Source organism: Schistocerca piceifrons, chromosome X (genome assembly GCF_021461385.2).
Source record: "Schistocerca piceifrons isolate TAMUIC-IGC-003096 chromosome X, iqSchPice1.1, whole genome shotgun sequence".
Taxonomy (NCBI): domain Eukaryota; kingdom Metazoa; phylum Arthropoda; class Insecta; order Orthoptera; family Acrididae; genus Schistocerca; species Schistocerca piceifrons.
The window spans coordinates 305,929,723-306,218,080 of NC_060149.1; the positions used below are offsets into that span (position 1 = coordinate 305,929,723).

The 288,358-nt window shown below is 39.9% G+C and overlaps 1 protein-coding gene across 1 annotated transcript; it reads left to right on the top strand.

The window, feature by feature from the left end:
* The first annotated feature begins 5,039 nt into the window (after positions 1-5,039).
* Positions 5,040-211,451, top strand: LOC124721846 (early endosome antigen 1-like). The gene is made up of 16 exons (XM_047246977.1): positions 5,040-5,288; positions 41,835-41,982; positions 50,952-51,037; positions 68,782-68,830; positions 122,716-122,932; positions 125,401-125,583; positions 158,283-158,439; positions 158,512-158,777; positions 159,475-159,622; positions 172,163-172,381; positions 182,435-182,776; positions 182,869-183,090; positions 186,859-187,044; positions 193,981-194,122; positions 207,360-207,535; positions 210,503-211,451. The coding sequence occupies exons 1-16, from the start codon at positions 5,247-5,249 to the stop codon at positions 210,725-210,727; spliced, it is 2,808 nt and encodes a 935-aa protein (XP_047102933.1). The 5' UTR covers positions 5,040-5,246; the 3' UTR covers positions 210,728-211,451.
* The last annotated feature ends 76,907 nt before the right edge of the window (positions 211,452-288,358 follow it).

The window sequence follows — 288,358 nt, forward strand, 5'->3', positions numbered from 1 at the left end:
AAAAATTTTGGATAAAGCTGTTAGAAGGGAGATTGGACGGTAATTGTTGACATCAGATCTATCCCCTTTTTTATGCAAAGGTATAACAATAGCATATTTCAGTCTATCGGGGAAAATGCCCTGTTCCAGAGAGCTATTACACAGGTGGCTGAGAATCTTACTTATCTGTTGAGAACAAGCTTTTAGTATTTTGCTGGAAATGCCATCAATTCCATGTGAGTTTTTGCTTTTAAGCAAGTTTATTATTTTCCTAATTTCAGAGGGAGAAGTGGGTGAGATTTCAATTGTATCAAATTGCATAGGTATGGCCTCTTCCATTAACAGCCTAGCATCTTCTAATGAACACCTGGATCTTACTATATCCACAACATTTAGAAAATGATTATTAACAGTGATCAACAGTTCTTTTTAAACACATTTTTAGAACTTGTATAGTCACTTTATGAGCTGAGAAACTATATTATGTCATTTACTGTAGTACTTATGTATAAGACTGTCCATAAATTTCTGATTAATCGCTGTTTCACTCGTTTTTCCATTTCAATAGTCTCATGTAGAGTGGATATAACTGCTCCTGCGAGATTAATACATTAACTGGTTGATTTCCTTCATTACAATCGCTTTGGTCAATCTGAAAGTTTCTTCAAAAAGCCCTATGAGAATTTCTAAATACAAAGAAATATGTCTTATTGCTTTTTTTCGTGTACTGACAAAAATAATTTCTTCCTGGTAATTCACACAGAAAACATAGGATTTTTATATACTTTATGCACATCTGTGACTGACATTGAAGATGCTAAGCGCTGTCATATATTTCCATTGGTCCTCAAAGTACATTAAAAACGTTTATTTTTGTATAAACAAAATATTGCTGAAAAATGTTCTGTATATTAAAACAAAAATGGTTTCCTTTTCTGTTAATTCACGTATGATATTCACAATTTTGCCTAGACAGTCCATTCTTTTGAGAGTTATTTGTTTCCCTAGGACATAAACTCTGAAGAGCCAAAGAAACTGGTACACCTGCCTAATATCATGTAGGGACCCCGTGAGGATGCAAAAGTGCCGCAACACGACGTGGCATGGACTTGACTAATGTCTGAAATAGTGCTGCAAAGAACTGACACCATGAATCATGCAGGGCTATCCATACATTCAGAAGAGTACGAGAGAGTGGAGATCTCATCTGAACATAATGTTCCAAGGCATCCCAGATATGCTCAATAATGTTCATGTCTTGGGAGTTTGATGGCCAGCAGAAGTGTTTAAATTCAGAAGAATGTTCCTGGAGCCACTCCGCAGTAATTCTGGACGTGTGGGGTGTCACATTATCCTGCTGGAATTGCCTAAGTCTCTCGAAATTCACAATGGGAAAGAATGGATGCAGGTGATCAGACAGGATGCTTATGTATGTGTCACCTGTCAGAGTATATCTAGACATATCGGGAAGCCGGCCGAAGTGGCCGTTCGGTTCTAGCTGCTGCAGTTTGGAACCGCGAGACCGCTATGGTCGCAGGTTCGAATCCTGCCTCGGGCATGGATGTGTGTGATGTCCTTAGGTTAGTTAGGTTTAACTAGTTCTACGTTCTAGGGGACTAATAACCTCAGAAGTTGAATCCCATAGTGCTCAGAGCCATTTGAAACATTTTGAACATATTGGGAGTCCCATATCACTCAAACTGCTCACGCCCCACACTATAACAAAGCCTCTACTGACTTGAAAAGTCCCCAGCTGACATGCAGGGTCCATGGATTCATGAGGTTGTCTCCACACCCGTACATGTCCATCTACTCGACACAATTTGAAACGAGACTCGTCCAACCAGGCAACATGTTTCCAGACATCAACAGTCCAATATTGGTGTTGATGGACCCAGGTGAGGCGTAAAGCTTTGTGTCGTTCTGTCATCAAGGGTATACAAATGGGCCAAAAACCCATATTGATTATGTTTCGTTGAATGGTTGGCACACCGACACTTGTTGATGGTCCAGCATTGAAATCTGCAGCAATTTGCAGAAGGGTTGCACTTCTGTCACATAGAACGATTGTCTTCAGTCCTCATTGGTGTTGTTCTTGCAGGATCTTTTTCCAGCCCCAGCGATGTTGGAGATTTGATGTTTTACCGGATTCCTGATATTCACAGTACACTCATGAAATGGTAATACCAGAATATCCTCACTTCATCACTACCTCAGAGATGCTGTATTCCATCGCTCATGTGCTGACTTTAACACCATGTTCAGACTCACTTAAATCGTTATAACCTGCCACTGTACCAGCAGTAATCGATCAAACAACTGCTCCAGACACTAGCTGTCTTACATAGGCATTGCTGACAGCAGTGCTGTATTCTGCCTGTTTACATATCTGTATTTGAATATGTAAACCTATACCAGTTTCTTTTGCGCTTCAGTGTATATGCCCTGCCTGAACTTCAACAGTTATTCAATATGCAGATGTGCTACTTAAGGCTTGTACATTGTGATACAGTAATGATAAGGCATTCGTATATTCTATGTCCGCACAAGACTTACCATAGAAATTTTCTGGAAATTTTTACAATAGCACAACGTTTAGAGATATTGTTTGTCTTTTCTTGCTCAAAAAGTGGCATCTTACTATTGTTTCTATTGTGTCCGCCTCAGTAGTGTAGTGTTACTGCCTACCGCATAGGGGGCCTGGGTTCGATTCCTGGTAGGGGACTTTGTGTTGTGTGTCCTTCATCATCATTTTTATCATCATTGACTCGCAAGCTGCCGATGTGGCGTCACCTAAAAAGGACTCGCAATACAGTGGCTGAACTCCCTCAAATGGGGCCTCCTGGCCAACAATGCCATATGATCATCATCTAATAATTATGTTGATCACTACATACTGTTGTGTCTGTCTCTGTTTAAATTGCCATATTTTTTATGAAGTACATGTAAGTAACATGTTTAACCCAAAATCTTTCTCATAGTACCATGTATTGCTATAGGGATAAATGGAACATAGAACTAATTGATTAATTTATAATCCATCATTCAATGAGATCTCTATTCACAGTAACCACTATGACAGATACCACCAACAGGAATGGCATTTGTCGATTTTTCAGGATTATTTCATAATTTAGTTATGTATTGGTTACCTAAATTGTCATATAACTGAGTAATATTCAATTTCATGTGTCTAAAGTGTGCAAAAATGAACTCATACTTCTACAAACCAAATAAGTTTCATCTATTTTGTTAAATATTTAGCCTGAAATTTGTGAAATAATTTCTCCCAGATTTTTCATGACTGACCCACATTCTGATTTCTCAGTTTTTACATGACTTTTCTGATATGAAAGAGTGCTCTAAAGACTAAGATGTATGTTCAAAGGAAATATTTTGTACCAGAATATTAAAAATTAGGTTCATTCGCCAAAACACAGAAATCAAATCAAAAAATGGAAAGAAACTTACCTTCAAAACGAAAAACCAACAATTTTAAAAATTATTTATATCAAAAAAAGTATCACATTCAAAATAGAACAATTATTACAAAATCCATGGTAATTATTTTCAGTCAGTATTAACATCCCACTGAAACAACACGATTCAATTCTGGTATACTGAAGAAAGTTAACAATACAAGTGGTGTTTCATTTTTGATTATATTCTTCCATTCATATTCCGAGGAACCTGCTTTCACAGTCCCTTTCAAGATTATCCTACACTTCTCAATACAGGTCCTTTCATATCATCAGCAGGCAATTTCTGTACCATGTATCTAACATACATTAATTTACCTCATTTCAATGCCTCCTTCTATTATGATGTTTTATAAATGAAGTTTTCAATTTATACGTAACTGAGTATTTCAGTCAGATTATTATATCCCATTTCCATTTCTTCAAGTTCAGTTGAATCATCACTATAATTCCAGACTACTGCTTTCATAGGATGTCCATTGTTATTGTTTTGTTTGGCTTTCCTTTGTTAGAATCTTTCCTAAATAGTCCATTCACGGCCTTGCCATGATTCTTAACTACTTCAAAATAGCTACATTTCCTCTGTAGCTCTATTAAGTAGATATGTGCTACACTTCATGGAATCTGAAATCCAATTTTGCTTCACATTTTCCCAAATGTTTTCTAGTAACTTCTTTAGAAGAGAACAGAACTCGTCTTTACGATTTACGTATATTCCAGGACAGATGTCATCCAATTATAAATGCGAAATTACCTCTTCCACTTCTTTCTCACGTATTGATTTATTAGTGAAACATTACGTTTCTATATTAAAACACAAGCTGACTGTTGCTACCTCTAGTGGAAACTTCCAAAAATTTAAATAGTTTCTCCAAAAAAAAAAAAAAGGTAACTCTTTCATCCGAGAGCTGGTTTGAACATCACAGTGCACAGTGCTTTACTGCACATGGTCCTATTGGAAGTGATATACTGTTCCAACTATAAAATGTTCAACATATGTTCTAGAACTTATGGAACAGCGTGAAAATCAGAGTTCCTCTCAGTTTTTCCCCGAAAAAATTATATTTAAAATCACGCACAGAAAAGCAAAGTTATCAGTATGACCAATCTCACCTAAGTTAATGGTAGTTTTTTGTTGAAAACCACTCCAAGACATAGAGTGACAGATAACAATAATTTTATATTAGTTTAGAAAGGATGTCCATGGATTAGAGTGGATTCCAGCTTGTTCCACATGAAAAGAAAAAAAAATGACGGAAGTCGTATAAAACTGCCGGTTTGTAGACATTGTTAGATAAATTTCATCATTCCAAAATAAAATACAAGTGTACGTTTACAAAAAGAAATTAACGCAAGCTGGGAGGAATATATGGATATACACGTCCTATATTCTGTAAGATATGGAACTAAAACTGATACTACTCTCAGTGGTATATTTATCAGAAGTACACAGAGATAAACAGTAAATCTGATCGAATTCTGGAATCTGTTGAACAAAAGTTGCGCCGAGGGCAGTAGAGAGAGACGTCTTTGGAGGACAGTTGGAGCACATAAAACGTCAAAAAAATTTGGATTGTGTAACCATGTTTTTATCGTTGTTGTAATTAGTACGCAACAATATGAATAGTAACATCTTTGACAATTATATATCTGAGCTAATGATCACTGGTTTGAGCGCTCATTTCTGATGTTTGTAAAAGACTCTGATCGGAGTGTACTGTCACTTGTTTGCAATTGTAGTGTTTGAAATTGATTGGTGTGTTAGATGTGTACAGATTGTGAAAAACAATGTTTGATATAAAGAACATAGTTAACAGGATAAGAGACAGGGTAAGTTAAGCTTCAGGTTTTATACTGGTGTGCCGTTTTACAATTTTACACTGTGTTGACATGATAAGAGAATAGGCCTATTTAATACCTTGAATCGATGCTTAGCACAGAACTGTTTTATTGTACATAAATCGAAGCCATAATGCTGCACATATCAGTCGACACTGTAACTATCTATTACAAACACGATGAAAACCGTACCGCAGGTAGGCCTTGCCTGAAAGGCTGGGTGTTACTTCTGACCTTTGCGAATAAAATTGTTTTTCTGGGGCAACCTCTTTAAAGACAACATCTGTATTTTACACAGCCTTTACGAAAAATAAATTAAAATGTAGGTAACAATGATGTTGGCCTATGTTTGTCGCCTGCATCCATCCCCTCAACTCTTGTAGACGCATCACTATTGTATACTCACGTCCATATGCAAAAAGGCTTGCCTGAAACGGTGTGTTACCCAAGGGCATTGCTGATATAGTGTACCTCACTCTGCAGTTTGCTACATGTCTGCTTGTTTCCTCTGGTGAATATGAACTAGGACAGCATATGATTTCATTTCTAGTTCTGTATTCTCAGGGATGTTCATAATGTGCATTTCCATGACAAATTTTCTCCATCCCATAGGAGCACCTTAGTCCTAGCTCCAGCGTGTGTGTTATATGTTTTGCTAGTTTGATTATGCTGTAACTTAATGTATGATCACTGTTGTGATTAAGTTAACAATGACGCACACTGTTCTGTCTGTGAGGCACCTGCGACTACAGCACATTTTTCTGGTATTGTCTATAATCTTGTGTCTCACTTGCCCCGGCTGTTCAGTACTTTGAAAATGCATGTACAATAATCCTGCTATTTAAAAGCCATAAAAATTAGAAGTTCTGAACCTAACACCTGTTGGCATCGAAAAATCTTTAGACCCCAGGCTGGAAATATCTAGCAGTAGAATTACCTTTTTCCTTATGATCTTGTGAATTGTCCTTCTGCAGATAGTGATGCAAAGATTTGACTAATCATCAAGAGAAACTATGTTTGAATCATATTGGGCCATCCTTATTTAAGGTGTGCTTCAGTGATTTTAGATATTGCACAGATAGTTACTTCAAGGATGCAAAGCATGCTCATTTCCTACTGACACTGCCATACTGTGTATCAGAATGATGCATAATTGTCGCTGATGAAATTTTATCACTCATGAAATCTCCACACATTCAGTGATTTGAGTCGCGTAGCTACATGGTATCCGTTAGATCACTTGCATAGTTACGAGGAGTTTGTCACCCCTGCTTAATCAGTAGATGGGGCCCACAATTGCAGATTACATGTAGAGAGAAACGGACATCCTTTCATTTTGTTTATTCATTCATACACAATTTACATTGTATGATTGTTGTCCAGTGTGTGTGCAATGCTTACATTTTCATAAAATATGAAGGCAGTATTTCTTTATACATGCCCAATATTTATGTAGTGTGCAGTTCAAGAATTTACACTATATGCAGAAATATACTGCATGCAAAGGAAAAGTCATGCATGTCACTGCAATACATCCTATACACACCTATTATATATGTCACTGGAAATTTGTTTTTACATTTGTTTTGTTTATATGCTTGGTGGCAGTTTTTTGTATAAAAAACCTCACTTAATTTATGTTGTCTCTCTGTCTTATTTCAAGCCTTTTGTTGCAAATATGCTAATTGTCTGGTTCCTGTATTGTGTTCACAGAAGTCTCTGTTGAATGGTGCTGTACTGTTTGTCATTAAAATGAGAATTATCTCATAGATGTAGAAACTAGGCACAATTAATATGTTGAGTTCTTTAAATAGGCCTATAGTTTTATAAGATTCCCAAACTGTTTTTTTTTTCTGCACCTTTTGAAGCCTTGAAATTCTTTTAGAATGTACATCTGTTGCTTTTCACTATATTGGCATACAGAACAAAATATGTGGTAAGATGTGTCTACAGTACATTTAAAGTAAGCATCCTGTATTCACAGTATATGACATTTTCTCTGTCAAAAATATGTTTGGACTTACTTCTTGAGTAGATCTTGTCAATGTGCTTCTCGTATTCAGTAATTCATCCCTCTCTATTCCCAAGAACCTATTACAATCAACTTCTAGGTCTTAACCCCAATTCGTAAGAATAAAATTATGCGTATTGTCAATTCTGTATGCTTGAATTTTTTTCTGTATATTGTTTTCTTTTCATTTATGAATAGATTATATTTCCTGAAATATATTTCTACATTTGCATGCCCTCAGTGGTTCGCCTTTCCGTATCCTTTAACAAGTCACTTCACGTTAGTAGGGATTTATACTCATCGTACAGAGTTAATGGATAAATAGGGTTATTTAATACTAGTCATCAGCTTGGACAAGTGATATAGGAATCATACAACAAACATTGTAAACAACATAAACCTTTTGACAGTGCTAATAGCTGAACACTGAGAAGAAGTAGAGGTTCGTTGCAGTAAGAAATAGAATGCATTTTTATGCACAAATATTGGTTTTATTTATCTGATAATTCAAAGCTTCCTTAGCTTTAATGCTTATAATATGTTATCTTAACACATAATTAATTAATTAATCTATCAGTCATATTTCATAGGGCCTTGTGAACCAAAGTGAGCTGGTCATGGCACAAGTCGGTGCATAGTTTGCAGAATGCTAATTAGAAAATTGACAAAGAAAGAACTAATAAAACAAAACATTGTGAGAGTGTATACAAATAACACAATTCAGAGAGAAGTTCTTAACTACTGCGAGGATCTTCTGTACAGAATATAGAAGTGGTGTGCCAGAAGGAAACTTTTAATCTTGGATTTGAATACCTGTGGTTTATTGCTCAGTTTTTTCCATTCTGCTGGAAGCTTAATGAAAGTGAAACCTGCTCAATAAAGCACACCTTTCTGCGCAATGTTTAAGGAAGTGTTAGCAAAGTGTTTATTATTTTTCTATCTAGTGTTCACTGAGTGAGTGTTGCATTACTTTCTGTATGAGTCAATATTGTCAACAACAAATTCCATGACAGAATATGTGTACAGGGGTTGCAGTGTTAGAATTTCACAAAAGGTGAACAATGGTGTTCATGAAGTTTATGAACTGACATTGCAGATCAGTTTGACCTCTCATTTCTGGGCTAAGAATATTCGTGGTAAATGCACAGAGTTGCCTCAGAATATAAAACAATACAAGATAATAGAGTGAAAGTAAGCAAAATAAACAAGTCTCTGTGTTCCAGTGTCGGAGACAGTCGAGACCATTCTTATAGTGAAGAAGAAGGTTCTGTACAAGCTCTTCAACATGATACTACCAAGAAAGTCTTCCCTCCAACATCTGTCCAAAGAATTTAAAATGTTCAACTTTACTGACTGACAAACTTCAGAAAATAGAATTTCACTTTTACAAGAGTTCATTGTAAGCAACTGTATGCATTGTGTTTTGCTACAGTTAAGTGTTAATTTGTTCGCTTAAAGTCACACGCTGATGTTGCTGACTACCCTATTAGCTACATCATTTACATTACATTCCATGTCTTTCACATTAACACCTGTCATTTGCAAAGTGAACAGTTTTTGTGTTGTATTTAGTGGCAAATTGTTGACATACATGTTGGTTAAAACATGTAATGATGTTGCAGAATAGGTTATGTTGAAAAATAAATATTAAGAAAAAAAAATAGATTTCATGTGCCATTTCCGAGTTAATTGGCATTAAATGTAGCCAATCAGACAGTTGTGCACACACATTCAAGTGGTGTGCCTGATACAATTACTGTTAATTGTTTGCATAGTGTAGATTATAACGTACTAGAGTGCTCAGCCTTTGACTTACGTTCGATCCTTAATACCATCCCATGTCCAAGTTTTGTATACTCTCATGTTCAGTTTTAGGAAACCAAACGAGAGACATTTGGCAACACTGTCTCTGGCGAGCCGCTTGAATTAGCGCACCTAACAATCTGGTTAGCTAACTTCAATTCTAATTAACTTGGAAGCATCACAATGTATTGAATTTATCTCTTAACTATTATTTCTCAGCACAACAAACCCAGCAACACCCTTAAAAGCCTCTCATTCAGGAGGACGATGGTTGAAATTCACGTCCAGCCATATCCTGATTTAGGTTTTCAGTGATTTCCGTAAATCGCTTCAGGCAAATGCCGGGATGGTTCCTTTGAAATGGCATGGCTGACTCCCTTCCCCATCATTACCTAATCACATGGGACTGATAACCTCGATTATTTGGTCCCCTCCCCCTTATCAACCAACTGTTTATTGACACTGTAGGACAACGTCCTGCTTCCTACTTTCCAGATATGAAATTAACCATTGTTGAGCTTTTGACCCTAATCCCATAATGTTACAATTCATACAAATAGATTTTATGGACCTCACATTCTTACCTTTCTTCATTCATTGAATGTCGTTGCTCATTATTATTGATCTGGTACTGCTGTGATGTTTCAGTGGATATATAACACTTTCATTGATCTACAGTGTGTAGAATGTTGACTTCAGCAGTAAAAAATGAATTAGATGACATTTTTTTTGTTTTTAAATATGGCGAATAGGTACCTTTCCTCGTTGTTGTTCTTTCAGTGTGTAGGCTGAAGTCTACTTTCATGCAGATCTCCACCCTAGTCTATCCTGTGCAAGTCTCTTCATCTGTAAATAATTATTGTAACCTAGGTCTTACATCCATATGAAACTACTTTGTGTAGACGAATCCTTTTCTACAATTTTTAGCCCCCACACTTCACTCAGTTACCAAATTAATGTTTCATTGATGCTTCAGGATGTTTCCTACCAATGAATTCCTTCTTTTAGTTAAGTTATGTCAGAAATTTATTTTCTCCCCGATTTGATTCAGTACCATCTCATTAATTATTCAGTCTACCCATCTAGTCTTCGGCATTCTTGTTTAGCACCACGTTTTAAAAGCTTCTATTATCTTCTTGTCTCAGCTGCTTATTGTCAGTGTTCTACAACCATAAGATTGTGTTCTCCAGACAAATACCTTCAGAAAAGAATCCTAACACTTCAGTTTATGTTCAGCATTAACAAATTCCTCTTTTTTAAGAAATTATTTTCTTGTCTTTGTCAGTCTGTATTTTATATCCTATCTATTTTGGTCAGTGTCAGTTATTTTTCTGCGTAAATAAGAAAAGGCTTTTTAAGTTTCATGTCATTTACTACTTTTTGCTACTCAATTCCCAATATACTTTCTTCAACCTCACTTGCTCACTTCATTCATTTCTTCTGTATTCCAGTACACTTCTTTTTACTTTTGTTAGTATTATTCTTATACCTAACTTTTGAAGTCTGCATCTCTCTTCCAAGTCATTGGGTAACATCATACATTTCTCTGGAAAGCAAACTAATCAGATCTTCCTCTAGGCCATTTTCTGCCAGTCCTTTCAGCTTTCTCTGGGTAATTCAAGTTAGTATTTTGCAACCATGATGTGCTAAACTGATTATTAAGTAATACTGGAACCTGTTTTTTTGGAATTGTAGTTGTTATAGAATATTTACTGAATGATCTTTACAACTTCGATGATGTATATTTCAGAAATGGGGATAAGTAGGAAGGTGCACTTTGCGGCATAATGTTCACACACACCCAAAGTATTAGTAGCTTTTAACACACTTCAGTGTGTGTGCCATTTGTAGCACGTGGGATATCTGAGCAATATTCCAGTTCCTAGCATGGCCTCATTAACATGTACAATTGTTGCTCTAATTTGAGCTTGCAGTCCTGCTGGTCGTCCTTCAGGGTCTGGTGGACAGAATCCCTCACCAAGTCCCAAAGAGAAAAAAAAAATAATCTAGTTGGGTTGTGCCTGAAGACCTTGGGGTCTAGGAAATGAGTCCTCCTCTGCTGATCCAGTGGCCTGGAAATGTGTTTCCAAAGCTTTCTTGATGATCGAGGCACAGTGAGTAGGGGCACCATCCTGCTGCAGCATGGTGCGAGGTTTCAGTTATTCAACCCATGGAAATGCAAACTGTTCCAGCATGTCCAGATAAACAGTTTACTCCTCTGCAAAGAAAAACAGATCCACCACTCAATCATGAAACAGGTCACAGTGGTAAACGCCTAGAATAGGGCCAGGTATGATGGAAACAGAAGAAGTTGTGTCAGCTGTTTGTGTTAGGCAGCCAATGAGAGAGCAGCAGGCAGACGACGTGCTTCAAAGTAATACATTCCGAATAAAGGGTGAAAAATTGCTGTAAATATGGTAGCTCCTTGCTTGAGTCACTCCTATTTAAACTGTGAGCTAGTATCTGCAAACAAAGGACAGTGTTGCAAGCCATGATATATTCAAAAAACCAGTGGAATATTTCTCTGCTATGTGTTGCTATGCAGTCAATCTGCATGAGCACACTGAGTAAGTGGTTCAATGTTTTTTTAGTTAAATCATGGCAGAAGGAAGGTGGATCAACGTTTATTAATATATTGAATGAAAGACTCTGTTATTAATAACCATTGATTCACCTAAATTCTCCCATGATTTAATTATAAAACATTGAACCACTTGGTGTGCTCATCCAGATAGATTGTGAAGCCATTTCACCACCACATTAGATACGGTTTTGTGTCTCTGCAATCAATTCTTGAGACATGCAGTAATGGCTTATGTTGCTATGCAGAACTAAATCACTTGAATCAGTCCACTTTATAGTACTTGTAGCCATTATCACACACAACATTTCTCTTGAAACTCACTGATAACCCAAAAAACAGCAAACAAGACTGTGGTTTCAATGTTGTCACAAGAAGTACATTGCTTCACTTCACACCCTCTCATTGGTTACGTCAAAGAATCATCCCACTGGTTCTGCAAACTGACTTGTTGCCAACTTATGAGCAGTAGATAACCACCGTGACTACCGCTGGGCCACATATTGGCTTCAGCCAGCACGGATTTACCATTTCACACAATTTCCATGCTAAAGTGGAGGTTCTCAGACCCCCAGATTCTCATGTTGAGTTGGTTTGCCTTCCCAGTCACATGAAAGCCAGTTACATCCATGAACGTCACCTTTTTCAGATAGTCTGAAGCATTGTTGGTGATACTCCGATCCTCAGCTGCAAATGCTTTAAGTGCTCTGGTCATCAAGTTGAAGTGCTTGCAACAACTGCACCTTGTAGACATGAAACTTCCATCTCTTGTGTAGCATCCTGTGCAACGTGGTTGGTGGTAGCTGCAACTGTTGAGAGACTTGAGGGAATGATTTGGTTGTGCTCCGGACAAATGTCTGTTGCACCCATTCCACAGCTGCATCACTTGTGCTCAGATGCCTAGAACTTGTTTTCCTCATGACATTTCCATATTTCTTGGACCTCCCGTACCACTGTCTGATGGTTGGACACGATGGTGGTGTGCTTCTGTAATGTGTGCAGAAGTTCTGCTAGGCCTGGCAGATTTGGTCTCTATCGACCATTCCACTAAATAAATAAATACGAGATCAAAGCTGTTTTTGAACAGCTTGTATTTTTATTGGTATGAAGGTATCTCAGCTGTCTCGTATATCTTACATACTACACGGAATAGATGGTCACTTCTCCCAAAGATCTTAATAATTCTGAGAGAATGTTTACTACTCTAGGGACCTTGTTTCGCCTTATGTCTTTCAGTGCGCTCCCATCTCCTTTCCATCTGCTTTCTCTTCCATTTCTCAGTACTGTCTTCAAGTTTGTTTCCTGTGTATAGCCGTTCTATATATTCCTTCCACCTTTTAGCCTTGCCTTCTTTGCTCACTACTTGATGTTCTTACAGCTGCTTCTTCTTTCTCCAAGTGTTTCAATTTTCCCAGAAGTAAAACTTCAACCAGTCAAGATCGCTGTTGTACAGCATTTATTGTGATGACCAATTTCAGCTAACTACGTCACCATCATCAGATCTTCTGGAGTTCATCACAGATATACTGAAATGTACTGCAAGGTGATCTGATGATGGCAGTGTAGTTTGCTGAAACCAGTAATTACAATAAATGCTGTACTCTCACGATCACGTAATCCTCCAGTGGAATTGCGATGGTTTTTTCCACCACCTGGCTAAGCTTTACACCTGCTTTCTGCATTGTCCTACAGGAAACATGGTTCCCGGCAATGCGGACCCATGACTTCCATGGTTATAAGGGATATTATAGGAACCGTAGTGACTATAATAATGTCAGGTGGAGCTTATGTCTGGGTCCTGAACCCGGTATGTAGTGAACCTGTGCCCCTTTGAACCCCTCTTGAAGCTGTAGCTGTCAGGATTAGGATGGCGCAGGAAATAACTGTCTGCAATGTATGTCTTCCTCCAGATGATGCAGTAACCCTGAACATATTGGCTGCACTGATTGATCAATTCCCTAAACATTTCCTACTTTTGGGATATTTTAACGGACATAATCCCTTGTGGGGTGGCGCCATGCTTACTGGCCGAGGTAGGGAGGTCGAAAATTAACTGTCACAACTCAACCTTTGCCTCTTCAATACAGCTGGCCCCACACATTTCAGTCTGGCAAATGACACATATTTGGCCATTGATCTCTCTGTTTGCAGTCCTGGCCTTCTCCCACCTATCCACTGGTGAGCACATGATGACCTTTGTGGTAGTAACCACTTCCCCATCTTCTTGTCACTCCCCTGGCGCCATGCCCACAGATGCCAGCCCAGATGGGCTTGGAACAAGGCAGACTGAGAAACCTTCACCTCTGCTGTCACCGCTGAATCTCCCCCAGATGGTGCCATCAATGTTGTCATTGAGCAGGTCACTACAACAATCATTTGTGCAGCGGAAAACGTGATCCCTAATTATTTATGGTGCCCCTGGCGAAAGACGGTCCCTTGGGGGACGTCGGAAGTTGCTGAGACAATTACTGAGCGTCAGCAAGCTCTACAGTGACGTAAGTGGCACCCTTCCCTAGAGCACGTAATAGCCTTTAAGCAGCTCCATGCCTGTGTTTGACAGGTTATAAAATGACAGAAACTGGAATGTTGGGAGAGGTACGTGTCGACCATTGGGTGCCATACGTCACCTTTCTAAGACTGGAAGAAGATCGGACATCTTTTTGGGTACCAGACCCCAACAGGTGTCCCTGGCATTAACATCAATGGTGTGTTATCTACCGACTCACTTTACTGAGCACTATGCTCAAGCCTCTGCGTCAGAGCGTCTGGTGTACACTTAGGCCGCATCCTTTGGTAGCGCCCATCCAGGAGTCAGTCTATGCCCTGGAACGGTCCCATCATTCAATGGTGTTTGTGTGGACCCCAGGACATGTCGGAATCCCAGGTAACGAACTTACCATTAGGCTGGCCAAACAGGCTATGTGGAAACTGCTTCTGGAGATGGGCGTCTCTGAAACTCAGCTGCGTTCTGTCTTACGCTGCAGGGTTTTTGAACTTTGGGAGACAGAATGGCATAACAGTACGCAGAACAAACTGGGTGTCATTAAGGAGAATACAAATGTGTGGAAGTCTTCCATGGGGTCCTCTTGCAGGGAATCAGTTATCCTTTGCTTGCTAGACATTGGCCATACGTGGCTAACATATGGATACCTCCTCCGTCTTGAGGACCCACCTCGGTGTCGCTGTGGCTCACGAATGACAGTTGTCCACCTCTTGCTGGACTGCCCACTTTCAGCTACTGTACGGCGGACTTTTAATTTCCCCAGCACCCTACCTTCGGTGTTGGGCGACAATGCCTCAACAGCAGCTTTAGTTTTACGTTTTATTTGTGATGGTGGGTTTTATCATTTGATCTAAGTTTTAGCACATATCCTTTATCCCCATGTGTCCTCCACCCTAGTGCTTTTAGGGTGGAGGTTTTAATGTGTTTCAGAGTGGCTGGCTTCTCCTTTTTATTCTCATAGTCAGCCAGCCATGGTAATCAGCGCTCTTGTTTTGATGTCTTCTACATGTTTCTTGCGTGTCTATGTGGTTTTCATCTCTGATTTTGTCCATTTTAGTGTTTGTTGCCCTTCTGTCATTCTTGTGGTTTTCTCCTTTCTTCCAGCTGTGTTTTGTACGTCTTTATTATTTTACTCCCACCCTTGTGGAAGTATTTTAATCGGAATGAGGGACAAATGACCTAGCAGTTTGCTCCCTCTGCCCTTCTTTTAAACCAACCAACCAATTACATTTTATGAGCAGTGCTGTCCATGTCAAAAATTGTTTTAATATCTCCTGTGGTGCTTCATTCAGCATATTGAAAAATATTGAAGGATAGACATTTTTAATTGTTTACCCTTTTAGTATCTGCAGCAGGCACGAAAGCATTGCCACTCAACATGGTTGGTATAGATACAGTACTTAGTGGGCCGATGGTGGCTTTGTAACAACCAGGGAAAGGAACCCAGTGAGAGGAATGAACTTGCCATGCAAATTGATCTGTGGGGAGAAGAGTATCCAAACCCACATAAATATGCATATGGCAATATATTCACCGTGCGACTGGTGCAGGTAACTAATGACTAAACGCATGACAACAGTTGGCACAAAGCATGAGGCGAGGTTTGCAGCTGTTTAACTCTGACCATTGGCCTGCTCTGTTGACTGCCATTCACAAGTAAACAGTCAGTGAATCAGTGGGTCTGCCCATACAACATGATGCGTGCGCCCTCCATGGCGAGTATCCAAACTATTCCTCTGCTCTACCCATGCAAGCTCATCTGCCTTCATCGCTATGTCCACTGGCAGGGCTACCAAAGCACTATAAAAGCTGTTAAGTAACTTTTGGCTGACCAGTGTCAGGCTTTGCCCATTTTCACCAGCCATGTATTTTGTATTTGGGATCTACTTGATGTCAACAGTTTTGTTTATGTCAGCACCCTTTAGATGTAGTTCACATATTCATTATCCAACAAGATCTGATCCATGTGACAACAGTATTGCACATATGATGGGGAATTTGTTCTCATTGGAATTCACTCCAACAAGAACAGATTCTGATCCATGTGACAACAGATCATGCTGAATAATGAAGATCTGAGCTACATCTAAAGTCTGATGACATAAATAAAACTGTCCACACCAGGTGTATCCCAAACACAAAACGCATGGCTTGTGAAAATGGGCCAAAGCCCAAAACTAGTCATCCAGTAAACAATTAGCAGCTTTAGTGCATACAATTAAAAATATGTTTTCTTCACTATTTTAGAGCTACAAGACATGGCGTATTAAAAACCTTTATATTCTGAAACTTGATGAAACACGCACCACAAATCAGTGTTTGTTTGTCACTTTGTTCTGTTAATCATGGTTTTCAAGGATCTTAGACAGAACAGTAGTACTCAAGGAATTGCCAGATATGGGTTCTGTAAATAAACCTTATTTATAGAAATTCCTTTTTAATGTTCCTTCAGTGAGACTCGTTAACTAGATGTAAGACGCTGTTCCACCTTTATTTTACTGTAGCCGATATAATTAAAAATTTTCAACTTTTCATTTTCTTTAGTGATTTACCACATTATTTAGTTCAATAATTCAACCTCTTCTTGCATGTTCATATACATATGCTAAATTTGCATATATTGAGCATGAAGTACTGTATCTTTGTACAAAATACTGATCATGGGCAAATATTTTGTTTTGCAGCAGTTTCTACTAACATCACTTCTCTGTGAACGGTCTCACAGGTGCTATCAGTGTTACTTGCTACATGATTTTTACAACATGCTTTGTAGTGTGTGCTGGAAAGTTATGAGTTCAGACAGACATTCTGTGCTCTGTGATCATATGAAACTGTATCATATGGTTTCTTGATTTGAAGAAACTTGCCATCATTTTGTGTGATGTTATGTACAGACTTATAGTGAATGACTTGGATGAGCAAAGGTTTGGATGATTGCAGCTGTTGGAATTAATGCAGATTTCTAAAAAGGAGTTGTGTGGTCTTCAAACTACTCATCGTATGTGAACACAAAGTGTGTTCCATAATACCACAGTGGACTGCATCTCAAATATGCACCCTGCCAATCATTTTGCAGGAAAATGCTCAGGCAAATATGGGTGTGACTGATATGTTCGATCGATGGAACTGGGAAGTGCTGTACTGCACACCACACTCCCCAGACTTAAACCCTTGTTACTTCAATTTGATGCTTAAATTGAAGGAAGTACTTCATGGCATCAGTTTCAGAATTGTTACAGAGATTCATTGAGCAGGAGACCACTCCACTCATATTATCAACACAACTGGCATTGCTAAGAGTATCCTACGACTTCCATGTCACTGGCAGTGGTTTGTGCACAATGCTGGTGACTACTCTGAATAACATTAAAACTCTGAAACTTGTATCTACTGTATTTATGTTGTAAATAAATAGTCACCACTATTGAAGTTTGAACCTTCGTAAAATAATGTTGTGCTATACTTTATACTGGCACTACTTAGTGGTCATTTTGTTTTGCTGTTTCACTCCACGGTGCTTTTTCGGGGAGCTGTCACTTTACATCATATGTGAACATTCAAGTTATTAACTTATAACTGTATGTACAGTATGCCATTCTGGTAGGTGAATCTGAACTTTACTTCACTTTGATAATGTATCCAATGCGCAGGGATACAGGATTTGTTTGCTGACACGATAGGAGAAAAAAAAATGAGCGTTGATTGTGAAGCCATAGGGGATCCAGTATTAGAGTCAGTTTGGCAGAGTTTTAGAAGACCTGCAGTCAAACAAGGCAGGCAGGGCAGAAAGCATTCCATTGGAATTTCTAAAATCGTTGGGGGAAATAGCACCCAAATGACAATTCAAGTTAGCATTTGTAATCTATGAGAGAGGAGACAAACCATTGACCTTTCAGAACAATATTATCCATACAATTTTGAATATATCAAGGGTGGATAAATGAGGAAACTATTGCGTAATTAGTTTAATAGGTAATGTCTTCAAGTCACGGGCAGGAATAATACACAGAATACTGGAAAAGAAAGTTTGAGGAGCTAGTAAATGATGATCAGTTTGATTTTAGGGAAGGTAAAGATTCCAGAGAGACATTTTTGAATTTTTTGATAATGCAGGCAAGAGGTAATTCCATAGGATGTGTAGACCCAGAAAAAGTATTGGACAATGTGAAACAGCACAAGTTGTTTGAAATTCTCAGAAAAATAAGTATAAGCTGTAGGACAAGATGGGCAATATGCAATATGTACAAGAAACAAGAGGGAACTAAAGGATTGAAGACCAAGAGAGAATTGCTCAAATTAAAATTGGCATAAGGCAGAGATGTAGCATATCTGCTCTACTGTTCAAGTTACATTGTAAAGAAGTGATGAAGGAATTAAAAGAAAGTTTCAGAACTGGAATTGAAATCTAGTGTGAAAGGAAATTGATAAGATGTGCTGTAGACATTGCTACATTCAAGACCTGCTGAATGGAATGAACAGTCCACATATAACACAGAATATAGATTGACAGTAAACAAAAGAAAGAGGATGAGTAGCATAAATGAAATTAGTGATAAACTTTTGTAAAGGCATAGAGGAATATTTTACGTGGTATTGCAGGAAGCTATAGAGGAGTTAGTCTCTTATGCCAGTTCAAAACTTTGTTCAATTTTGAGAATTTTGACCAAAGATAGTTCCAAAAGTCTTATCATGTAAGTACTTACTTCTGTTTTGGGTATGTAGTTAATAAACCAGTCCTTGATTAGGAAGTCAACATTCAATTGCTTGCATTGTCCATTTGCACACACACAATTGTGAAGTTGACTCAATCCTTTAAGCTCAAGTACCTAATCATGGTAAGAGTTATTGCAATTTTTGACAACAATAGCATAAGTATTCATTATGCAGCTATAATACTCTCCAAGACTTCATTAACCTTGGAGGACGACAAGCTATTGGGATTGTCAGCGGGCTTCAGTATCCTAAGAAGGTACACTACTTCATGAGATGAGCTCGACAAAAATAACTATTTTTGTACATCAGAATTATTTACCTTGCAAGCAGTGAAATTATGTATGTGAGCTCAACAAAAATAACTATTTTTGTACATCAGAATTATTTACCTTGCAAGTAGTGAAATTATGTATGTTTGTATGTTGTTGGTACATGTACTTTTGGCAGGCCTCAGCGTCTTCTTGAAATGATGGGAATGCTGGAACCATAGATGTCAGCAAGGATGTTGCAGACTGTGCTGTGAAATGTTGCTGTTAACATGGCCATCTGCTGATGGTGTTACTTCTCTTGAGCTATGAACTGTTTTTGTAACAAGGCTATTTGTTGATACCAGGAATTTGAATATCATTTTTTCCATTGTGTAGCACTTTGGATTTGTACAATCTCATCACCATTGTAGAAATGTGGTACATTTTTTGTTTATTGAACACTATACGCAACGACAGTTTGCACAGAGTAAAAGTCTAATGCACAGAACAAGGTCCAGATGTAGTCATTGGTAAACAGTAAACAAGAATCTGGCCAGTACGGCAAACCATAGCAAATTTGTAGAGGCACAGTAGCAGTAGTTAGATAAAATGTTACTGGTAAACTTGCTGCATCAAATTTGGATGAAATCTCAAAGCTTTTAATGACTATGGCCATCATCATCGTTGCCAGAGGCTATATGTCTGACTTGTGAAACTGGCAACACTCCCACTTTTATGCCCAAAGGATGACATTTGATAGGCTTGATTATGTCATTGTGACATCATGGAAATTGTGCATATTGAGGTGGCACCCTCTCTGTCCATAGATTGTTTGCACTCTCTGTCCAGCATTCTTACCACATCACCACTCACATTAAGCGTTAAACTACGAAAAGTCTTCCTCTGTGTTCTTTCTTTATCAAGTGCATGCCTTGCTAAGTGCATGGCTGTTGTCTCTATTGAAGTTTTTATCACAAAGTCTAATTTCCACTGTGCTTCTCTAATCACGGAATCCAAATAGTTGGAAACATGGACCAGTATCTTCATGTGCTCAAACATGAGCTTGTTTTTACTTAACAGGCCATGCTCAGACACTGCTAATTTTTCAAAATTCCTGTACTTATAAAAGTGGGAGCCTTGCTAGTTTCACAACAGTCTGACATGCTACCTTATGACCGTGATGGAGGTAGCCATTGAAAGCTTGGAATTTTATCCAAATTTGATGTGGGAAGTTTTCCAAGAACTTTTTATCCCAAGGCTCCACCATCAAAGACTTCATAGCTGTAGCTGTACAGTAATTATTGTCAGAAGAACAGCCAAATCTTAACTAGTGAAACTTAAGAGTATCAACATGCACATCTGCTGGAGCTTGCCTTCTTACGCAGTTCTGGAGACCATGGGTGCCAAGGGATCTGTCTGCTGCATAGAAGTCCACTATCAGTGCGTGTATGCAGAATTGAGTGCCACCCGAGTGTAATCTGTCAAATTTTGTCGTTTGCATTGAGGAGCTAATGGATGCAGCACATATAATACACACAGATTTTGTTGCGATGTGCCCAGATATGATTGATCAAGCATAACAACACCTTGTGCTGTTAAATTAGGACATGAAAATTTTTAATATAGTCAATCATTTCACTTTCGCAAGGTCCTGGGACAGACAACTAGTGCTCAATGATACAAGCGTTGATCAAAAAGTTTCTGTTAGAGGTCATTGGTGTGACTTATAAGCAATCCAGCACAACTCTGATTCAGGTATATAAGCACCAACATGTAGGCAAGGGGTTAATGTGGCCTTCGAATGGAAACTTTTTGGTTGATCTTTACAGATAGGACAGAAGCTACTACTTGAGGAAACAATTTGACCGAAAAAGTGCTGTTCAATAGTTTTTTCTATCACAAGATTCGATTCATTTGATTATTTGATGTATTGCTCTGTGGAAGAGATTATTGCTGTTGCTGACATTAACAATTCGTTGCTGATATTGTTCTTAATGTAAGTCCTTGAGTTTTTTTCTTGACACCCGTCTCACTATGATACTGAATGGGCGCTGAAGACCTTGCTGTCGTGCGCCCACAAAACCCTTCTACTACTGTAAGTCCTTTTTTGTCTCCTTTTGTTCACTGCATTACATTTGCTCATATTGAGTCCAACTGGCAGTAAATGCATGGAGTTTAATTTCCTTCAAGTCTTCTACACTTAAACAGAAGATTTATAGGGGTACCAACTCTCTATAATTAACAACACTGTATGTGAACTGTGTTGGAGAGCTGCTACTGATGTCTGCCAAGTTATTAATGTATATTGTGCACTTTGTAGTCATGTAATGCTTTTTTCAAGATAAGAGCTGCTGTCGCATTTGTTTCTAATTTACAAGAAATTCCCACCCATTCTCATATCCATCCAAATACTTCGTAAGCTTATGACCTGATTCATAATATTTTTTCTGGTCTCAGCGATATTAATCTAAATAAAATAATTTGTCAGGCCCTATGGGTAAGATACTTATTTGGGCAGCTTCCTGCGCTGAGGTGACTAGATGGTTCGCTATTGCATACACAGTTGTGTGCATGATAAATTTTATCACTATGGCTGCCATCAATTGTTGACTGCATACTTAGAGCCACAGCATTCATTGTAAGGTATCATTAATCACACTTATGCAATGTCATTACAACAGTATGTCTGCAAGCACAAGTATATGTAGCATTATTTTTGAGACATTCTTGATGCGTGTTTTCAAACAAAACAAATTCACAGATAGAAACAGTTAAAGAGATTAATCTGTTCCAGTAAAGAACTATAATGACAAAAAGGAGCAAAGATGTAAACTTCAGTGATTTTTTTGCTGCTCAGAAGAATAGTGTAGCTTTCTTTCCTGCAAAGCAAATAAAAGTTTGTTGCAAAGATAGTTTATGAACAACCGTTATTCCCTTCAAGTAATTAAAAAGAAAAAAAATTCCTGACGCTGGCAAGAATATCAGATGGCAGGCATCACTGTCAGCTTGGCGCAAAAGGAAATATTCAATGTTAAGCGACACATGTCTCATTTTTACAACATGGTACTAACAATTGCCACATGAAGCACATACCAGTAGGGTAGAACTGTGGTGGGACATTTCAAACAACAGAAAACCATAGCCTCCTTGTTGCCACTGTTATAAGCAACATTTTAGATCTCTTAATTAGTGATGAATGTGCTTTTGGACCCATTCGTTCCAAAACGAGCCAGGTGGCACAGTGGTTAAGACACTGAACTTGTATTTAGGATGAGACTGACTGAAATCCCCCATATATTAATCCAGATTCAGATTTTCTTTTTAATCTCTAAATTAGGGTGAATATTGAGGTAGTTCCTTTGAAATAAACACATTGGATTTCCTTCCCAATCATGTTCAGTTTAAACTTGCACTCAGTCTGTAAAGACCTCATCATTGACAAGATCTTTCCCCTCCCTTGAAAAATCCACATTGGTTTCAACAAATGAATTGTTTAGACTTAAGCAAAGACATTTATTTCGGGTGCAACCTCTGTTCTTAAATTCTGTAGCTACTGCATCAGTCGGCAAATCCCTCTTACATACACTCCTAAAACTGAAAGTTACTTGTACTCACTTTCAGCTAAAAGCAATAATATGACCTGTTGAGTTGGGACAGTAAGTGGGAAGTTTTTGAACCTAGTTATAATTCTGTGATGTCTCATTGGCATGAGATTGTAGTTGCTTTTAATGTTTATATACAGAAGTGAAACATGGACAGTTAAAGAGTTTAGACAAGAAGAGATTAGAAGCTTTTGAAATGTAGTACTACAGCAGAATGCTGAAGAATAGATGGGTAGATCACATAACTAATAAGGAGGCACTGAATAGAATCGGGAAGAAAGAAATTTGCGACAACCTGACTAGAAGAAGGGATCGATTAATAGGACACTTTCTGAGATGTCAAGGGATCACCAATTTAGTATTGGAGGGAGGCCAAGAGATGAATACCATAAGCAGATTCAAGCAGATATAAGTTGAAGTAGTTATTCATAGATAGAGATTTGCAAAGGATGGAGAGCTGATCAAACCAGCCTTTAGACTGAAGATCATTACTACTACTACTACTACTACTGCCATCTGGATCACACCTTTAATTTAATTCCAATCATGTAACATATTTTGGCAAACAGGCATCATAACTAGACTCTTTATTAATGGTAATGAGGGTATGCATCCAAGTATATTGGATGTACTGCTCATCACTAAATCTGGAAGGTATGTATAAATGAATTTAGAGACAATGGTAATGGTTAGATCTTTCAGGGTTTCCTATAACCATTCCACTATGTAGTTTGTGCTGTGAATTTCAGCCTGCTCTGATATGATGGCTGCAGTATTCCACTGTACTTAACACTGGCTCCGAGCGTCAGTATCACACTGTGACAGAGTGGACACATTGTATGCTGTCACTGGAATATTTTATGTATGAGATCACTAGTCTAAAAAGGTACATAGTCAAAACATACCCGAGCTACTCAATCAAGCAGTAGTATTGAGTGTATACCTTTTTTTTTTTGGGTTGTGCGACGGAGGGTGCTGGCTCGTTTGCAGCCTGGTCCCTCGTGTGTGCGGGGTAGGGTTTTTGATTGGGGGCACCATTTATTTTCATAATGGGGTCTCCATCCTTCTCTTTAGAGGTTCCTTGAGCACGTTTTTGGCTCTTTAGGACCTCAGTTATTGGACTTTTTGAGGCTTTTGGGGCTGCCTCGTTGTTTAGTTTAGGTTTGTTTTTCCCTGCCTGTAGTTATTTGTGCTTATTTCCCGTGGTTTATAATGAGTGCTTGTTGTTTGATGCTATCGTTATGTGTTTCTAATCTGGTTTAAGATGTTAAAAATTAGTCCTGTCTCTGTCGAGGTTTCTAATCGTTGCTCCTATCTCTCTTGATGTTTCCATCCTGGAGTAGACCTGCCGTTTCTTGATGTTTCCATCTACCTGGTTTGTTCTAATCGTTTAGCCTGTTGGTCTTGATGTTTCCATCTATCCTACATGCTACCGTCGGATTATTGCTAGTGGCACTCGAACTTTGTGCCATGGTGCTGGTTCATAGGCTGCAATTTCGTTTAGTTGTTCAAGTCTAGGCCTGAGTCGTGCCACCTTTTCAGCCAGTCTCGTTGCTGCGTCTCTGATTTGTTGCTCAATTCTTGGGATCTTGAGTTCTTCGTGTATGACGTCCGTGCTGGTCCAGGGTGGCACGTTTATGATGAGTTTTAGGCAGCGGTTTTGAAGGACTTGTAGTGTTTGGGCATTTGTTTTGCTTGTTATGCCCCATGAGGAGCAGCCGTAGAGCATTGCTGGTACTATTATTGACTTGTAGATTTGTAGTTTTGTGACTGGGAGCATTTCCTTGCTTGATAGGAGTGGGTACAATGCGTGTATTGCTCTTATTATTCTTGCTTTCTTGTCCTCTACGTGCTGTTTGAAGAGTATTTTATTGTCTAGTTGGACCCCCAGATATCTCACTGACGTCTTCCATGGAATTTGTTGTCCATTGATTTCTATTCTTTCTTCTAGGATAGGTCTTCTCCTGGTGAAGAGGATGGCTTCGGTTTTTGTTTAATTGATTTTGATGTGGTTAAGTCTTGCCCACTTTTCGGTGTTGGTAACTTGTTCTTGCAGGCGTCTGATGGTTGTGTCTAGCCTTCTGTTGCTTACCAATAATGCTGTGTCGTCAGCGAACTGTGCGAGTACTGTGTGTGGCGTTGTGGGCAGATCGTTAACGTAGACCGTGAAGAGCGTTGGAGAAATGACCGAACCTTGGGGGATTCCCTCCTCCAGGGTTTTAGTTTCTGATTGTTGACCGTCAATTGTTACATAGCACTTTCTGTTGGTAAGATAGCTGTCCAGTAGGCGTAGGTAGCGTTTGGGTAGGTCTGTGGTTTCGTACAGCTTGACGATTAGGTTGTCCACCCATACTCTGTCGTATGCTTTCTCTATGTCCAATAGGACGGCCGCCGTGTAACGAGATAAGTTCATGTTTTTGGTTACATGCTCTGTTATCCGCAGCAGTTGCAGTTCTGCCGATAATGTTGGTTGGTACGCAAATTGTTCACGTCTTATTATGTTGCCGTCTAGCAGTGGCTGGCGTATTCTAGGTATCAGTACCCTCTCCATTACTTTAGACATATTGGGAAGGAGACTGATAGGTCTGTGGTTTTCAGGTTTACTGGTGTCTTTCCCTTTTTTCGGTATTGGGACTACTTTGCTCGTTTTCCATGCTGTGGGGTAGTGGCTCTTGATCATGCAGGCGTTTATGATTCTTGTGAGTAGCACCAATGGTTTTCTTGGTAGGTGCTACAGCTGTTCGTTGGTTATTTTGTCTGGGCCGGGGGCCTTTCGTGCGTTTAGGTATTTGATCACGTTTTTAACTTCAGCTGGGGTCGTTAGTTCTGGACGGTCGTCGATGGGTGTGTTCCTTATTTGTTGTACTGTGTGCATGATGTGGCGGTTGAATTCTTCTTCATCTGCTGTGGGCTGGTTTGGCTGATCTATTCTGTTTTGTTTTTCATACGTGGTCGCGAATAGTTCCGCCCGTCTAAGTGCGTCGTAGATCATGTCGTTGCCGTCTTTCAGGGCGTGTTTTGCTTGTCTCGGTTTTCTGAGATTTTTGATGAGTTTCCAGTCGGCTTTTAGATTTTGGCGGAGCGTGAGGGCTGACATTCCGTCCTCCCACATCTCCGCTTTCCATTCTTTGGCTCGTTTGTGTGTTTCTCTATTGAGTCTGTTGACTTCTGTCCTTTCTCTGGGGTCTCTTGTTCGGATCCAGCGTCTTCGTGCCTGGTTCTTGAGGAATTTCAGGTCCTGGATGAGTGGCGGCAGTGTGCTGTATTTGTCTTCTTCAAATATAACTGTTGTCAATGCCGGCGTGTGTGCTTTTTGGATCTTGCTGGTGAGGGAACCGATGGCTTTCTCTATCTGTTGTTCGGAGGTTAGTTCGATGGTGGGGTTGGTGTTGTTGTTCAGCCACCTCTCGAACTGTCCCAGTTGACTGTTGTTGTGCGGCGAGGTCGGGGTAATTCCAGGGCATTGCCGATGTGCCCTGTGACTGGGAGGTGGTTGGATGTTAGTTTGTTATGGACTTGGAGGCTCAGTTCTGGGTCTAAATTTTTGACTATGCAGACATCCAGTACATCTGGCCGGTTGCGACTGTTGAAAGGTATGTATGTGATGTCTTCCGGTGCAGTGACGACTGCTTGTAAGCGTCCTTCCAGTTGTTGGAGTTGAACTCCTCTGTTGTTGTTTCTTCGTGAATTCCAGGCCTCGTTTTTCGCGTTGAGGTCGCCACACAGGAGAACTCGGTCGTGGGTGTCGAATATTTGCGTTAGGTCCTGTTCGTCGTAATTTACACTTGGGCTGAGGTATGCGGCTACAACTGCGATGCCGGCCGCGGTGGTCTCGCGGTTAAGGCGCTCAGTCCGGAACCGCGCGACTGCTACGGTCGCAGGTTCGAATCCTGCCTCGGGCATGGATGTGTGTGATGTCCTTAGGTTAGTTAGGTTTAAGTAGTTCTAAGTTCTAGGGGACTGATGACCACAGATGTTAAGTCCCATAGTGCTCAGAGCAATTTTTTTTACAACTGCGATTTTTCCTCTTGTTGTCTCTATTGTGATTATAGTTGCTTCCAGTGACGTCATCCTTGGCGTTGGTTCTGGGTGGTGGGTGATGTCTGCCCTGATGAAGATGGCTGTTCCGCCACCTAATCTGTTGATGCGGTCTGTCCTATGGCAGATCATGTTGCGGAGTTTGTAGCTCTCTTGTTGTTGTAGGTGTGTCTCTGTCACACATAGAATGTTAATTTTGTGTTCTTCTACGAACTCGTTTAATATTTCCTTCTTACGTCTAAGGCCGTTTGCATTAAAGTTGCAGAATCGGAGGTTTTTCTTCTGTTGATGTCTATACTCCATGGGATGGTGTGAAAAGGTCATCACTCTTCCGATGATTGCTGTAATTTTCGACATGATGTCGGTTGCGTTGTTGAAGTTGACGATCGTTGTCGTTATGGTTTGTATGATATTTGACCACTGGAATCGCTCCCATAGGTCTTTGATTTTATTGATGAAGTCGAGGACGGCTCCTATTCCGTTGTTGGTTTGTGTTGTGGTGTCTGGTTGTGGGATATTTGCCCACTGTCTTCGTCCCATCCTGCTTGTTTCTGCTGGGGTGGGCATGGCCGTATGTTTGATACGTTGTGTTGCGTTTGTAGTGGTGGCCTTTTGTGGCCTTTTCGCTTTGTATGCGTTGATGGCCTTTTGAAATACTTCACAGCCTCTGAATGACGCTGGGTGTCCGGTTTGATTGCAATTGGCGCAGTGTGGCGTCGCGTTTTTTGGAAGTGGGCAGTTGAACGCCCTGTGGTCACCGCCGCACCTGACACACCTGGTGGGCATCTCACAGTAGTTGGCTGAGTGGTAGAAGCCTTGGCACCTCTTGCATTGGGGAGGCCCGTCTTTGCTTTTATATGCCTCTACTGTCACCTTGGTGTCAAGGACGTATTAAGTGTTGTAAATGGCTTCGTTTTCTGTTTGTTTTTCCATCGTGACACAATAGATGTCCATTTTGTGTAGTTCTTTCGTTTCTTCGTTTCGTTTTTTGTACTGGTGTACATTTGTGGGTTTGAATCCCAAGTCTGTGAGGTCCTGTTGAATTTCTTGCTCTGTTATGGATTCGGGTAGGCCTTTTAGGACTACTTTTAGTTGTTTGTCTGCTGGGGGCTGGTGCGTGTAGAATACAATCTTTTCTTGTCTGAAAAAGCTGAGTGCTTCTTTTTGGTCTCTGACCGAGCTGAAGTGGTATTTAATTGACTTTCCTTTGTGGATGGCTCTGATTTGCCCTTCCATCCTTTTCTTCAGCGCCGCGTTCAGGGTTAGATGGTGCCCTTGGTACTGCACAGTGATTGGCGGTACGCGCGGTCTTTTTGGGACCGCTCGTGGTGCTGTTTGGGTATTATGTAGCTGTTGTTGTTGTGATGTTGATGGGGTTGGCGGTCCGCTGGTTGTGGCGCCGGGTGGGTCACGGCTGTCGTGGGACGCACCAAGACGTTCGAATTTGTTTTTTGTCTCTATTTTGAAGGGTTTAATTGAGTTTCCGTTCATGTTGTCCGATTTTCTGCGTTTACGTTTGTTTTTCTTTACGAGTTGGAATATTCCGTTACCGTCGTCTGCCAGCTCCATTTCTTCATCGCTGGAGAAGGCGGGTGTATGTGTCGTACTTTCGGCATCTGATGACTCAGTGTCGGATGTTGGGTTGTGGTGGTCGCTGATATGGAGATGTTTCAGGCGTAATCTGTGGTCGGCGGCCATCTTGTCGTCCTTGTCATGGCGCTCCTGTGGCGTGGTTGCCGGCTGGCGATGGTGTGATTCTACATCACGGTGGCGTCGGTGGTGGCTCGACTCAGACCTAGACCTGTCCACGGAATCAGTCTGTGTCCTAATTTTCGATCTCGATCTAGAGGCACGCGGACGTACCCCGCTCGGGGGGGACGGCCACCTTTCGGTCGTCCGCCCGATGAGGAGACCCTGGTCCCTCGTTATTCCCTGTGCTAGCCATTCCCTACAACATCTGGCTAGTCCAGTGTATCTCGCCTAACACTACTTTCGTCCTAGCTTAAACGCTTGGCGACAGTTTGCTTTTTGACGCGCGGCGAAAGGCGCTGCAGCCTGAGAAGGTCACAGCGCTCCCTCCGCACGTCCACACAGCAGCGCTGCTTGGAGACAGATGAGTGTATACCCATAACTCATAAACATCGTGTAAAAGTATTGTGAGAGGTAAATAGAGATGTGCCATTGGAGGAGAAGGATCCAGTTCTAATTGTCATAGGGGTTGATTGTAAAGGTGTTGAATTTCAGTGTTGTTGCACACAACATTTTTAAATGTTTGCATAACAGAGATAGGAGAAAAACTAATACACAAAAAGACAGTTGGCAAAGAACACAGTAAAGAAAACTGCAGGAAAATGACACAATAGCCAATCAAAATCCGTGTACAAAAAATTTGCTAAGGGGGAGTGAGAGGAGACAAACTGAAATGGAAAGTTCCTCTGATGCTTCTTCTGCCCCATTCTCTTTCCTTGGTGATCTTCTCTGACTGCAGATTAGAAGATGCATGCCTGCTTCATAACTTCCACTTGTAAATGGTGATGGGAATGACATGAATGCAACTGCTGTATGAATGCTGCTCATATGGAATCCATGGATGAGGAGAGCACTGTCCCTTGCATATAAACAAAAGAAATAGAGACCTTATGTGACCACAAACAAACACTTTTTGGCTTAAAGATGACATCATGACAAACACCTCATGACAAATTCCACCAACTACACAGTAACACAGGGAAAAACTAAATGTGAGGAAACATTGTGTTACTCTTCTCAAGGTGGAATCCCAATATATATTCTCTTTTTGTATCTTAACTATGTTTACTTTCATGAAATCTCATTGAGTTGTTGTTGCTGCTGCTGCTGTTGTTGTTTTAATCATTTGTGAATCACATTTACGTGTTGTAGTGTTACAGTTTAAGAACAAAAAATGTAATTCATATACAGGCAGCTAAGATAGGTCAACCAAAATACACCAAGAATATGTAAATATATCAAAATGCCATTTTTCTAAGTTATGGTGAACAACATAGTGAATTTTCTGACATATGCAAGTAATTTTTAACATTTATGTCTACCAAATTATGACACAACTTTTTATACAGGGTGTTACAAAAAGGTATGGCCAAACTTTCAGGAAACATTCCTCACACACAAAGAAAGAAAATGTTATGTGGACATGTGTCTGGAAACGCTTACTTTCCATGTTAGAGCTCATTTTATTACTTCTCTTCAAATCACATTAATCATGGAATGGAAACACACAGCAACAGAACGTACCAGCGTGACTTCAAACACTTTGTTACAGGAAATGTTCAAAATGTCCTCCATTAGCGAGGATACATGCATCCACCCTCCGTCGCATGGAATCCCTGACGCAGCCCTGGAGAATGGCGTATTGTATCACAGCCATCCACAATACGAGCACGAAGAGTCTCTACATTTGGTACCGGGGTTGCGTAGACAAGAGCTTTCAAATGCACCCATAAATCAAAGTCAAGAGGGTTGAGGTCAGGAGAGCGTGGAGGCCATGGAATTGGTCCGCCTCTACCAATCCATCAGTCACCGAATCTGTTGTTGAGAAGCGTACGAACACTTTGAAATGTGCAGGAGCTCCATCGTGCATGAACCACATGTTGTGTCGTACTTGTAAAGGCACATGTTCTAGCAGCACAGGTTGGCTGGTTGGGTGGTTGGTTGGTTGGTTTGGGGAAGGAGACCAGACAGCGTGGTCATCGGTCTCATCAAGGATGGGGAAGGAAGTCGACGGTGCCCTTTCAGAGAAACCATCGCGGCATTTGCCTGGACTGATTTAGGGAAATCACAGAAAACCTAAATCAGGATGGCCGGATGCGGGATTGAACCGTTGTCCTCCCGAATGCGAGTCCAGTGTCTAAACACTGCGCCACCTCGCTCGGTAGCACAGGTAGAGTATCCCGTATGAAATCATGATAACGTGCTCCATTGAGCGTAGGTGGAAGAACATGGGGCCCAATCAAGACATCACCAACAATGTCTGCCCAAACGTTCACAGAAAATCTGTGTTGATGACATGATTGCACAATTGCGTGTGGACTCTCGTCAGCCCACACATGTTGATTGTGAAAATTTACAATTTGATCACGTTGGAATGAAGCCTCATCCGTAAAGAGAACATTTGCACTGAAATGAGGATTGACACATTGTTGGATGAACCATTCGCAGAAGTGTACCCGTGGAGGCCAATCAGCTGCTGATAGTGCCTGCACACGCTGTACATGGTACGGAAACAACTGGTTCTCCCGTAGCACTATCCATACAGTGACGTGGTCAACGTTACCTTGTACAGCAGCAGCTTCTCTGACGCTGACATTAGGGTTATCGTCAACTGCACGAAGAATTGCCTTGTCCATTGCAGGTGTCCTCGTCATTCTAGGTCTTCCCCAATCGCGAGTCATAGGCTGGAATGTTCCGTGCTCCCTAAGACGCCGATCAATTGCTTCGAACATCTTCCTGTCAGGACACCTTGTGTTCTGGAAATCTGTCTCGATACAAACGTACCGTGCCACGGCTATTGCCCCATGCTAATCCATACATCAAATGGGCATCTGCCAACTCCGCATTTGTAAACATTGCACTGACTGCAAAACCACATTCGTGATGAACACTAACCTGTTGATGCTACGTACTGATGTGCTTGATGCTAGTACTGTAGAGCAATGAGTTGCATGTCACCACAAGCACCGAAGTCAACATTACCTTCCTTCAATTGGGCCAACTGGTGGTGAATCGAGGAAGTACAGTACATACTGATGAAACTAAAATGAACTCTAACATGGAAATTAAGCGTTTCCGGACACATGTTCACATAACATCTTTTCTTTATTTGTGTGTGAGGAATGTTTCCTGAAAGTTTGGCCATACCCTTTTGTAACACCCTGTATATTTCAGTGGAACAGTACAACTTTTTTCTGATCATTTCAAAGAGCCTTCAGAGGACTTCAATGGCTTAACAAATGTTGAGCGTGATCATGTAGTAACAAGACATGAGTAGTACAACAGAAACCTCTGCCCCCTGCGCCAAACAGAAGCAAACATGCAACTAATGTAAAATTTGTGTGCTGTTCCCTATTGTGACTGTTATCAAGTGCTCAAATTATTGACCCTCAGCATTGCTCGAATGATTGACCTTGAGCAATGCACTAATTATTGACCTTGAGCATTGATACCTACTGTAAAGCAGTTTTGTACAGACAAGTCTGTACACTGAATTTCATCTCTTGGCAAAACAGGGACCAACAATGTGATTCTTGGAAAACCTGAACCTCCCATCGACAGACCAAGGTTAATGTTTATCCAATTCACAGCCAGTGTGGATTTTCAATCGATAAGGAGTGCATATTGTGGAGACTGATTTGCTCTGGTTCACAAATGATGCTTCATCTGCCTCGTAGTGACATGTGAATTGTGTGTTAGTGCTCCTAAAATGTTAGTTGCATTTCTCTTATCAGTTACTGTTCTTTTTCATTGGGCATATTCTCCATATTTATAGTTCCCTGCATTTCTTTTCAATAATGTTTGCGAAGACATATTGTGTGAGCTTGGAATGATTAAGGTACTTTTCAGCATATAACCACAGTACTATGCTAACAGTTAAGCAGTATTTACCATAAATGAAAACCATATCCACTTTTTCACATATCATATACATTGTGAAAGTCTGAATAGCTTCATGAGCAAGTTGTTTGATTATCACAACACCAGAGCAGAGATTTCTGAGATTAAAGGGTGCAGGTAAACATGCAAATTGTATCTGAGTCACATGTCTAGTGACACCTGGAATAGCAGGCAAATGCCTCCAGAATCTCCTGTCCTAACAATGGGACTGTGGTTTGCAGTTCTGTTGCCCTGTTGCTACGTGTTATTTTATTCTTCTTTATTCATCCAGGGATCATATCTGTGGTGAAAGATTTTCATTATAATACAGGAAATATAAAGAAGTCAAATATATGCATATGTACAATATGTAAGAATATTTTTACAAGAGTACAGCAGGTGTTTGGCCATGACCTTGCTGATGGAACCATCCTGGCATTTGCCTGAAGTGATTCAGTGGAACCCTGTAAAACAGTTGAGGATGGCCAGTTAGAGAAAATCCCAGCCTCCAAATGTGAGATCAGTGTCTGAACAACTTCACTGCCTGATTTGGTTGGTCCATTCTTTTGATTACAAACAGTTTACACAAGATAATTTAATGAAATAGTCTTACACTGCTTCTTCAAATATCCCTATGCTATCAGTGCACACATTATGGAACCTGTTGGTAACTCTAGAACTGCAAATATGCTGCTATGTCCCTTGCACTACCTTCAGTCTTTTCAGAAAACACTCCAGGTCCATAAACATGCTAATGTGGCCCATGCATCTCCATGCCCTCTTTCCATTGCATCTGGAAAACTGCATCAGCATCATGTAATGAAGAATGAGGTGATGAACATTCTTAGTAGGTACAAGCTATGCAGCAAGAAAGGAAACAAACGGCTTACTGATCTCATTCAAAAGAAGACTTCATGAGCTGAGAAGCACTTTTGTGATCGTAGTCTTTGTTCAACATTGTCACAACTTATGACTGGTCATGCATAAAAAGTGGAAAGTGCAAATAGAGATACAAAAGATATATACAATATTTAAAAATTTAACATTGGTTGATATAAGCTGTGTAGGAAGAAGAATCTACACAACCCAGGTCTACAATTCAACATTTTACAGAACTTAGTAATAACACAGATTCTAGAAATGATAAACCAGAAGTTGCATGTGCAATGTAATGTTATAGAGGTCATTCCTCTCAATAACAAAAATGGCTAGTTCTTGGGAGAACAAATAATGAAATGCCATGTCAGTGAAGCAATACATCTGCGGGATAAGAGTGAATTTTTGGACAAGGTTTTTTTTTTTAATTTTTTAAATTTTTATTTTTTTAATTCAGTGAAAGAAATAGAAGATGCAATTATCAAACCAGACATTAGTCGATCTGAGTTACTCTCCCAAAATTGGGGTCGACAGTCACTAAATACAAGCATGCTAACCTTCTCCGAAGTATCGCCTAGATTTGTACAAGGGGTCATAAAACAACTGAAATCATCTGATAGCTTAGATATATATGGCATATCATGCAACCTGCTAAAAAAAGTGTGTGATTGCATTCTGTACCCTTTAACCCATTGCATAAACAAGTGCTTACTTGAGGGATATTTTCCTAATGAGTTAAAACTGTCTAGGATCATCCCAGTATACAAAAAGGGAGATAAAGACTCTCCATCTAGTTACAGGCCTATTTCAATAGTACCCGCATTATCCAAGGTAATAGAATGTATCATGTACCAACAATTATCATCTCACACAATACGGGTTTAGGAAGAATCTGTCGACCATTGATGCAATCAACATGGTAGTCAGTTACGTTCTCGAAGTTTTTGAGAACAAAGGCTTTGCTCAGGTCTCATTCTGTGACCTAAGCAAGGCCTTCAACTCTGTTGAGCACACGCCACTACTAGAGAAACTAGAATTCTACGGCATCAAACGAAAGAGTTTCAGACTATTAAAAGCTTATCTCAACAACTGTAAACAGGTAGTTTGTGTTGGTAAGGAAATGTCAAACATACAAATTGTTAAAGTAGGTGTGCCTCAGGGATCTGTATTGGGCCCCTTCCTGTTTCTGATAATGATCAATGACCTCCCCTCGTTTATTAGATCCACCATTGTATTGTGTGCAGATGATACAACTTTTCTTCATAGCAGTAACAATCTTAATGATCTTAAAACCTGTGCTGAAAATACACTCACTCACACAGCATATTGGTTCAGAGCAAATGGTTTCCTGCTAAGTGAAAATAAAACTGAGTAGATAATCTTCACTCTAAGAGACAAGCCACTATCTGATGACCCTAGTTCTGTTAAATTCCTGGGAGTTTATTTAGACGAAAAGTTATCCTGGGACCAACATGTAAACTATATTAGTACTAAGCTATCTAGAGTAATTTATTTATCAAGGGGCTCCGGAACGCCCTATACTTGCAATGTTAAAATAACGCTTATAAATTACATCTTTCCTCACAAAGTATTTGAGGTAGGAAGTTGAACTTTTTACAGATTATTTATTGGAATATGGGCTACAACTTAACACAGGGATTTTACAAAATTTTAGTTCAGTTATTAAAGATGATTTTTTTTTTCAATTGTAATGAAAATTCACAACATTTTTTGCAATTTTTTATTTATATATTCAAAAATATACAGTTTTTTGGAAAAAGGCTGTGTTAAATTATGCAGAAGGTACTGTGTAACATTTACTGAAAGTTTGAAACAAATATGTTTGGAAGATCCTTAGAAAACATGTAATTAGTATGAGAAAATAAAAGTTTTGGGAATCGAGCGACAAAGATTGGATTAACTTTTTAGTGCATTCCAGGTCCATAGGATGGATTATCTTCATCCTCTGCAAACTCCTCCTCCAGCTTCCTCTTGTTCCTCCTCCTGTTTACTCTTGCTTGTATTTCTAGACTCTTTACAGCCCTGTCTGCAGCCCGAAGGTGTTCCTTGTCTAAAGCAAGCATCGCTCGTTGTTTTGTTCGTAGATTTTGCTACCATTTTCTTCAGTTGCAGTTACTGCAACATTGTTCCAAAAGGTGGTCATGTATGAACACTTATCACATTTCAGTTGTATTTCACTAGCAAGTCCTACGTGCTTTATTATGGAGAGTTCCAGACCAACTTCACTACAATGAATACATCTTACACAGTTTGAAAAAGTTCCTTTGAGAACCGACATATCAAATATTTCATTCACATCCGATTCGCCCATAAAACATTCATAGTTTTCACTCATTGAACCAAGCTTCTTCTGTGAAGTATTTTCTTTCCCACTTTGACTGCTATGGGCAGGTGTACTTGAGAGGTTAGGTTCACTCACTTGGTTATCGTCTTTATTGTTTACAGTAATAACACATACCTTTGGCTTTCCAACATTTCTCCTTTTCTTAAAAGCCTTCAGAGGATTTCTAATAACTTTACTTTTACTCATTATTATACTTCAACAAAACAGAGACTCAAGAAACAGAATTAATTACGAATATTTTCGAGATAACGACAGAGTAAATAAACATGAAACAATCGACAATCACACCAGCGATATATATTGAACCATCACAGGTTAGCCATAATACATACTTTATCTCACATCACTAAAATGTACCTGATGAACACGGACGTTAATAATAACACCATTTGACAGCAGTTTAACAGCGCCACAGTGGGTCACACCCATGTAGAACACATTTAAAAAAAAAATTTAAAAATAGTTGTTGTCTTCGGAATTGAATAAATTATATATCTATTAAAAGGTAATAGTCTGCAGATTCAGAAAACGCAAAAAAGTAAAAATTGAACTTTTCATGATTTTGAGCCTTTCCGGAGCCCCTTAAGACAACTCAGAAATTGTGTACCTGAAACATACATCAGGTCATCTTATTTTGCATTTTTCCAAAGTATAATATCGTTTGTCATTATCTTGTGGGGTAACTGTAGTCATATACATGACATCCTATTACTGCAGAAGAAAGCCATTAGGATAATTACAAATTCTTCACACGAGGCTCACTGCAAACCCTTATTTACTAATCAAAAAATTATGACAGTAATAAACCTCTATATATACAATGTCTTAATCTTTACGAAGAAGAACCTACAAGATGTGAAACATAGAGAAATTGTACATTGTTACAACACAAGAAGCATCAAACACACATACACGCCTTACCACAGATTATCAAAATCAATAAATAGCTATGAAGTCACAGGGCACAAACTATTTAATAAGCTGCCACATGCTATACAGGATCCTCCTGAACATACATTCAAAGAAAGACTGCATGAATGGTTTATTGCCCACCCGTTCTATGATATCAATGAATTCTTCAACTATAAAATGCAGTAATCCAACAGATGACCCACTGTACATTTATTGTAATATAACCTAAAATATTTCATTAGTCAATACCTTATCACACTGTATCACATTGTATCTTCATTTGACGTTGTCAATTGCTGTAATGGCCTAAAGACAATAAAATCTTTATTATTATTATTATTATTATTATTATTATTATGTGCACTATTGCTATACTAGATAATTCCAATGTATGTGATTCATATATGCCACACAGAGACTTAAATTCACATGAGAATTATCCATCATTTTTGCATTATAATGTGCAAAGCTTACGTACCAAAGTAGATGCTTCTGAATCCTTTATCACAAGATTGGATCCACATGCAGTTAGTGTTACAGAACACCACAGATCAGTAGATGACATTCATTATTTCAAAATAGAAGGCTATAGTGTAGCAACAATGTACTGCAGAGCACATAATAAAGGTGGTGGTGTTCCCATTTACTCCAGAAAAAAATAAACGTAACCACCACATAAGAAGTGCTGTGTGTGAACAAGTAGTGTATTGACATATAGTTCGATATTACAGTGCTCAAATTTGTATTTAGCTCAATTTGTTTCTTTGTTGTAGGTGTGTGTAGTTCCACCTTCAGAATTTTTTTATATTTTCCTGACGTCATTTAATATAGTTTACAGTAAATAAAGATCAAGTCATGGAAGTGTAAATCTTGTCATACTTGGGAGATACAAACATCAATGCTGTACATGACTTGTCAAGAAAGCAAATGTTTCCTGTATTATCTGGCTAAAGATCTACTTGGACTAGTACCCACTAGAATAGTTAATACACACAATAGTTCAGTTGATAATGTTATAACAAATTATGATCCCATCATCTCACCAAATATAAATTGTCACCTCTCATATAATTTAGGTCAGACCCTAGTGCTGAAATGTAATACCAAATTCAAATCAATAAAAGTGTATGATCTTAAGATAATATAATGTGAAAAGAACATTGCCATGCTAAGACATAGTTTAAGCTGGGACTCTTGGGAATCAGTTATTATTACTGGGATCAGTAATAAATGAAATGTTCTATGAAGGTCTGACTATATATATTCCCATTAAAAGACGTGAACATCAATTAAAAAATCCATCTTTAAAATCTGTGCCATTAGATGTTAAGACAGAAAATCTGATGGAAACCTGTATAGCCTGCACAGACCAACAAACTCAAAGTTATATAAAGAACTGTACAAGCAATGCAAATGACAGTTTGCAAAGAAGTCAGGATATTGAAAGCAGAAAGAATGAGTCAACATATACAAAGCTCAGATAATGTTTCAAATTCTTGCTGCTCAGTTGTAAATAAAATTAGAAACAATACAGTAGGAACTAAAATAACAAAGTAGAATTAATTAAGTGTGAAAAATGGTAAAATATTTGATATCTTCTAGTTAGCAATATTTTAAATGATTGCTTATAGATACTGTCGAAAGTGAGGTCTGCATGAAACCAGGTGCAAGACACACAGGGGCTAGACAAAAATATTGAAATAACGCGAGAAATGTGTGCTTGTACATAAATTCACATGCTACCCAAACCTGCAGGTTGTGTTGTATTGAAATAACGCGAGAAATGTGTGCTCGAACATAAATACACATGCTAGCCAAACCTGCAGGTTGTGTTGCATTGTGCCATGAATGGCACCTATGCAATGTCTTCAATATGCTGCAAGTGTCAGTCATGGTCAGAACAGTGTCCTGTGTAGTTGTGAGTGCATTATGTAAGATCTAAGTGAATTTGAACATGGGCAAATTATTAGTGCTCATAAGGTGCCTGCTTCCATAAACAAGGGAATGATGTGTTTGGCATTTCAAGAGGCACTGTATTGAAGAATTGTACTGTAAACAGGAAAAGTGTAATGTGTTGAATGGTCTTGACAAATGTTCATTGAAGAGGATTGTGATGAAAAATAAAACTACAGCAGCAAAACTTGCTGCAGAATTGAATGTTGCACTTACGAACCCTGCCAGCACCAAAACAACACGAAGGGACCTCCTTAAGCAGGGAATTGCAGGACGAGCTAGAATTCCAAAATCACTCATGGGTGATGTAAATGCTCTTAATAGAAAAGCGTGGTGCCAAAGCCAAATAACTTGGACTATGGAGCAATGGTAGAAAGTTATTTGGGCTTGAAAATATGGTGGGGGTTCAGTGATAACTTTGGCAGCCATATCATGGTATTCCATGGGCCCCATGGTTACTCTGCAAGGCCACATTACTGCCAAATATTATGTGACCATTTTGGCTGATCAGGTTCATCCCATGGTACAGTGTTTGTTCACCAAGTGTTCCACGGTAACAGGGCTCCTGCTTGCATAGTCCAGGACTGGTTTTGTGAGTATGAGGATGAATTGTTACATCTTCCCTGCCAACCACAGTCACCAGATCTCAATATTATTGAGCCTTTGTCTTCAGCTTTGGAATGAAAGGTGTGTGATGCCTGTCAGCCTCCATCTCCATTACCGGAACTTGCCAATATTTTTCAGGAAGAATAGTTTAAGATTACCTTGAAAACCATGCAGGACCTGTATTTATTCATTCTAAGGTGACTGGAAGCTGAACGTCAAGGGGTTTCCTACACTGTATTAGTGATGGCAATGTGTTGCATTGGTGGTATTTCCACATTGTTGTCAACACCTGTACATTTGAGTCCACTAATGAACAGACATGCAGTATCTGTAGTATGTACTGACGACATTCTGCAGCTAATTAATAGTCTCAGAAATAAAAACTAAACAGGATTAGATGAAATTTTTCCATTTCTATTGAAGAAATGTAAAAATGAGCTAGTGAAGCCATTAGTTCATATAATAAGCTGTGTTACTGAAGAGAGTAAATTCCTTGACAAGTTGAAACTGACTGTTTTCAAACCCTTACACAAAAAAGAAAAATAAAGCATGTTCCAAATTACAGACTCATTCTCCTAAACTCAACATTAACATACTGACTGAGAAAATAATATTGAAAAGCAGCTTGGAATATTACAAAACTAACACATATTAGGTATTTTCCAGCATGGTTTCGGAAGAGCACTAAATCTGCAGCAGTACAGTTTGTCCATTATGTGCTTCAAAAAATAAAATAAGAGTTCGAAACAGCAATAGTATTCCTCGAGCTTTCCAAAGTGTTCAACAGAGTACATCATTCTGCATGGTTATCAAAAATTGTGGTGAGTGGCGTCACTGGCAAACTCGTGCATTTACTAGAAATGTATTTAAGTCGGGCATCTGTGAACAGAAAGAGGAGATGATAAATAATAAGTTTTGGTTTTCGATTATTATATCTTTCTTTGTCTTACGGAATAGTACTTTGATAGCAGGACCTGACAAAGTAATATGAAAAGAATTTTCATACTGTAGAAGAGAGTCTTGAGGATTGTAGTGAAAATGAAACAAGAAACATATTGCTAAAGCCTATTTACTAGTTTTAATATGATTACAGTTTGTGCCATACATATGTTGCAAACCATTAAGCTAGTAAAATAAGACAGTAAGGTCACAAATAGTGACATAAAAATTCACAACCATGACATGAGGCATAAAACAGGCTTAAATATGGTTAAGAGAAGATTAACTTTACCAACAAAAAGCCAGTTTATCAAAGGAGCTGTTTTTCATAATTTGCTACAAAATGATCTCAAGATGTTGACAGAAGATACTTTTAAAAAGTGACTTAAGTTATGGGCAATGGCTTATCCATAAATGTCTGTATAACTTGGCTATATCATGAAAATAATGCAAGCAACAATCCTTTTCGTTATGGAATTAATTATTGTTGTACTGTGTGAATTATTGAAATGTAGAATGTCTCAAAAAAGCCCTTCTGTGTGTATGTTGTAATTTGCATGTTGTTGACATTGCCACTGCATGTAAAATTGTGTGTTTTGATCAGAAAAATAAGTTTAGTATTCAGATGTAAAGGACCAGCAGTCAGTTGCAAAAATCTAATTTACTGTGGATACGCATGTAGACTATAACATAGTCATCATCGGTGCATTATCAGAAGAGTCACACCGATACCAACATTTCAGAGTATAAAACTGTGAAAAATGTTGTGTTGTTTGTCACAAGTTTATACTCTGACATGTTGGTACCTGTGTGACTGATGGTAATGCACCAATGATGACTGTGTTAGTGTTGAAATGTAGATCTGCAATAAATTATGGACTTTTGCAACTGACTAATGTCCTTTAAATTTGAATATGTGACGATTGCTATGCACAGAGGCACAGTGGATTAAAATTTAGTTAAAATTTAGTATTATTTAGCAGTCATCAGTGTCGAAAGCCTTCGACAAGTATAAGAATATGTCTGTAACGTACGTGTCTTTCTCAAGAACCTAAAGTGTAATCCATCAGTTGTAACATTTGCATCCAGGTTGACTGTGAATAAAATTCCTGACTTAAAGGGTTCTTCAGTTTTCTATAATTTGAATGTCACACTTCTTTTAGTAAAGTAATACTTTTCATTTCACACTAAAGAGTATTGCCCATTTTCTAACATTAGATTTTTTATTCGATTAAAATATTAATCTTGTCAAGTTTTGCAGTGAAACTTTGACAATCTTTCTTCGCTGTATTCAACAATGGTTTTTTATTAATGCAGTCATTAGTTACAAATGCCATTTGCACAGTTACAGTTTATGGGTATATTTTCTCATACAGCAGCATTGGTGCCTCTCAAGTTGCCTAGTGTTTCAATAATCCCGCAGATTTCCAATTTTCTTTTGTTTATGAAAGACACACATATTACTTCAGTGATTTGTAGATCCAAATGGTGCTGAATTTAATTTGCTAATTCCATGTAAATTTCACATAAACTAAATTTACAGTATGTTGTACCTGCTGACACACAAACCAGACCTGCATATAGAGTCTGTCTTCCACATTCTAATGTTATTACGCCTTGCGGCAAGTGAAAGCTCTTTTCGTGATTGATTTGATTTTGCCTGTTTTCATTTTTTGCCTCAGTTTGCTCACAACTTCCAGTGTCACAATTTGCTAATAATGTAGACAACATTTCAGTTCTCATGTATTCTTTGTTGTAGGGTAGAGAATCTAATCCAGATTCTCCAGCTCATGGGAAGGAAGATGCTGTGGGAAGCAGACAGGCAGCAGAAGGCTTACTCTGCCCATCATGCATGGAAGCATTTACATCAGTGGAAGCCTTGAGGAGCCACTATGAAAGTACCCATGGTACTGTGTCCTGTTTTATATTATCTGATCTATCAAAATGAACAGTTCAATTCGTGTTCGTATAATGTATGTAAAATTTATAAAACAGTGTTTTCTTTGAATGGTTGCTGTCCTAATGTAGACTTCAGCAGTTTGCTGCTTTGTACTCAACAATGTCAAAGATTGTATAAAATGTAAATTGATTACTTGAGCCAGCATCACAATAATTGATTAAATAGAATCAAAACCGCTGTTGCGGTTTGGCTATCTTGTAAGAATGGTTGATGACAGGTGGCCAAAATGAATTTGGAAATGAACTCCCTGAGGTGAAGGAAGATAGGATGCCCAACAAGAACATGAAAGGAAGTTGCTACACGACAGGCTCGAGAACTCGAGGAAGGAGACTGGCTGAATAGCAAGATGTGGAGAATGTGTAACAGGAGCCAGCAGCAACTAAGAAAACACTTGTAATATGATGATGCTGATGATGATGATGATAATACATATTGTAATAATGAAGAATGACAATAATAGCTGGCCCCAGCAGCTGTAGACAGTATCTGTGTGTGTGTGTGTGTGTGTGTGTGTGTGTGTGTGTGTGTGTGTGTGTGTGTAGTAGAGTAGCAATCTGTCCTTTTCATATTGTTATTATTCCATCGTGGACTTTCCATTGTTTAGTAATAACTAACTGAAATAAAGAAAGAATCCAGAATTTTTGGAATTAACGTTGCTTGTTTAATGAAACAGAAGGAAAACTGTACTTGGCATGTGAAAAGATGGACAAAATACTCTTAACAGAGGGTAAAGGAACCCTAACATAGATAGACTGGAAAGAAAAAGCATAAAATGCCAGTTGTGAACTGATCAAAGAGCATAGATATACAGTCAGAGACTACCGAGATTGTGCTAGGTGAATTTACAAAAATTATAAATAGGGGTCACCTGTGATAGTTGCGATCATAAAAATTAGGAAGCTGAATAATGGGCAGATATGAAGAATAGTTCTAGGATGTGGCCCTTAGACAGGTCACAAAAAAGGAGAGGACTAATAATAATAAAATTACTTTGAAGTAGCAGCTGGAGAAGAAAAGACAGTCCACCAGTTAGTCCTGAAGCCAATTGCATAGAACAAAGAGAAACAAGAGAGAAGGGTGTAAACATTGAAAGAATGAGAGACTACATTCTAGTTCACAGATAAAATCAAACAATGGAAAGTCCAGGTTGGAATATCAACAATATTATGAAAAGGATAGATCGCTACTTACTGTAAAGATGACACATTGAGTTGCAGACAGGCACAATGAAAAGACTGTTGCACACTGAGCTTTTGGCCTGAGTCTTCAGAAAGGAAACACACATAACAGGCACACATTCACTCATGCAAGCAGACTTTATGCGCACGGTCTCTGGCTGGAGCAGACAGAGATAGTGATTGTGTGTATGATGTGTGCTTGCTTGAGTGAATGTGTGTGTGTGTGTCTCCTTTCTGAAGAAGGCTTTGGCCAAAAGCTGAATGTGTAACTGTCTTTTTGTTGTGCCTGTCAGCAACTAGTTCACAGACAGCCTGTGAACATGCAGGACACTTAAACTTGAGCTTTGTGATAATATACGAGTAGTTATCTACAGAAAAAAGCGCCAAACTAGTTTGTGGAACTCCTATACAGAATAAAAAGTGCATGTTAAAGGAAGCCTTTTTACCTGAATTTCACACACCTTAAGTTTACAGCCAAACTACTCCTCCTCTGCCTGTTGCAAATGAAAGCTGTACGGTGTTCTATGCAGTTGTCGTGGAAGCATTATCAAAGTGCAAATAATTTTTTTCTGTCTTGTGTTTACTGATTGTATGTTGCAATATATTTTTAATGTTGATGTTCTGGTATGACAGTGTCAGAATACTAACAATGTAGGAAAAGATGGTTTGTTACTTACCTTAAAGATAGCATGTTAACTTGCAGGCAGGCACAATTAAAAAGACGCACATAAGCTTTTGGCCACATCCTTCGTCAGAACAAGAAAGAGAAACAAATATCATTCATTCACACAAGCAAGCACACCTCACATACACATGACCTCCAACTCTGGCAGCTCGGACCAGAATGCCAGTCATAAGGTCATTCTCAGATGGGACTTCTTGCAGGCATTACAAGCTGTCATAGACTGTGGAAGATCGGAGCTTCAGATTCATGTAGCTATTCAACAAGCACTTATAACAAAGACTGCACTGAGCTGTTGTATGCCATTGAAGACATTACTATCCTGCCACCATTAGTGAGATGAGTTCCAGTTATCAGTCAAGATGCTCATTAAATTGTGAAATATTCATTGATTGCAGAAAGCTACTCAGGCTCACAAAAGAAATTGAGCTGTCGGTGACAATAATATGCATTGTAGGTGGTCAATGAGAACTTTTGATCACTAACTGTCACAAGCAGTCATGTAGATATATGTACGAGATATGTGAGAAAAATAATGAGACATATTTTTTGTCTATCAAAGTTTTTATTTTTTTCAAACAATATTGTCCCATTTAAAGTAGTTCCCTTTGGTAGGTATACACCTGTGGAGTCATCCCAGTCTATGTAGCAGTGCTGAAAGGCTTCAACTGGTAGGGCAGTTAGTAAGTTGGTCACATTCTTTCAAATGTTTTCCAGAGTCCCAAACCGACGTCCTTTTACAACATTTTTCAGTTTCGGAAAAAGAAAATTGTCACAAAAACTCAGATCAGGTAAATAAGGGGGCTGTGGAACAACGGGAATGCCTTTTGATGTCAAGTGATGATGGAAGTGGCCGTGTGACATGCGGTGTTGTCATGATGCAGTGTCCACCTGGCTATAATGACTGGTTTCAGTTGGTCCACCTTTCTCCTAAGCCTTTCAGGGAAATCTTTGAAAACATTTGATTGACAGTGTGTCCCAGGGGAACAGTCTCAAAAGAGCACACACATGTTCAATGTTTTCAGTGACGAAAATGTAGATTTTTGAAGTTGTAGGTCACTATGACTGAGAGTCATCTTCAGCTTGTTCTCGGCCTTCCAGAAGTGACTTGTGCCAGTGAGAAACTTGTGCTCTTGATAAGGCGTGTTTCCCATAGGCCTATTTCAACTTTTCAGTGGGCACACGAACATATTTACCAAGTTTAACACAAAACTTGATGGCATAACTTTGCTCTAAATCCCATTGTTCCATTTCGTAGCACACAACAAAAACACATTTTCGTAACACACAACAAAAACACATTTTCGTAACACACAACAAAAACACATTTTTGTAACGCACAACAAAAACACATTTTTGTAACGCACAACAAAAACACATTTTTGTAACGCACAACAAAAACAGATTTTCGTAACACACAACAAAAACATAACTTCATTGATGGCAATCTCAAAAATCGGTGATAGCTATATGGAGCTGAAATTTGGCCTGAGCATCTGGAAGGGATGAGCACACCAGTGTACACAAGTAGAAAAACATGCTGTTGCCATATCGCTTGCATTGCTGTTGGTCTCATTACTTTTCTCACGCACCTCATATGTGAAGACAGCTGAATTGGCCCAGGAAGGTGAGCCTAGTGACAAAAAAAAATCATACTCCGTTACCACTGCATGCATTGCAGGTGAGGAAGCTATTACCGAACTGTATATGGGATCTTGCCTGATTGAGGAGCAACATTAGTGAGTAATAATTCTACATCAATTTTTTTTATATTTTAAGATCTGGAGTAGGGGAAAAAACAGCTCAAGTGGCCCATGTTAAAGTACTAAATCAACACTGGGGACCATCCACCAATTAGCCAGCACTTATATAGGGTGAGTCACTAACTATTGTCACCAAGAATAACTCCGAAAGTATGTTAGGAGCTGAAAAGTGTGTGGTGGTGGTGGTGGTGGTGGTGGTGGTGGTGGTGATGATGAGGTCCCATACTCCGAGGAGCGTGGGGGACGATGCGGAAGACCTGCACCGCCATACTAGGCAAGATCCTAGCGGAGGTGGTTTGCCATTGCCTTCCTCCAACTGTAATGGGGATGGATGATGATGATGATGATGATGATGATGATGATGATGATGGACAAAAGTTGCATTTAAATGTACGACGTGTAGGATGAGTACGTTGAGGATATCTTTCAGCGTATAAGTCTCTAGCTCTCACTGAATTTCGTTGGCATTCTCCATAAATGAGAAGCATATCGACTTGTGCTTCGAAGGAATGCATCATTCACTTTTGGTTGATTCAATGATACTAGTCTTACCATTCCTATTAGTGTTGTGTTGCTAAACCGTGGAATGGTGCTTAAATGTCAATGGCACGTTAGATGAATGCACTGTATTCAGCAAATATTTACTATTTGCGTGGTATACAAGAGAAAATTGTCAGAGCATGTGCTTAGATACATTCCGAAGTGGTAAGGGATACCATTCGGTCCATGATAAGATGATTGCAGCACTGCTTTGATACCAATGGTCATCACTTCAAACACCTTCTGTAAGTGGACATTCATGCCACCTCTTTGACCTTCATTGAGCTTCAAAGACCTTACTGTTACACATCATTGGATTTGTCTAGATAGCTGCTATCAGAAAATAAGTACCAAACTATAGCATCCCATTTAGAAAAACAAAGTTGACCTTCATATCTCTGACGTGACCCTACCTAGCAACAAAAAAATCAACGTCATATTATGGCTCCCGTGGTCCCATGCACCTTTTGTCCCACAAACTTTTCAGCTACTGTCATACTTTCAGAGTTATTCTAGGTGGAAATGGTTAGTGACTCACCCTGTATAGTGTGTCCCATCTGAACAACGAATAATCCAGAAGTGTAGAAAATGTCACAAGTTAGAATCATTGAACCTTCAGAAAGCCCTTGGACCTCTCTTGTGCTCCTTGGGAAGAAGAAGAAGAAGAAGAAGAAGAAGAAGAATGGCACATGTAGTGTTTCTTCCTCAACTACCATTGATTGAACAAAATCATGAAGAAAGATATCTTTATTAGAGAACATAAACTGATTTGCAAAAATCGCAGTAATAACTTTTATTGTCGATAACCAGTTTTGGTCATCAGTGTTAGCATCTTCAGATCCTGACAGACAGTTTATTGCATATTTCTTAAAATAGCAACAAAAGGACTACTGCCATTTTAAGAAATGTGCACTAACTTGTCTGTCGAGATATGAAGAGGATAACACTGATTACCGAAACTGGGTATAGAGAATAAAGGTTATTATTAGTGATCTTGACAAAGATCACCTCTTGCAGCTCAAACTGAGTAAACTAAATGATCTCTGTCCATTGTCGCATATTGATGGCACCCTAGTCAGCTTAAAAAGATCAAAGTATTTCTGAACTATGGACATACAGAAAGGCTACTGACAGTTTGAGGTTGACAAGGCTGACAGGGAAAAGACTGCCTACATAATTAATGTTATGCCATTTGAACTGTGTGATGCTTCAGCAGCTCTTGAACGTATGAAGGGCCACCTCTTCGACATCTTAAGTGAATGACATGTCTTTGCTGTCTGATTCAAAATGTCAGTTTTTTGAAGTCATTTGAACAACCTCTAAGCCGACTGACAACTGTGTTTCATTGTGTTCAGAGTGCAGGTCTCCACCTGAATCTGAGAAAGTGCCTCTTCATTGCCTGAGAAATAAAAAGCATTGGTATCCAGCTAATGGCAGTGGAGTCTATCCTGACCCAGAGAAAATAACATGCTGTCACAGATTTTCAGACTCCTTGGCACGTTCATGATGTGACAAGTATTCTTGGAATGTGCTCGTACAGTGGGTAATTTCTAAAGGTCTTTTGTATAAAGGCACATCCCTTGCAAGAACTACTGCAGGGAGGCGCTTTCTTTGTCCTTAAGGAGGCACTAGCTTCTTCTCCAGTCCTGGCACTGTATGACGGGAATGCCGAGACAAGACTTCACACTGATGATGCTAACAGTGTGGAGATAGGTGCAGTTCTTGTGCAGAATTAGGAAGATGCTGAAAAGATGATAACTTGTGCTTCCGGATTACTCTCAAAGTCTGAGATGAACTACTCCACAACCTAGAAAGAGTGGCTTATTGTTGTTTGGGCCATCGACAAGTTCTGCCCATATTTATTTGGCAAACAATTCACCATTGTGATAGACCACTGTTCTCTGTGCTGGCTAACTAGCCTGAAGGATCTGGTGGGTCAACTGGTGAGATGGGCTCTGAGGCTTTAGGAATATGACATCACAATGGTATATGAACTCAAGTGCAAACACAAGGATGCCAACTGCCTCTCAAGGAATTCTTTGGGGAACACAGCAGCGTAGTGGAATCCCAAGTCATCACTGCATTTAATGACATTGCTGCTGAACAGAGGGAAGATCCACCATTGCTGAAAGCCATAGAAGCCTTGGAGGAGGAGAAACTGACCAAAGGAGGGTTCCAATTAATAAATGGAACATAATATAAGAGGAAATGTGATCAGATGGAGCAGAAATGGTTGTCATCATTCCAGCTATCCTGAAGTTTTTTCCAGACGCTCCAACATCTGGTGACCTGGGATTCATGAAGACTCGAGACAGAATCAAAGCAGTTATCACTGGCCAGGCCCCTTTCAATCTGGTAGGTAATAAGTGAGCCATCATAAGGAATGCCGGTGATGGGAGCATGTCCCGTACTTACCTGCAAGACGTCTGGTACCAATACTACCTGCAACAGCGCCGTTCTGCCAAATTGGAATCGACCTGTAGGGGGGGTTCCTGAAGTTGACAAACAGGAATTGTTGGATAACAGTCTGCACTGCCTCACATCCAACACTGTCACCAGTGCTATGCCAATTAAAGAAGCTATGATAACTGCTAGGTTCCTGGTAGAAGACATCATTTAGAAGAACGGAGCAAGCCTGTGTGGTGATCCCTGATTGTGTAAAGGTTTTCCAGTCAAGACTAGTGTCAGAGGTAATATCATGTTGCGACATCACCCCCAGGATGTTAACTTCCTACTGCACACCAATGAATGGCCACACAGGATGCTTTAATAAAACACTAGCAGATATGCTCTTCATGTGTGTTGATGTCAAACACAGAGACTGAGATACAGTATGGCCCGTTGTGACATTTGCAGACAACACAGTGAAGAAAGACGCTACAGGCTTCATACTGTTCTTTCTGCTCCACTGTCACAAGGCCGAAACAACAATGGATACTCTGTCACATTTCAGCCTGACAATACTTAAGCCCTCATCACCAGGACCAAAGTAGCAAGGCAACTGGCTCACATACGGACCCTGGATGCCTAGGAGAAAGACTGAGAGTGTTATAATGCAAAGCACGGGCCAGTGTGATACAGCCCAGGGGACTTGGTAAGGATTTTCATGTCCCTGCAGGAAGTAGGACTGTAGGAAAGGTTACTCAAGTGATACTTCTGTTTTGAGGCTGTATTGTATCCTTAGTCATTTGTCAGATGTCAAGTATAAAGACAAGGATGATGATCCTTCATCATTAAGACAAAAGTTCAGACACTCTTTCTGTTCTCTGTATAACACTGTACTATAATTCTTAGGCACAGATCGATGGGATGTTCAAGGGACTGAAGATTCATTTTATGACCACAAAGCTTCAGTGGGAGAGTATACCTTCTATACTCATTGTCGTGAATGCTCAATGACAACTTGCAGAATGTGGGATCTGCCAGTGCTACCATACAGAATACCATCTGACTGTAGTAGGCCTCAGTAAGAATTTCTGAAAGAGCGGGTCACTATTTTTATCCAATAGAAGGAAGGAGCCTGCTGCAAACTGCTGTGCATGCATTGTGATGTAGTGGTTAGCGTCACTAGCTGGCGTACTGTGGGTAACCAGTCTGAAACCCAACCACCAGCAACTGTTATTTATCATTTCTGCAAGGTTCTCAAAGTATTTTATGCTTTTAATTTTTATACATTCTGGAATATTCAATGTTTGTGTAAACAGCAGACTACACTGTCCAGGAGTTCAGTTCTTTTCTAGTTGTACATTGGTGTTCGTAATAAACATGCCTATCTGCACTAAGTGTTGTCTTTCATTGATGACCTTGCTTTCAGGTTTGGGCTTAAGTATGGTTATGATTTGACAATATTTTAAGCATGAGATTGATTAGTCAGTCTGTTCATGGCTCTAGGAAGCCATCTAGTTAGTTTATCACCATAGGTAGTAAGTTTCATGTGTTCCAATGATTATGCTGGAAACATTACATAAAAAGAAATGTTTTTATTATTATACTTAGTATGAAGACATATCATGATTTTGGCTGCAAAGCTTATTCATATGCAAATACTTTCTGAAATAGTACTCTTCGTACATTTTGATGAAACTTTTTGGTAGTTACATGACACTAATTTCTGTTTTGGTGATGAAGGCAGTCCAGGACAATGAACAAAAGTTTTCAGAATGCAGGGGTAAAGCAACAAGCAGCATTTCCCTCACACCAGGATATGTAGCTGAATTTATGAATAATTTCTGTCATATGACCAATGCTTTCATAATTCTGGTCAGCTGTTGGACATTTATTTCCTGTTACTTTTTACTTTAGGCAGTTTACTTTCTCACCACATTATAGGAATGTGTTCTGTAGGTAACATGTCACATACCTGAACTACTGATATAACGTAAATTTTAAGACAGACTGAGCAAACAGCTTTCACATAAGACAACAGTCCTCCATTGCTCCTCCCCACATCAATATGTGTTGTGCATTTGCTCATGTGGGATGGAATGTGATACTGGTAGGTGTTATATTCCACCACATACCATGCTGTGGTTTGTGGGAGTATGAACGTAGATGCAGATGAATAAAAAAAGGTAGCAAACAGTACCCTCAGATACACAGCATCTTTTAGGTTTGTCAATATAAATGTAAATGAAATTATATAATGTTGAGCTATCCCTTGTAATAATTATTGACATTTTACCAAGATTATCATGATTAATTGAGATTTTAAATTTACTGAAGACTATATGATCTGTCTTTCTTCTCTTATTAGCTGAGTTACTGGATACCACAGTACAGTCAAATGATACGCGCTTTGAGACACTACATGAAGAAATTGGAGAAAAGTGTAGCAGACAGGTATTTTCAAAATATATATCTTAAGATAGCTTAATAATGTTTAGCATATGGCATGCTACTAATAAAGTTCAGTAAATATCATTAGTGTCAAGTGGGTCACCATTCTTTTTTTATTTTAGTGGCTATGAATAATATTTTTCCAATAGTTTTGAATTTTGGATTTCAGTAATTTGCTTTCATTGTGAATCTCTTTTAATGCTTTTGAATTTAAGTGTGGTTAAAGAAGAACAAATCATTCACTAGATATGAGGAAGAAATATCTGTATGTTATCATAAAGTTATAGCTTTACATCAAAGTTAGCCATTTTTTTCCACTTTGTGTAAGCTACTTTTATGGCAAACATTCCTTATCAAAAACAGTGTTTTCCCATATGATTATGTAACCATTTAGATACTATCTCATATGTTACTGTTCAAAATAACATTGTCATCACTTGTAATTTCATAATATTCACTCGTTGTAACTGAAGGTAATTTATTTATTTAGTACTGAAATATAAATATTATTACAGTAATATACATAAATGACCTTGTGGATAACATCGGAAGTTCACTGAGGCTTTTTGCGGATGATGCTGTGGTATATCGAGAGGTTGTAACAATGGGAAATTGTACTGAAATGCAGGAAGATCTGCAGTGAATTGATGCATGGTGCAGGGAATGGCAATTGAATCTCAATTTAGACAAGTGTAATGCGCTGCGAATACATAGAAAGAAAGATCCTTTATCATTTAGCTACAATATAGCAGGTCAGCAACTGGAAGCAGTTAATTCCATAAATTATCTGGGAGTACACATTAGGAGTGATTTAAAATGGAATGATCATACAAAGTTGATTGTCAGTAAAGCAGATGCCAGACTGAGATTCATTGGAAGAATCCTAAGGAAATGCAATCCGAAAAGAAAGGAAGTAGGTTACAGTACACTTGTTCGCCCACTGCTTGAATACTGCTCACCAGTGTGGGATCCGTACCAGATAGGGTTGATAGAAGAGATAGAGAAGAGTCAACGGAGAGCAGCGCGCTTCGTTACAGGATCATTTAGTAATCGCGAAAGCATTACAGAGATGATAGATAAACTCCAGTGGAAGACTCTGCAGGAGAGACGCTCAGTAGCTCGGTACGGGCTTTTGTTGAAGTTTCGAGAACATACCTTCATCGAGGAGTGAAGCAGTATATTGCTCCCTCCTACGTATATCTTACGAAGAGACCATGAGGATAAAATCAGAGAAATTAGAGCCCACACAGAGGCATACTGACAATCCTTCTTTCCACGAACGATACGAGACTGGAATAGAAGGGCAAACCGATAGAGGTACTCAAGGTACCCTCCGCCACACACCGTCAGGTGGCTTGCGGAGTATGCATGTAGATGTAGATGTAGAATTGCTCATTGAACCATTATCATCAGTGTATACCTAATTCTCTTTCCTCCTATCTCCCCTCCCGCCCAATCCTCCCCTCTAATATTTTTCCTTCCCCCCCCCCCCCCCCCCCTCCCAAATAATGGCCTGTGCCCAATACAATATGGCTCATTGCTGAGAAGAAGCCACTTACTGAAATTGTGCCATGGTATCCACGTAGATGCTGCAGCTCGCCTGTGGCTCAGTGACAGTTACTGAAATCAGGCACTACAGCACCCAACATTATGTGATGTTTGCAGAACCCACACCACATGCTTCAGTTTGTATAAATACTGGTCATCTGGCCAGGCTGATCATCAGATCAGAAAGTCAATTCAGTGGCTGCTGTAGTGTGGATTTCTACCGTGATGCTGCCACTGTGCGACTATCATTCTGACAGGCCTGCTGCCAGGAGGTCGAGCCAGAGCCTAGATAAACCAAGGGTCAAACTGAGGCCCTCCAAGCCACCAGACCACTGGGTCTCTGGTAATCCATTGAAGACAGTCTGACAGCAGCCAAACATGAAGTACTTGAGTAATGAAAATTGAAACCGACAGCTGTATTGTAATTCAGACGTAATTTATTCAAAATGTGCTACCAGGCCCCTGTATGTGGAAACATACATAGCATGATGGTAAAATATAATGACGGTACTGACAGAAAAAATCACAGTTTATGACTAACATGGAGATAAATCACATCAAGGTCTGAAACCTAGTATACAAATATTGTTGAAGTTGTTATGAATGTTGGCAACATTGTTTTATGCCCACTACATATCCTGCAATTAGTAGAAACATCGGTGACTTGTTTCATTGTTACTTTGGAGACATTGCATATTTATGGCCTGTTACTTACACAAGCTACACATATGTTATGCAAATGTGTTTGTGGACCGTAGGGATATGACTGGGTTGCTGTTTAATAATATCATCAGAGCATCTGTTTGTAGTTTTTGTGACTTCAATGCTATTTATATACTAGGTTTTAGACTTTGATTTACATTATAAAACGTTTAAGCAATATAAATTAGATGCTGAAATTTGTTTTGTTTGGGTGCTGAGAGTATGCTATGTATGTTTCAATATACAGGGGCCTAAAGCTGACACTTTTTTGCATGGAAACTGGTAATATGTTATGAATAAATGATGTGTGAATTACAATACAGCTGTCGGTTTCAATTTTCATTATTCAAGTAAACCACTGGGTGTCTGCCAGCTGTGCCACCTCACACCACAGCTGAGTCAGCACTGTTGGCCACCTGAGTATGCGTGCATCGCAAGGAACTCTGCCGCCAAGCTGAGCTAGATCTAGCAAAAGCTGATTGTGTCACTTTTACACCGAGGACGATTGGCACACTACCACACTGCCTACTGCTGTATAACGTGGCCATGAGCCACCAGTACACTCTGTGTTGGTAAGTAAGTAAAAGTTTCTGCTGACAACAATCTTTATTTGATTCACACTGGCTCCCCAGCTACCACCAGAGAATACCCATACCTGTTAAAAGTAGTGTCAGAAGTAGAATTTAAACCCATTCCCCACACAAGTGGACTTGTAACAAGAGTGAGCAGTCTGTTGTGGAGGTTAATGGGACTCAGTGAGTCAGACAGAGGTTGTCATCGGCAGAAACCTTTATTTACATCCCAACAGTGTGTAACGGTGGCTCACGCCGATGTCAGTGCTGGCTGGACAATGAGGCATCGTACCTATGTTCCGCCTGTAGTGGAGACAGCCTGCTGTTGCTACATCTATCTCAGTTCGACAGTGTGGGAACCTTCTACATGTACATCTACACCTCCAGCTATGTGACTACTCTGCAAATCACAGTTAAGTGCATGACAGAGGGTTCATTGAACCACCTTCAAGCTATTTCTCTGCCATTCCACTCTCGAACGTGTAGGAAAAACAAACACTTTAATCTTTCTGTTCCAGCTCTGATTTATTTTGTTGCAGTGATCATTTCTCCCTTTGTAGGTGGACACCAGCAAAATTGAAATGCACACCCAGTACAGAAGGACAAAAGGTGTGTGTGTGAGTGTGTATGTTTGTGTTGGGGGGGGGGGGGGGGAGGGGGGGGGGGGGGGCAGATGCTGGTAAGGCAGATGGAGGATGACCTTCGAGCTGGTTTGTTGGACATAGTGGTCCCAGAGTGGAAAGCCACTGAGCTCTCTTCAAAATCTATTTTATCGTCAGAGCACACAGTGCATGTATCAGTATTTGAGCAATACAGGAGAAGGCATACATTATTAAAAACATTTCTTTCCTATAAAACAAAGCACCAGGATAGTTAATTCCAAAGACCACTACAATTAGAGCTCTTGTGTTAGGAAAAACAATTTCCGTTAAATAGCTTATATTAAGTTTCTTGACTTCAATAAGTTCTAGGCAGTTACTCTTTTCTCAAAAGAATTCAGGTCCACTAATCCCAAAGAGCTGCCTCAATTAACTCCACATAACTTTACAAATATTTTGTTAGAATTCTGTATCCTAAATGGGTGTGACTGACCAGTGAAACAGGTAATAAAATATTGATAGAAATCAATATAACATTAAGTAAGCATTTGTAACTGACCAGTTAAACAGTTTGCTTTAAAATTTAAAGCAAATAACACAGCATCAAACAAGTAACCATTACTGCCCAGGAGGCCAGCTTACTTAAACAGTACCAGGCGTGGTTTTACAGAGAGAATGCCCAGTAGCGAATACGAAAATATTTCTTAGACACAGATGGGTGTAACTGACGAGTAGAAGAAACAGTTAAATCTAATCTTTCTGAGAAATCTATGATAGTCTTAACCAAGCAGTACTCGTACATGGCACGCCAAACTCTGTCAGCTTACACAACGTGAAAGGCAGCGTTTTATGTCACCTTTTCCAATTGACAATGCCTTCCCACACTGTACAAGGTAATTTCTGGAGCTGGTCAAATCAGAGAGAGCACTACGACAGAAAAATGCTGTTAGATTAAGCATAATTTACATTGCCCATTTGCCACAAGGCAATTAATGAAAGACACTCTGAACACAATTGCGTTTAACATAGAAACTGCAAGTTACATCAGTGCCTTTCAAAATTTCAATACTAACTTAAGCATGGGAAAACAGAGGACACACTTGGCTTCACACTTCCCTCCCCTTCGCAGCTGAAAGCTGATTTAAGTCTTAAACATAGACTAAGGTTATGACAAGCTCAGCAAACATCAAGGAACTCCTTTATAGAGTTGACAGATGTTCACAGGTGAGGCACAGTCAAAGCCAGATCACAACCTTTGTTTCAACTTGGCGCTAAACCTGACACCAGAGCCACAATCCCTGTGCCAGCAGACTTCCTTGGTCCGCTGCATCCCTTCCATTGACAGTGGCCACCCATCTCCCCCTACGCTATCCTCCACTATGGACATGTACACAATGCCGATCCTCAAAGCTGGCTGCTGGCAACATGCTCTCAGTTCATTACAGCCACCTCTCTTCGTCTATCTGGTCTCACTTCAATCTTTATACTCACCACACAGCTCACACCCTCTGGCCTGCAGCAACGCATCAATATCTTTGCCTTTGTCAATCAACACCGGGCAAAACCAATGGACATGGATCAAAAATATTTTTGCATTCAGAGGAGAAATTTGGTGATGGAAATAATGTATAAAGATCCTGCCAAATGAAAAATGCCTTTGTTTTAATGAATGCCACCCCAATTTGCATATATCATATCATATTATATTATATCCGTGACACACTCTGCCTTACTTTGTGAAGCTTGAAATTTACAGTGGACTTCAATGTGAGATGTTGTTCATGGTTTCCACAGTGAAATTCTGTCTTGAGATCTGGCAGGAAATCCAAAGATATTCTGGCTGTACGGAAAGTACACCAGTGGCAAGACACAATCAATACCTTCACTGCAGAGTAGCAATTGTAGTATCACCTATGATAGTGCCACTAAAGTGGTTACTAAAAACAGTTTTCTAAAAGTCCATCATCGAAGAATACAAAGTAAATGTTCTAGAAATTGAATCAAGAACAGCTGCCAATGTGAGTAAGTTAGAAGTTCATGTCCACAGCATAGTGAAGCAGCTTAAATCACTTAATAAAGGCAATTCCATCAATCCATATTTTATACCAATTAGGTTCCTTTCAGAGTATGTTGTTACAATAGCTCCATATTTAGTAATCATACACAACAGCTCACTCAACAAAAGATCAATACCTAAAGACAGGGAAGTTGTGCAATCACACCAGTACTAAAGACAATAATCTGTTGAACTGCAGCCCTGTATCACTGACATCAATTTGCAGTAGGATTTTATAACATTTTGTTTGAACATTTTGAATTACTTTTAAGAAAATGATTTATTCACAAGTAGCGTGGACTCGGAAAAGATCATTCTCGTGAACCACAACTTGCTCTTTATTCACACAAAGTAATGAATGCTATTGACAGCATATGCAGCAGACCGAGGAAGTCTGCTGGCACAGGGCTTGTGGCTGTGGCACCAAGTTTAGCACCAAGCTGTAGCAAAGTTTGCAATCTGGCATTGACTGTGCCTGGTCTGTGGAACTGCAGTAAGTATTCTTGAACTTTATAAAGGAGTTCCTTGATGTTCGCCAAGCTCGTCATAACCTTGCACTTTGTAATGTGACTGTGTTCATGATTTCACGTCAGAACCATCACAGTTCATAGTAATTGGCAGCAAGTTATCAGGTAGAACAGAAGTGATATCTGGCATTCCCCAAAGAAGTGTTATAAGCCCTATGCTTTTCCTGATCTATACGAATGATTTAGGAGACAATCTAAGCAGCCCTCATGGATTGTTTGCAGATCATGCTGTCACCTTGTAACATATGCGTACTCAGGCAGCTGGCCAATGCTGGCTCAGCTGTGGTACAAGGTAGCACAGTTGGGCTTGACCGTAGGTTATGCTGGCTGGCTGATTTGTGCATCTGCTGGTGGCAGAAGCCCAGTAGTTCGGTGGCTGGGAGGGTCTCAGCCCGACCCTCAACCCATCAAGGCAAGGACCCTGTGGCAGACGCTCTGGTCAAGTTGACCAGAATGAGATTTCCACTCTGCAGTGGAGTGTGCGCTGATACGAAACTTCCTGGCAGATTAAAACTGTGTGCCGGACCGAGACTCGAACTTGGGATCTTTGCCTTTCGCGGGCAAGTTCTCTACAAAAGAGCCCGCGAAACGTAAAGGTCCCAAGTTCTAGTCTTGGTCCGGCACACAGTTTTAATCTGCCAGGAAGTTCCATATCAGCGCACACTCTGCTGCAGAGTGAAAATCTCATTCTGGAAACGTCCCCCAGGCTGTGGCTAAGCCATGTCTCCGCAATATCGTTTCTTTCAGGATTGCTAGTTCTGCAAGGTTCGCAGGAGAGCTTCTGTAAAGTTTGGAAGGTAGGAGACGAGGTACTGGCAAAAATAAAGCTGTGAGGACAGGGTGAGAGTCGTGCTTGGGTAACTCAGTTGGTAGAGCACTTGCCCGCTAAAGGCAAAGGTCCCAAGTTCGAGTCTCATTGTGGCACACAGTTTTAATCTGCCAGGAAGTTTCTTGGTCAAGTTGATGTTTGCCCAGTGGCAGCATCATGATGGAAGGCCACAATACAGCCAGTGCCTAACTGATTGAATGAACATCCTGGCCAACATTCTGTATTTATACACACCAAAGCAACATTATTGTGTTGTCGCTGCCTCAAATGTCATGTATGCCCTGTGCCAAAGTGTCCGTGGTTTCATTAAATTTCTAGTCACTGACACAGAGGCAAACTGCAGCACCTAAGCAGGTACAGTGACTACTGCTGTGCTAACTTATTATGGCAAGTGGCTTCTTTATGGCAACAGGTTCCCTTCCGTAAACTTTGCCCTTTGCCTCCTGCCTCTAATTTTCACATAACTCTTCCAGTTAACTCTCCTGCTATAGTTCAACCAGAACCTACCCTATAGTTCAGCCAAGACTTGCCTTTCATCAGCTCCTGGACATGCATGTGTTCCCTCTGCCTCTCCCCACCACTCCCTGCCCCTCCCAACCACTCTCTGCCCCTCCCCACCCCTCCCTGCCCCTCCCCACCACTCCCTGCCCTTTACCTCCCACTCTGCCCTTCTCTCATTCCCTTACCCCTCTGCCAGTGCCCTGCTGCCCACCCCGCTGGTATACCTCTGCCCAACCCCACCCCGTTGCCTCTTCCCTGCCACGCTCGCCCCCTCTGCCACGCTCGCCCCCTCTGCCACGCTCGCCCCCTCTGCCACGCTCGCCCCCTCTGCCACGCTCGCCCCCTCTGCCACGCTCGCCCCCTCTGCCACGCTCGCCCCCCCCCCCCCCATCCTCATCCTCTGCCAGCCTACCCCCTCTGCCCAACTCCCTCCCTAGCTGATCCTTTGCCATTCACTCCCTCTGCCAGCCTAATCCCCCTGCTTGTCCTGTGAAACACCCACTTCTGTGCTGCTATCCTGGCATATCTAGAAGGAACAGGCCAAAACTTATATTGTAGCAGCAATCATTTATTATATTATTTCTGCTGTATGCTGATTCATGTGAATCACACTTCAGAAGTGACCAATACTGTCTTATGTACCAAACATTTTATGTAGAAATGGGAGTAGGGTTGTGGTGCAATGAGTGAGTGGATGGATTTGCATACAGTAAATCCACATCTATATAAACTTTCCTCAAACCGTATTTCAGTGAGTGGCCATTGTGGTGTAGCGGGTAGAGTGCTTAGCTCCTGCCTTGAATGTCATGTCTAGTAGCTTGGATTTTTTGACCTTCCATTTCATCTAGAATACCCCTAGATCCTCTCATCCTGCTATTAAATTAAGTACTGGTGATCTTCAGGGGTAAAAGGTAGCCTGGATGATGTGTTTGCCACCCTCTTCCTCCAGTAAATACAGCAATTGAAAGGCTGCACTCTACCTGCACTCATGGGTTGAGTACCACAGACTTGGCTCATAATTCAACACTCCTTTGCTTGTTAGCAGATGTGTTGTCATGCTGATATGAAAAAGTTCACTTCCCAAATTTAGCTACAATATGGAAAACATACTGTTGTCTAAAACGCTTTTGCGAACACTTTTTTTTTTTTTTTTTTTCAGAATGAGATTTCCACTCTGCAGCAGAGTGTGCACTGATATGAAACTTCCTGGATGATTAAAACTGTGTGTCGGACCGAGACTCGAACTTGGGACCTTTGCCTTTCGCGGGCAAATGCTCTAGCAACTGAGCTACCCAAGCACGACTCACACCCCATCCTCACAGCTTTACTTCTGCCAGTACCTCTGTAAAGTTTGGAAGGTAGGAGACAAGGTACTGGCAGAAGTAAAGCTGTGAGGACGGGACGTGAGTCGTGCTTGGGTATCTCAGTTGGTAGAGCACTTGCCCATGAAAGGCAAAGGTCCCGAGTTCGAGTCTCGGTCCGGCACCCAGTTTTAATCTGCCAGGAAGTTTCACTTTTTTTTCGTTTATCCATTGACAAAACCTCATGATTTTAGCTAGTAACAAGAAAGACAGCACTATCTTCACCATATGTTGCTGTGCTTAAAGACACTCACTTAAAATATTGTTAATATTGTTTGCTAGATGCCCACAAGATTCACACATGTCCAAATGAGTGCCATGTCATTTATTGTGACTTATCAGTTCACAAAACCATCTTAATTTCCCTACCCGGTGGGACATACTTTGATAGCAGTAAACACTCTAATCCAAATTTATTTGGAGAGAGTTTTTTTGAACATTAAGTTTGACACAAGAAACTGCCACAACGTAGGTGGAATTATCTTGTCATTGTGATGAGCAACAGGTATTAACTACAGGAAGCACCCATTTAGCAGTTTTTCATTTTCTTATTCATAGAAACTGGTAAATTTACATTTCCGGAGTGGAACATGTAAGCACAGAAGCATGAAATCACATATTGCCTGTACTGTCACACATAGCTATTATGCAAGTGGCATCTTAGTGAGATTCATTGGCATTTTTGCTTAGGGGCTCATCACTTACTTTGCAGTGACCATCTGGTAGTTACTTTTGAAGGAAAATGTTAGAATTTAGCCCAGAAGGTGTCATTTTTCATCATAAGTTCTTTGTTGAGCTAGTAAGCTGCTGAAAGTTTTGGCCAAAAGTATACAGACTCCACAAAGTTTGTTAAAGTGAAAATAAACCTTTTCCTTTTATGGAAACTAAAGCCTTTTACTTCTTTGTGAATGACTCTCATACACTTGGTCTGTCATCAGAGACTTTACTTTTCAAGATTCCAAGGACTTCCCAAGGGGATACAGTTTATGGTGTATAGCTTCTATCGGCTCTGTGTGAGATGTGAATATTTAGTTGCATTAACTAGTCAGCATGATGTTTGGGATACATTCTTAAAACAATTTCAGATGTACAAGGTTGAAGGAAGCTGATAGGGTTCTGCAGTTACTGTTCCGACAGTCAGTGATGATGTAATTATTTTACACATTGAAATCAAGAGCATGATATCTTGCTGGAAAACAAAAAGAGGAGAAGGAACATCAGACACTTGTCCATAGGCAAATGTTGGCACTGTTTTCACCACTATAAGTGACACTACATGTTGAGGCTTTTGGGCAATGCTGCTCTGATAAAAATGGAAACTTATTGCTTTTTAATTGATTATAATTTCAGTGACCTCTGTACCTGACCTGCTGTTTAAGTCATTTGCTGTAGTTGACAAACATATCTGATTCTTGGTTTATACAGAATGTATTAGAGTTTGTCAATTCATAGGCCTGCCAGATGATTTGAATTAGTGCTTACTTTGTTTTCCTCTTCACAATTTTATTCACTTGCTATTTGAGTGTATAGTAAAAAGTAAGATAGTGCTGCGGAGAAAAGACTGGATTAATATTCTGATAGAGATGGATTAAAAACCCATGTAGACATCATTGTTTAGGATTTCCATAATTTCCCTAAATGCCTTCATGAGAAAGTGCGGATTGTTACTTCATCTAGGTCATAAAAATTCAGTGTATGGGGCAAGTAGGCCTGCTGGATGCTCTGCTGTATTTCATGGGGAAGAAATTGAAGCATTCCTGCTGTATCATGAGCTCACATATACAACTTATTAGTATAGCTATTGCATTTTCCTACACTTGGGGTATGTACAAAATATGAACATTGGTGTTTTTGGTCTTGTTAATTATACTTCACTGTCTGTTGTGAGAAGAGTTCTAAGGTATAAGCACCTGTAGTGCACATTGTGGGTAGTTACATGTAGTCATTAAGTGCTTGACAGCCTATGCTATCTGTATCTCTTCTATCAACACAAGCTTTTCTGAATTGTGCAGGTGGGAACCCCCACCTCACCCCTTGCAATATATCCTACATTCCTGTAACACTCCTGGCCTCAACCTTCACTAGTCTCTGTCCTTCATCTATCTATCCCCTTCCTTGCTCGCACTCCCGCACTGCAAAGTCTTCTGTTCCAGTTCCTCTCTTCTACTTATCTCCTTTTCCACCACTTTTCAAACATCCTGACTGCACCTAACAGCCCCACCTTGTCCTCATGTACACTTCCATAAACTACACCAAACCTTCCCTTATCTGTACCCTGCTTTACTTCCTCCTCCACCTCTCCCACCCCTTCTCCTGCCCACCCCCCCTCCCTCACCCATACCCCTGCCCACCCCCCCTCCCTCACCCATACCCCTGCCCACCCCCCCTCCCTCACCCATACCCCTGCCCACCCCCCCTCCCCCACCCATACCCCTGCCCACCCCCCTCCCCCACCCATACCCCTGCCCACCCCCCTCCCCCACCCATACCCCTGCCCACCCCCCTCCCCCACCCATACCCCTGCCCCCCCTCCCTCCCCCACCCATACCCCTGCCCACCCCCCTCCCCCACCTATACCCCTGCCCACCCCCCCTCCCCCACCCATACCCCTGCCCACCCCCCTCCCCCACCTATACCCCTGCCCACCCCCCTCTCCCACCCCTTCCCACACCCACCCTCTCCCCCACCCTACCCCTTCCCCCACCCTCACCCTCCCTCACCTCTTCCCCCACCCTCACCCTCCCTCACCTCTTCCCCCATCCACCCCCTCCGTTGCCTCTTCCCCTTCCCCCATCCACCCCCTCCGTTGCCTCTTCCCCTTCCCCCATCCACCCCCTCCGTTGCCTCTTCCCCTTCCCCCATCCACCCCCTCCCTTGCCTCTTCCCCTTTCCCCATCCACCCCCTCCCCTGCCTCTTCCCCTTCTCCTATCCACCCCCTCCCCTGCCTCTTCCCCTTCTCCTATCCACCCCCTCCCCTGCCTCTTCCCCTTCCCCCATCCACCCCCTCCCTTGCCTCTTCCCCTTCCCCCATCCACCCCCTCCCCTGCCTCTTCCCCTTCCCCTATCCACCCCCTCCCCTGCCTCTTCCCCTTCCCCCATCCACCCCCTCCCCTGCCTCTTCCCCTTCCCCCATCCACCCCCTCCCCTGCCTCTTCCCTTTCCCCCATCCACCCCCTCCCCTGCCTCTTCCCCTTCCCCCATCCACCCCCTCCCCTGCCTCTTCCCCTTCCCCCATTCACCCATCTCCCCTCCCACCTCCCCCTCCCCCCTCCCCCTCCCCCTCCCCCCTCCCCCTCCCCCCTCCCCCTCCCCCCTCCCCTCCACCTCTCACTTCCCTTCACCATCCCCCTCCCCTTCCCCTCCACCTCTCACTTCCCTTCACCATCCCCCTCCCCTTCCCCTCCCACTTCCCCTCCACCTCTCCCTTCTGTTCACCCGCCCCCTCCCTCTCACCCCAGCCTCCCCCTTATCCCTACCACTCACAGATTGTTTCTCTCATCAGGTGTCATTGCTGTACACGGTCTAGCCTCAACAGCCAGAGATAGTGGTTATGTGTGTGAGTTGTATTTGTGTGAAAGTGTTTTTTTTTCTGCTTTAGAAGGCCTTTTGGCAGAAAGCTTAAATGTATGGCATTGTTTTCATTGTGCTTGCTGTGACTCAATTTCTCTTGTGCATGGTGAGTAGCAGTCTATCCATTTCATAATATTGTCCTTATTCCAGCGTCAATTTTCCATGGTTTATTCTTACATTAATTAACCAGAAATGACTTAGTTTACAATTTCTGTGCCTATTTTTCTTTTTGTCCACCCTGATAGCGGAGTGGTCAGCATGGCAGTCTGTTACGCCAAGGGGCCCGAGTTCTATTCCCGGCTGGGTCGGAGATTTTCTCCACTCAGGGACTGGTAGTTGTGTTGTCCTCATTGTCATTTCATCATCATCAGGGGAAGGCAATGGGAAACCACCACTGGAATCACTTTCCTAGATGCTCATGTGGTGGACCTCTCTTGGGAGGCTTCCCCCATTACAAGATCTGCCGTAAGGCAGAACACAAAGTGGTTTTTCTTTTTGCTCTGCATTTGACATGTCTCAATCATCTTGTCTGTTTTTTTTTGTGCTATTAATATTCTTGTTTTAGTAACAAAGTAGTACATAATGTTTTGAATGAAGTTAGTGATAGTTTTAGTTGTTGTTATGGTCTTCAATCTGGAGAGAGGTTTGGTGCCACACTCCAGACTACTGTCATATGCAAGCCTCTTCATCTCCAAATAATTAATGCAGTCACACATTTATTATAATATCTTGAACAAAAAATTTTGTTTAGTACTTACATATAACATATTTGTCAGCCAACCATCTTCATATAATTTTCCATTTTCAAAAATTTTGGACAATTCGCTTTGGCGTTTCACAGTGCCTGAAATCATTGTGACATCACCATGATTAAAAGTGTTTATTGATACCAATTTACAATGCCTATTTTTAATGATGTGTTGGCTTTACAGTTACCTTTGGCTTCACTTTGAGTAGTGCACCATTGTTTCCAAGTATTTAGTTCACTCTGTTAAGTTAGATACTTTCATTGAAACATAAGGTATTTGTTTTGTGATGAGATGTTTTCTTAGTTATACATCCAATTTCATTTTAGATTACTTTGTAACTAATATTATTTTAATGCCACTGATCATACTCTTGTTTGTTATGGTATTCTGGAGTAATATCTAAAGAGCATAGCACCCATGGTCTAGAGGTAGCATCTTTGATTCATAATCAAAAGAGCTTTGGTCCTGGGTTCGAATCCTGCTGCTGCTTAAATTTTGATTAATAATCAGCATTGGCGGCCAAAGACTTCTGGCATAAGAAGTCACCCTCATTCTGCCAACAGCCTCGTCAAACAGGGCAGAGGAGCGGACAGAGGTTCAGGGCACTCTCTTGTCCTAGGGGTGGAAAACTGCCCCTAAAGGCATAAGAATCAGCAATGATCAACAGCATGAGGATGCAGAAGGCAATGGAAACCACTGCATAGGACATATGGCCTGTAATTGAAGAAGTGTCATGATCATCCCTCCATTGGCTAAAGATTCCGGAATAGTCCCCATTAGGATGTCTGGGAGGGTACTGCCAAGGGGGAGGTTATCATGAGAAAAAGATTGAATAACCAACAAGTAATGAACGGAAGGATAATGTTCTACGAGTCAGGGCGTGGTATGTCAGAAGCTTGAACATGGTAGGAAAATTAGAAAATCTGAAAATGGAAATGCAAAGGCTCAATCTAAATATAGTAGGGGTCAGTGAAGTGAAGTGGAAAGAAGACAAGTATTTCTGGTCAGATGAGTATAGGGTAATATCAACAGCAGCAGAAAATGGTACAACAGGAGTAGGATTCATTATGAATAGGAAGGTTGAGCAAAGAGTGTGTTCCTGTTGAACAGTTCAGTGACAGGATTGTTCTCATCAAAATCGACAGTAAACCAACACCGACAACGATAGTTCAGGTATACATGCTGACATCACAAGCTGAATTCGAAGAGATACAGAAAGTGCATGAAGATATTGAAAGGGTAATACAGTATGTAAAGGGGAATGAAAATCTAATAGTCATGGGGGACTGGAATGCAGTTGTAGGGAAAAGAGTAGAAGAAAAGGTTACAGGAGAATACGGGCTTGGGACAAGGAATGAGAGTGGAGAAAGACTAAGAGTTCTTTAACAAGTTTCAGCTAGTAATAGCGAATACCGTGTTCAAGAATCACAAGAGGAGGAGGTATACTTGGAAAAGGCTGGGTGATATGGGAAGATTTCAGTTAGATTACATCATGGTCAGACAGAGGTTCTGGATAGTAAGACATACCCAGGAGCAGATATAGACTCAAATCACAATATAGTAGTGATGAAGAGTAGGCTGAGGTTTAAGACGTTAGTCAGGGAGAATCAATATGCAAAAAAGAAGTGGTATACAGAAGTACTAAGGAATGATGAGATACACTTGAAGTTCTCTAATGCTATAGATACAGCAATAAGGAATAGCTCAGTAGGCATTATAGTTGAAGAGGAATGGACATCTCTGAAAAGGGCCATCACAGAAGTTGGGAAAGAAAACATAGGTAGAAAGAAGGTAACTGCCAAGAAACCATGGATAACAGAAGACATACTTCAGTTGATTGATGAAAGGTGGAAGTACAAAAATGTTCCGGGAAACTCAGGAATACAGAAATACAAGTCGGGGAGAAATGAAATAAATAGGAAATGCGGGGAAGCTAAGCTGCAGGAAAAATGTGAAGACATTGAAAAAGAAATGCTAGTCGGAGGGACAGACTCAGCATACAGGAAAGTCAAAACAACCTTCAGTGACATTAAAAGCAAGGGTTGTAACATTAAGAGTGCAATGGGAATTCCACTGTTAAATGCAGAGGTGAGAGCGAATAGGTGGAAAGAATACATTGAATGAAAGCCTCTATGAGGGGGAAGATTTGTCTGATGTGATAGAAGAAGAAACAGGAGTCGATTTAGAAGAGAGAGAGGATCCAGTATTAGAATCAGAATTTAAAAAGAGTTTTGGAGGACTTAAGGTCAAATAAGGCAGAAGGGATAGGTAACATTCCATCAGAATGTCTAAAATCATTGGGGGAAGTGGCAACAAAATGACACACGTTGGTGTGACGAACGTATGAGTGGCGACATACCATCTTGACTTTCAGAAAAGCATCATCCACACAATTCCGAAGACGGCAAGAGCTGACAAGTGCTAGAATTATCGCACAATCAGCTTGACAGCTCATGCATCCAAGTTGCTTACAAGAATAATATACAGAAGAATGGAAAAGAAAATTGAGACTGCACTAGATGTCGATCAGTTTGGCTAGAGGAAAAGTAAAGGCACAAGAGAGGCAGTTCTGACATTGCGGTTAATAATGGAAGCAAGGCTAAAGAAAAATCAAGACACATTCAAAGGATTTGTCAACCTGGAAAAGGCATTTGACAATGTAAAACGGTGCAAGATGTTCGAAATTCTGAAAAAAAGTAGGGGTAAGCTATAGGGAGATACGGGTCATATACAATATGTACAATAGCCAAGAGGGAATAATAAGAATGGATGACCAGGAATGATGTGCTCATATTAAAAAGAGTGTAAGACAAGGATGCAGCCTTTCGCCCCTACTGCTCAATCTGTACATCAAGTAAGCAATGATGGAAATAAAAGAAAGGTTCAAGATTGGAATTAAAATTCAAGGTGAAAGGATCTCAGTGATATGATTTGCTGACGACATTGCTATCCTGAGTGAAAGTGAAGAAGAATTACATTATGTGCTGAACAGAATGAACAGTCTAATGAGTACACAGTATGAATTGAGAGTAAATTGGAGAAAGACAAAGGTAATGAGAAGTAGTAGAAATGAGAACAGCGAGAAACTTACCATCAGGATTGATGGTCATGAAGTAGATCCAGTTAAGGAATTCTGCTACCTAGGCAGCAAAATAACCTGTAGTCGACGGAGCAAGGAGGACATCAAAAGCAGACTAGCTATGGCAAAAAAGGCATTCCTGGCCACTAGAAGTCTATGAATATCAAATATCGGCCATAATTTGAGAAAGAAATTTCTGAGAATGTACGTCTGGAGTACAGCATTGTATGGTAGTGAAACATGGACTGTGGGAAAGCCAGAACAGAAGAGAACTGAAGCATTTGAGATGCGGTGCTACAGATGAATGTTGGAAATTAGGTGGACTGATAAGGTATGGAATGAGGAGGTTCTACGCAGAATCGGAGAGGAAAGGAATGTGTGGAAAACACTGATAAGGAGAAGGGACAGGATGATAGGACATCTGTTAAGAGATGAGGGAATGACTTCCATGGTACTAGAGGGAGCTGTAGAGGGCAAAAACAGTAGAGGAAGACAGAGATTGGAATACGTCCAGCAAATAATTGAAGACGTAGGTTGCAAGTGCTGCTCCGAGACGAAGAGGTTAGCACAGTTTCGTGGCGGGCTGCATCAAACCAGTTAGACTGAGTGGGGAGTGAGCCTTACGCTTTCTTTTGTTGATTAGCATTATTCCTTTATGTTCCTAAATTGTTGGAAAATAGTAGTTAAACATTAAAGTTTGGGTGCTGAAGAACAATTGTGGTGTAATAAAATATTACAGACAGACTTTTATCACTTGTGTAAAGAGTTGAAGCCCACGATAATGATTATTTGAAAGCAACTAATTTTCCAAAACACTAAATTAAGTCACTATGTCGGATTGAAAGAAATAGTTAATAAGTTTTGTTTTTACTCAGTTATATCGTGAAGTCCAATATTAACAGGTAATAGACAGCATGAAACAACTAGTTGTATTAAATTACCAGATGTGAGTGAATATTTTCAAAGAGAGTATGTAGTGAGTTTGAGTCTTTTGCAGTATAATTGCTATTGCCAGCATGAGTGTAAAATTTCAGCTCAATGGGGGTAGTGTCATTGCGACAAAAGTGTAAGACTTTTATTCTGTGCTTTTGGAAATGTAATGTATAGGAAACAGGATGCAAAATAGACTTAGCTTATGGTATGCTGTTATTTTTACAGTGTCTATTTCTTTTGTGTTGATTACACACAATTTTGTATCAAACCTGTTGTTTATTGTGATAAATGTTGTTCTTAGTTTTTGTTGCTACTGCTTCTCATAAGTGTTACTTATTTGCTGGAAACAGGAAAGAGGAAGAACTAAACTTGCCACTAACAACGCTTTCACAATAAAAAGCAAAACATATTCCATACAAAAATCGCTGTTTATTTGTTACAAAAATAAGGGATATTCCAAAGATAATGTTATGTCATTATCACCAATGAAGAAATTGATAGGGTGTAGATCAAATACAGCAACACTCAGTAGTTCACTGTAGTGAAACTGGAAAAAAAAAAAATTGCCAGAGACTGATTACTACAGTTAATGTCGCGTGTGTGTTTTAAGCAGTATCTTATTTTTAGGTATCAGAATTTCTGTATGTGTTCTATAAGTTAAGTCATAAATGTTTCTTTTAAGTGTTTTGATGGTTCTCTAAGTGGAACATTGAATTTCAGGATGGCGTTCAAGTTCTCAGAAGTAACAGTGATGTTGACCAGGACATAGGTAAGCATTGGGCATTGCATGTGGAAGTTAATAAACCACAAAGCATATACTAATCATTACTTCAAGTTGTAAATTTGTAAAGCCATGAGTCTTGCCTGAAACACACTTTTGTAGTAGTGTTGGCACATACTTTAGTAGTCACTGTTGGTAGACATCTTATTTGGTGTTTCAATAATGGGAATTCTTGGATAAAAAGAGTAACCAAAAATGAGAAATAGCTACAGGCAAGTGATAGCTGATTGACGTGTGGTTCATAGAAACTCGTAAGAGCACAGAATTGTTACAAGCGTTAGAGCCGTGCTGGTGCATACGTGCACACACAGACATGCATGGCACAGGGGCACGTGGATGAGTGTATATCACAGGTATTTTCTATGATTTGTCTAGAGCAAATTGACACATGTGCAGGTGGCCCACACACAGTGTGTGTGAGGAGGGAGGCAACAGGCATGTGGCCTTGTCACGCCGGTAAAGCTTTATCACAACGTATCGGCACTAATGGGACTGGCAAGTGAACAAATGCGTACAGAATTAGAATTTCTTTTTAGCTGTCAATTTTCCATTTTTTCTATGGAGGAGCTGTCTGCTGTATACCTGAGATTCATGAATTGTGACCACATTGTAATGAAATTTAAATTGATAATCAAATATTGAATAATATTGAAGGCCATTGTTTCAGCTATAGAACTTTATATTTGTGTGAAAGAATAGCTGATGAAATAATGCTCCCTTTGAGTTAGCTGCTAAAATTGCGGCGACACTGAGACATATTTTGAACAGAACAAATTAAAAAGATTTATGTTGACTTTAATTGTCATCCGTGTTTGTAATTAGCAACAAAACTTAAATCCAGCTTCACTAGCTTTCATAACTCAATCCAGCACTCATTACACCTGATAATATGTACAGAAAGAGAAAGGAAGTGTAAGATGTAGTGATGAGAAGAGATGGGTACCATTCGAATAAATGTCGACGTGGATAATTATTTGAATATGTAGATCATTTAACCAGATTTATTCACCAATAAATTATTTGTGACATAAATAACGAATAACGTGTAATGCCATCATATTTTCTTTGTTTACTTCTTGTAGTATTTTTTTCCTTGGCCCAGTGCAGTTTCTGCTTGATAAATAACTTATTAATGATTAGTCTAGAAGTGTGTCTTTGTGGCTCATTGGCTTAAATTCCAAACTACAAAACTAAGGCCATAGGGGCCTATCCCCAGTTGGTCCTAAGATTTCCTCTGTTACTTATCACTTTTTCCACCTATGAAAATGGCAGTAATTACAAGTCAAGTTGCACCGTATTCCGCAGTACATGTTGAAATGTAGAACCCCCTCTAATTGGCTCTATAAGTCTATTTGGTTTTGGGAAGAAGTCTAAGTGCGCACGACTGTGCACAGTAATGCACTGCAGTGCTGGAACAAACCTTCGAGTAGAGCACAGCTTTACTTGATTTGTAGCGTAGTCAGGAAACCACAGCTGCCCAGTGTGCAGGCTGCAATGTAACGTCGTCGTTTTATTGGCTGTCGCAGCCTGGCTATTGCAGATGAGCTGCTGAGTGTGTTACAGCCTTATTACAGGACCAACTCGGCCCCATTCAACTGTGTCTGCGCCTGCCAGTATGTCTCCACCTCCCATTGCTAACATGTGCAAGAACTATGTAAGCCACCAATGATGAGAACACAGCCAACAAAAATTCATAATCTTCAACACTTTTCTTAGACTGCTAAGACTATCAGATATACATGTCTACTTGGTATAATTACTCAATTCATTCGTGTTTGTAGTGCTACAAAATGAGTGAACTCTGAGCAAGCTTGCCATTAGAACATGGAATAGTTTTTTGATCCGACAGGCATCTACTCAATTATAGGCTTTTAGATTCAAAAATATAGAAAGAGACACTGGGATTAGGTCCATAAAGGTTCATAAAATTGCAGCACACGTGCAGCTTTTGTGTAATGAAAGTTCCAGAAGACAATTGAAAGACAATTCTTGTCTTTCTAAACCAAAGCAATTATTGCAGCAGTGTGTTATCCATGATTTAGAAACAAGTACCACATTTCACCCGTATTGCTGATTGCTGTTTGTGGCCAAGGGTGCCTTTCAACAACATACAGAGACATAACAGCCAAAGAAATATCAGAGAAAATCGGTCACAAGTTTTGAGTGATATCATGGCATAAACATGAGATTTTATTTGGAATGTGATTTGACAAGTGAAGTTAAAGTAGAATCACAACAGCAGGAAGGATTATTTCTCAGTTTTTGCTGATGAAGATTCTGAGTTAGAAGACATATATCGTTATCGTGATTAAGGAGGAATTCAGGTGTGCATTAAATGTGTAGAACGTATTTTCTTTAGTGCCACAATGGCAAATCTCCAAAAATCGAAGAAAGTTTATGATGTGATGTTTGAAAACAGTTATTTTTAGTTGAAAACTAATTTAAAAGAAACAAAAAGTATGTTTGTTTAATAAATTACAAAGCACAGGAGCAATAAATCGCACTGGATTTCAAATTTATGTACTTTCCTTAACACATTTTATTCACAGATGACAAATAAATGTTTTTATTTGTGTAAGTGAATAATGTTTCGAATATTATTTGTTATTCATGAATAATGAATAATAATTTATATCTGTATTTGTTATTTGTCATGCACATAAGTTTCACCCAAGTTCAGTGGTAAGTAAATCACATCACACATGCACACACTGCAGACTTCCAGTCCATGTGAGAATGAGTGCAGGTGCATGAAATCCATGTGGCTGCAAACAAGCAGCTGATGTACATCCACTCATGTGGCTGTAATAACATCAGTAATCTTCGGCAACTTTCACCAGTGTTAGCGTAGCGTATTCGTGCTCTCATTTGCACATTGCAAGCACATGTGGGCCACAGGCCACATTCTTGCAGGGTTCTAGTATGATGGGTGAGTGTATGCAAAAGATCTTTTGTGCAGGTTGTCTGCAGGAGAATGAACCATGTAGTGCAGGTTTATGGGTCATGATATTGTGTATTTTGTGTGGGTGGCTGAACACTACATTGGGTAATGAGGATTGTTCTTTTGGGTATGTTGTTCCTTACCTTAGGTCATGTTGAGAGGTAATCAAAGTATTGATGAAGGATGTGGTTGACATTTTCAAGGGTGGGGTGATAAGTGGATGATTGAGCATTGACTTGTTCTAGTGGGGGTGGCTGTGTTGGTGTAGCAGGAAGATATGTGAAAAGAAATATTTTTCCATGTATTGTTGGTGGCTGGTGCATTTGATATGAACACAGGTTTTTGTGGTGCCGTCTGTGAGACAGAGATTAAGGGAGCTCCTTGAGAAAGACAATGTGAAGTGAATTTGGGAGTAAATATTGAAGTTTTTGAGGAAAAGTGTCGGTTAGACCGTCAGCGAGAGCAGCACCGCTAGTTCCTGCTACTAATAAGGCGAGTACACCGTTCACTTGTTACATATTTTTACAAGCTTCAAACAGGAGCAACTGTAGTAATGGATAGGAACTGTGATTGTTGTGTACATATGGAGCTGAGTTTGCGACCCTTCACTCACAGCTCCAGGCTGCTTTGGCTTTCGTCACACAGCTTGAGGCTGCTGGCAAGGGGCGTCACTGTGGGGGATCGAATGCGGGGATGCGAAGGACGTTGAGCATGTCCCGCGTGTCCCCCGTTTGGTCCACTGCTGTGGCTGCCTCGGGTACTGCCTGTACTGAGGTTGACCCTCACCCATGGCCAAGTGGGAGATCATTCCAAAGTCCGGCAGGCAGTGAAAAACTCTCCGAGGGGCCGATCATAGGGCTTCCCTGGTTTGTTTGATGAACAGGTTTCGGGCATTATCTGTGGCTGACGATGTCTCTAAGCCAGATGCAGTCATCCACCCTGTGCCAGAGGAAGCTCCGCGGCCCGCAAGACCTGGGCATTCTCAGAGGTTGGGTTTGCTGGTAGTTGGGATCTCCAACGTTAGGCGCGTAATGGGGCCCCTTAGAAACATGGCTGCCAAGGAGGGGAAGGAAGCCAGTGTGCACTCCGTGTGCATACCAGGGGGAGTCATTCTGGATGTGGAAAGGGTGCTTCTGGACGCCATGAAGAGTACAGGGTGCAGCCAACTGCAGGTGGTTTCTCATGTCGGTACCAATGACGTGTGTCGCTTTGGATCAGAGCAGATTCTGTCCAGTTTCGGGCGGCTAGCGGAAGTGGTGAAGACTGCCAGTCTTGCTTCCGAGATTAAGGCAGAGCTCACCATCTGCAGCATCGTCGATAGAACCGACTGTGGTCCTTTGGTGCAAAGCCAAGTGGAGGTTCTGAATCAGAGGCTCAGGCAGTTCTGTGACCGTGTAGGCTGCAGATTCCTTGACTTGCGCCATCGGGTGGTGGGTTTCCGGTTCCACTTAATAGATCAGAAGTCCACTACACACAGGAGGCGGCTACACGGGTGGCGAGGGCTGTGTGGAAGGGACTGGGCGAGATGCTTTTAATAATTTCCACAATGAAATTCTGTCTCGAAATCTGGCAGAAAACCCAAAGTGATTCTGGTCATACATAAAGCACACCAGTGGCAAGACCCAATCAATACCTTCACTGCGCGATAGCAACGGTGAAGTCACTGATGACAGTGCCACTAAAACAGAGTTATTAAGCATGGTTTTCTGAAGCTCCTTCACCAAAGTAGATGAAGTAAATATTCCTGAATTCCAATCGAGAACAACTGCCAAGATGAGAAACATAGAAGTAGATATCCTCGGTGTAACAAAGCTGCTTAAATCACTTGATAAAGGCAAGGCCTCCTGTCCAGATTGTATACCAGTCAGGTTCCTCTCAGAGTATGCTGATAAAATAGCTCCATATTTAGCAATTATATACAACCACTCGCTCACAGAAAGATCCATACCTAAAGACTGGAAAGTTGTTCAAGTCACATCAATATCCAAAAAGGGATGTAGGAGTAATCTGCTGAATTACAGGACTATATCACTAACGTTGATTTGCAGTAGGATTTTGGAACGTATACTGTATTCAAACATTATGAAGTACCTTGAAGAAAACGATTTATTGACACATAGTCAGGACGGATTCAGAAAATATTGTTCTTGTGAAACACAACTAGCTCTTTATATTCATGAAGTAATAAGTGCTATCCACAGGGGATGTCAAATTGATTCCATATTTTTAGATTTCCAGAAGGCTTTCGACACCGTTCCTCACAGGCGTCTTCTAACCAAACTGCATGCCTACGGAGTGCGACTGGATTCATGATTTCCTGTCAGAAAGGTCACAGTTCGTAGTAATAGACAGAAAGTCATCGAGTAAAACAGAAGTAATATTCGGCGTTCCCCAAGGCAGTGTTATAGGTCCTCTATTGTTCCTGATCTATATTAACGACATAGGAGACAATCTGAGTAGCCGTCTTAGATTGTTTGCAGATGATGCTGTCATTTACCATCTTGTAAAGGTCATCAGATGATCAAAACTACTTGCAGAATGATTTAGAAAATATATCTGTATGGTGTGATAAGTGGCAATTGATCCTGAATAAGGAAAAGTGTGAAGTTATTCACATGAGTACTAAAAGAAATCAGCTAAATTTCGATTATGTGATAAGTCACACAAATCTGAAGGCTGTAAATTAATCTAAATACTTAGGGATTATAATTACAAATAACCTAAATTGGAATGATCACATAGATAATATTGTGGGTAGAGAAAACCAAAGACTGCGATTCATTGGCAGAATAGTTAGAAGGTGCAACAGGTCTACTAAAGAGACTGCTTACACCACACTTGTCGGCCCTATTCTGGAGTATTGCTGTGTGGTGTGGGATCCGCATCAGGTGGGACTGACGGATGACATCGAAAAATTACAAAGAAGGGCAGCTCGTTTTGTATTATCGTGAAGTAGGGGAGATAGTGCCACAGACATGATACATGAATTGGAGTGGCAGTCATTAAAACAAAGGCGTTTTTTGTTGTGACGGGATCTTCTCATTCTGTTGGCACCCACCTACATAGAGAGAAATGATCATCACGATAAAATAAGAGAGATCAGGGCTCACACAGAAAAATTAAAGTGCTCGTTTTTCCTGCGTGCCGCTCAAGAGTGGAACGGTAGAGGGACAGCTTGAAGGTGTTTCATTGAACCCTCTGCCAGGCACTTTATTGTGAATAGCAGAGTAATCGCGTAGATGTAGATGTAGAAAGGCCAGAGACAGCCCTTATCAAATCATAAAGATGTCCTTAATGAAATCAGACAAGAGGTTTTAGTTTTGCTCAGGAATAGAAAGGATTCCTCTAGGTTGTCCATAAACGAGTTAGCATAAGATGGTACCTCTGTACAGATTTCACTATGTAGATGTTTATGAAGGCTGATTCACAAAATCCTTGTTTTGATTTTTAATTCTATATTGTCTCTGTTGACTCCTTATATGCTGATACAAATTCATAATTTTGTTATGTGGCACTTTCTGGTCCTTATTTTTATTAGTAAGCCACTCGACAGGTATCTGAAGTACTGGTAACTCAAGGAGGCAGGCAGTTTTATGTCAAAGAATGAGTAGTATACACAAACTGCTAGCGGGACCATGCCAACATTGGTAGTTGTAATGATTACAGTCATGATGTTTTCATAATGCTTGCCGCGGTATTGCTGGACTTGCTGGAACATTCGTTCTGCAGAAATTCTTCCTCTCTGTGATGCTGTAAGTTCATCTAGTATGTGTAATAGGTTGGGATTGAAGGCATTGTTTAGGAAAGGAAAGTGTTGCTGACACTTGTAATGGTTTTTCCAGCTAATGCAACACGGCATTTGATAACTTGATCTTGGTTGTACCGGTAGTTTTTGCTGGAAGACAAAACTGCATTCTCGCTCTATCACAAGTTGTACCATTTATCGTTGTACTACTGTTTCTTAGTTCTACTTTTGTCAGGGCTCTGGATTTTCTGTTCGTGTAACAGTTTACAATTACAGTTTCTGTTAGGAAAACTGAATTAATCCAATGTGCCCCACTCTGTGTAAATGAGATTGTGGGCACAGCACTTCTCTCTGGCACTGTCATTCCATTTTCCTTAAAAATAGCTGTACCTCACACGCTTGTGCATTAGTCTGTGTTACTCTGGTTGGGCAAATTGTCAACACTTCTTGAGTTTGTACTTGTATCCATTTGCCTATAGTTCCTCACTCTGTTGGATGTGGGTGAACTGTAAAACAGTGGTATCATGCCTTCACTGTCAAAACTTGGATTGATATATGTAGTTTTGCTCTATCAGTACTGAATTCAGCTGTTGCCATATGATAGAATAGTGCTGAGTTCTTCTCAGTTAATTCTACGATGTCGTAGTTCTGCAGGAAATTCCTTTTTTGCCTTGTATAGTCCTGCTAAGAATTGTTGCAGAACTTAGATGCCTGTGTATTGCATCATAAACAATTTCTTACAGAATTGATACTTCTATTCTTCCAATGTTCAGGCTATTCACCAAAGTTCACAACATCCTAGCTATGGTCATTTGTCTGTTCAGCACACTTAACCGAGTCTGTGCTCTCTTTAGGTTGTTTTTTATTGTTGGCATAGTATTTCTTGTGTACTGCATTAATTTCATAGTCAGCTCCTGTACCATCTCTGTATTACTTAACACACTCTATTCCTGGTTTGACAGCTGTGTTTTAGTGGTGTCTGCTATTACCTGTATTTGTCCCACTTTGTTGTTCAGATTTTGTATGTCTTCATTGCCTGCTATAAAAAACACTATTTTCAGTAAATCCCTTCCTGTGTCCAACTCTCCTCTTCTTCGTACTAATGTCTGTGGTACTACTCCTGTTAATTGATTCAGCTGTATTCCCAATTTCCCGTACAAGAATCTCAACTCTTGATACTCATCATGTATTTCCTTTGGAACTTCCTCTCTCTGCATTTCCTTGTGTAAGTCTGAGAATACATCTTGTAACCTGTGAACCTCATACTTTGCTTCTCATACATCAAAAGTTAATATCAACATCGACTGTTGGCTAGTTCACATTGAATCTGCCTGCCAGAAGAACAATATTCCAGAATGTAGACTCTGGTTGTGAACTGTATTCGACAGTTCTCATGGATGTCCAAGTTGGCGTGCCACATAAGAGAAAGAAACCTTTATCAGTTCCTTCCCTCATCTGAAAATGCATACACACGAGGGGCGGAAAACTATAAAAATCACTTCTACCCTACTTATTGACAAATAATGAAAAAAAACTGACTTCCAAACCCCTTGATACATATCTCACCAATAAATTTATGGCAACACTTCACAAAATAAAGACAACAAATGTACACAATAACTCTCCAAACAACATAAGGACCTGATCAGAAACTACTCATTCTGTTATCTGAGTGCTTGAGGTACAGAGTTTGCAACTGTATCATCACTAGGTAACCATTTCCTAACTTTACCAGACTTTTTTTTTTTGGTACTGATACAGCTAATGGGACTTGCAACAGTGCATCCACAGCTTCTTTGAGTGACTTGTGATTCTGTTCTCATGAACAGTAGATGTTTTCATCAGCAGTTGTAACTTAACACATACTGGTTAAGTCATTTTAGTGATTTGATGTGGACTGCGGTACTTGGTTAAAAACGTCTTAGTTTTAACTTCCGGCATATAGAGGTTTGTTAACAGTACTCACAGACCATTTCTATACTGTGGCAGTTTCCCTACATGTTGCCCCCCATCCTGTACCTGACATTTTAAGGCTTTTGTATTGGCTCACTTCACTCTTTGCCAAACTTCCTGTAAATGTTTTACAAATTCCTTTACTGATTCACTATTAGTTTCAAGTTTGGCTGTATCATTTCAAAGGGAAATGGAATCTGTCTGCCATAAACAACCTCGTATGGTGAAAGATTGGTACTAGTATGGACTTTGCAGTTGTACGCCAAGACTATGAACTCGAGGTATGTGTTCCAGTCATTGTGGTGGCTATTCATGTAGTGGCTTAAAATTTTAGAAATGGTTTTTTGCACTTGCCCTCTTCGCCCATTTTCTTGTAGCTGAAAAGAGCTTGTTTCAATATGGAGTTTTCAGATGTGAAGTACATGACACATCTCTTTCATTAGATCTGATACTAAATTCATACTCTGATCAGTGATTATGATATCTGGTACACCAAACTTGAGTATCCAACTATTTAGCATTTCTTGTGCTACTGTGTTAGCATTTTGGTTCAGAATTGCTATGTATCATGAAAAATGTGTGTTATTGCTTTTATATACTTACTCCCTGCTGGTGTTATATTAAACAGCCCTAAAATATCCAGCCCAACCATTTTGAAAGGTTTACATGCCTCTGGCAATCTTTGTAATGGAATGTCTTTGTGACCAAGGTCAGCCCTCTGTGCACAAGATAGGCAGTTTTTCATGTAAAGTTCTACATTATGTCTCCTGGTCTTCCACCAGAACTTCTCAGAAATTTGTCTATCCATCATTCAGCGACCACTGTGACCCACTAACATGTGGCCATGCACCTGTTGCAAAATCCTATCCATGAACATCGCCAGAACCACCGTGCGTAGTCCATAACATTTTGATCCGTAAGCCATCTTGTGTCATGAGCTGTGACTGTGACCTGAATATGTTTATGCGTTCAGCCATTCAATGACAGGTTTTCCTAGTGCTTGGCGCACTCAGAGTTTCCTGTTTAATGTATCTACATTTGTATACTTTCTACCTTGTTTATGAACAACTTGACAGTTGAATTCACTCAATTTAAGTGCCTATCTGGCCAGCCTACTAGAAAGATCTTTTAATATCAACTACCATTTGAGCAATGCATGATCTGTTACTAACTTAAATTTCTGACCATGCAGATAAGTGCTAACATCTCCTTTTCTGTAGTTGAGTAGTCCCACTCCACCCAGTTTAGTTGTCTCGACACAGAAGCTACTGGGTGTTGTTTACCATCTATGTTTTGACTTAGAATACAACCAATCACACCATTGCTGGCACCACATGGCAAGTTGAACACTTTCTCTGAGTCAGGAAATATCAGTACTGGATCTGATATTGACACTTTTGTCAATGCCTCAAATGCTGTGTGACACTGCTGACCACTCAAAATTGTACATTTATCCTTAATAAACAATTCAGTGGTTCTGTGATTTCTTCAGAATACCAAATGAATTTTCAATATTAATTACATAGTCCAATGAATGATTGTACACACATCAAAAAAAGGTTTTGCATCACCACGGTTCCCAGAACTCCTGAAGACGGATGTTGACTGTGGATATTGTATCACAAACACAGTCCCTTTGTCTGTTCAGAGATGCCACTAAACATGTCCAAAGATGTAAACGGCCCTGCATGAGCAGCGCCTATTAGATGGAGGGGGTCCGACTGCCGATCTGTTCCAGTCGTTCCATGAGAAATGAGGTACATGGCTCGTGTTGTCTGTAGTTCAACCATGCCTAGACAGTCAATGCCGTGGTTCAATCGTGTCCCCATTGTTACTTTGTGCCAGGAAGGGCTCTCAACAAGGGAAGTGTCCAGTCGTCTCGGAATGAACCAAAGTGATGTTGTTCGGACATGGAGGAGATACAGAGAGACAGGAACTGTCAATCTCATGCCTCACCCAGGCTGCCCAAGGGCTACTACCGTAGTGGATGACCACTGCCTATGGATTATGACTCAGAGAAACCCTGTCAGTAATGCCACCATGTTGAATAATGCTTTTCGTGCAGCCACAGGACGTCGTATTACGACTCAAGCTGTGCACAATAGGCTGCATGATGTGCAACTTCACTCCCGACATCCATGCCGAGGTCCATCTTTGCACCACAACACCATGCAGCGCAGTACAGATGGGCGCAACAACATACCGAATGGACCGCTCAGGATTGGCATCGCATTCTCTTCACCATTGAGTGTCGCATATGCCTTCAACCAGGCAATCGTCGGAGATGTGTTTGGAGGCAACCCGGGCAAGCTGAACGCCTTAGACACACAGTCTAGTGAGTGCAGCAAGGTGGAGGTTCCCTGCTGTTTTGGGGTGGCATTATGTGGGGCCGATGTACGCCGCTGGTGGTCATGGAAGGCACATAATGGCTGTACGATATGTGAATGCCATCCTCCGGCCGATAGTGCAACCATATCGGCAGCATATTGGTGAGGCCTTCGTCTACATGGATGACAGTTCACGCCCCCACACGCAGATCTTGTGAATGACTTCCTTCAGGATAATGACATTGCTCATCTCTAGTGGCCAGCATGTTCTCCAGACATGAACCCAATCGAACATGCCTGGGATGGATTGAAAAGAGCTGTTTATGGTCAATATGACTCACCAACCACTCTGAGATCTGCGCCGAATCACTGTTGAGGGGTGGACCAATCTGGATCAACAGTGTCTTGAAGAACTTGTGGATAGTATGCCACAATGAATACAGGCATGCACCAGTGCATGAGGATGTGCTACTGGGTATTAGAGGTACCGGTGTGTACAGCAGTCTGGACCACCACCTCTGAAGGTCTCACTGTATGGTGGTACAACATGCAAGGTGTGGTTTGCATGAGCAATGAAAATGGCGGAAATGATGTTTATGTTGTTCTCTGTTCCAATTTTCTGTACAGGTTCCGAAACTCTGGGAACTGAGGTGATGCAAAACTTTTTTTGATTTGTGTAGTTGCTTTGTTGTTTGTGGTGTCTAGAAGTCACGGACTGCTGACACTAATTGGGAATTGGTTTTAACACCTTCTCCACAATTACAGGTCTGAGGTGGTTAACTTCTGTTCCTTACGGAATGGTATTTATCCACACTGAGCTTCACATGTGCTGTTTGTAGTTTGAGTTATACTATTCTAAACATCTCGAGTATTCTTCCTTATCTTTCAAGAATATTATTATGTCATCCAAGTATACCATACACTACTTAGGCTTTAATCCACAAAGTACTCCAACTAACAATCTCTGAAACGTAGCTGGTGCATTATTGAGTCCAAGTGACATTCTGTGATACTTATAATGGCCCCATGGTGTTTCAAAGGCAGTTTTCAGTCTGTCCACTGGAACTACTTCTAGTTGGTGACATCTGCTGCTTAGATCCACTGTAGAAAACTATTTGCATTGGTGTAAGTTATCCAACACCTCTGTAATACTGTGGATGGGATATGCATCAGCGACAGCTTTCATGTTCAGGATCGGTAATCACAACAGAATCTGTATTTTGTAGTACCATCTGGTGATTTTGTTCGGAACAATGGCCTTACTTGCATCCCACGAACTATCACTATGTTCTATTATTTCTTCTGCTAGTTGCAGATCTATGAACTCTTCCATTAGAGGATGGAGATACTGTGGGACATGGCATGGCTTTCTATAGACCAGAGTATTATTGACCATGGTTATACAATGTTGTGCAACAGGGGTTGCTGGTTAATGTGCCATCTGTGTTAAACAAATGCATGAAGTGTAGCATAAAACTTCCATTGCTTGTCGATCACTGCCATGTAAGTGATTCCCTTTTTTGCGTAATGCAGATGCCCTGATGGTTTGCTTGTGGCTTTGATCATCACAAGACCTACCAGTGTATCCAAAACTTCCAAAGTGGCACTCATTAAACCCTTTGGCAGATTAACCTCATCCATGCCAAAATTATCTAGGCTAACAGGAAAAGTAAACTCACCATTTATACCATTTTACCAATGCACAACACACTTCTGTGCACAAAGCAACACAGTTTATCTAATTTTTCATTACTCTTTAGTGGTTCCCTCACAGGCAATATTTCTTGTGATAAACTGGTACCTACAGTAATCCAAACTAACTTCCCTTTACCTGATGGTGTGTTATCAAGGGAACTGATCCGTAGCATATGAGTTCACAGTATCAAGTCTGCTGCTAATGGATTCACAGAATGGTGGTACACCCAACACTGATTTTACTTCCCATGACCCCCATTTTATCAGCTGTTACATTGCTTGCAATGCTATTAATTGCCTGTGTAATTCCTCATTGTATTCTTTCATCCAAGAATTAACTGCCAATAACTTGGTTATTTGTTCCAGTAATGTGGCAACAGACTCAGCTGTAGTAGCTGTATGTGTGTTAGGTATTCTGTGTATTCTACAACTGCCATTACAATAAAAGAAAAATTGGGAAAAACTGCACTTATAAGCCACACAAAAAATAAAATAAACTAGTTTTTACACCAAATCAAGGCCCAACAGGATTCAAAACAGTCCTTTGCCAAATGCCCAAATCATCTACAAATGTCATATCTATCTGACACTACTTTAGTGCACAGCAACTTGTGCCATGACAACTTACAGAATCTAAGCCTCACTAGCATTAAATACGTTTATCTGAAATTATTCATAAATGGTGACAAGTCTGTGGCTTAAGAAATGACACTTTGAAGGTGCGGTTGATGCTTTGTCCTTAGTACACGAAATCCACAGAAAAGTGTTCACTCACTGGACTGCATTGCCTCAAACTACAAGTCCCGACAGGTGGTCACAGCTGATGCTACAGGTGTGGTCCGACTGCCACCGAGGCCCTGAGGTGACGACCAATTCTGACACCAGTTGTGGAGACCCATGAAGCTATGGTCTCTACAGGCACAGGATGCCAAGCTCTGAATACGGGAGTGTGGTCAGAGGGCGTCAGTGAAACAGTATTGACTGTAAATACATTTACCTTCGGGATTTGTACAGTGCAAATAGCTTCTCCGTGGCATTGACCAAAGGTCGCAGAGTGGCGCATGCGGCCAAGAATTCCTGACTCGCACAGATCAGCTGTGTCCAAGTTGCATGCCTGTGGTCAGGAATTGCAACTTCAGTAGGAAATGGAGTAATGCAGGATACCAATCCAGAGGTCTGCAGGCATTGTCCGCACAGCCAGGATGGTGGCAGTGTGGTGTGCTGCCGTACCAGGACACTCTTGAAGACAAAATAGTTACACCCCAACCCACCCGCCCACCCATCCACCCAAGGTCAGTGGCCAACAGCTCCACATGGGATGATGGCCATGGAGTGGAAGTATGTCCTGGCATCCCAACAAGAGAGAGCCAAGACACTCTGGTAACTGCTCACAGTTACAGCCAGGAGGCCAGCATGAATCTGCCTCTCTCGGACAGTGTGTGTGGCTGGCACCTAGCAGGTTACCCTTAACTGATGCCCAGCAGGATGCTGGTCTACATCTACATACATACTCCACAAGCCACTACATAGTGCGTGGCGGAGAGTACCCTGTACCACTACTAGTCCTTTCCATTCCTTTTCTACTCGCAAATAGGGTGAGGGAAAAACGAATGTCTGTATGACCCCATATGAGCTGTAATCTCTCTAATCTTATATTCATGGTCTTTACACAGTCTGTACATTAGCAGCAGTAGAATTCTTCTGCTGTCAGCCTCAAATGCTATTTCTACTAATTTTCTCAATAGCTCTACTTGAAAAGAATATCATCTTCCCTCCAGTGATTCCCATGTGAGTTCCCAAAGTATCTCCATAGTGGTTGTGTGTTGTTTGAACCTACCAGTACAAATCTAGCAACTTGTCTCTGAATTGCTTCGATGTCTTCCTTTAATGGGTCGCACTAGTGTCCTATAAGCGGTCTCCACTACAGGTGAACAACACCTTCCTAAAGTCGATCATTCACCTTCCCTACTGTAATCCTTATGTCCTAATTTCACTTCATATTGCTTTGTAACTTTGTACTTATATATTTAATTGACATAACTGTGTTAAGCAACACACTAATAATGCTGTATTCAAACATTATGGGTTTGTTTCTCTTACTCGTGTGCGTTAACTTAAATTTTTCTACATTTAGAGCTAGGTGCCATTCATCACGTCAACTAGAAAATTTGTTTAAGTCGTCTTGTATCCTCCTACAGTCAGTCAACAATGACACCTTCCTGTGCCCGACAGCATTTTCAGTGAACAGCCGTAGACTGCTGCATACCCTGTCCGCCAGACCATTTATGTATATAGGAAACTAGCTGGTACATGGCGCGTTGTTGCCACAGAAGAATTAATTATGGAAATATTGTTCAAAATTTGAAACAGTTATCATTTTAAATTAGGAATGATAGGATGAATGATATTTATTTTATTGTTGATAATGCATACATGTATCAAAATTGAATGATATATAAAGGAGAAGCATAAATGAAACTCAATTTAATTTTGTTGCCTTATAGAGTCCTGCATGACCAAGTAAGCGAGCACAAAATACGAGATGGGGCAAGCACACCCTAACTGGATAGGCTGCCCACACTAGTTTTATTGACCGAGCATAGACGCCGTGACCGAATACGTAGCACATAACTTCAAACACATTACACGTGTCACTATCCGTGTGAGACTGCAGCCAGTACGAGCTTCTCATTTGTGGTGTCTCTCTTTAATGATGCTGCGCGAGGGAGCCAGTGCAGTAAGACATAAGATTGAAACCAATCTTTACACATTGAAGAAATGGGACGGTCTAAAAAGCCAAGTATGGAGTAAATTTCTGTTGGTTGTAGACGAAAACAGTGTGTCTACTGGGTACGTATCGTGCATAAACTGCTCCATATTATTGTGTTTCCAGTCGGGAACCACTCATTTAGCAAGAAAGCTCACAAAGATACAGCTCCTTCAGGGATACCGGCAGTAATAAAAAATAGTATTGCAGCGACGTGAGTTGCAATGTATGCTAAAGATATGAGACCTTTTAATGCTGCTTCCGGTGAAGGTTTCAGAGAACTAGGCAAGAATTAATACATATAGGTGCGCATTATGGGAAAATTAACGTGGCACATGTCATGCCACATCCCTTTTCTATAAGCAGACATGTCAAAGAACAAGGTGATGCAATACAAAACAGCATAATGCCTTCTGTTATTGCAGAATTTATTAATAAAACGTGCTGCGACAGTTGATATTACATTAACACATTTTGGTCTCTTGTGAACAATGTTTGTTTTACAACAAAATTCCCGGCCGTTAAGGAGACGGGAGTAAATACTATAAAAGAAATTGAAGAGAGGATGGCTGATAGGGACATTTCGCCAGCATGTTGCACAGTTTTGTTTTTGTCTCCGACCAGAGTGCCAATGTAATAAATGCTTTGGAAAATCACGAAAGGATTCCTTGTGCTGCCCATTGTACAAACACATCACTTAGCCATACTTTCGATGAAGATAACTTCTTGTTAAATCATGCCCTGAGCATCGCATCAACAATAAATACTGCAAACTGCATTGTAAGGTACAATAAGAAAAGTGGCCTCCGCTCATATTTGAAATCGTCGTTGAAACAAGAGGTCTGCACATGCTGGAACAGCTTGTACACTATGCTGGAATCCTTACACACTCAGTATAACGAAGTTGCTGCTTTGCTGACGGAAAAGGACTACGCTTACTGATTGCAAGGCTATGATAATAAGCTTGCAGGAAAAATTGCGCATTTTCTGAGACCATTTAAAGAGGCCACAGATGAATTAGAAGGTGAAAAAGAACCGACAATCCAGTTACTTCTTCATTGGTTTCACAAACTGCAACAAATTTGCAATGTCAATGACACTGTCTGTCAGGTGAGTGATTACTGCAGTTAAAAGCACTGTTTCTTTATGATATTCGATAGATTTATAATTAACTAGTGTAATTAATGTGTGCTAACAAGTATGTAATTTTTATCATGAGGTACAAAGGATTAAAAATCGAGCCTTGACTTTCGTTTGTGAGAAGATTGTGATCACTTCCTGACATAAAATTGCTACGTTTCTTTGGCCATCTTCCCGTGACCTTAATATGCTTGATATAAATGAAAAGCAGGAAATTCTTAACAATGTGTGACAAATGTGTGCTACTTACGCAGGTACAACATGCAATCATTAACATAATCATTTCTGCATAGTTAGTGGATAGTGTATTATAGAGAAACGGGAATGTTATCATTCGTCTAATATTTCATTAACGTAAAGCACCTCATCCTTAGGGGAATGTTTAAATGATTTCCACATAAGTTCTGTATTACTTGTCTCTTTTATTTATTGTCATACATCCTTAGAGTACTGTGCCATCACTACCCAGAAAGAGAGATCGTTTCAAGGAATGGAGGGACAACAGATCATCCGTAGCAGATGAAGTAGATCCCTACATTTTAATGCACCCCGGAGATGATGATGATGACATCTTAAAGTGGTGGAGCAGACATGAAACAGATCTGCCATGCCTGGCTGCAGCTGCAAGACGTATTTTATCTATCCCAGCAACAAGTGCACCTAGTGAAAGATGCTTTAGTAAAGCTGGCATGTTACTAACAAATCGCAGCAGCCTGTTAAATCCGGAACGTGTTAGTGATTTACTGCTGCTCAACAATAACTATAATTTTGTTTCTATTGCAAACAAGTGAAAAGTATGACAAGTTATGTCTGAAAATGTTTAATGTTCTTTGTATTGTTTCTTTATGTAGATGGTTGTCTTCTAGATTACAGGGACAGCACTTATTTAATGTTTCCTATTAATGAAAGGAAAAATATATCTTCTGTTTGGAAATGAGACTCATCTTCTATCCGCGATTGTATTGAAATATCATTTTAGTTTCCAAGTGCTTTATGAATTTAGCTGTGTCACGTACTCGTTCTTGGAAACGTTACTTTTGTATTAAAAGAGAGAGAGACAGAGATAAATACACTGTGTGTGTGTGTGTGTGTGTGTGTGTGAGAGAGAGAGAGAGAGAGAGAGAGAGAGAGAGAGAGAGAGAGAGAGAGGGGGGGGGGGGGGGGGTGGGGCGGCGTTGGATGTATACAGTACAGTGCAGCGAGCCGGGGCGAGGCAAGGTGAGACGTCAGCGGTGACCGGTCATGCTCGGTTATCCACGTGTCCGGAATCCGGACAACAGACATAGGGCGAGTACGTCGAGTCGAGTTCGTGTGGGACCCGACACGAGCAGCTCGGTCCCCCCGTCAGCAGGCGAGCCGTGACCGGGCAAACATTGAGCATTGCAGCACTCTATTGCCTTAATTATTCAAGTGCTTTAGGGGACACAATATTTTTTGTTTTTCTGTCTTCAGCAAAAACAAATAAATTTCTTGACTGCACAACTTGTGAACATGCAACATACAACTGGCCATGTGAAAAACATGGCTTTTCTAGATTCAGTCCACACACTTGAAGTGACTGACCTTGTACCTTGTTGATGGCCATTGAGAATACAAGTAAAATGGGGAAATGCACTCATTTGAAATCGAATGGCATATCGTTGGGAACGATGGAACACGTAGAATTGAGCACATCTTCTTTTGATTTTTGATTAAAAATAGTTGCCTCAGTGACATTCGGCATCAGCTTCTTTGCAGTGAGTCTTGTTCCATTACACATTTGAGATGGATTAATGTTCTGTAAGAGAGTAATTGGCACACCGACTTTGAGTGACAAGTTCTGCGCTGCACAGCAGGAAGATCCAACAAAAGTAAAAACTTATCCGCATTCATGAGGCTGTCAATCAATTTGTAGGTAACAGAATCACCTGCAATTTGTCTTTGAATTACGACGGGCGCTGATAACCTCGCTGTTGTGCGCCCTAAAACACTAATCCTTGAATTACGTGGTAGATTGCATTGATATCAATGTTTCTTGGTGCCAAGTAGCAAGTTCGCAAAGCCTTTTGTGGAAAAAATTTTTGAATGAATTGTTTGATGGATGACACAATGATGCAAAAGTTCAATAGAAATTAAATACTTTGTGGTAGCATCGACTGGTGCTTTTCCTTCATCATTGTTCAGTAGCTTTTTTGAAAATGTAGCTGCCGACCCATCGCACTGCAAATGTACACTCATATTGTTCTTTAATGTGATTTTCTGCACATTTCTCCAGAGATGTGATGCTTAACGACAATCATTGAACTCATTAGCTGGTGTTGATGTGTAGGTATCACTGGAAGAGTTCGTCTAAAGTCTCCAGATAATAAAATGAGAGCACCATTGAATGGTTGTCCATTTGATTGTAAATCTTTGAGTTCAATCAAGTGCTTCAAGTAATTTCTTATAAGCCATTGCGCATTTGTCCCAACCAATGACCTTACAAAGTTTCATAACTTCAGTTATGCCAGATCCTTTTGAAATGCTACATGTTGGAGCTTCTGAGAAGTGCATATACAATGGCAATTTGAATGCCAAATGCCATCTAATAATGTAGCCACAGTACCGGATGAAGCAAGAGCCAAAATAATTTCATTTTGTGATTGAATGTGAGTCAATGGCAGACTGATGAGAAATGTTTTTTCCAGTGCCGCCAGGCGCGTCAAGGAAGAACAGACCACCTCTGCCATTTGACATGGGATTCGTAATCGTGCCGTAGGCCAATTTTTGTTCTGCAGGCAGTAGCTGTTTGTTTGCTTCAACAAATCCACACAAACCATTAACATTGTACTACTGTTCTCTCACTAAATTGTGATCATAAAGGCCAAGTGCAGAACACTGTGGTGCAATCATGCCAGATGAATGATTTCTTTGTTGTTGATGGTTAAGCACACGTCCTCAATTTCGATCAAAGCTTTCCTGAAAATATTGCCCGAAAAATCGATAGAATTGTATTTGTTAACAGTATGAACATGATCAAAAATGTCTTCACTCAGATTATCTCTGAATTTTCCCCACAGTTCTCTTGGGTTGAATGACAAACATGTGGCAAAATAATTGCAAATAATGTTCCAATTTCTCATGGATGACAGGTGGCATATGCATCTGTGTTGTTTCCCAGTGTTGCTAATTTTCAAGCAAATGAAGAGTTTGTCAAGTTTCTGTGTGTGTCTGTCATTCTATGCCATCAGCTGTGCTCAAATTTGCAAATTAAGTAGGACCTTTGACATCAACCAATGGCATTCTAAAGTAATAACACTCAGCATTGTTTGGATGTGTTGTGTAAATATGGTCCATTGAGTCAGACAAATACAGATTTTGATAGCCTTCAACACGCATGCCTTGCTTATGTCAGAATTTCTTGGATGTAGCAGTCCACGTATAGTACTTTGGAATTTCTGCGTACAGTAATGTCTTGGCAAATACATCTTCCTCACACAGTGCAAAAAAACCTGTAAGTGTTGTGTGCACTGTTTCAGCAACAACATTTCGTGCAGTGTCTGCTGTGAAATAGACTTTGTCCATTTTCGAGGTGAACACTGAGATCAACAACATAAGGATGGCAACTGTGAATTGGGAAACTCAAAATATGCCAAACACCCTCATTGCTGCTGTTCACTTTAAATGTTTTCAATAACAGTAAAGAATATGGCACAATTCATCTGTTGTTGATTTTAATGTCAACGTTTCTCGTTCTGATTGTTGTTGTATGACTGCCATCTTCAGGTTTTTGGCATCTGTATTGTGGATATCTGTCATCACCAGTGTGTGTGCTTCAGGAAATCACCTCTGGGATACTTTTTTGTGCATTTGTTGTGGAGTCATGGTGCATGATCCATGCACCATGTTTTTTTGTCACAATATCAAGCAGAGGTGGAGCTTCTTCACGATTAGGAATTTCTGCACAGATAACATCATCAATTTGAGCTGCGTGTATTTTTATTTTAAGCAAATGAGAATATGAGCACATGGAAGTACTCTCTTTTGCCATTTTATCGCATACATCCAGCAGCGAGTTTCACCATAAATGTGATTCTTCACAATTAAGTCCATCAATTAGTGAGTTTTTGCATGATTATTCACACAGTCAAATCATGTTGATTGGATGGATGGTGATTGTGCGCTAGAAGTTCTTTTATCTCATCCCATGCTGAATGCCACGTAAATGTGAAGGAAAAAGTCGGGGTGGCCATATGAACTCACACTTCATAGCGTGTTGTGCATATTCATGCATATAACATGGACTGTCATTGAAAGTTGCTCTAAGTTTGACAATTTGCCCGCATCGGAAACATTTCCATTGTTTGCAATTGCATCTAATAAATGAATGTATTCTTTTGAATGCAACAATGTTTGATTTAAGTGAATGAGTAACAAATGTTTGGATTCAATTTCGGCAGACATTTTCGCCATGTATTGATGAAATAGTTGATTGCATTGCAGGATATGATGCATTCCATTCTGATGTATCATTATGTGGTAATAATACATTGCTGATACTTTTTATTGAGAATAAAGAAAAAGAAAGAAAAGAAAAATGTAAATTACACTTACAAATGTTTGAAAGTTAAAAAGAAAATATTATTTTCATTTGTTAAAAGGGAATAAAGATATCAGTATTTACCTGTAATTGGATTAGTTTGAATAATATTGAAGATATATCCATCCTGCCTCTCCCAAAAAAATATATGCAGTACTTCAGCACATCATATGATTGATGTTTTTCAGCGACATGTTGAATTGTATTATTCCATCACTGAAGAAATATATCACGTGTATCACGTTCTTCACCAACTATGAAAGTCACAACTTCATTGACGGTAGGTGTGTTGTAGTGTCTGGCATGTTGTCCTAGTGGTGTTTTGATGGCTCATATTTGCATACTGTAATGATCCACCAGTATGGTGCCAATTGAAGTTTTGAATAATTTTATTAATGCATTGTGTTGGTGGAAAAGTATTTGCCAATAGGATATAATGTGGTGTTTGGTGCCTGGAATTGCACTGCATTGTTGATCAACTTGTGCATCATCACTCATAAAGTATGTTTGTAGAAATTTATGTTCAGCATCAGAAATGGGTGAAAATTAACCAACAATATGATATATTGGCCCTTTTGAAAGTAGGCTTTTACTGATCTTGAAAAATTTTGTTGACTCTGAAAGATGTCATTTCAAGTGCTGAAGTGTATATGTAATGTTCTGCAAAAAATGTTTGCACTTACGTGAATCACCCAAAAGTAATGACAACAACAGATCAGATGGTGGATGTGATTCGTGCAGCACATTCCTGGTGTTTCATTGTTGAACTTAAGTGAAGTGCAACAGCCACACACCTTATCCATTTTGCCAATATTTATACTGGCATGTAAACTGCAATCACAGTTGACATCAAATTGAAATGCAGCAAGATTCAACTCAAGATGTACTGCATGTCGACATTGAGTAGCTCGTGAACATTTTCTTTCAGTTCTTGGTGCATGTTGGTCTTCTGATTCTGATGCATGTGATCAGATAGCTCGTAAATGTTCTCTTTCGATCCTTGCTGCATATTAATCTTGAGAATCTGACGCTTGTTAATGTGCAATTCGTAAATGATCTGTTTCATTGCTCACTTGTCATTACTCATTTGTTTGGGATGCTCAAATTCACTTGTTATATGTGCTGCACTGGTAGATCTGCTAAATGATGAGCATTTGGAAGGCATAGTTTTGACAAAGCAATTAACATGATACACACTTATATAACCAAAATATCGTTTGTTGGCTCACTGAAAAAATAGAAACAATACTGTTTGCACTGAAAAATTTTGATCAGATATAATTCACATTTATCAGTATTGAAATGAGTAACACAATAATACACTGATTTGTTTGTTTCTGTCACATTCAAACATCTAGCTACTTCCCTTCTCTTTCAAATACATTTGTCGGTACGATGCATGCGCCACCTACTGTAAGTTAATTGCACTATGCCTATAACCTTCACATAAGTGCAAGCAGTAAGTTCATAAAGTTCTATCACAATCACATGAACAGTATGGCAGCACATAAAATATGAACAAACAAACATTGATTTTTATGTATTAGATGACAGCGGTCCTATCACACTTGCCTTCTGCACTCCTGACGATACCCTTGTCTCCAATAAACACTCGTCATCGAATACAACATACTGGGTTCTGTTACTTAAGAACCCTTGAGCCCCTCACATATGGGGAACCTAATCTGTATGCTTGCACCTTCCTTGAAGACACTCAGGTCATCACATCAGTGGCAGTAATGGCATTCCACAGCAGTAGAGTGCATCAGGCTAGCATCTTGTAGTTGGAGGCCCCACATTAATATTAGGCAACACATCATGGAACAGCCTTGACATGGATTTTCTGTAACTCATTAGACAGTCATGCTGACTGATGACTGACTGCTCACAGCATACAGTATAGAACAGAACAGCCTTTGTGCTTCAGAAGTTCCAGTATTTATGCTGATTATCTCATGCTGAAGAAGTTATCGAGCTGTGGTGATTGACTGTAGCTTTCAGCTCTTCAGCTTGGCACTTCCTTACATATCAATGGACTGAACGTTATTCCTGCGCATGATTTACATGTTGTTACAGCACCTTGCTGTGCTGTCAGAATGATGTTAAGATTCTGTAATTCTGCTGCGTTTGCACTCTGTGCTGTCTGCTAGTGTGTGGAGTGGCAGTTAAAAGTAGGTTGTTCACAAATGAATAGATCTGAAGGAACAGTTCACTAATGTGAATGGAAGGGCAGGGGAACAGTTTCTAAGGAATGGTCATTCACTGTTCATTTCAGTCATTCCAGGAGCGAAAATGGCCAGTCTTCATTCCAGGAACAGTTTCAGCCTGTCTCGTTCCTGCTTCCATCTTGTCCTTTTTTGATTCCACTTTCCATTTCAACTTTTTTATAATAATATAACTTTTATAAAAATTAACTTGAATGTGATATATACTTTTTTCGTGTATCAAAGAAATTTACTTCTCTCTTCAGCATTTTGATCAACAGTAGAACAAATTTTTATCACAAGGCAAGTGTTTTTTTTCCATCCGCTTAATTTAATGACAAGTTTTTAAGATAACTTTATATCTTTTTTTTAGCATAAGAAAGTTTGCATAAAATTTGTGATTTCTTGCAAGTCTTCCAAAAATAAAAAAAATCAAGTTTGGTTTTCTTCCATAAAAAAATGAGTTGGTTATGGATTTGGTTACATGGGAAAAGGGGAAGGGTTGCCTCTCCATTTGAAATACCGTAGAATGGGATAAAATCATATGTACTTATCAACTTAAAAAATATTGTTCAGAAGGACCTTTTTTAGCAGAAAGCTTTATTACTTTCAACTTAGTTATTAATACCACAATGCTGCAGTAACTTTAATAATACAATCTATAAACCTACTATTTACTAAGCACTAAACACACTTATTCTTCAATGAAGTGTCTTTTTCTTTTTTGCCTTGGAACCTTAAGGGGATACACAGTATATGCAGCTTCCAGTCTGACACAAATTGAAGTACATGCAGCTTCCAGTCCTTAGCCCCCCCCCCCCCCCCCCCCCCCCCGACCCCTGTCCGCCTATGAACTTGTCACCTGTGTCAGTCAGATAATTCACAGCATTTAGTTTGGTAACTAGGTGTAGAACACTGACATCTTTGTTTACATATCACCCTGAAGAACCTGTTGTAAGGAACTTGTCACTCAAATCAAATTGTTTAAAAGTACCCTATTTTATTAGAAACAAGCATTTCAGTCTCATTAGTCATAATTTTTGGTATTTGATCAATTCCTACTTGAATCCTTATGTATTTACATCTCTTGCTTCTGCTCCACTATTCAGTATACTGACTGTTTTAGTTTTTTCTTTGTACATCCATATTTGAAATGGAAGACAGTGGGATGTCAGCTGGTATAAATTTATATTAAAAATGAAGAAATTCCTCCAGCTGTATTTAAGGTGTCGATTTTATTTTGGCAACTAGTTTCAACAGTGTAACAACGTCACCTTCAGGCCCATGCACTTGTTGACATCAACTGTGTGTGGCTGGTACTAGAAGTCACTGGTCAGATATTGTTGTTACAACATTGAAACTAGTTGCCAAAATAAAATCGGCATCTTAAATACAACTGGAGGAATTTTTTCATTTTTAATATAAGTTTTAGTTTTTGATTCAGAAGATTAAGGTGACAGAACAAGGGACAGGAACCATAAGTGATATTTCAGTTGTTAAGCCATATGCAGGATATCACTATCGACAACCAGATATACACATATGTGTAGTCTGTTCTTATGGCTCCAATCCATTTCATCAAAGAACATTATCAATTTCAACACACAAATGGTTTTTGCCATCCACATTATGTGCTGGATCCCTTTGTAGCACGGAAGGATACTAAATAAGATGTTTCTTCAAAGAAAATTCGCAGTCAATTTAAAAATTATCGGTACAATCATCTCATATCTCCTGCCTCCTAGGTAACTACAACACTTTCTCCAAAGTGTTTTCAATCAAAACAGACATACCTCTAAAAGTGGTCATATTTTATTCTATTCTAACAGAAACTAATGATTTAACTAAAAGCCCCTTCATGCAAGTTTCACCAAAAACTTTTTCCTTTTCTTTAGTAAGTTAAATGACAGAAAATACGTGTAAAATTTGTGGCATTGAACTAGTAGTGTATTTTTCTTTTCATGCATAAAATTAGCAGCATAGAACTAGTAATGGATTTTCCTTTTCTTCTTTTGTAAATACATTTGTGTGTAAAATTTATCTTTTAAGTATGTTAATAAGTAATTTACTGATTTGTTGATTTTTCTCATTCATTTTGCTCTCACCTGTTAATGGCTGCATATGCTCACTCAGAAGTTCTCTTGCTCAAATATCTTATGACTGATTCCATGCATGTACCCTGGGGTACTTTTCAACTGCTGACTGATCAAAAACTGGGTATCTTTTTTGATTGTAAAGATCATTGAAGCAATGATGTGTGCTAATCTGTCAAGGTTTCAGAAGAAAAGGCCTTGTGTCATTTCACTTGTTAAGTTTCAATGATCTAACATATTTATGTAGTTGCCGCTGTGGTTGCTATGCAAACCTTCTAACTTTAGTACAAAGTTTCTCAGCTCCTTTGTCAGAAGTCATTAATTTTCCAAGTAAATATTCACTTCCCACACAGTATGACACTTTGATGCGTAGTTAATTTACGCATCCAATAATTGTGAAAGAAAAATATTAGTGTTGATTTGACACATGGTAGTTTGCTTCCAATTATTTCATGATTGTAATTCTCGCACAGATATATAAAATTTTCTGTAAACAAATGGAAAACCAAGACATTGTACTTGCTATGACTACAAGCTTCCCTTGAAAGTGAATGACAAGTGTAGTTGTCTGTGCTGGGTTATAAACAATTTCTTTAGTTCATACTTCTGTTCAGTTTGTCCTACCCTCTCTCCGCCAAGCTTGTGGTCGCTGGCCTGTCACATCACCCAACTAGTGTGAAGCGTTCTGAAACTACATTCAGCCAAGGAAATCAAAGTAAACAACCTGTCTACATTAGGTAGTCGATGATTTTATCATGCAGAAGTAATACTGATGCATACTTAATAATTTTTTGGGATACGTATGCAAAATCCATATAGCACACAACTAGATAAAAAGGAATGGCAAACGAGTAAAAATTAATGGTTCCCAAAGGGACTGATCACCAGTGAAGTAGTTCCCAAAGATGTACAAGTTTGCCCATCTTGAATGGGAATGCCCCAGTTGTGTGATCGGTAATTGCTTCATTTCCTTTCCTTTCTGGTTACATTCTGATTGTGACACTGTGTTCGGGTCTGCCTTGGCTCAGTCTTTGCTTGCTGGGAGAAAAGACTTTAAAAAATTTATGTTCACCCAGAGTTCCTTTTTGTGATGCAACAAATCTTATAATTTTAAAATTATGCTCCCATCTAATATACAGTAACAGTCAATTCATACTCAATCATTAGAATGTGTGTTGTAGTTCATTTATAGTAAGCGTGTAAATTATAAGAATTAACAAGATAAATCATTGTAGATGTTGCATCTAGTTTATGTTCAATTAATAACTGGATCTATCAAACAATGGAAAGTTCAGAACAGAATAACAACAATATTATGAAAAGGATAAACTGCTACTCACCATGTAGAGGAAACATTAAGTTGCAGACAGGCACAACAATGTGTTCAAGCTTTTAGCCAAAATGCCTTCTTCTGAAGTGGAAAACACACGAACATTTACACCAGCACAACACACACACACACACACACACACACACACACACACACACAAAAACCACCGTCTGTGGCCACTGTGGAATAAAGCTTTTTGGCCAAAAGCTTAAATGTACAGCAGTTTTTTTCATTGTGCCTGTCTCCATCTCAACATCTCCTCTATACTTTTTTAACATTAGGATCTGTAATAACTTATTCGGAAACAGTAGCACACTGCACCATCAGGCATTCAAAGTATTATGTGGTGCTGTACTTAAATTAAGAGCAGTAATTTTAGCATTTGATAGACTGTTAGTAATTCTTAACAATAGTTTGTTATAATCTAAGTGAGCACTCACAGCATGCAATCCATGGAACGACTAGTGGAGGGTTGCATTCATTTCATCACAAATTAAGTGAAATGTGTAATTAATTGCTTTAAAATCTGTTCAGTGAAAACTGTGTAGCTAGTAATGATATTTTTGATATTATATTAATACAATTTTTCATTAAATAAGTTAATTGAATTGATTGTAGACTGTTGTTCAAGAGCTAATATTGTGTCCTTAACATCCAACAGATCTTAACCAGTTAAAGTTCAAAATAAACTATGAAAGATACTCCTTCCACAATAAAATTGGCCATGTTTGTGCCTAATCGAGGTTTTGTGTGACAAAAGGTTTTGGATGCAGTTAGTCTCTTGTTCATAATTAGCAAATGTAGACTCTATATCTGCATTTTGGCGATGATCCAACTGTTTTACCAAGTTTCTGTCTCATTATCATTAACTGAATGAATTATGTCAATTTACTTCTGAATAACATTGAATTGTTGTTGAATTTTACTTAAATTGTGCTCAAGTACAATTTTAGCATTGCTTGTCGAAACTACCGTGTCTGTTCGTGGTTCAAACACCATTGCGTGTTATCTCTGATACTATTTCTATGGCGTTAATGGAATACACTGTAGCAAAAATTAGAATGACGGTAAACATCTGTAGCTAGTTTGATGTATTAAAGTTAAACAGTGAACATAAGACAAATTCATCTCTTGTGGTGACTTCTGGAAATAAAATTTAGTTACACTTTTGAACACTGTGTAACAGCTGCAATTTTATATTTTCATAACACATTCTCATCGACACATGGCTCGCAAAATTGACTCTATCAGGCACTCAAAGGCAGCCCAGCACTTTGTGAAGTCTGACTGGCATATGAAGGGATTTGTACACTCCTGTTGCAGTAACAAGTGAAGTTTTTGCTTCATCATCTGAATGAACTGTCAGTTGATGATATCCACACGTTAGATCACAAACAGAAATAAAATGGCATCTACTCAAGTAATCCAGTGCTTCTACCGAGTTCAGTAAGGGGGAAACATCCAGTGTAGTAAATGCATTCAGAGGTTGGTAATTGACACACAAATTGGACTGATAGTCTCCAGAAACGGGTTTCTTCTTAACAATAACTACTAGCATAGACCATGGTGGATCTGCAGGTTTTCTTGGTTTTATAATTCCAGCTTCCAGTTGTTTTTTAACCGTTTTGTCTCCCAGCTTTCTTTGGCTGTGCAGTATTCAATAAAGTTTTTAAATGATAGGTGCTGCATTTCCAGTATGTTTACAATGCTGAACCAAATGAGTGACAGGTAAATTCAAATGTTCTCAGAAAATATCTGCATTCTCCAACAAAACAGCTGCAAAAATCTTCTACTCATCAAGTATCAAATGTTCTGTCTTCTGCCAAGTCTTTTCTTCATGACTGTGACATTTGGTATTTTGTTTGGAATTAGGATTACATCAGTTCTACTTGTGCTCAATACTTCAACAACTTTCATTCTATGCTACCGTACAACCTCTTCACTCATCACGGTCATTATTATTACAGGGCTCTTGCAACATTCTGTCTCACCATTGTAGTCATGCCTATACTTCAGGTGACATAACAAACACATTGTTATTTGCTACCTTGGGAATTTTCTGGAACTGATCAATTTGTACATTGACAATTCATGATGATGGCTCAACTCCTGTAATTCTGAAGACCAAGCTTTGTAAGGTTGGTGTGGGTGTTTCTGATAACGGTAAAATTCTACACGCATTACAATGACATGTTCTGTCATAGTAATAGGTTGAAAATTTCATCAAATGATAAGCTGGCTGGTTCTTGCAAAGCTACAAGTTGGTAAATGTGTTGGAAATGGTGGCAGTTGCACTGACGAGAAAGTAACCTGCCACAGAAACACAAATGCCACTTGATTGAGAGTGGTGGCGAGAGCTTTTTGCTGGGCAATGAAACAGAGTATTTCTTCTGTCAAGATGTTTGTCGGGTGACAGTATTGATACTAACACACAGAGAAAACATAACCCTCACTCATTATGTATGGAACATAGTACTTTATAGAGCAGCATTTAAGATGCAGGTTGTGCGTGGTACTGAACACATAGGCTGGATAATAAGTACTTTATAGAGCAGCATTTAAGATGCAGGTTGTGCGTGGTACTGAACACATAGGCTGGATAATAGTAATACAGTGGAAAGAATAGGCCGAGCACTCATTTTTGATCAGTTAAATAATGCTGTTTCTTTGGCAGCTCGCCAGAGCATGCCAGGGACTGACACAGTTGGACTCTGTAAGCAGGCCTGTGAACTTTACGGATGTGCACTCTCTGAAATCGTGCACATCATGAGTGAAGGTACATCAGCCAGTGTTGTTTGAAACTTTGTGGCCCCCTCCTCCAGTAAATGAGCTGGTAGCCCTTCTCAAATGACTTGCTTATTCAGAAGGCATTAAAAACTAGCTTACCGAGAATTTATGGAATGTCATTATGGTCTCACAAGTGAAATGTGTTTTATTTGCCCATAGCATAACATTTTTGTATCACTTGATTTGCTGTTCAGGAGCACATTAAATTTAAAATCCTACAGTTGTGTAAAACATGGAAATTTCTGCTTTGTTTTACAAAAATTAGTGCAATAGGTTATGTAGTTACAACAATTTTTATTGAGAAAAGAGGTAACATTTATGATAAAAACCATAATTGATTACCAAAAAAATAGTAGTATGAAAAGTATCACATTTTCAGACAGCCTTCCAAGAATATCATTAAAAGTTACAATGGAATAGTAACACTGATAGACTAGTAAGGTAAAGAGGTGTAGAGAATTTGGTGCAAGTGTACTTACAGTTGATTTTTCCCCCTTTTTACAAGAGAATTAAAATTTCATATACAGGAACATCCAGTTGTAATTTTTAAATAATGGGTGACAAGAGCCTCATAACTGGAGAACATGTTTCTGATGCCTTTTTCAGTACTGTTAATGTAGTAGAAAGCACTCTTTCAATTGGAGTGTGAACAATGATTGGTGTAAAATATTAAAAATCAGTAAAACATTCTTGATCATTACAGATGTTCATTTTGGCTAACTGGTTTTTGTCTATAATATAGACCATCTTCATGCTGTAAGCACTGTAATTCAACAGTAATACGTATTCAGAAGGATTTCTATAAAAAGATATGGTGGCGTGTCTAAAAGCATCTAGAACAAAAGCTACTGTTGTAGCAAAATAAGATGTTACGCTCATGATGGTGGCTGGTGGTGGTGTACAGAGCAAGATTCCTAAGAACATGGATGTCAGCTGCTGAATAAGGTTGTATTACTCGAGAACATATACTATAAGCCCTGCGCATTCCATATGGCATTATGTATTACAGCATTGACAACCAATCATGTGCTTATTAATGTGAGGTGTGGTACATTAAATGATATAGTTAAAATTAAAAAACCAAGGCCGAGATTCAAACCCAGGTCTCGACCTGGGCACAAATTATCATTTGTCTCTCCAGTCTATGTATGTACATCATGGATATTTGTGGCCTGAAAAAGGTCTCTGGAACCATATACACTCCTGGAAATTGAAATAAGAACACCATGAATTCATTGTCCCAGGAAGGGGAAACTTTATTGACACATTCCTGGGGTCAGATACATCACATGATCACACTGATAGAACCACAGGCACATAGACGCAGGCAACAGAGCATGCACAATGTCGGCACTAGTACAGTGTATATTCACCTTTCGCAGCAATGCAGGCTGCTATTCTCCCATGGAGACGATCGTAGAGATGCTGGATGTAGTCCTGTGGAACGGCTCGCCATGCCATTTCCACCTGGCGCCTCAGTTGGACCAGCGTTCGTGCTGGACGTGCAGACCGCGTGAGACGACGCTTCATCCAGTCCCAAACATGCTCAATGGGGGACAGATCCGGAGATCTTGCTGGCCAGGGTAGTTGACTTACACCTTCTAGAGCACGTTGGGTGGCACGGGATACATGCGGACGTGGATTGTCCTGTTGGAACAGCAAGTTCCCTTGCCGGTCTAGGAATGGTAGAACGATGGGTTCGATGACGGTTTGGATGTACCGTGCACTATTCAGTGTCCCCTCGACGATCACCAGTGGTGTACGGGCAGTGTAGGAGATCGTTCCCCACACCATGATGCCGGGTGTTGGCCCTGTGTGCCTCGGTCGTATGCAGTCCTGATTGTGGCGCTCACCTGCACGGCGCCAAACACGCATACGACCATCATTGGCACCAAGGCAGAAGCGACTCTCATCGCTGAAGACGACACGTCTCCATTCGTCCCTCCATTCACGCCTGTCGCGACACCACTGGAGGCGGGCTGCACGATGTTGGGGCGTGAGCGGAAGACGGCCTAACGGTGTGCGGGACCGTAGCCCAGCTTCATGGAGACGGTTGCGAATGGTCCTCGCCGATACCCCAGGAGCAACAGTGTCCCTAATTTGCTGGGAAGTGGCGGTGCGGTCCCCTACGGCACTGCGTAGGATCCTACGGTCTTGGCGTGCATCCGTGCGTCGCTGCGGTCCGGTCCCAGGTCGACGGGCACGTGCACCTTCCGCCGACCACTGGCGACAACATCGATGTACTGTGGAGACCTCACGCCCCACGTGTTGAGCAATTCGGCGGTACGTCCACCCGGCCTCCCGCATGCCCACTATACGCCCTCGCTCAAAGTCCGTCAACTGCACATACGGTTCACGTCCACGCTGTCGCGGCATGCTACCAGTGTTAAAGACTGCGATGGAGCTCCGTATGCCACGGCAAACTGGCTGACACTGACAGCGGCGGTGCACAAATGCTGCGCAGCTAGCGCCATTCGACGGCCAACACCGCGGTTCCTGGTGTGTCCGCTGTGCCGTGCGTGTGATCATTGCTTGTACAGCCCTCTCGCAGTGTCCGGAGCAAGTATGGTGGGTCTGACACACCGGTGTCAATGTGTTTTTTTTTCCATTTCCAGGAGTGTAGTTTGATTTGAAAGTAATATATACAAATGTTACATACATTTTTTTACTTGTGTGTCTGATGCATATATTGCACATGGGCCATTCCCTAACAAGTGATTTAATTTCGGAAAAAGTTCCTGCATAACCATCATGGACTATGCTGAGATTTTGCATGAACATTCGTACCTATTCCCAGTGAACATTCGCAAAGTTTTACTTTCTCCAATTTAATGCTTGCAGAGATATAGTCATTTGTCTGATCCTATAGCTCAGCTTTCAACAGTGCACTCATGAGTTTTTGTCACCTTTGAGACATGTCGTCTCTGGCGATATTTTCTTTAAAGAAACAAAACTAAGTCATCTTGTACAACTTTTTGCTCTCTCTTGAGTGAAATAATAATAAAGCGATTTCCTGAGTGATTAGCACGTAGACCATGTGAAGCAAATGTGGCTGAAAAAATAGACGCTCAAAAAAAAGTGAAATTCTGGAAGTAATTATGAGGTACACCTGTAACCTTGCACCTAATAAATTACCAAATTCAAAGTCTTAGAATATAAAATTTCATTCTCCTACTGCTTTCCAATAGTTTACAAAGTGAGGGCAAAGTTGGTGTGTTTTCTAAAAAGCTGATGACTAAGGAATGAACTTGAGTCGGAGAAACTGAAAGCAAGTTTTTCTTTTGTTTTCTTTTTAGACATCTGTACAACATTCAGCTCTACAAAACTTTTTTTTATAATAAATGAAATGGAATAATGAATCCCTTAAAAATAGTTTCCTTTTTTATGGCTCTAATGATTTGAGGTAATCACATTTAAAAAGCGTAATTTGTGGGTTCTGTGTTATGAAAATTTCTTCCCATACAATCCCATCAGTGACATCATCTGCCAGCAGTGTAGTTTTCCTCATGACATTCTACAGCAAATTAATGAAACCTGTAAAAAATTCAAGTATCGTGAAACAAATGTAAGCATAGGGTCCTAGAAAAGATCTCCAAAGATCCTAGAAAAGATCGCCAAAAGGCCTCTGAAACTAACAGAACTGTATCATCAGCTTGGGATCCTATGTGAGGAAACCCTTATCATATTTGGGAACCTGTTGTAGAGAAACTCACCCCCGACATCTGTTCCACAGCTGTCGAGCATGACCCCTACAGTGATGGGGATGCTGGTTTTCTCACTTCAAGCCTCTGTTCCACAGCTGTCGAGCATGACCCTTACGGTGATGGGGATGCTGGTTTTCTCACTTCAAAATGAAACCAGCAGTGAGTAAGGCACCCTGGACCATACCAACACATGTACACAATTATCATATTTGGGAACCTGTTGTAGAGAAACTCACCCCCGACATCTGTTCCACAGCTGTCGAGCATGACCCCTACGGTGATGGGGATGCTGGTTTTCTCACTTTAAATGAAACCAGCAGTTAGTAAGGCACCCTGGACCATACCAACACATGTACACAATTTTTCATTAGTACACTAGTGTTCCACATTAACCACAAACTATGCGAACACAAAGCACACTATACCTTAAACTAGAGCTAAACTAGCACATCAACAGCATAACACAGTAAAAAGACATACTAATAGTTATCTATAAAATGAATCTATTCCAAAAAAAGTCAGGAAGACTGCTGTGAACTTCCCCAAAATTTACGCAATGTAGCAATAGTGTAAAATCTGCCGGCTATTTATACAATGTATGCTGCAGCTGTTATGCAAGTCTTACTGCTATTATCTCCACTGCCTTGGTAATACACAGTTAAATCGTGAAGTTTATAACTGGTTTGATTCTGTAGTTATAGCAGAAATTACACTGAAACATGTCATGATGAGTCATTGTAAAAAACACTCCTTTTCTGAAGTTTTTCCTATTATTTGGATTTTATCTCACTTCTTAGTCATCAAGACTTTGGTATTGCTTACCCCCAGAGGGTACTAAACAATTGTAGAACACAATAAAAGATGTCAGATTTAATTTGAGTGCCAGGAAAATGTGGGCTTGTCGTTTTTGGGGTCATATATGCTGGCATGCCGGAACTAAATATAGTTTTTAGGTGTTATACAACATGGTCTTTCTAATGAAAACAGTTTTAAAAAGTTTACAGAAGACACTTTTTTTTTTGTAAAGGTGAGCCAAAAATAGCCATTTTTGGTACTTTGTAGAAAAATTGTCAATTTTGCCCTCATTTTGTAAACTATTGTAAAGCTCTCCTATAGTTTACAAAATTAGGGCAAAGCTGACAATTTCTGAGAATTAAATTTTATATTCTAAATCCTTCTGTTGAGTAAGTTATTACATGCAAGGCCTCAGGTGTATCCCACAATTGCTTCCAGAGGTGTAAACAGATAAACTATAAACCTCCTCTCCCCCCCCCCCTCCCCCCCTCGAGTGTATATTTTTTCAGCCAAATTAGCTTCAAATTATCTATATGCAAATTGCTCAGGAAATCATTTCCTTATTATTTTGCTAAAGAGAGTGCAAGAATTTGTACAATGTGACAGTTTTTTTGAAGAAAATATTACCGGAGATATTATGTTTCAAAATCACTGAAGACTCGTGGGTGTACTGTAGAATGATGCAGTATGGTGGACAAAGAGATGACTGTATCTCCAGAAGTATTCAATTAATGATCATGAAATTGTACCAATATTCAATGGAAACATGTGTGATTGTTCATGCAAAATTTCATCAAAATCTGTGATATTCATGTGTGAACCTCTAGACCACTTAGTGTGGAATGACCCATATACTAAATATGCTTACTTTTACATGGTTGACAAACTGTTCTCTACAACAATTATTCACTTTTCTGCTGATGTAAGTAACACATATTTTACTTATGCTAAATGTACTTCCTTTATTACATGAGTTTCTGTCTCCAGTATTTTCTCTGCCTCGTGATGACAGGGTGTTGTGTGATGTCCTTAGGTTAGTTAGGTTTAAGTAGTTCTAAGTTCTAGGGGACTGATGACCATAGATGTTAAGTCCCATAGTGCTCAGAGCCATTTGAACCATTTGTCTCCAGTGAACATGGTGAAGATTTTACATTTTGTTTTTGTTTTTTAAACATTTGGAGGAACTTACTTCTCACACAGAATTTGTTTATAAAGCCATTGCCCTATTATATTATAGGAAACATTCTGTGTAATGCTAAGCAGTACAGTGAGATTTTGAAGCCAGCACTTGTCAAAGTTTTATAATCAAATTGTTCGACCATAGTGTACAATCCTTGCGTGATCAGTTCAGCTGTTTCTTCTGACCACTCTAGTCACTCTAGGCCAGATTATGGCAGTTAGTTTCTATGTTACTGTCATCTGTTGAACCTGAAACATGGTGATTAACTTCCAAGCTATTAGATAGCTGCCACCTCCTCAGCATTCAGTCCTTTACCACGGTGTCTTTGGTGGGCTGTGCTGGAGCATAACTATTGATATTGGCAAGCCATTGCCATGGTAACCAATACAGCAATGCAGCCATCTTTGCTATGATTACTTTGAGTGAGTTCATACAAATGCCCATGGAGAGCAGTCTACACACAAAACTGATGAAATCATGTCTGTTATTGCATTTCTTTATTTTAAAAAGTTGTTTTGCACATTATGTATGTAGTTTTTGTTCTAATTTTCATCTGTTTTTCTTGTAAATTTTAACTGTACCATTTAATGTAACATATCTCAAACAATAAGTACATGATTGGTTGTCAGTGATATAATGTCATAATGGGTGGGGCTTACAGTACATATTTGTGAGTAATGCTGCCTTATTCGCAGCTGTCAGTGTTCTTATAGATATTGCTCCATCCTCTGCCAGCAGCTACCATTTATTCCAGATGTTTCAAACTGTGTTACCATCTCTTTTTGCAGTATTCTCTCTGAATATATATTACTGTTGTATTGTATTGTATTGTATTGTATTGCAGTGCTTGTGGCCTGAAGGTGTTCTGAGTCCACAGCTACTTTTATTTAAATTTATTTTACATACAAGTGTCAGCTGTATTACAGCTTTCTTTGATTTGCACTGCTCCTGCCCCCCTTTTTATCAGTTTTGTAACTCTGTTATTAGAACTCAGTGAATGTCTGTATTCAGCACCATGTATGCTTTTTTGGTGTGTGTGTGTGTGTGTGTGTGTGTGTGTGTGTGTGTGTGTGTGTGTGTGTGTGTGTGTATATCTCATAATACAATACATTTCATTTTAAACTACTGTACATTTATTTGCTGTAACTATGTATTTAGAATTGTGGACGTAGTGATACAAATCTTACTTCTCATTAAATTCGTTAAATTTTTTAAACTCGGTTACTCATTTCTTTCTTAACAACGTGTGTTGTAAATCATCTGTGCACTGGAAGTTTCTTAGTTTCTGATCTTCACATTAACACTGTGCTGAAGAGGTCAGATGTGTTGGTTGTGATAATGATGAATATGCTACTGTTTAAAGACTCATTGTGTAACTGTTTAGTAATGATAATTATTTGTTAATAAGCTTGGAATGAATTTTATTAACTATTACCTCATCCCAAAGTAGCATTGTACAATACTCATAGCTGTTAATTTGATTTGCCCCTCTGCACTGTTCTTAACTATGGCATGATGGAATTTGCTTTTTGTAGTGACAATAATGATCCTGCTGTAGCAATTGTTGGATTTGTTGTTAATGGAAGTGACCTGTAATGATACCAGGGTGAAATTTAAAATTCATTATTAATAGAAGTCCATGTCTATAGATCTATCTATTTAGGCTATGTACTACCAGAAGCTATCTCAGTTTTAATGTTTGAATGTAGTAGTTCAGTGGGCTGTGGTTCTTAATATATGGAAGCAGGAATGATAGTTGGGAAGTTCATTGAGAACACAGTTTTGTAGCAGCTCTGGGGGAAGGGATTTTTCTGGGAAGGGGGAGGGGGGGGGGATGATTTAACTTACCCCATTGCCTCCTTCATTCCCTTATTATTAGACCAAAGAGTGAACAAAACCGATAGTTTTCTGTTACTGCCGTACACCATTTGTTTCATGCATCTCAATCTTCTTAGAATTCAACTGTGTCTCTTATTACAATTGCAGGCATTTTTTGTAAGTTTCATACAGAATATGTCACTGTCAGATTGTTAGTTTCTGTGGAAAAAGTTAATGTCATCATTGACTCCTATAAAGAGGTGTTCTATTTTTTCTACAAATTTTTGTATTGAGACTTTTGTAAAAGGCAAGTTACACATGCGTTAGCAAGTACTCACCCCAATTTATTTACATCAAGAAATATATACAGGCTGCTGCTCAAAAACAAAGCAGGCTAACAGAACTCCATATTCCAAAGCAAGATTTATCAGTCAATTGATGCATTGACATAGGTTATATCTGCATTCGAGCTTCTACAACATATGTCTCACAAGTATCCCTGTTTGCCACATCTGTGGCATGTTGTGCTCTGATAGGGGCACATGCTGCATGTGTGGCAGAGGGACTTATGTATATAGCTTGGCAACAGCAGTGCCATTGATGTGGCCCATCCTCCACAAGTGTGGTTGTTAATGAGGTCACCTGGGCCGTGAAACAGTGAGTCCCTGCCAGAGGTGGTGCGACATCTCGCATTACCGGTGATAAAGAGCTGACAGCCATGACATCTTTTTCCGTTATAAACCCTGGGCTATGTGGGTAGTTTTGTAAGTGTGAGCTATTTGCATTATTTTATGGGGTGGGGTAAATAAAAGTGACTTGGAGAACAGAGCTCTAGGGTACAAAGAACACAGCAGAGGAAAGGTAATACAGTACTAACCTGACTATTACAGATGTTGAAAGTGACCACCAGTCATCTCTTGGCACATTTGGGCTCTGGCCCGCAAGTTGCTGTAGGCAGATCGAAGCTGGACTGCTGGAGATGATACAGTTTCATCCAAAATGTTCTGCTGCAGTTGTAAAGACTATGATGGTTGTTGAGATACACCTTAGACCTGAGCGCTCCCCACACAAAGTAATTGCATACTGACAAATCCGGTGACCTGTGTGACCAGCTATGGCAACGGCCAGACTGACCTCTGCTACCAAATCTGTCAGGCATGAATATTGTGTAAATGTACTCCAAGGTTCAGCTGGCTGTATGGGCAGTTGCTCTATCCTTCTGGAATTAACTGTATGTCTTTTCCTTTTCCATTAATCTTCCACAAATGGTTTCAAAATCTTGACAATGTAACATGTCAAAGTCAGCATCTGATGAAAGAAGATGGGACCAATAATAATACCACGTGCAGACACCGCACACCACACCCTACCCCAACCTTTTGATCATGCAATGGTGTTTCGTGGAAGTTGTGCAGATTCTCTGCTGCCCAGAACCTATGACTGTGTGAGCTGACATAACCACTTGGATTAACCCAGGCTTCATCAGACATAAAGAACAGATCCATGTCCATTGTTATCTCGGTAAACAGCCACTCACAAAATTGGAGACACTGAGGAGCGTCTGCTAGTTTTAATATAACAACAACAGGCACTCGATAGGGATGCATGTGCAAGTCCAGTTGGAGTGTTCATCAGCATGATCAATGTGATATGACTGTCTCTTGCAGCCAGTTTCAGATTGATTTGGTAGGACGCTCAAGCATTTTCTGATGAAATGTAGCCACATTTACTGGTGTGTGGGCACGTTTCTAAATGTTTTTTGACTTGTTCAAAACAGATCCTATCTGATGCCATTTTCAGACTAAGTGTTGCATGACACTTTTTGCTGGCACTTTGACACTATTAAACTTCACAGCAAAAAACTGACCATAGCATTTCTTCATTCTCTTAAGTTACAGATCATCTGCAATCACCTGTATAGTCGAGTATCCAGTGTAAACTTCCTATTTTCACCATTGCTGATATAACCAGTTGCAGTGCAGTGTTGAAAATACTCCAGAAAAATTTCACATATTATGTTGATTTATTCTGCAGTATATTATTTTATCTATGAACACCACAATTTCTGAATCCACACTATTTCCTGCAAAACGTACTAATATAAGTAGTACTGAATGTCCATGCTAAAATTAGATGGAATGAGTCAGTTTATAGCCTACATATACACACATCAAAACAAGTTTTGCATCACCCTGGTTCCCAGAACTCCTGAAGATAGATGTTGACTGTGGATATTGTATCACAGACACAGTCCCTTTGACTGTTCAGAGATGCCACTAAACCCACCCAAAGATGTAAACAACCATGCATGAGCAGCACCTATTAGATGGAGGGGGTCCGACAATGAATCAGTTCCAGTCACTGCACCAGGGAGGAGGTACACGGCTCATGATGTCTGTAGTTCAACCATGGCTAGACGGTCAATACCATGTTTCAATCGTGTCCACATTGTCACTTTGTGCCAGGAAGGGCTCTCAACAAGGGAAGTGTCCTGGCGTCTCGGAGTGAATCAAAGCGATGTTGTTCAGACATGGAGGAGGTACAGAGAGACAGGAACTGTCGAACACATGCCTCGCTCAGGCTGCCCAAGGGATACTACTACAGTGGATGGCCGCTACCTATGGATTATGGCTCAAAGAAACCCTGTCAGTAATAATGCCACCATGTTGAATAATGCTTTTCCTGCAGCCACAGGACATCGTATTGTGACTCAAACTGTGTGCAATAGGCTGCATGATGTGCAACTTCACTCCCGACATCCATGCCGAGGTCCATCTTTGCACCACGACACCATGCAGCGCAGTACAGATGGGCGCAACAACATGTCGAATGGACCGCCCAGGATTGGCATTGCATTCTCTTCACCGTTGAGTGTCGCATATGCCTTCAACCAGGCAATCGTCGGAGAGGTGTTTGGAGGCAACCCGGTCAAGCTGAACGCCTTAGACACACAGTCCAGTGAGTGCAGCAATGTGGAGGTTCCCTGCTGTTTTGGGGTGGCATTATGTGGGGCCGATGTACGCCGCTGGTTGTCATGGAAGGCATGTAACAGCTGTACGATACATGAATGCCATTCTCCAGCCAATAGTGCAACCATATCAGCGGCATATTGGCGAGGCATTCGTCTACGTGGATGACAGTTCACGCCCCTATCATGCACATCTTGTGAATGACTTCCTTCAGGATAATGACATTGCTCATCTATAGTGGCCAGCATGTTCTCCAGACATGAACCCTATCGAACATGCATGGGATAGATTGAAAAGGGCTGCTTATGGACAACGTTACCCACCAACCACTCTGAGGGATCTACGCCAAATTTCCATTGAGGAGTGGGATAATCTAGACCAACAGTGCCATGATGAACATGTGGATAGTATGCCACAAGAAATACAGCCACGCGTCAATGCAAGAGGACGTGCTACTGGGTATTAGAGGTACTGAGGTGTACAGCAATCTGGACCACCACCTCTAAAGGTCTCACTGTATGGTGGTACAACATGCTATGTATGGTTTTCATGAGCAGTAAAAAGGGCAGAAATGATGTTTATGTTGTTCTCTATTCCAATTTTCTGTACAGGTTCTGAAACTCTTGGAACCGAGGTGATGCAAATCATTTTTTTATGCGTGTATATGATATGTTTGAGAGAGTGGCTCCTAGCTGGTCATTTGCAGTCTGCTAAATAGTGCACTGGCTTAAATTTAATAAGAATGAATTACAGTAGTTTTTAACACTACTCTTGTTACTAGATACACTGCAATGTCAGTTTCTTAATCTGTTACCAGTAACTTGTTAAATCACAGTTATTGATATTAATTGTGCTGATACATAATTGGATGGAGTTGCTGATGTTCATCAGCAGTGGAAAGTGTTATATTCTCTGATGTATCCATAAAGTCGGTGTAGTGTGTAGCCCATCATAAGATGATCCATCTGTGCATCAGAAGTGAGAACCATGTAGTTTTTAACACTACTCTTGTTACTAGATACACTTCAATGTCAGTTTCTTAATCTGTTACCAGTAACTTGTTAAATCACAGTTATTGATATTAATTGTGCTGATACATAATTGGATGGAGTTGCTGATGTTCATCAGCAGTGGAAAGTGTTATATTCTCTGATGTATCCATAAAGTTGGTGTAGTGTGTAGCCCATCATAAGATGATCCATCTGTGCATCAGAAGTGAGAACCATGTAGTGATGTGGCCAGTGAACATTCAGTGTTTGTACAGTGTTTTAATGACAAGTCTGTGATCCCTGTTGATGTGCTGCTGTTGGGGTCTGTAGCAGAGTTGTTTCCATGGGCACCGCATCCATATTGTCTTCAACTTCCAGAGGTGTTTTGTATTCAGTATCCTATAACCTTCATTAAGTTGAACAATATATTTTACTTCAGTTAAAGTAAATTTTACTTTTACGTTAATTAAATTAAAATCTCCAAAAACTCTGGGGACACACAAACAAATTGTATGAGTGCTGACAATGGGCAAATGGCCCAATACCAGTCTGGCAAAAATAAAAAATAAACGAGCAGCCTTGTCTACGTATAGAATGTTGTTTATAAGCTTCTAGAACTGTAGCATATCCTGGCTCTAAGACAAAGACATACCAATTCCATATTAATCTTGTTTATTTGGAGATTTCTAATATTTTTATATCTGGAAGCATTATTTGATCCTAAAGTTTGGTCTCAGTACTTAACTTTCCTACACATGTGGATAAAGACAGTAGGACCTTAATTGATAATGTTTTCTTTGGTGACGCTCAAAGCAAAAAATAACTGTGTACACAGTAACATATGCTCTCTCTGGTCATGATGCGCAATTAGGATAAATAAGATTGTGCTTTACAGTGTGGATACTCCTAAGTGGAAATGAGTTAGAATAAGTAATGATGCCAGGACAAATGTTTTTAAAAATAATTTACAAGAGATGACCCAGGATGAAAATTATAATGAACAAAATGCTAACATTATATTTAATCTATTCCATGAGAAATTCATATCATTATTTGAACATAGCTTTCTGCCTAAGCTAAACAGAAAGGACAGTAAAGAATTATGTAATAGACCATGGGAAACTACAGGGATTAAAGTATGTGAAAGGAAAAGGGAAATTATCAGTTAGCAACAACAAGTAAAAATTGTACACTACAAAAGTTACTCAAAATTACTAATGAAAGTTATTAAAAATCAAGGAACTAGCACATAATATCAGAAATCGGTAATTCTGGCAACAGATTTAAGGCTGTATGGAATGTACTAAAATGAGAGACAGAACAACTAGCTGCAGAACGGGATAACATCACGTCTGAACCGAATGAAAGAGTTATAAATGATGAGTCACAGGTAGCAGATATATTTAATAATCGTTTCTTAAATGTAGTAGAAAGCATATGGACAAACAATTCAAGAGAAAAATCACAGCAGCATGTTGAAAAAGCAACTCTCATAAAATTCCATCATACTAATGTATCTCCAACTTCTCCTTTCAAAATTAAGAAAATTATATATCCAGTTAAACATAAAAGCACATCTGGTTTTGATGGTGTTTCCAATAAAGTACTGAAGATTTGTTCCCATATAATAAGCCCTGTCTTACCTGAAATATGTACTGCATCACAAACTCAAAGCATTTTTATAGGAAGACTAAAATATGCCATTGTCAAACCCCTCTTTAATAAAGGTGATTGGATAGGTGTCAATAATTACCGATCTGTTTTACTGTCCACATCATTTTCCAAAATTTTTGAGAAAGTTTTGTATTCTAAACTAATATCTGAGCTGACCAACAATATCCTCAGAAACTCACAGTTTGTTTTTCAGAAGAGTTGCTCTACTAACAAGGGAACCTCCCCATCGCACCCCCCTCAGATTCAGTTATAAGTTGGCACAATCGATAGGCCTCGAAAAATTGTACACAGATCAATCGAGAAAACAGGAAGAAATTGTGTGGACTATGAAACAATAAGCTAAATATACAAACTAAGCAGTCCATAGGAAACATAGGCGACATCAAGGACGATGTGAGCACAAGAGCGCCGTGGTCCCGTGGTTAGCGTCAGCAGCTGCGGAACGAGAGGTCCTTGGTTCGAGTCTTCCCTCGGGTGAAAATTTTTTATTTTCAGACAATTATCAGAGTTCAGGCACTCACACATAATCAACTTCGCCGTGCAAAATTCCAGTACATGTTCAGATTTGCATGGACATATGCAGGATTTGACGGTCTACACACGGAAAAATTTGAAAACCTTAAAAACATATGTTTTGACAGAGCACAGAGAAAACTGTGCGACTGTGAAACTGTTGCATTCATTTGTTGAAGTTTATGTGACACACTCTTATGTTTTCATCAATTTTTTGGAAGTGATTATCACATCCACAAGAAAACCTAAATCGGGCAAGGTAGAAGAATCTTTTTACCCATTCGCCAAGTGTGCAAGTTAGGTGGGTCTACAACATATTCCTGTCATGTGACACACATGTCGTCACCAGTGTCGTGTAGAATATATCAGACGTGTTTTTTCCTGTGGAGGAATCGGTTGACCTATGACCTTGCGATCAAATGTTTTCGGTTCCCATTGGAGAGGCACGTCCTTTCGTCTACTAATCGCACGGTTTTGCGTTGCGGTCGCAAAACACAGACACTAAACTTATTACAGTGAACAGAGACGTCAATGAACGAACGGACAGATCATAACTTTGCGTAAGTAAAGAAAGTAAAATTTTCAGTCGAGGAAAGACTTGAACCAAGGACCTCTCGCTCCGCAGCTGTTCACGCTAACCACGGGACCATGGCGTGCCAGTGCTCATATTATCCTTGATGTTGCCTATGTTACCCATGGACTACTCAGTATATTTTGCTTATTTTTTCGTAGTTCCACACAACTTCTTCCTGTTTTCTCGATTGATCTGTGTTCAGTTTTTCAAGGCCTATCCACTGTGCCAAATTATAACTAAATCTGAGGGGGGTGCGATGGGGAGGTTCCCTTATAAGAATGTCATTTATGTGGTCACTCACCAAATTTTACAAGCAGTAAATAATGAAATAGTGCCAGGTGATATTTTCTGCAACCTATGTAAGGCATTTGGCTGTGTGAATCACAGTATTGTCACTGAGTGAGGTGGTGCATTGGTTAGCACACTAGACTCCGATTCAGAAGGACAAATGACAAACCCATGTCCAGTCAATCTGATATAGGTTTTCCGTGGTTTCCCAGAGTTGCTTCATACGAATGCCAGGATGGTTCCTTTAAAAGGGCACGGCCAACTTCCTTCCTCATCCTTCCCTAATCTGATGGGACCAATGACTTTGCTGTTTGGTCCCCTCCCTCCCAAATCAACCAAACAAATAACCAACCAACCAATCACAGTATTCCCCTGGATAAATTGGAGTTTTATGGGATTGATGGTACAGTGGATAATGTCATATTTAACCAAAAGAAATCAGAAAGTTGTAGTTCATAATTCAGCCAATGTAGTCTGTGGAAATTATTGTGCCTGGGGAGAAATCATGCATGGGGGTCCCCAAGGCTCAATCTTAGGTCCACTATTGTTCCTCATATACAGGGTGTCCATAATAAAAGTTCCAGTTTCAAAACACTGTAGAAAGAGAACCACTGCTCAGAATGACGTCAAATTTGAACAGCATATTACTGACGCAAGGGGAGGTGTTATGGAGGGGTAGGGGGAGGGGGGGGGGATAGAGAGAGAGAGAGAGAGAGAGAGAGAGAGAGAGAGAGAGAGAGAGAGAGAGAGAGAATTTGGCCAATGGATGGCACTGGGAGCATCAGAATGTCCACATCAACAGCTGTGCAGCACATGGCTGTCCCTGTTTGCATCAAGGTGCCCAGCATGGCTTTGTACATGAAGGATCGTATGCTGCTGGTAAAGTACCCTGTAGAAGTAAGTTCTGGACACTCAAGGGTATGAAAAGAAGTCATTGGTTTAATGTCTGCTAAGGATTTGGAGGAAATGATTACAAAATTCAAAAAGACAGCTACTATGAAGTGCAATGTGTTGAGAGAGGAAAGCAGTTGATCTGACCTCTGTTAGAGATGTGTCCACAGTGTTGCAGGAGGGGTCGAGCAGTGGTGTGCAAACATGCAGTGTACAGGGAATTGCCCGAAGAGTGGACTTGCCTGCAAGCATAGTGCACAAAATCCTATGGAAAAACCTGCATTGCTATCCAAATTCACCCATGTTCAGGAGTTACATCCTGTTGAGCTGCCAGCAAGGCAAATGTTTGCTCTGGAATTTCTTTCTTGCATGAAAGTGAGCAATGAATGGCCATGCAACATTCTGTGGACAGACAAAGCCCATTTCCATCTCGAAGGACATGTTAATATGCAGAATTGCATAATATGAGCAACAGAGAATCTTCATGCACAACAACCAGTACCACTTCATTCTTTAAAGGTAACTGTGTGGTGCAGGTTGATGCTTTCATTTATCACAGGGCTGTATTTTTTCGAGGAGATGAGTCTTGCAAGTCCTGTTACCTGTACCATCACTGGTAAATGCTATGAGAGCCTTTTTTGCACCAACATGATTCCAAGCCTTCAACAGCGTGCATGTCTGGGTAGGATCAGTTTTATGGAAGACATTGTGCAGCCAGTGAAGTGACAGCTGCAGGGGTATTCCAGAATGCTAGAATTATCACTCATCATTTCCCTACACTGCCCGTCCAGATCACCAGATCTTAATACGTGTGTCTTCCAGCTGTGGGGTTACCAAAAAGATGGTGTGTTCAGTCCTCCAGTTATTACAAATGTAGCTGAATTGAAGGCATACACTGGCAATTCATCCTGAATGTGAACCCTGACACACTCTGATCTGTTGTGGAACATGCCATTTCTCAAATTGAACTTGTAGTAGAAAGCTGTGGACAGATATTGAACATGTCTTCCACCAGTCTCATGACAGTTAGAAACTGATCTCATTTTGCTTTTGGTGCATTGTGTGGTGCCAGGAAAATTAAAAACTGATCTTTCCCATCCGATGTGGTACGACCTTGCCGTGGTGGATGGGCTTACCTAACTAACAGTGCCACAATTTTTCCCATTCGATGTGGTGTGACTTTGATGTGGTGGATGGGCTTACCTAACTGACAGTGGCACAACTGTTGACTGCTGAATTTGCGTAGTCATGCACACTGAAGAATACAGATGGTATAATGCACAATTCAAACCATAGTAATCCTATTTCGATTCATCTCTCATTTCTAGCTGACTCCATTTACGTTAAGAAGCTTACATCATCATCTATTGGTAAAATTTTCATTACTGTTTTGTTCCTTGATGCTTCCCTGCTACATCAATAATATGCTGCTCAAATTTTACTTCATTCTGAGCAGTGGTTGTCTTTCTACTGTGTTTTGAAACTGGAACTTTAAATACGGACACCCAGTATGTAAACAACCTTGCATCTAATATACAACAAGCAGAATCAATTATTTTTGCAGATGACACTATTACTGTAATCAGTCCAAGTATACATACAGAAGCAGAAGAAATTGACTGGTTTTCTGTGAATGGTCTCGCCCTCAACTTTAAAAAAACACCACATGTTCTGTTTTGCACATCTAGAGCTACTACACCAATGATAAGGGCAACACATAGTGAGGAAATAATAAATAGGGTGGAAACTTCTTAGGTGTCCATATTCATGAGAATTTGAACTGGAAATAGTACATTTTGTAACTTCTAAAACAACTTAGTTCAGCCACTTTTGCATTTAGAGTCATTGCAAATATTGGTGAGAGACATATCACTAAGTTGACTTATTTTGTACATTTTCATTCAGTAATGCGGAATAGTGTTTTGGGGCAACTCATCTTTAAGAAAGAAAGTCTTCATTGCTCAAAAACATGCTGTAAGAATTATATGTGGTGCTCGCTCACTATTGTCTTGTAGGCATCTGTTCAAGGTTTTGGGCCTTCTGACTACTGCTTCACATTATATTTATTCCCTCATGAACTTTGTACAGTTCAAGAGGAGCAATGGTGTACATAATTTACAATACCAGATGGAAAATATGACATTCATCACTCCACATTAAGGTTGTGTTTAGCACAAAAAGGAGTGCACAAAGCTGCACCTAAAATTGTTATAGCTCACCCAGTAATATAAAATGGGTGACTGACAGCAAAGTAAAATTTGAAAACACACTGAACAAATTTCTCCTTGAGAACTACTTCTATTCCATAGAATAATTTGTATTATTGTAATGTGTGAAAGGTGGTGGATAGGAATTACTAATTCATGTCTTATAAATGTTCAGAGTTTAGCCGTGTAGCCATATTTACAAATAAATCGTCTTGGGGTTGAAGCTCTTTTTTCCGCATTTGCTTTAACAGTACGTATGGTTTTGGATAGGGTCCACCTTTAGAAAAAAACACAGTTTTGTTTTTTAACCCAAACATGTTTCACTGCAGTTGCAGCATCTTCAGTGGGCTTTTATTTTTCATCTGTTAAAGAATGTTCTTTACTGTTTGTATACATAAGTTTTCAAATCATAATTACAGATATTTGAAAAACACGCAAATTATGAATTCATACCTTTTTACCACATAGTGTGGTTTTTCCAGTGTGTTGTTTTTCTACAGTGACTGTTTTGTTCCACAGTTTGTCATCTGCAACCACTTACACCTTAAACTAGATAAATTGTTTAAGCCAAAATTATGATTTGAAAATTGTTATTACTGTGCCTGAAATTAATTAATTCTCTCTCTCTCTCTCTCTCTCTCTCTCTCTCTCTCTCTCTCTCTCTCTCTGTGTGTGTGTGTGTGTGTGTGTGTGTGTGTGTGTGTGTGTGTGTTTACATAATGTTTTCTCATATTCATCACTGTCAAACACTATATATTCAGTTGTCACTGTCACTGTGCGTGGGGCTCAGAGCTCTCTAGGTTGGTCTTGTCTAATAATTCTTTGAGGGCAGAGAACAGAGTTCCATTGCAGAGAGCTGTGTATTCATTTATCACTTGTTTTCCTTCCACTATGGCTTTTTGTATCTGATAATTTTCTTACATTATTAGTTTTTTTTTTTTTTTGGGGGGGGGGGGGGGGCTGTTGCTGCATTTGAGAATTTTCAAATCAGTATTGATGTTTGTTGGGTTATGTTTCTTGTCCATGAGGTGTTCAGCAAATGTGGAATGACAGCTGTTACTTTTTAATGCTATTCTGTGTTCTGTGTATCTGATATTAAAGTTTCTGCTTGTCTCCCTATATAAACTGATTTGCAGTCTTGACATGTCAGTTGGTAAGTAACAGATGTGTTGTGCTTGTCTGTGCTTGTGTTGGTCGTCCTTAGTTTTCTCTGTGTTGAGTTGTCTGTCCTGTAGGCTTTCTTTACCTCTTGTTTTTTGAGTATGTTGCCTATTCTGTGGACTGCTTTGTTGTTGTAGGTGAGGATGAACCACTTGTTTGTCATTGTGGGTGTTTCTTGTTCATGTGTGCTCATATGTGGGTTCTGTGTGCTTGTAAGTTGATGAGGAGGCTTTTGTTTTTGTGTGTTGGGTGTCCTTTTTTATTTTGTGGTTCAGTTTATCTATAGTGTTTGTCATATCCATTCTCTACTGCTATTTGTTTGATTGTCTGTAATTCATTCTTGTAGTTGTTTTCAGTGAGTGGGGTTTTGTTCAGTCTGTGTTACATATATTGGAAGCCAGCTAGTTTGTGTTTAATCGGATGATTATAATCTTTGTGAATGGCTGTGCTGGTGGTGGTCACTTTCCTGAATATAGAGAATTGGTGTTGGTTGTTGTGTCTGTGTATTGTGAGGTCAAGGAAGTTTAACCTTTTGTCGTGTTCTGTTTCTATGGTGAATTTTATTTTTGGGTGTACTTTGTTTATATCACTGTGGAATTGTTGGATGCGACTTGGTGTTTCATCTACAACGCATATGATGTCATCTACATAATGGTACCAGTACATTATCCGATATTGTTTGGGTCTTACTACTGTTTCAAATATTTTATTTCCAATGTGATTGAGACAAATGTTGGCTAGGAGTCCGCTGACTGGTGACCCCATTGGAAGCCCGTCTTCTTGTGAGTAGAACTGATTGTCAAATGAGAAATAGTTTTGCTCTGTGATTAGTTTTAGAATGCTAGCTATTTCTTTTATATGGAGTTTGGGAATTTTGGCTTGTTCTTGTAATTGTTGTTTGATGATGTTGATGGTTTCTGCGTTGGGGATATTGGTGTACATGGATGTGATGTCAAATGATGTGAGTGTGGCTGTTGTGGGTATGTTGATGTCTTTGATTTGTTGTGTCAGCTCTTCAGTGTTGTGTATGCTTCTGTTATTTGTGTATATGTAATGTTTCTGTAATTATGTGTGCATTTCTCTACCTAAGTGGTTTGTGGGTGCACTTCTGAAATTGACTATGGGGCATATCGGAATGCCAACCTTGTGGAGCTTTAGTAGGCTGTTCAGTGTGGGTGCTTGGGGGTTCTTTTGTTTCAACCATTTTGCTTTCTGATTTGTGAACATGTGAGAGATATCTTTTGGGAGTGTTAGGGTATTTTTCTGGTATCTTTGTGTTGGGTCACTGGTTAGCTTTGTTATGTTGTTGTCTTCCAGAAATTTTAAGGTTTTTTCCTTGTATTCATCCTGTTTTATTATTATCATCATGGGGCTGCCCTTGTTAAGAAAGAAAGTGTGAGGGTTTAACAAGGAAACCAAGGGTTTACAGTCAGTAACAAGGAGAAAGTTGGAGCCATATCAAAAAGCAAGAAATTTCTGGAGATCATAGACTACAGCGAGACCCTCTTTTTCCAGCTGAGAGTAATGTTGCTGGGCCAGAGTGAGAGATTTAGAGGGGAAAGCAGCAGGTCATTCGGAGCCGTCAGCATATCAGTGCACTAGGATCGTGCCGAGGACGTACTGTGAGATGTCAGTTACCAAAACTATGTGCTGGTCCGGAGAGGCCATAGCTGAACAACAGGCTGAGAGTAGTTTGGATTTCGACATTTGAAAAGCACATTCACAATCCGGGCTCCAGCAGAAAGGTACATTCTTGTGTAACAAGGCATGCAATGAGTGGGCCAATGTGTCCACCCCCACTAGGAATACATGGTAGAAGGCTGTCTTCACTGGGAAGGCCCGAAACCCCTTCATGGGTGAGGGGTAGGGAATAGACACAACAGCGGAGATGGATGTGGCAGAGGGCAAACCCTATCCAGCAAGACCTCGAACCCCAAATAAACAGTGGAAGGTTCTAAAAACTGAGATTTCAGGAGGTTTTACTGTAAGCCTGTGGACTGTAAGACAAAAAAACAAAGTGCGTAAATTTTTCAAGTGATTGGCTGTGGAGGAGCCGATGACAACAGTATCAACCATGTAATTAATGCAACCTGGACAAGCATAGTCAGTTGCTCTAAAAATTGTTGGAAAGCAGCAGGAGTGCCAGCCACACCCAAAGGAAAGTGCAAATTATTTACAGAGACCAAAAGAATTTTTCGGAACCAGAACTCACCAGGACTCTTTGCCCACAGGAACCTGCAGATACATTTCAGACAAATTAAATTTAGAGAAGTAATGACCACCCGATATTTCCGCCAACAGTTCCTTCTTGTGTGGGGGAGGGTATATATCCATGACGACTGCACATTGACAGTAGTACTGAAGTCGCCACAGAGGCGATGTTTCCCCAACAACTTCCAAACTACGACTTGCAGAGATTACCATTTGCTAGCCATAACAGGTTGCACCACCCCTAGAGACTGAAGTCTGTCCAATTCTGCTTTCACTTGATCTTTCAGGGCGGCAGGAATAGAATGCACACAACAAAAATGAGGCCGAGCCGCGAATTTCAAAGAAATATGAGCAGAAATATTTGTAGCCCCCCCCCCCCCCCCCCCTATATCTTCTGAAAAAGATTCCAAAAACTCCTCACACAGTATTTCCAGTTGAGAATACAGTACCTGACCAGACACAAGGAGAACTGAGTTGATAGAATATCCAGATGCCTGAAATGCATCCATCCCAAACAAGTTCTCAACACTGGCATCCACAGCCACTGAAAATGTAATGGAATGAACCACTGACTTGTAACAGGCAGTTGCTGTAACTTGTCCTAACAGCACAATGTTGTGTTTGTTATAACTGACCAGCTTCCGCGTGGGCAGCGTCAATGGCGGCTAGCCTAAACTCACATTGGTTTGAGAATTTAGTAATGTCACTGCAGTACCAGTGTTGACATGTAGCCAAAGCACATGGTGAAAAAGATTTAACTTGATAAAAAAACTTCAGAGAAGTCACAAGCATTGGAATCACACAGTTTATGTTTGTGTCTATATCCTGAGCAATCCTCGGCGAACAACACAAGGAAGAAATGTGGTCTTCCTTCTGGGAAGCATTACAAGTAGCCCAGTGCTTAGAGCACGCCGAATGTTGGTGCTGGACAAAACAGAAAGGACAAGGTGGAAACAGAGAATGCTGATGCCGGCGCTGTGGCAGTTGTGGCTGCTTTTGCCAGCCTTGATCTGCTCGGCACTGGGCCCACATGTTTGCCACTGCTATTGCCTCTTCCTCGCATAAGCTGTCTGTCGTCGTAGTGGGCACATCTTATGACACTACTGCTATGTTGCCCCATGCTTCAATTTGGTCACCCATGACCGAGAAACTTGAAAAAATTGTGCTCTTTGTAGAGCTTCTGCCAACAGGTGGTTTTCACAGAGTAAAGCCTTCTGGCGCACTTCCTTTTCCGGAATGAAACAGGTAATTGCGTCACACACCACAGTGTCTGCACGGGCATTAGTAATGAATTGACACTTAAGGCTAAGGCCACGAAGTTCAGCTGTCGAGACTCTGTTTCACTGCTCTGATTTCTTGCAGCATCAGCAGAATTCAACTCGCACCACTCTGAGATGCCTTTGTTTGCAGTAGTAGTTAGACAATAAACTGCTCATGTTATTAAAGATAAGAGCTGCCAGTTCTTGTAAGAGGGCAAGCTGACACAGTAATTGATACACCTTAGGTGGAATCCACAAGAGAAAAGAGACTTTGCACAAATTCGGTTGTGTCACACCAAAAGCAAAAAAATGCTGTGTGAGTGTTTTTTGTGAGCTTCCCAGTCTTCAGCTGAATCATTATATGGAGAAAAATTGGGTTTATGGACCAGTGGAACAGTTCCCTGTCTGTTAATGGAAGCCAGCAAAGTGGTTACAGCCAAAGTAAGCTGTTCAATCCAGGCCAGTAGCACAGTATCCATACTAAATAAACCTGATCAAATGGCACTTAAAGACTGTAAATGCGGAAACTGTTCCAAACTTGTGGCTAGTTGTTTAGTAACTATGTAATACACAAAACCAATCCAAATCGCACAAATATTTCTGTAGTCATAACCTGTGAACAGTAATGGAAAAGCCTCTCAGGACTTCACATGACTCAGAATAGTAGGTGGGTGATTCAAACACACATGTGGCAATATAACACTCAACGCACTCACACACATTAGTAGCAGGATACAGCAGCAAGCATCCCATCAAAGTTATTTATGTCATCTACAGTATTCTTCCCTTGCTGGAAACCAATTCGATTATTCAAAAGAATTCTATATATTACAATAAAATTTTGTATCTGAGCGGCATCTAGTTTGTCACACATTCTTTACAAGACTGGAAAAGAAGAATAGGATGAGACTGTTCTATATCTTTCCCTGACCCTTTCTTGAAGTGTGGTTTTGTTTTAGAGCTGATCAGTAGATCTGGTTAACTGGCGAGTAACTCTAGAGTTTCAAATAGTGTGCTCCCTCCGAATGCTAAGGTGGTTTCTTGGTGTGCACAAGCAAACGTGTGTGTGTGTGTGTGTGTGTGTGTGTGTGTGTGTGTGTGTGTGTGGTGGGTTGATCCCCACCTACAATTTTTCTGCTTCACTGAGCTAGGTGATACTAAGTACTTGAGTAATGCCCTGCTGAAGATTAACAGTGGGATCAAAGGATATGTAGATCAGACATATAGGGTATCCCAAATTCATTTATTCCATGCTCCTCATAAAACATTTAGTGTCATGTCAGTAGCAATTTGAAAGTGTTGTTTTAAAGCAAAGAGGATTTTTATTAATGAATAATTAGCCAAAAATAACTTAAAATTAATTTACTGTCTAACATTTGTTTTTATGCCTCAACAACATTGTTAAATATAATGTTATAACGCTTAATATATTCAGTAAAAGCGGTATCTCATATTTAGTGTGTTGTCATTCTGAAAGGGTAACATTCTCCAGTAATGAGGATAATTTGTCACTCAGAAATTGTTGATAAATAGCACTACAAATGTCACCCACAATTCCTGGTCACATACTGATGCTAAAGGGAACCCAATGTTGTGGGCTAATGACTGCTTGAGTATTTGCATCTGGAGTATGTTATCATGGTAACTTAGTATTCTTCTCTTTTGTGCATACTGCCATTTCTGTAAATAAATTGTTGTCTGTGAACTGCAGAACTTCAACGCTCAGTACCATACATATGAAATGGGTAAAGTAGAAAACAGTTTTAATGCAATGACTGATTTTCACGCCACATTTACTAGAATAAATACACGAACACAGCCAAGAAGAAAGGAGCAATAAACATCAACAGGAAGACAGTGACCCACTGAATACTAAACATTCTTGGAACAAGTAAAATAGCCTATATCTCACAAACTGTTTGTTTCCAGACATGTTCATAGGATTTTTCCTTGATTTCACCTGTACTCTCTTCAGTAAGAATATTCAACACTAACTGTGAAAGTAACACGTTCTTATATTTATTTTTGTTGTATGTGTGTATGATTACAGGAAAGGTGTTGACAAGTACTGACATTCTGTTAATGTGTGTCTTGTTACAGTGGTGAACATGAATGATCCTGCTGAATTGAAAGAAAAATTAATTGAAACTTTGAAAAGCAAGTCATGGTTGGAGACGGAAAAGGAACAGTTGGAACAGAAAGCAGCTCATTTGGCAAAAATGAATGCTTCACTTAAAGCTGCATCAGATGAATTAGAAAGCAACCAGGTTACACTGAGAGAGAGGCTCAAAGTTCTTGAAGCACAGTTGGCACACAGGTAATTTTTATTCGAAGTACCAGTGTAAAGGTTTGTCATTAGGGAATGTCTTATTTACAGCTAACTTAAACATCTTGCATTACAAGCTGTGCACTGCCATTTCCATCCATTAGTAAGAATCTGTAATTTTTTAAGCTAGTAACTGCAGTTACAATGTACACTATCTGATGAAAAGTATCTGGACACACATTAATGGACATTAATATGGGGTGTAACCACCCTTCACCTTTATGATGGCTTTAACTCTGGTGAAGTCACATTCAATGATGTGTCTGAATGTCTATGGAGGATTGGCAATGCATTCCTCCTCATGAGCAAAAGCCAGAGAAGGTAGTGATGTAGGACGTACTGGGATCTGGAGTGAAGTGAACATTCTGACTCATTCCAAAGACATTCCATTGCATTCAGATCAGGACTTGGGACAGGCCAGCCCATTTCAGGAATGTTATTGTCCACAAATTATAGCCTCACAGATGCTGCTTTATGACAAGGCACATTGTCATATTGACATAAACAACCATTGTCTCTGAACTGTTCCTCTACTAAGGGCAGTACACAGTGCTGTAAAATGTGTTCATATCTTTCGATATTTAGTATTTCTTAAAGCACAATAAGGGGACCACACACTACTCATTGAAACACTCACGTACCATAACATCACCTCCCTCATACTTCACTATTTGCCCTACACATACTGGAAGGTAACATTCTCTAGGCAGTCGGCAAAACCAAACCCTTCCGTCAGATAGCCACAGGGTATAGCGTGATTAATCACTCCAAATCACTGGTTTCTAGCCATCTACTGTCTAATTGCATCACTCTTTAGATCGCATCACTTAGCATTGGCTAGAGAAATGTGTGGTTTATAAGGAGCTGCTCTCGACCCTTTTACCCCATTCTTTTTAAGTGCCTATGTATTGGCTTTGGACTAGGTTGACTCATAATAGCACTTTAGAACTCAAGACTGATTCCTTCCACTGAAATCATGTGGTTTTGTGCTACCACCATTTGCAATACTCGATGGTCCCTTTCTGTCATTACATGAAGTTTATCTAGGTTTAGCTGTGGTTGTTCTTTCACATTTCCATGTCACAATCACTTTACCAACAGTCAACTCAGGCAGCTTTAGAAGGGTTACTCACATCCTGTGAGTAGTCTATGTTTGAAGTCACTGAGCTCTCCTGACTGACCCATTCTCCTGCTACTGTTTCTCTGCTGACAACACAGTACTCCCTGCCTCCTTTTATACTGGCAGGTCCACATCTCATATACATCTGGTTGTCAATGCTGCATTACATAGGGGTGTCTGGATACTTTTGATCATGTGCTGTGTATAGGAATACAGGGTGAATCACCTATCACTTGCACCACAGATATTTCAGACATGGAAGGCACTACTGATACACAGTTTTCACAGAATTGAATTATAGGCATGCAATTGATTTATAACAGACACACATTTTGAAATGAGACAGTGCCTATTGACAGTAAAATCCTTAAAGTAGCACAAATGAGGATGATGAGAATGTCAGTGGTGTTTGTTGCAGGAAGCTAGTGCAAGTAGTTTATAGGTTATCATATTGTGACATTGTAAACACTGACAGCTGTGTGTTCCATCCTATTGCTTAGATGCTAGGTGACGATATTAGGTGTGTTTACATTGTGTTGTGTGTACACTGTGATTGCATTGCAAAGGTCCTGTCACCTTATTGTGTGCCAGCATGAATGCCCACTCTCTCTCTCTCTCTCTCTCTCTCTCTCTCTCTCTCTCTCTCTCTCTCTCTCTCTCTCTCTGTGTGTGTGTGTGTGTGTGTGTGTGTGTGTGTGTGTGTGTGTGTGTGTGTGTGTGTGTGTGTGTGTGTGTGTGTGTGTGTGTGGAGGTGGGGGGGGGGGGGGGGGAGGCAAAATGCCTGTCTATCTGTTACCTACTCCAAGGGAGAGGAGAGGAGAGGAGGTTGAGTTTTACATAATTGTCGTATGTGCAAATCTTGCTGGCTGATGACATTTTTTTCTGTGTTATATTTATGTTTTATTTTTCGTACATTTTCTGCAATAAACTGCACACACAATTCTTTAACAATAGGCAATTTTGTTCTTTTCTTTTAACACTGTTAAACAAGTGGATAGAATTCAAGTAGAAAGTATGTAGGTCAGTGGTTTTATATAAAACCTTTGGCTGAAAGGGGTGTTACAGAAGTAGATTTTGCAAGTGTATTATAGGTCACGAGGTGCAACATAATAACTATATGAGATTTAGTGAATTACTATGAGACATGCAGTATAAATTGGACACCATGGAGGGAGATGTAATTTGCAAACTTTCTTTTTATATATTACTTACATTCTGAAACATTTCTCACATTTGCTGTATAAATTGTAATACTGTAACATACAAAAAAGTGGAAGAGTAGTTCAGAAATACATCATAACAAAAGAGCTGAACTTCACTAAAATCCTTCTGATTACAGGGAGAGCATTGATGATGCTGCAGTTTTAAAGCAAGAACTTGTTCAGGTTCAGAGGATGATGGATGAATTGACTAGAGAGAAAGAAAAGGAGCGAGACATGCTACAAAAAGATTTGCAGCATCTACAAGACAAGTATACTCAATTAGAGCAGTGGAACACGGATGCTTCAATTCATACAAGAGAGTAGTATTATTTTAATATTTTTGTCTGTTGTATATCATTATAGTGACCAATATTTGTCTCAAGTATAAATGATTTAAAAATTAAAAAAATTTGATAATGTGTCTGTAGGCTTCATGTTTTTGTCCCCATACTCAAAGAACATTGAGAAAGTTTTCCACCACAGATCATTTTGTGTTTAATTCTTCTAAAATTAATTCTCAGTGCTCTCAGTGGGTCACTTCATTCTTTGAAACTGTTCAAAAAATATTTGTTTCTTTTTTTCTACTATCTTCTGGCAGCTGACCACTTTAATTAGCCCTTCAGTTTGAGGAACCTTTCATCTGCGGACAGTTGCTGTCCTTTCATGTCTGGAAACGAAGACAAGGCCACATAATGAATGTTCATGGCTATAGGGAGGATCTTCAAAAACTTTGAAGCTTAATGCAGCCTTAGAATCCTTAAAAATTTTTGACTAATATTTTTTGCTATTGAACATAGTTAGGAAAGTTCTGAGAGACTGTAAATACTTTAGGAATAAAGGAGACCACTCACTGAGCAGCAGAAGTATTGAGTTGTCAACAGACACACACGAAAGAGAAAGAAAAATTGCTAGCTTTATCTGTGTGTGTGTGTGTGTGTGTGTGTGTGTGTGTGTGTGTGTGTGTGTGTGTGAGAGACAAAGGATTTATTTCAAATGCTAGCACGTTTTCTTTCTCTTTTGTGTGCGCCTGTTGATAACTCAACACTTCTGCTATTTGGTGGTTGGTGTTCTTTACTTCTAAGCTATTCTTGACTGTTCTTAGGATTAAAAAAAATTCAGCCATCCATCTAGGCTGAGTGGTTTTAAGTGCCTATACAACTTCTGTATGTTAACTTGTTGGCTGAGACTTGGTTGGCACATCATAGCAATGAAGTTTCACAGTATTTAACATAGTTATTCACACAAATTAAGGTGTTTGTTTCTGGAAGAATAGAGAAATAAATATTGTAATAAACTGAATTTGTATGTAAATGTAACATTTATCATGCAAAAATCATGGATCAACAAAGGCTGCCTAGAACTTAACCTCAGGAGGCTTAACTTCCATTATTGTTAATAGAAAATAGATAACAGCATTCCTGGCTTTTCAAACATTAGTTTCCTTCATTTAAGAGGAAAAAATGAATCGATTGGTAATGACTGGATCTGCAGGTGTGGGAGGGTACCTCATCACATGTGGATAAAAACTTATCTTAAAACCAGTCCATGGAAAGTCTGTGGATTTCCAGTATACTTGAATAATAGATTCTTAGATATTGTCGAATATACATGGATTTTTGGAACTGTAAATAAGTATAGGCTTGCAACTGAAATCTGCACTTACATTGCTGGAGAAAAAAATAATGTGCTCAATTTTAAATTGTTGAGGATCTGAAATTTCTTTTAATGTAACGGTGTACAATTTGGCTGTGATGCACTTGTTTCTTTTCTCAATTTTACATTGTGCAGTTTCTCTTGTTGCAATTTATGTATTTGCTTAAACCTATCTGGTGGGACTATGAGCTGAATACATTGTTGCTTAACTAGTCGTCTCTCCACCCACCCCATTTGCTGAGCAAGGTGGCACAGTGGTTAGCACACTGGACTCACATTTGAGAGGACAACGTTGAAATCTGCATCCAGCCATCCAGATTTAGGTTTTCTGCAATTTCCCTGAATTGGTCCAGGCAAATGCCACAATGGTTCTCTTGAAAGGGCACAGCCGATTTCCCGTCCTATCTTCGAAACATTTCGAGCTTGTGTTCTGTCTATAAAGACCTCATTGTCAACAGGATATTAAACCCTAATCTACCTTCCTTCTCCCTTCAAGTAAATATAGTCCAGTGGCTTTTCACCTAAATTATTACCGGTGCAACATCTTACTGTGTTTGTTACCTATAGCTCCTTCTCCATTGTTTTTGAACCTCATAAGATGTCAAGATGAACATTTCTGTCTGTTCCTTCTAAATAGCCCAACGGTTGCTTCCCATGTCTCCCCTTCCACTCCCACCCACCTCCTCCTCTGCTCAGCATCTCTAGCAATGAAATATAGAACATTTTAACTGTACTAATCTTGTAAAACCTTTTATAGACAACACAAACACACCACAATTCCAAATTCTTTAAATCACTGAGTGTTTATGATGAAGAAAATGCTCTATCTCTTGTGTGCTTGCTGTTTATAGAGAGTTAAACACTGAGGTCCTTCTTCCATCCTGTTCTATTGTCCACTTATCCAGATTTAAGTTTTCTGTTGTTTTTCTTAACCACAAATGCTGGGATGGTTCCAGTAAAAAGCGTACAACTAACATCTTCAACTTTTGTAGTGCTGTCTTCCTCAGTTGCGTGTAATATTACGGTATATTGATAATTTTTACTTATGGACTGTCTGACAGCAACTGAATAAAACACAATTTTAGTGGCATACGCGTTTCGCCTTTATTTTCTGCAAGGCATCATCAGTGGCCTGGAATATGTACATATGTTAGCTATTTTATTTACATTTTTGTCACTGTGCCTATAGGTTATAAACAGTTCTGGTGGTTGGTATTTCCTATTAAGTAGTAATGTTTTGAACTGTACTTATAGGTTGCGTGGACAATTTTTACATATTATGCTCCTGTTGCATTTTTGGTGTTGTTCTTCTTCTTATGAACGCCAATTTGCGGTTTTTTCCACATTCCACAGCACTATGCACTGAACGCTTGTTTTAATGCAATGTTTTGGTTTCTGTTGCCGACTGTCAAATGTTTTTGCCAAAGATCGAATGTTATTGGCAAACTTATGAGTGTAACTATTGAAGTATCTGTGGTCTGTTCGTGTATGCATTGTGTGTGTGTGTGTGTGTGTGTGTGTGTGTGAGTTTTGGTGTGATATTAATTTTATTTTATTTATTTATTTTGTGCTGTGTGTGTTTGTGTGTGTGTGTGTGAGTGTGTGTGTGTGTGTGTGTGTGTGTGTGTGTGTGTGTGTGTGAGTGTGTGTGTATTTTGGTGTGGTATAATTTTTTTTTTGCTGTGTGTGTGTGTGTGTGTGTGTGTGTGTGTGTGTGTGTGTGGTATAATTTTTTTTTTTGGTGTGTGTGTGTGTGTGTGTGTGTGTGTGTGTGTGTGTGTGTGTGTCCAGATGGTGTGGGGAAGAGTTGTTTTGTTTTATGTTATCATTTCCTTTATTAAGTGTAGTAGGGAGCCTGTGTTGATGTGTGTTTGTTCATTTATCACATGTTTGTTTTCAGCTGTGGCTTTCTGGATGTGGAAGTTTTCTTGCGTTTGTATAAGATGTTTATCATGGTTGCTTATTCTCATTACTTTCATTTCTTGTTCCATGTTTGTAGGATGATGGTTGTAGTGTTTTAAATGCTCTGCAAATGTGGAATTGTTTGTTTCATACTTCCAACATCTGATATGTTCTTTGTATCTTGTTTCAAAATTCCTGCGTGTCATGCCTATGTATACTGCATCACAACTTTAACATTCAAGTTTATATATTCCTATATTCCTGATTGTTAGAATTTGTCCCACTTGGTAGCTGGCTGGCTTAGGTGTGATTGAAGGGTTTGCCCAGGCTTATATGCTATTTTGAAGCCCTGTCTCTTTAGGATGTTTGCAACTCTGTGTGTTAGTTTATGTGTGTAGGTCATGGTGTACCATCTGGTTCTTTTCTGTGTGGTGTTGTCATTGTGTGTGTTTGTTGAGTGTGTTTGTAAGTTTTCAGCTTGTGAGTTCTTTTGTATTCTGGAAATGTTGTGTTTGTTTTTTATTTGTGTTTTTATTTTTTGATTGAGCCTGTGTACCACATGTGTGCCATACCTGTTGTTCCTAGCTATTTGTATGATTGCACTCATTTCTTGTTCATAGTTTCTCTTGCTGAGTGGAATTCTGTTTAATCTATGTAACATGTGCCTTAATGCTGCAAGTTTCTGGCTGTGGGGGTGGTAGGATGTGAAATGTATTATTGTGTCTGTGGCTGTTGGTTTTCTAAAGATGTTAAATGTATGTTTGTCATTATCTTTTTTAATTGTAATGTCAAGAAAATTTATTTGATTTTCTTTTTCTTTTTCAAGTGTGAATTTTATGTTCTGATGAGCTTTGTTTATTTCTGAATGGAGTTCATCTATTTTTTTCACTTGGCTCATCTACCAGACAAATAATGTCATCCACGTATCTGTACCAATATATGATTTTGAAACTTTCATTTGTGGTTATCTTTTCAAATATCTGATTTTGTAGGTGAATGATGAAAATGTTTGCTAGTGTACCTGATATTGGGGATCCCATGGGCAGTCCACCAGTTTGTAGATAATATTCTTTCTCAAACTGAAAGTAGTTTTGTTCAGTTGTCATTCTGAGCATATCTGTTATTTCTTTTATTGCGTCTGTGGTGAGGTTGCTGTGGGATGAGAGATTTTGTTCTATGATTTCTATTGTTTCTGTGATAGGGATGGAGGTATACATATTTTCTATATCGAATGAAATCAGTGATGCTGTGTGTGGTACCTGTATGTTCTGTATATTTTCTATTAGGTTTCCTGTGTTTATCACTGTTCTGTTGTTTTCTACTTCATAGTGTTTTGTAACTAACTTTTGGAAGTGTTTGGCTATGCGGTATGTTGGGGCTTTCTTGAAGTTGATAACAGCTCTCATTGGCATTCTGTTTTTATGTACTTTAGGTTGACTGCGGAGTGTTGGTGCTTGTGGGTTTTTCTGTGTTAAGTAGTATTTCTGTTTGTCTGTGAGTGTGTGTTCAATGTTTTTCAGTGTTTATTTCACATTTGCCTGGAATCGTGTAGTTGGATCTGACTTCAGTTTTTGTATACAAATAGCTAGGAACAACGGGTATGACACACATGTGGTACACAGGCTCGATCAGAAAATAAAAACACACATAAAAAACAAACACAACATTTCCAGAATACAAAAGAACTCACAAGCTGAAAACTTACAAACACACTCAACAAACACACACAATGACACCACCATACAGAAAAGAACCAGATGGTACACCATGACCTACACACATAAACTAACACACAGAGTTGCAAACATCCTAAAGAGACAGGGCTTCAAAATAGCATATAAGCCTGGGCAAACCCTTCAATAACACCTAAGCCAGCCAGCTACCAAGTGGGACAAATTCCAACAATCAGGAATATAGGAATATATAAACTTGAATGTTAAAGTTGTGATGCAGTATACATAGGCATGACATGCAGGAATTTTGAAACAAGATACAAGGAACATATCAGATGTTGGAAGTATGAAACAAACAATTCCACATTTGCAGAGCATTTAAAACACTACAACCATCATCCTACAAACATGGAATAGGAAATGAAAATAATGAGAATAAGCAACCATGACAAACATCTTATACAAACGCAAGAAAACTTCCACATCCAGAAAGCCACAGCAGAAAACAAACATGTGATAAATGAACAAACACACATCAGCACAGGCTCCCTACTACACTTAATAAAGGAAATGATAACATAAAACAAAACAACTCTTCCCCACACCATCTGGACACACACACACACACACACACACACACACACACACACACACACACACACAAATGCATACACGAACAGACCACAGATACTTCAATAGTTACACTCATAAGTTTGCCAATAACATTCGATCTTTGGCAAAAACATTTGACAGTCGGCAACAGAAACCAAAACATTGCATTAAAACAAGCGTTCAGTGCATAGTGCTGTGGAATGTGGAAAAAACCGCAAATTGGCATTCATAAGAAGAAGAACAACACCAAAAATGCAACAGGAGCATAATATGTAAAAATTGTCCACGCAACCTGTAAGTACAGTTCAAAACATTACTACTTAATAGGAAATACCAACCACCAGAACTGTTTATAACCTGTAGGCACAGTGACAAAAATGTAAATAAAATAGCTAACATATGTACATATTCCAGGCCACTGATGATGCCTTGCAGAAAATAAAGGCGAAACGCATATGGCACTAGAATTGTGTTTTATTCAGTTGCTGTCAGACGGTCCATAAGTAAAAATTATCAATATACCGTAAAGCATACAACTAATTTCCTTCCCTGACCTTCCTCCAATTCGTGACTGTTCTTGGTCTCTAATGACCCTGGTGTAAATCCCAATTTTTCTGCTGTGTATCTTGCATAGAATATTTATTGCTGGTATGTTATCTGTTTGTACTCTGTGATTCTTCTACTTTGCAGATATTGTTCCCATGCACCACGAGCTGAATACATTTATGCCATGGCTTTCATTGTTTTGCCCTTCTTGAAAGACTATTATACCATCTTATCCACATTTCACTTTTTAAATGTTAGGTGTTTAGTCTTTGCATTGTCTTCTGTTCTCATTTCCAGTTTTAAAAAGATTCAAAAAATAGGTACCAATAGAAAAATTACAGCTATTCAATAAATTACTTCCACAAATAATAAACTCCACACTAATCTTAACAGACAGTGAGAAGTTTTAGCTATATCATAAGCTCATGTTAGTCAGAATGTAGATAGCAGTTTTCAACCAGCAGTTGTGAGTACAAGATGTAATTTACTGGTAAGTAAAAGTTATTTTAATTCTAAGTACTGGTTTGGATATTTTCCAGTATTCTGTCTCCCCAGACGTTTTGATCAAGACATTTATGTAGGAGAGCTACTAAGCAATATGACACTGATTTCAAAAAACAAGTGAAAGATTGAAGCATTTCATCAAGCTGTGAGGTGTATGTAAATCTACTCTTTGCGAATCACTGCAAAGTGTCTGGCAGATGGTCTTTTACATTATACCTTATCTTAAGTATTGTTCACATTTCATTCACAGATGGAGCATGGAAAGAATGATTATATACCTCAGGGCAAGTTGGAATTTAATTTTATGTGCATGATCCCTACCAGAGCACTATGTAGGGTGCTGCAGGATATTTCTTCATTCCTCGCTGAAAACCTGTTATTGAAACGTTGTAAGTAGCTTTTCATGAGATAATCACAACACTCCTTAGACAGTCTGTCAACATTTTTTGTGACAAAAATGACCAGCTGTGCTTCAATTGTTTATATATGATCGATATTCACTGCCAGTCCATTCAGGTAATGACCTTTCTGCCCCTCATACTTGAACTGTGATTCTGCATAGTCATTCAGGAATTTTAAAGGCGCATCAACTGCAGTTTATGTGTATCTTTCCAATGAACTAACACCTGTCAGTTGCATTACCTTGCTGAAGTGCTCTGATCATTCCATCTTGTAACCCCCATACATTGTTACACCTAAAAGTTTTAGTGGCAAGACAAACTTGTCTCATTAACCTTATAATAAAAGACTAATGCTGCACATTCTAATCCAGTAGTCAATCATGGGACTCTTGTGGTGTTCTCCTGACACCACTTCATTTAGACAGATATATATTGCGTGCAAATGGTCTAAAGTTATGACTGATGTTATACCCCAAACTGGTATTGTATTTGATGGATGGCATTGATCTTGTCATACTTTCCCATTTCTGCGCCTGTAGATAACGCCCTTCAAGATAACGTAATACAGTCTAACTGTCAATAAATACTCTGCTTAGTTGCAAATCCTACTAGATGTAACTGTATGTGTATGTATATTGGAACTAAGTTGATGTCTAATTGAAATTTTTCAAAAATGAGAAAATAGGCTCCAACTGGTTTCTTTGGGCCATTGATTATTGAATCTATGTTTGATTTCAAAAGATTTTTTTTTTTTTTTTCTTGGACTGTATAGGAACTTCACCATAGTTAGTCATTCTATCAGATCTGTATTTTCTAGAGGGGTAATGCGTGTCATGTACATGGCATTTGATGAACTACTCATGCCTCCTGGCACCTGCCTAATAGCAAGCATGTCATGGAACTTTGTCTTCAGTGACAGAATTCGCATTTGGTGAACCTCTCTCTCCTGAACTGGTAACTGGTGAACACCATCAGTCCTCTGTAATCATTTGGTATGATGGTGGTACACGATGTATTACAGGGAATATGGATCTTGGCTCAACCATCTGGATCATGAGGACAGGACAAATCTCAATTGAAGAAAGAAAAAAAAAAAAAATCCAAACACTCAATATCAAGGTGTGCTCTGTGTTCATGGAATGAGACAAAACAGTCGATAATGGGCAACCCCAGGGACAACTGTAGCACCTCAGTTAAATAAGGCTTACTGAGGCAAGTGGGCACTGTTTGACTGGACTCTTAGTTACCTAGCTGCTTGTAAGACTTAAGTGGAAAGCAGTAATTTCTAAAATAACACTCACAGTTGAGCCAGTGGGCCACTGGTGAGCACTTGCACCCAACCCAACAAAACTTGTGAGAGTAGCTCTCCTGTACACATATACAGAAATAAGGGACAGTTACAGTAATAGGACATAGTCATGTCAAAATGTTTTTATGAAAGGGGAGGGGGCACATTTTGGTAAGAAGCCCAGAGTTTGAGGTTCTAAACTAACATGTAGTTGATTGAAACTGCCAGTTGTGGACAAGCAACAAATCTACTGAAATCTGATAAACTTCATGAATATCCCATTGTAGCTTAACTGCATAAAACTCAAAACACCAACAATGGAGTGTTGTCATGTAAGGAACTGTTAAATGAAGAACTCATAACTCTATAAAAGGAGAGAGCAGCAAAGGTGTGGTACATATGTGCAGAACATAAGGAAGAGCCTGAAGAATAACCTTGAAAAAACGCCTGCATTACTTTTAATGTTCAACCCTCAGGTTTTACCCTATCACATTAAAAATAATTTCATATGCTAAAATGTCCATTTATATGTACTAAATCCGTTGTGATGCTTCAGTCATCAAAGATTTGGACACGCTGCAGTTGCATACAGTGCAAATGCTACTTGTGGATACTGTGACCAAGTAGCTTGTGAATGACTGTAGGATGCACATTCTCACTGGCATGTGTTGACTGCTTCAACTAACATCTGATTTGAAGTGTAGGGTGTCCAGAAAATACAGAAGAAAAGAAAATGCAAGAAATAATTGACACAAAACATGTACTGCATGCTGAAGCAAAGAAATTATTTAAACCATGCAAACTCAGTCACACACATCCCAAGTTACACTTTCCACTAAGCTGACGCCTGCAGAGAACCAGTTTTGAGGACTTCAGATGCTGACATTGTGATGCCAAAATCCCTTAAAATAAAGATCTCACCTACAATGATTGTTGTACTCAGTATTGGATCTTCCCCCTATTTCTTCCCAAAAGGAAGAGTTATTACAAAGACAAGTCAAAGTGCAATCAAATAGAGATGGGATCATTTGAGACCAAACCATCAGCCACCTCTGTCACTAGAGATTTGGAAATGGAAGTGATCAGTTTAAAGCAAGGCTGGCCATGGCGTGTCAAACCGTATGTGAGCAGAACATATGGGCCAAGGCTTGGTTTTGCTCAACTGGCATTTCATGCAACAATCAACATCCATAAAATACTAGAATGACTTTACAGAAATTACCCGCAGTTGACATAATCGTTTTGCATATGAGCAAAGTGACAACTTGGTTGTTGATAAAGCCCAGGATAATTTTAGCCGTGACACAGTGCATGAACTTGTTTACTCAACACTATGTTTCTAATAACAATTTCTTTTTTTAAATTATGAATGAGTACCATGATTTTAAGGTAATATACACTGAGGTGACAAAAGCCATGAGATAGCAATATGTACTTATACAGATGGTGGTAGTATTGCATACACAATGTATAAAAGGGCAGTGCATTGGCAGAACTGTCATTTGTAATCAAGTGATTCACATGAAAACATTTCCGACACGATTATGGCCACACAACAGGAATTAAGAGACTTTTAACGTGAAATAGTAGTTGGAGCTAGACTCTTGGGACATTTCATTTCAGAAATTATTAGGGAATTCAGTATTCCTAGATCCACAGTGTCAAGAGTGTGCTAAGAATACCAAATTTCAGGAATCACTACGGACAATGCAGTGGTCGCTGGCTTTGCCTCAATGACTGTGAGCAGGAGTGTTTGCATAGAGTTGTCAGCGCTAACAGACAAGCAACACTGCAGAAATCAATGCGGGATGTATGACGGACATATCCATTAGGACAGTGTGGCGAAATTTGGCTTTAATGGGCTGTGGCAGCTGATGACCGACACAAGTTCCTTTGATAACAGAATGACATCGCCTTCAGCACCTCTCCTGGGCACGTGAACATATTGCTTGTATCCTAGATGACTGGAAAACCATGACATGGTCAGATGAGTCCCAGTTTCAGTGGGTAAGAGGCGACGATAGTGCTCAAATATGGACCGAGTCCTCTGGTCCAAGTGAACCAGTCATTGACTGTAAATGGCTACTTGGAGGCCATTTGCAGCCATTCATGGACTTCCTGTTCCCAAACGATGATGTCACGTCACAATACCACTATTGTCCGCGACTGATTTGAAGAACATTCTTAACTATTCAAGCAAATGAACTGGCCACCCAGATTGCCCGACATGAGTCCCATCCAATATTTATGGGACATAATTGAGAGGTCAGTTCATGCACAACTTCCTGCACTGGCAACACTTTTGCAGTTATGGACAGCTATGGAGGCAGCATGACTCAGTATTCCTGCAGGGGACTTCCAACAATTTTTTGATTTACATTAGATTCAGTTCTCATTCTACAGACCCAAAAACGAGATGATTCATATGGGTGTGGAACATGTCAGAAAGTATAACATAAAATACATAGATCATTTGAATATAATACTCACTTCCCTGATCATTTGTCAGGAGAGTGTCAAAATATGTGTATACATAATAGTAAACTGGAATTGCTTATATTTACAGAATTAATACACTGTTAAAATGAAACATTGTTGTGCACTTTTAATAAATTTATCATACATAAAATACCCCTATCTTGACTGTTGTGACCAAGTGATGTCAAAACTGAAATGTAACCAACATTTTACTTAAGCTCATCTAGCAGTCTTTGTTAAGATATTCATCTATTGAGTAGGATGAGTTTCCTATCAAAAAGTCTTTCAAACCTTGTTTAAACTATGCTTTATTTAAAACCAAGTTTTTAATGGTTTCTGCCAATGTATTCAACTTGTGTGTTTCTGAATATTGGACCTCTTTACGGACCAAAGTAAGTGATTGTAGGTCTTTATGTATGGTGTTCTTATTCCTAGTATTCATACTGTGTATTGAACTACTGGTTGGAAATAGAGACATATTATTTGCAACAAATTTCATTAAGGAATAAATATCCAGAGAAGCAGTGATCAGAATACCTAGTTCCTTCAACAGTTTTCTACATGATGTTCTTGAATTTACACCACAAATAAGTCTTATTACATGCTTTTGCACTCTAAAAACCCATACGCAGATTGATGAGTTACGCCAAAATATGATCCCATATGACATAATAGAATGAAAGTAAGCAAAGTATGCAATTTTTTATGTTTATACCTCCTACATCTGACATAATTTGCATTGTAAATACGGACATATTCAGGCACTTCACCAATTCTATGGTACGCCATTCCCAAGTGAATTTGTTATTGAGTTGTAATCCCAGAACTTTAACGCTGTAAACCTGTTCTATCTGCATGTCTTCATATGTTATACCCATGCTGGAAGAAAATTTCTTACAAATTCTGAAATGCAAATAGTGGGTCTTTTCAAAGTTAAATGACAGTTAATTAGCTTTGAACCATTTATTAATGTCAGTGAAAATTTGATTATTTGCCGTTTCTACATCTCTACTTGACCTGCTGTTTATCACAATGTTTGTATCATCTGCAAACAAAGCAGACTTAGCGCCTGGCAGTGTAACACATAAGAGGTCACTAATGTACACAAGAAAAAGCAATGGTCCGGAACCTTGAGGGACACCACATATAATTAATTCCCAATCAGATGAAGACTTATTGCTTATTCCATGGGTATTTTGGAATGATACCCTTTGTTTCCTGTTAGTTAGGTAAGAGTCAAACTATTTTGCAGCACTGCCAGTGACACCATAAAATTCTAATTTACTTAACAGAACGTTGTGATCCACACAGTCAAAGGTTTTCCACAGGTCACAGAAAATGCCAGTAGCCTCTAATTTGTTATCTAATGAATGAAGTACATTCTCACTGTACATGCAAATAGCCTTCTATGTATCATAACCCTTAAGGATCCTAAACTGTCACATGGACAATATTTTGTTTGCAGTTGGAGGCTTAAGAAATCACTTGAACACAACCTTTTCAAATATTTTTGAAAAAGTCAGCAAAAGTGAAATTGCTTGATGGTTTGATGGTATCTCTTTCTCCCCCTTCTTGTAAAGAGGTGTAACGTCAGACATATTTTAGCCGGTCTGGAAATGTTCCACTCCAATGTAGGAAAACTAGTAGACGCTACTGGCATTTTCCGTGACATGTCAAGAGTCTTTGAAAGTAGCACTGTGTCATTTTCATATATTGTTGATATTCCACTGAGAAGAGACTGATTACACAAATAACTTAAGATAGATCTCAACTCAAATGAACACTCTTTGTTTAAATTTGTAAATATGTTTTCATAACCTCTAGAATATTCTGATTTTAAGGATGTTTCGATGGCTACTACTTCTTTGGGAGAAGTGAGCATCATTTCCATTTTACTTGAGTTATTTGTAGAGATTGGTCTCAAATATTCTGTTGCACTGTTTACTGAATCTGATAACGTCAAGCTGTCAGTAACAGAAAAATGTACTTGTTTAAGAGATTTGCAACACTACATGCACTTGTTACCAATGTCTCATTTATTTTTAGAGCTATCAGTTCATCTTCCATTCTGGACCCATCTGTCTCTGTCTTCACTGTATTCCATGTAGTTTTCATTTAATTGCCTGATGTAATTATCTTTTTCTCATAATAAAGCTGCTTAGATTTCTGGATTACTTGCTTCAATATTTTGCAGTATTCTTTGTAATGCATTACAGTGCTAACACCAGAGCTGTTCCTAGATGGTAGATACAATTTCCTTTTCATTCCACTTGATACTGTTGTTTCTTGTGTAATCGATGGTTTATTTTTAGACTTCTGTTTGAGCTGAGTTACCGTACGAGAAAAACAATTTTCAAATTACAAATTAACTTTATTAATGAAAGCTTTGTATTTTTCATTTGAGTCAGGGGTATTGTAAACATCTATCCAGTTTATGTCTTTGAATAATCTCCTAAAATTCTCAGTGTTTTGATTAATTTATTACTTCAAGAATCATAAAAGAAGGTTGTATACATGGAAGAAGCCTGGAGATACTGACAGCTTTCAGATAGATTATATAATGGTAAGACAGAGATTTAGGAACCAGGTTTTAAATTGTAAGACATTTCCAGGGGCAGATGTGGACTCTGACCACAATCTATTGGTTATGAACTGTAGATTATAACTGAAGAAACTGCAAAAAGGTGGGAATTTAAGGAGATGGGACCTGGATAAACTGAAAGAACCAGAGGTTGTACAGAGTTTCAGGGAGAGCATAAGGGAACAATTAACAGTAATAGGGGAAAGAAATACAGTAGAAGAAGAATGGGTAGATTTGAGGGATGAAATAGTGAAGGCAGCAGAGGATCTAGTAGGTAAAGTAGAAATTAGGGCTAGTAGAAATCCGTGGGTAACAGAAGAAATATTGAATTTAATTGATGAAAGGAAAAAATATAAAAATGCATTAAATGAAGCAGGCAGAAAGGAATACAAACGTCTCAAAAATGAGATCAACAGGAAGTGCAAAGTGGCTAAGCAGGGATGGCTAGAGGACAAAAGTAAGGATGTAGAGGCTTTTCTCACTAGGGGGTAAGATATATACTGCCTACAGGAAAATTAAAGAGACCTTTGGAGAAAAGAGAACCACTTGTATGAATATCAAGAGCTCAGATGGAAACCCAGTTCTAAGCAAAGAAGGGAAAACAGAAAGGTGGAATGAGTATGTAGATAGTCTATACAAGGGCAATGTACTTGAGAACAATTTTATGGAAATGGAAGAGGATGTAGATGAAGATGAAATTGGAGATACGATACTGCGTGAAGAGTTTGACAGAGCACTGAAAGACCTGTGTCGAAATGAGGTCCCGGGAGTAGACAACATTCCATTAGAACTTCTGACAGCCTTGGGAGAGCCATTGCTGACAAAACTCTACCATCTGGTGAGCAACATGTATGAGACAGGCAAAATACCCTCAGACTTCAAGAAGAACATAATAATTCCAATCCCAAAGAAAGCAGGTGCTGACAGATGTGAAAATTACCAAACTATCAGTTTAATAAGTCACGGATGCAAAATACTAACGCGAATTCTTTACTGATGTTTGGAAAAACTGGTAGAAGCCGACCTCGGGGAAGATCAGTTTGGATTCCGTAGAAATATTGGAACATGTGAGGCAATACTGACCCTACGACTTATCTTAGAAGCTAGATTAAGGAAAGGCAAACCTACGTTTCTAGCATTTGTAGACTTAGAGAAAGCTTTTGACAACGTTAACTGGAATACTCTCTTTCAAATTCTGAAGGTGGCAGGGGTAAAATACAGGGAGCGAAAGGCTATTTACAATTTGTACAGAAACCAGATGGCAGTTATAAGGGCCGAGGGACATGAAAGGGAAGCAGTGGTTGGGAAGGGAGTGAGACAGGGTTGTAGCCTATCCCCGATGTTATTCAGTATGTATATTGAGCAAGCAGTGAAGGAAACAAAAGAAAAATTCAGAGTAGGTATTAAAATTCATGGAGGAGAAATGAAAACTTTGAGGTTCGCCGATGACATTGTAATTCTGTCAGAGACAGCAAAGGACTTGGAAGAGCAGTTGAACGGAGTGGACAGTGTCTTGAAAGGAGGGTATAAGATGAACATCAACAAAAGCAAAACAAGGATAATGGAATGTATTGGAATTAAGTCGGGTGATGCTGAGGGAATTAGATTAGGAAATGAGACACTTAAAGTAGTAAAGGAGGTTTGCTATTTGGGGAGCAAAATAACTGATGATGGTCGAAGTAGAGAGGATATCAAATGTAGACTGGCAATGGCAAGGAAAGCATTTCTGGAGAAGAGAAATTTGTTAACATCCAGTATAGATTTAAGTGTCAGGCAGTCGTTTCTGAAAATATGTGTATGGAGCGTAGCCATGTATGGAAGTGAAACATGGACGATAACTAGTTTGGACAAGAAGAGAATAGAAGCTTTCGAAATGTGGTGCTACAGAAAAATGCTGAAGATTAGATGGGTAGATCGTATAACTAATTAGGAAGTATTGAATAGGATTGGGGAGAAGTGAAGTTTGTGGCACAACTTGACTAGAAGAAGGGATCACCAATTTAGTACTGGAGGGCAGCGTGGAGGGTAAAAATCGTAGAGGGAGACCAAGAAATGAATACACTAAACTGATTCAGAAGGATGTAGGTTGCATTAGGTACTGGGAGATGAAGAAGCTTGCACAGGATAGAGTAGCATGGAGAGCTGCATCAAACCAGTCTCAGGACTGAAGACCACAACAAAAACATTACCCTTCTGTACTCAGATACAAGTGAGTTTATACCCTGACAAGTTTCAACATTTAACATAGGATGGTGCATGTCATGATCAGATATCCCATTTACTGTTAGTTTTGTTATATGACTTTTTTTCCCAAGATTTGTCTAAAAAGATATTATCAGTAGCAGTTGAAACATTGTCATGCCCTACTTGCAAAGTTCATGTAGGAATTGAATGACAATGTTATTGCTTGCAATAATAGTTCACTAAAGTTCACTGACAGAGCTTTTCAATAAATCCACATTAAAATCACCACAACAAACCATTATTTCGTGTTTTTGTTTCTGTGAGATGGGACAACAGAGCTTCCAGATTTTTTATGAAGAAATTAAAGTTTGCTGAAGGATTTCTGCATATAGTTACTATTATAAAGGACTTATTATGAAATACTACTACTTTTGCACAAGCTTCTAAGTGCTGCTCTGAGCAAAATTTATTAATATCACTACTCTTGAAATTAAAACAGTTTCTGACAGATTTGTCAACTCTTCCTTTCTCCATATTTTGTCTACAGAAGTAAGAGGCTAACTTAAATCTTGTGAAATTTAAGATATCTATACCAGTGGTCGCATGATGTTCAGAGGGGCAGATTATATCAACTGGTTTGATCAACCCTAATTCTTCAGCACAAATAAGCAACTCATTAAGCTTACCCCTCAGTCCCCGGATATTCTGATGCAGTAAGGATAACTGATTTTGTGCACTGGCTGAATTACAACTGGATAAACCCAATTCTTCTGTCACTTTCAATTAGTGGCTGTTTGCATGAATTGTGTACATTAAAATTTGCTTTCTGACTGCCTGTTTTATCAATGTTAGTGTAATTTTCAATCTATCTCTGAAAATCTTTTGTCTCTGCCCTTCCCACCCTTTTTTTAAAAAAAAAAGAAAAAAAAAGAAAAAAAAACCTGCTGTTCTGTCACTTGTAACCACTGGTACTTCACCGCATGTCATAATGCCGCCGCCCCCCCCCCCCCCCCCACACCCCCAAATAAGTTATTTTCTATTAGCCCACACAGTTTTCCCTTCCCTTCCCTTCCCTTCCCTTCCCTTCCCTTCCCTTCCCTTCCCTTCCCTTCCCTTCCCTTCCCTTCCCTTCCCTGCTGAGGTGAAGGCCGAGGTTAGTATAGTCCCACCTACTGATAGTCAACAGGAACTACACTGATATGAGACCCCACACCTGGTCGAAGCAGCTGTTCCGCGTCTAAATTAACTCTCCATGCTATGTTGAGTTGCTGCACTTTACCGGGCAAAAGGAGGTCCGACATACTATTAGGAGGCATTCCATGACTTTTGTCACCCCAGTGTATACTGAGTGGTCCAAATAGGGGGACACTATTGGCTGTTCCATTGGAACTAACCAACCGTATCCTCAGAATCTGTCCCACAAGTGAGTTTAACATATTTCTTACTGAATTTATAAAAATGCGATAGGAATTACATTGGTCAGTTAATAGATACGATTTAAGAAAGCTCCCAAAATCTCAACCCTACACTAAATTACATGTTTTTTTGTTAAATCTGCTGTTACCTTCCACAGCCTTATAAATGAACATCCAGTTATGTGCGACGAAACACTAATACCATGTATCTACCTACTGGGAGTCTTATCCTGAAAAAAGCCATTAAGATGAGAATGTGGGACAACTTTAAGTGGGATAATAGCTACACCCTTAGTTGTGCACGGAAATGAATGTTTGATACCGAAAGATAACAGAGAAATAAGCTGAGTTAACTACAGTCTAACAGAACCAAAATTGCTACTAATGTCTTCCATCATACAACTTGATATAATCTTCGGCAGCATCTGGAAGTTGAGTGACTTCATGACATATCCATAACACAATTCGGCCAGCTAAATAACATACCACAGGGACGACAGACAATGCCTGACGATGATGCAAATGAAGTTGTTGACAGCTTGAGTTAACATACAGATTTGATGCTGCAAGAAATCCATAAAACATTTATCCAAGACAGTTGCTGCGAAAAACTGTGTTCTCATGAAACTTTGATTGGCCCGCATACGACATTATCAGCTGCTTGTGTGCTGTACTTAACAAAGAGTCTTTTATACTAGATGTCAAGATGCAGAGTCTCATGGCATTAACATTGAATAAAATGTTCTTGGGCTCCCAGCCATGTCGAGTAGTTAACATATCTCATGATTTCAACTAAGCTGTCCCTGATTGTTGCCAAGTGAAATGACTGCTGATGGACTGCTGTCAGCTGTGACATCACTGGTGCTCACGGATATATGTGGGTATAAGTTGACACTAAGTACCGTGGACCTACTTTGGCCCTATTATCACAAGATCTCATGCCGCCCTGAGCTGCAGGCCACAGTTTCCATTAAGGGTGTTGTCAGTGATTTTCAGTTCAGTGGCATCTTTAATTACACAGTCCCAGAAGCCGTTAGTGCAAGCAACAACAGAGATTCCATAAAACTGGACACAGTGACCATTTTCTACAGTATGCTTAGGTAAAGCAGATTTTTTTTGTGTAGTGTAGGTGATAAAACCTTCTGCTTTGTTCTACAGTGTACACTGTTTCTCCAACATAAGATTGGGCACACTCACAAGTTGCCTTGTAGACTCTAGATGTTCCTACCCTGCCACATCTTTTAGTCTCAGTAATTCCCAGGTATTTGACACAACTCTCAATATTTCTTCAGTTTTGTCTCTTCGTGGCAGGTGGCTTATCTTTCCCAACATGGAGCCAAATTTTCTTTACTGTTCCTCATTGGTGGTCATTTTGCAATCCTTGCTGGAGATCACTTCATTTATTTGTTGATCATTGTGCCCTTGTTCCTGAAGGCCTTGCATACATGTCTCAGCTCATAGGCATCTGATGATGATCTTGCATGATATACCAATATATGTAACACAGTGCACTTCTGTGCTGGGTGATGATGGCTGATGACATGCAAGTACAGATCAGTGCACATTGCTGTTCTGCAGATGTGGTGGCCAAGGCATATGTTTCGTTGCAGCATACAAAGATCTGAGAAAGGGCGATACACATTCATCATTTGGCATGTTCACTATGGAAGTAGAAAAAGTCTATGCATTGTCATTCTTGAGTGTCCTCATCCACTGCAATCGAAATGTACGTGTTGGCCACAGCATCTACAGAAAATGTACGGACACTGATCTCTACTTGCATGCCATCACCACCTGCTCAGACAGGCACTTTTTTAAAGATGCGGCAGGTATGAGAACACCTGGGGCCAACAAGACACATTGCGAGTGTGACCAATCTTAAATCACATAAATAGTGCAAACTGAGGAAGGAGCATGCCTACGATACCACCCAAAAAATCCTCACTAATTGAGTGTGGTCTAGAATGCAGTCATTAGATCAAATTTGACAAAATCTCTGCCAGAGCTAACACTGGGAATGTGTAAGTAAAGAAGGGACTGAATTACAATATCACTGGTAACACCATTAATAAATTCTGTGGCCTGCAACTCAAAGTGGTGTAGGATCCAGCAATCACAAGGCTGAAGTGGGCGCATTGATTTATCGCATAGTCAACATATTCCCATCTATTGTGATTCTGTGAGTACCAGTACATCACAGCCAGCAGCTAGAAAACACAAAGGGCTTACCAGCAACCCATCATCAGTGATTTCGCTTGACAATGGCCAAGATAGTTACAGGCTCATGGTGTTTTAACTGCTGGATGCGGATAGAAGCCTGAGAACATTTTATTCAGTCATTAGTATTTGATATTGTATCTCTTTCAATCCTGTTAATGGTTATTTTAACAATCATCATCATAATTGACCTTCATCTCGGTACGAACACCTTCAAAGAGAGTCAGTTGTATGTGGTGGTGTACAGATGGATCAGTTTTGAATGTCATTTATAAGATTATTTTAATCTGTTGTTGAATTATTAAGCACTCCTTGATTTATTACTGCATACAAGCAGAAAGTACACTGAGGAGCCAAAGAAACTGGTACACCTGCCTAATATTGTGTAGGTGCCCTGCAAGGACACAGGAGTGCTGCAACATGACGTGGCATGGACTTGACTAATGTCTGAAATAGTGCTGTAGGGAATCAAAACCACAAATCCTGGAGGGCTGTCCATAAATCCGTAAGAGTACGATGGGCTGGAGATCTCTTCAGAACAGCATGTTGCAAGGCATCCCAGATATGCTCGATAATGTTCATGTCTGCGGAGTTTGGTGGTGAGCAGAAGGGTTTGAACTCAAAAGAGTGTTCCTCAAGCCACTCTGTTGCAATTCTTGACTTGTGGGGTGTCACGTTGTCCTGCTGGAGTAGCCCAAGTTCATTGGAATGCACAGTGGACATGAGTGGCTGCAGGTGATCAGACAGGATGCTTATGTACATGTCACCCGTGAGAGTCATATCTAGATATATCAGGGGTCCCATATCACTCCAACTGCACACATCCCAAACCATTACAGAGCCTCCATCAGCTTGAACAGTCCTCTGCTGACATGCAGGGTCCATGGATTCATGAGCTTGTCTCCCTACCCATACATGTCCATTCACTCGATACAATTTGAAACGAGACTCGTCCAACTAGGCAATGTGTTTCCAGTCATCAACAGTTCAATGTCGGTGTTGACGGGCCCAGGCGAGACGTAAAGCTTTGTGTTGTGCGTTCATCAAGAGTATACGAGTGGGCCTTCGGCTCCGAAATCTCATATAGATGATGTTTCATTGAATGATTCACACGCTTACACTTGTTGATGGCCCAGCATTGAAATCTGGAGCAATTTGCAGAAGGATTGCACTTATGTCATGCTGAATGATTCTCTTCAGTCATCGTTGATCCCATTCTTGCAGGATCTTTTTCCAGCTGCAGCAATGTCGGAGATGTGTTGCTTTACCAGATTTCTTGATATTCATGCTACACTCATGAAATGGTCAGATGGGAAAATTCCCACTTCATCACTACCTCGTAGGTGCTGTGTCCCATTGCTCGTGCGTTAACTATAAAACCGCATTCAAACTCACTTAAATCTTGATAACTTGCCATTTTAGCAGTAGTAATTGATCTAACAACAGCGCCAGACACGTTTTGTCTTATATAAGCTTTGCCAGCCACAGCACCATATTCTGCTTGTTTACATATCTCTGTATCCGAATATGCATGCTTATAGCAGTTTCTTTGGCACTTCGGTGTATTTACTAGTAAATTTACATTGTTGAAGAATCTTTCAGTTACTTCAGCAGATGTGTCTGGTAGCTTTCACAATGGCGCAACTAAAAGTTTTAGTATATACTTACAGGCACTAGTGATGATTATGTGTGCAGGTTCAATTTCTAGTTAATTTGATTTTACTGTTTAACAAACTTGAATGAATCTCCCTTTAAAGTCACACTAATATATTCCAGACATCTTAATACAGTCACTTTGGGATCTGGGCCAATAATTGTAGCCTCCCCCACTGTCTCTCAATATAGGAAATGGGATGTGAGTGTGGCATATTTGACTGGTAATTCCCTTTGGGGACTTCGACCACCTAGTGCAACTCTTATTATTTCACTACACTTCAATGACTTGATTGTAAATGATTGTCTCCATTATATATGCTATCTGTTGGACACAATTTGGGGGTGTTTTAAGTTTTGTAAATATTCTGTCAGGTACATGACCCTAAAAAAAAAAAAAAAAAAAAAAAAAAACACTATTTTTGGGGCCCAAAAATAATAATTATTTTTTTAAAACAAATCAGCTATTTGATGGACTATTTTCAAAACTTGAACACCTTCAAAATAGTGTCCAACAGATATAATACACTTGTGCCCATGTTTATCTCCAAAACACTTCCCTTTCAGGTTTCTTTACATTCTTTGGGATAGAAAAAAGTGAGAGAGGAGCTAGATCTGGTGAGTTAGGTGGGTGAGAAACCATTGTCATTTGGTTTTTGGCCGAAAACTGCCATACGCTCTATGCTCTGTATGCAGGAGAGGTGTCTGATTGCCACAATGCTGTCTGATTGCCACAACGCAAGTCGTTTATTTCTCATGGCTTCACATAATCATTTTAGCATTTCAGGGTAGTAATGTTGGTTAACTATAGTACCCTGGGGAACAATTTCATTGTGGACAGAAAAAAAAAACCAACATTGTCTTCATATGAGATCTCACCTGCCTTGCTTTATTAATGGAAATGCCCATTGGGTAGACCGTTCGCCTGGTGCAAGTCTTTCGAGTTGACGCCAGTTCGGCAACTTGCGTGTCAATGGGGATGAAATGATGATGATACCAACAACACACCACTCAGTCCCTGAGTGGAGAAAATCTCCGACCCAGCCGGGAATCGAACCTGGGTCGTTAGGTATGACATTCCGTCACACTAACCACTCAGATACCAGGGGCAGACTGCTTTATTAATGATAAAGGTGCTTTCCACTGGCTGGGTTGCTGCTTGATTTCTGGATCTTATCCCTAACACCACAATTTGTCGTCCATGATGACTTTTGCGTCAAAATATGAATCAATTTCTGACTGTTCTTTCAGTTCCTGGCACATGTGCAAAAGATTGACTCTGTGGTCGTCAGAAAGGCCATGCAGAATGAAGTTTGCTCCAACACATTTTGTCTGTAGATCTTTACTAAAAATTCTTTGGCATGAAATCCACAGTGTTCCAGTCCTTGCCAACAATTCATCAGTTGTTCTACAGTGATCAAACGTAACAACATGGATTTTTTCAATGTTTTCATCTGTTTTGGAAGTCAAGGGACATCCAGGTTGTGATTTACCTCCAACTGACATTTTATCACCTTTAAAATGAGAAAACTACTCATAAACCCTTGCATGGCTCAAGGATTCCTCCCCATAAGTCATCCAAATCATTGCAATAGTGTCTGCTGGTGATTTTCCTAAGAGGAAACAGAACCTGATGTTAACGTTGCAGTGCCTGTGTTATTCTGATTATGATGCATGTCCAAAGGAAGAGGCACTGTGGCAACCACAGCCATTACGAAACACATCAAATGAATTTGGAATTGCGAATATGGACTACCATCAACTGTAGAATGGTATGACGACAATGAAAATTTGTACTGGACCGGGACTCAAACCCAGATTCCCCGCTTATCACGAGTGGTCACCTTACCATGTGACCATCGGTGCACGACTCATGGTCAGATGGTAAGGCAACCACTTGCAATAGGCGGGAAATCCGGATTCGAGTCCCAGCCTGGCATAAATTGCCATTGTCGTCTTTGCATTCTACAGCTGATGGTAGTTCGTGTTCGCAATTGCAAATTCATTTGGTGTGAACCTGGTGCTATGTTGTTGATATTTAATGTCTGCCACTGAAAAATCACCGAACACATGAAACAGTGCTTATGAAAGCAGTTACTCTGAGAACACTAATATTTCCAACTCGGTACTGCTAGGGCAACTGATACAAAATGGCATCTAGTGGAGGCACCTAATGGGAGCATTTGGAACTATTGTTCTAGCAGCTGTCAGAAAAATTTTCAATATGTTAGGGGTCCCCCCCACACTCTCTCTCTCTCTCTCTCTCTCTCACTCTCTCTCTCTCTCTCTCTCTCTCTCTCTCTCTCTCTCTCTCTCTCTTTTATCTATACTGAACAGACTTGAGCATCCCCCCCTCCCCCCAAAGTCTTATTTTAGAGGCATTGTAGAGACTCCTGCAAAATACTCTGGTTTAAGGCATTACAATTGATATTGTGACAGAATTGCCAAAGCCTGAGCCAAGTACATTACATCTAACTTGTAACCTGACTAAGACATTCAGTTTTAGAGGATTTTTCCATATTGGATTTTTTTAAATTTCAGTTTCAATGATTTTCTGGCAGCTGCTGGAAGGAACTGAGTATGAACCTTAGCGATAAATTTGTAAATTTACTTGCTGATCTTGGTGCTTTGCAGCGTTTATTGCTGCCTGCAGCATTTATTGGCACAGAATAGTTCACACATACAAATGAATGCTAAGCACTGGTCAGTGCGTGCTAGCTCATAACATGATCAGAAAGGTTACCACTTGTTTCTGTGATTGAAAGCAAAGTTCATCCACAAAATATAGGTAAGGAATTCAGTACAGAGTTGAACACTCAATACCCCATCACAGCACACATCCTAGTAATGAAGTCAAGGTTCCAGAAACTTTTGATCCATCCGTGATTGCCAGTTCCATCTGTTCATTTGGCTTATGTCAGTCTCTTCTATAATACAGGATCAACCCACATAATGCATCCAATGGCACCATCACAGACCAATTTCTTCATAATACTGATAAGTTATTAACTCTGGTTGGATGCCTCCTGCCAAAAAAACCTGTCAACCCATTTTGCAGTCAGTTTCTGAGCTGCTGTAATCTTTGTGGGATACGTGATAAGAAATCACTCATTTACTCATTCTCCCTTTCAGGTATCTCTACTCCCTCTTTGAGAATACAATCCCAGAAGGCTAGGACTGTTGCAACATAACCACATGGCAGACTAATACATAGACAGCAGCTTTCAATTAAGCAAAGCCTGTGACTTAGCCTTGACTATGATCAAAGCCCAGCTGCAGTCTGCATGGAAATCCACTCCCATTTTTACAACTGAAGAAGACGAGGATGCATTGTCACTTTGCCAGTAGAAATTTGTTTCCAGCACCAGCCACAGTGCTACTGACAACCCTGTATTGACTTCCAATGTCGTGCTTCCTCCACCACTGCACCAGATTTACACCCAGAGGTGGCTGCCTGGAGGCTACAAAGGAGAGGGGGAGGGTATAAATGCGGCACCCAGCAGATATTAGTCTTCAGGAATGCCTGAACATTGCAAGAAGTCAACTTGCTGAACCATCTGACCTACCCCGCAGAGTACCGAAGAAATAGTCAAGATTTCTCTACAAGAAACTTCACCAGTGAGCCAGTTAGATTTTATAGACCACCTAAACTCCCCAAGGAAGGAATGCCTTTCCATGCAATTGTTAGCATCATTAGCGAACCAACATATAAATTAGCTAAACATGTGACAGCAGTGCTAACTAAGCCTTTTTGTGGACAAATGCCAGCACCACATATGAAATTCGTTGCATTTAATCCAGCAGCTCCAGAACTTATGACTGGGCCAAAAATACGTTATTATGACCATTGACATGATATCCCTCTTTATGAGGGTACCTGCAAGAGACCATCGAAGACTCATAGAAGAAAAGTGCCAGAAATAATAAGCCACTTGAATTCATGCTTACGTCAATCTGCTTTCTGTTTGATGGAAATTACTATGAACAAATAGACAGAGTAGCAATAGGCTTTCTACTATCGTCAATGGTGGCCAAATTGTTTATGGAGGCATTTGAAGAAGCACCCGTGGAATCTGCAGCCTACAAGCCCTCATGCCTTCTTCAGTATGTAGACAATACGCTCGTAATCAGACCTCTCAGATATCACCTTCAAGACTTCCTGCAACATATAAATCCACTGCACCAGAACATTAGTTTCATGATGAACATAGAAGGTAACAATCAACTTTCATTTCTAGATGTGCTTGTCAGGCGAATACCAGAAGGCACACTAGGACACAGCATTTACCGTAAATTGAAACATACAGATTTGTACTTGCATCCCTCTTCACAATGAGAGGGTGTCCTAAGCGCAGTAGTGCACAGAGCATGTGAAATCTTGGACTATGATAGTCTGGCAGCTGAGTTGCAGAACTTATGAGCTGTGTTCCATGTGAACAGTTACAGCAACTGTCAGATACAGCATGCCTTAAGATTGAAGAAGTTGAGTCCGCAGCCTTCTGAAGATAAAGATAAACGGGTTACAGTGTTGATTATTCCATATATGAGGAACACATCAGAGGAATACTCAGGAAACACAACATCAAGTATGTGTTCCACCCACCAACCAAGAAAAAATCCTTATTGGGAACAGTCACGGGTGACCTAGGACTCTAAAAACTGGGATCCACCACATCCCTTATGTAAGAGAATATATGTAGGCCGGACTATCCTGACGGTATAGGAGATATGTATTGAGTATAAATGCCACACAGACTATGTAGAACTGACAAAGCCTGCTGTGGCAGAACGCTGCATCTCCCGTAGACATACCATGAATTGTGATGAACCAAGTTTTTGCAGAAGACTGAAACCTTTTGGGAATGTATTCTCAAAGAGGCAGTAGAGACATGACTACATGATGGACCAATAAATAAAGACAGTATCTTTCAAATAAGTGAGGCCTAGGATCCAGTCTTGAGCATGATCAAAGCACAGTGCTAATCAGTGTGGAAATCCGTTCCCTCCATGACAAATTTAGAAGGCAAGGACACATTGTCACCACACCAGCAGAGATCTGCATCCAGCACCAGCCACAACAGCACTGAGGACCCTGAACTGCGCCTTTTGGGTGATGCCATCTGGCTGAATACCCAAGAAATATTAAAGATGTTACTACACTGGGGAAACAAAACCACATAACGACAATGATATCGTCTGAGTAATTTGCACAATAAGGAATGTCCACTGTTTGTTATTATTGGCATTGTTAAAATACCACTGGAGCACTGACTTGTTGATTGCCATAACCTCCATAGACTGGTCATTATAACTGTAGCTGAAAATATGTTAATAGCCCATTGTGGTGAGGAAACACATTAGAATGACTTGGTCTTCTTACTGAACAAATTCCTTTTTGAAAATGTCAGACAATTGAAACTCCAGGTAGAAATATCAACAATGTAGGAAAATACAGATTGATACTTACAATAAATGAGACATGTCAAGTTGCAGACAGGCACAATTAAATGATGTTCATATAAAGCTGGGATGCAACCAGCAATCTGGAGGGGGCCGGAAAGGGAAAGGGATAGTAGATCATGGTTGGGGAGGGAGACAAACAGGTCTGGTGGAGTGTGCAGAGACTAGACTACCAACAGGCACTGCATCAGAAAGTTGTGGGGCAGGAAGTTGGGGGAAAAAAGAATAGGAGCAGGGAAAGATGGGCTGATGCATTGGCGGAGGGCTGCAAATAAACAGGTTGGGAGGATGAGATTTGGGAGTAAATGATAGGACAGAGGGGTGGAAACTGTTGGATGGAGGGTGTGCAGACATTATGTTATCGCAGGTTGAGGGTGGAATAATACTAGGAGCAGAGAATGTGTTGCAAGGATAACTCCTGTCTGTGCAGTTCAGAAAAGTTGATGGTGGTGGGAAAGATCCAGATGGCTCGGGTAGAGAAGCAGCCCTTGAAATCATGTGTGTTATGTTCAGCTGCATGTTGCACCACAGGGTTGTCTACTTGGCTCTTGGCCACAGTTTGGTGGTGGGTGTTCATCCTGGTGGACAGCTGGTTGATAGTCATACCAATATAACAAGCTGTACAATGATTGCAGCAGAGCTAGTAAATAACATGGTTGCTTTCACAGGTGACCCTGCCCCTGATGGAGTAGGATAAACATGTGACAGAACTGTAATAGGAACTTCTGGGTAGGTGCATTGGCCAGGTTTGCACTGGGGCCTCCACAGGGATATGATCCTTGTGGCCAGGTGTTGGGATTGGGAGAGGCATAGGGATGGACTAGGATGTTGCGGATGTTGGGTGGGTGACAGAACACTCTTTTAGGAGGAGTGGGTAGCATCTTGGATAGGATGTCCCTCATTTCAGAGCACAATGACAGGTAATCAAAGCCCTGGCAAAGGATGTGGTTCAGTTGTTCAAGTCCAGGGTGGTGGTGGTACTGGGTGATGAAGGGGACACTCCTTTGTGGCTGGTTCTTGGGGATGGTGGGAGGATTGGAAGTGTGAGGGGAAATGGCATGGGAATCCATTTGTGGACTAGTTCTGGGGTAGTTCCTGTCTGTGAAGGCCTTGGTGAGACCTTCAGCATACTGAGCAAGGGAGTTTTTGTCAGTGCAGGTATGCTATCCCCAGGTGGCCAGACTATATGGGAGGGATTTTTTGGTGTGAAAGGGATGACAGTTGTCAAACTGCAGGTACTGTTAGTGGTTGGTGGGTTTAATGTGGACAGAAGTGCAGATGGAGCCATCAGAAAGGAGGTGGTCAACATCTAAGAAGGTGGCACGCTGGGTCGAGGAGGACCACATGAAGCGGATGGGAGAGAAGGTGTTGGTTGTGAAGGAATGAAGATAGGGTGTCTTGGCCTTAGGTCCAGATAATGGAAAATATCATCAATGAATCTGAACCAGACTAGTAGTTTGGTATCCTGAAAGGCTAGGAAGGTCTCCTCTAGATAGCTCATAAAAAAGGGGTGGCATGGCTGTTCCGCAGATTTGTTTGTATACCTTCCCTTCAAATAAGTAGTAGTCATAGGTAAGGATAAAGTTAGTTAGGTATATGAGGAATGAAGAAGTGGGTTTGGAGTCTGAAGGACGTTGGGAAAGGCAGTGTTCAGTAGTGGTAAGTCCATGGGTATGAGGGATGTTGGTGTGTAGGGAGGTGGTGTCAGCAGTGATAAGTAGGGATCCAAGTGGTAAAGGGGCAAGAGTGTGTAGAGTGAGTGAAGTAAGTGGTTGGTGTCTTTGACATGGCAAGCTAGATTATGGGCAGTTGGTTGGAGGTGTTAGTCAATGAAAGCCAGAAGTCTTTCAGTGGGAGCACAATAACCAATCGCAATGGGGCATCTTGAGTTTTTGGGTTTTGGGGAGCGTGTAGAAGATGGGTGTGTGGGCTGTCATAGGGGTGATGAATGAAATGGATTCAGGGGAGATGGTATGGGAAGGGCCTAAGGCCTTAAGCAGGGATTGGAGTTTGTGTTAGACTTGAAAATGTTGTGCTTTGTGACAGGGATAGGGATACTTTACAGAAACAAGGTATGCCTGATTACTTTAAAGAAATGTGGGTAGAAAAATCATGGGGATGTACTAGACCTGGCTTGAGTAGTTCAGAAAGTTCTGTGCATAGTAAATCAAGGTAGTCAAAAGGTAATTCTGTTGTAATTTTAAGGACTTAGTCTAATATTTGGAAACAACCATATGTCTGAAATGGGTCTAGATGAAAAATATTTTGAAGAGAGTAATAAATAAAACCAGCATAGAAAGCTAGGTAGCACATTACTTGCTTGTTCGTGGTATTTTGAACACAAGCACCAAGGAAAAACATTTTTGTTATGGTGACTTATCTCCCCTCCTGTAGTATCGTCAAAGCCTTCTCCTGAGGCAAGCATTACATCTACACCTGAACTGGTTGTGGTGTTTTTGGTAGGTTGGTGGGTTATTAGGTCTGTTAATAATCATTAAATTAGTTTCTTGCATCCATTTATCTAGTTCCCTAGTATTAACAGTGTTACTAGTCCACAAGATAGAAAGATAAAATTGAATTCATAGTCACAATGCATTTTGTTATGTCTGTCCCTGCTGTTGTCATATGGTCAAGTATTCGCATATGCCTTCCTTATATTGAACATATATTTGTTATTGTCAGATTCAGATCTGTATGCTTATCGATAGCTTCGAAACTAACCATGTGCTCGTAGTAAAATCCCTATATTGAACACACATTTGTTACCGTTAGTGTTGTACATGTGTCAATAGCTTCCAAACCAACCATGTGCTTGTTGTAAACTTGACATAGCTTTAAAGTTGTCAAATTCCAGTTGGACACAAATACAGCTTCTTCATAGTCCTGACCTTCAGTTAACCCATAACAACAGAATTAATTTTTTTAATTATTTTCACATTTATTACTTTTATCTTGTTTGTTACATTGAAAAGGAAGCATTTATAGTGGAAAAAGCAATTTTTACCTTTATAGTTTTAAAATAATACACCATGCATATACCTGTATGTAACACTAAGCACTATTGAGAGCAAAATATACATTTATATGAAAAGGTTATATATTTTTGAACTCAGTGAAGCAAATTAAAAATTACTACAAATTGCAAATCAGAAACAAAAACAACAAATTACTTAGCGTGATAAGCGGCAAAACATTTGACATATAGTTCCACATTACATCTCTTGCACTGGCTTTTCCAAAACGTCATCATCTTTTTTGAGCTATTGTGTTTTGACAGTTTGGTGCTTTATTCCATTAAACCAGATCTCATTTGCTACAGTACTGGAGTGCAGGATTGGCTTAGGCCCTTTCAGTGGCATCACATGCCTCCTTAAGTACAGCTGAACAATTTCTACTCGAAAACTTTCATGAGAGATGATATTTTTGTGATACCCATCCAATATATGGTAGATTTGAGATTTCCCCTTCCTATTGAATAAGCACACTAGAGAAGAGCTAGTCATCCTCACTCTAATACTGTGTAAAACCATTTCTAGCCTTGATAATGGCCTCTGTTTGTCAAGGAAGAGTGCCCACAAGTTTTTTCAAGTATGCATATCCAGCCATTGATTGATTATTAGATCCCACAGATCTGCCAAATTGTAGGGATGTTGATTACTATGTGTAACCTTCTGTTCCAAACGTTTTCTAAGGAATTAAAATTGAGTAATTTAGTGGGCCAGTTGAGATAAGATAGGGTGCCCTATTGTTGATCAAACCCAGGAATGCAAATGTATAGCGCTGTGAACATAACCTGTCATCATCTTAGAAGATGGGATGTCGATAGAGTACTCATCATAAAAATGTAGAATAAAAATGAACATGGGGTAATTGAGAATTTTGAAACAAACATCTCTGTACATGTTCAAGGTAATCTGAATCAGTGAGCCCAAGTTACAATACTAAAAACACTTCCAAAGCATTACACAGCTATGTCTGGCCTGATCTACATACTCTGCACACCACAGATTAAATACATTACTGGGCCATCGGTGCACTTGACACCTTGCATCACTTGCAAAGAGACAAAATCGCAACTTGTTGGACCACGCTACATGCCTCCAGCCAGTTACTGTTCAGTTTTTGTGTTGCATGGCCCAATGAAGACATACACCTTTATGTGCCACTGTGAACACTGACCTTTTGCAAGGCACCCAACTCCAGATATCCACTGAGAGCATTACTATTCGCAATCTTTGCTTGTAATCTGGCTGAGATGGATATTCATTCACCAACATCAGCAATTCCTGTTGGTTTGGAACCAGTTGTTATTGGAAACACATGAGACACATCTTTAGTCCCTGTCGGACAGGATCTTTTTATGACTACTGTTCTTACTCTGTGTTACATGACTGCAAGTGGTGCTCCATTCCTTGTGTAAGAAGCAGTCAGATGAAAATGACAGAGGGAAAAAAAGCAAGTAAACTGGTTATTACTTCAGAAGTAATTGCCATATCTGTTAATCCATTTATCCCTCTGTGAGACAAGCAGTCAGTGGCTTCATGGAAAAATGTTTTTAGTTGCCTGTGGAACCACAGGTGCACCCTGGCATGCAACTCTTCGTCCAAATCAAATTGACAGCCACATACGTCTCTCTTCAGGACTCCAAAATTATGGAAATAGTGTGAGAAGAGATTGGACTGTACGGAAGATGTGCACCTATGTTGTCAACATTGTTTAGAATACACTGCAGAAGTTTTGCTGGGAAGGCCTTACACATCCGACACGCTGTCCCAATCTCTCCCTATGTAGTTCCCATATTCTTGGAGTCCTGAAGAAAGTTGTTCATGGTCTCCAGTTTCCTTCATACAAAGAAGAGCATGCCTGGGAACACTTGTGGTTCCATAGAAAACTGCAAACATTTTTCCATGAAGGCGCAGACCAGCTTGTCACACAGTGGGGCAAATTTATTAACAGATATGTCAATTACTTTTGAAATAATAAATAATCTGTCTCATTTTCATTTGACTCCACTTTATAGGTGTGATGGGCAGTCTATGTTCATAAACTGACGAATTGCGCAACTTCGTTCATGGTATGGTCGAGGGCACATCAAATCACAGTAGCTTGTTTCTACCATTCCTTCATGTCTCTGTGTCAGTCCATATGTCTGTGCTGATTCCATACAAATGACTGTCACTTACACACCACTTCAATGCCACCATATAGGTCAGCAGTGGAGGGTCATGTGACTAGTTGTTACCAATTCTTTACTATCTGCAGCACTCCAAAGTGACCAGTGTGCTCCTTTAAGAGCACTAGTAAAATTTTGTCTGGTGATCATCAAATTGGTTCTCTTTTGTCACACTTAGTAGCTGTTTCATAACCATTGCTTTGTGTGTGGTATTTTTAACTATTCTATAACATTTGAATTGGATCAGTGTCCCTTTTACTACAGCAAATGCCTTTTTCCCTTTGGACTTATTTAAGAAATGTCATTTGTTAAATGCCCATGAGCCTGAACAAGATTTCTGTACGTACTATCCAGGTCGTATGTTGAACCTTGCCTTGAATATACCCACATAGAAAGTTTGGACACTTTTTTACATCCTAAGCTATGTTTCTCATGTTTGGCAGAGTTTGGTCTGTGGCCTCTGGTACTAGAAGTGTACTGCCTACCTTGAAGATGACATAATCTCACCACATATCTGTTAGCAATAAGGAGAATGTCCACTTTCTCTATATTTGCTAGTTTCTTCCCAAAATTGATGCAAATAATCTTATTGTAAAATGCTGTTAGTATTTGCTTTATTTCAGTTAGGTTTTAGCTTCAGAAGAATCTAAAGTTCATTAATCACTGTAGGTTGCCCGTTTGATGGTTTCCTACTTTTACTACACACTAGTTTCGTTTGCAAATGAATGCAGCCTATTTTTCTGTCACTTGTGAAATCTTATGATAATAGCACTGATGGTCAAAGCTAGACATCCCATTTTTGACAATTACCAAGTTTTCAGATTCAGTCTTGCCCCAGTAGCATTAGCATCGTGGTGATAATCTCATTTTTCACATCTCTGGCAACTGAAAAGAGAAATGTTACTTCGTATTTTTGTGACATGTTGCTATTTAAAGAACACTGATGCCACATTGAAATGTCTTCAGTAATTTTGCTTTCCTATAAATTTTTGTCTTGATTTCCATGAAATCTATTTTTACTGCAGAACTTGGAAAGACTGCTTTTATAAATAAAGATATAGTAGTACCTACTTACGTCTACATAATTGTTATCCATGCTGCTGCAAGTTAAAAATGTGGGTTCCCATTGCACTTGTAGCATGAGTCTTTGAAAATCTTTGAATACCGGAAATCAGAAAACTTCATAAAAAAAAGTGCGTAGTTTAATTTTAAGATGAAGTTTGTTTATAGCCTGCTCACTGTACCGTACTTACACTTCACAATTTGTTATTTCTTGCAGAATTGAAGAACTGAATAAGAAATTGAACTTGAAAGAATCTGAATGTAGTAGCATACTGAAAGAGCTTGAGAATTGCAAGCAACAGGTGGATGCTGGAAAAGAAAAAATAACAGTTTTGGATTCTGAGTTATCGGAACAGAAACAGAAACTGAAAATGGTAAATCTATCAGTATCCATACAATCTTCACTTTTCCATTGCCCACATTATCTAATTCTGTGTTTTTTACAGCTTCAAGAACAACACGAGGAATTGAAACAATCACTGAAAAATAAAGATCAGTCATTTTCTGAAATAATAGAGCTAAAACAGAAGTCTATTGATGAATCTATTGCACAGCTGAAAAAGATGAAAGAAAAACTTGAGCATAAAGATAAAGAACTTGATGAATTACAAGTCAAACTCAAAAGCAGTGTTGAAGAAGAAAACAAAACTAAAGCAACATTGACCAAGTTAAAACAGAATTATAATTCACTGGAAGCTGAACTGAAATCAAGGTAAGGATGATACATGTAGCAATAATTTGGTAAATATGTAAAATAATTCTAAATTTTATTGTACTGTAAGGGTTATAATACAAGACTTCTACAAAACTTGTAGCAGATGAAAGTTTCAACTAAGTGTAAGCAAGTGCAGCATAATCTAAGTTGAAAAAAATCTCTTATATGTTTTGAATTCAGCACCAATGACAACTTTGGAACAAGGCTGAGATACTTAACTTGGCCTTACAGACTTGTTAAAATGGAATTATTAAGTAAAGATGCTTTGTGCCATTTCAGTGGGGGAAACTTTAAGAAATAATTGTGCTTCATGTGAATGGCTGCTTCTAAATTTTAGGGAACCTATGTTCACAAAGAATTTGAGGAACATTATGTTACAGACACATGTATTAAGTGAGAATTGTGTGATAAAATTTGTCATAGCAAGACATATTTAGAAGCATAAAAGGAAGTTGTATTTCCCCTGTTCAGTGAAAAGCAATCTCATATTGCTTGCAACAGGCCCTGTCTGTAATAGTCGTACTGTATTTTATGAAGAATAAATGTAGATGTAATCATAGCTTATGAACTGCCTACTTAAAGATGCCAAATAGTTTTTCATTACTGCAGTGATTAAAAATAGATCCCTGGGTGCTTTATTTTTGGTTTTAATAGTCTTGCATTCGAGTGAAGTTGCAATTATATCCCTTTGCAGAGACTTCAAAATTGAAGAACTGAGCTCCGCTTTGAAAAAAAGTAAAGAAGTTAGTGCTAAGCAGGAAAGTGAACGTGCGGAATTAGTTGCTAAAATTCAAGCTGGAGAAGGTGCAAAAACAGTAATTCAGCAACTGACTCAGGAGACGGTAAGTTCTTTTACTGTTAAACACAAATTGGAAATGGAACTTAAGCTGTGAGATGTAACTATTACAAATATATTTGTACTGTAGTGTTTTATTTATAAAGCAGTTTCAATATGCCTTCGTTAAAAAATCTTTGGAATCAGTTGTGTTGTTATCACGTTGAATGAGGAGCTGCATTGATTTCAAGCATGTCTTTGTAAGAGACCTGGTGAGTTTTCTGGCAACCATTCTTAAAATATGACTTTCACTTTGCTCTTTAATTGTAGTGTTTCAGTGAATTTCATGAATTTATGAGAAAGATCTCGAAAATCATCCACCCCATCTATCTGTAATAGAAAGCTTTACATTATTTCACCAATGAATTGCTTGTTTGTTCGGTGTTATATCTACTGGGTAAGAACTAGCCTATTGTCATTACAAATTTGGTTTATGAGACTATATAGTGATACAATGCTTGTGACTGCCTTAATTAACTGGTAAATAATATGTTCTGTTGTAAAAACTTGGGAGGTAGGAAGAGAGCATAATTAATATTTGTTGACTATAAAATTTATGCTTTATAACAGTAAATAAATGTGATTTAGTAATTCCAATTGCATCAGAGAGTAAATTACCTAATAATGTGCACTCTGAACAAATTTGGAATGCTTGCAAATGTATGACATTTAGTTTGTCATTGAGGGTGATTGCAGGTAAGGTATATAATCCTTTTGGATGAAAGTAGTTGTATTAAAAAGCTACTAGAGGCATTTTAAATGACTGGCTCATGTTCAAGTTTTATCTGAATTCGTCTTGTACTGGAACCCTGTGTTGATTTGCCTGTTCCCACATTCACTATACTTTTGATAATAGTATTCGTTGAACACAAGGAAAAAAATCCCTATTTTGTGATTTCAGATTAATAACAGCAGTTGTCAATTCATAGAAGAGCAATGCATTATTATTTTTCCTTTAAGAGCTACACTGTGTGTTGTCAAAATTGGGGCAGCTCCCTAAAACTCATGAAATGCAAATATGTACATTGTGCTGTCAGTCTGAAAAAATTAAACCATGTCTTATTTAGCCAGGACACTCGCATAAGAAAGTAAATGTTTTGTGTGTGTGTGTGTGTGTGTGTGTGTGTGTGTGTGTGTGTGTGTGTGAAAGCAATAGAGTACATATGTAAAATCTATGATTAAGTTGAGCAGACTAAATTGAACAGGTTTTAGATGTTCCCTAACCAAAAAGCTTTGTTGAAGATATATTATCTTAAAAAATTGGGTTTTTGGCTTCAGCATGTTTTCTGCAGCTCACATCTTTTGTCAGACAACTGGAACCAGGGGTTTTTAGGCATCTGTAGCTTAACTTATAATGAGTGTCAAGTGCAGTGCTAAAAAGGTGTGGACATATTTATGCCTAGTAAGTGCAGCAGGAAACAGATTTCGGGTAACCCGAGCAGTCAGCATCAAACTTTCATCTTTATGAACGCAACTGTGGAGTACAAATGCACAAAATTCAAGACAACTTTGTAACAAGCAAAGTCATAAGGGATGGGAAAGACCTGCCATGTCTCAACAGCTCATTAGAAAGATTATCCGGAAGTACAGAGTGCTTCACCACAGAGTTAAACGTAGCAGAAACCTTGCAGAAAAACAAAATCTGAAGTAAGCCAAAATGAGTGAAAGGATAGCTACGTGTGGAATGTTCAACATTGTAAAAATCTACCATCTGATAGAAAATAATAAGAAATTCTGGTTTTTCATTAACTCGGTAACTGTATCAAAGCCATTTGTCCAGTCTCTGTGTCCATGTTGGCACAGGAGGATGAAAGAGATAAGGCCAAAAATACTAAATTCTGTTTTCAGCTATGGTCCAACGAGGAAGGTGGTAGTGTGATTCAAACAGTCGTCATTGTACAAACACCAAAATCCAAATAAGCGCCCACAGGATATAAAGTCCTACTAAAATCACTTAACAGAGGAAAGGCAACTGAACCTGATGGCGTAGTTATGCAATAATACATAGAATATGTGAAGGAAGTTGCACCTCTTCTAGCAGCAGTCTGTCATAAGTCAGTGGAGGAGCACAGGTGGTTGGAAAAATACGAAGGTCATTTTTTGATTTCAAGAAGGGTCTTCAGACAGATGCACACACCTATAAACCTATGAGGTGTGATCAAAGACTGATGGGAATTTTTGTTTCTCTTTGAGAACCTTTATTTATTCGACATCAACTTTCTCCCCTTTAGAGTAATTCCCCTCAGATATAACACACTTGTCCCAGTGCTTTTCTAATCTTGGAAGCACTTCTGAAACTCACTTAAGGTTGTGGTGTTCAGTTCCTTCAGCGATTCTGTTTTTGTCTCATCAGTGGAGGCAAAACAACATTCTTTCATGTTTCTCTTCAGCCTCAGGAATAGAAAGAAGTCACAGGGAGACATGTCCATGGCTGAGACAACATAACAGTTTTGTTTTTTGCCAAAAAATCACAAACAAGCATTGAGGTGTGAGCGGGAGCATTATCGTGGTGCAATTTCAATGGTTGGTTTTGCCACAATTCTGATGATTTTCTTTGGATTGCTTTACACAAACAACCCAAAACTTCCAGGTCATACTCCTTATTGACCATACGATCATACGGCAAGAACATTTGATGCACTATCCCATTGTAATAAAAGAAAAGAGTGAGTAAAACCTTCACATGTGATCAAACTTGTCAGACCCCCCCGCCCCCACCACTGTCCCCCAGTCTTGGCTCTTCAAGCAGTTTCCATTGGGGATGATTGGGCTTTGGTTTCGACTTCGTATCCATATGTCCATGTTTCATCATCTGTTATAACCTTCTTTAGAAGTTCTGGATAATTGTTGACTTCATTCAACAATTTCTGAGTGATTCCTACTCAACATCATTTTTTGTTGAAAGTCAACAGTTTTGGAACAGACTTTAATGTTCCTTGTTTCATGCCCAAAATATCTGAAAAAATTGCTTGGCATGAGCCAGAGGATATGCCGACATCATCAGCAACCTCTCTGATGGTGATTTGGTGATTTTTCCAGGACCCTTTTCCTTACTTGTTCCACATTGTCATCGGTAATTGGTGTGGTTGGGTGTCCAGGGATGTCATCGTCTTCAATATCTTCTCAACCCCCTTTGATGTTTGTACCTCTCGTAAACTCTTGCCTTACTCATTGTAGATTCATCAAAAACCACAGTCAACATTCTGAATGTGGTGGTGCACTTTATGCCATTTTCAAGCAAAATTTAATGAAAATTCTTTGTTCCATCTTTTTTCGAAAGTAAAAATTTGCCAAGCTCTCGAACTGTCACCTGTAAACTAAATATTCAAAACAGCTGAAAATGCAAACATCCATCAGGAACATGTGTACTGATGAGATAAATAAAAATTGGTTGTGTGAAGCCCACAAAATTAAAAAATTCCCGTTACTTTTTGATCACACCTCATATATGACTGACATAAGTCTGCTGTAGAATTTTGAAACACACTTGATGCTTGTTTATGATGTCCTTTCTGCAAACCAAAAGTATCTGTAGAAGTCAACATAGATCCCGAAAACAATAACCAAGTGAAACCCAGCTCACTCTTTTCATCCACAAAACCCAGAAGGCAGTACGTGTTGGTCGTCAGGTTGGTGCTGCTTTCTTTGACTTCCAAAAGACATTCAATACAGTTCCCCAGTGCTGCCTAAGAACAAAAAGCAAGGATACCTTTGTGATTGGATTCACGAATTCCTTGCAAATAGAATACAAAAATTATTCTGAATAAAGAGAAAATATTAGACTTAAAAGTAGCTTGAGAAATGTCCTAAGGGAGTGTTATAGAACCTTTGTAATACATATAAATTGCTCGGATAAGCTCCTTGATGCCATTGTCTTCCTAGAAAATCCTTAGTACAAGGATTGGCAGTTCACTCTCAATGAAAACAAATGTCACACATTGCACATAAATAACAGGAAAAACCTGTTATTGTTTGATTGCTGAACAATCTGTGGAAAGAGTTACATTCATTTAATATCTGGGACTGTGTCCATAGATCAGATTAAAGTGGTGCAACTGCATATAACTAATTACAGGGAAGGCAGGTGCCAGATGAGAGTAATTGAAAGAATACTCACAAAGTGTAATCCAACCAATTTTAATTGGTAGAGTTGATGGTCATCACAGAGCTTCCCCTTGATGGCCACATGTTTGCTTCACAGTGCAACCTCCCACATCTGGTACTGAACCATGCTAACTGACATGGGAAACACAATAGTATGTTTAAACTACACGATGATTCAAAGAAGGGATTTTGTCGTCATGTGTTTGCAAGTTCATTATTCTGAACTGATATTGTTTCCTTCCTCCAACACTGTCAAAATCCCTTCCTCTACAGGAAGAATGAAGAAGTCTTGAACAGCCTGCTGATGATGAGATATGGCTCATGAACAGAATGGCTGGACTCAGAGGAAGGTGATTCAGGTATCTGATCTTGAATTGTGTAATGCGTTTGGCAGTTATAGAACAGATGGTGTGTTGACAAACTTAACTCACCATGTTAAGACTGTCAGTCAACACGGGAGAATGCTGCAACAATATGTGGGAATAATAACTAATATGGTAAATGATGACATTCCCATCCTGAAACTAAGTTAAACAGTTTTGTCTTTCTAAATGTGTCCATGCACAGTTTAGGTCATAAGGCCTTAGTTTTCAGAAAGATCAAGGTCAACAGTCATCACATTTGAGAGCTTTAATACTCATCCTTTTTTCAGTTTTACCTTATTTAATAAGACTAGAGATAATCTTTACTTCATACAAAAATTACAGACTAACATTATAATACAGGTAAGAATAACACACTATGTAGTTATAATCAGAATCCAACTCTTATCATTAACTAATTGTGCACAGATGTGTTTTCTTGCATAGAATAAAAGTTTCTTTTCTGGCAACTGTTAGGCAAAAGAAATGTGCATACATCAAAGTGTCTTTTATTCAGTTCGCACAGTGCAAAAGATTTGTTCATTTTGAATGGCTTTATGACATTTGTCAATTGATACACTGTCAAGACGAAGTTCAGGAAGAGACTGCCTGTATGATAATATGAAATTATATGCAATAAGATTATCCAACCACAGTGGCTATGTGCCTGTGGTAGTTTAGGAATGGACATGTTGCTGTGGATTTGGATTGCTTCTCATGGTAGATAACCTAATTGATGCTACCCAATATAGTCATATTATGGGTGGTTTTATGATACAATCAGTGTGAAAATTATGTCCTGAAGGATTAATTTGTTTCCAGCAGGATCAGGCCTCAGTACACATGTCAACTATGGTGCAACAATGGTTTGCAGAACAGAATGAGATTTCTCTTTTTGAAAGGCCTCTTCCTGCACCAGATCTCAGTCCCATTAAAAATCTATGGCTAGAGATAAAACAGACCATATGAGAAACCAGACCCGACTCTGCATATTGGAACATCGCCTTAGCTGGCTAGGAGGAGATGGCAGAAATTGAGATATTTATTACTCACCTTGTACTCATTTCCTCACAGTACACAGATGGCCACTGAAGCAGAAGACCTTTGGTCAGGATTTTATGTGGTAGAAAAACCACAAGCTGTGCACCTTTGATGACCAAAAAAATTGTATTAAGAACTGTGACCTGTTACTCTGTTATTTTGGTACTCTTAATAGAGTAAAAAAAATTTGCTCAATAAAACAAAAAGGGGAAAAAAAACAATTGCCAAATGTGATGTTTGATTCAAATCCTGCCATTGCGCCTCAACTTATTTGCCTGTCAACTATACCATCAAACTATGACATCAATAATATTGTGTGCTCCAGTATTCAGGCATATTTTACTGTTGTTATGCGATTGACTACACCTCATGACTTGAATTTCTTTTTTCATGTATGAAATCCTAGGGATTACACACAGCAGTTTTTATTGTGTATTTTTAAAGGATACATATTTCATGCTAGGTGTAAATAAAGTATAACTTCCTCAATTACACTCTTGCAAATATAGGTGCCCTGTACTTTTATGGGCAGTACTGTACACTTTATAATATGGTTGGTTCTTGAATAATGTGGCAAGCAGCTCAAATTTCATTTATGTGCTATTAAATTCCCATGTTGCATATAGTGTCCTTGGCCCAGAATGGTACTGTAAATACAAAATTGTGGAATCCTCGCGGAAACAATTTTAACTAGAAAAACAGTTTCCCACAAGGAAGTATATTAAGCTTCACAGAGTTTGCTATCATCCTCCGTAGCTTAAGATAAGTGAGCCAACACAGTGGCCTGAATTCAATCACTTTTTTGCTTGATTTTGCTCCTTCACCAACCGTGTAACAGCATCATGTCTGTTGAAACTGATGTTAAATATCTGAGAGACAAGGGCAGTGCATATAGTCTTTAAGTTTTAGGCAGCAACAACAATGTGGGTATGCTTCCACAATTCACAATACACATTTAGCCCACCTACATTGATAGTGATGGGCACTATTCTAGGTGTGAAAAAGTCTGTGAGGTTTCTGGAGCTTTCATTTAATTACTAACTTATACGGATACCACACCTAAAGGACTTAAAAACAAGCTCTGTTAATGAACTAAACATGTTGAAGCACAGGGCTTGCAAAGCAGCCGTTATTTCTTCTGTGGGTTTACAATGCTTTAGTGTGGTCCTGATAAGATTGTTGATGCTGGCTTTATGTATAAATGAGGACTATGTTTCTGAATATCATAATTGCCAGTCCCAGCCTCTATGTCAATAATAAGGAGTACTCATTAATCATCTGATGGCATGTTCTCATGTTACGTCAGGCTCTAAGGATGTTGTTTAATTGGCAGTCTCTTTCACCTGTTTGAGTAACTGCCTGTGTAAATAGCATTCTTAAATTGTGTACAATTAACTGTAAGTTGGGATCCTTGCAGAAGTAAACATAGTGGCATTTGGTGAGGACAAAGGAAACTGGGCCAAGGTTGCATTGGACATTGACACTGGTGGATAACAAGGTGCAGAATTATTTTGAACTTAGAAATGAGTACAAGAGTGATAACACTACAGACTATATATTTAAGAAATTATTTTACATTTTAAATCAGCACCACAGCTCTATGCCAATCTACAGAAATGGGTCTAAGCACAGAGACAACTTTGGCTGCTCTTCGGTTCACCCCGCAAATCACTGTCTACAACTCAGAATATGCAATAGTAAGGGCACTAAGGCAGCTAAGATGTGTTCGAGCTACACAAATTCCTCATGTGTTTTCTCTGAGTGAATTGCATCCAGACCAGTAGGTGATATTTTGCCAGCTACTAGGACATGTGGGGCATTTGACACAATGGATGGCCTATGCAGCAACGAAGGAGGTCTGCACAATACATTTAGTGTCGAGGTGTAAGACCATTTTCTAATGCCCAAGCTTTTGAGTCACAGGGCACGTGTTGACTGGAAGAAAAGTGTCAGGAAAGTGAGGGTCAAATAACTGTGGCAAGTAAAAGTGATTATCCAACAGTGACCAAGGAAGTGTGATGAAGTGCTTCTTACTTGCCCCGTGATATGCACAATCCTGTGGTGGAATAACTTTATGGGTACACTATGTATTAGATCATTATGTTTTATATGCTTACAAGAGGGTATCCCTGCAATTAGCTATGAACTTGGCCTCGATTTTAGCAGAGATTGGAGAAGTGTATAAAGATTTTAAAAAATTTGAGGGGCTCTGGAAAGCCCTATCTTTCCATTGTTAAAATAGCACTTGTAAATTACATGTTTTCTCAGAAAGTACTTGAGCTTCAGTTGTTGAGGATGGATTATCTTCATCTCCTGCAAACTCCTCCTCCAGCTTCCCCTTTGTCCTCCTCTTGTTTACACTATCTAGTATTTCTAGGCTATTTACAGCCCTGTCAGCAGCCAAAAGACATTCCTTGGTCTAAAGCAAGCATCGTTCATACCATTTTGAAACCTATCTCCATGCCCATATTTTGAAATACTTTGCACCTTACAACATTGCCATCATTGAAAGTAGCAACGGTATCACACACATCAAAGTGAAGTGTTTCTATTCCAACAAACACAGTCTTGGGGATTGTTGACCATATAACACTATTCACTCTTTCATTGGGGTTTTGCGTTTTTCCATGAACACACTTTTTCAACAGTTCATGTGCTACTAAGTCTCTGAAAATAGGTTTTATCACCTTCATTACCACTTCTGGCAGACTGCTTATGAGTGTACACTTCAGCAGTTAGCTATCTCTTGTTGTACTTACACCAACTGTTTTCTCCTGTGGGATGCAAGGAATGATGAGGACTTTCACCAGTTGAAAAAGTATGGAGGGGGGAAAAAAAGAAAAGATCCCAACAGCCTTCTCCATTTCGTCGATACTGTGTGTCTTACCTAATAGCCACATCATAATGGTTTTGTATTTTGTCATTTATACTGTCAGTTAACCTTTCCTTCCCATTCAACCCGTTACCATCACTGAGCTTTTGTTTTTTGTACGAAACTTTCAGTTGCCAAAGTCTAGATCCCATTCATTTCTGTACATGTCCAGGACACTCAAATTTCCGCACTACGTCATTATCACCATAAGAATTCAGTTCTTGAGTATGTTTGAAACTTATAGAATCACAGTGGACATTCTGGTGGCAGATGATACACCATGAAGAGATGTGTCCCCGTTTATACCAAGTACTATTGAATCCTGCAGTCAAGTCTCTGTTACATCACTGCTTTCTATTACTGACTCTTCCACAGCTTTCTTCATAGATTCTATACTGATATCTTCTACTTTAGACTCTATAAATCTATTATAGTTCATAAACTTGGTTGGGGGATTTGGAAGATTCATCATGCCACAGAAAACTGCACCTGCAGTAGCACCCTTACCAATTGTACACAGGGCACAAACAGATCTAATGTTGTGTTCATGGATTTTGCTACCATTTTCTTCATTTGGAGTCACTGCGACATTGTTCCACAAGATGGTCATGTATGAACACTTACCACAAAGATCCATTTCACTGGCAAGTTCTACGTGATTTTTTATAGATTGTTCCAGACCGACTTCACTACACTGAATACATCTTACACAATTTGAAAAAATTCTGCTGGGAACTGACATATCAAATATTTCATTCACATCTGATTCACCCATAAAACAATCATACTTTTCATTAGCTAAACCAAGCTTCCTCTGCTACGTACTTTCTTTCTCACTTTCATTGCAGTAGGCCGGTGTACCAGCAAGAGTAGGTTCACACACTTGGTTATTGTATTTATTGTTTACTGTAATAACACCTACCTTTGGCTTTCCAATATTTCTCCATTTCGTGAAAGCCTACAGAGGATTTCTAGGCACTTTATGTTTACCCATGATTATCCTTCAATAAAACAAAAACTTCAATGAACAGAATTCACTAAGAATAATGTCAGGATTCCAAAAGAGTAAATAAACATGAAACACACAACAATTGAGTAAGAGATATGTATCGAATTATCACAGGTTAGCCCCAACATTTATTTTCTCTCACATCAATAAAATGTACATGTGAGCATGTAGCTTCATGAGTACAACATTTGACAGCAACAGTGGCACAGTGGATCATGCCCATGCAGAATTATTTCAAAAATATTTTTAAAATAGTTGTAGTCTTCTGAACTGAATAAATTATATGTCAATTGAAAGGGGAAAGTCTGTAGATTTTTAAAACACAAAAAAGTAAAAATTACACATTTCATGATTTTGAACCTTTCCAAAGCCCCATAATAGAGCACACATTTTAACTTATTGCATATTGGCAGACACTTTCACTTTTTCAGTATCAGTGGTCAGGTTGCCACTTATATGAGGGAGAAAAAGTTGCTAACACCCTCTATACTTCTTCAGTGTTCATTTTTAACTAAAAATCATTTTGTTTGAGCATTAACGTTTCATGAAATTATGGTGGTGTGTGCAGGAGTGAGAGTATGTGCACTTGTTCATGCACTTGAGCCTGTGCAGAGTGCCATCCAACGATTTTGACATATTTCAGAATGGCAGGCTCTTACCCATTGTTTGTACCAATGGTTAGCCAGTCACATTAACTTGATATGGATTTTTTATTTGGAAGTTCTTTATTTACTTGTTTATGTTAAGCTTTAAAAGGTCTAACCTCACTTGTTCATTGAGTGCACTAGATCCAAACCAACTCTAATTTACAGTGAAGATATTAAGTAAATCATTGCCTGTCTAAGGAGTACATGGAATAATTTAATTACTCCTATATTTCATGTTGTATGATAAGAAATAAATCATCTCATATAAAGTAATAGGTTGATGATGTGACTTACCAAATGAAAGTGCTGGCAAGTCGACACACACACAAACAAACACAAACATACATACAAAATTCTAGCTTTCGCAACCAACGGTTGCTTCGTCAGGAAAGAGGGAAGGAGAGGGAAAGATGAAAGGATATGGGTTTTAAGGGAGAGGGTAAGGAGTCATTCCAATCCCGGGAGCGGAAAGCCTTACATTGGGGGAAAAAAGGCCTTTTTTCCCCCAAGGTAAGTCTTTCCGCTCCCGGGATTGGAATGACTCCTTACCCTCTCCCTTAAAACCCATATCCTTTCATCTTTCCCTCTCCTTCCCTCTTTCCTGACGAAGCAACTGTTGGTTGCGAAAGCTAGAATTTTGTGTGTATGTTTGTGTTTGTTTGTGTGTGTGTCGACCTGCCAGCACTTTCATTTGGTAAGTCACATCATCTTTGTTTTTAGATATATTTTTCCTACGTGGAATGTTTCCCTCTATTATAAAAGTAATATGTTGACCACACATATTGTTGACAAACTATTCCTCATATGGATGATATCTAAAAAAACTTTGTTTTGCAAAAACTGTTGCACAACACTTCTGACAAAGGCGGCCTGAGCGCTGTAAATTTGTAATGTTTCAAAAAAGAAGGCTTTATTTTTTAAAGAAAAGTTAGGTTGTACTGTGACTTGCAATTGATGTAACAAAGATTCAGCACAGGCTATCCTGCAAGTAATGAATGACACTGCTTTGTAAGAACTCAAAGAAAGGACTGACACTCGGAAACTATATACTACAAGTAACTGATGTCAACTGAAATGCATGTGTAGGCTTCTTTAAAATGATTACGTTGAAAATCATTAATCCTTATTTTAGGAAGAGAACCTTGGTTTTCACATTCCTATAAAACAGTGAACAACACAGTGTTTCAACATAAGCTGGTGATTATAAAACAAGGGTGTCCAACCTTTTAGCTTACCTGGAGAGAACACAAGTGTTTTTAGGCCACACATAATATACTTAGCACTAACAAAAACCACTGGGGGGGAAAGGGTAATAGTGATGGTCAGAGGTATATAATTAACACATTTAAGTAATTTAGAATTTATTAATTTATGATTTTTTTTTTTATTTTAAAGAAGCAAGATCAAATTATTTGACATTTCATGTATGATATTTCATTATTATGCTCATTTCTTGAGCTTCATGTGGACCATGGGTTGATCAGCCCTGTTATAGGCGTGTATTTCAGATGCCCAGAATTCAGTTTTACTAATTACCTGTGATGGATAAACATAAATATGCTGGCACCCTGACTTTTGATGTTTTGGACAGCAAAGTACAAATAAGCATGCTGTAATTCCATTATTTGCAACTGACTAACATCAGAGTGATTCCTGCAATCTGCAGCGGCGTGTATACTGCTTGGAAACTTCCTGGCAGTGAATCCCTTTCTGGCATAACTTCCAAGAAACTGCAATTTAGAAAAAATAACATAACAGCATTATAAAATTGAAGTGTGATTTCACAGTTAAGAGTATTTCACTTATAACTATGATTGTGAACTAAGTTTGCACGACACTGTGTGTGCATGTGTGTAAATGAAAGGAATGCTGTTTCTTTCAGTCATTTTCAACTACATTTAGGAAATCAGTCTCTCTGCCTAGGCTCCACAATGTTTCTGTGTGAACTTGGCCCTAGGTAGCCACAATGATATCTCTCAGCGGCAGCCATTATCTTTCCGAATGAACCACAGATAAGTATAAAAGTGTTCAATCTTGTAAATCTACTACCTGCTGAACATTTCTTTGGACATCCAGCTTTTTTTAAAAAAAAAAAAGATTCATCCAGGGGTGACAGCATTTCTATGATAATGTAGTGTTTCAGTGTCCAACTGGAAAAGAAATTTGTATCTCTATTATGCTGGTGAACATCCAACTGTGCTTTGTGCAGTGTAAAGAAAACTGTCCTGTGCTATGGTACTTCAAAAAAGAATTGCCCTGGCAGATGCACCATACCATATGACCCTGTTAGCCCATAAAGATAATTGCTTGCTCCACCAAAAACTGGCAAAATGATTAACAGATCTTGGGCATTTCCAACAATGTCTATATCACACATCATCTTTGTTATCTGTAATTAAGATCCTACATGTTCTAACAGTATAAACAGTATTGAGAAAAATACTTAGGTTTAGAACTTAAAAATTTGATATTTAGCTGTATGTACACAGTAATTAATTTCTAAATGTTCCAGACATCATTACAAGAGAAAATGAAATCATTAGAAAAGAAGGAGGATGAGAAAAATAAATATGTCCAGGAGTTAAAAATGCAGATTCAGAATGTTACAACTAAGTACCAAGAATGTATGAAGGAACTGGAAACAAAAGAAGCAGAGTTAAAATCAATGGAAGGCTCCTTGGGGACAATGAGCAATAATGCATCTGAGTTGCAGAGATCTTTGGAAGAAAAGGTACATAAAATTTTGCATTCTTGTGAAGAATCCATTTAAAATGTTGAAAATAGCAATTTTACACAATGTATTGTTAATATATTTCTAAATGGTTCTCTCTAATGCAATCAGTGTATTACTGTTGAATACACTTCATGATTTATTGTTGAAGTGAAGTGAAATAGGAGCCTGATGTGTGAACATGGTATCGCTTTTCCTGGTGGTAAAGTGTGAATTTAATTTTATTTTATTCTGCTCGTATATAAAAGGTAATTATTTGTAAATTTGTGGTAAGTTCTATGGGGCCAAACTGCTGAGGTCATTGGTCCCTAGGCTATTTATTTTACCATGATGTCCTTAAAAAAGAAGCAATTCTCCTTTCTTACGTCCTTCCTTCCGTATGCCCAGTTATAGAGGGTGTTTGAACTTGTTAGCTACGTCTAACAGCGTCCTTTTCTTCTTTGCCAAAATCTCTCTGTGAATTTGCTATGTTGTTTCTTGTGTTCCTGTGTCCATTATTTTCCAGTGGTCATTTTAGCTTTCTCCATGAATGTGTGATTTGCAGCAAGGAATTCAAAGGCTTTGCTTTCTCCAATGGTATCATCTGTGGTGATCATTTCTCATAAGCCCCCTTAATTTTCTTCTAAAGAAGTGATTTTTACCTTATTTAAATTTATTGTATTAAGAATGTTTTTAGTAAATCTAGTACTGTCCATTCTGCACGTGTGACCATAGAATTTCAAGTGTCTTCTACGCATTGCATCAGTGAACCTATCAGTTGCTGTGTATATGTCTGCAGTTTTTTTCCTTTAATCAATATACCGTTTGTATTAATGTGACTATAAATTTCTCTGAGAATCTTTTGCTGTTCCTCTCCACTTTAATCAGCTTTTTAGTGGCTACTGTGAAATATAGTTTTTGTGGCATATAATGCTTCAGGCAAAACAGCTGTCTTGTAATGTTGAAGTTTCACATTAAAAGATATCACTCATTTATTGTAGCACGTTCATGTTATTCTGTATGTTTTCTTGAGTTTGATGACTCTTCCTAAATTGGCCAGTCCAGATAGTACTATGATTTCTGTGAGATATTTAAAAGAAGACACATATGAAGTTGTCACATATTTCATTTGTGTTGGGCCTCTTCTGATATTTTTATGTAAATTTTTCCATCAAATGATTCTTCTTATATGATATTTGGAGGCCTGTCTCTGATGCTATCTTGCTTAACTTTGTAATGGCATACTTGTCTTACTGAAGATAGATAGATCATCAGCAGAAGCTTCACTTTGGTTCTCGTATTTTACACTATCTTAAACAGAAATGGGGAGAGACCATCTCCTTATCAAACTCCTCTAAATGCTTCAAAATGCTCAGTTATTTCAGTAAGAAACTTCACTTGAGGTTCTGTGTCTGTGAGAGTCTGTCAGGTTAGTTCACTAATCATCCTTCCTACTCTGAACTCTTCTAAAGTGTCCTAAATGGTTTGCCTGCCAGCAGGCACTTTCTTTTGAGCCACAAAGTTGACGAATGTGTTGGGACTTTGATGTATTCTTAAAAATTATTACCTTCAGCACCAAATTTGCTTGTCACACGATCTACCTTTCCTGAAGCCTGCTTAATACTCAAAAATCAAATGTTCTGTTTACTCTTGAACCCTGTTTAAGAGAGTTTTGGATAAAATCTTTTATATAACTGGAAAAAGAGATTGTCCTCTGTGGTTGTTGACGTCTTTCCTATCACCTGTTTTATGCAATGTATGTGTAACAACTTTTTTTCCAGTGCTTTGGAATTGTTCCAGTTTTCCATTTTTTGTTAAGAGTACAAAAATTCTTCTTATGAGTTCATCTTCTTCTATTTTTGACATGTGTGCAGTTATGCCATCCTCTCTAGGTCATTTTCTATTTTTGTGTGATTGAATTATCTCACTTGTTTCTTGGTGTATACCCAGATAGATCCTCATAGAATGTCGTGTAGAAATTTCAGGTGTTGTTTTCTTGAATTCATACTGTATCTCTATGAGATTGCTTTTGTCGTAGGGACATTTTTTGCAGAAAATTGTTTTTTGAGGTTGATTTTTGTATCTACAAGGAGGACTCCCATCTTTCAAATGTGTGTTGTCCATACCATTGACTCCATACCAATGATCACTCATCGACACCTTCATTGAGAATTGTCAACTATGTTTATGTTTCTAGGTTGGCTGTCATAATTTAGTGGCTGATGCCTGTACTGTGTTGTGGAGGTCTGACCACTCCTTGGGATCTTCTTCTTGTATATCACGAGTGAAATCCTCAGCACTCTTCTCCAGGCAGTCTGTATTAACTCTAGGAAATCATTGCCCTTAAATCTGGATCTGTTTGGGTGGAACCTAATTTTGATTTGTGTTAAGTTGTGATCTGAATCAATGACTCCCTTCTGTACACAGACATTTTGAACCTTGTACATATCCTTTCCAGAAATTGACGCATGACCAATCTGAAATTCCACTAATAATGAGTTTGGCGATTTCCACATTTTCTCTCTGCATAGAGGTCTTGCAAACTGTGGAGACACAGGACTCCATGCAGATGATGAACAAAAGCTTATTAGACATTCTCCATTCTTATTCATCCATTGATGCACTGGGTGAATTCCTACTATTGACAAGGATTTCTTTTCCATGCCATCTTATGCCTTAAAATCACCTAATAAGCTTCTCTTGCTTGTCATCTTCTAGTGTTTCCTAAAAATCTACTTTCTGAAGATTTTTCTTGCTATCACTATTAATGGGGCATAAGCTTTGTTGCTTGATTTCGCTGTATGGACTGAAATTCTTTCGTGTGGGGATGTAAGGTCATCAACTGAATCTTGAATTGTTTTCCTTACTGCTCTTAAAGTCCAAGTATTGATAAACTGCCTTTGATTTTTACTGCATGTTGTCCTTTAAATATCCTGCAGTTCTTGAAGTTGAAATGGTTTTCAACTAGGAAATATGTTTCATAAATTAGGAGGATCTCAGTGGCAAATTTTCTAGGATGTCAGTCAGTTGTTTAAGTTTTCCAATTTTTGGCAGGGTCCTGATATTAATAGCTCTTGAAAAGTTATTTTTCTTGCGATGAAGAGATTTTGGGGAGATATGATTCTTCTGTGCATGATGTTCCCGATGCCACAGAATCTGATAATCAGAAACGGTTGTACTTCCATCCAGGGCCTGTACAATTGTATTGGTACCATTAGTTCCATCATGACGATATTACAAGTTGAATGCATAAAGGAGAGTGTTCTTTAGAATAAGAACACAGAATTACAGCTTGATTGTTGGGGTCAAGAGGGGTGTCTAGATGTTCTCCAGCTAAGTTGTGTTTGGTCTGGTAGAGCTAGTTTAGTTTGCTCAAGTTTTCTGGCATTCCTATCTGCTGCCTTCCACGTGGGAGTACCACATCTCCCCGTGCTATGACAGTGCAACAGGCTCATGGAAAAAAGAAGCAGGTAACTACATACATTTCTTTTTGTTACATGTAAAAAAACGTCTATTTGAAGCTGATTCAAGGATTGTTCAGAATATGTAAACCCATTTATAAACACTTCACATTCAGAATTTATTTTCTGACTTACTACACTCATGCTCATAAATTAAGGATAACTGCAGAATGTGGCACTACACAAAACTGTCACTAATAGCATAGGCACACAGGGAACACACACGACACAGATCTGTAAGTCCATGGTATCAGTGATAAGTTGAAAAAACCATCCCGAAACAAATGTGCTACAAAACGCCACTGTTTCCTGCGTATGTACCCCGACATCAATATGGGATATGGTCACCATGCACACGTACACAGGTCACACAATGGGTTCATATACTCTGGATCAGGTGGTCAAGCAGCTGGTGGGGTATAGTCTCCCATTCTTGAACCAGTGCCTGTCGGAGCTCCTGTAGTGTCATAGGGGTTTGAAGATGCGCAGTGATATGACGACCAAGAGCATCCCAGACGTGCTCAATGGGGTTTAGGTCTGGAGAAGAGGTAGGCCACTCCATTAGCCTGATATCTTTTGTTTCAAAGTACTCCTCTACGATGTCAGCTCAGTGGAGCCATGCATTATCATCCCTCAGGAGGAAGGTGGGACCCACTGCACCCCTGAAAAGGCAGGCATACTGGTGCAAAATGGTGTCCTGATACACCTGACCTGTTATAGTTCCTCTGTCAAAGTCACGCAGGGGTGTACGTGCACCAATCATAATCCCACCCCACACCATCAAACCACGACCTCCATACAGGTCCCTTTCAAGGATATTAAGGGGTTGGTACCTGGTTCCTGGTTCACTCCAGATGAAAACCCGGTGAGAATCACTCTTAAGACTATACCTGGATTCGTCCGTGAACATAACATGGGACCACTGTTCCAATGACCATGTATTGTGTTCTTGACACCAGGCTGTACAGGCTCTCCTGTGACCAGGGCTCAGTGGAATGCACCTTTCAGGTCTCCGGGCGAATAAACCATGCCTGTTCAGTCGTCTGTAGACTTTGTGTCTGGAGACAACTGTTCCCGTGGCTGCGGTAAGCTCCCGAGCAAGGCTACCTGCAGTACTCCATGGTCGTCTGCGGGCACTGATGGTGAGATATTGGTCTTCTTGTGGTGTTGTACACTGTGGATATCCCGTACTGTAGTGCCTGGACACGTTTCCTGTCTGCTGGAATTGTCGCCATAATCTTGAGATCACATTTTGTGGCACACGGAGGGCCCGTGCTACGACCTGCTGTGTTTGACCAGCCTCCAGTCGGCCTAGTATTCTACCCCCCATAACGTCATCAATATGTGTTCTTTGAGCCATTTTCAACACACAATCACCATTAGCACATCTGAAAATGTCTGCACTCTTACTCACTGCACCGTACTCCGACATGCACCAACACACCTCTGCGTATGTGGACTGCTGCCAGCACCACCGTGCGATGACCACAGGTCAAATGCACTGCATAGTCATACCCCGAGGTGATTCAAACCCGCAAACTGACAACCAGAGCATTGTTTCACCATGTATCAGCATTATCCTTAATTTATGAGCACGAGTGTATATGTCGATAACATTATCTTCATCTATAAAGTGTTTCGAGCTGCTATAATATCTGTGATTTACTGTGCTTTGTTGACATATGATTTTTTTAGACTTAAAACAGTGGCAGATTGGCAGTGCTGTCTTAGTTGGTTTATTGGTGACAACATTTGCAGTTATACTATGGAGCTATCATATGTAGTTTCATGACATCATGTAGAGTTCATTTAAATATTTCATCTAATAAATGCAGTAGCTGAGAAAATAAAACTTACTGATGGAGGAAGTGAGTCATAGAAGAAGATTATTATATCTGATACAAATTAGGCTGCCATAAGAGTAACTGCTGATTTTGTACATCTGAGGATCGTTGTTAACCAAATAACAGTACACAGAGAACTTCAGGTAATGTAATGATTTGGGATGTCACGACTTTTCACTGAGCCATAAGATCACACTAAATGTGAAGGTTTCAAGTAAGTGATGAAAAACTATTTTAGGTCCTGTGTTCATTTCATGGCACATTGATTGTTCCCAGTAGAGACTTTCATCTTCCCACTCACACAACTGGAAATATCAGAACTACATGAATGAGATTAATGATAAAGTAATATGTTCTCCTTCATTTCCACATTGCTGGTTATTAACAGTCATTTTGTTCTGCTTTGCACCAATTACTGTCTTCTAGCATCTCTCAAGAAACTGTAACAGTTTATTTGTGAAGAATGACAAACTCTCCGTGACCACCAGTAAGCATCTAACATATACTGCTGGCAAAAAAAAAAAAAAAAAAAAAAAAAAAAGAGAGAGAGAGAGAGAGAGAGAGAGAGAGTTCCATTCCATACTGGGCACTAGTACAACAACCAGTTATGAATTTCTTGAAATAAGACAGTCTCGGTTGCAAAATCTCTTTTATTTGCAGGAACTGACACATTTCACCCTTTTGGGGCATCATCAGATTGGCCTAGGGATGAAAAACAACAACAGTGAGGCATATACAGATTAAAGTGGGTAAATAGAGTTAATATGAATACACAGAAGACGCAAAGTTACAAGCTGTGCAGCCAGCTCTACAATTGACCGTAACTGTGAACTTGTTTAAAAATGAATGTGGAAAACCAACATTGTCCATTAATGCCCACGTATGGCATTAAGATAAAATTTTATAAGGAACCATTGTCCTGTCATCATGGGATGAGTTAAAGCGTTACAGAACCCAGAATGTGGAATACAATGCCAAGTATAACTTCAGTGTCCTCTGGAGAGGAAAAACTATCACAAACCAAAAAAAATTTAAGAAATCTTACATGAATGGAGCCAACTGTGTTCCGGCGTACTCAGCATGGAGCATTGCGTACAGCTGACAAATGGATAATGCAGTCGGGAACAGGATACATCAGCCCTCCAAGCTGGCCATGCAAACATAGAGCCATAGAGGCAAGATTATACGACCATAATAGCAGACATTAAAGGTAGATGGCATTGGCTACCCAATGTGCTTACAAAAAGTGATTGCGTAACTAAATTACATATGTGGAAGACAAATTCGGTAAAACAGTGTATTATAAAGCAATAAAACTTAAAATGATGCTAAAACATTAGTCAAACCAATTAAAAGAAAAGGAATAAAAAAGGTAGCATCACATTCACAATAAAAACTAATGGTGGGTTGGAATAGTGGGTACCATAATATCATAATAAGACTGGTTTTTGCTAATCAACTGATCATTCAATAAAATACATTTTCCTGTACTGGAATGTTTCAGAATTACAATTTCCTCTAAAAGATTTAGCCTTTCCCGTTTGCTAACGGCATGGAGTACATGTAATTCTGTTTAACTTTTCCATACTTGTAAAGCAAATGTTCACTAAATCTGGTTCGAAATTTCCTACCAGTCTGGCCCACATAAGAAACTTCACAGTTGACGCACTCAATTCTGTAAACTCCGGATTCAGCGTATTTGTCTTTAGTAGATATTTCATTATGTATCTACCAATGCTGGACTTTGTTTGTCGATGAAAATATGACATTCAAAAGATATTTTCTGAATAGATTTGCAAGGCCATATGATAAGCTGACTACAAAAGGGATTTTAACAAATCTAGTGTTCTTTGCTAACAGATCTAATGGAAGTTTAGATTAATCAGGTTTTTTTTGACACTGTTACTGATAGCAATATGCTTAATGTTAGTTAATTCTTTCTAAATAGAAGACTGACTAAGGGGAAGTTCTGTGATGCAGTGAATCATTGATTTAAAGCAGCTCATCTTATGACAATATGAATGACAAGAAGAGGAATGAATATGAAATCGCTTGTTGTTGGTTTGTGAAATATGTCAAATTTGACACTCCCTTATAGTTGTAATTCTAGGCCTAAGTAATTAATATTCTTGTTGTCATCCATTATCTAATGAGTGAAGGCCATCTGAGGGTGTAGCAAGTTAAAATCTTCAACCAGACATGGGACCTCATCCATAGTACCATCAAAGATGGTAAAAATGTCATCGACGTAACACCTATAGGAAAGTATCTGTTCGGATATAACTGTATCATTCTTCTTAAGGTAGCCACCTACTAAATGATTAACAAAAACAACAGCAATAAATCCCGCCAGACAGCTACCCATGGCTAAGCCCTTGTGTTGCTCATAAAACTGATTATTGAATGAAAAATAGTTAGATGAAGTGATTAATTTAATAAGTGAGATGGTTTCAGTGATCTCATCTACTGTGAGCTGATGCTGTCTATGAAGACTGTTTTCAGTGAGGCTAATAGTCTCATTGATGGGAATATTCATGTATAGATTTTTAATATCTAAAGACAACAGAACACTGTCAGGAAAAAGGTTTTATCACACAATAGACTAACAAGATCTTTCCTATTACAAATAGCAAAGTTTTCTTCAAAAACAACGCTTTGTTGTAACAACTGCAGTAAATATTTAGAAATCCGTTCTTCTGAGTTCCCTATCGCGTTAGAGATTGGGTGAATGGGATAGCTTGGTTTATGAGTCTTCACTTGCACACTTAGCCTGGGTCTTTAGGGTTCATGACTTTCAACTTTGTGGTGACATTAGGACCTAATATCACAGGACAGGCCATGAGACAAGTTATTAATTCTTTAGCATATGCCTCAGTTGGGTCACATCTATTTGACTAGATTCCCATAAAACATAATTAAGGATTTTATTTCTAGATACACTGCTGTCTGTTAAAGTTATACCAACATGAGGGATAGCAAGTGACAAAATTTTAATTTTTGTAAATGATTAAATTTATAAATGATTTGTGGCTGTACGGGATGCGAAATTTAGTATATAGAGCTGTGCGTCTGGCAGCTACAGTGACCCTAACCCAGTTGGGTATATAATCGAAATGACTTTGGATGGCGGATATGGGTACATTATTTCACGGTGCTTCAGCTCTATTCCAGAGTTCATCAATTGTGAGTGGTGGTGTGCCAGTCCCTCAGTAACCTGCGACAAGATGTTTTCAATGGGAGTGAGAGCTGGAGTACATGCTGGCCAGGTCAACAGTTGAACATCCTCTATATTGAAGTAGGACAGTATAATACGGGCAATATAACACGGGAAACGTGTAGTCTTGTATTATCTCATTGAAAGATAACATCAAGGAGACCTTGTAGATAGGGCAGAGTCACTGACCCTAATGCATCGAAAGTGTATCAGCTGCTGTCCAAATTACCAGTTGTGTGAACAAGACATGATCGTGTTATGTACCCATTGGTACCATCATGCAGAGTGCTGGGCCTATATAACTGTAACAAATGCAATAGAGTAACATGTCTTTTCCTTAGAACCTGGACAAAAGGATAAATCCATCGTGATACCATACCCAAACCCAGGTATTGTCTGAACAGATGGTGTGGTACCATTTGTGTCCTGCGTCATCTCTCTGCTGTTGTGTTGAGGGTTGCCATTCTGACAGCCCATGGTGTTCCATATGTTGTTGCCACTGTTCATGTATATATTTCTGGTGCTACAAACAAGCTAATTTCCAGACTCCAGGTAAATGACATGGCTGTATGATTTTGCCCAGTCGAGCGATCAATGTGACTGTCTGTCTGCAATATGTCTGTCTGTTGAGTACTCGTCAGGGTGCCATTGAGGTCCCACTTGCCATTGAGTATGACCCTCCTGAATCCGTCAATTCCGTATTTGCATGACAGGCATAGGGTCCTGCCTGCAATATCACAGAATGGCAAACTACACTCTCAATAGGCCGTAATCCTGCTGCTGCCACCAAGTCCCAACAAGTACTGCTAGACATTTCTTCTTACTCGAGGCGTAACACAATCTTCTCACAAACAACTAACAATTGAATGCAATTGTAATTTGTGAATAAGAAAATCGCTACATAATCTTTCTTTATATAAACAATGTAGATGGCTTTATTATTACCTACTTGGTGCTCTTATGCTGAAATCCTAATCAGCTGAATATCTAAGAATGTAGTAAATTTGATAGTCTTCACACAGACTTCATGGTGTTACAGTTTTAATGACCAGCAATGTACATTGGTCTGTGGAGGCTTTAGACTGTTTTGCGTGCCAAGGTGATACTATGAGAGAGAGAGAGAGAGAGAGAGAGAGAGAGAGAGAGGAATTTTATGCTACCCAGAGTTTCAGTTTATGCAAACAGTTTCTTAATTTTGAAATTGTTACTGGTGCATGTGCTTCTTCAAATTGAGAATAAGTGAGGAAGAATGTCAGGATTGTAGTAAGCCTGCATAAATACTTAAAAACATACAGATATACGTGAGATAACTGCCTGATAATTAGTCTATATGGTGTCCAAAAACTATTCACTGCTGCACTCCTGTCTTTGTGTTGTGCATAAATAATGTGTGGCTGTGTGTTCCCTTGTTAACTGTGTTTGGCCACTGTTGCACTAGAAATTGAACATACCTCTCAGTAATGATTTTGTTACTGAGTGTTGAGAAGATTATCACTAAACATCTAGTTAACTTCATATATTATTCTAAATAACATTGCAATTGTAAACCCTGTAGGAGATGCAGATTGAAGAACTGTCGTCATCCATTGAGCGTTGCAGAATGAACTCAGCAAACATGGAAAGTGCTCTCTCAGAACTTAAGGAAACTGTGAACATAAAATTCCATGAAATTAGTGTTTTGAAGGAAAACAATGAAGGTCTCATTAAACAAAAGAAGGACTTGGAGATAAAGTTAAAAAAACAGGAAGATGAATTGACAGCAATCAATTCCAAAGCAGAAGAATTGAATGAGACGCTTTCTCAGAGTCAGAGAGCATTAGAACTTAAGGAAGAGCGAATCCGTGGTTTAGAAACTGAACTTAGTGCAAAAGAGGATCAAATCCAAACTCTGACAGCAGTAAGTAAGAGTCTGTAGTAAATATTTCAACTTTTGATTGCATTAAGCGTGAAAGCTAAAAAAAACTATAAACATGTTTTAATCTTTTACAGGAGAATCAAAAATTAACTGAAACAATTGAGAATCTTCAAAGAACAATACATACTAATGAAGAGTTTATCCAAGCTATTGGGATTCAACGAACTTCTTTAGAGACAGATTTGTTTGAACTCCAGAAAAGTATGGCTGAATTGGAGACAGAGAAGAAAAACAGTGAAGAAAGCTTTAAAACAGAAATTGCAGCTCTGGAGAATTCTCTGCAGGCCACACTTTCGGTAATTATCGCATATAATGGACCCACATTTGATCTGTACTTTCATGATTCTGTACCGCATCCGATTCACATCTCTCAGGTACTGATGTTGCATGTTATGTTTTCCACCTACGCTCCCCCTCCCCAACCACTGCTCCCAACTATTGTTCCACCTCCGCTCCCCACCCACATTCCCCCTCCCACTGTCATCGTCTCTCCCCTTCCCCAAGCCCCACCAACCTCCCCAAGCCTTGCCCCCAGCCCACACTGCAAATTTTGCACCCAACGCACTGTTACTCGCCCTCCCCGCCGTGGGTCGCCCTCCCCGCCGTGGCTCGCCCTCCCCGCCGTGGCTCGCCCTCCCCGCCGTGGCTCGCCCTCGCCGCCGTGGCTCGCCCTCGCCGCCGTGGCTCGCCCTCGCCGCCGTGGCTCGCCCTCGCCGCCGTGGCTCGCCCTCGCCGCCGTGGCGCTACCTCCTCATCCCCCCTACACATTTCCCCTCCCAACTCCCCATCCGTGCTCTTCCTCCGAACTCCCACCACATTCCCAACACACTCCTCACTTCTGGTCCCCACTCCCACAACAGGTTCTCCCTTATGACCTAATCTACCCCCTCACCACTTGCCACCGGCACACCTCTAACTTGCCCTCACTACCTCTCCCAACTTGCAATCACTATCCTCTCTCCACTCACCTCTACTACCCTTTCCCGATTCACCACCACCACCACCACCACCACCACCACCACCACCACTCTATCCCCACTCGCCCGGCCCCCTATCCCCACTCGCCCGGCCCCCTATCCCCACTCGCCCGGCCCCCTATCCCCACTCGCCCGGCCCCCTATCCCCCCTCGCCCGGCCCCCTATCCCCACTCGCCCGGCCCCCTATCCGCACTCGACCAGTCCCCGTACCTCTCCCCACTCGCGCCCCCCTACCTCTCCCCACTCGCGCCCCCCCTACCTCTCCCCACTCGCGCCCCCCCCTACCTCTCCCCACTCGCGCCCCCCCCTACCTCTCCCCACTCGCGCCCCCCCTACCTCTCCCCACTCGCGCCCCCCCTACTTCTCCCCACTCGCGCCCCCCCTACCTCTCCCCACTCGCGCCCCCCCTACCTCTCCCCACTCGCGCCCCCCCTACCTCTCCCCACTCGCGCCCCCCCTACCTCTCCCCACTCGCGCCCCCCCTACCTCTCCCCACTCGCGCCCCCCCTACCTCTCCCCACTCGCGCCCCCCCTACCTCTCCCCACTCGCGCCCCCCCTACCTCTCCCCACTCGCGCCCCCCCTACCTCTCCCCACTCGCGCCCCCCCTACCTCTCCCCACTCGCGCCCCCCCTACCTCTCCCCACTCGCGCCCCCCCTACCTCTCCCCACTCGCGCCCCCCTACCTCTCCCCACTCGCGCCCCCCCTACCTCTCCCCACTCGCGCCCCCCCTACCTCTCCCCACTCGCGCCCCCCCTACCTCTCCCCACTCGCGCCCCCCCTACCTCTCCCCACTCGCGCCCCCCCTACCTCTCCCCACTCGCGCCCCCCCTACCTCTCCCCACTCGCGCCCCCCCTACCTCTCCCCACTCGCGCCCCCACTACCTCTCCCCACTCGCGCCGCCCCTACCTCTCCCCACTCGCGCCCCCCCCTACCTCTCCCCACTCGCGCCCCCCCCTACCTCTCCCCACTCGCGCCCCCCCTACCTCACCCCACTCGCGCCCCCTCTACCTCTCCCCACTCTCGCCCCCCCTACCTCTCCCCACTCGCGCCCCCCCCAACCTCTCCCCACTCGCGCCCCCCCCAACCTCTCCCCACTCGCGCCCCCCCCAACCTCTCCCCACTCGCGCCCCCCCCAACCTCTCCCCACTCGCGCCCCCCCCAACCTCTCCCCACTCGCGCCCACCAACCTCTCCCTCTCCCCCTCCCCACTCGCGCCCACCAACCTCTCCCTCTCCCCCTCCCCACTCGCGCCCACCAACCTCTCCCTCTCCCCCTCCCCACTCGCGCCCACCTACCTCTCCCTCTCCCCCTCCCCACTCGCGCCCACCTACCTCTCCCTCTCCCCCTCCCCACTCGCGCCCACCTACCCCTCCCTCTCCCCCTCCCCACTCGCGCCCACCTACCCCTCCCTCTCCCCCTCCCCCACTCGCGCCCGCCTACCCCTCCCTCTCCCCCTCCCCCACTCGCGCCCGCCTACCCCTCCCTCTCCCCACTCGCGCCCCCTACCCCTCCCTCTCCCCACTCGCGCCCCCTACCTCTCCCTCTCCCCACTCGCAGCCCCCTACCTCTACCTCGCCCCAATTACTTCTACCGACTCGCCCCCTCTTCCCCTTACCCTCTCCCCACTTACCACCACTACCACCTTTCCCCACTCCCTCCCCCCTTCACCACTCCCTCCCCTCCCCCCCTTCACCACTCCCTCCCCTCCCCCCTTCACCACTCCCTTCCCTTCCCCCTTCACCACTCCCTCCCCTCCCCCCTTCACCGCTCCCTTCCCTCCCCCCTTCACCACTCCCTTCCCCATGCCTCACTACCTCCTCCATGCCCTACTACCTCCTCCATGCCCCACTACCTCCTCCATTCCCCACTCCCTCCCCCTTTACCATTCCCTCCCCCATGCCCCACTACTTCCTCCACTCCCTACTCCCTGACACCTCTCCCCACTCCCTCACACCTGTCCCCACTCACTCCCTCCCCATAACCCCCCCAGGCCTACTTACCCTGCATCCACTCCATCCCCCTAACCCCCCACCCCCACTAACCATGCACTCACTCTCCCCTGCCCCCACCTCCCACCCCCACCCCTTGCCCCTGTCCCTGTCCCCACTCACCCCGCCACCCAACCCCACTCACCCCCACCACCCAACCCCACTCACCCCCACCCCTCATCCCCACTCACCCCCACCACCCAACCCCACTCACCCCCACCCCTCTACCCCACTCATCCACTCGCTCGCCCCTTCCCCACTCGCTCGCGCCTTTTCCAGTTTCTCCTCCAGCCCCTCCGCACCTTTGCCACCCACCTTTCACCACACACAACCCTGCCACTACCCACCTTCACCACTCCCCTGCCAACATCCCCCATTGCCGTTCCCACACTGGCTGCCACCACTGTCTTGTCCACCATCACTGCCCCTTTCTTCTGGCTCTGCCCCGTCCCTCACTGCTCCTTCCCCCCTTTTGCAGATAATGCTACTTTGTTCATTGACATTTGTTCGTACTGTGTTCTAATTTTTCTTTATGCATGTATTCCAAGTACATCTTCTTCTTATGAGAATTATTATTTGTTTTTATTTAAGTTTGGTCTTACTGGTAAAATTTCTATCAGACTCCTGCTTGTACTGTATGTGGTTGTCTTTCTGTCATCTACACCTGGTGCTCTCAAGTACATTGCCTTAAGCACTTTGCATTACTAAACTGTTAGTATAAATACCAATTTTATTAAGCTTCACAATATAAAATGGTTTGTTCAGTGCTTTCTAGTCCTCCCCCTTTCCACCACACTCACTCCTGAGTATTAGTTCTTGTTTCCTGTATTCCTTGAGTTGAGTTATTGCTCCTGGGTTATCATTTAATATTCTCTTGCCTGCCGATTTATCTGCAAGTTTCTCTCTACCTGCCCCGCTCCCTCCTCTTTTTTTGTACATGGCTTTCTGAGAATATGTATTTCTCATGTCTAAATTAGTAACAGCCTAATGTAATTAATATAAAATAAACTATGTTCAATTGTACACATTTTTCATACAAATTTTCTTTTTGCAACTTATACCAATATTAAACCATGACATGTTTGTAATTCCAGGAAACTCAGTCTCTAAAACAGGAGCTTGAACATGTATCTCAACTTAAGAATAAGCTCTCGGAAGAGTACAATGACCTGGAGAAGGCTAGGGACACTGAGGTACAAGCAATGAAGAGTGAGTGTCAGAAGCTTCAGTCTGAAATCGAAAACAAAGAATCAGAAAAAAGTGAACTACAGGACAGTCTGGTAAGGATTGTTCGGATTGTTTTTAATTAGTTATTGATGTGCAGTTTTTTTTTACCTCCTGTTACTCGAAGGTGCAGAACTAACAGTGAGATTAGCAGCATTCTTTATAAAGATGGGAGGGAAATGTTGAAGTTCCTAATTTTAAAAGTAATTCAAAAGAATTTTCCATTTTTTTGGATTTGATTTCTTCATGTACACATCAGTTTCTAACAATTGAACACCTGTTTATGGTAGATGTCAGCAAGTGGCTCAGTCACACACTACCCGTCTGTACATCAATGTTGTGGGTAGCAGAACAGTTTATCACTGACAACAGTTAAACATTGATTGGTAATTTTGTTTAATGATGTACCCTACACGCTATCGGTTTGACAACACATTTTAATGTGTCTGAATAAACCAGTGGCCACATTGATTCTGTAGTTTCATTTTTTTGTAAGGTTAATGCAGAGTGCCTTTTTTGTTTCATGTGCCACTGGATGCAACACAAATTATTCTTTACTTGCTCAATTCTCTAGTCAAGTTTAAACTATTTTAGAACACATTCACAAATGCTACAAGCCAGGAGACAGTGATGTGCAGCTTCACCCAGTAAGTTGCAAGCCGATAAATTCCAGAGCATGCAAAGTCTGTTGTGCACAAGAAACATATAGTCTCAGTTGCATCCAAACCGGATTCTAAGTCTGAATCTAATCAGTTAACACAATAAAATAATGGTCCATAAAGGAGTGCTTTGTGTAAGCATACAAACTACTTTCTAGCTGGAGAGCAAGTTTATTTAAAGCAGCCAAGAACAAAAGGATTTGCCCATCCGAGTTGCGACTTTGTGGCCTCTGCTGCCACAAAGTGCAGTGACTATGCTCCACTCCTTATCAAGAAAACTTACCAATTCCACCTCCATATTGTTGGCTGCTTGTGGAATATCCTTCTCACACTTGACAGGAATATAATATTCCTCCTCTCTTTAACTGTCCTTCAAGAGCTTGAGCAGCATAGGAGGCGACACTGTTTTGTGTCATTCACTTTGTTCAATGGTGGTAACAGAAACTGGCGGGGGGATTAAGTAGAGTGTCATGGCAAAAAGTGAACCATGCTGGTGCTGGCCTCTACCATCACTATAGGAGCCAAAAACTGTATGGGATGAGAGACTGTCTCATTTTCCATGGGCTGCCCCTGTTTCTGCCAGGACTTTGTTGTTTTGCCACTGAAATATGTGGCAGGAGCTGGGCTCGTGACGGGGTAGAGCTGCCTGTGACAATTGCAGTCACAAGGTAGGACTATTTTGTTGATGCCACAGTATGCTGTTGGGTGTTGACATAAAACCAGAAATACTTGTTCCTAAAGTTGGCTTAGCTGGGGCATTACATTCTGCTGGTGTTGTGCAGCCAAAGCTGATTTGGTCCTGCCACGATATCACATTTGACACCCTCTATGTTCAACATCAATGCACAGTGTTGACACCAGAATTTTTGCTGAATATGCAAGCCAAGGCAGGGGTGCCTGACCAGTAATTCGGATGCATTTGGTGGACCAGGTATGCAACGTTGGGCGTAACATCTCATCACATGGATAACAGTTCAGCTGGGCAGTGACCATCAATAAGGAGGACATACTTGTTCAATGCTAGGAAATGAGTAAGAGCTTCCTCAGAGAATGTCAGTCCTGCAACACATGCATGCGAAATCGTCTGCTTCTGGACAGAGTTTTTCACCATGGCCCAAGCCAAATATGAAAACAGGTGGACGTGGATTTTTTTTGTACCATTCAAAGGGCCATATGACTTCTGCATCTGAGTTCGGGTCAGCTTCCATATTTGCCACCAGCAAAGAGGAGGGTTGGCCAGTGAATAATGCCTTTGCACTGTCAAAACTGGCAGTATTCAGATGCAAAAAATTGGGGACTACTATCAGAGACTGTCGTATGAGGTGCAGCTTCTATTGCAAAGAAATTAGACAGGACCTGAATTATTGTAACAGTGGTTGTGGAAAATCTTCAGGCCACATAGGGAAAATTGGAAAGGGTGGTTACTACCAGAAGCCACATTGCGGCTTTGAACAGTCCAGCAATATCCACTTGCACCATGGCAAAAAATGCTGTACTGGTCAGACCGATTTTGCACACTTGCATTGCAGGACTGGATGGTTCATTCTATCTGCACAGCTTTTCTCAGCTGGCAAATATGACATCTTGCCATGGTCTTCATGTGCCTCATTGTCCACGCTAACACTGCAGGTGGTGAAGGATTTGGGGTCAATGTGCTGGTGGTATAACAACTCCACACACAGTATCCAACAGCAGGATGTTGTCAACAGCATTAAAGTGGTTTCACAAGGAGAAATACATTCTGAAAACAGAGTCAGAGCCACTGACAGTATGTTCTGGCAACCCTGCTGAATTGAAAACAACACCCTGCATCATGAACCATGACTAAGATGTCAGCAGTCGTATCCTTTATGTTTTCACCAATGGGGAAGTTAACAGCCTCCTGCTTATAGAAGTCCACCTCTATATGTCACAAGACCCTATAGCTTATTCTGTGTTGAACTTCAAAGTTTAATCACGGTAGTGCAGTAAGTGGCTCCATTTATTGCTGTCCCTTGCTGCGTAAACTTGACTAACAAGACTCCATGTCCATAACAAAACACAGTTGCCTCAATCTTGTGTGTTGAGATTGTCTGCTTGGTGATAATGTTATCTAAAAATTGATCACCTTCCTTGTGATGTCAGCCCTGAAAGTCAAAAGCACAAACTATTCTTTCCATTTTCTGTTCCTCAGTAAGCAGTCTGGGAACCCAACATGCACACTGTTTGCGAAATCACAACTTTTTAGAGAGAATTTTGTGCAAAATTGTTCTACCCACACTCCGAAATTTGAGTACTAGAGTTGAGATTGTGAACCATTGGCCTTCATGATACTTTTCATCTGTGGCTTTGACCAAATCGTTTGAGATCAGTAATAGTAGCCCTGATCATGGCTCACCATGGACACTTTTCCATCCAGCCATGTAATCTCTCCCCTGCTTATGTACTTTGTTATCACTCATCATATTGGGCTCATATGCCTCACTTATTTGTCAGTGAAATTCTGCTGATGCAGCATTCTTTGCTGTCAAAAACTGAATCGTTGACTGTATTTCACATTTGGTGGGCTGATCGTTTGTTTGAAACATTTTGAACTGGCACTGTAGACAGCACACTGTGATAATACCAAAAAGACACTGGAAGTTGGTGCACATGCGCATTTCAGTTTTCACATGACATTCAATTAGCTATGACGATTAGGACCTTACTTCGTAGATATTTTATTTGATTTGACGAAGGCATTTGATTGTGTGGACTATGTAATACTTTTGCATAAGTGAGAACGTTATTTAATTAGGAAAAGTGCTGAACGATGGTTTGCTTCATAACTGGAAATTAGGAAGCAGAATGTAGTCCTCCAGTGTAAACAAACAGGGAATACATTTGAATCTGACTGGGATCATATAAAGTGGCAGGTGCCCAGCATTATGTTCTGGGTTAATTGCATTTCTTGATATGTATCAATAATCAGCCACTAAACATGAAAATGATAGAAAATTTTTCTCTTTGCAGATGACAAAAATGGTATTTTGAAAGACATGGAATGTAATGTAAATGATCTACCTAATAGGATAGTCAGTAACATCAGCAAGATACTTCAAAGAGAACGGATTAACACTTCAACTACAGCAAAACAAAATACATACAATTTCTGTCCTGGAACACTTACAAAAACAAAACTTTACTGTCCCAAATGGTCATTAAAGTCAACCATTTTAGATTCTTAAAACTCTGAGGGTAGATGAAAAGCTTTAATCGAAGTATAGTGTTCAAGATCTTTTGCAGAAACTGAATGATGCTGTCCTCTCCACTGACTCTGGTAGTGAAACATAGAACTTGCTTGCTTACTCTCATACTATTATCTAATTTGGTGTTATATTTGGGGGCAACTCTGTGCACATACCAAAAATACTCTTAGCACAGAGGAGGACAGCCAGGCAGATCTGTGGTGTCAGTTCACAACCTTTCTATAGGCCACTGCTCTGGTATCTCAAAATTCTAACTCTGCCATCCCTGTACATATACTCAATCACGGGATTTGTTGTTGATAGTATTGACTCATTTAGAAGAAAGTGCAATATTGATTTAGAGAACACTAGACCCCCAAAAGTGATTTGTACTTGGTAAAACAATTTCTTAAGCAATGTACAGGAAGGTGTGCGCTATTCAACAGGTTTCATTTTCAGTAAGCTTCTAGCAGAACTGAGAAAATGAGTGATATACAGCAAGTCATAAAATCTGAATTGAAAAGTTTCCTTTGAAACACTCTACTTCTATTCTGTACGGGGTTCCTCACAGTAGATAGGATCTTTTCTCAGTAATGAGTTATTTACTCGTATACTCTCTCATAACTTTTTTTGGTATTTTACTAATGCAGTAGATTAAAACTGAAGAAACTGCAAAAGAGTGGGAATTTAAGGAGAATAGGACCGGGATAAACTGAAAGAACCAGAGTTTGTAGAGGGTTTGAGAGAGTATTAGGGAACGATTGACAAGAACAGGGGAAAGAAATATAGTAGAAGAAGAATGGGTAGCTTTGAGAGATGAAATAATGAAGGCAGCAGAGGATCAAGTAGGAAAAAATATGAGGGCTGGTAGAAATCCTTGGATAACAGAAGAGATATTGAATTTAATTGATGAAAGAGAAAATATAAAAATGCAGTAAATGAAGCTGGCAAAAAGGAATACAAACGTCTCAAAAATGAGAATGACAGGAAATGCAAAATGGCTAAGCAGCGATGGCTAGAGACATATTTTTCTAGGGGTAAGATAGATATTGCCTACAGGAAAATTAGAGAGACCTTTGGAGCGAAGAGAACCACTTGTTTGAATATCAAGAGCTCAGATGGAAAACCTGTTCTAAGCAAAGAAGGGAAAGCAGAAAGGTGGAAGGAGTATATAGAGGGTCAGTACATGTGCAATGTACTTGAGGGCAATATTATGGAAATGGAAGAGGACATAGATGAAGATGAAATGGGAGATATGATACTGCGTGAAGAATTCGACAGAGCATTGAAAGACCTAAGTCGAAACAAGGCCCCAGGTGTAGACAACATTCCATTAGAACTACTGATAACCGTCAGAGAGCCAGCCCTGACAAAACTCTACCATCTGGTGAGCAAGATGTACGAGACAGGTGATGTACCCTCAGACTACAAGAAGAATATAATTATTCCAATCCCAAAGAAAGCGGGTGTTTACAGGTGTCAACATTACCGAACTATCAGTTTAATAAGTCATGACTGTAAAATACTAACACGAATTCTTTACAGACAAATGGAAAAAATGGGTAGAAGGTGACCTCGATGAAGATCAGTCTGGATTCAGTAGAATTGTTGGAACATATGATCCTATGACTTATCTTAGAAGATAGGTTAAGGAAAGGCAAACCTACATTTCTAGCATTTGTAGACTTAGAGAAAGCTTTTGACAATGTTGACTGGAATACTCTCTTTCAAAAATTCTGAAGGTGGCAGGTGTCAAATACAGGGAGTGAAAGGCTATTTACAATTTGTACAGAAACGAAATGGCAGTTATGAGAGTTGAGGGCCATGAAAGGGAAGCAGTAGTTGGGAAGGGAGTGAGACAGGGATGTAGCCCATCCCTGATGTTATTTAATCTGTATATTGAGCAAACAGTAAAGAAAACAACAGAAAAATTTGGAGTAGGAATTAAAATCGACGGAGAAGAAATAAAAACAATGAGGTTTGCCGATGGCATTGTTGTTCTGTCAGAGACACCAAAGGACCTGGAAGAGCAGTTTAACAGAATGGATAGTGTCTTGAAAGGAGTATATAAGATGAACATCAACAAAAGCAAAACGAGGATAATGGAATGTAGTCGAATTAAATCAGGTGATGCTGAAGGAATTACATTAGGAAGTAAGACACTTCAAGTAGTAGATGAGTTTTGGTATTTGGGAAGCAAAATAATTGATGATGGTCAAAGTAGAGAGGATATAAAATGGAGACTGGCAGTGGCAAGGAAAATGTTTCTGAAGAAGATAAAATTATTAACACTGAGTATATATTTAAGAGTCGGGAAGTCTGTTCTGAAAGTATTTGTATGGAGTGTAGCCACCTATGGTAGTGAAACATGGACGATAAATATTTTAGACAAGAAGAGAACAGAAGCTTTTGAAATGTGGTGCTACAGAAGAATGCTGAAGATTAGATGGGTAGATCACGTAACTAATGAGGAGGACTGAATAGAATTGGTGAGAAGAGGAATTTGTGGCACAACTTGACTAGAAGAAGGGATCAGTTGGTAGGACATGTTCTGAGGCATCAAGGGATCACCAGTTTAGGACTGGAGGACACCATGGAGGGTAAAAATTGTAGGAGGAGACCAAGAGATTAATACACTAAGCAGATTCAGAAGGATGTAGGCTGCATTAGTTACTTGGAGATGAAGAAACTTGCACAGGATAGAGTTGCGTGGAGAGCTGCATCAAACCAGTCCCTGGACTAATGCATGTGTTTATAAATTTTATAATTAGCATTCTGTAAACTATGTACTGACTCCACTTTATGACCAAGTAACTTTGGCTCACATGACCCCACAGAACTTGATACATGAATAGGTAAATAACTCTAACTTAAATGTCAGACAAGGAATAAGATGTGTCTTTGTTTGTGAAACCATCACTTCAGAGCTATGAAGGTGAAGCTTAGATTGACAGGAAAAATTTTCATTTTCTAATTTTTGTTTGAGAGCTTCATTTGTTGAGAGAGAGAGTAATAGAATTTCATGCTGTTAGTTATTCATACTGGCAGTATTTTGTGATTTTTCTTTTTGTGATTTCATTGAAAAGTGTGTCTTGAATATATTGTTCTGCATTATCTGTTGTTTCAGCTTTCTGCTGAGAGAAAAATTTCTAAACTTCTTGATGAACTAAAAGTCAGCAATGAAAGTTTAATAGCTGCAGAGAGAGCTCATTCAGAGAAAACTGCAGTTCTTCAAACTGCTCTTGATGAAGTTGCAGGAGAAAAACTTGGTATGTCATTCATGAGCCATTATAGAAACCTTTCTTCGTTTACATTATATGTTAAAGAACGAGCCTTACCTGCTGTACTTTGGATGTAATTTCTCCAAATAATTTTGCTCCTAATTTCTTGATGAATAAATTAAAGAAATCAGCATCTGTTGGTGACATATTGTTTATTAAAAATCATTATTAGTTTTGACTTTGCAGCTGTCATTAGTTCTAAAAATCAAAAACGTAAACAAAACAAAGTTTCAGCAAAATATTTAAAGGAAAGAAACAGACATTAAATATGTGAAAAAAGTTAACATGTTACCCTCTAAGTACAGCAGTGACACATAGGTTTCTAGTCAATATTGAAAAGAATAAGAGTAGAAAGTGTGTACATAAAGATGAAAGTTAAGATTTTCAGCACCGTGTCTGTAAATGTACAATTCCAAAGCATCTTGCTTTATGTATTGACTGTGTGCCTGTTGTTGATGCTGCACTCATTGGGTAACTTCTTCACTTTTTTCCTCGACATCTAATATGTCCTCCTTCTTGTTTCATTAATTTATGGATATGTTTTTCGTTAACATTTTTAGGTCTTATGATGACTTCAAAGCCAAAAACTATCATGAATTTTAGTAAAGTAATATGTGACAAAGACCTCATTTCACTTAAATGAGTGCTATAAAGTAAGAATTTTTAGTTTCTAAGGATATGCCATAAATGAATAAAATTCATATATGGGTTATATTCATATCAACATTTTTGTTTAAATAGGAACGTCAAGGTGTGAAACAAGAGGAGTAACTTACCTCTTGAAACTAAAAGTTGTACTTCGTTTTTCTTCATCTCACTCATGGTGTAGAGAAAAACTGTTCACATTCTGTACAAATGTCATGTGTTAACAAGAAGATTGCATTGTCAGCAATACTGGTATATTAAAAAGATGTGGCCACTTATTGCTCCCAATTGGAGATTCATTACTATTGTAGTGCCATGTAATTTGTGATTTTCACATATATACGCACACCTCATGTTCATGAATTCTCATCTGTCTTTATCCTTTCAAGATATGAAATTACTTTGTATTTCTAAATGTGTTAGAAATAGTTAACTTTGTAACATTTCACATTTGTTCTCATACAGTAGATATTTTTGAAAGCTGTGGTGCAGTGCAGCATAGCGGTTAGCATCACTGGCTTTTGCGCTGCATGTCACCAATTCAAACTTGAGCACCAGCAGTTATTTGTCATTTAATGTCTATCGTTTCTTCAAATACCTTATGTTTGTATGTTCTGCAGTATACGATGTTTAGCTGCACTCTCTGTCCAGGAAGCCAGTTCTGTTCTGGCTGTATATTAGTGTCCGTAACAAAAAGTACTTTCAGTTCTAAGTGTTGCATTTCATTGATGACCCTGCCTTCAAATTTGGACTTGATTTTGGCTTTGACATGACATGGTTTGGTGGAGAAGCTTGGTACTTCAAAACATCAACATGACCTTGTCTACAACTAGGGAATGTAAAAGCCATTGCCTGCAGGGACATTGTTCCTAATATCTTTATACAAAGGACTCAGATGGACTCCAAAACAGCAGTAAGTCACCAGTACATCAGGTATCCATCATTGTTTTCTGTAGACGATGGTCAGGACCCAGCAAAATTATTGAAAGGATTGCCAAATACAGCAGATGGGATGACATTATGTGTTTGACAAATTGGAAATTTTACTTGGATCGCACAGCCTAGCAATGGTTTGAGCAGCTCAATAGCTGGGACAAATTCCAGGTCAAATGTAGGAAAACATTTGGCAACAATCAGCATCTAGCCTGCTTTGTGGAAGAACAACTGCAGGACAAGTTTTGGCCCTATACCAAATTGTGAATACGAATATGACAGAAGCCAAAAAAGTCACACTTCATGAAAGGCGTTGCACAAGACATGTACCTAGCTCTTCTGGTAAAGGATGCCACAGTGACCAAGGAATTTTGGTGGTGCCAGCACATTGAGGAAATGCAATAGAAAAGTGTTGCACAAACGGATATAAATATGACCTACTGCCTAATGTGGTCCTTAATGGCAGTTCTGGAAGACCTCTGTGAGATCACCTCTGTCATATGCCAGATAGTAAGATAACAGATACAGCAGTATATGGCAGCCAGAAATGTTGGTCCAAGTACACAAGAGATAGCAGTGTTGAATGTTGACCCCATACATCAGGAGGTAATAGAGAATGATGAAAATGAGGTGTATCAATCTTAAGCAACACTCTCCACCACTAGCCAAACATACCAGGAAGAATGGAGTCAGCCACCTTGTACTTATGCTGCAGCCATCAAACAACAACTCAGCATCTGACCAACACAGGTACAACCAACTCCTATGCATAGTATAATTGTCTGTGTAAGAACAGACATTTGGAGAACAGAGGAAAAACAAGCTGTGCGCTTCCTCTGTGGGCACCCTGGGCATGTTGTACACTACTGCAGAGAAAGAATGCACATTTTCAACAACTACTACACCACCAGACACCATCCATCTTGGCAGTTTTATTCACGCTAGTCAGCCACTGATGATTATAGTCAACCTGTGGGGCAAAGCCTGTAGCTGTATCCAGGATAAGGTTACTCCCCAACATACTGTAGTTGTTCCCCATCATGGTACAGAGGTGCTAGCTGCACACCCAGCTTCTTAATAAAGGAAAACTAAGCAAAGCAACCATCTGGTATTTATTTATTTATTTATTTATTTATTTATTCTTCACTCTTACAGTCCATTATTTGAAAAGCTAAAATAGGCACACTTTCTTGTATAATAATAAATTTATATATTAACTACTTATTTCTGATATTTATATTTTTAATACTAAACAACTACTACCACTACAGTACTATAACAAATGCTTAACTAGTAACCCAGCGACTAATACTACTTTAAGCATGACGGAATCTGTTCTGTTTTTTCATTTATTTCACTGCACTTAACCTGTAGGTGGTTGTCCCTGCTACTGGATCGCCCTCATACTACCCTGGTCAACAGCAATTGTCTGCTGAATTCCTTGGGCATTGGGCAGCACTTCAGTAACATTTCCTCTGTAACAAGTAATTCCACCAATCACTGTTACATTTCGGAAGTCCACATGATCACTTGAACCAACACAATGCAAATTCTTGAGAAACTATTTGATTCAGTGGTCATTGACCTCAGTTGTCTCGTCTCCATCTGGAGAGTATGTTGTCTAACCGGGATGGCAGCATGTTAACCTGTGGTTGAATGCCTCATGAAGTCTTCCTTGGCCTTCTCAAATACTGCGGCTGCAATACCATCCAAGATGTGCCAGGTCGACTCGCTTCTTAGTGCTACTTTGCAATCCAACATCCTTAATGTCTGACAGCCATTACCTGCCACCTCATCATAGAGCATGCAGCCCCCACCCCAATGTGTGTTATAGTGTGCCCACACTGCTGCAGATGCAGCTATCATTCATCTACCTTTTGATTTTGTTTGGATAGCATAGGGGCCATGACCAGTCATGTAATGTATCAGCCCACTCGATGGGTTAAGAAATCTCATTTTTAGTCTCTCCCTGATGTTAGGGAGAAATTTGTATGTTCTCCTGCCTGTGCCTGAAGTGTGCCATTTATTTTGCTATAGTTGCAATATGCGATCTTCTACCAATTTTTTCGTGTTGATCTTAGTTCCAAGCATTCTTCATACTTCCATGTGATTGCTGTTATTTAACTATAAGGGGCATTCAAAAAGAAATGAGCCAGAGGCACAATTATAGAAACCAGTATCTGTATGTTAGAAGTATTGACCCTGGCTGTTGAGACACTTGTCCCACTCAGACACAAGGCGGTGAATGGCTGTCTCATAAAATTCCTTGGGGCTGCGACGTTAACCAATTCCGCACATACAGCTGGACATCTTCATCTGAGGTGAATTGTTTGCCCCTCAGAACCATAAATTGCTAATAAAGTCTTAACCTGACACTGCCCACAGCAGATAACATGTCTGTCCTCGGAGGCTTCTCAACCAGCTCTCACATTTACTACAAGTCATACATTATTAATAAAGTCATGTCTGAAAGAACAGATACCATCTTAGTATATATAAAGTTAAGGCTCACCGGCCACTTGACCATCTTCTTCTTTTGTGCGAATGCACAAACAGTGCCCGAACTCTTTACAGGAATCGGCAACACGCCACAAATAATGAGTATAATGGGCGGGGGCACTGCGAATGTAGTGCGGGACAATAAGTTGAGAATCTGGGTTTCGCGAGAGGAGTGCCAGAGATAAATTCCTGCAGTTGCGCTATCCTCTGTGTCCTCAGTGGCTCAGATGGATAGAGCGTCTCCCATGTAAGCAGGAGATCCCGGGTTCGAGTCCCGGTCGGGGCACACATTTTCATCTGTCCCCATTGACGTATGTGTTCATTTCATTGTAAAGTCTTAATGGACACTGATTATGGCAGACAACATGTCGGTCCTCTGACACTGCCGAACCGACTCTCACATTTATAAACTAGACATTGCAAATCAAGTTTTAACTGATACTGCGATGGATAACATGCCCGCCTCCAAGACTGCTAAACCAGCTCTGCTCTTACAGCTGAACCACTTCGCCTGCCATCTAAGTTAGGCACGATCCGAAGATCACGGAAATGCTTTGTCTGCCTTTTCATTAAACAGTTGTTTATAATTCTGTTTGTTATTAATACTAGTGAAATAATGGAATGATAGCATGCTATTGAGAGATGCTTTAATTTGAAATGCAAGCAAATACACTCTTTAGTTTGTCTAATATTAATAATAGAAGATTACCATTCTTCTGCACAACTTCTGAACGCAGCAGCCAATCGCGGAGGAGGACCCCAATTTAGGCAGTCTTTCTCATGATACCTGTATTGAACAAACCATCTGTCATTGGTACCTCACACCACATTACTTCATCTTGTTACTGCTGCCTTCTCAGTTGCTCTAAAAACAGCTTCTTGTAGCTGAATATGATAGCTGCAAAGCCAGAAATATTACACCACCTATGTTGTCGCTGTCATGTAATTTCTGTAGCCTGGGCTCCAGTGCTACATCCCAAAACCCTGAATCACACACACACTGATTCCTGCAAATAGTGTGTTGTTGTTGTTGTTGTTGTCTTCATTATTTTCTTTCCTGGGATATTAAAAAGTGTGTCACCTGTGACAATAATCTCTCAGGCAGTTGTGCAATGCTTCTGGACAATCCAGCCCACTAACACAACCAAAGTTACCAAAAGCATCAACAATATCAGTTGTCATTGCTAGAGCATCCATAGAACGAACATCTGTTGCTAGCAGAATTGCTTTGTTAATTGTGTCGTCAGTCAGCTTGCTTCTTCTAAACAAGTACTGGTAAGGGCTCATCCTGTGTAGCAGTCTATAATCTCATAATCTGTTGCATAATTTTTTTTTTTTCTTTTCAAATATTGTGCCAGGAACATTCAAAAAACAAATTGGTCTGTAGGATTTTGGTATCATCTAATCCTTATCTTACCCTTTACTAGTTATTACCACTTTAGCATTCTTCCATGGTGCAGGGACCCACCCTTACAAGACACACCTGTTGTACAGTTCACACAAGTAACTATCTAATTGGTTATCTAGGGCTTGTATTATTTCGGCAGGGATCCCATCCAGTCCTGGAGACTTTTTTCTTTTTCAGTCTTAAAATTATTTACGTAATTTCTTTTTGTGTGAAAGGGTACACAAGTTTATTGTTTCTACAGTCTTCCCATAATATTTTTTGTAACTTACACTGATCCTCTGTCTCACCCCCTTCTCCATCATCAGGAAGTAAGTCTTCCATTAGCAGGGCAGGTGACTATTCCCAGCTTTCTGTTACCATCCCATCATCCCTTCTGAGCATGGATAAGATTGTTAGTGATTGCGTTTTCTTGCAGACAATTTTATATGTTATACTCCAGAGATTAGCTTCTAAGTGAGTCTCCACAAATTGTTTTGATCATTCCATTTTTGTTTTCCATAACTCCCCCTTAAAACATTGTTTAACATGCCTGTATCTATGCAGTCTCCGGACTCTCTCGTCTTGGGTCGTGCTGCTCTGATATAACTTCTTCACTGTTTTTCTTTCATGTCTTAATTTCAGCAGCACCTCAGTCCAGGTGCAAGGTGCTCCTTTAGAATGACATAGTCACTGTCAGTCCTTGCTCTTTAACATATACATTTTCACCCAGCAGTAGACTTCCCAGACACTGAAATACCCATTTAGTTCTTCCCAATTATCATCCTTGAGGTTGTATTTGGGCCTTAAGGTCACATTGACAGTGGCATTTAGTGTATGATATTGTGATCACTCAGTGTCATTCCACACTCAACTTTCCAGACTTTTGCGTGGCACACCACCATCGTATTTGCTTAAGTGATGTCTATATTTGCGGTTGCTCTGACCCTCACTTTGTAGGTAGGGAGACTGTGAGGTGCATTCAGTACCTGTAGGTTGAGTTCTATAATGGCTGCTTCTAGTTGTCTTCTGCTGCCATCAGCCGGGTAGCTATGCCACAATACTGACTTCACATCTGCATCAGTGGAGTACACAAGAAGCGTAGTTAGTCCTAGATGACTAATGTCATGTAGTCTTAGCAGACTCATCGATCTCGTCACTGAATTGAAATTACGTGGAAACCAGCATGTAACTGTCCGTACTGGTTAACATTTCCTTGCAGATTACGTGTTCTGAACAATACTGTGATATTTTTGTCACTTCTATGACCTTGTTAAATACTATTATTGCTGCCATAGGGTGTTGCCCTTGGGTGACTATCTGGGCAGTTATTGGCATACTAAGGACCTTTCCTGCCTTAGGATATGGTTCTTGGAGGCACAGTACATCCAACTGCAATGTCTTTTGCCACTCTCTTAGCCTCATGCAATACACTGACACTTCTCATAACATTAAGCTGTCTTATTTTTATCTCCATTAGGGACGATGGTTATATATTGGACAATCTTGCCCTTCTCATCCATAATCCAGAGTTATATGACCATGCATCATCATGATGTGCTTGTACAACTTGTCTAAGGAGAATGATACATTTCTTCTGACAGAATCGTGTTTTAGTAACTTCTCCAGTTTTTCATCTTCTGTGGGCAGGTTGTTCACTTTGTGATGGAGTATATCTAAGAAATCAGTTACAGAAAAAGTAATATACCATATTTTACAGACTATAAGCTGTGCTGTAATTTTTAAGCATTTTTTTAAATAACATTTTTACAATCAACTTCAATACGTGATCATCTAGTTTTGAGCATTTGCAATCAGTCCTCTATTTGCACATTTAGTCTTCTTCTTCTTCTTCTTCCTCTCTCTCTCTCTCTCTCTCTCTCTCTCTCTCTCTCTCTCTCTCTCCCTCCCCCCCCCCCCCCCAGCTCCTCTTTGCTAGCCCGCCAATCGCGAATGGTTTTTTTCTGTTTGTGGAGGGCTGAAATTCTGCTCAGCTGCTCTGTTTCCATGTTCTTTTGCATATGCTGCAAATTTCAATTTATAGCCCGCATCATATGAATACCTTTTTTTTCCATTATGAAACTAGCTACTAACAAAAGTATTGTACTGTTACCGATAACATAAACCTCTTTCAATTCAAGTTCACTTGCACCTTAGACTGTAATGATGCATTATAAGCTAGACAGTGTTCTGGGTTTGTGATGGCAGGGCTGGAGAAGGGCGATGTCAACAAACTTCTGAATCCCTGTAACTCATGTTCATCACATCAGTGCACTGATACAGATTTCCCGCGGAATTGAATATATGGCCATTTTTAAGACTGACAGGAATTTTAAAACAAACACTGTGGATTTTTATATTAACACACGTAAATTTTGGAAGTAGTTTTTTTAAGAAAGGAGTGCATCTTATAGTCCGTAAAATATGGTACTCCCCTTCTGGATGCATATTGCATACCTGATGTCTTAACCCAGTTGTAAGCGTCATTGGCTCTTCCGGCCTTGTGAGTTACATGGCATTCTCTATGTTTTCATAAATCTGTCACGGATCTGTTCCGATCTGTGTTTTATTGGTTACTTCTCTGTTGTAGGTGTTTGTTTCCTATGCAAACTGGCTCTGAGTGTCGTACTGTATTTTTTGCAGAGTCACGTACTACATTGGTGAATCTTTTTGTACACCTGTAGGCAGAGCAGTATTTGCCTCAGGTTGTGTGGTGCCGCATTTTATGTACAACAGCACAGTTTGTGTCACCAAATCCTGATCGTTTGTATAATGTGTCACTCCTATATCCACCTGTGATCTTGCATCTCTGTTACACCACATAGTTCTAAATTTTCCCCAAAAAGTTCTTTCCTGCTTTTTGGAGGTGTGTGATGCTCTAGTTTGGTCTGTGTCATGTGCTCATTTATGTGGTACTTACTGCTCACTTTTCGCTGAAATTTCTCACTCTTTCAGCGTCTTTCCTCATCCTTGATTGTGATTTATATTTCTTACATAGACAGCACTTGATGGTGTCATTAGAGTCCTCATTGCTTTCTTGTGTTGTGAGATGCCAATCCATTCTTAAACCCTACCTTGTTAGGAGGGCTTGATATGTGTAACAGTTGTCTCTGTTTCATGTGCACTTTTTACCCTATATTTACAAGGCACACACACACTGCTGCTTGTTTGATTTTATTGCAGTCTTTTACGGCCATCTTCCCCATGATGTCCACAAATTACTGCTTGTTTATCCCAGTGTTTTGCGAAATGACAAAGGTCTTGGCACTGAACGCACTGCTCATTACTAGATAGTCTTTCACTGAAACCGAATGAAACCCAAGATATGCTTTTTGTTGCTTCACGAGGGCTGTTCTAACCTCAGAACTGGCTCCAGTGACTTGATGGACCACTTTTCTTCCTATTGGTCCTGTCGTGAATCATACTGTAAAGCCATTTTTGAAACTTTTAGTAAGTTTATCGTCAAAGTTCTGCATGTATATTGTGTCTTTGCATCTGTGCCATGTGGGATGTTGTCCAGTATCATTAAAGGTCTCTCTTTCTTAGGCTGTTCTCAAATCAGTCTCTCTTGTACCTTTTTATGGTTCATTATGTTTTCCGTGTCACTTTGTGTAGCAGTTTCCAGGATGACTACAACAGTATTGGTTTGCTTTATCTTCCACATACAATTTTCCTCAGGTACGTATGTGAGACTGCCACAGTTACCAAAATGTCAGGAAATTTCATTGATGTCATCATGGACAGCCGACCTGTCCAGGCACTAGTTGACTCAGGGCTCCGTTTTCTGTAATGTTGCACAATTATCATTGTCAACGAAAGAAGACTGTGTTCTGTGATACAAAAGTGATTTTACTGAAGGCACAAATGGGAATAAGCAGCCAACAGGAATATGTAATGCAAAAAGACTATTAAGGATAGAACACAGCAGGTCATTCATAAGGTTATTATTGGATGGGATGTTGTGCATGGATCACAAGCAGTCATAGACTGTGGAAGATCACAGCTCCAGATTGACAGTACTAGTGCAAAAAGCACATGACAAAGATTGCCCTAGGTGATTGTTTGCTGTTTAGAAAACTGTTATCCCATCATCCTCAACATGACGAGTTCCAGTCATCAGTTGAGATGCTCAGTTAAACTGTGAAGCTTTCGTCAGTTACAAAAAGCTTCACAGGCTCACAAAAGAAATTTAGATGTCAGTGACAACTATAAGCAGTAAAGAGGATCAAGAAGTGCTTAGAATCACTAATTATCATGAGCAGCCACAACTCGTCCCTAGAGGTACATGTGTAGGAGCAGCTGAACCATTCCAGAAAGGGCGGCTTAGTGTCATCAATGAAGAATCGTGCTCCGCTGCCACTACAGATAATACAGTGGAGGAAGCGACTATCGAACTGCCAATAAGATCTGGCCTGAATGAGGAAAACCCTTGACGAGTATTAGCCATTCTGCACCAATTTTCTTGGAACCAGGTACAAGAAAGATGTTTCCTTGTCCTTGAGGAGGTGCTAACTACTACTCCAGTACTAGCATTCTGTGACGAAAATGCTAAGATGACTACACAATGATGCTAGCTGTTATGGGATAGACACAGTTGTATTGCAAATTCAGAAAAGTGCTGAAAATGTGATAACTTATGCTTCCAGAATACCCTCCAAGTTCAAGGTGAACTACTTTACAACCAAGAAAGAGTGCCTTGCAGTTGTTTGGGCTATCACCAAGTTCCAGCCATATTTATTTGGCAAACCATTCACCATTGTGATGGACCACCATTGTTTATACTGGCTGAGTAGCGTGAAGGATCTGTTGATTCAGTTGGTGACATGGGTACTGAGGCATCAGGAGTATGTCACAGTGTTAAACAAAACCGGAGCACAAGGATGCTGACTGCCTTTCAAGGAATCTTTTGGCAGAACACAGCAGTGTGGATGAAATCTCAGTCACCACTGAATTAAATGACATCGCTGCCAAACCAAGGGAAGATCTGGTACTTCTAAAAACTACAGAAGCCTTAAGGAAGAATAATCCAGCAAAGTCGAATTCCAATTAATAAACTAATACAACTGTCATCCAACAGAGCATAAATGGTTACTCATCATGCTAGCCCATCTACGGCCAGGTAACCTCAAGTTTTTCCATGACGGTTCAACATCTGCAGACCTGGGATTCATGAAGACTCTATATTGGATCAGACATTAGTATCACTGGCGAGGTCTCTACCAGTTTGTTAGACACTGTGTGAGCCACTGTAAGGAATGCCATTGATAGAAGCACATGCCTTTGTCATCTCAGAGGCATCTTGTACCATTCCTGCCTGCAGCAGTGCCATGTCACAGCACTGGAATCAACCTCTTGGGGAGGTTCATAATGTTGATAAAATGGAATCAATGGATAAAATGGAATCAATGGATGATAGTCTGCACTAACTACATCACCTGCTATGCTGTCACCTGTGGCAAGTGCCAAAGCTCCAGAAATTGCAAAGTTCCTTGTATAAGACATCATTTTGAAGTATGGAGCACTTTCTATTATGATTTCTGATCTTGGAAAAGCTTTCCAATGAAGACTATATTAAAAGTAATTTCCTATTGCAGCGCACCTACAGGTTGACAACTGCATACCATCCATAGACTAATGGACTCACAGATCACTTTAATAAGACATTGTCAGATATGCTCTCAGCATGCATTGATGTCGAGCAGAAATACTGCCCAGCATAACAGTCACATACAACAAAGCGAAGCAAGACACTATGTCACGAGGATGAAATGCCAATGGGTACAGTGTTCCCATTTCAAGTGGATGATACTCGAGATGACCATGTGAGATACCTCACCACCAGGACAAAAGGAGCAAGGCAGATGGCTTGCGTTTGGACCCTGCACACCCTAGAGAAAGACTGAGAGCAATATAATGTCAAGCACTGCGCAGTGAGATACGGTCTGGGAGACTTGATACGTATTTTTGTGGAACTATTGGAAAAGTTGCTGAAGTGCTACTCTGGCCTCTATTGTCTCCTTAGTTACAGATGAGGTCAAGGATTATGCCTTCATCAAGAAGACAAAAGTGCAGAGATGCCATCCACGTTCTACATATGAAGCCTTACTACGGTCAGGAGATGCAGACTGATGATGAGTGATTCAAGGATGCTGAAAACCCACTCATTAATCAAGAAGCCTCAATGGAAGGAGCTGCCTTTGATGTTCGTCGCTGTGAAGAGGGTCAAACATCATGACCAGAATGCGACGGTCCACCAGGACTGTTATACAATATCTGTATCCAGCGTGCTCCAGTCAGCTCCAGTGAGAATTTCTGAAACAGAGGGGAGGGAGCAATGTCGCTGACTGTAGTACAGTGTGACCTAGTGATTAGCGTAGCTGCCTGGCATGCTGCCAGTCACTAGTTCAAACCAAACCACCAGAAGTTATTTTTTATTAAGTATTAATTGTTTGTGGAAGATTCTTTAAACATTGTATGTTTGTATATTCTGGAGTATTCTATGTTTGTATAAATAACTGCACTCTTGTTCCAGGAAATCAGTTCTGTTCTGGCTGTATGTTAGTGTTGGTAATAAATGTGCTTTCAGTTCTAAAGTGTTGCACTTGATTGATGAACCTGCCTTTATATTTGGTCTTGATTGTGTCTTTCATGTGATCATATGACATGGAAAGGGGAGTCCTAAAAAAAAAATTTTTGTGTATTTATTTCATCCTGAAACACTTAATTGCCATTCACAAGATATTGTATACATGATAAATACACAAAATGTTTTGAAATTCTTTTTTACTGCCATAATAATAATAATAATAATAATGATGATGATGATGATGATGATGATGACTTGTTTAAAAATGTTGTCAGTCGGCTACAGTGTGACAATTAGTGCACTACATGAAATAAAAGTAAATTAGATACAAACTACGGCACACTTTATTCAACATGTAAACATAACTACAGATATTCAGATTTAGGTTATGACACGTTTGATATGCCTGCCGTCATTGATGGTGATGTGGCACAGACAAATAGCGAAATTCTGCATGACCTGCTGAAGTGTCGGAACTTCGATGCTGTCGATGACTTCCTGAATTGCTGTTTTCAGCCCAGAAATGGTTTTGGGGTTATTGTTGTACATTTTGTCTTTAATATAGTCCCACAAAAAGGAGTTGCAAGTGTTCCAATCTGGAGAATATGGTGGCCTATTGAGGCTAATGCTAGTGGCCTCCGGGTACCCCTGAGCCAGAATATGGTACCCAAAATGATCCTTCATTACTTTTAAACACTCTCCTGCTTCGATATGGTTGAGCTCTGTCTTGCATGAACTGCATCTTGTCAAAATCAGGGTCACTTTGGATAATGGGGATGAAATCATCTTCCAAAACCTTGACATATCATTCAGTATTCACTGTGCCATCAAGGAATATAGAACCGATTATTCTGTGACTGGACATTGAACACTACACAGTCACCCGTTGGGGATGAAAAGACTTCTTGATCATGAAATGCGGTTTCTCAGTCCCCCAAATGAGCCAATTTTGCTTATTGACGAACCCATCCAAATGAAAGTTGCTTCATCACTAAACCAAACTATACACGCGCATAGTAATTTCCATCATGCACTGCAGCCAACTGTGTAGTTTGAACATCGGAACACAAACCGTTGAGAAGTTATGATGATTTGGTTTTATATAGTTCTATAATTGTCACCCTATATATTCTAATATTAGTACCTGTAATGATATATTAATTTTTTCTTTTGGACAGTACTTGAAGCTCAATTAGAAGCAAGTCAACGCGAACATAAAACTCTTCTTCAACGTTTTTATACTACCTCTGGTGAGATGGAAAACTTACGCCACACGATTATAGAACTGAGGCGGAAACTGGATGAGAGTCAGGCTGCACTCCAAGAGCTTGGGAGAGAAAACCAGACATTACAGGTTGGAGCTTATAGAACATTATTTCAGATCAAAATATTTGTACTGTATTTTACATTATAGCAAAACTTTCACAATGTTGTGGTAAGCGTTGCAGTTAGAACAGTCATATTTCCATCATGTGAGGCAATTATTTGTTAAAATGTAAAATATCTCTTTTTCGAAAAGCTTTTAATTGCATAAACCATGTACATATATAAAAATTAAAATTTGATAACTAGACTAGTGTCAGTTGTCAAGACAACCATTCTCAAATCATGCTTTTAGCAGACACAAGTTGAACAAAAACTGGGGATACCAGTAAAAACCTTATCATACAATAACTTGAACTTGTATAAGAGACAGGTTCAGTGAAACAAATTTTCATTGTTGCAGCACAATAAAAATGTGACTGATTCTACACCATGGGTAATAAAATTGTAGTTAAATGTAAAATATAAAAATGTGATTCTTATGCCACATAACTTGGTGACAGCAAAATAAAATGTTTGTGTGTCCATTTGGGCTAACTTGACTAAGTGTGTGAGTGAATATTCTTATCAAATGGTAAGGGATCCCAGACTAATGAGCAATTCTCAAGAATCAGTTGAACAAATGTTTTGGAAGTTATCTCCTTTGTGGATGAATTATGTTTCCTTAAGATTTTTATTTTTAAGTTAATCTGTTTTCCTGGGTTTAGTTGTCATTCCATCTTAAATTATGTCGGTGTATGTCCGTAGTTACTTCGTAGTTGTGAATGTTCCCAGTTACTACTGCCAGTTAACATCTGTGATTCCATGATGATGATACAAGCTTTCATAGTTCATTTGAAAGGAAAGCAGTATCAATTTTAGGTAAAAAGTTATGTGCAAAAATTTTTCTGGTACCTCTGACAGTGGACCTCTTCTATTGCAAGCTCTTTGCTTTCCATATTTGGGGAGCCGGTAGTATGGAGCAAATCAAGAAAAAATTGCCTAGGAAACATGAGCTTTGAAATGTGTACCTGAGGAGCCATGAGCACTCCTCCCGTGGAAGCGACGTGTTTCACAGTAGCAAAGATGAAAAAGTGATCATAGCTCTAAAGGTAAGCACCCTAGAGCCCATGTTTACTGGACTTTTTTTCCTTGTTTTGGTCCATACTACCTCCTCCCAAAATATGGAAAGAAAGCACTTGCTGTAGAAGAGGTCCACAGTCAAAAGAATGGTTTTCACGTACAACTTTCAACTTGGCCATTTCTTGACCAGGATCTCTTACCTCAAATTCATACATTTACCATTCTCCACCATCTCTTCAAAGTTTGTAACATCATCATAGAATCACCCTGTACATCTAAATGACTTCTCTGCAGTGTGTAGGCATAGAGTTCGTAAACCACTTCGAAACAATTCCTCAACCACTCCACTCCCAAATAGCACTTGGGAAAAATGAACACCTAAATCTTTGCATGTCAGCTCCAATTTCTTTTATTTTATCATGGGTGGGTGTCAACAAAATATTTTCACATGTGGGTGAGAAATTTGGTGATCAAAATTTCATGAAAAGCTCTCATGGTGATGAGAAATATCTATGTTTGAATGATTGTCAGTCTAACTCACTTACCATATCCATGACATCCTCTTCCCTATGTCACTATAATACAAAGTACTGTTATCCTTATGGGTAAGTTTTCAAACTAGTTAACACTAATGCCTACCAGTTTCTTTGTAGTGTGCAGTTGGAGTGTGTACCTTCCCAAACATCTATCAGTTTCCCAGCCCCCTATCCCCATCCTCAGTCCTTCTTAGTCCCTCTTAAATATAACTCCAACCCTCCTTGTTGTCATCATTGTCCTCCTCCTCCTCCTCCTCCTCCTCCTCCTCTCCCTCTCCTGCCTCCCACCCATTCCACTACACCAGCTTCTTACTCATTTTAGTTAGGTTTATAGCCCTTTTCCATTGTTGTTAATGCACTGGATTTCATTTGAGAAGAGCAGAGTTCAAATCTCCATGCCATTATTGAGTTAGGTTGTTTTTTTAACTTATTTAAGACAAATACTGAGAATGTACCTTTCAAAATTCGGTGACTGATTTACTGATTTCCTGCAGCATTCTCCTTTAGTCGAAACATGTGTTCCGTCTATATGATCTCTTCGTCAATGAGATGTGAAATCCTAATGGTCTCTTCTCTTCTCTTCTCTTCTCTTCTCTTATATCTCTTTCGCTAACTTGCCTCCCCAATCTTCCCATACTCTTTCATCCCTGTATTCTTGTGTGCAGCATGCAGATGCCCTGCCCTACACCAAAATGTTCCCTCTTCTATGTCCACATGCTCACTCTTTCCCTCCCTCTAAGAAAACAACCACTCACTCTGCAGCAGTGTGTGTGACAATTGAAAGTTTCTGGCAGGTGAAAACTGTGCACCAGTCCAGGACTTTGTCTTTCGTTAGCAAGTGCTCTACTGACTGAGCTGCCCAAGTGTCTCTCACAAGCCACCCTCATAGTTTCACCTCCACTTGTTCCTTTCTAGTACCTTACAAACTTCACAGAAGTTCTCCTGAATAACTTGCAGAACTATCACTCTTGGGAGAAAACATTAAAGATAGTTGTTCTGGTGGTATGAGGACTCTGGTGGGTGAGTAAACTTCCAGCACAATGAAGTCTGGGAATAAACTGAGGAGCAAATGACAATATAATTAAAAATTTGTTTACAGTTCATAACAGGAAATCAAGTATGGTGCATTCTTTCTGAAACTGTACTAATTAATAAGTATTTAAACAATAGTGAGTGTTTGGTGTATCACAGAGGACTTCCTACGGCCGATCAAAGTAATGACTAAGAAGTTTTTCAGTTCCAGGCTTAAGTAATGATACTATGTCAAATATTCTTTGAAGTATGTATGAGTAATTTATGATATTGCATAAATTCTAAGTGCTTAATGAACAATGTACTAAGATTAATTCATAAAATTGACCGATAATCATCTCCTTTCATTTTCTTTGTTTGTAATTCAGCTGGACCTCGAAAAGTTGACTGGGCGCAAATGGACTGAAGATTCGGATGCTCCGCAATGTGCTCAGTGCAACAAAGACTTTTCAATGATAGTGAGGAGACACCATTGTCGAAATTGTGGACAGATATTTTGCAATGAGTGTTCTTCAAAACTGGCACCTGTTGGGAACAATAAGAAACCAGTCAGAGTCTGTGATAACTGTTACAATGAAATTATGAATAAATAAGTCTTAACAAGCTACTGGCACAATGGCTGAAACATTTATTGTTATGAATGGTGTTTGGTATTGTGTGGATAACTTCTTGTACCAGTGTAATATTAGTTAATATTTATGAATGTTTCATAAGAAATCTTGGTTACTCAAAACTCTGCATTGCAGAGAACATAAATTGTTCTTGGCCATGGTAGTACAGAAAAATTAGATTTTCGTGCTTAACTATTCACTGACAGCGCTTTAAATTTTTTATGTCGTGTATTTATCTAACGAGCTGTCAGCTATTTCCAATACAAAAGCTTTAAGGACTGTGAACTGCCTCTTCATGTAATGAAAATGTGACTGTGTGTACATTTTAACGGGCACTGATATTATATTTAATCTATGTGTTCATAATGAGAACCCCTGTGCCATTTTGGTAATTTTTTGTACAAATTTAATTTATTTTACTGTGTTATATTAATTTTAAAAGTGATTCACATGTTTATGAAGTCAGTAACCTAATTTCATATGTATAATCCATATTGAGCCTGGTGACATATATTGTGCTTACATACAGGTATTCGTGCTACATCAAGCTGAGGAAAGGATTATTATTAGTCATCAGTCTGTGCTGCTAACAGTTACAATAACAAAGGATTTGTTTACAACTAACAAGCTCCCATGTAATGGGTAAAAGTTACACAGTGCTCTATGCTGTTAATTCAGCATAAATTAAACAGCTGTTGTACAGTATATTGCAAAATATTTTTATGATTGTAATTTTTGTTACTGTTGTTGTTCATGATTTCATTGAAAATTAAAAAAAATATTTTAATATTTTGTTTGATCTGTTAGTTACTTATTCCAACTGATTTGTATAATTTCCTATGTTGATAATTTTACCTGCTCATTAGTACTTCACGACTATGTGGTACATTTATATGATTTAACACCAATACCGAAAGGAGAAAAGGTAACAACTCACCATACAGCTGATACATTGACCAGATGAACACACAATATGACAACTGTATAGGAAATTGTTAACATTTACCCCTTTTCATGCCTTTTTTTTCCCACTAAGGCACTTCGATTATCATATTTAACACTAATTTATGAATTAACAGCACATGGACAGCCCAGGCAAGGTAATGGAATGAGGAACAGAGGAAATGTGCTCATTAAACACATTCTTTGCATCATCTGCAAAACATTAACTGTTCGTGGTGGTTAGTAAATAGGGGAAAAAGTGTTTACTTTTTTCCTTGTTTCTACAGCTCAAACTCAATTGAATAAAACTATAAGGATGCACAGTTACACAATGATGTCATGTTATATTCAGTTTTCATAAAGTGTATGAAAAATATATTTATAAAAAGTATTGTGGCTACATTTTTATCATTGCAATGATTTCTTGGTTGCTATTCGTGCTTGTACGTATGAAAGAAATCTAAATTCCTACAAGCAGTTCTCATAATAGCCTATATCGTTTCTTCAGCTACATTTAATTCATGCGGAGTCAAAATCTCATCAGTTCTAAATTTTTCTCACTATTGAAGGTAAAAACCTCAGCACAGCTGCCTGAGTAATCTTACAAAATTGCTATCATTTATTTCCTTTCATATTTCATTTGTTTGTTTATATTCTTATACATAATGCAGCAGCTAACTGTGTTAACATGGTAGCTTGTTCTACAACCCCCTCTTCCATTCTGGTTTTGAGCTAAATAGACAGGCCAACCAATGTCTCTGGCAGTATAAGTTGTGATTAAAAGCTGTGACGTAGGTGTGCATTACAGATCAAAGGCACCTTAAAATTCACTTTGTTTTTAGACTAATTCTCCATCTGACTAAGATGAAAATAGGTGTAGATAAGTCTCCAAAGTACTGATATGAGACTGCAAAATTTACTCCCAGCAAATGGAATTCTTAAGGTTCTAGTAATTAACTATAGAAATAGAAAAAAAAGTTATTTTAAAGTATTTCTGAAAATCATCAGGGGTCCTATAATACTTGGTACTGAAATTTGGATAAAACAAGAAATGAGAGCATTTTTCTGAGCAAGGTAACAGAAGAGCTGCTGAACAAAGTAAAGTGTAAATCAGGGCTTCAGCATGAAACTCCAAATACTTAATTGAGAAACTCGAACTACATATTAGAAAAATCTGAAAGTCTCTTTCACAACATCAAAACAATTGCTAGGGTGTACTGTTGGCTCTACCTTCCATGAATGATTCGCAGTGACTTGATTTTAGAAATTGGTTTAAGAGCTTTTATCCCCATTCCTGAAGAAGAGCAATGCACAGGTCTGGAGGAGTACGCATGGTGTACAAGAAGCTGTAATTTGTATCCTCAATACATCTCAGATGCACGCTAGTAAATTTCTGATCTTCATACATCACGGTCCATGTCCTTTGACTGTGAGAATTTTGTCCACCAAAGCAGTTTAATTTGATCAGGCATTATCATATGTGACGAGGAACCTCAAAGCAACTGCTCATATGAAAAGATGCATATATTCCTTGGACTGTTAATTAAGAGGTAATGTCCTGTACACATTCCACACACTAGGGTCTCACCACCAGCAAACTGGTCGATGTCCCCAATGATCCTGTGATTGTGCCTGTTACCAATTCGCTCCAGATGAATGTGCAGTGAGAATCACTCTGCGGACTTGAGCGGGAATTGTCTCTAATCATCACATTCCTTCCTTTATTATTACTTCAGTGTCAATGTTGCTGACTGTAAAATGAAAAGACCTATCTCTCCTCTGCTATGAACAAAACACACACAGCTGGCATTCGCACCAGTCACGCAGAACAAGTAAGAATCAAGTAACACTTCATATTTTAAAAGTAGGCAGGTATTTCAGAAGTGAAAGGAAAATAGTACACTGAAGCAATACTGAGGGGAATTTAGCGAAAAATATTCTGTCTCATCCTATCCAAAGAAAGGAAAGTCATCATAACCTTCAAAAACAAAAGTTCACATGAACATGATATCTGCAATAAGACACTAATATTGTCACATAGAAGAAGGTGTAATCAGATGAATGATGAACACTAACTTCATTTAATGGAGGTTTATTCAGCACTTGCACATACAGGAGTGCAGAGTGAACTGCCTCCAGCCAGAACACACACAGTAAATATACAGCCACAGAACACTCCACTACAATGATTCTTGACATTTGTGGGTACTTCTAGAACATACTCGAACTGAATATAGAAATTAAAATGGTACAGTCCAGATGAGTTTTGAACTCATGACCCTCAACAGTATAGTATCATAACCACTACACCACGGTACTACTCAGGTTCTTCTGCCACATTGCTCCCTCCTTAAGAGAACAGCGTCTCGGTGTTACATCCTCCTAGCCCAGGAAAGGGTCATCAGTCCTGTATACTCCGACTACCGATGACTGATGCTTGCCCTGTTGGTGATCTTCTTAGAACTTCTTTTGCCGCCTCGCTCTTCATCACCTTTCCACTTGTTGCCTGTCACCGGAGCATTGAATTTACCCTGGGTTGCAGGATCCTTGTAGGGCTTCATTTGAAGGACGTGGACCGTATTCTGATCTGTCGTCATCTTGCGTGAGGGTTGAAATCTTCAACTTCATAAGTAACATCAAACAACTGTCTTACTACCTTATAAGGTCCAAAGTAGCGCCTGAGGAGCTTCTCAGAGAGACCAACCTTCCGAACAGGAGTGAAGATCCAGACAAGTTCACCAGGCTGGTAGACAACAGGGCGGTGGCTCTCGTCATACCTTCGGCGATGGTTTGCTTGAGCCTGCAGCATGCAGAGTCGAGCTAACTGCCGAGCTTCATCAGCTCTGGTTAACACATGGTCAATGTAGTCGTCGTCCATGTCATCAGATGTAATGGAAACATAGGGTCCATCATCGTAGTTGCCTCGTGCCCATGCACCAGGAAAAATTGCGTAAATCCTGTGGTGTATTGTTTGGCAGTGTTGTAGGCAAACGTCATGAAAGGTAACACCTCATCCCAGTTGCTCTGCTCAACACTGATAGCATGTCGGCGAAGGTCTTATTAAGGCGTTCAATAAGCCCGTTAGTTTGCAGATGGTAGGCAGTCGTCATATGATGAGTAATGTTGCACCGACAGTTTATCTCTGTCACAAGATTCTATTGAAAAACTTTCCCTCGATCCATAATTAACAACCTTGGGGCACCATGTTTTAATACGATGTCTTACACGATTAATTTGGCTACCTCGGATGCTTTGGCTGTTTTCACGGCTTTTGTAATGCCATAGTGTGTCAGATAATCTGTGCAAACAATAATCCATGTATTGCCACTAGCAGACGTTGGAAATCGTTTGAGGAGGACAATCCTAACACGCTGGAAAGGCGTTTCAGCTGGTGGAACTGGTAGAGGCAACCAGGTGGTTTCTGATGAACTGCCCTTCTCCTCTGGCAGCCTCTACAGTGGGACACACAGTGATGGACACTCCTAAATAAATCTGGCCAGAAAAATCTCTTGCGGATCCTATTGTATGTCTTAATAAATCCTAAATGTCCGGCTCCAGGTGTGTCATGGAATTTCTGTAGAACATCCAAGCACATGTGTTTAGGAATCACTGGTAGCCACCTCTTTCCAAACGGATCAAAGTTTTTCTTGCAAAGTAATCCATTAACTACCTTAAATTGTCCTTTCACATCCTCTGACCGATTTAAGGCAGTTATAATTTGAGATATCTTGGCGTCCTTCTTCTGCTCAGCAGAGAGATCCTGGAGTGCAGTGAGACAGTCACTATCTTCAGCAAAGTCTTGATGGTCTTGGACAGGGTTTCTTGAGAGACAGTCGGCATATTGGTGTTTTCTTCCACTTTTGTACACTATGGTAATGTCATACTCTTGAATACATAGTGCCAATCTGGCAAGTCGTCCTGTTGGATCCTTAAGACCTGTCAACCAGCAAAGTGAATGATGGTCTGTAACAATTGTGAATGGCCTTCCATAGAGATACTGTCGAAATTTGCACATGGCCCAGATCACAGCAAGACATTCTCTTTTTGTTGTTGAGTAGTTTCTCTTGGCTTTTGTAAGTGTCCTAGAAGCATAGGCTATAACCTTCTCTTTTCCATCCGAAATTTGCACCAGAACAGCACCGAGCCCATACTCAATGGCATCTGTGTGTAGTTCTGTAAGTGCTCTCTCATCATACAGACCAAGTATTGGGTCAGTCGTCAGAGCTTTTTGCAGCACATCGAAAGAATATTGTTGAGCACCACCCCAGATAAATTTAGCATCAGATTTTAACAACTCTTGGAGTGGCCTGGCTGTGATACAAAAGTCTTTGATAAAATGACGGTAATGAGAACATAGCCCAAGGAAGCTTCTCACATCTCTAGTACTTTTAGGAACAGGAAATTCCGTTATGGATCTCACGCTTTCTGGGTCTGGCCGCACACTTTCAGTTGACACAGGGTGTCCAAGTATTTTGATTTCATTTGCTCCGAAGAGACACTTTCTTGGATTATGTTTCAGTGTGCCTTGTTGGAGACACTTAAGAACGGCCCTCAGTCTTTTTATATGTTCATCAAATGTCTCTGAGAGCACTATAATGTCATCTAAGTAACAAAGACACATCGTCCACTTCAGGTGACGTAGAAGATTATCCATCGTCCGTTCAAAAGTTGCTGGTGCATTACACAAACCAAACGGCATTACCTTAAACTCATATAGGCCCTCGGGGCACAATCAACCTCATCTACTTCGATTTGCCAGTATCCCGAGTACATTTCCATGGTTGAGAAAAACTTAGCCCCCTTCAGACAATCTAGTGTATCGTTAATTTGTGGAAGAGGGTAAACGTCCTTTTTAGTTATCCTGTTAAGCTTCCTGTAATCAACACAAAAGCACCAACTCCCATCCGTCTTCCTGATGAGGACCACTGGTGACGACCATGGGCTCTGTGAAGCCTGAATGATGTCATTCTTCATCATTTTCTCTACCTCGTCGCGAATTATTCGATGATCCGTTGCTGACATACAGTATGCTCTCTGGCTTATTGGTTGATGGTCTTCAGTGCTAATACAGTGCTTCACCGTCGATTTGTCTAATTTGTTCTTCACCTGTGGATTGAAGCACTCAGAGAATTCTTGAAGAATGGCAAGTAGCTTCTTCTGTTGTTCCTTAGTGAGATCTGGTGACAGTCGAGTGGTAGCACTAATTTCGCCCACAGACTTGGCATGGGAGGTTTCTACGACGCTCAGATGTTCTTCAATTAACGGCTCAGCGTTCGTTACGCACATGTGTCTTGGAAGGACCTGTGGGTCTCAGCGACAGTTAACTATCCAAAATTCACTGAGTCCGTTCTTAAATGAGACGACAGAGGGGTTGATGCATGGCATGACACATGACAGTTACCTTTCTAGCGCTGACTGCAGGAATGATCACTTCATCCAGCACACATAGTCTCCACACACTCTGATGCACACCTTCCTGTTCACAGTATCTCATCTCGTCCAGCATAATCTTCGAGCGACCACAACCTATAATTGCCTGAGAAGCTTTCAAAAAGTCCCATCCGAGAATGACGCCATGACTACACTCTTGTAAGACGATGAATTCGAAGGGCTATGTATGCCCACTTGTACCAACACGAATGATACATCTTCCTGTAGGTTTTACACATTTCCCATTAGCCACCTTCAGCAGAGATGTTTTGTTGTCGACGAATACGGTTTTCTGCAACTGGCGACGGTACTTCTCCGAATTGACTGAATATGATGCTCCAGAGTCCACAAGAGCTTGGGCTGGTCGGGCATCCATGAGGATATCGATGTAGATTCCTATTATTTTTGTAGTGATCAACGGCGGAGGATTTTTCTCTTCGGAGGCCTCACCTCCAAGGAAGATCGCACCCTTTAGTTCTCCAGGTTGCGGCGGCTAGGTGATCGGCTGGAGCTTCTAAAGGGCGATGGAGACCTCGATCGGCATGTTGGGGAGCGTCCTCTCCAGCGGCTAGCTTGCGGCGATGGTGACCTACATCGTCCTGCACACACATCTTCTTGTTCATCTTCGTCGTCCCAGAGTTGGAGTCAGCTAAGATCGGTCTTCTGGCGCAGACGTCTTCAAATATCCGCCGCCTTTCCCGACAATAGCGCATCACATGTCCCGGTCGTCCGCAGTGGAAACATACTGGTTGGTTATGCTGGATCCTCCAGACGTCAGTCTTCCTTGGTGACGAAACAGGTTCCTCGTGCGGCACTGTAGGAACGTAACTCTGCCTGGGTCTCGACTTTTTCACCGTTTTAAAGGGAAATGAAGGGCGAGAGATTGGGTTCAATGTCTGTTCCACTTCTTCCCTTATGACCTGAAGCGTCTCGGTTTTTTGTTCGCTATGCAATCCAAGTGCCTTTTCCCTCTCACTATCTGACGAAGGACAATTGTGAAATCAGTTGCTTCCACCATCACATACATCGATACGATGTTTGGAAGCCGTCCAAACTTCTTGCGTGTAATTCTTTTTTGATGCACTGTCTCGATATATTGGCACCATTTTATGAAGTCATCTGCTGTCGAAACCTTCTTCAGGAGTCGGGCTTGATACATGTCCTTAGCAACACCCATCACCAGATGTGCAACCTTATCTTCCTCCTTCATTCTAGGATCCACTATTTTACACAACTCCAAGACGTCTTGAATGTAGGCTGCTGTAGTTTCTCCTGGACGCTGTGCCCTGCACTTTAATTTATCTTCAGTCTTGGACTTCTGTCGTTGTGTGTTGCCGAAATACTTGCGCAGTTCCACCTGGAATACTTCCCAGCTTGTGAACTCCTCCTCGTTGTTCTCATACCATTGCTTGGCAGTGCCCTCCAAGTACAAAAATACGTTAGCCAAACACACGGTGACATCCCATTTGTTAAATTTGGCTATACGCTCATATACCTCCAGCCACTTGTTTGGATCTTGGCCCTCGCCACCAGAGAACACGGAAGGATGTCTCATGTTGTGGCACACAGTTGCTGTCATCATAACGTCCTCGACTTCTTCTGTCTCCGGTAGATTGTAAATCTGTTGAATATGGCTCGAACTCGGGTTTCTCGCCACGTAAACGGCGGCTCTGTCGCGGCCCGATGGGAGCCACTGTGCCGTCGATAATGTGTGTTATCACAAGTTCCAATACTCGGCGCCTCCACCAGAATATTGTCACGTAGAAGAAGGTGTGATTAGATGAATGATGAACACTAACGTCACTTAACGAAGGTTTATTCATCACGTGCACAAATAAGAGCGTGGAGCGAACTGCCTCCGGCCAGAACACATACAGTGTATGTACAGCTGTAGAACATTCCAGTACAATGATTCTTGACATTTGTGGATACTTCTATAATGTACTTGAACCGAATATAGAAATTAAAATAGTACAGTCCATCTGAGTTTTGAACTCGCAACCCTCCATTCAACAGTTCAGTATTAGAATCACTACACCACGGTACTACTCAGCTTCTGCTGCGACAATATGTTGTGGTCCCACAATATACTATGCTCATAGTCTGATGTATAATCCACTATTAATTAAAAACATTTTCTGACTCTGTTTAAAATACGAAGGTTGGAACTTAAATAGTGGCAACACTGGTGTGGAGACACTATGCAAAGCAATCTACTATTGTCGCTGGTAGCACACGTTGTTGACGTACCTGCCTCACCTCCAAGCAAACTGACTCACCCGTCCCACGTCACCGGCGTGTGCACAATCGAGGGAAACACAGTCACTCTTGAGTGAGCAGTCTTAACGTAACAGTGTCACTATGTTTTAGAAACAGGAACAATGGAGCATACGATTCATGAGCTTTCCCATGAAACCGGATTAGCGCATACGACTGTGTTTCTCATCCTGTAGGAACGCCTGGGAATGCGAAAAATTGCATCATGATGGGTTCCACATGACTTGATGGAAATGCAGAAATCGATGTATTATGTAGCTGCTCAGACGCACTTGGAGGGCTATGAGCACAAAGGAGAGGCTTTCGTACACTATATCATAACACTAGATGAGACAGGGCCACATCGTATGAGCCAAAACTGAAACGCCAATCTAACGAATGGCGTCATTGTGGGTCTCCGCGAAAGTCGAAAGTGCGTCAGAGCCCCAGTACGGCGATTTTCGTGTACGACTGTGACGACGTTATCCAAACGCATTATGTTCCTACATGGCAGACCATCAGTGCACAGTATTACTGTTCGTTTTCGGTGCATCACTTGCAACGAGCTATGCGAAAGAAGCGGCGACACTTTCTTCCCAACCCACCCACCATTTTGCACGACAGTACACGGGCGCATACAGCGCAAGCTGTGGATGCTGTGGGTGGTCAATGGGAATTGGAAGTACTGTACCATCCACCACACTCCCAGGGTGTAAGTCCTTGTGACTTTGATTTGATTCCAAAGATGAAGGAACCACTTTGTGGCATTCACTTCAGAACTGTTCTGGAGATTCGACAGGCAGTAGATCGCTCCATTCGCACCATCAACAGAACAGGCTCTGCAGTTGGTATACTATGACTTCCACGTCACTGGCAACGGATTCTACACAACGCTGGTGACTACTTTTAAGGACAGTAACAGGTGCAAACATGTAACTCTTTTGTATCGGTTGTGAATAAATAGTTGCCACAATTTAAGTTCCAACCCTCGTATGTCATTGTTGGACCTCTCAACAAGAAAGATGAATTAAGAGATATAAATAAGTACTGGCAAGGTTTTACTCCCTTAAATCAATTTCCATACTTTTTTGTAGAAGGTGTGTATTTGACCACGAACGGGACCTGTGCAAGGTCCTCAATACCTTGCAAGTGTAAGTCGTGGTCAGGACACTTTTTGTCCTCCCCTTCCCCTCCAGCCCTCTGGGAACTTCCCTCACCAATACAACCTTACTTTTGACATCAGTTTCATCGACTAACTAATTAAATCTATCAATTAATTAACCCTTCCCCCTCTAGGAAACCGCCCGCCCTCTCCCTTACCCCCCCCCCCACCATGAAAATTGGTGAAACCACCATCCTCCCCCCCCCCCCCCTCACTGATACAGGCACACTTTCAGGCCTGAGTTATTCGAATAGCTCCCTCCCACTCTATCAATTTGATTAACTAATTATTAAATTGATCATTTAATTAAGTCTACCCCTCTGGTAACTCTCTCATCCCTCCCCTCCCCTCTCTCATTCCACCCCCTACCCGGAAATTGGCGGCTCTGCCCTGGAGACGAAGGAACTCATAAACAGAAAATTTAATTATATAGCAGAGGTTATATTGTTTATTTATAAAAAAAATTAATTATGAAGGCGTTGGATCTCTCTTCCTCATCATTCTCTGCTGTATGGGAATATACAGGTATTTCAAAATACATCAAAAAAGAGTAATTAAATAGATCGCTTTTTTATTCCAGTTGCACAAGTAATACCATCATGAAACAGTCATCGCACATAACTAAACTGTTAAAAATCTTTCAGTTGCGAAGCACACACTATCCACCCTCAGCCATTCGATGCCTCACACTCAGCACCAGCTCGCACCACTGCACATGCAGGTCACTTGAACAAAAGCGTTAGGTGGTGGCAACACTTTGATATTTGATGCCCGAGAAATTCCTGTCAAAACGCCAGCTCTCTCTCTCTCGTCCTGTAGCACACCACTGCAGGCGGATCAAACAGCAAACAAACCAGCGTTTACCTGGTAAATCTGCAGTTGTGGGTGTCTTAGAATTATTCCCTCACTCTATCAGATTGCTTGACTAATTAATTAAATTGATAATCTTTGTGTGCGACAAGTTTTCCTTGCTTCGTATTGATGGATACTACGATTGGCATATTTGTTGGGATTCATTCCTGCAATGACCTGGTTTCTAAATAGTACTGCATTTTTCCCCTTGCCTCCTATCAGAGGATACGAGCACAGTTAGGTCAGTCAGTAGGAAGTCCATTGTGTTGGAGGTAGCTGAAAATTTCAAATGTCAGCTCATGTCCTGAGGTCCACATGCAGTGCACCAACCTCCTCATACACCAGTAGTAGGGCAAGGCCGGTGTCACCCCACATTCCATTGTAGCCAAATGTATTCAAGATGGCAGCGATGACATCATCCAAGATGGCAGCGTGTAGACTTGGCAACAGCACATGACATCATCCAAGGTGGCGGATTTTTGCGGGAAAATAGGCCAATTGGGCTATGTCCACTACATAACCCTCCAGAAAAAATTCGAAAAGGATAATGCCTGCAAAGCCATGCTTGTGTTTATTATTAATTATTATTATTCATTATCATTTATTATTATTCATTATCATTTATTATTATTTACTATCATTTATTATTATTTATTATTATTGGCCTACCTCCACAAACATAGAAAATCGCGCCATGTTCAAATTCACACGCCACAATGTCTGTAAAACAGTACTTCTATTTATTATATTTATCATTTACAATTATTTATTATCATTTATTATTATTTATTCAAGATGGCCGATTTTTGTGGCACGAAAGTTCAAACACGATAATCCGTCACACCTACAAAAAAAAGACCAATTGGGCCATGTGCACAAACCTAAGTCCACCTCATCCTACGAAGTTTGAATTTTTCACGTTCACTTATTGTTTCACTCCTAAGCTATGAAAATCGTATAAAATAAATAATAAAGTGCACTTTTACTAATATAAGTCACCTGTGAATTCACTGGAAAAGGACTGATGCACTACACATTCACACATATTGGTCAACGAGCATGGGTCGGTAAGGGGACGTGGCAGTCGGTTGGGACTTTAACTATTTCATACCAAGTCCAGGTGGGTGTGGCACTAGCGAAAATTGATTCCAAGTCTAGGTGGACATGGCACTTTTCCGCATCAGAGAGGTTAATTAATTGATCAATTAAATTTAGTAGTCATGCGAACTTTGTTACATCCACTTGTGGAGGTACTAAGCAAGGCGTGCTCGATGGCTCACGTGTACAGGCGAGTGTTTTCGCGACAATCTTGGATTAGGCAATGGGCTCATGTGGATTTAATAATGAGAGTTGGGTGATCAATTAACTTAGCGAAAGACGTCGTGGCGAGCACATGTGCTGGTCCACCTGTTGTGACGTCATGGCGGATTCCACTCTCGAGCAAACTTTGGCACCAAACATGTGGCAGGCCATTCTTTGTCAAGCACTTACTGGATCAACCAACCAACCATTGTGAAGCCGGCAAGTTCCGACCTGTCCAGCGAACAGCTTTGGCGACAACTGGTCGGTGGGGGCAGACTCCACTGTCCACGAAAACATGTTTACATCACTGGACCAGCGGGGGTCCGCAAAGCGAGTCGGCGCCAGTACGCTGTGATGTGAGTGGCTGCCAGATCAGCATCGTACGCGGTTCGCAGCTGACGGCCATCACGTGAGGCGAGCGCTCGCTTGCCGTTGGCGCGCGGACCAATGCGGGTTGGCAGCGACCATATGACCTAATTCAGTCGGACTGGGGGCATCATGGCAACAGGACTGCAATCTCTAAGATGTGTACTAACTCTGTTGGAGAATAAGTGATGACTGTACTGTTTGAAATAAAGACTTCAGTCCTTTTCCAGTGAATTCACAGGAGGTGACTTACATTAGTAAAAGTGCACTTTATTACTTAGTTTACGCGATTTTCATAGCTTAGTAGTGAAACAATAAGTGACCGCGAAAAATTCAAACTTCGTAGGATGAGGTGGACTTAGGGGCTTTTTTTCGCAGGTCTGACGGATTATCGTGTTTCCCGCAAAAATTCAAATTTCCCGACATTTTTATGGAGGGTTAGGGTAGTGGACATAGCACACTTGACCTATTTTCCGCCAAAATTCAAATTTCGCCAATTTTTCTGGGGGTTAGGTTGGTGGAGGTAGCCCAATTGCCTTTCTTCCCGCCAAAATACGCCATCTTAAATGACGTCATGGTGGCACTCTCTGCTGGCAGGGGTATGAACTTATTAGTTGGACTCCCGACCTCGTAGTGAACACACTTGCATCATATAAATAATAATAAATAATAATAAATGATAATGAATGATAATGAACGATAATAAATGAATAATAATGAGTAATAATAAAGACACAAACCGTTTTGCAGGCATTATCCTGCTGGAATTTGAATTTGGCGCCAATTTTTTCTGGAGGGTTAGGTTAGTGTGCTTAGCCCAATTGACCTATTTTCTCACCAAAATTCAAATTTTCCGCCTTTTTCTGGAGGGTTAGGTTAGTGGACGTAGCCCAATTGGCCTATTTTCCCACAAAAATCTGTCATCTTGGATGACGTCATGTGCTGTTGCCAAGTCTACACGCCGCCATCTTGGATGACGTCGTCGCCGCCGTCTTGAATAAATGTGGCTACAATGGAATGTGGGGTGACACAGCCTTGTCCTACTACTTACACCATTGGCACCAGCGCTCACAGGTTGGTGAAAACTACCACCACAATCGCAGCCACAGCCACGGACATGTGTGTATGCCAGATTACATCACCCCCACCATAAAGGGCACCTGGGGATGATTGGAGTGGTAGGCATTTGGATCTTACCAATACATCCAGCGCAAACACCTATCATTTTGAACCTCATCTCACACAACACACACATCCAAATCTTTCACACACACCTAGCACACTGGTCACTTCACCAGACCTTGCTGCCGTGGGTAAGATCAGACAGTTCAGTGCATCCTTTGTACTAACTACGTCACAGGTTGAGCTAATCCATTACTTCCTGTTGCCGACTCCCCATGACCGACGCTGCAGCCAGCCACAGTGCACTGTGAAACAAGCACCTGCAGCTTGGATGTATACAGTAGTTCTAACCAGTACCATCCCGACATAGACCCCTCAGTTTAAAAAGCCCACTTTACCCAGTCACTGATGTATAGTTGCTTGTTGTGAAAATTATTTAACAGTATGGCATAGGCTACCTTTCCTCTAAGTATTTTCTCATAAGGTAGGGAAAAATATTTTCTTATCTGTTGCGTCATACATCACATGACTAGAATAGTAAACTCATTTTTGGCTCATGATGGAGTGCTAAGATCTATCACTGTGACAGGACGCTTTCTTACTTTCGAACTCTCTCTTAAGATAACCAAATGCCTCGTTACATACGAAGTCCCTTAAGGTAACAGCACAGATAAATTGTAAAGATCAGGTTCATCCATGTATCACGTTATAAATTCGGTAATACATGCGATTTTATTAGGAAGGTTGCCTCTCCCTGTGTAGGTGGGAGATTCAAATGTCGTTAAAAGATATCGCCGCAACGAAAAAAAACATCTGTTTACCGCTCCAAGCCAACAATCACATCCCTGGTGCCCTAGCCATCACTTCCACACATCAGGTGCCATGTAACTGGTATCAAATTGAGAGGCTAATTAATTAAATTGAACATGGGAGTCATTTGCAAGGCGACTAATTTTCATTTTCAGTAGTCAGATTATACTCACCAGGTAGTTCAAATGGGTGTTCCTGGAGGGAAGACGATGTTCTCTTCGAGGAATACTATTGAGCACCGATATTTGAAGCTGACCACAGATGGATTCTACTGCCAGCAACATACATTTCATGTAAGAACCGCGTTATTAAAAACACGATCACAACAACAGTGTTACTGTCACCCTGCATACAACGCAGTCTTGGGTCTACGCTACTCAAGAGTCGCTGATAACGTTATGCTACCTGGTAGAAACACTGTCTGCGGTTTGGAATCAAGTCTTTCCTTTCAACCACATATGTACCTTGCATCCTATGGAGAGAGATCTCTGCTAAGAATTACAGCCTCTAGTGATTCATATTCATGGCATCTCATATCTTGAAAGAGTGACCTTTCTCGAACCTATCTACTACAGCAAAATTCCATGATGATTTTAGACAGCCTCTCTGCAGCTTGTAACTGTTCCTGAGTCCCTGCCCGGCCCTCCCTGCAGCTTTGTCATGTGATCGTTCCAGTCAGAACTGAGCAGAAGTCGGAGAGTGCTATATCTAAGACCTTCTGCAACCCATGGAGATACAGTGTTAATGTGACAGGACCATCTTTTTCGACTTGGTGGAAACGAGAACATGTTTTTTTAGCTCCACAAACTGTGTATAATATATATGGCCAGCACGAAACGATGCTTTCTCCAGCAACACAAGGTAGTAGAAAATAGCAGAATAAGCAGTTACGGTGGTGTTTCTTATTCGGAAAATTAGAAGGACTCCACATCCTACAGGAACTGGAAGAAAGGCAAGTATTCGCTACTGCACTGCGGTATGGCTCTAAACTACATACAGGTACTGCAGCCCGAAGGAGATCTGCGTCTCCCAGGAAGCATTCGTGTCTGTCACCCAAACATTCTCACCCTCCTCGTTAGTATGTACCATCCAACAGAGAAAAACTATGAACTATAAAGCTCCACTGACGTCATCCAGTAGAGAACTCAGTAACATATTATCGCGTCCCTGTCTTCTGATATATCGAAAACAAATACCGTCTGCACACTAGCATTGATCATATGTGGTAATTGTATTAAATATTCAGGTACTGGTTCATTAGAGAAAGTGGCTCGTGACCAAAGTCACTTCCACAGAGCAGTGTAAAGTTTCGGCACCTGTATTGTAGGAGGACCATATCCCACAGACTGTCAGTTGCAAGAGAGGGTCCCTGTTTTGTTGTTTGAGACACTTTTTTCTGCTGTAATGCATCCAAGCAGTGTATGACTACAGATTTGTACACCACAAGATATTTTCTCCACCATGACATCGAGGACTGTGTCAGGTTCTAAACTGACATTAACGTATTTTGATCCACTGGACATTGCATGGTGTAAATTATGTTGCTGCTCCCACAACACAGGATGATGATTGAAATACAAGACAGTCACAATATATGGAAACTGGAAGAGTTTTGCAGCATTGTGGAGCGTTTCCAAACAACTATCCAAAAGTGATTGACGACCTCTACATTTAAACTCATCTTTCACAGTCACGTGGTACCCAACGCCTCAGTGTTCTGTTTCGATTGATACCTCATATTGCAGTCATGATGAACATGATCACTGTTTCGGTGCTAGCCATCCCAGGAAGATGTTGTCCCTCCACCAAGACTCATTCTCCATCTCAAATAAGTGAGTCAGTTAATCGTGATGTGGTAATCAACAGCATACCAGTGGGTGGATGGGATAGAAAAGACACTGTTGATGTACTGTAATAAGTATCACAATTGAGAATGCGCTCAATTTTAGCAATTTTAACGTTTTTCCATAATTTCAATGCCGAACAACGTCTCTGCAGCATGCCTCCCAATTTCTGTATCATTGCTAAACCACCCCTCCACCACTTTGCAAGTACCATATACTAGATTGCAAATTTAGATAGATGACTGTGCAGTACGTCCATTCATTGTCAATTCTTGAACACACACAAACACACACGTATCCGGAGACCCCCAAAAACATACGTATTTCATATTAGGTGCATTTTGCTGCCACCTACTGCCAGCTACTCCACATCAGCGACCTCAGTAGTCATTAGACATCGTGAGAGCAGAATGGGACACTCTGCAGAACTCACGGACTTTGAACATGGTCAGGTGATTGGGTGTCACTTGTGTCATACATCCGTACGCGAGGTTTCCATACTCCTAAACATCTCTAGGTCCACTGTTTGCGATGTGATAGTGAAGTGGAAACGTGAAGGGACATGTACAGAATAAAAGCGTACAGGCCGACCTCGTCTGTTGACTGACAGAGACCGCTGACAGTTGAAGAGGGTCGTAATGTGTAATAGGCTGACATCTATCCAGACCATCACACAGGGATTCCAAACTACATCAGGATCCACTGCAAGTACTATGACAGGCAGGTGAGAAAACTTGGATTTCATGGTCCAGCAGCTGCTCATAAGCCACACATCACGCCGGTAAATGCCAAACGGCGCCTCACTTGGTGTAAGGAGCTTAAACCTTGGACGATTGAACGGTGGAAAAACGTTGTGTGGAGTGACAAATCACGGTACTCAATATGGCCATCCAATGGCAGGGTGTGGGTATGGCGAAAACGTCATCTGCCAGCGTGTGTAGTGCCAACAGCAAAATTCTGAGGCAGTGGTGTTATGGTGTGGTCGTGTTTCTCATGGAAAGGGCTTGCACCCCTTGTTGTTTTGCGTGGCAATATCACAGCACAGTCCTACATTGATGTTTTAAGCATCTTCTTGCTTCCCAGTGTTGAAGAGCTATTGGGGGATGGCGACTGAATCTTTCAACACGATCAAGCACCTGTTCATAATGTATGGCCTGTGGCGGAGTGGTTACACGACAATAACATCCCTGTAATGGACTGTCCTGCACAGAGTCGTGACCTGAATCCTATGAATCCTATTGAACACCTTTGGAATGTTTTGGAACATGGTCTTCATTCCAGGCCTCACCGACTGACATCGATACCTCTTCGCAGTGCAGCACTCAGTGAAGAATGGGCTGCCATTCCCCAAGAAACCTTCCAGAACCTGACTGAACGAATGCCTGTGAGAGTGGAAGCTGTCATCAAGGCCAGTACGTCCATTCATTGTTAATTCTCGAATATATATATACCAAAATATATCAGACAGCATCCTATACCAATCTAAATATTTCTAGCACCATAATGTGCAATTTACGATTATGATTGTCCATCTTTCTGCATGTGGATGGGAGTCACAGAGCATTCTCACATTCTTTGGATAAAGCTGGAAATTGAAAAATCGCTGCACATTGTTGTTGACCAACCCTTCCTGCGACATTGTCACCGATATAATTTGCAGCTAACCAGAAGACATTCCATGTCTCATGATGGAACAGAGTGAGCCAGCCTGTAGCTGTTGTTCAACAAAGACTGTTCCGCACCAATCTTTCTCATGGCGCCCATTCAAGTGCACAAGATCTCTCCACATGCACGCGTGTCGAGTAGGTTAGCACCCCTTATCGGTGTATAGTAGATATGAGAGAGTTGTGATGACATAACAGATGGGTATGAAGAAGAGCGTGTGATTTATGCGTGATGGAGTTCCAGATGGATGTAGTTTGAAGCATTTTACGTAAATCAACTGCGCTGTCAATTCACAAGTATTGTTCTAGTGTCTGGGAACAGTACCAAGAAGGTATTGGTAAAAGAGAAATGATCATAAACATAAACACTTGCACTCCTAAGGCTACTCAGTTCTGCACTTAAAACACGCTATAATTCTATAGCGATGTGGCTTCTGACCTATTAGTCATGCGGAATGCAATGCTGTTAATATAACAATCTAAGAAATATATTCCCAGTGCGTGACATACATTCTTCACGCAAGTTTCTCTACTATAAGCTATGGCGACACACTGTAAAGCGATAAAACTACGACCTTGCACACCAAATAAAACATCGATTCTTTGTAATACAAACACTACATAGGTTTTCGGAGGTTTATGACGTCTGCTGTTTACGAAGTTCATGCCCGAAGATGGTTAAGAAATTATGATCTGTTCACAACAGCCCTATAAAATGATTGTCGACGGCCGAAAATTCATACGAAGAAATAGTGACGTCTTTAAAACATCACGATCAGTAGTCAGAGGAGATGTAACAACCTTACCTCTGATAACCTTCCTCTTGCACTCAAAAGTCATGGTCCAATGTTAGGCTGTATTGCTCATGTGCGGTATAATATTGCCGTTTCACCGTGATGTTACATCTCAAGAATGCCTCCTCTCTCCACTATTAAGGTGTGTATATGTAGCATCAGTCTACTCCCCTCCTCCAGAACACGCAATTTTATTGATTTTGCACAGTACTCTTTTCATGGTATTAGTCTCCGGTTTTATGTAGTCTCAGTCAATTTCGGTAATTTTACTACGTTTTCCCGATTTTACATTCCATGGTATTTCCCTCAATTTTTACGTATCTCACATCAATTTCTCGTGATTATATCCGGCTTTCCTCGAATTTTCCCGATTTTATACCATCTTCCATATTTTTTTTCCACATTTCAAAATAGTTCAAATGGCTCTAAGCACTATGGGACTTAACATCTGAGGTCATCAGTCCCCTAGACTTAGAACTACTTAAACCTAACTAACCTAAGGACATCACACTCATCCATGCCTGAGGCAGGATTCGAACCTGCGACTGTAGCAGCAGTGCGGTTCTGGACTGAAGTTCCTAGAACCACTTGGCCATAGCGTTTTCCACACTTATCTATATGTATATGGTCATATTGCTGATGTACCCATGTGCTGTTTGATTTTCTATGACAATATCTGCGCATCTTATACACCAACCTACTAAAAAAATCTTAAGACTTGCCCTCTCTCTGATGATCCACTTTCCTGCATTAGGATAGTACAAACATGGAAAGCACGAGAACAGTTGCTTCGTACCTATATGAAACTGAAGACTCGATTTATATCCAAGATGTGGCAGGGAAATGGGCTACTTTACATGCATCACCGTTGGTCTAGAGGAGGGTACCAAAACAGGTTGACCATCGATGGACATGTTTCATCACACATGAGTTGGAAGTCCTCTGATGACTGTGGTGTGGAGAGGTTTGCAGTTAATGATCACAGGTAGATAATGCTCTAAGTCGCATGCAGAACATGCAGTTGTATATGAGTATCGCATGTTACACCACACAACTGATATACCCCGAGAGAACAACGGAAAAAAGGTTAAATGCGTGATAAACGACCTGCAGCAACATTTCCCTCTCAACCGATCACTCCATCTATTTTCTATCGTCCGTTAACGCAGATCCATCTAAATTTAGAGGTAGATGTCTCTCTGTTCCAGGAAAGCATGAAAGACAGTGAAAGGTCTCTGCATGAGCCTCTTCATCATTTTGCCATATGGCAAGCTTCATTTGTTTGCCTCTAGCACCTCAATTGTTGGTGCAAATGGTCGATTACCCTAGATGTAAAGAAGAAAAGCGAAAAGACTGAGCATCTGAATGTGTGTGTGATGGCCACAGTACACTATCCATATTTAGTTTTAACATTTCATGAGGTTATTGGTACTTGTCGTAGCCCCATTTAAGTGCCATATTTCAATGTATCTATTCTTTCCTCATCTTGTCCACAGTTGAAAGTGTGAATGAGAGTGTGCAAGGATTTCAGTGTGTAGATCCGTGGGAGTGTAGCAGTCTGCCACCGTGTCAGAGCAGCCAACTGTAAAGAAACACGAACTAGGTAGCAAAGAGTTTTCTCTTGAGCAGCTGAATGTGTTTGTGATGGCCACAGTATACTATCCACATTTAGTTTTAACATTTCATGGCAGTAAGTGTGCCTTTTCGATGAGAAGTTAATGTTGTGTTTTATGTAATTTTTTCAAAGCTAGTCAAAGTAAATGATTCCTTTCATCGTTCACAGTTTATTATCGTGTGTGACAAATTTTACTTGCTAATTCGCGAGTGTTAAATGCCGTAAAATGCAGGGACGGTGTCGGCTATTGTTCAGTTGAACTGTTAATCAAACACGTGGAGCCATGTTGAGGTTATTGTGATTCAGTTCAGTTTGTTTATTATCCCTTTCCCGAGAGCACGCATATTGCGTATGATTTCTGTGGTTTTATAACTGCATTTTTTGCAATTCGTCTCACTTGATAACTTTCTTTGTGCACGCTTTTGTTTGTGAGGACCACGTAGTCATGATCTAATGGAAAGTCTACAGTGCCAAGACCACAGTGATCTTATGCCGTAGAATATCTGAATTCAATGTGATTCTTATTTATGCTTCATTTTTAGACCAATTCACTTTAATAGAAATTTTATTAATTTATCCCACATATTAAAATCAAGAGAACAGGCCCTCTTGTTACCCACGTGTGCTGTGGTGAAGGTTTTTAGTGGTTTTCCTTCCTGTTAGTGTCTTAAGTGCATGTGAATGTAATTGTTCGTGATTAAACCATCCTTTGATCATTCCTCTTCCATAGATCAAAAAAATGTTCAAATGTGTGTGAAATCTAATGGGACTTAACTGCTAAGGTCATCAGTCCCTAAGCTTACACACTACTTAACCTAAATTATCCTAAGGACAAACACACACACGCATGCCCGAGGGAGGACTCGAACCTCCGTTGGGACCAGCCGCACAATCCATGACTGCAGCGCCTTAGACCGCTCGGCTAATTCTGGGCGGCCTTCCATAGATCATAGACCTTGCAGGGGACTCCAAAATAAAGTTCTAGGTTTAATTAATATCCGACGTAATAGATTGCAGGCAACAGCAACCACCATTTTAATCACTATACATATTCATGTGTGCAATTAAATTTACCAATCTAATAAATGTTATTTTGCCAGAATTTTTGTTTACGCTCTCACTGCTAAAATTCCACTCCATGCTTCATCCATCTCTGATGTACGGCACATCCTACTGCATTCCATTTGCGTGACAGTTGTATTGAATCCATACTTTACCCCTATATTCAGATTAATTGTAAAGATACCCCATAATTGTAAAGATATCTTTCAACAGTAGTCAACTGGCATGTATCACTGTTACCTCCATAGACATACAGTAGAATGTGTGAAAACAAAAACAGCAACTGTTTGTTAGATGACACCACAAGATTGTGATTGGTGGAGAGTACAGAGGAGCGTGTTGTAAATACTTTTTGTAAGGGTTTAAAACACCTAAACGGTGTTCAAAAAATGGTTCAAATGGCTCTGAGCGTTGTGGGACTTAACTGCTGAGGTCATCAGTCCCCTAGAACTTAGAACTACTTAAACCTAACTAATCTAAGGACATCACACACATCCATGACCGAAGCAGGATTCGAACCTGCGACCATAGCGGTCGCGTGGTTCCAGACTATCGCCTAGAACCACTCGGCCACCCCGGCCAGCTCCTAAACAGTGTTAGACAGGGTCAAATAAGCTATCCATTCTCTACTTGCATACTAGAGTCACCACAGCTGGGAATACAACATTCTTGAGCTAGCTGCACAGGGTAGCCACGTGGTCTAAGGCACCTCGCCATAGTCTGTGTGGCTCCCCCTGTCAGAGGTTGTAGTCCTCCCTCTGGCATGGATGTATGTGTTGTCTTTAGCGCAAGTCATTTTAAGTTGGATTGTGTAGTGTGTAAGCCTAGGGACTGATGACTGCAGTAGTTTGGTCCTATAGGAACTTACCACAAAGTTTTCAACTCTTTAGCTAAGGACACTTTATAAAAATTTATAAGTCGATTGCTGATTGCTGATAACATTGGTATCACACCTGGGCTTATCATCCGACATACTGTACATAAATTTATTACTCTACATTTGGTGTTCATCCACATTAAACAATCTATGACTGTTTCCCTGCCGGCCAGTGTGGCCAAGCAGTTCTAGGCGCTTCAGTCTGGAACCGTGTGACTGCTACAGTGGCAGGTTCGAATCCTGCCTTGGACATGGATGTGTGTGCTGTCCTTAGGTTAGTTAGGTTTAAGTAGTACTAAGTTCTAGGGGACTGCTGACCTCAGATGTTAAGTCCCATAGTGCTCAGAGCCATTTGAACCATTTTTGAACTGTTTCCCTGGTTCCAGGTGCTTGTATATAAACTTTTTCTCGAATTCCTCTTGCTGTCGCATACTCGCTCCCATGTACAAGAATTTTCCTGCATCAAGCAGAAGAGACGCAAGTACTCCCTCAATTTCCCTCCATTTTGGCGTATTTTCCCTCGATTAAACGTATTTTCCGCCATTTTTCGTAATTTTATCGATTTTATGTCACTTCTGCCCATGCGATCATGAGATCACTTCTCCCTCCATATTCTACAATTCCTTGTAAATGTAGTACAGTTGCCAACACCTAGCGCAAATACACAATTTTTCTGGTCAGACGGCACAGTATAGTGCTGTGCTCCAAAGCGTCCAGTCACCTCCAACCACATATTCTACAGCTGCAGTGCATTTGCTCTGTTTTCTGTATGTCTGTGTGAATGTATTGCGAACGACAAAAATGCAGGGAGGGCGGGACAAAGACTGAGGAACAGTTACAAGATGAAGAGGGACTGTCTAAAACCACGCTCGAGTTTTAATGTAGCGGATAGGCTCGACAAAGATGACACGTTTCGAGATATGAGATGCCACGAATATGATTCACTAGAGGCCATAATTATTAGAAAAGATCTCCTTCCGTAGGATGCAAACAGGTATGTGGTTGAAAGGAAATACTTGATTCCAAATCACAGACAGAATTTCTACCAGATAGCGTAACTCCATCAGCGACTCTTGTGTGTGACTGTAGAACGAAGACTGGTTTACATGCAGGTTGACGGTAACATTTTTGTTATGATCTTGTTTTTAATAGCGCAGTCCTTACGCGAAATGTATGTTGCCGGCGGTGAAATCCATCTGTGGTCAGCTTCAAATGTCGGTTCTCAATAGTATTCCTCGAAGAAAACATCGTCTTCCTTCCAGGAACTCCCATTTGAACTACCTGGTAAGTATAATCTGACTACTGAAAAAGGAAAATTACTCGCCATGCAAATGACTCCCATGATCAATTTAATTAATTAGCCTCTCAATTTGATACCAGTGACATGGCACCTGATGTGTGGAAGTGATGGCTAGGGCACCAGGGATGTGATTGTTGGCTTGGAGCGGTAAACAGATGTTTTTTTTTTCGTTGCGGCGATATCTTTTAACGACATTTGAATCTCCCACCTACACAGGGAGAGACAACCTTCGTAATAAAATCACATGTATTACCGAATTTATAACGTGATACATGGATGAACCTGATCTTTACAATTTATCTGTGCTGTTACCTTAAGGGACTTCGTATGTAACGAGGCATTTGGTTGTCTTAAGAGAGAGTTCGAAAGTAAGAAAGCGTCCTGTCACAGTGATAGATCTTAGCACTCCATCATGAGCCAAAAATGAGTTTACTATTCTAGTCATGTGATGTATGACGCAACAGATAAGAAAATATTTTTCCCTACCTTATGAGAAAATACTTAGAGGAAAGGAAGCTTATGCCATACTCAAAAATGGCTCTCAGCACTATGGGACTTAACATCAGAGGTCATCAGTCCCCTAGAACTTAGAGCTACTTAAACCTAACTAACCTAAGGACATTACACACATCTATGCCCGAGGCAGGAACCGAACCTGCGACTGTAGCGGTAGCACGGTTCCAGACTGAAGCACTTAGAATTGCTCGGCCACACCGGCCAGCTTATACCATACTGTTACATAATTTTCACAACAAGCTACGCTACATCAGTGATGTGAAAAAACGTGTATGTCTCCACTTCTTCTGCATTCGAAAATGACTTGTATAAAAAGCAGGGATCTACATTTTGTGTGAGAAATTCAAGGTGTATGGTCATCAACATCGCTATCTCGGACTGGGTAAAGTGGGCTTTTTAAACTGAGGGGCCTATGTCAGGATGGTATTGGTTAGAACTACTGTATACATCCAAGCTGCAGGTGCTTGTTTCACAGTGCACTGTGGCTGGCTGCAGCGTCAGTCATGAGGAGTCAGCAACAGAAAGTAATGCATTAGCTCAACCTGTGACATACAGTTAGTACAAAGGATGCACTGAACTGTCTGATCTTACCCACGGCAGCAAGGGCTGGTGAAGTGACCAGTGTCCTAGGAGAGCATGAAAGAAGTGGATGTGTGTGTTGCGTGAGATGAGGTTCAAAATGATAGGTGTTTGCGCTGGATGTATTGATAAGATCCGAATGCCTACCACTCCAATCATCCCCAGGTGCCCTTTATGGTGGGGGTGATGGAATCTGGCAAACACACATGTCCATGGCTGCGGCTGCAATTGCGGTGGTAGTTTTCACCAACCTGTGAGCGTTGGTGTATGAGGGGGTTTGTGCACTGCGTGTGGACCTCAGGACATGAGTGTGTGGGACATGTGAGTGTTTCAGCGATGTCTGACATCTAGCCATAGCATCTACTGCTATGGACTGGATCATGGTTTAAGTGTGCCATTTTTGTGCTTCTCAATACATCGCAGTGGACTCTGTCTTGCAGTGGCATTTGCTGTTGTCTCTATCCTGTAATGTGGTAGACCCTTCCTCCTCCTTCCAAACTGTGCAGTGAGGACCAATTTAGGAATTATTGCTTTAAAAACCCAATTGCAACTTCAAATTCCCGATTGACCACGTTATTGTTTCCAGTAGTTGTATTGTGAGCATGCATCTGTTCAGCCCCTCCCGCAAATTGTTTAAGGAAATAGCATACAACTGAGTTGACATTTGAAATTTTCGGCTACCTCCAACACGATGGGCTTCCTACTGACTGACCTAACTGTGCCGGTATCCTCCGATAGGAAGCAAGGGGAAAAAATGTAGTAGGGTTTGGAAACCAGGTCATTGCAGGGACGAATCCCAACAAAATCCTAGTATCCACCAATATGAAGAGAGGAAAACTTGTCGCACACAAAGGTTATAGAGTGACGGAATATTTCCAAGACATCCACAACTTCGGATTTACCAGGTAAACGCTGGTTTGTTTGCGGTTTGATCCAACCTGCAGTGGTACGCTACTGGACGAGAGAGAGAGAGAGCTGGCGTTTTGACAGGAATTTATCGGGCATCAAATATCAAAGTGTTGCCACCACCTAACGCTTTTGTTCGAGTAACCCGCGTGTGCAGTGGCGCGAGCTGGTGCTAAGTGTAAGTCATTGGACAGCTGAGGGTGGGCGCGGGATTAGCCGAGCGGTCTCAGGCGCTGCAGTCATGGACTGTGCGGCTAATCCCGGCGGAGGTTCGAGTCCTCCCTCGGGCATGGGTGTGTGCGTTTGTCCTTAGGATAAATTAGGTTAAGTAGTGTGTAAGCTTAGGGACTGATGACCTTAGCAGTTAAGTCCCATAAGATTTCACACACATTTGAACATTTTTTTGAGCTGAGGGTGGATAGTGCATGCTTCGCAACTGAAAGATTTTTAACAGTGTAATTACGTGTTATGACTGTTTTATGATCAGAATAAAAAACACGATCGATTTAATTACTTATTTTCGATGTATTTCACAATACCTGCATTTTCCCAAACGGCAGAGAATGATGTGCAAGAGAGATCCAACCCCTGCAAAATGAACTTTTTATAAATAAATGCTATATGCTTCACTATGTAATTGAATTTCTTGTTGTGAGATTCTTCGTCTCCAGCATAGAGCCACCTATTTCCAGGTAGGGGATGGGATAGGAGGGGGAGAGGGGAAGGGAGGGATGAGGGATTTACCTGAGGGGGAGGGGTTAATTAATTGATCGATTTAATTAATTAGTGAATCAAATTGATATCAAAAGTGTACTTGTATCGGTGAGGAGAGTTCCCAGATGGATGGGGGAGGAGGAGGGGGATGGGAAGGAGGAGGGGTAGGGAGATAGGTGGGGGTTTACGGCAAAACCATGTAACTGAACAATAGGTTGAGGACCTGTCAATCAAAAGGACAGATTATCCCCAGGGGGTCGTAATCCTCTTGGCAGAACAATAGATTAAGGACTTGTCAGACAAAAGAGAACAAGAGGTTTGCCCCTGAATGTACTCTTGCCCTTGATGTGGGCAACCCACACTAACAAAACGCACTCATGTCCCTGTTGCCCTATTACTTCAGTGAAGCAAACTTTACCTCAGCACCTACTTGCAGGTCAATCCAACTAACAAAGACATCCACATAATGAGCTTCTACTTCACTGGCAGTGCTCTAAATGCTCTCCAGAATTTTGAGATAGGTTGGATAGTTCATCCCTATAGTATCTAAAGCTATGGTTTTCACCATATCTATCCACTAGCCCTTTTACAAGGATGTCAAATATCTTGATATTTCTGAGCGCTTCCACAGAGTTTACATATGTACATGCCTCTCCTTGTAACTTAAGGCTGGCGACTGCTACCAACACTTTGTCACTCCATGTGGACAGTTTTCCTACCTGTGTTATATTTTGTATGAATGTGTGGACTTTTCACCTGATTTGCACGTGCAGGTGGGACCAGTGAACCCACTGCAATATCAATTACAGGCTGGGATGGGACTGGTAGAAACGTAAAAGTGAGAGTAGCTGCTAGCACAGTGTTGTTTTGTCGTGTCACATTTACTAATGCTTCATTAAGGCACCTTTGCAGATCTTCATTCTCCACCACAAGTTGAACGGAGCTAGCTTGCATGTCTGGATCTATCTCCAGCTCTCCCTGTGACCCATTGGCGGGCATTACTTTAAACTACACACGTCAAAACAAACAAACAGTCTTTGGCAGCAGCTTTCCGTGACGTCTCTGACAGCATCGAACCCTGGTGGTGTCTTCTCCTTAAAAGTGAAGCTCGCATCTTATGTTTGTTGATTGGCGAACGGCGTGGCAGCGTCAGGGGGCGACACGACGACCGCGCCCCGCGTCAGGGTGTCCATTGGCCATTGTAGCCGCAACGTGGCCTTGTGCGAAGGCGGCAGAGGCGACAGGCGAGGTCGGTTGGCATCTCAGTCACAAAAACACTGTTTTTTAGTTCTGTTTACAAAAAAGAAAAACGATAATCTCCAACAGTATTAGAGCCAGAGAAGTGACATTTTAATTATAAACTCGTAATTCAGACCTCTAATAAATTCATGTAAAACATTCACCGAAATGTTGTTACTTAATGGACACGTGTGGATTCAACGAAATTTAGATGTGTGCCTAAATCTTCTACAAGCACTGTATTGATACTTTTGAGGAACTAAAGCAGGAAATATTTTGCTGCAGATCTGTCTCCAGTCGGTCTTTCAGTCGGAAGAAAGACCTACAGTATTGCTTCAAACATTGTGACTGATTCCAGAAACAGTAAAGAAATTGTATCCATATCACACTTAACCTGGGAGAGCCTGAGATGTGACAGAGATACAAGCTGCATTAAATGTTTCAGAGGAACATACAGGTTTCATACAAATAATCGAAGATCCTGACCTCTGTGGCACAAATTTACGTAAGAGGAAGAAGATGAATGTTCAGGGCAAGATGTGTCAACTGCTCGAGAAGAAAAAAAAATGAGAGAGGGGGGGGGGGAGGGGGGGAGAAGGAAAGGTTGAAAGTTAGAAATCATCCACTGAACTCAAAATAAAATACCTAGAGGCAGCTACGAAGGTATTCATAAATTTGTTTCTACTGGGCATGGGTGTTGTATAAGGACACCCCGCCCAGTATTTCAGTTGAGTCAAAAAAGCATTTGGAATTAATGAATTAAATGATGGAGATAAAACTAAAAATGGGAACCTTAAGAGTGGTAGAACAGACTGGTGTCATTTGATACTGATGATCTTAGGAGCTCAATGTATTTCCTTTTAATATAAAATTGAAGTGTTTAATTTTTTACTACATTTTGTTAGTTTTTAAAAACAGTTTGTCATTTTAATGAATACAGTTTCTATTAAGTTCTCTCTCCTTTGGTTGCTGCAAATTAGTCGATGTTAGGAGAGTAAATAAAGATTCATCACAGTGATTCAGTTCTATGCATAAGTTATAGCCCACCTGGTTAGCTGTGCAGTCTAACGCACGATTTTCCCGATTGGGAAGGAGCGCCTCGTCCCCAGCACAAATCCGCCTGGCGGACTTGTGTCGAGGTCCAGTGAGCCAGTCTGTGGATGGTTTTTAGGCGGTTTTCCATCTGCCTCTGCCAATGCGATCTGGTTCCCCTTATTCCGCCTCAGCTACACTATGTCGGTAATTGCTGTGCAAACAAGTTCTCCACATATGCGTACACCACTATTACTCTACCACGCAAACATAGGGGTTACACTCATCTGGTGTGAGATGTTCCCTATGGGGGTCCACTGGGGACCAAACCACACAATAACCCTGAAAGAGTGGTTCGGTGTGGGGTGGCGGAGGGGTGAAGTGGACTGCGGTAGTAGTCGTGGGGTTGTGGACCACTGTGGCTGCGGCGGGGACGAAGCCTCTCCGTTGTTTCTAGGCCCCCGGTTAACATACAATACAATACAAATGCATAAGTTATTACCTACATAATATGCAAGAGTATTAATAAATCTGTTTTCCAAACCCTTCACTGTCTTCTTCTTAAAGGAGAAATGTGCGGGCATGTAGCAGGAAAGCTTTCAATTACCAACTGAAAACATGAGATCTTATTAATAAATGTGGAATTACTTGATGATCAAATGGTTCAAATGGCTCTGAGCACTATGGGACTTAACTTCTAAGGTCATCAGTCCCCTAGAACTTAAAACTACTTAAACCTAACTAACCTAAGGACATCACACACATCAATGCCCGAGGATTCGAACCTGCGACCGCGCGGTTCCAGACTGTAGCGCCTAGAATCGCTCAGTCACCCCGGCCGGCGCTTGACGTTCCATGAAGTGTTAAAACGTTACGAATTGTTAAACTATTACAACTATGACAAAGGAAAAATTTATTTTAATAATTTTAGCCAAAAATTTGTGTATTAGATAAGAAAATTAGCGTCACCAAGAGTTTTTCAGCTGCACCGATGGATTTATTGAAAAGGTTGCTCGTTTTTTCTGTTAGGAGCAAAATATGCGCAAATTAATCCACAATAAAGTCTGAATGTGGTGTCGTCATTTAAAAGACGCCTGTTAATCAAAATCTAATAACAACCCTCACCGTCATATCCCGATAAATACTATTAATGTTCTTCTTCCTCATCAAGTCGAGGAGCCACGATTATATTATCTTGTCATCCTCTTCATGTTGTAGCAAAATATCTAAGAAGTTCAAAATCAGATTCAATTCGGGCGCGCTTCTCTCCATCCCGTTGCCGACTGCCAGTTGGCGCCGCGGCTGCACCTGGGCTGCGCTTAGGCCGGTATTACACTATCAAATTTCTTTGTCAAAGATTTGATCAAAGATATGATCCAATATTCCGTCCAATATATTTGACAAAGATCTTTGACATAGCGCTAGAGGGGGTATTACACTGTCATCAAATTTTTCGTCAAAGTTCAAGATGGCTGACAACAACTTGTTACAGCCGCAGCAGTTCTATGTATTCCAATTGCATTGTGTGCACATGCGGAAGAGAAGTGGGGGAAAAAATGGAACCATACATACGAGGTTGACAGTATTAAAAGTCCTGGGATTACAACTTGATAATAAATTCAGTTGGGAGGAGCACACCACAGAACTGCAGAAAGGCCTTAACAAATCTGTATTTGCAATTCGAGTGTTAGCAGACATAGGAAACATAAAAATGAAAAAGCTTGCATACTTTCATTCCATAATGTCATATGGGATAATATTTTGGGGTAAATCTTGAAGTCAAACAAGTTTTCAAGGTCCAAAAGCGTGTAATACGTATTATTTGTGGAGTAAATTCACGGACCTCCTGCAGAAACCTCTTCAAAGAACTGGGTATACTAACTACTGCCTCTCAGTATATTTACTTCTTAATGAAATTTGTTGTAAATAATATATCTCTTTTTCCAACAAACAACTCAGTTCATACATACAATACCAGGAACAAAAATGATCTGCACAAGGACTTAAAAGCGTCTGTGATCTATTCTGTTACTCGTTTTTATTCTCTGTGGGTGTTTTTAGTATTTGGAAAAAGGGACCGATGACCATCGCAGTCTGGTCCCTTTAATCCCACAAACCAACCAACTTACTTTAGTTCAAAAAGGTGTCCACTACTCAGGAACACTCATCTTCAATAATTTGCCAGGAAACATAAAAAATTTAGTTAGAAATAAAGATCAGTTTAAAAGGAGCCTGAAAGACTTACTACTGGCCAACTCCTTCTACTCCATTGGCGAAATTTTTAATAGAAACAAATGATGTATTTATTCATACTATTAGTATTGTTATTTCAGCTTTAAAAAAATCGACATGTTCCACATCCACGAGGCTCTCCTCAGCACGGATCTATGGAACGAAAAACTAATCTAATCTGGGTGAAGCCATGGGTTTTACGACGACACGATAAAAGCATTCAACAAAACTTGTTACGTGAGCTTACAGTGGAAGACGTCAAGTGGTACATCAATTACTTAAGAATGGATGAGCATACATTTCTGTATGTGCTCAATGAAGTGTATCCTCATATCACAAAGCACAATATTCACTTAAGAACTGCTACATCTTCTGAAGACAGGCTCACTATAACACTCCCATTCCTTGCTACAGGAGAGGGTTATGTTATGTTAGGTTAGGTTAGATCAGGTTAGGTCTCCAATCTTCTTAATCTATTTTTGTATTCAGGGTGCCTCACATTGTAAAGCGCCTCATCAGCTTCAGACATCTCTATTAATTTTGTATTTGTCGGCACACACCAATTGTATTTACCGGCAATGGACAAAGATATTGGACAAAGATATTGCACAAAGAAATTTGATAGTGTAATACCGGCCTTAGGCCGGTATTACACTATCAAATTTCTTTGTCAAAAATCTTTGTCAAAGATATTTGATGGTGTAATAGGAACTTTGTCAAATGTCGTCCAATATTTGATCAAATCTAGGGCCTCGCTGTAGATTTGATCAAAGAAGTCGCTTGTCTTCTGTTCACTGCAATGTGACATGTTACCACATGGAGCGCTAGCATCGCTGCAGCGTTCTGTCGTCTGTAGTGTTTTTATAAACATTGCCGGTAAATACAATTGGTGTGCGCCGACAGCTACAAAATTAATAGGGATGTATGAAGCTGATGAGGCGCTTTACAACGTGAGGCACCCTGAATACAAAAATAGATTAAGACGATTGGTGACCTGACCTAACCTAACCTAACATAACATAACCTTCTCCTGTAGCAAGGAATCAGAGCGTTACAGTGAGCCTGTCTTCTGAAAAGGTAACAGTTCTAAGTGAATATTGTGCTTTGTGATATGAGGATACACTTCACTGAGCACATACAGAAATGTATGCTCATTCATTCTTAAGTAACTGATGTACGACTTGACATCTTCCACTGTAAGCTCACGTAACAAGTTTTGTTGAATGCTTTTATCGTGTCGTCGTAAAACCCACGGATTCACCCAGATTAGATTAGTTTTTTGTTCGACAGATCTGTGCTGAGGAGATCGTCGTGGATGTGAAACATGTCAATTTTTTTAAAATCTGAAATAACAATACTAATAGTATGAATGAATACAATACATCGTATGTTTCTATTAAAAATTTCGTCAATGGAGTAGGAGGAGTTGGCCACTAGTAAGTCTTTCAGGCTCCTTTTAAACTGATCTTTATTTGTAAATAAACTTTTTATGTTTGCTGCTAAATTATTGAAGCTGAGTGTTCCTGAGTAGTGGACCCCTTTTTGAAGTAAAGTAAGTGCTTTTAAGTCCTTGTGCAGATCATTTTTTTTTCCTGGTATTGTATGTATGAACTGAGTTGTTTGTTGGAAAAAGAGATATATTATTTAGGACAAAATTTCATTAAGGAGTAAATATACTGAGAGGCAGTGGTTAGTATACCCAGTTCTTTGAAGAGGTTTCTACATGACGTCCGTGAATTTACTCCACAAATAATACGTATTACACGCTTTTGGACTCTGAAAACTTTTGTTTGACTTGAAGATTTACCCCAAAGTATTATACTATATGACATTATGGAATGAAAGCAGTCAAAGTATGCAAGCTTTTTCATTTTTGTGTTGCCTATGTCTGCTAACACTCGAATTTCAAATACAGATTTGTTAAGGCGTTTCTGCAGTTCTGTGGTGTACTCCTCCCAACTGAATTAATTATCAAGTTGCAATCCCAGGAATTTATGAGTGTCAACCTCGTGTGTATGGTTCCTTTTTTTCCCCCACTTCTTTTCCGCATGTGCACACAATGCAATTGCGGTACGTGGAACTGCTGCGGTTAATAACAAGTTGTTGTCAGCCAACTTGAACTTTGATGAAGAATTTGATGACAGTGTAATACCCCTTCTAGCGCTACGTCAAAGATCTTTGTCAAATATATTTGACGGAATATTTGATCACATCTTTGATCAAATCTTTGACAAAGTAATCTGATAGTGTAATACTGGCCTTAAGGAAACAGCGGCGACTGCGGGCGAAATTCGGTCTCCGTATACCTGAGCGAGCATGCAGCCCAATTCGCTGCCAGGCTTCTGTCCCTGCCCCAAGCCGCGGTCGCGCCTTGGACAACTCACCTTAACGCAGCTGCAGGCAGCCCCGGCCGGATCTACGATATTTTCGAGCCAGGGCAAAAACATGATAGTGCCCCCCCCCCTCTCCTCCCGTCCCTCAAGCGTTTGAGATACGATGTCAAAAATTAGAAAAAAATAATTCTTCAAAAGTACGTAAATTTTGTAGCGTACATCCTTCTGAAGAGTCTGACATATAAAACATAAATATTCGAGGAAATGTAAAACATGTTATTTGATCTTAAGTGTGCCAAAGTGCAGTGCCACGACGCTTCACACAGCATTCTTCCAGCACATGTCACTGTATTTTGCTCAGTGGAATTGAAACGTGTATATTTTGTAATGGAAGCCATAAAACCTTTCTTCAGGGCAGTGGAAATTTAAATGTCCGGTGGTGCCGCTCCTGCTCCCAGGCGGTCGGTTTGACATCATAAACCCCGTTAAAAAATAAATAAATAAATAAAAATTCTCAATTAAATTCTGGATAGGATTATTTGTAACTGGGAGAATAAGAAATCTTCAGAAAATTTGCACTCTTTATTGCCTGTTAGCTAATAACTTTCTCTTTTGTGTGACACTAAATTAAATATTGCAAATATAAAACCAGTAAAGACAAGAGACACGAAGACAGTACACATTTCTTCAATCCTTAGGTCCCAGCATCTTTTCCTCTCTAATCTTGCTACAGTTTTACATGGCGTGCTTTCGTTTCTATGAAAGTATACATCGAAGTTCGTCAAACGTTTGCAACATCAAACATCCAAATGTCGCTGTCTAATACTGAACAAGCTGTTAATATGAATATTACCCAAGACTGGTGTGGTTTCTCGATTTGATTACGTCTATTTTGTGACTCTCCGCTAGATTAAGCGAAATAGGCCTTTCTATTTTTTCAGTAATTTTAACACACGCCAAATAAGCGAGACTGTTTTGGGACAAATAGTAATTTTTATCTACTTCGTGTACATAGATAATACGACAGGAAATAATTCACCAAAGACCAACATCAAACTATATTAGTTGTAGTAGCTTTATCCATCTGTAGATCTCTTTTTACAAGGATATAGGACATGTCAAAGTATTTACAAATTTATATCAATTTAAAATAAGCTAATTCGTATACACATATATTTAGAGACTTCTAGTTAGAGACAAAGATTAGATTTACTCCTGGTATACAATACTTTTTTTACAAATAACTTATTAAATAATGTAATGCCACACTGTTCACTCATATCTCACTATCAGTCACTGCACACACTATACACATATTGTTACCTAACACACACACACACACACACACACACACACACACACACACACACACACACACACACATACACACTGGTGATCTCTGGGCAATTTTCTGTACCGCAACTTCCCATTTGCTATCCTGAAAAACTGAGTCAGCGTTCCTCCATAAGGAGTGAGACGTTGAGCTCAGAAAGAGGAAGAGGTGTTAGTATTGTGCCATGCATAGCTTGGGGGTAAGTATTTCTAGAAAGGAAAAAACAGAAGGAAATAAAAACACAAAGTGAAGGTGTTATGTGGAATGATGGATATTTTATAATCATTATTATTATTATTTATTTGTTTAACATTTTTTTATCAAACCCCTACTCTGTTCTGTCTAAGTAATCCTTCAATGTATAAAGTGTATTGCATAACAAGTACTTTTTAGCTACTTTTTTAAATAAGTGTATTTTTGCAATTTCTTTAACCTCTTTTGGTAATTTCTTATACAGTTTTATTCCTTGGTAGAAAATGCTGTTTTGAGTTTTATGTTTATTTTTCTTTGGTAAATGTAAGTTGAGTGTATCTCTTGTTGCATGTTCATGGACAGAGCTGTTTGTGCAGTAATTACCAATGTTATTTTTGATGTGTACAACTGACTGGTAAATGTATTCACATGAAGCAGTTAAAATCCCCAGTCTTTTGATCAGATCTTTACAATGAGTTTGACTAGTATTTTTGATTATTGTTCTTATATCTCTTTTCTGGAGTTTGAAAACTATGTTCATATTTTGTGCATTTGTTCCCTAAAAAAGACTGCCATAGCTAAGAATTGAGTGCACATACGAATAATATGTAACTAAAAGACACTACATGTTACACACTGATGATAGGATTCTTAGGGCATAACATGCTGATGACATTCTGTTTGCAAGTACCTTTGTGTGTTCACACCACTTCAACTGAGAATCAATATTCATTCCTAGAAATTTTGCATTTGTTACACAGTCTACAGAGGTGCCACCTACATTTCATTTAACATTGTCATTTTTCCTCTTCTAACCCAAATTCATGATATTAGTTTCCTTTACGTTCAATGTCACTTTATTGCTTATTGACCAATCATAAATTTCCTTGAGAGTTTCATTTGCATTCTTGGCAAGGAGTTCTCTTGTTTTCTCAGTGACTATAATATTGCTGTCATCAGCGAAGAGAATTTTTTCACCATGAGTGATACTACTGGGAAAGTCACTGATGTATATCAGGAACAGTGTTGGTCCTAATATCCTTCCTTGTGGGTCCCCTATATTAATGTATTTTGGTTCTGACAAGTGTGTTACTGAATGTTTAGATCTATTTGAAGTATGTGTTATCTCTACTCTTTATACCCTATATGTTAGGTATGATCGAAACTAGTCATTAGCTACCCCTCTTATTCCTAATGCTTCTAACTTATTTAATAGACTCCTGTGGTCGACTATATCAAACGCCTTAGAAAGATCCTAAAATATGCCTGTGACACACTCATCTTTATCAAGAGCAACAACTACAAGGTTTGTGAATTCTACAACGGCTGACTCCGTATGTTGTGTCTAGACAAGACAGCCTAGACACAATGAGAGGAAGCCGAAAGGCACACGCTACGATCACGCAGATGGGCGTGAGGTCTGAAACAGGATACGTAATGAATGCTATAAAGAAAAGTACGTAGCTTCTGGAATACTTAACTTTAATCCATCCCTTTTGGTACATATGGAGATTGTGGCGATACAAGTGAGACTCTTTAGATACATCCAATGTTACTAATGGCGCCTTGCTAGGTCGTAGCCATTGACTTTTCTAACTATCGGCTCGGCAAAGGAGCGAGGCTTCGTCAGTGTAGTCGCTAGCTACGTCGTCCGTACAACTGGGGGCGAGTGCTAGTCCGTATCTCGAGACCTGCCTTGTGGTGGCGCTCGGTCTGCGATCCCTGACAGTGGCGACACGCGGGTCCGACATGTACTAATGGACCGCGGTCGATTTAAAGCTACCACCTAGCAAGTGTGGTGTCTGGCGGTGACACCACACCGTATTTTTGCCACTTCGGAAACCAAACTGTGATTTGCATAAAAGATTGTATGTATTCAGGTAATACGTTAATCTGTCTTTCATAATTGCTTCTATTATTTTTGAGAATGGTGACAACAGGGAAATGGGCCAGTAATTTTCTATGTCTTCTGCATTACCACTCTTAAGCAAAGGTACAACTCTTGCTTGCTTTAACTGCTTTGGAAATGTCCCTGATGTGAAGCATTCATTTATTATATTTGTCAAGGGGCCTTGTATAATCCCTATGCATTGTTTCAGTACACACATTGGTACTTCATCTAACCCTACTGACTTTTTATTTTTTAGTTTTTGAACAATTTCATTGACTTCATTCTCTGTGGTTGGAAGTAACATCATTGTATTTAGTGCAACATTATTTATAGGTGTTATATTTGTTTGGGGTAATTTTTGCTGTAACTTCTCTGCAATACTTGATAAATGCTCGTTTACATAGGTTACTAAGTATTGTGGATCATTTATTACCTTATCTTCCTCCCTTAGCAGTATGTTATCTGCGTTTGTTTGCCTCTCCCTATTTCATTTTTTATAACATCCCAGACTGCTTTTCTTTTATTCTCTGCATTATATATTATTTTGTCATTAAATGACTTTTTTTGCAGCAGTCAGCACCTTCATATAGATATTTTTGTATCAGTGAAACAAATTTAAGAATTCTGGGTCATTGCGAATCTTTTTCATGGAACTGAGGTGTTTAACTGTTTGGCAGGACTTCTTAATACCCGCTCTTATCCATCTGGGTTTGTGAGATATTGATAAAGACATGCATACTTTTGACAATGCCTTTTCAAAGTTCAATTTAAACAATATGGAGAATTTAGAGAATTTCATATTCACATTGGTTTCCTTATACACTTCATCCCAGCTTTGTTTTTCTAGTTCTTTTGATAAATCTTTTATTTTGATTTCTGATAGATGTCTTTTATAGGCTTGTAGTTTAGGGAATGATTCGATGCCTGATTTTAAGCCTACTACAAGCAAAAAGCTTTATGTTAGGAAACAGTTTCACATTTCCTTCACACGCTCTAGTTTCTCAAGCATGAGATCGATAAGCAGTAATATAAAGTTGCAATCGTCGTATTCTTCCATGTAATTTGTGTGATGTCTCCATTTCCTCTTCTTCCATGTTCTACCAAACAATCTTGTCATCACTAATTCTGCAACCATTCCTGCCATTGTCAGAGCATATTCTTTGGTTAACTTCACTAACCCTGCCAGAATCACCAGTTTATTTACCAGCGTTTATTCCCCAGTTAGGTGTTATTATACATTCATACAACCAGTTTTCAGCGCTGTTCTGCAAACAGAACTCAAAGCGGCTGCTAACTGGAGATTGTAGAGCTGGCCATTAGTAGTGTATCGATCTGGCAAAATTTTTTTGTCTATATTTGATTTTCTTGGATAACCGAGTACATTAATATATAATCTTTCTTACCTGTTATTCCTGTTAGGCGTTTATTTCTACTCTGGTAATCTGAATTATGGATTTCGCTAGTAATTATAACATCGCTGATCATTCGCACATCCAATCAGCCACATAGACAAACAGCGACTGGCATTCATCCGTTCGGGTTTATTTGGCTCAGCTCTCAGAGCTCTGTCCACTTTGGTCTGCAGGGAAAGTTTTCTATTTCTAGATGCGACGGGGATTCCCTTGGCAGAGACATCATGTACACTATGCACGCATTCAAAAATCAACTTATGATTCGTTCAGGAATCAACTTAGAATGTGTTCAAAAATGTTCAAAAACCAACAGGGATGCGTTTCAAAATCATATGAATAATATATAGACCAACATGCTCTGGGGGATAGGCGATTCGTGAAACAAGGTTTTTTTCTTCAATAATATGAATTTGGCGCCCCCCGCTCCCCCTGCCTGGCTGCAGGAGTGGTGGCGGCAGCGATTCTGGATGGACGGAGGCAGGCAACCCCTACTGAATGCACTAAGCACTCGTGTGTTGCGTCACAGCACGCAGCCAAACGGCGCCATACAACGGTTACACGCGTCCACTCATGGCTTGGTAATATGTATGCAGCACCTCAAAGCCTAAAACAGAGTGGATTCAGCATCCCAATAATGACGACAGTTTGTGTACCCTCTAGGAGGTTTAGTCAAGATTGGAAACTGTTGTGTGCTTGTAATTAATATACTGCACTCAGGTTTAGAAAAAGAAACTGTAATGGTTTATTTGCTCATGGGGATTACGTGGAGAAGATTGCCAAGGGGACGAGAGAAGATAACTCCAGTAGCCCCAGACCCAATTAGAAGGAGAAGGGAAAATTTCACCGTGAAGGAACTAGCCATTTAGCGTCTGCTCTAGACGGAGGCTTGGAACGGAAGAGAGAGATGTATTTTGGTCGCAATTCTGAGAGCCTCCAGCCTCATGAGTGAGCTGTTCTTGGGACGTGATTTGATTGGCAAGGCGGCTTTGCTGTCGACGATTCGGTCTATTCTCGTTTCAACTGGTCGACTGTTGTCGCATCAGCTGAAAGAGGACACATGGAATAGGCAGATCATTTGTAAAATTTAAATAATAATAATTACTTGCGTTCGGGGCCTGGGGACACCTTGAGAAGTTACATTCCACCAACTCCGTGGAAAGATGGGGATCTCCATGAAGACACCTGCAGTCTAGTCTAAAGCGGAGGTACTTAAGGCGGTTTCCTGAATTCCTTCATCAAAGAAGATGTAGTAAATGTTCCAGAATTCGACTTCAGAACTCCTGCTAACATGAGTAATTCAGAAGTAGATAATGGTGTAGCGAAGCAACTGAGGTCACATAATAAAGGCAAGTCCTCTGGTCCAAACTTTACAGATCAGGTTTCTTTTGGACTATGCTAATGAAATAGCTCCTTTTCTGGCAACCACATACAAACCCACATAGCGACGAAAGATCTTTACTTAAAAAGTGGAACTAGCACGCAAGATACAAAATAGAAGTAATCTGCTGAATTATAGGCAATATCACTGACATCAATTTGCACTATAACTGTCTCGTTGTTCAAAAGAAGTAATCATTCCAGTTCACAGGAAATCTCAAACTGGTTTCATACTTCTAGACTTTCAAATGGATTTTGACTCCATTCCTTGCAAGCGTGTTTTAATAAAATTGCTTACATATAGAGTATCGTCTCCTTTGTGAGACTGTGTTTGTTATTTTTTGGCAGAAAGGTCACACTTGGTAGTAATTGACAAGACGTCATTAAGTCAAACAGAAGTGATGTCTGAGTTCCCCAAGGAAATGTTGCAGGTCCTCCGTTGTTCCTAATCTATACAAACGAGTTAGAAGACGACCTGAGCAGACCTCTTAGATTGTTTGCAGATGATGCTCTTATTTATCATTTAGTAAACTCATCAAGAGATCAATGCAAATTACAAAAAGATTCGTGGAATATATCTGCATGGACCGAAAAGTGGGAATTGACCCTGAACAATGAAAATTGTGAAGTCTTCCACATGAGTGCTAAAAAAATTGTGTCGAAGTTTGGTTACATGATAAATCATACAAATACAAACACTATCGATTCAAGTAAATAATTAGGGATTACAATTATAAACAAGTTAAGCTGCAACCACCACACCGAAAATGTTGAGGAGAAGGCGAACCAAAATACCGCATTTTATTGGCAGAACACTTAGACCAGGCTCGGCCCTTGCATGTGAAATATCAAGCTTGCACAATGTGCTGCCCACGTGGGGGTCGCAGCTTGGCCTGTCTTGGCATTACTCGGTACGTCTAGGCTTTGCTAGGTAAAGCGTGACATTTCATTCAGCAGTGCTATGTGACACTTCCTTCCAGCAGCTGCTGCGGATTATTTGGTCACCACGACTTCCTTCAGTTCTGCAGAATTGTGGTATAAGCACTGTTTGTCCTTGTTGTTTGTGGCGTTGAAGGAAGTTTACAGGTCCGTTGGCTGTTTGCACAAAAAGGGGTAGTCTAGCCATCTGCGTCGCAATCATTTAGAAATGAATGGGAATCACAAAGGAGGAGAATGAAAACTTTCAATATCTATTATGTATCTCACATTTGAGGGGTATGACAAATTTTCTATGAAAAGGCGTTACAACATCATGCAGAAGAAATTAAAATATGTAGTTGACGTTGAAAGAGCTAAAAATTATAAACATTGGTACACGAATTGTACGGGATTAATTGCTCTGTAAATCAAGAAACGCTTTGTGTTAAATATGCAGGCATAGAAGGTGTGCTGGAATTTGTAGTGTGAATAGCAAATTTTCTGAACTCACGTGTACTATTACATCGCCAGTTACAAAAATTTTTTGTGGAATTGAACGAAGAGTTCGGACAACATGATTGTGGAGAAACAGCGATTGTTATAAATTAACTCAGTATTAAGAAAACAGTCTTAATCGCGATGTTTTATTTATTTAGTGCAGGAGACTGCCACACCTCGGCAGACGTGACGCCACCAGCAGTCGACCATATGTTCGCCCTGAAGATGGTCCCTGCGATGGGATGAAACCGGTCGGCACTAAATAAATAAAAAATCGCGATTAAGACTGTTTTCTTAATACTGAACGAATGGTGTTGAAACAGCCCTGACAAGGAGGTGGGGGCGGAAGTGGCGTGGGAGGGGGGGAGAGGGCCAGCGCAGAGCCTCCTGGGGGGCCCAAGTCTCTCAAGACTCAGTTGGAAAAATCGGACTGCTGTTGTAAAATATATTTTGTATCATGTAATAAATAAAAGAGCATTACCCCATCAATAGCATACCCAATAATCGCTGCTTTCCACTTCAGTTCTTCACTTTTAGAATTCTTATAGGACAATCCCTCCCCTTATGGACCCTGGACCTTGCCGTTGATGGGGGAGGTCTGCGTGCCTCAGCAATACAGGTAGCTGTACCGTAGGTGCAACCTTAATGGGGGGGTTTCTATTGAGAGGCCAGACAAACGTGTGGTACCTGAAGAGGGGCAGCAGCCTTTTTAGTAGTTGCAGGGGCCAAAACGGCCTTGCTGTGCTGGTACTGAGAACGGCTGAAAGCAAGGGGAAACAATAGCCGTAATTAAAATAGCACCCATTCGGATCTCTAGATGGGGACTTCTCAGGAGTGCGTAGTTATAAGAAGAAACAAACCTGGTATTCTACGGATAGGGGCGTGGAATGTCAGATCCCTTAATCGAGTAGGTAGGTTAGAAAATTTAAAAAGGTAAATGGATAGGTTAAAGTTAGATATAGCGGGAATTAGTGAAGTTCGTTGGCAGGAGGAACAGGACTTCTGGTCAGATGAATACAGGGTTATAAATACAAAATCACATAGGGGTAATGCAGGAGTAGGTTTAATAATGAATAAAAAGATAGGAACGCTGATAAACTACGATGAACAGCATAGTAAACACATTAGTGTAGCCAAGGTAGACACGAAACCCACACCCACCACAGTAGTACAAGTTTATATGCCAATTAGCTCTGCAGATGACGAAGAGATTGAAGAAATGTATGATGAGATAAAAGAAATTATTCAGACAGTTAAGGGAGACGAAAATTTAATAGTCAAGGGCGACTGGAATCCGATAGTAAAAAAAGGAAGAGAAGCAAAAGTAGTACGTGAATATGGACTGGGAGGAAGGAATGAAAGAGGTAGCAGTCAGGTAGAATTTTGTACAGAGTATAATTTAATCATACCTAACATTTGGTTTAAGGGGATACGGAATCACCTATCCCCGCAATGTTAATATATGCCTACTATAGGGAACATTTTCTCACAAACTACTGGAGACAGAGAGGTAAAAATTTTACTGTATGTGCATTCATATGTTACAACAATACTGAAACAACAGTTTATTGTCAAAGTATTTTCTTACAGAGATATTGTACATTTATTTTTAAGTAAATTTTTTCCATCGCTTTTTACTAGACTATCACCCCTAAGTCTTTTGTAAATCAAGTAATTAAAAAATCGTTGTTTCAGTATGTAATAGGGACCTATGTCACTACGTCATAAAAATTTCAGACTTCTAGGTTGACCAGTACCTGAGATAATGTTCCTAGATGAAGTAAAAAGTAAACTTATGGGAAACGGAGAAAGAAGATTAAAACATTCCTGATCCGTAGCTAATACCCCCTTCACAGTCTTCATAATCATCTTCAAGTCTTCTTTTGGCACCCCTCTGCACCTGTCTTGCTTTTTTCACTAATGTCTTGATTATATTATCAGCATGCCTTAGTCTGTACTGATCTAAAAAGAACATAGCACGTACCGTACGGGAACCAACACACATACCCAACTTTTGAAGGACCTGGCATTTAGTTATATTTCCAAGATTGAAGGTTGCCACAGCATCATACACACCAAAATGTAGTGTATTAATTCCGACAAACACTGTTTTTGGGAGACGATGCCATATCACACTATTCAAGCACTCGTTGGGGTTCTGCGTTTTTCCGTGAAGACATTTCATCAGAAGACTTCTGTCAGCCAGATCTCTGAAAATGGGCTTTATTTCTGCCATGATGGCTGATGGTAGACTGTGGTGGTGAATGTATTTCTCTCCTGTTGTTAGTCCCCTATTGTATTTACACCAGCTGTTTTCACCTTTGGGGCACAAACCATGTTGTGGATGCTCATCCGTGGATGCGGTGTGGAAATATAAAGCCCATATAGCTCTCCTCATTTCTTCAAGATTGCCTGTATTTTGCCTGATTGCAAGGCCATAGCAGTTCTGAATGTGGTCTATTATGGAATCAGTCAATCTTCCTCTGCCATCCAAGGTTTTCCCATCATCTAGTTTTTTCCCTTTCATAACTGATTTTAACCTTCTCAGCCTGGCACCCATTCTCTTCTGCACATGGCCTATACATTCAAGTTTGCTTATATTTACACTGTTCCCATATGGTTTGCTTTCCAAAACTTCTTTGAATGCTTTAGAGTCACCATCTCCCAGATATTTGACATAGCGAACATTATACCACTGTGAAGAGCGATGAAAAATTTTCTTCACCCCAGCAACCTCCATGCCACCACTACTACCATAATAATTAGCAATACAGTCATCACTGTGTTTATTTTTCAGCCTGCCTGTGCACCTACAGTATTTAGACATTATTGCAACATCAATAACCTTGCCAGTATCAATACTAGTTGCTGTTACAACACCATTGTTGGAGGTGTGGCCCCTTTTCTGCCACGTGCCATCAAACGCCACTGTGAGGTCACGACTGCCGTCATTTTCTTCCACTGCTTCTTCCACAGCAACCTGCATTGACTTCTGTGCTACATCTTCAACTGCAGATCCTAGTACATAATTGTAAGCTTCAAACTTTGAAGGTGCACTTGGAAGATTTAGAACACCACATAGCATATCACCAGCTGCTTTGCCCTTACCAATTGCTCGCAATCCATAAACTAACCTAATATTTACACTATAAAGTTCAGTTTTCTTGTATCCATTATTTACAGTTACTGAAACCGAACTTGGAAACTTACAGCTGTATTTACAAACACTGCATATTAAATTAAACTGGGCAGCCAGGCCAACATGGGATTCTACTTTCAGAGAAACGTTTCCATGACATTTTTTGCAGCACAAACTGTTTTCAAGAGCTTCACACAATATATTCGTATCAATGAGTTCAAAAACTTCATTCCCTCTATCAAGTAAATTATATTTCTCTTCCAAATCTCTTAGTTTTTTATGAGAAGCACTGTTTTCATTTGGTGTAAGTTCGTTCGGCAAATCAGTAATAAGGGATTCACATTTTCCAACAGTGATGATGATGAACTGCTTTGCTTTGCTAATGAATCATTATTTCTTTTCTTTTGCCAGTTCACACGCTTTTTAAATACTTTTGCTTTAGCTCTAGGCATTTTCACTGCGAAAAATGAAGCACTAAATACGAAATAACTCAACAACAACTACTTTCTTATATCACACTGTTTACAAAACAGTCCCGCCACAAAGTCAAAGAGTAACTTGAGGAAACCAGAGAGAAACATTTTCGGGCAACTAGTGTATAAATAGTCGCTGGAAACCGGGATATTTGAATTCATGTCACTTTAAAGGTACTGCCAAAAAGTTCATGGTCAGCCACGAGAGACGTGTATAACTAAAGCGCAATACCCGATCTCACAAATATATAAAAATAAAATAGTTATAATTGTAGTAGAGCTATGTATGATACGTCATTTTAAAGAGGAAACATGGCAGAATATAATACGCCAATAAAAATGATCCAGTTCTTCACGTTAACAAGGTCAGAGGTGGACAAGAAACTGAAAAGCGTGCATGATATGTCAAGGGATACGCAGACTGAATTCATTTCTTATTATGTCCATCATGTTAGGAGTACCATCTTGGAACTGGTAGAAATACGAAGTGTTATTCAATTATTGTTTACTCAAATCCTGTTTCAAATCATGTTGAGCAGATAATATTCATGCTACGTTATATTTACTTCAATAAGGAAATTGATCAATATGAAATAAATGAACGGTTTTTGCAGATTGTAATCAGGAAACACGAGTTGCTGTTACGCGTTTAATTCGAACAATATTTGTAAAACACACAATTCCTATGAAGGTTATGATGATAGAAGTATTATTTTCTTGATTGGAATCCCGTTCCAAAATTTTCAGTGTGTGCTTGTCATAGCCTTATATAGAGTACATGCAGTTGAGAGTTGTCATGAAGCAGTTAGTTTTCCGGAGTGATTCAACTTCTTCACAGCCTGATCCGTTGCAGGCCTCAACGATGGGAAATTCTGAAACAGTGTGCTGGAAGTTCTTTATATTCTATGTTTGATATTCACTAGAGTGCTCAGATTGACGCTGTAGCGCTAATTGCAGCTCATTTAGATAAGATTGCCATCGCTGTTGAAACTCTCAGAACGTTAAATTTATAAGTTGAAACACAATAGTAGGATAGCAGGCGATAGGAAATTCTGAAACAGTGTGCTGGAATTCTTTATATTCTATGTTTGATACTCACTGGAGTGCTCAGATGGACGCTGTTGGGCTAATTGCAGCTCACTTAGGTAAGATCGCCATCGCTGTTGAAACTCTCAGTACGTTAAATTTATCAGCTGAAACACAATAGTAGGATAGCACGCAGTGACGGGTCGTGAGCCTAAATTCTGGGGAGGTCAGGTAGTGTATTGGAAAATTCCCTTTCCTTCACTTTTAATGTAGGCTATGCACACCTAGCGTTCCTAACCACCACTGCTACTACTAAGACGATGACGACAACTGCCACTATTACTGCTATTACAACAACAACTACTACTAATAATAATAATATTAATGACAATCACTTTTCTTTACGAACTAACTTGTAGATTGGGCATTTGAGCGTTTTTACTTGTAAAACAAGTTAACTCGATTACCCTTCTTCTTCCCGAATCTTTCGATGACGTCGCCATATCATGTGCCTCGGCTTTCAAGTTTTCGCAATACTGTTTTTTCAATGAGGTCCAAGTAAGAGCTGATAAGCGATCCTGGGCCATAGTGTTCCTCATATACGTTTTTATGTGTTTGAGACCAGAAAACTCCTTCAATTGAAACACTTTTTGCAGGAATGGTGGCAGTTAGACAAAATAGTTTGAAAACTTCTGGAAAAATTTGGTCCATTTAACTTTCAATCATTCTTTTGATAATGTGTCCCAAAGTGACAGAGTGAAATGTTTCGTTATGCTGGGGAGAAAATACAGTCTCCAGTTCCATGTGTAACCGAGAGTGGATGAAGAACGCACCATAATGAATCCAAACGGTCTACAGGGACATAATTGGCGAATTGAGTAGCATCACATACTTTAAGAAAGAGCAGTTTATCACAATGTGAAAATCTTGTTTCCAGCTATGTTACAATATGATCCAGTACCTCGACGTGCACCTGTTGAATTTTGACATCAGTGGATTGCCAATGCATTCGTCCATCGTTTCAGCCCTATTCATGGAAGCTTCAGGTTGGGAATTAGTTGAGCATTTCGTGGAATTTAAGAATTCTGTCAATTTATCTTCATTTATTAAGATTTTTGTGTAAGCTATGCATTCTGACAGAGCACTGTTGCAAAACTGTGCATCATTGACTTTTTCTGAAGAATGATGAAAAACAATTCAGTCTTTAAACACATTCTTTGAAAAAAAAAAAAAAAGAGGGAAGAAAACGAAGAGACTCAGAGCCTATTTCTGAAACCCGCAGACTTATCTTGTAGTCGTTATACTAGAGTTTTGAGTGTTGATTATTTCATTTAAAACCTCAATTAGGCCCAGACGGTTTTCATGAACGGTAGATATGATTCTGGCGTTACAGTTCCATCTCGTTTCACTGTTCGATGAAGCAGTAATACCGCAAAGCACGGAGAAAAACTCCTTAGATTCTGGAATTACACAAGAACAGTTTTGCTGCAAGACTAAATTAAAAAGATGAGGAAAACAATGAGTAAAAAAAGCCTGAGGGGAAATGTTATGGGTTTTAGTTTGCAGGTTATTTAATTCTCCTGCCAAGATGAAACACCATCATAAGTTTGACCCACCAGTTTTTTTTTCCCATCATAATTCCGAAACAAGTTGTGGCGAGTGCAATAGTCAATGACCAAGAAGTCAAACATTATATTGCATGTTAAATCTTTTGTTTGACTATCTTTTACGTTTTTTTGCACTACTGTCAAGCTGTGAAAACGTGTCTGTGTTGTGCTCTTTTGATGTGATACTTCACATCAAAAGAGCACAACACAGACACGTGGTAAATAAAGAAGACACGTGGTAAATAAAGAAGAATCCATTTAAGTTCATGCTGTGTACGCTTGTCACCTATAGTGGTGACCCCAAAGTGATCTGTTGTTGAATTTCTATCTTATTCTGAGCCACAATTACGCTCCGACATTATGACGACGCCACCTGCCCTCGACATGGGGTAATGTAAGGCCACCGTCTTTTTAGCCTACGAGTCCGCAATTATGGTTGGAGCAAGTGGACGCCATTTTTCAACTGCACAACATTACTTCAGACGCAGACCAATTCGCTGTTTTCGTTTCGCAACTGTACTTAAACATTATTGAGTAGGTGGAGGATATTCTGCCTCGTCGTTCTTTTGCGATGTTCAGAGAAACTGTTTAGCAGCGTTTCCTGGTGTCCCCAGAATCTCGTCTGAAAAAGTTGCGGACAATAATCTTGGTAACGGTGCTCTGTTGCAAAACTGCCAAGCCACAAAGCTCGCTTCGTGCTTTGGCGGGGCCGGAACTCTTTCCAGAACACTCAATGAAATTTAACTTTGTTTCGTCTCCTCCTGCGGGCTGTTCGCTAAGTTTTGGCCGCATTTCTGTATCTAGCTGTGGATGAATGGGCTTTAAAGGAAGAGGCTGTGGCACTTGTATGTAATGAAACGATCCAGCTCTGAACCGCACACATCTGGCAGGCGCACCAAGCTGTGCACTTGGCCAAGCAACCATCAGAGCCACCTACGGAGTGAGTCCTCACTGAACTAACAAGACTCAACGCCAAGCTGGCAGATGGCAGACCAAGGAGCATACGGCGCAACAACAAGCGACCGCCACAAACTTTCGAAAGGCGTTGGTTCCACAGACACTTCGGCTACGATGCTAGACGATGTTCATAACAGTGCGAGCTCCCAGATGACAAAAATGGAGGTGTGTAGGCGCGAGTCCATTCTACAACCAGAAAGCACATACCTGAAATGCACAATGTCACCGTTTCTGCTAAATGTAAATCTTCACGGGGATAAGACTTCTGGTATGGAATTTATGGTCGACACAGATTCGGAGACAAGTGTTGTTCTACGGGACGCGAAGCATACGCCTCAGTTTTCCGGCATCCCTATACTAACGGCTGCAATCTTCAGTTCAGATATATGGCTGGAGGCATTGAATCTTCATAATGGTTACTCACCTTCGTGGCGTTTCCTAGTGGCCGACGTGTCTGGTCCCCATATTGGGCGCCGATTTTCTTAAATTTTTTTTTGGTTATCTACAGACTTCCATAATCAACTTCTTGCGCAACTATATTCCGTTCCGCCAGATCAGAAGGCATGAAGATTTCCTCGTCTCCCGTGTCGCGACAATTTCTGCCCATTCCGTGTACACCTCGCTGCGAAGCGCACACGTGTGCTTCGTGCAAGAAGACCAGGTTACGTCTTCCGAATGCCTATACGGAACGAGCTACACTTCAACAGCAATGCACGTCACTACAGCAAGAGATTACTCATCTCAATGGACTTTTCCTCAAAGAAGAAGGATCTGGAAGAGGCCTATCTGACAGCAATGATATACTCAATCAGCAGATCGCTGACATGGGGAGGGCCTTGTATGAGGCTCAGGCAGAATTACGATATTTAATGATGGCGCCTATTACCGCTGCCCAACCGCCAAACGACATTAAGCAGCAGTTGCTTCAAAAATTCCCTGCAATTACGGATCTGGTATCGGCATTGAACCAGCGATACCCTACCACCGTCCACCATATTCATATGACGCCGTAACAGACTGTCGCTTTCCGCCCACTCCGACTACTTCCAGAGAAGTTAAGGGCTGCTAAAGCCGCTTTCAAAGCAAGGTTAACAGATGGAACAGTGTCTCCCTCTAACAGTGCATGGGCCGGTGTGGCCGAGCGGTTCTAGGCGCTTCAGTCTGGAACCGCGCGACCGCTACGGTTACAGGTTCGAATCCTGCCTCAGGCATAAATGTATGTAATGTCCTTAAGTTAGTTAGGTTTAAGTAGATCTAAGTTCTAGGTGACTGATGATCTCCGATGTTAAGTCCCATAGTGCTCAGAGCCATTTGAACCATCTGAACTGCCCCCTTGCAAATGGTTTTCAGAAAGGGTAAGTCTTGCCATGTGTGCGGTGACTATGAGGACTGAACTCCTGCACTATGTCAGACCTGTATCCAATAGCGAATGTGTTGGATTTCACAAGCAGTTTTGAAGGCACCTCTTGTGTTCAGTGTCATAGACTGCACTAAGGCTTTTGCGCAAATTCCAATGGAAGAGACTGTCAAGTACACAACCGCCATTACGAAGCTTTTCGGGCGAAGTGCCAGAAGATGGGTAGTATGACACTTCCCGAAACGTCGCGAAATATCAACGCTACCACCCGGCTGGAGACCCGAGAAACCTTTATCAATGCCTTTAGCTCTTTGAAACGCTGCTCAGACGTGGAAGCGTTTTATGGACGAGTTTCTACCTTGTTTAAGCCCCTGTTTTTTGCTATGTGGATGATGTGTTGTTTTATGAGTGACCATAGTTCCCACTTGAACGCGGTTTTCTCTCGTCTTAGGACAAGCGTGTATTTACTAAGGACAAAGTACAATTATTGGGTTAACTAGTATCAAGAGATGGTATTTCTCCCACTCCTATGAGGGTCTCAGATATTTTGCAGCTGCCACTTCCATCAGATTCAAAGAGTCTGCAGGTTTGTAGGTATGGTCAGCTATTACTGGCGACACCTGCTGAAGTTTGCAGATATTGTGGAACCTATCAATGACCTGTTAAAGGACAAACGCACTTCCAGTGTCAGAAAAATCCCCTGGATGGGTCCGGCCGAGGAGGCTTTCAAGTCCGTGAAATTGTCATTAGCAAAGGCTGTCTTATTGGTCCACCCCGTTTCCATTTCACAGCCGTCTCTTTTGTTGTTGCCAGGCAGTCTGCTGTGGGGCAGTATCAGGAGTGTGGCAGCCAGGACTTTCGTTTCAAAATGTTTATGTATACAGGAAAAAAAAAAACTGGAGTGTATTTGACGGAGAGCTCCTTGCTATATATCTCTCTTATCAAACATTTTCGACACTATCTGGAAGGTTTGGTATTCAGAATTTACGCAGATCACAAAACCTAACGTCACTTTTTCAGAGGATTTCTGAACTGAACTTCCAATGTCAAATCTCTTACATGGTATTTATTGCCCAGTACTCTGCTGACGTCAACCAATCGCTGGGTCCAACAACATTCTTGCTGACTGCTTATTACGCTACTGTGCATCTTTGGTATGTATCGATTGGACAGCTATCGCAAGAGACCAAGATGTCAATGCATTTTTACAATAATGCCAATTCCAGCCTGCATCAACTAGTCTGTAACTTGAGCGTGTGCCAGTACAGGGTTTCCAATTCCGTCTATAGTGTGACACTTCTCAGAATGTTTTGCACCTGTGTATTCCATAATTTGGCGGCGCACCATCTTTGATGTTTTTCACGCCGTGTCACATCCTGGCATCAACAATACTGCTAAGTTTGTGGCCTTCAAAGTGATGTGCCAGGGAATGTGGAAACATTGCCGGCGCTGGACACGTAACTGCATACCATGTCAGAAAAACAAAACTGGTCGCCACACGACCACTCCTGTGGATGCATTCCCCACTCCTACAGGTCGTTTTGCCCACATTCATGTTGACATTGTAGGACCCATTCCATGCTTGCGAGGGGGGGGGGGGCTGTTATTATGTCATCTTAATTCACAGGTTTACGAGGTGGCTGCTTGCACCATTACCCGAGCTATCATCTCCACATGGTTTTCTCGGTTCAGCCTTCCTACAGCAATTACATCTGACAGAGGCCATGAATTTGATTGCCAATTATTTAATGAACTGCTACATATGACAGGTTGCAAACACGTGCGAACTACAAGCTACCATTCCTGTAGCAATGGGATAAACGTATGCACCATACTCTGAAGGGCGCCTTGGCATGCCACAGTGGTGCATGGACAGCTGCCACGCCTATGATTTTTTTGGGTCTCTGTAGCGTGTTAAAGGAAGATATCAGGTGTTCTTCAGTACAATAAATCTACAGTGAAGCATTGAAGGTGGCCCGTGAATCTTTTGCTTTATCCCCTTTGAGTGACTGGGGAACAGCGAGTATGACCAATTTCTGCATCAGCTGCAGGTTGCAATGCGCTTACTACACCCTCCTCCCACATTGTGGCATGGTTCTCAACCATTCTTTTCCCTCAAAGACTTCTCCACTTCCCCTCATATATGAATTAGGGATGACGCAGTCAGGCCCCCATTGACACCTATTTATTTAGGACCATTCACTGTGGTTTCTCATAACACCAAGGTCTTCATAGATGATAAAAATAGAAAGGCTGTCACAGTCTCTGTTGACTAGCTGAAACCGGCATTTACTGAGTTACCATAGCCCCCTGCCGTGTGGATCCTCTGACCAACCCTCCTCAGCCTCTTGTGCCGGATATCCCTCCCCATCCACGCCCTCAGACCTATTCTGGCAGTTATGTCAAACTCTTCTGCCTTGAGGTCCAGGGCGCTCCAGGTTTCCAGAGTGAAAGTGTCTCGTTTGTTAGAGCATAGCTCTCCAAAATTGTTGGGGGGAGGGAGTGCTAATGTGGCGAGTGCAATAGTCAATGATCAAGAGGTCTAATAACACTAGAGCATTGTGACCGCTCTGAAAAGCCTGTTGCTTCGTCCACAATGCAGTCATAAAATGAGGTTATACCAAACTTGATTGTATATATTCACAATCTCCTCATTTATAAATTCAGTCTGTTCATTCTGTATAGTTTTTGGAATAGACCATTTCCTTTCAGTTTGCTTTCAAATTATGGTTTCTGTTTAGCACAAGTTTAAAAATGGCTCTGAAATTTCCGGGATTCAGGGACTCTTCTGTCTCATCATGACCCCTGAAAGATAACTCCAGCTTACGTAAAAGACTTACGATGTCATTTAGAACTTTCTTGATGTTTCTGTTAGCTTTCACCTTATTGTTATGTCTGATTTTGATCAGTTTGTAGTGTTCATTGACTGAAATACTAAACACTTGTTTGCATGGTTCTTTATATGAAATAAAACTACTTAGACGATATTTAGAAGCAGCATGCTGTCCTAAACCTCTAGACCAGTGGTGTCCAGCCGTTAGCTTACCTAGGCCGCATTGGAAGATGACGAGTATTTTTGAGCCACACATAATATACGTAACACCAAAAACAACCGCTAAGGAAAGCAAGGGAGACACGGAATGAGAGAGGAGAGAATAGCATCGTGTGGCGGGAATTTCAATTTGAGAATAGCAATGTATCTTAGCACTACAGGAATGGATTCTTTTTTCTTACTACTTGTGTGATACAGGATCACTTCTTAGGCTGCATTGATACTTGCTTTGGACTGCAAGCGGCCCACTGCAACAGGTTGGACGTGGACTATATAGTTTTTGTTTCTCTTAAAAGCAAACATGTCCAGCACAATAATTTTCCTTTTGTAAAGTAAGCACATAACTGCATGTGCTGCTCATACCATGAACTTCGTAATGTATATGTTTTGGATGCATCTTTCTGAATAAGGTGTAGCCCCGTTGTTAGACTCCTTTCTTCAAAATTTTACGTCGTTCAGTTTCACATCTCCTGGAAAACGATAGGTCCTGCGTGGAAATAATGATGTCTTCACTTGAAAGCGTTATATCAATACCTGTACCAGGTTTGGCTCCACTGCACACGGGACAACTACTGCACACGAGACAACCAATGTAAGATAAACCTAGAGAGGCGGCAACACAGCTGCTCACCGAAGCACACTGCAACGTGGCTACGACAGCCTGTACCCCCTCTTACGTTCCTACGAGGCCTAGCGTTCCTAGTAGTGACGTCAGATTACCATGGGAACTGAGCGTTAGCACGTAGCCTGGCATGTGTGTGGCCTGCTAGCCATATGGTTTGCGCCTCCGGCTGCCTTAGGTTATGTTTAAGCCTTCACATTTCGACTTCCTCTCTAGTTTTGGCACTTTAGAAGTAATAACACAGGCTAATGTCTTTCGCACTCGCTGGCAAAAGTGCATAAAGGTTTATTGTATAAATAGTTATTGCTGCTACTATTACTACTACTACTACAGGAAAGTGAGGAGGTGTGGCCTGTCTTGCCACCTACTATCACCCACCACCGACAGCAGGGCAGTTTATGGATACAAATGAGCTTGATGTTGATGATGCCACTTCCGGTGTCAAGTTACGCAAATGTGTGACTTATAGTCAAGTTCACCCAGGGGAATCCCTGCCCTTTCCATGCACTTGTGTGTGGTGTATTCAGGATCACCCCCTATTCTTCTTCCTAACCAAGCACGTGGTAAAGACTCCCTGTGTCAGGATGCACTTGACCTGGAGAGGAGGTATCATGTTACAGCTTGACGGGTAACACATGTGTTATTCCCTCTCCCTTTCTATCTTATGAAGGATAGTCATGACCTTTTTTGTGAGTAAAGGTTCGTTTTGTGCCACATATTGTGTGGGAAACTGTGTTTCTTTTGCACATGTCACGTGACTGAAAGTGGATGCAGCATATCTCTAAGGAAGGCGAATGGGCACCTGGATTGGTGCGCATGGAGACACTTGCTCAACAGCACAGTCATTCTGTGAAAGCACTGTCCCACCTTGGAGATTCGCTGCAGACCACTGAACATTGTTGTGCAAGACAATGGCCATGATGTCACTTGTTTAAGGGAACCCAGAGAGAGTGTACAGAGCAAAATGACAGTGCTAATATGTATTGTGAACTTCGTTAAAATCCTATGTTGTAACATGGAATGTATACAATAGAGGTGAAATATATGTGCAATAAAGAAGCAGCATATGAATTTATTTTGTAGTGACTGGTGTTTGAGATTTTTCAGTCGGCATGCACTTGGCATCTCCTAGAAAGGTGTCTGCTGCCTCAAGATATAGCATCACAGTCCAGTCAACAGTTAATACAGATAAGTAAAGGTGACCACTAAAGCTTTTATATAGTTCACCTCCGTACAACACCTGAACAACAGCATGCAAATTACATTCCAAGCTGAGACCAAATGCACAACTTATATTCAAGGTCGCGTGCCCCTCCCCCCCTCCCTCCCCCCCCCCCCCTCCCGGACCTGTCTACACACTTTGGGTATTGTCAGTTCACGCCAAGAACTGGTTACTTTTGGTTTAGATAAGGCTCCCGGGAACCCTGCCCACGTCCATGTATGTGGTACATTGAAGGTCAGGATACAGCATGATATCTCACCCACACCTGCAATGTGATAAAATTAGTGGGTAAATGGAGATCACCTTTGGACCGATGGAACTGAAGCTCCCCACCAACACTCCTCCTTCATTCTTTAGCTGTGCATTATAGGGAGAGAACTATCAGGTTTGTTATTAACAACAACAATAATTTAATCTCTCTGTAGTTCAGTTGTGGAAAAGGGTCAGGAAATAATAACAATGATTTTACAAATTAACTTGAAGTTTATTAATAACTATTTTTGTAATACAATTATTAAGAATTTTGCTAAATGTTTTGTTTTATTTACTAACGATATTTTTTCAAATTTATTTACAATCGTTATAGTTTATTAAAATTTTTTTTCGAAGCTATTTTTTACAATAAGTTATTTTGTTTACGTTAAAGACCACTCATATACATTTTTGAAAACTAATACTATCACCCAGACATATATTTGTTACATACAGAGATAATGCTTACACTAAAACAAGTATAGAAGGAGGAGAAGAAGAACCTATCTACTACACTGAAGAGCCAAAGAAGCTGATACAGCTGCCTAATATGTTGTAATGCCCCCACGAGCACGTAGAAATGCTGCAACATAACATGACATGGACTCACTAATGTCTGAAGTAGTGCTGGAGGGAACTGACATGGTGATCCTGCAAGGCTGTCCATAAATCCGTAAAAGTACGATGGGGTGGAGATCTCTTCTGAAGAGCACGTTGCAATGCATCCCAGATATGCTCAATGAAGTTCGTGTCCAGGGAGTTTGGTTGCCAGCGAAAGTGTTTATATTCAGAGGAGTGTTCCTGGAGCCACTCTGTAACAATTCCAGACAAGTATTGTGTTCTATTGTCCTGCTGAAATTGTCAAAGTCCTTTGGAATGCACAATGGACATGAATGGATGCAGGTGATCAGAGAGGATGGTTACGTACATGTCACCTGTCAGAGTTGTATCTAGACATACCATGGGACCCATATCGCTCCAACTACACACGCCCTACACCATTACAGAGCCTCCACCAGCTTGAACAGTTCTTTGCTGACATGCAGGGTCCACAGATTCACGAGGTTGTTTCCATACCCATACACTTCCATCCGCACAATATAATTTGAAATGAGCCTCATCTGACCACGCAACATGTTTCCAGTCATCAACAGTCCAATGTCGGCGTTGACGGGCTTCTGTCATGTTGAACGATTTGATGTTTTACTGGATTCCTGATATTCACGGTACACTCGTGAGAAGATCATATGGGAAAGTCCCCACTTCATCACTACCTTGGAGATGCTGCGTCTCATCTCTCGTGCGTCAACTGTAGCACCACGTTAAAACTCACTTAAATCTTGATAACCTCCCATTGCAGCAGCAGCAACTGTTCTTACAACGGTGCCAGACACTTGTTGTCTTATATAGGCGTTGCCGATCTCAGTGCTGTATTCTGCCTGTTTGCATGTCTCTGTGTTTGAATATGCGTGCCTATACCAGTTTCTCTGGCGCTTCATGTAGATTCTGCAGTTACTCATTAACTTCTAGTTGGGTTTTCTATACAATTCATTTTTGTTTTTACAACAAATCATTTCTTTTTTACATATCATACACTTTTTTAATACAATATTTACACATTACTCGTTATTTTCTGAGCAATCTGTATGCAACATGTGGGAAATCGGAACTAGCAGCAGCATCTGAAAAACAAATGACAAACACACACATGCAACAAGAGTGTGCAGTCATGTGTGCAGTTATTCACAAAACTCATACACACTCCTATGACACATAGTTCATTCATCTATTCCACAAACACTCAACCACATATCCACTGCGAATAAACATCCACACACTCACTTTCCCCTAAATGAATTGTGCGAGTATGGTAGAGCCCCAATCCTGTCTCCACAGAAGAATGGTTTATCATGATGATTTGACAGTCCAACTGTGAGCTACAGTACAGAATATATCTCATGGACTCATGATAGAAGGACTGCTTGATGCACTACTTGCCGAGTGGAGCTAACACCCTCAAGCAAGGCCTCTTGTAATCTTCTATCATGAGAGCCTATTGAGGCCACACGATGCACACCTTTAGCCTGCCTTTCAGTGGCACCTGTATTTATGCAGTATGTGTACGTCTTTGACCTGAGCCCCACAAACTCCATAATCTGCAATCCATTCGCTGCATCTTTAATCAGGCCAATAACCATCTTGTTTTGAAGTGTTATTCCAAAAGGATTATCGGCAACATATCCAGATGAATCGAATGTTTGAGAGTTGTACCTAACAAGCCCATCTAAATGGTAAACTAATTGAATTTCACGATATTTCGTAACATTTTCCATTCTTTACCGAAAAATTGAATTTTTCATTGATTTATTAATTTTTCTTTAAATCACGTACGGATCCCCTCATTTCATTAAATTGGTGTACTTCTTCAACCAGGAGATGCCATGAGATATTCTAACAAGTTCCATCTCCAACCTGAGACCTTGCTGGAGATTTATGTTGTACAGAATGTCTCTCTGCTTGTTCCCCAGCGTTATTGTCAGCTCGGGGAGGGGGTCTTTGCGTGGGACTAGATGCTCTGAACACAGTTGGAAGTTATTGTATATGTCATGCAAATGAGTGTGATGTTCCTGGTCAGCCTCGAGGACATGTTCCTCACCAGAATCTTCACACACACATTGGATCTTTTCCTTCAATATGGCAATTTCCCCTTCAGAGATCCATCAGAACCCTCCAATCAGCAGAAGTTGCTACATGGCTTGCCCAAAGATTTTTACATTCATGTAAAGGATATAACTTAAATCATCAGATATTTTGTAGTCTTCGTCACTCATTCATGGGTTATTCGCCTTGGTGTACCTGTACACACACTGGCAAAGACCCCCACGAATCTCGAATTTCTATATGCATCCTCCTTAACATTACACTCCACAAAAATCGTGTCATGGTGTAATATAAGGCAGGATCCAGGCATACAGTCTGGAACTTCTCAGTGATGTACATTGATGTTCATGTATGATCTTGCATATGCTTCTATATCATGGTTCCTGAAGTCCCACCAAACATTCACTAGATGCTCATATTCCACAACTCTTATGACAGTGCCTATCAGTTTGATGGAGAATGTGATAATGTCAGGCAACATGGTTTCATGAAGTCTCTCCAATGAATCCAGGGATTCGTAAGGACAGATACTCTTTTTTTCACAAACTGAAACTTATCATTGAGATATGCAGCTCTAGTGACATGCATATCCTCCAGACACATTGTCTCAACAAGTTTCTGAAGAAATACATGCATGAAATGTGTGGAAGTGGAGTGTTATTCGTGGCATCATTCTCTTGGAAAATGTAGTGTGCTTTTCAACGGTATCATGAATGACACTGACCTTATAATTCTTCAAACCGATATCACTAAAGTACTCAACAAGAGAGTAAACATCATATCCGCTCAAGTTGTGGAGGAAGACGGTTATATATGGTACTTCAAGTAGCATGCTTTGTGAGCTGCACTGCATAACTGTTCCATTAGATGGTAATAAACAGTGCTTTACCACTTTGCACTGAATTGTGGGATACCATGGGTCCTTGCCGATGTAAGAGGATGATGTAAATAAATAAAAAGTACACACTTCTAAAAGACAGAATCATTTATTAATAACCCAACTTATAAGTATATGTACCATGTCTGATGCACACATATAAACCCTTGTGTCTCGACCATACTATTGTCTGAGTCTTCGAACTGAGTGGCAGCCAAACTATTCAAGGTTTCTTATTGAAGCACTTTTGAAAATGTAATGAAAACATATCACGTTTCAAGAGCATTGACGTAAACTATGCTGTCTTCATGATCATAAAGTTGGAAAAACGTCACCATATCTTCATACTTGATTCCATCGTGCTCCCGTTGTCTTCTGTGGTGAAAGCAAGTTAACCATGCAGCTGTTCTTCGGATTTTTGGACTCTGTATTGTACTAAACAATTTGGGTGAAGTGATGATTGTGGAAAACCTCATCAATTCCCATCCAGCATCAATAAATGCAACATCTTTAAGCACAAATTGCCCACACTCATTGTAATAGCCTTGTGCATCCATGATGATATTCACACTTTGAGCTGAAATCATGGAGGCAGCACCACCACATTTATTCTAATCGCTGCATGATTCCTGTGTGAGGCGAGTAATTAAAAACGTTACTGTGCAGCAATAACGCATATCTAGAGGTGCTGGGAAGGAAATTGTCTGACGATTCTAATTCAAGATGCATCTCTATTGGTCCTGATTTGATTCACTTGATTTGCTTTGTGTGATCCATCATGGCAACTGGTGCTGATTCCTTTAACTTCCATGAGCTGAGCATGTATCCAAATTCATCACCCTCACAGTAAAAAGAGTGAAGTCTTGAGTTCACGTTTTTTGCGTTAGAGCGATATTGCCATTGTTCCAGTCAAGTTGTAGATTATGATATGGGTAATACACAGAATACAGGATCATTTTTGCATTGGTTAGTTTACAGGAGCCCTATTAGATGGAATCCTTATTCACAAGCCCTCTTGTGTCTGTCTGCAGCACCTCAATAATGAATTGAGACATCTCTAGCTGAATACCCATCTTTATTGCCCAACATTTTCTAGATGTTTTTGGTAGAACTAGATACTTGTAGAATTCCCATGAACAGAAACTTAATGGCAGCTGAACTCTAGAATGAAACATATATAAAATTTCAGGTGGCCTTCATCTGATACAGATATGTGTGGTTCTTTCCACACCAACTTGCCCGAAACAATTTTATTTTATGCTGCTTGCACTTCTTGAATGTTTACGTTCTTATCTGTAGTACTTCAAATGAGAATAGGATCCTGTTTGGGGTCCATAATGACGCATTTATTATCCTCAAAGAATGCCACACACATTTTGAGAAGGATACACATATTAAAGTGATTACGTATATATCTATCTATAAAACACACCACAATTTGTTGAGCATTAAGGTCCAAATTTGATGTAGGCATTTACGTTTTCAGTATAGAAGTGATTTCGTGTTTCTTGTGGAGCCAACATCTTCGCCATTAAGTTAACATAGCATTTTTTGAAACAGAAAGATGATCACATTATGCTTAAAAGTAAATATAAAACGGACCAACCAGCACATATTTCATGTGTGGTCCAACTTCTTATCCAAAATCAACTGATTTCCAGATCAATTTTGAACACACCATATTTACTTTCATTAAAATAAAATAAGAAACTGAGTTTTATAAAAAATAAATAAAAACATCAATAAAAATATATTTTCAACCAATATAAACTCAGAAACTGAATATGAAAATTACTGAAAATTAGTTAAGTAAAAGTTATCAACTGCATCGAAAACCTCTCAAATGAAAAAACTTTAAATTTTTCGAGAGTAACTTTAAAATATTTTAATTTTTATTTTTCTAATAAATTTTTATTAGAACTTTTTATTTTTCATTTCTGTTTTTCAATTTTTTCATTTTTGTTTTATATTTCATTTTCCTGATACATTTTTTAAATTTTAAAAATATAAACATATTTTTCTTTTCTTATTTTTCTAGTTAATTTTTAAAAATTCATTTCCTATTCTGAACATCATAAGGTAACCTTGATTTACCAAAAAATTATATAAGCTATGGTATCATTAGAAATTTTATCATAAAGACTTGCACATAATTTCAGAATTGTTTTTTTGTTGCCATAATTTTTTTCTTTGAATCATATTTATAAGTTAAATAAGATAATTCGTCACAAAATGATACAGATGTATATTAATATCTCCTTTTAGTTGTTAAGAATGTTTAAAATCACTAAATGACTAGCAAGATCTTAAAAAATTGTTTGATGGATCTAAATTCAACACTTCTAGTAGAAAAATTCCTCCATTTCTAAATAATTATTTTGTAATTTAACGTTATCAAATAATGAAGACTCAACTAGTTGATTGCATTTTCTTTTATCTGAAAACCAGCAAAAATGAGATAGGGCATACCAAACTATACCGAATTACAATCATTTCTTATATCTATTTCGAAAATATTTTTGTGGCTGAATGCAGCGATTAGTATAGTTTGTAATACAAAGAAAGATATTAGCATTTTGGGACTTTTAAATCTTGTTCTAATTCTAGCTCATAATTGGGATCATATTTAACAACAGGCACTCTAATTTCTATTTTTTGTTTCAGTAATGTATTTTTTTTTCGAATAGACCACTATTTTTATTAAACCACCTAAGAATAACATCTCCATCCCTGGAACTCGAACTAAAAATAACGTTTAAATCTCCTTCGCACAGTACTTCTTTATCATCATTAAAGAACCTATCAAATATTCCTATTGGGTAAAATACTTCATTTGCTTTACTTTTTAGTTTACCATTATTAAATATATATCATTCCATATAAATTTTATGAGAGACAGATGAAGTTAATTTAATAAAAGCAATGAAGAAATAAAAGGGTATTCTAGTCATGATAAAATATTATTTCCTTTTTTTACAATTACAAAAACTGAGTAACTTTGGAGCATCATTATAAATTAATTTTTTATTAGTTTTTCAATCATATGTAGGATAATTTGAACCATCACTTTGAACGATTTTAAAATTCATATAAAAGCAAACATGATTATGATGAACCCAGCTATCGTCAATAGTTATATTAATTTCTACACCTTTATTAGGAATACTAAAATTATTTACACTTTATTAATTTACTGGAAAAGAATAAAATTGATAGCTTTCAATTTTGTTCATTAATAAAGACTAAAATTTATAAAAAATGTATTATAAGATTAGTTTTAGGTACCAGATTATTATGAGAATGATCAAAACCAAGCACTTTAACAAAAACTTTATCATCTTTCTTTTGTATATATATATATATATATATATATATATATATATATATATGGTTTTAGGCAAAAACCTAAAAGTATCGAAAAGCCTCATTTTTAAAATTTTGGTTAATTTACAAAAACTAATATATTTAATTTCATTATTTTGTATTATATCGATTTCTTTTTCATTGTAACTCAGTTCTTTTACAGTCAAATGAAAATCATTTCCTGCTAAATTATGTACATACATCGATAAAAAAACTAGGACTGTTTAGTTCTAAATTACAACTGTGAAGTAATGGATGTATTTTCCTAATAAACGATAATTATGAGAAACGTTTTTACTTTTCCGACTAATGTTTTTCACATAAAGAACAAATTTTACATTTAAATGTCTAGATTGTTCTTCAATTGTTAGTGGTTTCATTTCTTCAATCTTGCAATAAATTTCACTACTTTTCCAACTTCTTTTCTTATGGGTTCCTCAAATATTTTAACTGAATTGGTCCTCTGTATATAACTGGTTCTTTCTAGAGTCCATTTATTTTTTAATATAATAAAAAACCACTCAGTTCATATTTTTAATATTTGGAGTAAGTGATATATCATTTAATTTTAGTTGTATTGTATTTATTTCTTCGTTGGCAAGTTTGTATCTGTCTTTTAGAATTTCTTAATATAACTAATTGCGAAAATCATTCTCTATTAATATCAGATACTTATGAATACTTTTAAATATTTCGATAAGTTTAGAAATTGATTTTAGAATTTTAGTATTGATTTTCCTTTGCCTACATGTGTTAAAAATAACTTAAAGAATTAGAATTAAAGAATCATGAACAATTAAATATTACAGTAGTTGCTTAACTGATGCACAAAAAGTAAAGAAAAAGCTTTTGGAATTTATGTTTAACATTACATATTCCAATTCTAAAAAAATTACTTAACATCTTATAAAAAAGAAACAAGTGGTTTTGGATTAACAAAACATGAAGGTTGATTTATACAATATTTTCTGTAAAATTAGAAGATAATGTTAAAACTGTCCTGTAGATGACAAAATACTTTTATTTGGTGATATTTAATGTTGCATAAATGAATAACTTAAATCGCATTTCAGACAAACATATTTGGCATCTAAAATGTATAAAATTACTGTAGCATATCATTGAAATAGAAGAACAACAACAAATGTCAGAGTCAGACTTGAAATAATTTGTTCAATTTGTGAAAGTAAAAACACTAAATTTGATAAAAAAATTGTATGTAATGGCTTACAGCATAATATTCAAGAAGAAATTATTAATGAATTACATAAACAAATTACAAAGATTTTAAAAGATGAAATATTATTTCCTTCGATATAAATGATTTATGGCAAGCAGACATAGTAGAAAGGAATATCAGTAAATTTAAATGAATTTCAAAAAATAAATGATGTAAATATCAATTAAGTATAATTGATGTTCTTTCATAACATAGTTAGGCTCTTCCTGTCAAAGATGAAAGTACTAAAATATTTCAGGAACTTTTGGAAAAAGTTTAAAGCAAAGATAACCAAGAAATTTACAAGCAGATAAAGGTAAATAACTTTAAAATAAAGGTTTTCAAGAACTGAAGAAAAATGTAAAAATAATTAATATCCAGTTTTTGCTGTATGTAACTAATTTACATGGGTATGCTACGAGTCAATATTTACCCAATGATGGCTTTCACTTGAATGAAACAAAAAAACTGGATTCTAAACAAATAAGTGAAATGTTGAAAATTCTAAACATTGTTATGTTTTATAATTAGATTGAGAGTATCCTTATAATTTATTTGATTTACATAAAGATTTACCATTATCTCCAGAAAATAAAATATTATCAGGAACTAATGAAAGGATTATTAACCACTTTAGACAATAATTGCAAATATGTTGTTAATCATAGAAATATTAAATGGTATCTGTGTCAGGGAATGAAAATAAAAAAAAATCATAAAGTTTTAAAATTAAAAAATCTGTTTAGTTAAAAAAGGATATAGATTTAAGTACAGAAATTAGAATTAATGCGAAAAATGATTTTGAAAAATATGTCCATAAATTAATGAATAATGATGTATTTGGCAATATGAAAGGAAATTTAAGAAACACGGTAGACATAACATTACTCTCAGATGATGAAAAATTTAATAAATTAATACCTAAACCAAATATTAAAAATACAACAGTATCTAATAAAAGTTTAGTCACTCTCCATATGAATAAAACTAACATACCATTTAATTAACCTATTTCTATTGTAATGGCTATACTTGATTTATTGAAGCATGAAATGTATGAATTTCACTATAATGCTACGAAACTGATACTTGGAGAAAATAATATAAAATAAAAGCAAGATTTACTTGAAGATATGAAATCAATGATTGGGCTATTCTCATACAAGTGATTATAGAGAAAATAATATTTATGATATACCTCCAGTAAATGATAAGGTATTAGGAAAAATGAAAGATGATTGTAATGGAGAAATACTGGAAGAAATCTGTGGGATAAGAGCGAAAATGTAAGCTTATAAAGGTGGTGATAAGGAAGAGAACAAATCAAAAGAAGTAAAATAATATGTTGTAAATAAAAAATATTTTTAAAAGGTTATAAATATTGTTTATTTAACAATGAAAAACACTATAGAAGTATGAATTACATACAAAACGTTAAATACGATTCTCATTCTATAGAAATTAATAAAAAATCAGTAAGACCTCTTGATAAAAAAATATATGTTTTAGAAGATAAAATAGGTACATTACCATGTGGACAGAGATATATTTTAGGAAATAAAATAGATACATTACCACTTGGACATTTTATAATTTAACAGTTTTTTATTTTCTAGTCTTTAATTTCTATAAATCATCATCTAATATATTTATGTATTCCATTAAAAATTAATCACTTGTACAAGCTTTGATTCTGAAGATATATTCCTTACTATCATTATCTTCACTGAAACTAATAACATCAATATAATCTGAAAAAATTTTATATCATAACTTTGATCGGAAAACGTGTATGTGACAAATAGCTTTTCATAGGTTTATCAGATAACACTTTTGATATAGCTTTTAAAATACATTTTATGTTATAATTTCCTAAGCCTTCAAATGATAAAAAGACCCATTTATAAAGAATTAATTTTTATATTTAATATATTCTAGAATAAAAATTTTCCAGTAATTGGAATAGTCGTCTTTAGTTGTTGGATTATTATTAAAAAATTTTAACCATCAATTTCCTGACAATTTATACATTTTTAGCTTTGTCAGCTGAAGAGTACTCATTATATTTTATGTTTTCCAGTGATAACAATATTTTTAATGTTCTTTACTAGTAATTTGTTTAAAATATTCTTTGTAATAATATTTAGAAAGATGTTTTCCACAAACACAAAGAATTTGATTTTCATTATACATTTTTGTGATATTCTTTTAAAGAAGGTCTACATATTGTTTATAACCATTTTTTGTATATGTATCTGTTATAAAATTATCAATTGACTTATCAATCGTTCAGTTTATATAAATCTGATATAAAACATCTCCCATTTATTAAGGAAAAAAGTTTATTAGAAGAAATAAAAAAAATGTGAAATAAAAAATAATAATAAAATTTTTATAACAAATTAAAAATGAAAACATCTTACATTTTATTCTGAAAAAATTTTATTTTTTATGTGGGGTTTTTGTTTCTGTTACGACATTTTAATTAACTGATTTCCAATTATTTTCATATTGAGTTTAATTTTATTTTTTTTTTTATTTTTTATTTTTTTTTGTATTTGGTTAAAATACAGTTTTGTTTGCATTTTTACTTATTTTTGATAATGAAATTCTGTTTTTATTGTATTGTTATAGAAATAAATATGGTGTGCTTAAAATTGATTTGGAATTTGATTGATTGTGGATGTAAAATGAGGCCACACAGAAAATATGTGCTGTAGACCCTTTCTATATCTACTCATAAGTCGTGATGTTTCTGCAGGACTGTTTCCATCGCTCTTCATAAATGTGCCTTCAGAGTATAGGAAACCGCTTCCTGGGACTGTAAAATCATCTAGATATTGAATGTGAGCTCTTATCTTGCTACTTTTATTGTCGAATGTCACCAAAGCCAAACGTTTGTCGGAGAAATATTCCTGATGAGTGATTAATTGATTATATTAAACTGGAGTTAACTGTACCAAGTGATGTCATTGCAAGGTTGCAACCCTAGCAGTTCAAGAAACTCTCAAATCTGCTGCATTACCATCTTGTCCTACCATTGCAAAATGAGGTGCCAACTGTTTGTGGGTTTTCCTTCTTTGACAATTGACTAGATTTCTGTTCTGGTCAGCAGTGTTTAGCTTGAAATGGCCTAATGTCTAAACAGTCACTGAGAGGTATATCAAGCTGCACAGCACCTCAGCGAGTCTGTCTCCTGGTCCAACCATAGGAGAAAACCGTTTTGTTGTTTGTATTAATTGGTCAATGAGTTATGAATTCCTTGCGATATTACACCTCACAGAGACCATGTTAACAGGGAAAATATTCGCAAGTTGATTGAACTGGTGAATTTCCTCTGTATTAATCAACACTGAACTCAGTATTGACTCTATTGAGCCTTTTTGCCGAAAATCTATCGTCTGTTTTGTCGTTTTCATCTCTGTTTAAATAGCTTTATGTATGTATGGTAATGTCATAAGAGCCAAGATGAATTTCCCCAACTTTGCTATTTAATAGATGAACTTTAGTGTTCGCCTAAGTGGTACTGGGTATGGTGTTGTTTGTGTCCAGCCATATGAATGCAAGTCTCCATTCCCCCTTCCTCTGATCTGTTGGAAGAAGTAATTTGAACTTAACACAGACGAATGCTCTTTCAAAGTCAGAGTGTATGACATCACATCTATACCTCAAATGACACAGTGATATGCAAGCTCATTATTTTTATGCATTTGTCAGAAGCGGCATAAGACAGAAATGACCATATCAGTATGAGTCAAGGTCTTGGTAGCATCAAAAATCGTAAAACACACAATTCTTGCTCAAACATTGGCACAGTGCATTCTAAATCCTCCAGCAACATCAACTTTACGGTCCCACATTTCTTGGATTTCCACATTGTCATCAGTTATGTAATCCACATAAACTGTCTTAATCAAATCAGTACTATAGTTCAATTCTTTTACCTTGGCGGCACGCACATGCCTGCCCAGACGCTGGAGATTGCTGCGTTGCCAGTTGCACACGACGCACGCGCCAATAGAAGCAGCGCCATAGTATAGCATAGTTCGCAAGCTTACGTGTAGGGAGGAGCGCGTAGTTCATGAAGTAAAGCCACCACGGCCGCATTAACCCTTTCGCTGCTACAAAGACGTGCTCCCTGCATTCCGCGCTGTGGGCGATTTTGTCACTGCACTGCTTGCCTGTAGAGACACATTGTGTTCCGACTGCTTTGACACTCTTTATCATTCAATTCCACAAAAACTATTTGGCTCAAAAATTAGATTTTTACCTATCTTCTTGACTGATACCTTCCCCCCATAAATGACTTAATTTTGTTTCGATGTTCAACGCAGTTATTATGCAGCATTAAATATAGTAAACCTTTGCACGAAATTTTGAAGAGTTTGCAGAGGTAAAAGTCCATAGAGTATACTTTCCGTATTGTCGATTTTAGTTGCCACAATGTTGAGAACGAAATGTGGACAAGATACCTATATATTTCATTTAATTTAAGTACCACATAAGTGCCATATGTAATATTGAGAAATATTCCACCTTTCGCGACTGTAACAAAAGTTTTACTTACACTGGGCACGTTTGGCTTTATTTTAAAGCACTTCAATCAATCAAAAGGAAGTAGACAAAATACATTAAACAAAACTGTGGACTTACAAAAACATTAAGACTTGAATATACCGTCTGTCAGTGAAGTGCTCAGAGCTATGTCAAATATAATTTTGTGTGTGGCACACACAAACAGCATTTATTTGCTAAAACACTGATGAGCCAACACAAACGTTGAATATTGTGCTACCGCAGCACAAAACTACGAAAGGTGACTTGGCAATGGAGGACACAAAATACAGTCCTCTTATGATGCTTCAAAAGAGAGAAACGCGTCTGGTCTAAATAAGTCGCTTATTACAGTTGCAGAAGAGGGATATATTTCAAGACCATTGGTAAAACTGCGACTGTGGAACAAAAACAAGAAATAGAACATGAATACCATTGTGTATGTGCCATACCTTTCACCGATGGAAGTGCTTTAAAATAAAGCCAAACGCACCGTGCGTATATAAAACTTTTATTACAGTCGCGAAAGACGGAGTATTTCTCAATATTACATACGACACCTATGTGGTACTTAAATTAAATGAGATATTGTTATACAGTAAATATTATATGAAATTTAGGTATCTTGTCCACATTTCATTCTCAACATTGTGGCAACTAAAATCGACCATACGGAAAGTATACGCTATGGACTTTTACCTCTGCAAACTCTTCAAAATTTCGTGCAATGGTTTACTACATTTAATGCTGCACATCAAAACAAAATTAAGTCATTTATGGGGGGAAGGTATCAGGCAAGAAGACGTGTAAAAATCAAATTTTTTGGCCAAATAGTTTTTGTGAAATCGAATGATAAGTGTGTCAAAGCAGTGGGAACACCATGTGTCTGCACAGGCGAGAATTGCAGTGATGACAAAATCGCGCACAGCACGGAATGCAGGGAGCACGTGTCTGCAGCAGTGAAAAAGTTAATGAAGAGGCAAAGTTCTAGAAATTTCATTCAAACGAATAAAATTCGTGAAGTAAGGCACTCCAATAACGTTTTTAAATAAAGAAAATATTAAGCACCACACAAGGTTTGAACTCATAACCTCCACTTGGCGGCGTAACACCTTAACCGTTCCGCTACCTCAGCTCGTCGAACAGTGTAACTCCATGAGGACTCTAACACCTCACACAACTACTTATAAACACTGATGGTATGACTATGAATTACCCACGCTTCATCGAAGTACAATAGGAAATAAACAATTACCGCTGTTCTTTATTGCGAAAAAGCAGTTCGTGAGATTGAAACAAACACCTTTCCTTGCTATCGCCTGAATTAGGAGTCTTATTGCTTGTTTGGTTTAATTAATTAATAGAATATGAAACAATTGGTATAAAGAATGCTTTTTCCAAACTTTCTGTAAAAGAAAGTCTGCTATCAAGACATTGCTTTTGTTCTATTACTTTATTTATGACTGAACGTTTCTAAAACTGAAGACACTCGTCCGTGCTCTGCACTGCTGTCGAGATCTGGCAATGTCGTTCTCTGTTCATTGGCTGACTGTGTTTTGTGACGTCAGATGCGCAGAACGAACCTAAACTCGGCCGCCAAGATATATGACGCGCACTTTAGTATGTGGTCTGTCCAGTGGTATAGTTAGGTGACTTATTTTACAAAATAAACAGTCCAAGTCCTTTCATGTACGCTTTTAAATATAGTCCTGTACCTATAGTGATGGACTCTTAAATTCCTGTAGTTGCTCTCCTGTCATTTTGTGTGTTCTTAACAATAGTAGCCGGCACAAAAATAGGGCTTCAAGGTCATCTCGCCGTCTTACAGCATTGAGAGTATTTTTTACAGTGATAATTTCAAATGTTTGTGAAAATTCAAAAAAAAGTATTGGGCAACTCTGTTTTTAGTCTAGAATAAGATGGAGTACTTTCCAAAAGAAAATTCTCACTAGCTCCTAAGAAAAAATTGAAACTAATGTTACAAGAAATTTTGGAGGAAAACAATTTTTTACTTCAACCTGTGGTAGTAACAGAATCACTAGTGTAACTGGATGGAATTAAAGATATATGAACATCTTCAAAGTTTATAGATGCATATGTTGCGTCTTTTATTTCGGAAACATAAAAATATTTTGAGATACAAAATAAAATATTATAAGAGGTGTGAAACTGTGCCGACTGCGTAGCGAAAAATGTAGTCGCTGATGAATTTTAGTTCTGTAGGACTGCAAAGAAATTTCCCGCGAGAAATTTGTTAAGAAAAATACAAAATTATTTTTGTTAAATGTTTCAGGCACTATTATTGTATCGTATCATGTACAGAGACAAATTACTTCCGTGATATTTCGTGGGCAGCAGCGCGCGAGTTGTTGTAGGCCGTCGCCAAGAGTTTTGTTGGGACGACTCGCTATAATATGACCGAGAATATTCCCTACTTCCCGAAAATATCTTACTGGCTGGTAAGACATGTCCTTCGTCATTGCATGCATTACTCAAAATGCCAATATAAGCTAAACAAAAGTAATTGAAGTTATTTCGTATGTCCTCTATAACTGAAATGAATAGACAAACATTTAAGTCAAGTGAGCTTTTTACATAGACAGCTCTTACCTAAACTGAAGGATCTTCTGGCTCTGTGTCTTCAAATTCACTGTCGCTTGTTTCAGCAGGGTGTACCATCACACATTCCGCTATGGTGTCTCTTAACCCTGGTTCAAGAAATCAGTTTCTTGCAATGCTTCTGCGTGTTTTACGCACCTCTCTCAGTAATGCTGAGTAACGTTGGCAAGAGCTTCGTGTGTTAGCTTCTCGACATCAGCAAGTTTGAAAATAGTATTTCTTATGGCTACTTCTCGCTTTACTTGGGCCCATATCAAATGGTTCAAATGGCTCTGAGCACTATGGGACTTAACTGCTGAGGTCATCAGTCCCCTAGAACTTAGAACTACTTAAACCTAACTAACCTAAGGACATCACACACATCCATGCCCGAGGCAGGATTCGAACCTGCGACCGTAGCGGTCTTGCGGTTCCAGACTGTAGCGCCTAGAACCGCACGACCACTCCGGCCGGCGGGCCCATATCAACCAATGGGATTAGACTGGCAGTGATACGGTGGTAGACGTACCACTTGGTGTCCCATTTCGTTTGCCAGTTGATCTAACTTGTAAGCCTTTTTGGCACCTACGATTTCTTCCTTAGACAAGAGTTCAGCCTTCGTTTCATAGACTGAAAATGAAACATTCTATCTCTTTAACCACTCCATAATATCTGCCTTGCACCAATTTGAACGTGGCAGCGTTTCTGTCTGAATGGCGTTATCCATCACGATAATTGACTTTTCTTCCAGCGTAGACAACAGTCGAATAAACCAATTTTTAAAAACTTCGCCATTCATTTCTGAATGGTAATCAGATTGGCAAGAACTTTTGCTACCACGAAAAACAAGTTTGGCCTCTGGTATGAAGCCTGTGGTTAATGAACCAATGTGGGCGATGATTAATCGGCCACCTCTAACAGCAGGCATTTCTAACGGCCGTTTCCTTTGGAGTCGTGCCATATATACTTATTGGTGTGGTTCTGTGAAACTCAAGTTTCATCCAAGTGCACTGCAGGCCTGGTGTCTTCAGCATGCAAGAAGTGCATTGTACACAAATACTTCGCTCTTGCTGCTGCAATGTCTCTGCATTCCATTAAGAATTTCTGTCTGTCATTATACTTCTTGAATCGGAAACCAAGGGAGCGAAGTAGACGAAGAGCGGAGGTCTCTGAGCCAAAGTAATTAATTTTTTCACGGAGGTCAGCCTGCATTTTTTTAGCCATTGGATACTCTCCTCTGTTGTAATATCCAAGTACATTTCTACATACGAGCTCTTTGTTAAAATTGTCGAAGTCGGTTGATTTTTGTTTACGTTCGTATTCCTTTCTTGGAGAATCGAAACACTCATTCATGCCTGAAGATTCTGCCAATGACACAGATTTGCTAATACAGCCTACAGTTGACTTGGAGACACCACACGCTTTAGCAGTAATTTTATGAATTTGCGCAAAATTTAAATTATTACACGTTTCTTCATTGTTGGCCACATCAGTAAAAAACTTGAGTACATTCGATATGATAATTTTCGATTGTTCATGAATGTATTTTCGCCCTTTACGCACACCAACCAGAGGAGTACTACAAGTAGGCTGTTGCTCCTGCATTGTTGTTCACCACCGAATACACGTCAAAGCACCTTTCTGAAGACAGTAAGACACTGAAATCAGACTTGAACACTCGATATACCACAGTAACACTTAGCTTTCAGCTGCTCTGACCTACCGCACTGCTAATGGCAACAAAGCCAAGAGGCGGGCGAATCACATCCCACAGCCCCTGCTTGTGGCAGGCAGCTGTCGTGACCTTGAGGACTGTACTTTCGTGCTGGCCACTATATTTGTTGTATGGCAGCTCCTCCTGCTATCAACCCACTTTCTCACAGCCCTACTAACACTGGAATCAGAAATGGGATTATTCCACCAGGTATTATACATGTGAGCAGAACCAAGTATTTTAACATGGCATCTCCTTTTTACTCCTTTCTGGTTCTTCAAGGCTCTTTTTGTTGCAGCCACCGCAGATTGCATGCTATTTCTTAAATATCCTATAGGTTTCCTCTTCTTCTGCTTCTTTAGTGTAAGATGAGCTGTGTTCATATTTTGTTTCAAGTTTATTGCAGCGCACAGTTTAAATTTGGTACGCATTGCTTCAACAACTGTGAAAGCCTCAACACATTGTCTTATGCCTATGTCCTTTGACTGGTGTATTCGTTTTGCTTTATTGGCTAAAATTCTATCTGCTGTGTGACATTTTGCCAAAACTTGATTTGCAGCATACAGTAAATCAAACTTCTTTACAGGCTCCATCAAGTAGATTAATCCCTTATCACCATGACCCAGATGCTTTTTCAGTTTCGTTCCAGGTCCATGGAAGTTGTTGCCAGGAATATGCTGCTCAGATGGTAGCTTATTGAGAATGCAGCCGCTCCTCCGCTGATGTGCTTCCTAGAACTCAAGGTCTGAAGCTTGAACATCGTGTTACAATATATACCAAATTGTGGGTGTTCACCCAGATTTCTTCTGACATGCACTACAAGAAATATGTCCATTTCAGACTATTCTGTAATTTCTCAGTGTAAGACCCCCCTGCATTTTCATCAACTTTGCTTTCCTTTAAGATGTAAGTCCTTTAAGAGTATATTTTTTTGCTGCACTTTGGAAACTGTAAATAACTCCACTGACCAATACAGCAGGTAAGACTTCCGAAACAGTTTTTATTTCAAAATATACCCTAAATCACCTGCACTGAATTTCTGGTTGCATGGATCCACCACCTTAATACGATTGTATACTGTATTTAAAAGGCCATTAAACATATGTCAACAGGTCTTATTTTTGATTATGTGATGTTCAAATGATGAGAACGAGAGTAGAAATACTTTTGAGAATGTGGTATATTTCTGAAAACACTTATTGGTGTCGATGGTCCAGCAATTAAATAAAACATAAGTTGAATAACAGGGAAACAATAGATTCCTACTTCATGTAATTGGTTATCAACAACAACATAGCTCGCGCGCGGGATTAGCCGAGCGTTCTAAGGCACTGCAGTCATGGACTGTGCGGCTGATCCCGGCGGAGGTTCGAGTCCTCCCTCGGGCATGGGTGTGTGTGTTTGTCCTTAGGATAATTTAGGTTAAGTAGTGTGTAAGCATAGGGACTGATGACCTTAGCAGTTAAGTCCCATAAGATTTCACACACACACAACATAGCTCGCGAGATATTCACTTCTGAATGCATTCTATGACTTCACTGCAGAAGCCACAAAAATCACACAAGAGCACAGGTCTACACTCCAAAATATTTCTATCCTCCACAACCACGTGCAAACTGCTCCACTGTCCAAGTCTTTCCACAACTTCACTCAATCCGAGGCAATGATGTTGTCGACATCACATCTCGAATTTCTCACACGAAATGTAGATTCCTCCCATTTATACGAGTTATTTTCGAAGATAGAAGAAATCGAACAATACACGCGTTTTCATGTCGCTAAAGTATCGTTACTTGCGAAAATCCTCTACAGGAGTGTGTAATAGGCTATATTCCTTCGAAGTATTCTTTCGTCAGATAGATAAATATCTTTTATCTGTCACATCATGCATTACAGGACTAGAATATTAAACTGATTTTTGGCTCATGAAAGAGTGTTAAGGTCTACCACTCTCACAGGATACCTCCTCACTTTCCGCCCGGGTTCCCGGGTTCGATTCCCGGCGGGGTGTCCGCAGCTCGTGGTCGTGCGGTAGCGCTCTCGCTTCCCACGCCCGGGTTCCCGGGTTCGATTCCCGGCGGGGTCAGGGATTTTCTCTGCCTCGTGATGACTGGGTGTTGTGTGATGTCCTTAGGTTAGTTAGGTTTCAGTAGTTCTAAGTTCTAGGGGACTGATGACCATAGATGTTAGGTCCCATAGTGCTCAGAGCCATTTGAATCCTCACTTTCTAACTCTCTCTTAAGGTAACCAAATACCTCGCCACAAACGAAGTCTCTTAAGGTAACAGCACAGAGAAGTTGTAAATATAAGTTTTATACTAGGTATCACTTTATAAATTCGGTAACACATCTGACTTTTTTACGATGGTTGTCTGTCCCTGTATAGGTGGACGATTGAAATATCGTTAAAAGATATTGTCGAAACGAAAACAACGCCAAGTGCAGAATCATATCCGTGGTGCCTTAGTCATCGCCTACACCAGCCAGTTGGCATGTCACTGATATCAAGTTGATAGACCAATTAATTAAATGGATTATAAGAGACACTTTGCATTGTGAGTAATTTCTGTTTTTCAGTAGTCGGATTACACTCGCCAGGTAATTCAAATGGGACTCTCTGGAGGGAAGACGTTCTTTTCGAGGAACACGAGTGAGCACCAACATTTGAAGCTGAGCACAGAAGGATTCTACGGCTGGCAACATACATTACGCGTAAGCACTGCACTAGTAAAAACACGATCACAACGACTATGTTACTGTCACGCTGAATAAACAACAGTCTTGGTTCTACAGATACACTCGAAAGTCACTGATAGAGTACGCTTTCTAGTATAAATGCTGTCTGCAATTTGGAATAAAGTCTCTTTATTCAACCATATACTTGCGTTGATCCTATAGAGACACCTTTTAATGATTACAGCCACCAGTGAATAACATTCGTGCCACTCTTATACCTCGAAACGAGTTACCTTTCTCGAGATCTGCGTCCATCAGGGTGCATTCACATCTGTCAGCCAAACATTCTATCATTATTATTCTGTACCATCTAACAGAGTAAAACTACGAAGTATAAAAGCTCCGCAAACTTCATCCGACAGAGAACTCGATAAGATTTTTACCACATCTCTCTCTTGCAATATATCGAAAACAAATGCTGTCTGCATGCCGGCATCGAGCGTATGTGGCGATCCTACTAAATATACAGGTATTGATCTATTGGAGCAGGTGGTCAGTGATCGAAGTCGCTTGCACAAATCAGTGTAAAGTTTCATACCTGTACTGTAAGAGGACCATGTCCCACTGACTATCAGTAACAAGAAAGGATCCCTATTTTGTTGCCTGATACACTGTTTTTTTCTGCTGTAACACGCTTTGTACGCTGCCATACAGTTTGTTTTTTCCACCACGACTTCGAGATCTATGTCAGGTTCTAAACTGACATTAACACATTTCGATCCATTGGCTCTCACAGAAAACTGGATATCACATGGTGTATGCTGCTACTGTTCCCACAACACACACAATGAGTGATTGAAATAAAAGAGTCACAACATAAGGAAACTGGAAGAGTTTTGCGACATTGTGGAGCGTTTACAAACTGCTGTCCGAAGTGATTGGATAGCTGATGGCTCAGTGTTGCATTTCGATTAAATCCTCATACTGCAATCATATACGCGATCATTGTTTCGGTGCTAGCCATCCCCGGAAGGTGTGCCCCTCCATCAAGACTCTTCCTCCACCTCAAACAAACGATGTCAGTCAATCATTATGCAGTACTCAAAAGCGAACCAGTGGACAGATGGGATGGAAAAGACACCACCGATGTACTGTAATAAGCATCACAATTGACAGTGCAATCAATTGTAGCGGTTTTACGAGTTTTTTACAACGACTACCACTGACACAGCAACATGCTTCTCAATTTCTGTATCATCCCTGAACCGCCCCTCGTCTACTTTGCGAGTACCACTCCGCATGTAGAGAGACGACTGCACAGTATGCCCATTCATGGTAAATTTTCGCACATATACACCGAAGTATACCCGACAGCGATCTACATATTTCTAGCCCTTCGATCATAGTGCATAATTTACGATTACGATTGCCCATCTTTCCCTATTACCGCATTCTTAGGACAAAGTTAGAGACTGAAAGATCTCCTCTCATTGTCTTTGACCAAAGCTCCCCGCAACACTGTCATCGATTTAATCTGCAGCTGACCAGGAGTAGACCACTACATTCCGCGTCTTCTGAACGAATAGAGCTTGCTGAGTCCACACCCATCCAAGTGCACAAGATTTCTCCAGATGCGCCCACGTCGAGGAAGCTGTATCCCTTATCGGTGTATAGTAGTAGATCTTAAAGTGTTGTGATGTAATAGGAGACAGTTAAAAAGAACAAGAAATGGATGGTTTTTGTGCATAATGGAGCTCCAGACGGATGGAGTTTGAAGCATTTTACGTAAACTAACTGCGCTATCAATTCTCAAGTACTGTCCTAGTGTCTGGGGTCAGTACCAAGAAGGTATTGGTAAGAGAGAACATAAGCACATGCACTCCTAAGACTCTGCATTTAGAACACGCTATAATGTTAGAGTGGTACAGTCGTGTGGGGTGCTACGCTGTTATTATCCCAATGTAAGAAACATATTTACAGATAATGATATACATTCTCTTTGCAAGTTTCTCTACGATGAACTATGGTGACAAACTGTAAAATGAAAAACTGCTTCCTTAAAACATCGATTATTTGTGATACATGAACAGTATAGCTTTCCAGAAGTGTGTAGCTCCCACTGTTCACATCTGATCACAGTTCAGATATTATACTATGCTCGCATCAGTCCTATATAGAGTGATCGTTAGTAACGAAGAATGTCTCTTACAAAGAAACAGACAAACGCATAACAGCGGTTTTTGACATGTGAAATTGCATGTCATGCTGCCACTAACTCCGTAAACAGGACATAAGTGAAGCATAATTATACACAGGGATTGCAGGATGGTCGTGTTTCATCACACATGAGACGGAAGTCCACTGATGACTGAGATGTTTGCCGTTAACGATCGCAAGTTACAGTGCTCTAAGTCACACAGAGAACACGCCGTTTTATACGAGTTAAACATAGGTTGTGTCACACAACTGATGCATCTCGACAGTACAACAGAAAAAAATGGTCACATGACCTGCAGCAACATCTCCCTCTCTCTCTAGAATGCATCATCAGTCTACCATTATATCGTGCTTCGTTACAACTCCATCTCAACAGATCACTGCATCCATTCTTGGTCATCTTTTGACGCAGCTGCAAGTAAGATTAGAGGCAGATGGTTCTCTTGTTTCCAGGAAAGCATCAAAGACAGCAGTAAACTCCCGTGTTTCACTATTACCTCAATAGACATACAGTAGAATGTTGCCTCGATGAAAAAACTGACTGTTTCCCTGGTTCCCAGTACTTCCATGCCAATGTTTTGTCATATTCCTCTTGCTGTCGCTTACCCATTTCATGTACAGAATTGATCTGCACTAACCAGAAAACATGCAAGTACTCCCTTTATTTGTCCGCGTTTCGGCGTATTTCCCTCAATTTATACGTATTTTACCTCAATTTTCGTAATTATATAGATTTTATGTCACTTCTACCCATGCGATCATGACATCACTTCTCGTTCCGTTTTCTAAAATTTCTTGCAAATGCAGTATAGCTGCCATACCTAGCGGAAATGCAGTATTTTTCTGGCCGGGTGGCATAGTAAAGCGCTGCACTCGAACGCATCCAGTCGCCTCCAGCCACCTATTCTACAGTTGCAGTGCATTTTCTCTGTTTTCTGTATGTCTGCATCTGTGCATGTGTTGCAGATGGCTCCCATGACCCAGAGTAAACCCAAGTTAGCGTTCGAGTGTGGATCAGCTATGCATTGTATCCAGAGCGATGTTGGGATGCAGATCCACAATATGCCGCATCTGGGGTTAGGTTTGATGGTGGACCCGCCACGCATAATATCCAGAGCAATGTTGGGATGCAGATCCACAATATATCACATCCGGGATAGGGTTTGAAGACGGATCTGCCGCGCATTGTATCCAGAGAGATGTTCAGAGGCGGAGCCACAACATATCACATCTGGGAAAGGGCTCGGAGGTGGACCAACCACGCATTTCGTCCGAAAATGTATTCTATGTTCGAAGTTGGATCCACCAGTAGGAGGAACGGCGCCATAGTATGTCTTATGATGTGCACACATTGATTTGCAGTGAGATGATCATAAATTCGTTAAGTATCCCTTCCCCATCTGATGGCATCTATCCCCAGCATAAGACTGTGATGTGGCAAGCGAGCGAATATTGTGT

Excerpts from the sequence above, each read along its gene's own strand:
- LOC124721846 (XM_047246977.1), top strand. The coding sequence starts at position 5,247 with ATGTTTGATATAAAGAACATAGTTAACAGGATAAGAGACAGG. Across the intron at positions 41,983-50,951 it reads CCACTATGAAAGTACCCATG|CTGAGTTACTGGATACCACA; the intron begins GTACTGTGTCCT and ends TTCTCTTATTAG. Across the intron at positions 51,038-68,781 it reads GAGAAAAGTGTAGCAGACAG|GATGGCGTTCAAGTTCTCAG; the intron begins GTATTTTCAAAA and ends ATTGAATTTCAG.